The 239930-nt window shown below is 39.7% G+C and overlaps 2 protein-coding genes and 3 long non-coding RNA genes across 12 annotated transcripts; 1 reads left to right on the forward strand and 4 right to left on the reverse strand.

Moving 5' to 3' along the window:
- Positions 1-17964: 17964 nt before the first annotated feature.
- LOC115338647 lies at positions 17965-19663 on the reverse strand. Its single transcript, XR_003922484.1, has 2 exons — positions 19510-19663; positions 17965-18970 (listed from the first exon to the last, which is right to left on the reverse strand). It is a non-coding gene; the product is annotated as an uncharacterized LOC115338647 (long non-coding RNA).
- A 232-nt stretch (positions 19664-19895) lies between these two features.
- Positions 19896-124831, forward strand: RAP1GDS1 (Rap1 GTPase-GDP dissociation stimulator 1). Of its 5 annotated transcripts, XM_030007295.1 has the most exons (15): positions 19896-20020; positions 57957-58064; positions 76046-76168; positions 80807-80932; positions 97239-97385; positions 106299-106427; positions 108861-108986; positions 111770-111913; positions 112180-112311; positions 112722-112856; positions 114449-114574; positions 115561-115700; positions 118832-118958; positions 120317-120445; positions 124165-124831. In XM_030007295.1, the coding sequence occupies exons 1-15, from the start codon at positions 20017-20019 to the stop codon at positions 124290-124292; spliced, it is 1824 nt and encodes a 607-aa protein (XP_029863155.1). In that variant the 5' UTR covers positions 19896-20016; the 3' UTR covers positions 124293-124831. The 5 variants fall into 5 exon arrangements, with proteins under 5 accessions (XP_029863155.1, XP_029863161.1, XP_040978422.1 ...); XM_030007301.1 differs by lacking the exon at positions 97239-97385; XM_041122488.1 differs by lacking the exon at positions 76046-76168.
- Positions 100507-108892, reverse strand: LOC115338652. Its single transcript, XR_003922486.1, has 3 exons — positions 108809-108892; positions 104728-104802; positions 100507-100606 (listed from the first exon to the last, which is right to left on the reverse strand). It is a non-coding gene; the product is annotated as an uncharacterized LOC115338652 (long non-coding RNA).
- Positions 124832-131278: 6447 nt separating the features above from the next.
- Positions 131279-214979, reverse strand: TSPAN5 (tetraspanin 5). Its single transcript, XM_030007323.2, has 8 exons — positions 214872-214979; positions 153398-153448; positions 141680-141826; positions 139594-139764; positions 137490-137615; positions 134298-134345; positions 134058-134174; positions 131279-133470 (listed from the first exon to the last, which is right to left on the reverse strand). The coding sequence occupies exons 1-8, from the start codon at positions 214950-214952 to the stop codon at positions 133405-133407; spliced, it is 807 nt and encodes a 268-aa protein (XP_029863183.1). The 5' UTR covers positions 214953-214979; the 3' UTR covers positions 131279-133404.
- A 1570-nt stretch (positions 214980-216549) lies between these two features.
- On the reverse strand, positions 216550-234186 carry LOC121233194. 4 transcript variants are annotated; one of them, XR_005932088.1, is made up of 4 exons: positions 233965-234186; positions 222605-222746; positions 219384-219536; positions 216550-216784 (listed from the first exon to the last, which is right to left on the reverse strand). It is a non-coding gene; the product is annotated as an uncharacterized LOC121233194 (long non-coding RNA). The 4 variants fall into 4 exon arrangements; XR_005932087.1 differs by lacking the exon at positions 233965-234186 and adding an exon at positions 232545-233013; XR_005932089.1 differs by lacking the exon at positions 233965-234186 and adding an exon at positions 226736-226893.
- Between the last annotated feature and the right edge of the window lie 5744 nt (positions 234187-239930).

Raw genomic sequence — 239930 nt, forward strand, 5'->3', positions numbered from 1 at the left:
TCACATCAGTATTCATACAGACTAAGCACTCTCCTTTAGTATTCTCACTAGCAGTTGTTTTGTCTTCTGCTGGGGCTTTTCATCTTTAGCCTTAAATTCCAATGAACAAGAAACTGGCACACTACCAATCTACTCTAGAATGCCTCAAGGGCTTTTGGCTATGTAAGGAACAAATATCATCTCATACCTTTAGCAGTTCAGATGAAATTTCTTTTTTCTTTCTTTCTAGTGCTCAAGTGTCTCTTGGCCAACTGAGATGGATGGGTATTTCTAAGGTGCACATTACAGATTCGTTTAAACTGGATGATGATATTTCTTTTCCCGCAGGTAAATTCTGCGGCACCCTCAGAGGTGGGTCACTTAAGTTGTCTACTGAAATCCCTCTTTTTGTCCATTACAGTCAAATAATCATCACAAGGAGTTTTCTCTTCAAAGATAACATCATTTAAACTGAGGCAATCCAATTTCTTGCCTCTACCTTCTGCAGATTATGAATAGAGTGTAAAATAGGAGCAGGATGAAAAACATCCTTTCTTACCTAAGCCCTTTGGATGTTCAAAACATCTTACCCAGAAAGCTAGCTCCTACTGTGGCCTGAAATCTTTTCCTTTCTTTGTGAGCTAGTTATTTAGTTCCTTCACTACTTACAGCATCTTATCTCAGCATTTTCCAAGTTGGCCAGTAGTTTCCATGTCTCGTCTATTTCCTGGAAAACTTTCTGGGTCATGACAGCCAGGTCACTGAGCACCTCATCAATCTGTCTTGCTCTTACAGACAGAGCTCTGTGATTTGGCTTCTACATTCACGGAGACACTTTTAACTGTATGGCTAACAGAGTTTTTATCTCCTCTGACAAAGCGTTGGAGGTCTCCCAGAAGGGACTGGGAGATTGATATCTTAATTCATTTTGCAAAATCTCTAGTTCTTATGTCTCATTTCTTGGACCTTTTAACGTCTTTTGGTTGCGTTTCAGTGCTCCCAGCATCTCTGTAACAGTTTGTTTGGGCTTACTGGGAATACCACCTTACAAATTTCCGTCCTGGAAACTCTCTCACTTTGACACCAGCACATCAAAATTTAGCCTACATCTAATAGAGAAAAATGTAAGGTCTCTACGTAGGTTGAATGCTTTGGATAGCACTTTCAATTGTTTCACATATTATAGCCCCTAAAGCTTAATGAAGAACAGGGATGGGGTTAACAAGGTCCACTGTTGTCCAAGCGTTAAATGCCCGTCTTCTGTCTGTCATTAACATAGCACCCAAGCAGCCGGCTAGCTGTGGAGGGCATCAGCAGGCCAAGCTAATAGCCCAAAGTTACTATGATACATCCACACCTTCTTTACCTGCCAATGCCCTCTTTTCTGGCAGCTGAGGAGTGTAGGAGTCATTACATGAGCTCTGCCTCATGCCTATGCTGTGATGCCACTGTTAAGGCACATGTAGGGCTGCTTTGTGCTTCTTGTCTGGCACAAAGCAGTGGCTGCTCATCTGCAGAGCAGCGTTTCTTGTTTGTGTTGGATAAATCTTAAAAACAAAAAAAAACCCAAACAACAACAACAAAAAACAAAAATGAAAAAAAAAACCCACCAAACAACAACAAAAAACCACACACACACACCACAACCACACAACACTGAACTGACAGCATGCCCAGATAGGAATGAAAATCGCACCAGTCCAAAGACTAGCTCTTGTCCAGATGAGTCTGGATCAGTGCCACAAAATGTTATTAAATGTTGGAAGAGACTAATTAAAGTCCAGTTGCTCATTAGTCCTATAATACTACAAACTCCAAACCACTCAAAAACTGAGGATCTCGCCTTTCTGATGTTGATAAATAGTTGCTTCTAGAATTAGCATGGATTGAATGACCACAGTTTCAAATAAACTGGTGTGTTTGCTAATTGGCATCTATATCCAACAGTGCAGATAGATACGATTTAGGTATTATCAAATGGGCAAATGAAGCTTTAAACTGGCTTAAAGTTTAGGGACTGATTGAAAATTGAAGAAAGCAATAAACTTCCACCTTTTGTAACGCAGTTCGTCATGCTCAGAAGCACATCCATCTCCATCTTAAAACTAGTCAGGTACTTCAGCTGTTCAGAAGGCTGTCCCAGAATCTTATTTTTCTTTTAATTAAATAGCTTCTTCTGTCCTACCTAAATTAAATAATGAACAGACTATGCTCCTATGTCCATATGCCATCCCTGGTTTAATTCTATTTTTCTTCCTCTCTGATTTTTATCTCACCTCAGTATACTCACAGAGAACAAACATGGTCTTTCAGCCTGCGTTTTCAGGCCACACAGCAGCTCATGCTCCACTTTTAAGATATGTACTCCTTTTTCCTGTAAGGCAAATTTGAATGTGCCTTTCCTGAACATGGGTAATCATAACTATATAGAGATCCCAGGTAAGATCTAACCCATAAAAGACACCCTGCAGCTTGAAATTTCATGTTGGAAACAGATCAAAAGACCTACGAGATGCTAAAGAGGAGGCATTATTAAGGCTGAGTATATTTGACAATCTAACAGGAGGTGAAGACCTGGATTAACGCACATGTCCCTCTTACTTGAAGTCTTCTAAACCCCATGCTATGTATTGCAAAAGAAAAAAGCAGATCCTTGATTACAGGCTAGATTGAAAGAAGTGCAAAACCAAGCCCATATTTATTCCCTTGTTTCACTAAAATAGCAATACTGAAAAGACTAAAGTAGTTGTTCTTTGCCACTTTCTACTCATTTAGCCCTTTGTTGCTAATGGATCGGGTTAATGCAAGTAGGCTCAGAAGAATTTCATGCTGCATTTTGAAATAATTTTTTTTCCTTTTTTTTTGTGTGTGTGTGTGTGTGATGTTTATTTACACTTGTTTTTCATTTCTGGCTCATCCACACAGATTTTGTGCTGCTTTAAGTAAGGACCAACTGCAGCTAAAGAGATAGAATCCTCCTGTGTATGTGGTTTTGTACTTATGCCAGGGCAACATCCAGTTCTAATGCCCTTAATCAAAATTAATATTGGCAGAAAACTTACACTGAACTAGTAAATAATAAACCGTACTTAGTACTGACACAACTGAAGTGTTACACAATTCTTTAACTTGCAACCATTGTTCATACCAAGCCAAATACTCAATCTCAGCAATTACCTTCCAAGTATTCTGAAAATTACCTTTGTTATCACTAGTACCAGAGTGCTTGGTATCTTTTAGATCATTTTCCTTCTTAGTCCTAGCTGTAGTATTCAAAGCATTTCCTCAGTGCTGTCTGAGGGCTGCAATTACACCCTGCCTGTGCCTAAAACCTCATGCCCAGTCCATTTAATTTCTCTGACAATCTCCCATGAGGCTTAAGTCTATTTCCCTCACTGAGCTCATTAGTATCTATTCCTGCTCCAGCAGGTAGATCTCAGACTTCCAGGGTCTTTTACTTGAAAGACTGTTTTATTGGCAACTGTATACAAAGAAAAGGATTATTATGAATAAAAGATTAAAGCAGATCAGTGGCTATCGACTATTAAATAAAAGTAACAACAACTATGCCAGCAAAATTTTGTAGTGCAGATCTGACCTAAATGACTACTTGGACCAAATTCCAGAAAGAAAAGTGGGTTTACATACTAAGATGCAGTTGGTATAGTTAAACAATACCAATTTTACTGACACACTGATGTCTGCATGAAGGTGATTTCTACTTATAGCTATACATGTTTAAAGCATATCTTCCCCATAAAATTTCTTCCACACTAGGGATTTTATCAGTATACCATTTTTATATTAAAAAAAAAAAAAAAAAGACAAAATAATATCTTTATTTACTAGACCAGAGTAACTACTCATAGCACCACACAATGTTAGGATCTGCTCTTTAAAGGTTTGGGTAAGATATAATTTAAATGAAGCACCTAGAAGGACCAGGACAAACCCCCTTTCCCTCAGCTACAGAACACTTTATATTTTCCAAGATTTAATCATGCTTTGATAGTTATTGTGTCTCTGCCCAGAAAAATAACAAAATTTCTTCCAAGAGATACATTTGCATCTCAATATATGTCCTTGATAATACTTAAGCCTTTACTGAGTTTTCATAAATGAGATGAAATTCTGTCTATGTCTGAAAAGCATGGCATACTCTTGCATTTAAGAGTTTATTAGGGAGTATAATATATACAGCTCTGTCTCTGAATTGTAAAGCATTACAGAAAAATCTCACAGAGGAAGGGAAATTCAGATGCTGATTATGGGAATGGTACTAATTTGTATAGGAAGAGGAATGACTCATCTTTTGTGAAAAATTATCTGAATACACTCAGCCAATACCAGCTTCATATCTGTCAGGCTTAGAGTATTTCTGGGAACCTAAAGAGCCTGACATTCCTGTCAGCTCCAACAACGTGTACCCTTAATTAAGATATGCATACATACATTGATGAAACATTATTCCTGTCAACTCATCTGAGGGCTCGTCTGCAGAGGGAAGCTATTCTGGAACACACAAGGGTGTGAATGTAACCTGTCCACACCAGGAGCTTGCATTGAACTGGTATTCTGTGGTAGTTGTTTTATCCTATTTCCCCTTTAGCCAAGGACAAATATGAAAACAATTGGTATTTTGCTGGTTTTTGTGAACTTGTAGTCATATTTCATGTCTCATTTATATTCAACTCTCAATTTTAATAAGATACTTTATGTGGTACATTGGGAAAGAAAATTGAACTTATATAAAAAGCAAAGACAAAATTATATGTTCCAGTTAATTAAAAGACTCAATAGATTTAGAACACTAATAGAAGTGAGAACACAGACACATTTAATTGCAAACACATATTACCTGTGGTATTAACTTAAAAAGAAGCTTGCAGAAGTACATAAATAGGTAAATCAGTTGTTGAAATCAAAGACTGGGAAGTTTTACTAAGTATTACATACAAAAAGTTTGCTGATTACGTAGGAGAGCTCACAAGCTGCAAATATTTGAAAGGAGGTCATCCTTGAGACAGCTTATAGACTAGCCTCCTATACATCTTCTACAACCGTTTACTTTAGATACTTTAAAAAATACATAATTTGCAGAAGAAAAGTCTTGTGTTTGTTTCCTGGAATATTTCTTACTCGTTAAATGGAGAAATGGAACATGAAAGATGATAATTTGATAACCCGAACCTATAGGTCTGGATTTTTCTTCTCCAAAGAGAATTAAATGGAAATAGTGTATTGCATACATCCCTTCCAGTCTGGATACTTCTACCTATGGTTCACATTCACTCTAAAATAGAAGCAGACAGCATAAAATGCCTGGAACGCAGTCTGTCTGTTCTTTTTTCTTTGTGATTATTTTCTTGCACTGTCTGTGATGTGATGCAAATGACAGTCTCAGTTTCAATCTGGAATTTCACTTTGGAAAGCCCAAGCGTGTCAAGTTAATTCTATTATACAGAACGTCTGCTGAACAGTTAGCAGAACTATGCTAGCCACTCAAAAATAACATCTTTGATGTGTGCCTTAGCATGGCAACCAGGCAGTAGTCACCCCTTGCAAGGTTATTATGTTTTAGACTACCAAGAGCACTAGAACTGACCACATATATAAAATAGACATTACTTTGATGAGTTATAGAAGGTAAAATTTAGAATGATAAACTCATGCCATTCCTGTTATCTTAATACTTTAGCTCTACACTATGTAGTAAAATAGCACAAGTTCCCTACATGTTTCAGGGGTTAAGAATCATTTCTTTTCCTCAGGCTTGTTTGTCACTGTTTTGTTCATGACATTTTTTCTGATAGCTAACATGCCTTACAGAAATTTAAAACTCCATGGTGAAAAATGGTCACGTTTCTTACTAAACAGTTTATACAGATGAAACTACCATAATTCAACATCTGCACTGAAGAATAGGAAGTGAGATTAATTATGATTTTTCAATAAAAAACTTACAAGTTCAAAGGCATAGTAATCACAAATAACAAGACAGCGATTGTACCATAATGCATGTACCCACATGCGCCATTATAAGGGCCCTGTCACTTAGCAATTACAAGTTTCAATCTCCAGTAATGAATTTAAAGCACTGCTACATGAAATCCAACAGCAAATCTACGTGTCCACTCCTCCCTGAGCACATTGGTTAAACCACTTAGGACCATATAGACCAGCTGTACCAGAAGATTTTTTATTTTATTTTAAAAACAGAAGTAAACTTATTTCTTTTACATGGTTTAAATCAGGAGCTGAGAAAGGGGGGGAAAAAAAAAAAAAAAGCAAAGCAGGAACTGATGTCTCTGAACAGCATGGAAGCTAAGTAAATTACCACCTTTTCCTCGTAATCTCAAGATAACACTCCCCACCTTCACAGTACAGACAAGTTCCTTTCAAATAGGACTAAAAGGAGATACGCAACCTCTGGTTGCAGGGCTTGGCAACTGCAAGTAAAATATTACAGGGGAGGACTCTACAGTGGGGCAGGACAAAAAAGATGGCTGGAAACATAGGAGTGTTAATAAGGTTGATAGGAGAAACAGTTTATAGTTAAATGTCTTTATAATTTCAGTATAAAATGCCAAATTTAATGTATACAGTTTTAGTTTCCTCCTCTAAGATTCTAAAAATCAACAAGCAATTGTAACATGCCATAAATGCTAACAAAAATATTTTAATAGAGGATATTATTTTTGAAGATCAGTCACACAGCTTTTGTACACTTAAGGTTAGATTCTTGCATCCAGGCTTTTCAAAGGATAAGAAAAAAAAAATTATTTTCTTCTTGTGCAAAAACACCCCATAAAGTATAGCCTCTGTGTAAATAAAAGGTAACTTCACCAAGTTTATAATATAAACCAGCATGAAAGCAAATGTAAAAAAGCAAGCTCAATTTTATTCTTAAGCACATCATATCTATTACAATTATCTCCTTTGATTTAATTGGAATTGTTTCATTTTCACTGAAATAAGAACACTGAAGATCATGGCTAATTATCTTTTGATTTTCTGTATTTTTATGGTGATGTCTTATAAACCCAAAATCAATGTCTGCAAACCTGAAAAAGACTAGAAGTGTTCATTCTCCTTCCAGGCAAGATAATCCCGAGTCAGTAGAAATGCATGGAAAGTTACAGTAGGTTATAATGACTCTGTGAAGGGGTTACTTGAGCTCATTTCTAATATAGAAAATGATCATTTTTTCACATCACTGGCCAATTAAATGAGTTCAAACAAACCTCTCACATCCTGGGGCAATGCAAATTTGCAAGAAAAAAAAAAAATAGCAGTCAGTCTTAGAAATCCAAAGTAAGAGATCAAAGGAAAACATATAACAATACCACAATGCAAATCAGGTTTTGCCTGGAAAATAAAAAGCTCTGCAAAAATGTCCACAACAGCAGAATTCCTAGAGCTCAGAGTTTTATAAAGCCAGTTAGCAGGGTTTGACTCATCTTCTTCGGTAACAGAAGCCTGACCCTTAGGAAGATATTGCTGCAGTTGGAGAGGTAGTCCCTGCTCCACAAAGTTCAAAGCTTTGGAAATGTTTAATTTCTGCTAAATATTGTATCTGAAATGGTTTTGTTAATTTTGAAGTGATTATATCCTACCTGCCCTGCACAACACACAGTTTCCATTAAAACAAGAAGCCTAAGGAGCAGTAGAATTTTTCAATCTGAGAATAAAGACCTCGGTCCAAAAGCTTACAAGGAACCATAGTGCAGTATCCACTTATTTTAGGCTCTCTCTCCAACAAGTAGGTATCATCCATCTTAATAATGCTTCTAATTTAGTAGAGTAAGGTATCAGGGGAAAGTGGATCAAATATTGCAGTGAAACTCTGAGGCAGAAATTACAGTTGTTGAAGGCTCCGATTATTTATGTTTGTTCCCTCCTGTAAAATTACCCATGGACTTCCAATTTATCAGGGTAATATGCTATCACTATGCCATTCACTAGTTATTGTTTGCTCTCCCTTCCAGATATTTTATGTAGATAAGCCATTTGTAATGCTGAACTTTGACAGCATTGGATCCCACAGGCATCTGCGTATATGCCCATATGGGATCTAGAAGGCTCAACTTAGACTTTGGTGTGCATTGATGTTGTCAGAACGCACAGCTGCTTCGATTAAGCCACAGGTCTCATTGTTAGTCCAAGGGGAGAGGCAGAGGTTGCCTGGAGTTAGACAAGTGCAAAGAGAAAAAGGAGGCTTCCAAAGAGGCTTCCCTACAAAATACAGGGCCCTACAGAATCTCTCTGGAGAAGGTGAAGTAGGAAAAACACAATATATAGGGGACAGTACAAGGAGGCGGGGGGGGGGGGGGGGGGGGAAGAGAAAATAAAAATGAAGTCGTCTCTCTACACAGCGAAGTAGGCATAGCTCTCTAATTGAACAATTTTAAGGGAGTGGTTTGCATCAGAGAATTTTCCAGATTTTTCAGACCTACATTTCTGTGTAATTTGCAGGTACAAAGCATACAGATTTGCACATACTTCATCGTACATATGAATTACAGTTCCAAGCCCACTATTTCCAGAAAATTAGCATGAATACACAGGTGTACCCATAGGCCCAGCTCCAGCTAATCCCTGAACTATTCTTGGCACATCACCAAGCAGCAGCGACTATAATGAATGGCAAGAGCAAAGAAATGATAGCCTTATCTTTCTGGCAAGAGCTCTGAAAGCTCCGCAAGAAACTCATCATCACTAATGCAAACCCAAGAAAGGAGCGAAATATGCTTTCACTAAGCAGCATTCTCACTGGGGCCTCCGTTTAGGGTAACATTCACAGGAGCTTAGAAAACTTCCTATTATAAATCAGTCAGTGAAGATTCATGCAGGACAAACATATCAAAGCAAACAGGGAAGCAAATAGCCATTTTAATTACACTGGTTCATGACTTTTTATTATTTTTTAATTTTTTCCTGTTAATTGTTTATTAATTAGGTTTGTGAAGATAAAACAGTTTTGGGGACTGTTAGTTGAGAATAGCAGATATCTTTAACTGATTTAAAATGTTTATAAATTTAAAGCTTGGGTAGTTACCAGTTTCATACACAAAGAAAAAGGACCTAAACCCAAATGCAACATCAAAAAATCAAAATTCAACAATACAAAGCAGCAATGAGATTACTTGAAACCTCTTCTTAAACATCCCTGCAGTCCTTGCCATCAGGAATTTCAAGAAGCGCAGCTGTGGTCAGCCCTGCAGCAAGAAGTTTAAGACTTCAAAGCTAATTTTTCAAAGGCTTCTCACTTCATTGTTGGCAACAGTGTTTTGGTTTCAATTCCAGAGGTCCTTATAACTAAAAATACTGAGATATGGGTACATATATGGGTGTCCTGGAATGCAGACTAACATCAAGTGAGAGACTTTGTTTGTTTGTTTGTTTTTTAAACACAGAAACCATCAACAGGCAAACCACAGTATCATTTGGGGTGATGGGCAGGTCAGGGCCATAAGATAGAGCGAGGAAAGACAATAGCAGAGAGTACTGTAAAACTGCCATTTAAATCAGAAATGTCTTTATAGGGCTAAAACATAACACACCTCTTACAAAACTTCCATTCTAAAACCTCCTTCTTTATATGTTCTCCCTCCCATCACCTCTCCCCCAGCTTCAGTTTGTGCCCCGTACATTGCTGAGGGGCTGTATTTCCTCTTACTACGCTGCTGCTGCAGCCCTCCTTACCATGCCAAAAACCATTCAGAGTGCACCAAGTCAGCACTGCAGGCTCTGACTCCTACCTTCCCCATTCTCCCCCAAGGGAAATCACTCCTAAGAGCAACCTCCATTACCTGAGGATCAAGATATGTGGTAATTACCTTCATTGCGATTTCCACCCCCACTTGCACTGCTACGGATAAAAGTTTTCAGCCACGACAAGTACCTGCAAGGTCTCGCAGTTTGTCACAATGCCTGACAGGCTAAATTAACAGCAGTGGTGGGAAAAATATGCTTACGTGCACATGCAGCACTAAAATAGGGCAACTTCAAATCAGCTCTAAGCTTCAAAATTAGAAAGCCTGATGAGTAAAACCAGTATATTAATACCCATTATTAGGAAAAAGTGTGGATCTAGTGGTTTTTAGAAATAGAGCTCTGACTGTGAACACAAGCGTATGCACTACTTGTGCAATACATAGGCTACACCTACGCTGGTAAATGGTCATGCTCAGCATGTTCAGGAATGGTCCCAAACACTGGGAGCACACCTGTACAGTTGCTGGAAAATGAGGTCCGAGTTTCATCACATGGACATAGAATATGAGCCTGTCACAGACTCAGGTCTTTCCCACAATAGTCTTCTCGGTAAGGAAAGAACAGTGAAACTTTCCATTCTTGCACCTTCTTGTGTTACACCAATTTTGAGGCTTCCAAAAAATGAGGAATAACCCAGACTTCAGCCCAAAGTGCTGACAGAAATAATCCTTAAATTATTCAGTAGTCTGGATTTGATTTCTTTTTAATTTACACTTTATTTTCTTTTGGTAGCTTGTTCAGTAGATAATGAAAACATGGAAATACTAAAGGATCTCTGCATTTCTAACTGCATTGGCATTCAATTCTGTCTATGATCTGATCCTCTCTTGTTGCTGTTATAGCCTGGACATCTTCTAGCTTGGCAGCTTTCCCTACACGTCAGAACACTACTGCTGACCACAAATCTTTTCCATCATGCAATACAAACATCAGACTTTTTCAATCTCTCTATTGCTGCCTTTTCTCCTGATGCATGAGATCAGCTTCCCCTCACTACTTGGAGTATAATAGATAATAATCTTGTTTCTTTATCACAAGTGTAATTTCACAATACAAGTGTAAACTCTTCACAGTCCTGTCATCTTACTCCTTAGTCTGTTCCTGGTCCGACTGCTGCATCTGCTATCAAGCTGCTGTCATATACCTGGAATCTTCATCTATCAAGTCCAACCACCCTCACAGCCCTTTCAAGTTTCATCTTAAAGATTCTAGACTAAGCAACACCTCTTCTCTTTCACGTTCATCAACAATCCTGGTGTCCTGTATTATTCATCTGCCTATTGTATCAAAATCTCAATCTTTCTCAAGGAAGACACAAGTCTTGTGCACGACCCGAGGAGCTTACAGGTAACTGAAGCTGTCCCCAAAGGCAAGTTTGTTTGTTTTTTTAAACAATACTATTTTTGTATTTCCAGGCCCACTGGGGAAAGTAAATGAATTGGTTTGGGCCTGGAATATCATTATGTTTAGTTTTTTACATGGACCAGACCTTACAAAGGTGAAGAATAAGAAGCGGGGAACCTGGCTCAGTGAAGTTGCTTTAGTAATATTTTGTGGGAGACAGTTAAAATTAGCACATTTCACAACTTCTGAGCTCTCCTACTACTGTATGTAGATTAATGCCCTTTTTGGGGAAAAGGGCATTAAGGAAGGACAAACTGACACAAACATTTTGAGATTATCAAGCCTTCTGTGGATGCAAATCCCAAGAAATCTGAAGAATCAAACATCTAGATTTAACTTATCAAGTAGTTACAGACAGAGTGAAATGCTTTGACATCCTGAGAGTAGCTCTTGTGGGCATTTGAACACCTCAGAATTGCCTTTCTGAAATTCTCAGCCTCAGTGAGCAGGCAAGCTTGCCAAGAGCTCACTACAATATTTGGAGAAGGTAACAGCCTCTCTGCTGGTGCCTAGGTGCAGTTTTTCCCTAATTCTAGTTTTGGAAGACTCTGTCTTTCTCTACAATTGCTACAATTTATTCTTGATGCTACAATGGATGTGGTTTTTACTGGAAATATCATTGTTGGCACTGTCACAGTTTAACCCCAGCTGGCAACTAAGCACCACAGAGCCACTCACTCATTCCCTGCCAGGTGGGATGGGGGAGAGAATCAGAAGAGTAGAAGTAAGAAAACTCATGGGCTGAGATAAAGACAGTTTAATAGGTAAAGCAAAAGCCATGCATACAAGCAAGGCAAAACAAGGAATTCATTCACCACTTCCCATCGGCAGGCAGGTGTTCAGCCACCTCCAGGAAAGCAGGGCTCCATCACGCGGAACGGTTACTTGGGAAGACAAACGCCATCACTCCGAACGTCCCCCCCTTCCTTCTTCTTCCCCCAGCTTTATCTGCTGAGCACAATGTCATATGGTCTGGGATATCCCTTTGGTCAGTTGGGGTCAGCTGTCCCAGCTGTGTCCCCTCCCAACTTCTTGTGCCCCCCCAGCCTCCTCACTGGTGGGGTGGGGAGAGAAGCAGAAAAGGCCTTGGCTCTGTGTGAGTACTGCTCAGCAATAAGGAAAATATCCTTGTATTACCAACACTGTTTCCAGCACAAATCCAAAACATAGCCCCATACTAGCTATGATGAAGAAAATTAACTCTATCCCAGCCCAAACCAGCACAGGCACCTAGATTTCAACATAAAAAAAGAGATTAGAAGAATATGAAATTCACAACTAACAAAATTGAAAGAGACACTTGCTGATCCCTTCATCAACACCAGCACCTTCATTGCCTGAAACAGCACTTACAGTTGATTGCTCCTTCATGCACCCTTTACACACACAGGCATGCGCCTTGCCTTTGGTGTTACACATTAATCACTTTCACAGCATAAGTTGCTATTGCACCGCAACCTCCTGAGCTGCATGATAGAAGGAAATACAAGGAAAAGAAGCTTGAGAGTGAGCAGAGCAGACCAGAGCTCAACATCTATCTGAAAATTCAGTTTTCTACTCAGATTTGCCCAACTGCATGCTTTCAGCTATAGAAATCACAGATGTTATTACAGGCTAAGTTTCTTGCAGTATCTCAAATACAGTATGAGTTTTGAGAGCTTGCCTGGGAAAAACAGCAACTCAAAAAATTACTTCAAATCACCAGGTTATACCTGGAGCTGCCTGGTTGCAAAGCGGGCTTTACCTCTAAGACACAGGACAACTGGGTGCAACTAATTATTTATGTTGTGGAATGCAGTCAGAGAAGTATGGGCTGTGGTAGCTCAAGGGGTAGAAAGGAAAAAAGAAATAAAAAAAAGGGGGGGAGGGGCATGCAGCTGCACCAAAATGGTGCCTTCAACAGGAATGTGAAGGCTGTAACATATTTCGGAAAATACCAAATTCTATAATATTGAAAAATTAAAGCCTAAGGATTTTGTCTGTGATATTCAGAGTTATTATTTCAGACTTCCACAAATGCAAAAAGACTTTTTTTTAGTTCATACCCTATTTATATTTTTTAAATATCCCAGAAATAGCTATACCTGTATACGTATTTGTGTGCATATAGACATATACATATTAAATATATGTGAAGATATAGATATATACATTATTTAGTGAAAGTTCCGTTTCTTAAATTCAATGAAACCTAAAGCCAGTTTTACAGTTAAGGAACTGCAAAACATACAGGGTCCTGCATATATACACACTAAAGAATTTTTGCTACCTTAAGATATAGCCTGAATTCCTGTACTAAAGAACCAAAAAGTAAATAAACCACAGAGTTCATATTTCATCTGCTTGAATTAAAGACAGGCTTTAAAACAACACATTCCAGGCAAATGGATATTCCTCTCTCCAGATTAATGTAACACTAGCATATTGTGGACAATAGTGAGGCAAGACAGTGCCTCAGAGTTGCAAATTTGTCTGAAGACAGTCATCTGGCTAATACATTATTCATTTGTTAACTTCACTCAGCATTAGTTCAGTTGTCAAGTGTGGCAAAATTATTTCCTGACAGGGACGAAGCAAATGGAGTAGAAATAAAAAAAAAGAGTTAAAAGAGTACTGGGGAAGCCCAAACTCACTGGATTGCAAGGTTGAAAAAGGGCATAAAAATTTAAATAAGAAGGCTGGCGTACGCACCTCCTGAAAGTCCTATTTAAATTCTGAGAGCTTCCTGATGTTATTAAAACACTGCAGTATTGAACCTGGCATTGAGGGATATACCACATGCTAAAGCATAGTGGGGTTTTTCTTGGGACTTTTTTTTTCCTGTTTGATTCTGCCAGAATACATACCATGAACAATAGATTGATTCTTATCCATCAGTTGTTGAAAGGCTATCCTCATGGACATACAATCACAGACCAAAGTAACTTGCCTATACTGCCTAGAAAGTATAAAAGGTGATATTTCAAACCAGGTCTTTTTTGTAACTCTACCCTAAAACGTTCTTTTCTTTGTATTATAATCTTTTGGTTTATGCATCACTAACAGTTGAACACAGTGGCCTTACTTAGCTACAGCTTAGCTCTTGCAATTATTATTGTTTAGGTAGAACTCAAATTATCTCCATTAGTATTATCAAGTCAGAAGCTGTTTTTACAAATTAGAAGTTACTTACAGGGCTTAGTTTTATTTGCACCAAAGTAGAGAAATTGATGGAAACAGAGAAATAAATAGGACATAATTGTCCCATTAGAGAAGTAGCATTATTTATGTAGTAATAAATTATAACATTTAAATATAAAATGCTTCATAACACTTCAATAAAACATACTGTAGCAAAATCTGTCACAGATGCATGCAATTCACTGGGTTAAGTCCCAAAACATGTGATTTACACAAATCAAGATATACTAAAACTATACAAGTAAAAATAAAGAGCACTGTGTAATTGCTTGGTACATCTAACAACTCCAAAGTAAACCTTTACCTAAGAACATGATTATGTATTAGCACTTACTCAGAAATAATGGCATGAATCTACAAAAAGTTTTTTTCCAATTTATTTCACATTCCTCTAACTTAAGCAGGAAAATGACTAAAATTAGGTGATGATAGCAAGTCAATATCAGGAAGAAAATACTTACAGAACAGCTGGAGATGTCTGCAGACAAACCCCCTTTTTGGTGAACACTTTAGCCTCTTTAATTTTATGGTATTTAAATTAACTGAGAAAAGTTGAGTTCTCACTTGCCCTTAAGGACTATAAACCAGACAGGTAGTTCATCCTTTTCTACTTTTTTCTCCCAGCCCCCTCAGCTGTCTTGAATCACTTCCTTAAGCATAATGCCAGCAGGAGCCATTAGGTCACCTGTGTATCACAGGCCAATAAATTTAACCTAAATGTTCCATAGATTAGCCTGACTTTACTCACCTGAACCCTAATGGGATTTAGTCAAATTGGACTGTATATCACCACTGAGGAACGGGAACCACCAAGTTCTTATACCCAAGACAGCTGTATGACCAGATGCTGGTTAGGTGAGATTTACAGAGAGAGAGTCCAGCTGGCAAACCATATCCCATAGTGAAGGGAAAGGTAAATATAGGTAAGGCCCCTACCCATCTCACCTGGAAGCAAAGTCTTTCTGAAGCCTAGATCTTGTGACTGGGTCTTTCAAGTAGATTTTATACACACAAAATAATCTTGGAGCAATTTTCCCCTCCAGTTGCTCTGTCTCTTCTTGAGGGCTGTAGGAAAGCCATAATAAATACAAAACCCTAGAAAGCAAACAAAAAATAATACAACTGTCCAGTTACATTTTAGGGGAAGAAGGAAGAAATTCCTTCCTGACTATGCAGGAAACCTCCTTCAGCTCTAAAATGTAACACTGGCCTATAGCTACTGTCTTTATGTGTTATGAACGTACCAAGCATCATCATATGCCATTTTTACTCTCCTCAATACCCAGGAAGAAAGCGGGAGATAATGGTCATTCAAAAAGTCCCAAATTTTCAGGCCAGAAAGGGTTACTGCAATCTTGTAGGATGACACGCAACGCATACATGCTTACACATAACACACACAGATTTTTCCTTCAGCCAGATTAAAGCTTTGCTTTTTGAAAGTTTGGGAATGAGAGATACAAAAACCCCATGAGTTTCCCAGATTTCATTTTCCTGGGTCAGCCATTCTGGTATTTAAATTGCACTCACAGCTAGAAAGTTGTACCTTATGTCAAGGTTGGATTTTTCTAACTTGAACTTCCAGCACTTACCAGAAAGGCTTTATCATGAATACTTACACACCAGATATGGGAACACGAATGAGTTATCATAGAACAAGGTCAGGTGTTCACTTCTGTATTAATAACTGCTCTTATCCCATGGAAAATGTGAGGCAGCTTACTCTCAGGAGAAGGGGCCTCAAGTCAACCCTGGCAACACTCTTTCCCTGTGCACACTGTGTTGTCTTCCCATTCACATATCACAGGAAGATCTCAAGAAGTAGCTTGTCCTGTTTTCCATGTGCAAGTTCACAGATAGCCCCGTACCGTTTCCACCTCTAGTTTTACCAGAACTCAAGCTTCTCAAGGTGCCAGGACTCGGAGGGTGTCTGTGCATCTAATAGGAAACAAGGGGTAAAGCACTACTCACACTTCTGTTTTCTTTGCCCTTCCTTACTTACGGAACAAGTTGTGACAGCCTATTTCCATCAGATGATCCAAATTCCACTAATTTATAGTACCATATTATACTTCCCTACATATTCAAGCACCCCAACATCCTCCTGTTGCTCATGTAGGTTTCTAACATCAGCACAGAGGCAATTAAAAATACATTCCTTACATGCATCTTTGTACCAAATTAAATGATATAATGTATGCAAGATTTTCAAGGAGTTGCTATGTCAGGGGTGAGAAGATGTGCTGAGAATTTGAAACTGATGCAAGATATGAAAAAGATAATTCATGAAGTAGTAAGCACTGGAAGGTCACTTTGACCCAATTTTCCATTTTCTTGCAGGACATCAGACATAGTGTTTGGGAGTGCAGAGACAGCACTTGTTAATAACTTCATAATTTCTGTAGCCTACAACTCAATTTTCACAGCTGCATTACAAGTGCAGAAACAAACCATGATCTCATAAGCTGTTCTAAAGGATATTTTTATGAAAGAATCTTTCATGCTCTTCCCTGCTGCTGAAATCAAACATCCCCTGAAATCCACAGAATGTGCTTGTACAGGTTTCCTCCCAATTTCTATTGCAAACCTCAGTGGTAACTTAATACTTTGCTTCTAGTTCCCAGTTTTCCTAAAAAACTTCTGTTTTAATTATTTTTTTTCCGTGATGAATACATCAAAAACATCATCATTTCATTGTTTTTAATGAGATATTCTCACAGGCATCACTGCGCCATGCTTCACAGGTGCTAATCACTTTAAAAAAAACCTGTGCACTGATGGTGTGTATTGTCTTCTACAGATACGGTATCTAAAGCCTGACGGCCCAAAGCTCTTCCATATAGTCTCTTGGAGATGGAGATTCCTCTTGTGAAGACTCCTCTCCCTTTTGCACTATACCACAAGTAGCCATACATACAGAATCTTGCATTCAACTGCAAGAATGGCAGGGCTTTATTTGGATTTCTTCTTTACAACAGCCCCTTTGTTCTGTGGTAAAGTTTTACCTAATTGACAGATAGACAAAAATCAAGTCCTCAGCTCCTTTGGAGTTTTCTCTTTCTCTTCTAGGATTTATAAGCATTCAGTCAAAAGATCAAAAAGTCTCCCTAGTTTTGCACGATTCTTTTGGATTCACTAAAAACAATTATAATCAAAGATGTTCTGTAGTGCCAGGCCTCTTTCTGGCATTTTTTTTTTGAAAGCAGAACTCTTTAGAAGTCACTCTCCTCAAAACCCTCTCTTGGAGCAGGTAACAGTCTTACCTCTCTGGGTCTTGCAAAGATATATGTGTGCATTTCAAACAGGACATGCAAGTAAACTTGTGAAACCCATACATTTTACAGCTTGCTCTGATTGATACCAAGTATCCAAGTGGGAAATAATGTGGACTAATATGTGGAATATCTCCATCATCATCCCGCGGAGACAGATCAGTAAGAACAGAATTTCACTGCCTTTTTCCCCAGGCAGGTAGAGGAAACGTGGGGGACAGTTAAAAAGCCAAAGCAAAATTTACTGCTGAGCAAAAGAAATAAGGAAGCAAAAACACGGGACAAAGATGAATTTCAGGCAAGATTTGAAAATAGATGAAAGCAGAAAAATACAACTTTTCACCACTTACACTCATTTAAGAATCCCTGTATTTTATTAGGTACTGAATTAGACAAACTCTGCAGTTAAAAAACCAACATGTTCTGGTTTGAGTTTTCTGCAGTCGCAGTACAAAGAAAACAGTAACAGAAGTGTTTTAGTTGTCTAGTCATTGTAAAAACATACTAATTTTCAGTATCAGCTGATCATAAAATTACATATCTTCAGTGTCAAGTTCTGCATACTGGGACAGTGGTTAACCCCGCTGAAGTCAACTGCAAAATTCTGCTGATGTCCTAAGGAAAGAACTGGTGAATCATAAGGCTACACCAAAGTAAATGGAGAAACCCCAACACATTCAATCTGTACTCCACAGAAGGACCGACTAATTATTCTTTGCTTGTCATATCACGCTGCCCTTTTACAGGCATGAAAGCTCCCAGGACCTCTTCCAGAAAGGAAACCCCTGGCAGCTGCTGACTGCTGGTCAAAGGGACTACTGGTGTCACTTGTAGAGTCATCATAGGGGCTGACTCATCCCCAACTTCTTTTCACATCGCTCATCTGAATTGTCCCTGGGGTACCCATTTCTATGGGCCAAGCAAGACTTTCTATCATACTCTTCGGTCCTACTCTATTTAACCATACTTTAGGATTTATTCAGGTAACCCTGTGAATGCATAAATATGGAAAGATTTGGAAAAAGTGAAAATGCTACAAGAGCTACTCAATTAATTTCACACACACACCCCCAAAACGTTTCCCAGTGAAAGTGCTATAATGAGAGGACTGTAAGAGCAAACAGTTCCTCATTGTTCCCTGCGTTATAGAGGCTGAGCGTCCCAGGGCAGAAAGGAAGGGGGAACACTGAACACAAAGGTTCATTTTCTTGTGAAAAATGCCTTCCATGCATAACTACCTTGTGCAGAAGCCTTTCAGTTTTGGGTGTAAAACTCGTAACGTTGGCTCAGCAAAACGTACAGCAATTGTACTTCACCCGGCGGTTTCCTCCACCGATTCTTTTCCTCACAGAGCCCACCTAAAAGCCGGTTTTTCCAGCCAGCTTCATACCCCCCTTCCTGCAAAATGCTCCTCCTCGAGTCCACGTTCTTAAGTACGAATTTAAACACCACGCTCCCCATTTTTAAACCACTCCCCCGCCCGGCTACATCCAGCTTGCGCCCCGACCCCGCGGCGGGGGGCTGCGGGGAAGGAGCTTCGGCGGGGCCTGGGCCTTTGCAGGAACTTCGAAGAGGCGGCTGCCCGCCCGCCCGCCCGCCCAGCGAACGCGGGCCCGGGCTCGGCCCTCTGGGCGCCCGTTGCCCCACCGCCTACCACGCTTTCCAGCCCCGCTCCCCCTCACCGGCCAACAGCCCAGACCGCAAGCCGCAGCCGAGGCGGCCTGCCGTCCACAAAACGTTTAGGGACGGCCAGCGTCGCAGGAAAATACCCCCGCCCCTCGCCGCCGCCCCGTAGGTAAAACGCCAGCCCCTCCTCCCCGGAGGACCCGGACAGGTGTGGGGCGGCGGGAAAACTGAGGAACGGCCTCAGGCGCCCGCAGCGCGGGGGTCACCGCACCTAACAGTCGGACCGGCGCCCCTCACTCCCTCCTCACCGCCATGCCACCCCCCTGCCCGGCGGGCGGCCCCAGCCCAGCCCTTCTAACAAAGGAGGCCCGGGGCCGCGGCGAAGGGCGGGAGCCGCGGCTCCCCGCGGGGACCCGCCCCTCAGCTCCTTCCTTCCTTCTCTCCTTCCCGGCCGGGGGCGCTGCCGCCGGCTCCGCTCCGCACCGCCTCCTCCTCCCTCCCTGGCTGCCCGCCCTTCCTTCCCCGGCGGCGGCAGCGGGCGTCGGCACGGTGCCGCCGAGCGAGCGGGCGGGCGGGCGGGGTGTCTCCCAAGCGGCCTTGCCCGGATGTGCTACCCTGACTCATAGTCGCGCCGCACGCAGGCTCCGCGCCGCCGCGCCCGCCCCGCTCCCCGCACACGCCTCCCGCGCCTCCCTCCGCGCCAGCGGAGCAGGCGGCGGCGGCAGCGGCAGCAGCAGCAGCAGGGGAAGGAGGAGGAGGAGGAGGCCGCGGCGGCACGATGGGTAAGTCGCCCCAGCCCCGCGCTGTGCAGCCCCCTGCCGCCGCCCCTCTGCCCCCGGAGGCCGCCGCCCGCTCGTCGCCGGCGGGCGGGGAGAGGCGACCGGTACAACTTGCTCATCGGCCGCCTTCCTCCTCTCCGTGCCTTCGCCCGGGAGGAGGGTCGGGGCGGCAGCGGGGCTCCGCCGAGGCCCCTCCGCCCCCGCCCCGGCGCTGCCGTGGCCGCTGCCCGGCCCCTGCCCCTGCCCTGCGGCGCAAAGTTTCCGCGGCTCCTGCGCTGCCGCCGGCCGGCCCCGCCTGCCCGCTCTGCCCCAGCCCGGCGGCTGGCTGGTCGGTCAGCCTCGTGGTGCTCCCCGCCCGGCACTCGCGGTCCTGGGCGTGAATTCCAGTGGGTTAGAGGAAAGATAGATTCCCCGAGTGCGAAGGGGGGGTTCAGAGCACGGAGTTATGTAAGGCACCCCCCAGGGCGCTTTCCCAGTTACTGTTTGCATAATGGAGACAGTTGGGGTAATGCGTTCAGGAGATTATTTTATCGTCTCCGTTCATTGTTTGTGGAAGGCACAAGGATCCTCGTATCTCTTTGGCTTTTAGAAAGAGCGTTACTCATGCCTACAGATGCAGCCATATTACCACTGCCTTTTTTATCTTAGGATTGTAAATTAAGTAGTTTCACACCGATCACCACTTGCATGGAGCTTCCAGCAAACACCATGTGAATCTAGGAAGCATAGCATTTAATTATTCTTTACGAAGTGCTCGGTGAATTTCTGTTGCCTTATCCACCTTTTGCTCTTGCACAAACTACAGCTCTCCTGGTGTTAAACAGCCACCGTAAAATAGATTTCCCAGAAATCTGGCTGAAACGTAGATCCCGGAGATGGGTAAGGAGTGCCCCCCTTGAGCTGCTAAAGACCCAGCCAGCTCTGCCAAGTGTGATGGGGGGATCCGAGTTGCAGATCTGGAGGGCAAGGAGATGTGGTTCACAACCAGGGTAAGGAGGTGGCAGTTCCTGAATTCGACTCAGGGGTTTGACATCAGCATTTCCTGTGGCCTTAGGTAAATCAGTAGTTTCTCTGCAGATCACACATATCTTTCACTTTTAACTAGAAGTTTCCATGGCAAGAAGCCGTTGCAGTCCCTCAGTTTTTCTAATTGGGAAATGAGGATAAATACTTAGCGAACTCCTTTAAAGCAATGGAGAACCTTTGGAGAACGGTTCAAATTAGAAGCTACCAGGGTCAGGTATGAGGAATAACCATCAAATTTTATCAGAATTAGGTAAAACTGTAACGATGTAGTTGAAAGTCTCTTTTTTTCATGTGGGTGGAAAAGGCAAGACACCAGGGTTTAGTTTGCATATGTTTCCTGTCTCCATTCACAAAGTAGGACTATTAATCTCATTGTTCTGCTCAAAGTCTAGTTGTAGCTAACTCTGTTTTGGCTTCCAAAAATAAAAACTTAAGGGCATTGGCTAAAAGCTGTTCAGAAAAGCTGGTGCAGAATGAGCACAGCACTCCTTTTTAGATGAGACTACGCTTCAGTTGCAGGCAAGTTTGTAAACAGTTTGAGAATCTGGTACAGCTTGCTGCATAGGTAAGAGTAGTTATAATTATTTTCAGGAAGACTGAAGTAATTTTCCTGTAGAATCTATCAGCACCCATCCATAATTGCCCAGAGAGATTGCTTGTGAAAATACAGAGGAACCTTCCCCCCCCCCCCCCCCCCCGCCACTTCTTCACATATCAGGGCCTGATTCTACTGTCTTTAAAGTCAAGGCAAACTCTAAGTAGCCTCTGCAGCAGATCTTGTTGCTCCAAGGAGCGAGTGACAAAGACTGAAATCGGTTTCACCTTGGCTCACAACTAATAATGACTTTATGTGTTTATGCTCATACAATCAATGCACTTGCTTCCCTTATTCAGCTTATAGTATTCTTTTTGGTAATGCATTGCATAAAAGCTGAAAATCCTTAGAATTAAATCAAGGATGAATTTGTTCTTCCTATAGCTTGTATATCATTCCATAAATCGTGCTCAACAAACAAGCGTTTGTGTCAGAGACTGCAGTAATGTCTTATGGTTAAACATACGGTCTATTCTGTATTTATGAAGGTTGGTATGGTATTAGCTGGTTTGTGTACTAATGATATAAAACGGAAGCCCAAGCAGGTATATTCTAACTCCAATCAAAATATTTCTGTTATTGAAAAGACTTATTATGTATACATGGATCTGCATTATCTTTACTGTATAGAAATATCTCTGCTGCCACTCTGGTTCCAAGTGTGTATTCCTCTGAAGACATTCTCACGGCAGTTGTTTCCTCCTAGAGGATAGTGATTTCCTCTCAGTTCTTTCCAAAATTATTGTTTTTGTTGCTTGCACTCATAGTTTTTAAAGTTGTGTCTGAGTACAGTTTAAACAATATTCAACTTTTGGCTTCGAGAAGCAAGTTGGCTTGAGTACTCCTGGCAGTAGAGCACTCTGAATACTTGAGATGACATGTGCACCACCAGTACTTCACTTCGGTCTTTATAAGAACAATTAAGGTTTTTACTTTTCAGTTACTAATGTAATGCTTCAGTTTCACAATGAATGGCCCCTTTCCCCAGTCAATTCTTGTTTTTAACCTCGAAAAACACAACTGGTATACTCGTGCAAATGCACTGTATCCAAGAAGATATTTCTATTTTAGAGCAGTGGCCCCTGGAGGTCATTGTAAGCAGGCTGCAGTTATTCCACACACGTAAATTAATAAAATAAAAATCAGGAACTTGGTTACATGTTGACCACTCAACAGTAATCCATTGGCCCCAAAAGGTGGAGAAACACCATGTATGAGAGTTTGTATGCAGAATACAAATACAGATCACAATTTTTTTTTATGGCACATATCATTTTGTTTGAAGTGTCCATGTTATGGTCTGTAATAGTGAAAACTCGTAAAAGTATTCTTCCATTTTGAGAGTACTGGTTTTGTTAGCAGGAGATGGAAGGCAGCCTCTGCTCTCATGAAGCTTAATACGTACTTAGGTGCTCAGTTAGGCAACAAACTGCAAAAGCAACCTGCTAGACTCTTTTTACAATATCTAGGAGTAATAGCACAATGACGAGATATATAAGGTACACAGGCTATAACAGATGGATTTATTTAAGTACTGTCCATTTAGCTACACTGTTGTCAGAACAAAGATTTACATTGCCCCTCTCCTCCCAGTATACTCAATTTTCTCTCCCAGTTTCCCTGAATAATTACCATGTGCGACCATGTATCAAGTTTTGAGGTCAGCCAGGTGGTTGTCAAACACCAAATCCAAACTAAATCACAGATCAGGGTGTAACAAGCCACTGCCTATCTTCAGGACATTGGCTTACAAAATAAAGGAGGCAAGAGGCTGTGAAGCTTCAGGCATGGCTGTGTGCAGTATTGCTTTTGGGAAGATAGGAGTAAACCTGCCTGCTTTTTATTAAAAAAATGTGATCGGTAGTCTCAGACATGAGAGGAATAAAAGCTAATGAAAAAAAAGTCTTCTATCCTGAGACCTCTTTTGCTAGTTTTCTTACAAGAGATGCAAGTCAACCTAATAAACTGCTTGGACAAGAGATATTTCAATTGCACAAGAAGATAATTTTTAATTCTTTTAAAGTTTTTGCTAAAACAATGAGACTTCTAACACCACCAACATATTAGTTCTAGCCAGCCAGAATACACCAAGTTAAGCCAGTATAAAAGGTTGTATTAGCATTTCCTAAAAACTGAGACTGATTTTGGCAAAAGTCTTGTCTTTAAAACACAAACACAGAGGAAACTGCTTTTAGACTGCATCTCTTTTGCTTCAGTAATGTTCCTAGAAGTGTGCTTCTGAAGCAGCCAGAGAGGTTAGGTTAGTTCTGACTGACCTTCCTTAAGGAATACTGTTCCTGTGTTCAGGCCAATATTTGTGATCTTTTGTTTTTATGTGAGACTGAAACCAACCAATTTTGTCTTTAGCTTTAGGTTAAAGACTTCATTCACAAGTATGTTTCCTGAAAACAGAATATTCAGAGGTAGTTTCAGAAGTCTGTGAGGAACATCTGCCTTTCTGGAGCATCAAAATGAAAGTGGAAAGAAAAAGTGCAAAAGAACAGCTGAAACCTGAAGGAAACAAAGCGGTAATAATGGAAATGAGAAAGCTACCAAGACAAGAGACAAGAATAGAAGGGAACAAAAATCCCTTAAGGGAAATGCGTGGAGGGAGAGAAATACTAGAAGCAGAGGAAAGACAGGGATAATAGATGGATGAATGGAACAACAGAGGACAGAAATAGGAGAAAGAAATGAGGAGGTCTACTCTGTGCCTCCCCCCCCCCCCCCATGTTAAGAAGATAGTTGGGGTATAAATGTAAATAAAATCAGATCATTTTTACCCTCTTTTTTTTTTTTTTGTAGTAAAATTTGGCTGCTGCTCACAGTCCTTGAGAAGACTCATTATAATTTTCCATCTTCCTCAAGTAAAGCTGATTTATTTCTGGAAGTTCTGAGAATTTAATTATTTATAAATATGTAAAAAAAAAGAGATTAACATAAATAGCATTTGTTCAATAAAAGGGAAAATAATGTCATCACTGTTTGACAGGAGAGAAAGCTATGGAGATTCATCTATGGCATCTGTCAAGGAGGTTGGTTGTTATCCCTTCTTAACTCTGTCACAGGAATGTAGTTCATGTTTTAGGATGTCAAAGGGACATTAGACAGTGACCCAGTTACTTACATAAGAGAAAATCCACTTTCCACTGTTGACTAGTCCACCTGGCTCTGTTCACATGCTGTGTGTTCAAGAAAACTAGAATCCCTGTTAAGACAGAATGCTGTCTTGATACTGTTGGAGGCATTATGTTTCAGATTCTAACTTGTTTCCAGATTAAAATAGATTAGGAACTACATCTAAACTTCTGGAAATTAGGAGTCTTAAAATGTTGATGTGTGTTCTCCAGCTAATGGAGAATTTTTTTTTTAATGACAGTTTGAATTTTAATTAGACAAAGAGCTTTTCCTACTAAGGGATTTTATAAGTAGCAGCTTTCACTGCAAGGACAATCTCCTAGGGCCTCTTTTTCTTAAATATGGTCTAGAAAATTGTTTCTATTTACAAATTTTAATATAATGGCAACCAAATCAAATTTGTTTTGGTAGAGTAAAATGATAGTTAAAAGCCACGGACTTCTGAATGTTGAAGTTCCTTTTAGTGCAAAAAATAGCTGATATGCATTAGAATTTATGTGCGCTCCAGATATGCCTAATAGAGTTTGTAAACTCTCTGAAACAAATGTCTGTGGTTCAAGGAGCCGCAAAGCTGTGCACACAGCCTGGTAACGTCTGCTCAGCCCGAGAGTTGTGCGGTTCTAGTTTAGGGAGCTTTGAAGTTGTGCAGAAACCCTGGTGATCTCATACCATTCTTAAGCTGTAGTTCAAGTAGATTACAAAGTCAGCAGATATCCAGAAGAATTCGTCAAATCCGTAAACCAGAGAACTGCTGTTCATTTAACTCCAGATAGAGGACAGAATTTAGTGCAGGATGCTTTGGGACCTGCAAGTAAGTACATCATACCTTAACTGTACAAGTGTGCACTGGCAAGGCACATGTCTTAGAAATATCTCTGACTTGAAGCACTTTCAGATACATCTTCTTCACAAATTATGATAAGAAATGTCAGGGAATAAATCTGTGTGTGTCTGAAGTGGTTGGAATTCAAAATATGCATGAATTGAGACAATGTAGATGCCTGTACAAAGTTGTGTTAAAATTTACAGTTTAAAATAAATGAAGTGCTTTCATTTCATGCTTTCCATTTCTATGTTAGACACAAACCTCTTATAAAAATCACATCACATTTACACATTTAAAAATCAGGGAAAAATAAAAAAATCACACTTCTGCAAAGGAAATATTTTAAGTGATCCATTTCAATATTAGGTCCCATTTTCCTCATATTTCACAGCTCTTACAAGCTTACTGCTTCCTAGTAATGTATTATAGGAACATCTGAGGCATAAGTCAATTCTGAGCTTTTATTAAAATGCTTTGCTATTCATTGCGTTAGTGGTAGCTCGGGGAGATTCACAAAAGTTAATCAGTGTTAAGTTCATCAGTTGGTTCCATCCCCTGATACTTGCCAGCCTGATGGACACAATAATTTTGAAGAAATATGCAGAATTTGTGTATAATTTTAATTTTTTTGTTGACGCTTCTTATCAGTTGACTCAGATTTGACAAGTCATTTCAGTATCTGATTAAATCAAATTAAGCAGGTGCTTAAATTCACATGGTGAATAGCAGCCTTTCTTTCAGGCTTACTGCCTGTGCTCTGCAAATGTACTTGGGAGTAAGACTGGACAGAGTAATATGGAAATTATAAGAGAGAGATGGAGACTGAGTGAGAAAACTGAGATTCATGGAGGAGAGCAGCTAAGCAGTATAGGATGGATGATGTGATGAGGATTGAACAAAAGCTTGGAGAAATTTGTCAGGGCTGCCAATGAGCCTGCCGGGAACAGGCCTGTGTTTGGGAGACCTGGGGAGGTGACAGCTCAGCATCTCCTGGTAGTCTTGAGTTTGCATATCCACTGTCAGCCGCCTGTGCATTTTTATGGCCTTCCTGATATACTAATACGGGAACATCAGGGCACAAAACCTGCAGTTGAAAACCCTATCCTTATCGCATTCTTCACCTTTCAGTGAATGTCTTTACATCTAGAATACACCCGTCCAAAAAACCACCCAGCTATAACAGAATACTCATCCTGCTTTCATCCTATCTTCCATACAGTAGAGGTCTACAGTTGGAAGAGAACTCTGTCATACCCAGCACTTTACAAGCTCCGTTCTACCCCTTTTGCCCTTAATTATACCCAGACTGGAAACTAAAATTGCATTGTTACCATATGGATTAATTCTGTGACAACATTTTGTGGATGGAAGCTGAACATTCTGCTAGCCTAGCTATTTAACATCAATATCTTAAAACCATAAAATGTGACGACCTGCAAGCCTTTATAGTCTCTAGGGTGAGTAGAGTTTTTGTCTGGGGAGGTCTGTGTGTTGCTGGGGCGGCCCGCTCTCTGGCAGCTTGGAACTCCTCTTGGGAGCATATTTAGAAACACTTCCTGACTTTGACATTGGACGTGACAGTCCAGTAACTTAATGGGACTGTTTTAACATTTCTAGCCTTAAATGCAACCTTACGCATACATGTCACTATTTACAGGGCCAGTAGCACACCTGTTCCCTTCTCTAGCCTTGCTAAGTTCATTCCTGTATCCCTTCTCTATGGAGAAATCCCATCGTGCTTGCAGTTGACAGCACCCAGTACCCTGCAGGCATAACTTGAGTTCAGTACTGCCAAATAGCTACTTGTGCTACATGAAGGCTTTGGAACGATTTCCTTAAATCAAAATGCTGTTTTATCTTGACAGCAGGAACAAAGCATGGGAAGAGAAAAGGGTTTTAAAACCAAAGCAGGATTGTACACATCTTTCTTATCTAAATCTTCCCTGTCCACAGAGTGTTTAACTTACCCCTCCTGGGCCTCTGGAGGAACTGACTGAAGTCAGTCTTCTGAGTCTGGTGTACTTGGTAATAGCATCTTCATATCTCTGACCACTTCCTTCAGCAATCTTCCGAAGTGCACACTGGAAGCCACTGGATTGCTGGTGACATTAAGACCCTGTTGTAGCAATACCTGAGACACCCCTCCTGAACTTCAGTGAGCAATTTTAAGAGGAAATGCAGTGAGTGAATGTGACCATCAAGAGGGGTGGCAGCAGCAGTGAACAGTTATGAGGTATTTCCACACTTACCTTTCTCTCTTTCTTTTTTTCCCTCTTCCCTAAGTAACTAGTAGCCATTATTTTTCCTCCTTCCTCTCCTGTGCTTATGTGTTGAACTGATTTTAGGGTCAGGATGTTGTTCTATGGGGGGAAAAGAAAGGCCAACCACAGCAGAACACTGGTCTGTGAAGACATTCATTGTAAAAATGTCTGGCATGGTTAAATGAATTTAGAAATCCATTAATACGCTTTATACAAATACATTTGCTCTCATCCTGCAAAACCTGTTGGGTAGTCCCCTTTCTTACCAGGTTCTCCACGAAGCTCAGCGAGAATATACAGACATGCTGGCTCGTGCCATATGGAATTAGGGGAGAAGCAGGGAAATGTTAGTGATTGAGGGAAAGAGATGGGACTTGTACATAGGGGATTGCTGACAGGAACCAAGTAGGTTCAGGGGGTTTTTTGGGGTTTTTTAAACCTTTGCAATAAAATTTCCATCACCCATTTACAGCAAGATAGTACTTTAGTCCAATCAAAGATACTAATCAATACATTTACATGCAGCAGTGCCCAAAATACAATGTGCACGTTCCAGGCAAAACGCACACTTCTCTCTCTGATGTTACAATGTACTTATTTTCTTCAAGTCTTTTCTATTGTACCCAAGAATCCTTTCTTACTCATTGCACTTTCTTGTACAGCCATCCTATTCCTTCAGGCTTCTTTTTCATTGCCCAGTTTTCTATAATGTCTTCCTCCTCTCTACCTCCTCCAGTTATCTGTTCTTTTCCCTCTTTCCTCCCATCTCCCACTCTCTCTCCTCCTCTGGTTCTGTCTTTATTAATTAAATATCTGACAGCTTCTTCCATCATCTACCCTTTCCACTATCTTTGTTAGGGAAAGAATTGAAAAACTGGTGCTCCACTTTCTAATTTCAAGAGCTGAAGTGATTTTTTTCTTCTCTCCAGTTAAATATCAGTTATTTACAACCAGTTTAAAATCATGCTTCAGTTTTGCCTGATGTACTTGTACAATAAGTGAGAATATATGAAAGAATGCATCTTGTAGGAAAGAAATTGTACAGAATTGGGCCCTATTCATGTAAATGCTATTTCTACAGCATTCTTGTACCCACGCAAAGCCCACACTGAGTACCGCTGAAGTCACTGGGATCCTGCTTTTCTGACTCAGCCGTAGTAAAGCTTAAACTGTGCTGTTTTGGTGAAACCATGTAAAATGGCATGCGTCACCCCATCCTTTCAAGACATAGTAATATTGGCTCTCCAGTTTATACAGTTGGGGGAAAAGTGGCAGACATTGGACCAATTTTGACCATCAGAAGCACTGTTAAAATGTCTTTTATTCATAGGTATGATGCTAACACGTAGCATCTGAAGGAACTTGCCAAATGAAGAAAGAGCCATATCCTATGATAAAGAAAATGATTTGTTGGACTTGATTTTTCTTTAAAAAATTCTTGATGGAATTGTATAGTTTATATAATTTGTCATATCAAAGAAGAAACCAATTTAACATGGAGATCACAATATTAGAACATCCTCCTGTAAAAGGAATAGTAAACACAGTGTCCTAAGCTATTAATATACATACAGTAACCTTTGTTCTATCTTTTAGCAGCTTAGGGAAAAAGAAAAATTATATTTTCAGAAATCTGTTTCAGAAACTCACTTTGTAGCCATTAGATGATGGCTTTCAATGCTTTCTGCTATTCCCAGAAAATGTTAGGAATCCCACTTTGCGAGGCTGCTACACATTATGCTTCTAATGACACATATATTAGAGTGTGGACACTTAATGCAAGGCAAGAATGGTGGAGAGAAACAAAAAGCAATTCAATACACTTCTTCAGAATGCATCTTCATCCCAGAAATGATCTGAAGTGCTTGTTTATCTTTATGAAGGCCATAACTTCTCCCTTTATGAGGAGGGTGAAAGCATCACAGTTCTTTTTTTGGCCGTTGAGAACAAGGTAGAATTTAAGATTTCTTATACAGTCTCTGGAAGAGACTGGAAGAGTTCTCTTGTGAACATAAAATTTGAGTTCAGTGCATGTACCCAGTTCAAAACAGTTGGCTGGAGAGAGAAATGCCCTCCCTAGATAATACAGCACTTCATGTTAGCAAGGGGTGGCTTGGTTTACTTTTTCTTTTTTTCTTTAAACTGATATTAAATAGGCTTTCTGATAAAAAGCAACAGCTGTGGACTACTGGATTGATTTTAGCTTACTTAGCTCTTCCAATTCTGAACAGTTTTCTGTACTTCAGTGATCACAACAGCAAGGTGTCACTTGGAAGCCAACATACACTAAACTGCTTTGTTTTCTAAAATCAGAAATGGTCATCAACAAAACAGCATTTTTGGCTCTGCATAAAGATCTTGCTGGATTTTTTTGAAAGCTGGTTAATAAGCACATTTTAGAAAATGACTTCATCTTTGGCAGGTTTTTTGAAACACAGGCTTTTCTGTTGGACCCTTTTTATGTCTTCAAAAGTAAATAGATGAGCCTATTAATTTTTTTTTTCCCATTACCAGAAGTTTATTTCTTACAATCAGAAATACGCTGAGGAGCCTCCTTACAGATTAAGGTTAGACTCTGTTTGGGCGGACAGAGATGTAACTCTGGGATCAAGGATTAGATATCAAACTTTAAAGTTCAGGAATTCTTGCAAGCTTCTGATTTTTTTTTCCTTTTCTCCCCAGACTCATGTACTTCTTGCAAAAGCAGCCGTTGTAACAAAATAGGCCTCTTCTGATTTTGGTCACAGTTTGGAATTAACAGATTTTTGTTTTAACACTAAATTGTTGGCCTCTCAAAGAACAACGAGAATAGGGTTTTGATGGCCACTGTGGTTATTGTATTTATGTAACAGTAAAAGATTCTGTACTACTTGGGCTTTGATCATGTAGGATGTGTTGGACTTTGGTGTTATTTTCTAGCACCTTCAGAGGGTCAGTGCAAGTTTAGAAGCCAAATTCTGCTTATTTAGATGAGCATACTATTCTGCTCTGTATTTGTGGAACTCATTTGTCCCCAGAATTCAGTATATCATTTGAATCTTTTCATTCTAGAGGTTTCTGCTGCTTCATCTAATGCAATCTAAGGGTAACTTAAAACCATCAGACAAGAAAGTCTGGTTGCTTAAGTGTGTGTTGCAGTTCTAAATGACGCTGTATTGCAGTGCTTTTAAGTGACCTGGTTGCAGAGCATTTAGTAAAGGTAATCTGTTGAAACCAGCTTTGCTGCTGAAGCCTCTTTGTAGTCAGATTATGGCCTCAGTTCCCCGTTTCCCTGTATTATGCATAAAGTGACTGCAAATTTCATTTAAGATGGTAATTGGGCCCAAATTGAAGCTTTTATATTCTGCCTGGGCATAAATGACCATAGGATAATGGGTAATAAAGTGATGGGAAATAAAATGATGCCTGTAGTACCTTCAAATGTGAGATGACTTGAAGAAGTCTCATTTTTAAAGACTCATCATGGTTTAGTAGAATTAATGGTTTTAAGATCTGCTTACAGTTCTGAGGCTGCAGTGACTCACAGCTGTGGAAGCCAGAAAAAGCTGCAGATGTTTGGTACACTGGAGAATTTGTGGCACAAGGGAATTAGGTGTTGTATTCTCAAAAGGCTAGTCAGTTCAGTGTATCATGATGTCAGACACAGATGAGGAAATGTGACTTCTCATGCATTAGAGGGAAAAGGTAGGTGTGCTGGCCATGGGTGACAAACAGTTACTGAAAAGGTAAGAGCACTGAGCTCTATCATTAAAAAAATCCTCTTCAGAGTGATCTATAAATATTAATTCATCTAAATAGCCTTTTAAATGAGAGAATGAAGATAATATTGTGTTTAACTACATGAAAAGTGAAGCAGGGAAATAAAACCAAACTCAAATTTAGCCCTCCCCCCCAATCTGTTTCTTTAAAAAAGTGAAGACAACAAGACCAAGACAGTAGATTGTAAAAAGGTGTCTTCCTCTCTACTCCCATTCTCATGCAGGGTTTAAAGTTAATGTATTGCAGAAGGCTGCTGTTGACCCAGATAGGGGAATAGTAAATAAGTGAAAACTAGATTTTTACCTTGAACTCTGAAACATGAAAGTAAACAAGTAGCCTAACAAATGAAAGGCACACTGTTCAAAAGAAATACTGGTTCTATATATGTGGAAATATTTGCTCCTAAAATATGGTTTTCTAGTGTGACAATACATCATTAAAAGAGATATCAAGGTGCAAAAAGCGTCATAATGACAGCTAGAATTAAAACCAGCATTTTCAAAGGCCTGTGTTCAGACTGCAACTCCTTATTCACCTCGAAGTGTAAAGTTTCTGGGTATTTTGATAATTATTTCATTATCTACATATCATCTCCTAACACTTAATAGCCTGGGAAGTTCCTACCACTTGTTTCAATAGGAATGTGGAGAGTTAATATACTTTTGTAGTTCTACTAGTAAACAGTTCACAAAATCACCTCTGTGGTATTTATGCTCCATTTGTGTCATGTACACTGTCATCTCACAAATTTTGAGATTTTTTTTAACCAGAATTCACATTTTTAATCTTTTTTTTCTTTTCAGAGATAGAAATAATTAATAATTTTTCCTCAGTATTAAAATATTGCTACAGAAAGCAAACCTCATTCAAGCTCTTTTTGTTTGCCTTTACAACTGAAGACCACAGTGAAAGGGAGTCCACCTTCTCTGTTCTTCAAAGTTGTGCTCAGATCCTTCTGGAATAATATGAAGGACTTATCAAATCAAGATAATTTTGCATCATACTCAACAAGTTGCTTTTTGCCAATAGTAACACTTAGCCTCCATGATATTTTACAATCACAGTCTGTCTTCGTATATGTGGGAATTCAAGCAGTACCAAAAATACATACACTGTTGAGTAAATGCAAGACGAGAATCCCACAATAAAAATTAACAGTATGTTAGCAAGAGAAAGGAAAAAGATTTATATATACAAAGGAGTCCTCTTTTACCTGTGTTTGAGGGTTTTTCTTCCTGAGCCCCAAACTGCTACATGTTTTGAAGAACAAAAGGGTACTTACCTGTTTGGAAAGAAAAGGAGAAGATTTGTTAAATAAGAGTTAGATAGCAGGAATAGTCAGATCAGGATTTTTCCAATCAGTGCTCTGCTAATTTTTAGTAAGACCAAGCAGTTACATTTCTGTCACACAGCAAGACTTAGATGTACCTGTAATAAGCATGTCCTACTTGGGAGGCACTGTATAAGCCCTGTGGTAGAAACAGTGAAGGTGTTTTGAGCTGAAATTTGAACAGATTCATGGAATCATAAAATAAATACAGAATTGACATTTGGAAGGATTTTGAATCAGGACTGTTGCCAACACTAGAACCAGGTCAACTATGACTGTCTAGCTACTACTTGAAGCCTCTGTAGTCTTTGTAATGTCCCTTCAGGTAGCTGCAGGGCCCCCTTAGCCTCCTCTTTGCCAGACTAAAGAAGCCCCCAACCTCCCCTTGCATGTCATGTGTTGTGGGCACATGCCCATCTTGGTAGCCGTGTCCTAGACTCTCTCCAGTTTTTCAGTATCCTTGATCTGGGACACCCAGAACCAGACAGAGAATTTTGGGACACACAAATCCTTGCCAAGCATCAAGCAGAGCCTTGATCTGCTGGCCACACTCCTAATATAGCCAATGTACAGTTTGCTTTATTTACCTTGAGAGCACGCTGCTGCCTTATGTTTTACTTGGCATCCACTGTAACCCCCAGGTCTTTTCAACAGTTTGTTCTCAGCCTGCATTGATGCTTGGGGTTATTCTGCCTTAGCTGCAGAACTTGGCGCTTATCCTTCTTGAACTTCATGAGACTTCTGTTGATCCAGAAACTGTTGTCGCCCAGTTTCTGAAAGGTGCCTCTGGATTGCTATTTGGTATGCCAGCCATTCCCCCAAATTTAGTGTTGTCTGCAAAAGATTACAAATGCATGTCTACCTTCAGGCTATACCAGTTTCAAACACAAACTGCATACTCAAAATCTGCAGTTTAACCAGTCCATATAGGACTGTGTAGATTCACATTTGACTTCTTCACACTAAGTGAAGCAATGATAAACGCTTCATATCTGCGACTCTAGGAAAACTAAAAAAGTCTGTATACTTGAAAAAATGTCTAGGAGCGTTTGTTAGACTAGCATTTGCAGTTGCAAGTGAACATGAGTTACTGGCAATCATTTAATGCAAGTGAATAGAGGATGGCAAACATTAATTTGTACACACCCAACAGACTTAATTCTGCAGAATCACACTGATGATGAAATGTGGATTCTCAGGTGTAGCCTAAATGGGTTTTCAGCTTTTTGTGTGCTACGTTACTTAGCTGATGAGAAATGCATTGAGATTGACTTGCAGGAGCAATTAATGGGAAACAATTTGGTCCAGGTCTCCCAGTCATTCATGTGAAAGCCCTACTGAGCATGCCATAGCTCCCACCTTGTCTACATGTACAGTCTCCTTTCCAGCCAAGCAGGGGACAGTGTGTACCTTGAGCTTTCTCTGACATGGAATGTGATGAGCCAGAACGTGTACTTAGAAGCTCTCCCAAGTCCCCCAGTTTAGTCATAGCCACAATTTGTCTGTCATGGCCCATATTTGTCTTCACTATAGAGGTAAAAACCCCTACCTAAATTAGGTTCATTTATCCCAACACATTGTGCTTTTACTTGTGTATTATTATTTTTATGTTTTTTTCCCCCAGCTTCAGTAATAACTTTTTATCAACCTGGAGCAAAAGGAAGCTTTTCCAAGATAGATGAGTCTACACTAGCAGGGTTATTTGGTAGCATCTGCCGCTATTTTTATCCCTCTAGAGCACGTATGGTGTAGACCTGAAATAGGACAATCAAAATTTCTGCTCAACTAGATCAGAGAATAATTCCTTTTGACAGAGGCATTTCATACTTCTCTAGTGGGACATAACTGCACTGTTTTTCAAGGGATTATCAGAGTGGATCCTACTCACAGGGAAGACAAACTTCAGTATAAAAGGGTGGCAATGCACAGACATGCATTTCCTGGGATATTTTAGACTACTCAGTGCTAGCAGAGTTTGTTAGTTCTCTCCCTCTGGGACTTCCTGTAATCTTTTCCTTAGAGGAGTCCAGCTCTGATTACACAAGGGAAGTGCTGACATAGAACAGGGGAGTGCTTAGTCTGAGAAGGCATGACATCTAGATGAGATACAGAAGGAGCTATGCATGTCCTGTCATCTGCTGGATTATAGGGGATTTGAAGTTACCAGCAGTTACCAAACTACTACTGATTGTGCCTAGCTGCCTATTTCAATGGGACATGAGGAAAGAGAAAGACTTCTTTTTATCTTGTACTTATAACTGAAACATTAGCAATTTCCCTGATAAATATTGCTTTCAGGATCAATTGCTGACTGTATTAATTAATATTACCTCAATAACATTCCATATGAGGCTTTTGTGTGTTAATAAAATGGAGAGGAAGGATATTAAACCTGATAATGCTTTTTAAAATTTTTATTCTTATATGAAGCTTCTGGAAGTAAATGGAAATGGCCAACAATAAAGCTTCACTGATCTATGCCTGCTGATACAGAAGCATCCTGGTATTTTCCTCATTTCATTAAAACCTCAGTGTATCAACAGTAGTTAAAATTGACAGCAGCTTTTGGCTTGTGCATAATCCACACATTTACTCCATTAAATGCATCTCTAAGCTTTCACCCTGTAACATGTGACAACTTCTGAACTATTCTTTTCTCCACTTCCCCTTCCTTCCACTTTCAAGGGACCAATTATAATTAAGAAAATAAAGTTTCAGAAAAAACATAATTGGAAATTTTAATAGGAGAGATTCTTTCCTCAACTGTGGTCCCTTTGTGGCTGGCATCTGTGGGAGTTATATATGCTGACCAAGAGGAATTTCTGTGGCGTAAACACTATAAACATATGATATAGAGACGACAGTGCTGTTCCTTAATGTTGGTGCAAGATTGCTAGTGGAGGATGGGCTAGGGCACATTGCTGGAGTTTTTCAGACTATTGACAGACTGTTGCAAAGATTCTTAGTGTCTCTTGACTGTCAAGCAGTCCATAAATAACTCCGCAGTGCACTCAGTTATGCTAAAGGCTGCAGCATCCTTGTTAAATGCAGGAGCTGGTCAGGAAATCACGCCTCAGAAAATCATGCTGGGTTTTGACTTCTGTTCTCTGTGTCTCTACCTTCTGAAGTACGACTGCATCTTTCAGCCCTAATGGCAAAAGGACTGGCAGTTGATCAGTAGCTCAGTCCTTCTAAGAGTCTGTCTATGTTGGGTAGTTTACTGACATTATAGACCAGTGTAACAGCACAACTGCAGTTAACAGTGATACAATTCTCTGAGACAATGATTGAAAGTGGCATATAATAAATGACATGAATATCCTGAAATACTTACTGACTTACTGCAGTGGAGGTTTCTCTGTAGATGCGTCGTTAGGGACAGATTGCATTACACATATGCTCTGTATTTTAGGTGCTGGTTCCCAGTGTGGCATTCAGAAACCTGAGCCAGGAGTTTTGGCTCTCTACAGCGTCTGGAGAGTTCAGAGTAGGATCAGCTACTGAGCTCAGTGGGAAACCACCCACCATTTTCTGATCAGCACAATTTCTGCCTTAAGCCCAGGGCCTGGAATTATTTCTTAGAGATAGGGGCCTGCAACTTTTCTACGAAAGTCTGAACCTTCATTCCTCCTTCTTTTCAAATGTGAATGGAGGAAGAGGCACAACTGGATTACCACCTTCACCTTCCTTGCGATAGGCACATGTTTACGCAGGAAAGAATAGTCCAGGATTTTTCTCTGCCTGAAATTGAAGCTGTGGCCTCAGACCAGAAAACAAGGCCTAATAGTGGTATGCGTTCATAGCCTATTAGTCAAGGCATGTTTTTTTAAAAGGTGGAGGTGTTTAGTTCCAGCACTTTTTCCTGTGACTCATTTGGTTTATGCAATGACTGCTTAATATAAAATATATCTCAACAGAAGAGGTAGAAGGTGTTTCAGTCCTCACATGAAAAATATAAAAATCTGATTTAAGTATGTTTCTGGGAAACTGTGTTTAAATCCTTTCAGGTAGAGGATAGCATTTAGTTTATTTTCATGTTTAGGCTAATGTGCAAAAGGCACTTTCACGTTTTTGCCATCTCCTTTCTGTTGGACGCTCCAAGAATTCCTGTGTTACCTGTGTGTATGGGGCACATTCAAAGGGCCAAGAAGAGTTGCTCCCTCTGAGATCTTGATAAGGCTAATACATTAATTTGGTTATTAAGCTGCCTGAGGGGACTAGGAGAGTTCTGGATTTGGGCTTAAGCTGAATACATGTGGAACTTCAAAGGAAAAAACATTAAATTTATCCAGAATTTGGTGACAGGTGAATGGGACCATGGGAGGTAGGCTTCCTAGAGTAATCTCTGTGTATAAACCTGATTTTTTTTTTTTCTCCCCTGTGATTTAAGGGTCAGTCAAGGTCTGCTTGGTCATCAGAGGGATGAAGGTCTTGAGAGTACAGTGGACATCCTTATTTGGGGGCCATAACATTTGCAACTGTATCCAGTTGTCACAGAACCTTGCATCCCTTGTGAAACACATCCCAAGGACTTGTTTGTCCTCCCCATCTGCTATTAGCTCTACCCTTCATTCCTGAGACCTGCAGATTGTATGCAGAGCCTGACTCCTTTCAGTTTCTGTCAACATGACTCTTTACTTAGTCTGAGAGATGGTTATTAAGCAGTGAAAGCAAAGCACTCCTCCACTTTGCAACACACTCAGATCCTGCTTGTAGGGGAAACAAATGACTTGTGATTTAATGTAACAAGTGGCATTTTGCAGAAATCTTTTGTCCTTTAAAAAATATATTTCTTTTTGAAAAAAAAAAAAATCTGGTTGCCTTTTTTATTGAGCTTCCTATAAATACATGTGTCTTGGGAGCATTTCACTTGGTTTTGGGATGTTGTCCAAACACAGGTGATTGCAAAATGGGGGATTAATAGTTTAGTTAAGAGTCATGAGATTTTAGACATATAAAGTAGCCTTTTCTTTTGGAGATTTTTTTCCCCCTGATTTGCACTGTCAGATTTTCTCTCTCCAAAAACATATATTCATTGGATACATATTGCATCTTCTCATTCATTCAAATGTTCATTGTAGTGGTTTGAAGTAATACTTGAGGCCTATAACATTTGGATTATGATTTACCCAGCTGTGCATACATACTGTAATATGCTGCCTCAGAACATCAGTACCATGTTTACTGCACTGTCACTGTAGTGTAATTTTTACTAAATAAAGCTCTTAAATGCTGTGCAGAGGTTAATGATCACTTATAACTGCAGCAGTCATGTAGAATACTAGTGGGTTTTGTGGAAATCTTTCTTTAAAATAGGGTTATATTAAGCGTTTTGTGCACCATTTTTATTCTGCCATCTGATTATGTAGTTTTATGTCAGTCTTACATGAAAACTCAGTTGAATCCTTTTCCTTCAGAGAGCATCTGAGCTGATCCTGTCACTGCAGTGTTTTTATTGATGCTCTACATCCTATGCATTCTTAAGTGAGAACAAATAACTGCATTAATAGACAAATATTTATCACTAGAGGGATTAACCACAGATGTCTACTAATCTTAGTAACACCAGGTTTAAGGCAGTACACAATACCTTTAGAAACAAACTCTAGAGTACATTTTGGCCTTAAAAGCTTATAGACGAATGATACTGACAACTCAGTCTTCAATTTACAATATGTGGGCACCACAATCTGCCTACAAAGTGCATATTGTTGATTTGGGGCCATTTTAGTAATTTGTGCTAAACTGCTAAATTGAAGGGCTAGTGGCATCAGACAATCTCACCAGCCAAGAAGCAGTGCTTTCCAGGATTGACAATTTCTTTTGTGTCCTTCATTGGCATTAGAAAATATTAAAAGCCTTTTTTTCCAAGGCATGGGGAGACTGTCACACTTCTATCAGCTCTTCTGTGGTTAAAGGAAATTTTTTAATAACAGGTTTTAACAATTGTGTTTTCAGGAGGAAAGGCACATTCTTATGTGATAGTCTTTCCCTCCCTTCCTTCCTTGGGACAAAAATGTTTTGCTGAGAGTAACTTTAGTAGGAGAATACAGGCAACCAAGTACTTCCCATCATGCGAATTTTAAATTGTAAGACGATTGTAAATAATGGGGTTTAGAGTCACTTCTTAGATTTGCAATCAATCTCTTTCCAACAAACTTTCACTGAAAACCAAACAATAGCACAAATGGCAGGTCACTTCCATTTTGTAGTTGTTTGCACACACTCATCAAATTCAAACAGTATATTTTCAGGGCTGAAAGCTTTCATGCATATTTTGTAGTTATCATGTAGCCTGTAATTAAAAGTAGGGATTTTTTTTTTTTTTTTTTTGTAATTTTGGGGAAAATTAAATAAAAACAAATTAAAAGCAAATTTTGAAAGTTCTCTGGAGAACAGCATAAACCACCGTTAAGACTTCAAATCTAAGGAATGTGTGCCCTTTGGGACATCATTGTGAAGTCGCCCAGTCCGACAAGATGCAGAGGCTTCAACTCTCAACCTTCTGCTGGGATAGAAAATTGGGGTAAAACTGCATGCTTCCATAAAAAGATAACTGTGGGGACAAGTGTAGTAGATCAGCTGGTTTAGGATATGTATCTTGTTGTCAAGAAGGAAAACGGAACTTGCATGAGTGTTGTTGCATAACAGAATGTCTTACATCTTTTTAATTAGGGACAGCTAAGGTAATTTCATTTATAACTTTTTTTTTCATTTGTTTTTAAGCTTTATTTTACCAGTGATAGCTGTATTATTTTATATTTATATCTCTCTATAAAATGTATAAGAATAGAATACAAAGTGACATTTGTAATTATAGCAGGGTAAATATTTACTCTCCTTGCTGAGGTTTTATTGAAGTGCATTGTGCGAGCCCTCAGTCTTTCAATGTCTGGTGTTACGTTCTGTGTCAGGCATCAGAGGTTTCTCACAGAGCTAACACGCTAAGGGAACTATATCAGCACAGGATGCCATGGTAGCAACTGCTACAGAGAAACTCAAGTCAATAGCTGGACCAGGAGAAAATGGGTTGCTAAGAGTGCTCTGATCAACCTTGAATTTAAAACTAACTGCTTGAAGATCCAGCAAACAAAACAATTTCTTAGCTTGGAAAAGGACTGGAAAATTCAAGTGTCTGTATTTTAAGAGTTTTTAAAGGGCTTACCATTCAGAAAGATGCTCAAGGTCCAGACTTCCTTCTAGAATGGTATGCATTTGCAGGCAGGTACAAAAATTTGTATCCCATAATCACATGCAAAAAGACAGTAGCAAAACAGAAAAGTTATTAACTGATAAACAGCAGTACAAAAGCAGATTACATAAATTGTTAATTTTCAACGACAACTTCATTTAATCTGCCAAGATACCTTTAAAAATGTAGCACTAAGTGAGTAATTATAGAACATGTGGAAACATCGTTATGTTCTGTTATTAGGTCTTTTATAGCCTTTCCTTAAAGCTTCACAGCTTTTCCTAGATTAGTCGCTATTTTTTCCACTGCTCAGGCCTATTTTATTTTCTGTAGTAGATTGCTCTTTGGGTCCTAATCATACATGTTATGGCTTTGAAGATTGGAGTCACTAGTTTTAATTAAGTCCACAGCCAAGATTTGAAAGAGAATGTCAAAGCAAAGATCTTTCTATTCAAATCCTTTCCAAAAACTCCATTTTGTTGAATTGCCCACAAATTAATTAAAACAACAATAAAAATAGTATAGATTTTTACAGTTTTATTCCCTTTAGTATCTCATTACGTCAGGACCTCCAACACATGGGAGACCACTTACTAAAATACTCCAGTAAGAATGAGAAAGTTACTCACAGATAAGTAGTGACAGAATCAAGCCCTTATCTGTCTTCTGAGTGCTTATCCTACAGAGATTTCAGATATAAATTAATCCCATTAATTTACAGATTTTATACTTGATTCAAGTATTGAAAGTATTAAAAGGTGTCGAGAGACAGGAATTAGGAGGGAGTGTTACTAAACCACTTCTTATAACTGAAATGCCATTTTTGTCTCACTGTGTATTTCTCGCATTCCAGAAAATTGGTCCTCTAGCTGAGAGTCTGGTGGAGCATTCAGTGTTGTTTTACCTGTCTCTTTTGACTCAATACAGTGCAGAAATGGATCACCTAGATTACCTCTGCCAGTCTTGCAATGTTGTGAATCCTCCCTGATAATTTGGCTATTACTATGATTATTTTAGGACCTGTTTTGTGTTGAAGGCTATAGACCAGGCCAAGCAGTTCAGTGCTATGTGTTTATGATGTATACAAACTTATCAGATAGACTCATAGCATCACACGAAAATTTAAGTCATTAGGGACATCGGAGGTCATCTAATACAGCCTCCTGTGCCAAGCTGGGCTAACTTTGAAGCTAGATCAGGTTGCTCAGAATGTTTTTTTTTTTAATTGGCGGTGGTCTTTTGGCAAACCAATTTTGGTTTTCCAAGGCAAATTTGCATATAAATTACAGAGTGGATTTTTTTTCTCTATTAAATATACATATTTTAGCACAGTGACTAGAGAATAAATCTATAACTGAATTTGGCACTAAAAGATACGTACTTAATATATACTGAGTGTAGTACCCATCTGTTGCTGAAATCTCTCTCATTGCTCAGAGTGGTTCTTGAAATTTGTTTCCCCTGTGAAGATTTTTGCCACTGAACATTTCCTTAACTTGCTGTCTACTGTCACTTTAACTCCCTGTACCTACTCCCATTCCATTGGCCCTGAGCAGGCTGAGCATATTCTTACTGTGTTTGCAGTTTTAGAACAACTATGCACCAGGTTTTCACTTTCACTTTGTATTTGCCTAATAAGGAACTTGGAGCAGCAGTAGACTGAACAATCCTAAATGTTAGAAAAAATGTATAAACCCAAGCAACAACCCAAAGCAAAACCTCAGCAGTTTACTTTCAAGGTTACTTTCAAGTTTACATGCAAGTAAACTTGTTAGAACCTAGCCATCTGTACACTATTAGGTGCGTATTTGACAAAAAAAAAAAAAAAAAGGTAAATAAGAAAGCTGTCAAAATGACTCTTGAACATTCAAACAGCTCAAAGGCTCTTTGTGTGGTAATGTTGGCATAGCTCCTAAGTGACCAGATGGAATTTTATTAACACTCAACAGGACAAGGGCTGAGATTTTGTTTCTTAACTTACTATATTTGAAACGCTTGCAGAGAATGTGTCAGAAAGCTTGGTATTTTTTCCTACTATGCAAGATTGCACATATACCTTCCCTTAATGCAAAGATGTTGACTGCTTCAGAGGTTGTAATTTCTGTAAGGTGGGTAAGAAAAGAGATATGAGATGTACAGTAACTTAAATATCACAACTTTTTATTGAATTTTAAAAAGGTGTTTTTATATAGACAGTTAGTGGTCATATTAAAAGCAGAATTTAGAAACAAGCTTTTTAATAAAAACAGATTTAATGTATTTTTATAAGAGAGAACAAAAAAATATCTAATTATTAAAATAACCTTGATTTCTGATGTCAATAACCACTGACAGTAGTGATGTCAGATTTCCATTTAAGGACTCCGGTAAACATATAAAACCATGTGAATTTATGTGAATCCTCCTTTTCTGGCATCATCATGGGTTTATTGTCAGTAAGCAATATCTGAAAACTGAAAATCTCCGTTGTCGCTGGTAAATCACAGGATGACTTTCAAACCAGACAGCTAAAGAAGCAAAATCTGTAATACACTGTGGACTCATCATTTGCCCTGCGCCTTTTAAGTGCTTCCTTTCCATGTTCAAGGTTTTCAGGGAACTCATGGTAGCTAGAAATGTGCTGTGTCACAGATTAGTATTGCATAACATCTGACAGAAGAACACTGATGTGACATACAATTAGAGTTAGCAGTACTAATTTTGAGCCCGGGTATTTTATTCAGGCAAAATTCTCACTGTTGCTGGTGAAAGATGTGCCTGAGGGCTTTGTACAGAATCAGATCCCGTATTTGTTCAATAACTCAAACTGGTAGCATAAGTATAGTTATGACAGATATTGTACTGTGTACTTAATATTGTATAATTTATGTTTGCTTACTTGCATAGTGTAGGCCAAAGACCAGATCCAGATCTTGTTGAAGTCAGTGAGAGTTTTTCTCAGCTTCTTCTTCAGTACTGTTGCCAGTCCTGGTACTTCGTATCCTCCGCCTTGTCTTGCCTGATTTTAATTTATTTATTTACGTATGTGTTTATGTTTTTTTTATAAAGCCCCAGCTCTGTTTATACCTTTCATGTAGGAGAAGATGATAGGCCCAGTATCGTTACAAGAGGAAAAAGTAATTTTAACTTGTTTATTGAAAAAGCTAACAGTTGACTAACCTTGTTATACAGATTAGGAATGTATACTTCAAATCTAAATCATTGTCCCACATTATAGCATCCTGCACAAGTCCATTCAGACTAACTTCTTCCATTACATATGTGGAATTTTTTGCTTAACAAGGCATATTTTGTACAGAACTTGGAAAAAGTAGAGAATTGGAGCCCCATTAAATTATGCAAGGAAAAAAAAATCATTGTTCTAATATTATGATATGTATCTATTAAATCAGTGTTTGATGTAATATAGTAAGGGAAATAATTTAAAGGAAAACTCAAAAACATTTTAGGAAGGTGTTTTCCTCTTACTTGGTAGTGTAATGTCTAGATTAGCATTTGCCATCTGTAGTCAGTTAACTTGAATCACATTAGGATCAAGACTTTTAGAGTAGGTACGGTCAGAAAAGATTATACGCATAAGCAAAAATCATCCCAAAGAAAAGATTAAGTTGAGAGAGCTAACGGTTTTAAATGTGCTGTTTCCAGGCTGTACTATTTCTGTAGATTAATTTTCTTCTGTTTGTTTTCTATCACCTGTTCTCTGTTCTTGCTATCTTGACTTGACAAAGTGTCTCTTGCTTGCTAGATGAAGAATGCTTCAGGCAGAAATCATCTAGAGGGGCAGAAGAGTAAGGGAAAAGAAAGGACAAAAGAACATAATAAAACACTTAACATGAATGAAAAAAGAGCCAGTAAAGAGATGCAAGCCTGGCTAGTTGCGTGTGTGTGTGTGTGCATACACACATAAGCTTTTCTTTTCTATACTCCTGCTCTGTATGGTTGTCTATTTATATGTAATATAGCATTGCAGGGAATGATAACATTGATTATTATTATTAAGTTTACCCCTTTAATTACAGGATCCTGTTTTAGTCATTTACTGACTCTTCAGGAAGAGCTATGTTCTATGCCAAGTGTCTGCTTTAGGCTGTCCATTTTCATTTGCTTGGTGGGTTTTGTTTTAACATTAGCAAGAAACAGGTTTGGACTATTGTCTGAAGTATCAGTAGTCATTTAGGAGACTATTTTGGTTATGTTGTTTTTCCTCACAAATTTTTTTTTCATTCTGTGTGTAGAGTAGGCAGTAATCCAGGATAATCTGGTGATGGAGACCTTCTGTCGCCTTAAGGACCCTACCTCTTACGTTGCAGTACTTGGAAGCCATGTCATAAATTAAGGAGGCGTGGGCATGTATAGAGAAGAATTGGTCTGACAGTTAATAGTTGAATGTTCCCACAAAGAACTGGATCGCCCTCTCCGCCATGACACACAGTTCCTGTAGGAAAATACAGTAGGCAATTTTTTTAAACCAAATATATCCCTGGTAATCTCTTATATCTCATGATTTCTTGGTACCTTATGTTGCGGTCTGCTTTATAGAAGTGCTGAGGATAATTCATATCTGCATCTGAAGACTCCAAAGGAGTCCAGAATGTGCAGTAACTCAGGAACCTCAAAATCAGGAGCTATCTCATGTTGGAAACCTCAAATTCCCACACAAATACTTTCGACTTTAAATTTTCCAAGTTTCAGTTCTCCCATTCACTCACAAAGTATACTGATTCCATCTTACCTTATAAATACCCTGTGAAAACAAGCACATTAATATCTTTGAAATACTATGACATAATGTAATGATACTAACTTTATAATTGCCAATGAGAAAGGAAGTAATCCTTCACAACAGGATTTTTTAATAGTATCTGGTAAATAAGACTAGAACCACATGCCAAAAAGGAGGATAAGAGAAGACATTAAGTAGCTGTTCTTTGACAGAACATTTGTGCTGAAAGAGATAGGGGGCCCTTGAAAAAACAGTATTTATCACGTGTACATCTTGGCATGCACTGTATCATATGGCAGATATTTTACATGGTCAAATATATGTCGGTTGATTGAATTCTGGAACTTTCTGTGCTTGTAATACCTGACTATGCGACCATTTTGGGGTTGTGTGGCAGGATTTTGGTGGTGGGGGAGGGGCCACAGGGGTGGCTCTTGTGAGAAGCTGCTAGAAGCTTCCCCGGCTCCAAGTCGGACCCACCTCTGGCCCAGGCTGAGCCCGTCAGCGATGGTGGTAGGAGAACAGATTTAAGAAGGGGAACCTGCAGTGAGTAGAGGGATTGGAATGTGAGAGGAACCCCTATGGAGATACGGAGGTCAGTGCAGAAGGAGGGGAGGAGGTGTGCCGGAGGAGGGGATGCCCCTGCAGCCCGTGGTGAGACGGCAGGCTGTCCCCCCCAGCCCACGGAGGGGAGCGGGGGAGCAGATGCCCACCTGCAGCCCGGGGAGGGGCCCACGCCGGAGCAGGGGGATGACCCCCAAGATGGCCGTGACTCCATGGGAAAGCCCGCGCTGGAGCAGTCTGTGACTGAAGGACTGCAGCCCACAGAAAGGACCCACGCTGGAGCAGTTTGTGAAGAACTGCAGCCCATGGGAAGGACTCACGTGGGAGAAGTTTGCGGAGGACTGTCTCCCGTGGGAGGGACCCCACAGTGGAGCAGGGGACGAGTGAGGAGTCCTGCCCCTGAGGAGGAAGGAGCGGCAGAGACAAGGTGTGATGAACTGACCCCAACCCCCATTCCCCGTCCCCCTGCACCGCTGGGGGAAGAAGAGGTAGAGACAACCAGGAGTGGAGTTGAGCCAGGAGGGAGGGGTGGAGGGAAGGTGTTTTAAGATTTGGTTTTATTTCTCATTATCCTGCTCTGATTTGATTGGTAACAAATTAGATTGATTTTTTTTTTTTTCCCCAAGTTGAGTCTGCTTTTTGCCCGTGACCATACGTGGTGAGTGATCCCTCCCTGTCCTTGTCTGGACCCATGAGCCTTTTGTTATATTTTCTTCTGCCCATCCCACCACGGGGGCGAGGAGTGAGCGAGTAGCCTCGTGGTGCTTTGTTTCTGGCTGGACTTAAACCACGACAGCAACCTATTATCACTCTAGCAATTTTTTGTTTGCATTAGTGTATGTATATACTATATGTGTTTGTGTGTGTATACACACCTATCTCTAAGATAAAGGAATTATGCAGATCATATAATGTGGAATACACGCAACTGTTGCTCAGTTACATATTTTACTTATTTGGGGGATTACATTAGTAATAGTATTTGTTTAAATCTAACCAACTTAAGGAAACTGTGACAAGTATGTATATAACTGTGGAAAAAAAAAAAGGAACTTCGAGAATGCCGAATAATGAGCAAAACATAAAAAAAAATCATTGAGATTGGCTTAAAAAGTCATTATTTTGTAAAGGATAAGCTTTTGAGTTGTTTCTGTTTACTCTTGTAATACCTAGGTTTATATTTTCAAGTTGTTTTTTCCCCAAATGTAAGGGCTAAAAAAATGTATATTGAGAAATAAAACCTGATATTCTCTGGTGTTTGAGACTCACTGAGAGTCATGCCTTTGGAGATATACCAGCTAACACATGATAATATTATGTCAATTGACAACATGGGAATTGCATAATTTTAACTGTTCTTGGGAGCTGGTTGTGGGAGGCCACCAAACCAAACAATTCATTTCCATAGTTTGGGCTAAAAGGTCAGAATCTGGTTGACAAGAGAAGGAGGCTGTTGTCTTGTGAATCGAGTGCTGTGGCTACATACAGTGGCCAGCTGGTTGGCTCTTTCATTAAAGCCAGTTCATTGCAGCCTGTATTAGCTTAAATCCTGGAAGAAACCTACTTACTTCTTCGTGGCCACTCTCTTGTCCTTCAACAGGGACTGATAAGGAGACCAGCAGTGCTGAAAGAAAGGATAGCACTGCAGCCTGAGCTTCAGCTCCCAAACATTCTTCACATGAGCTGTCACATAATATATTGCTCTAGATCAGACCTGTGGGAGGCAGGACGAAGAAGGAGTGTAACACCCATCACACCCAGCAAGCAGAGGTTCACAATGGTGCACTTACTTACACAATGTACTTTCAAATCCTTAATTGTGTGCTACCCTTCTTTTTTCTAAACAACCTGTTCAGTGCATTTGTCTAGAGACAGCAGTGCCCCTGGCCTTGGTGCTTCTACACAGCAGGGCTAGTAGCATAGGTTTTGACACAATCTGTCAATGTGAGAACATTTTATCTATTAAATAACATCACTTTTTTGTTAGCCAGTTACAGAGAGTAAGAAAAATCCATATACACCATGATGCACCAGTATTTGTCTCCTGCATTAGCTATATTCTCAGGATATAAGAAAGTTGAGCCTTAACAGGACTCACTATTTGAAGGCTTAGGTTGTGATATACATATTATAATTTTCTTTTGTTTTTGACATACATCTGCCTCAGCTGTTACTTCTGATGATGGTGTGATCTCTTCACCAGGGAGATGAGTTGGTAGTTTTTTCATGTAAATACAGTAGGAAGGTTATGAAGATTGCTACTTCTGTGCTACGTTACCTGTACAGATTTCCTTGGAAGAAACTGTTTAGGGACTCCATGTAACCTAAGTGGGCAGATAAGAACTACACAAACTCCCAAGATGCTGAAGTTAGGCTTTTGACTGTCTTGCAGTTTTTCTTTCTGTGTTATTGCTGCCAGTAGCTGAAGTGTCAAAGAACATTTCTGTTTTGTAAGGACACAGGGCAGGTCCCCTACCCTGCCTTAGCCTTTTTTCTCTCCATATGGGACAATTGCTGCAGTGAACTTTGATTTTCCTCTATATTCAAAATTCTGATGCTGCTTTCCAGAAGTGCAAGTACCCTGAATAGTAATTTGGAGAGAGAAATCACTTAAAGATTGTCTTTAAAAAGCTTTCTAAAAAGGGAGAAGACTGAGATCTATTCAGTAGGGTGACTCTGAAGAAATTAACTGCAATATGCATGAACTTATGAAATTAATATATTTCTAAAGAGAGTCATATGAACATGTGAGAATTAAACCAGAGGACACAGAGGAATTACTTAGGGTAGAGACAATAAGACTTTTTTTTTTACATTCAGCACCCAAACCATTTTTCTCTGAAATTTGACTAATCTTGATACAGTACATCACTTACTTAGGATAAAACAGGTATCTTGCCTTCTTTATTATCAGTTTTATAATGGAGCATTGAATAAAGCCACTGAAGTGGATTCAGTTTTGATTGCAGACGATGTTGTGGGGTTTTTGCTCACTAAGGACCGAGTGAGAATTTAAAAGGCTTTTGTCTATCAAAAGTCCCAATTAGTATTTTCTGTTATGCCCTGCATGTCTCCTGGGTTTTCATAATGTAGCTCAGTGAAGATCAGGGACCTGGAGAAAATAAACTACATGAAAATAAAATGTGCTGTTATCTGTCAATTAAATGTAATTCTTTACAAATTGATAGCTATCTTGTGTATGATTTTGTGTACTGTTCCTAGTAATAAAGTACCAGAAAAGATCTTTCCATAAACTGAGAACCATATGTCTTCTTTAGTTGAAATAATTACTTTTTCTATCATTAGCTGATTTTTAAATGAAATTCATCCAGTACAGATTCTCTTTATCAAACAATATATTTCTTTATTATTTATGAAAAAAAAATCTATTTCATTCTTCCTTTAGGACCTGTTTTAAGCAAGACCTTTTAGGACTTTCTGTAAATCGGTAAAAGTTGTTACATCAATTTCACTGAATTTTGATCAGTTTCTTTGGACCTTAAGATAATTCCAGATCTTCAATGTTTAGTTATGAAATACAAACATACCTAAATCTCTACCACATTTTCCTAGGGAAGGGACAAAAATCTTCCAAGATTCTACAAAATCTTCTGAAAAGTCATTCTCATAGTCTAGCCTTTGCAACTCAGGATTTCAGTAATAGGGAAAGGATCATTAGCATGCAGAAACCAATTACAGCAGCTACAGATCAATATACCTTGCAATAGCGTAAATATGTTTGTATTAATATCTATCTATTGTTTATCCGTGACTACAGTAAAAATAATACACAAAATTATTTTCAAAGATCTCAAATTTCCTCCAAGGCAAAAAAAACAAAACAAGAAAAAAGTCATTTTAGCTATCTCTGTTTCTGGTTATCTTTAGCGTTGATCCTTTTAATTCTACTTACGGACATGTTACTGAGGGAGTTCAGACATAGTAAAAAAAACCAAACCAACACCACACCACTCTCTTTGCTTAAAATTAACCAGAATTCTACAGCAAAATGAAAATTTTGCATTGGCAAGAGACTCCAAATGAACTAACTGAATGCTGGCTGGTGCTGCTTTGTTTAGGTTTCTATCCTGATTTTGAATACAAACTGACTAAGTAGTTGTTAGTGTGTATAGGCTGACCTGATAATTACAAAAAATAATTAGGTAGCTTGCTGCTCAGGTGGCAATGAGTCATGGTGTCTCAGTATTTTCAGGTAATAAAAATGAAGCTCCATGAGAGATTGACATGTCAGAAGAACAGATGCGGAAGCAAATGGGTAAATGAGAGAGTAACAAGTCTCTAAGACCAGATGGTGTATATCTAAGATTCAGAAAGTGTTTAAGAATGTAGCAGCTGAACTGTTGACAAAAATAGGCACTCTCATTAAAATTAGTTACTATGCTAGAAAAGTAGAGCAAATGTACCTAAGTTAAAAACAGGTTGCAGCAGGAGCCCTGCAGTTAACGATCTATCAGTATTTCCCTAGAACTAGTAAAATTAGTTGGAAGAAAAAACGTTAACCCACCTCAGTGAACATGGTAGGACAGAAACAAACAAGCAGGATTTCTGGGGGGAAAAAAAAAAAAGAAAGAAAAAAAAAAAAAAAAAGAAGTTCCTCCTTGATTAAGATGTCTGGATTCATGGATTTAAGTGTTAATCTGGTTTAGGGCCAGGATCAGCCTCAGGACCTGTTCAGCACCAAAGATGCAGCTGATAACACAGGAATTACCTTACTGGCTGTGGAGAAACCACAGAACCCAAAATCTTTTCCAGCTTGCTGGATCCAAACATATGGCCCAGTAAAGTCCAAACAGGTCTGGGGACATTTGTTTGGCCATCTTCTCTTCTTGGTGAACCAGAGCACTGGGGCACAATGTGACAAGGCAAATGCCGTATGGCCCACCTGTAGCCAGAAGTCCGTGCGCCCAATTGTCTTATTTCTGACAGTGAATGACCAGTAGCTGATGTCTGGGAAAACACCGGAGTTGGGGCAACTCCAGGAGGGGACAGGAGTTGGGCAAGTACAGGGTGGTATTCTCCCAATTCCCAGTAATCTGACATTTAGGAACTTCCTAATCCAGAAGTTTTATGCATATCATAGTATTAATAGCCATGCATGGACTTTAGTTTCCTCATAATTTTTTTCTAATTGAATAAATTAAACGAATCTGTTTATAGTTCCAGCCTCTTAACAGTTCCACAGTTTAATTACGTGTGGTGTGAAAATGTACTTTCTCCTCTTTAAGTTGGTTGCTTGATAGTTTCATTTTGGTATTCTAGTTGTTGTATTAGGAGAAACAGTAAATATTAGCTTTCTTTTCATTACCTTAGCCCTATTCATGATTCCATACATCTAGATCATTTTTTACCCTGTCATCTTTTTTTCAGAATGAAGAGTCCTTGCCTATTTATTTAACTTCTTGAGGAGTAGTTGTTCCTTACCTTTGCTCAGCCATATCTGTGCCTTTTCTATTTCTGCAGCATGTCATTTGCAGCATGAGATGCTTAGAGCTGTATGCAGTATTAAAAACGTGGGTGCGTACTAATCATTTAACAGTGGCAAAATAGTTTTCTATTTCCTGTTCGTTTCCCAAGAAAGCTGTTAACCTTTGAATTGTCATAGACCATTTGGTCTGGTCTGTCCTTACCAGGTCTTCTGGTTGTGCATCCTCAGGCAGTTTAGATGACCTCCTGCTGGGGACAGCCCCAGGCTGCCAGCACACATCTTGCAGGGCAGCAGAGCAGAACCAGCACCCTGCAGCTCACACTACAACCATGCGCCCTGGAGAGATGCTGTGTCTCTCCAGAGACAAAGGAACAGGGATGCTTTCAGACTGCCCATTCCACTCTTGGCATACTCACGGAAGGAACATCTCTAAGGACCAAAGAGGAAATCTGTGCCAGGTTGTCACTTGGAAAGGTTACGTACAGGAGCACCAGTGCAGCCAAAAGCATCTTGTTCAAACAATGCTAAGTGAAAAGAGCCACCTGCAGATATAACCAGCACGGCTACAGCACCCGCGTCTGTCTGTCAGCTTTCTGAGACGTGTTTCTCTGTGCCTGGAGATCCTTCTCTGACATTGCCGACTGAACAATGCCTGCAGAACAGAATCTGTAATTCTCAAGTGGCCTAAATTTCCACAGCAGCCAGGCACAAGAGGGCCTGGTAAGGAAAAAGGACAACTGCTTTGATGGCCTGCACCTCCGTCTCCCAGCTCTGGCCTGCAATGCCATTATGTAGCAGAGAAGCAAGATGGAGCACAGGTTCATGTAGCACGTGCAGATCCATCTCCTGTCTGCGCCAGGCAGTTGCTAATCCAGTCTGTGAGTATGTCAGATGTGGTTCACATCGGGTTTGTCCCAGCTGCGTCCTGGCAGCATGTAAAACACCACATTTGCAAGGACTTGCTGTCAGCCAGGCCCATCTGTTTGCCATTCCTGAGAAGAGTAAAATGCTGTGGGAATCCATTGAGTCACACTGGACTTTCTTTGCTATTAGAGGAGCACTGTTACTTCTATTATTTTTAGGAGACAATAGCCAGCTAAGTTTCTGCTGGCATTACCTATCAAAAACAAATTCTTTACCACCAGCCTCTGACAGCATATATCCACCTCCTAATTAGATGCCAAGTTTCAAAATTTCCTGGATGGGCTAAGAACAGAGTTGTTTCTAATGATGGATTTAGCTGGTTTGACAGAAAACACTATACACTTGGGAGTGCTTGAGGGCAGCTGCTGCAAAGAGAGGAGGGAATATTTTTTGGCAGTGGCCTAAACACAAGGGCAAAGTTCTTTTGTCCTCAATAAACTCTGTGTATTTGGGGTATTTTGCATGTCTAGGACTAGGTATCTTCTGACAAGTTATCCAAAGGCAAGCGTCTAAGCTTTTCCTTATGTAGATTCAAGAAGGACCCATCCTATGCATTCCTGCCAGCTTATTCAATGTCCTGGGAACTAATGCGCTCTGATAATTTTGGGCCAGTCTTCTAGGCTCTCTTTGGGGAAGGGGTATCTGGGGTCATTAAAGATCAAAGGCACGCTACAGATCTTACCAGTTGCTGGGCTTCCTGCTGCAAGAAGTAATTCAGGCCAAATATGCCTGCTCTTCAGGCAGCCAGCTTCAGGACCAACAAACCACCACCCTCCCCTCCACTCCCCCACCTCGCCCCCGCCCCTGGGAGGTTATCAGGGTTGGGGCTATGACTAGCGAGGTAGGTGTTATATACCACAGGGCACCTCAGGCACCACTGAATGTGGTTGTGCATGGAGTGCTCTGCAGGTGGCAGTGGCGTGGGGTCTGCATTAGAGTAGAAACACAGATGGTATCGGAAGAGAAGTGAATAGCGTGGGGTAAGGATGGCTTGGGAGCTGGATGCTGGCCTAAATGGATTATGACGTGTCTGATCTTTGTGTCAGTTCCAAGGTTCTCAAATAATATAACCTCAGAATACACTTTTTGTCAAAAACAACTGTGGTGTGTCAGTGGTGGATTTTCCATATAGGTTAGTTTGTACTGAAATTCTAGGAAGTTAAAGTCCGTACAAGAAAATTAAGTGATTTCTGAAGTCTAGTCCATGTAGACGTACACACTTAGATTTTTAAGACATTTATGCCATTATAACACAAGGAGACCCATAAAATGGCATCATTCCTTCTGCTCACTTTGATGTCTCACTGTTTCCTGAGAGGCAGTGAAACAGACTCAGAAGGCTCTGAGGCTAATACAGCCACCATCCCTGTAATTGCAGAACTGCTTAAGCTTCTTTTCCTATCTGATCAGCCTGTTTCAGTACATCCCATTTCAGTATCTATTAATTTTGAATTCCTTATCTGTTAAGTTGCATGTATAATGTAATAGTCCCTGCAATAACAACAGTATATTAGCTGTCAATCAAAACATACAGGAAATGTTAATGATATGTTCAAAGTCTTACTTTTTAAGAAAATATCTGTACTGGAAAAAGATCACAAAATATATGAAAACAAACTGTTTAGACAAAAGCTGTCCATCTAAATACTCAGCTAAAAGATCTAAATAATTTTTTTAACATCAGTCTTAGAAGATGGCTTTTTTTGTGTACCTTGACTTTTTCTGTGGTTTGGATGAAGATGCTGTGAACTTAAGGCAAAATTAGCAAGTTGGTTCTTGTCCACAGAAGCTGCATGCCTAGACACTATTGGGTACCTTGTAAAACTATTTGCAGTCTAGCCAGCATTCCTGTGGCCCTGACCCTAAACAAGGTTGATCAACCACCAAATTTTTATGAGATGAAAGAACAGTTGTTCTGTATAAAACAAGTTAGTGATTGAAAATAGGAATGAATCACAGAAAATCTCCCAGAAAAAAGGGTATGCTAAAACGAAATGGAATATTAAATCATTCACTTATGTTAGTTTCTGACTATTTTTCTCTGTAAAAATGCCTGCGCAAGAGATAGCAAAAGTTTGCAAGAGATAGTAGTAATGCTGTGCCACCAAAAGCAATGCAGGCTACTATAGTATTTAAACCACCTCATTTTTATGAGTGTTTGTGCAGGAGTAGTTATCAGGGGAAAACAAAATGCATCAGTAGGTGGAATGGGCCGGACAGGTCTGACAGCTCTTGCCAGACTCCACTTCCCGATTTATAAATTTGTATCGTTAGGATATACGGGATTAAGGTCTGTGGGATTCAGGGCTTTCTGTCCAGATAAGGGAACTAATTCTGCTGAAAGCAATCCGGTAAGTCAGGCATAAGTATGAGCAACTCCCTGTGCTTCGGGTCATCAACAAAATAGTTGATACTTCTGTTAAACTTCAGACTTGATACCGCACAAACTCACGACCTGATACAAGATTGCTGAGCAACTGTGCCATAGGGAACATTACTAGCCTTATTTTCACCTGTACCATACTGATCTTGCCACCTTAGATCTTCCCAACTAATGTGAGCTTTCACATGACCTTGCATATTGACAAAACCTACTTATTCACATTTCCCTGACACTCAGCCAAAAAGATTCTTTATATTGTTTTTATCCGATGGGTTTTTATCTCTGAGAATCTGATCAGCCTATGTAGTAACAAGCCTGCTGGAAACAGCTTCTATAGAAAGAGAGGAAGAGACAGAAAGGTAAGCAGGAGATGATCACAAGAAAACAACAGGGGTTTTGTACATGGAAGACGAGTATCTGCAGCTTCTTCCCTAAATGACAGGTTCAAGGCAACTGTGAAACTGCAGAAGTCAGGAAGCCTTGTATGATTGTATGGTGAGAGCCTGCTGGAACTCTGCAGCTCTTCCGCTCTGAATATCCCTGTCAGTGTCATCTCAAACTGTAAGGTTTTGTTCTTTTCAGAACAGTAAAAGAAAAAAAAAAAAAAGATAACAAAACCTCTGAATCTGTTTAAGATGTATTTGCATATGTCCGAGATTCTTAGATTTTGGAAGTAAATGTATCTTCCAGGGTGTTGACCCTATTTAGAAAGGAGATGTGCTTTGACAGAAAGAATCAAACTGGGCAAATAAAGTCTTTCCTAAAGGGTGTTTTTTTCCTCAGTGCCTGTGACCTTCTGACACTGTGCCAAGAGGTCTGTTTTTTCTACAGTATTCCTACTTAAGTTTTCTTCTTTTGCACAGAAGGAGTAAGTCTCAAGCTGCACTAAGTTTAGAGTTGTAGGCTTGTTAAAAAATCAAGGATTATTGTAATTTATTTTAGAAACACACTTTATGCATATGGTTTCTAATTTAATTTCTATTATTATTTTAAAAGTACTTATAGTATCCAATCATATCTAGTGAAATGCAATTTGGGACATATTGCAACATGCTTTCGTAAGACATTTTAAAAGTAACATGACATACCATTGCCACAGGTGTCCATTGATGCTTGAAGTGTGTGTATAAATTTGAACTTAAACATCTGTGTATGTCAGTGGGATGTGCACATGCTCGGTATCATGAAAAATTGAGTTGTTTGTCCTACGCAATGAAATATTTGGATAGTCACATTTGAAAATTTTGCCCAAAATGCATCATTCTTCATATCATATGTAACTGTATAGAATAAAAATAGAGGGCTTTCCCTAGAAAAACTTGAGATGGTGCTGAGCAGAAAGGGGAGGTAGGAAAAAAGACTGGGGAGACCTTGATAACTCTATTGCAGGTTCTGATGTGGCATGGAGTAGAAGAAATTACAAGTATTTGAGGTAATACACTCATCTCTTTGCACAGTAAAATAAGGAAATAAGTGGGAACTTGTTACTCATTGGGCACATGCAAAGTAGAAGAGGCTATAAGAGAAGTAAAGTCTGGATGTGCTTTCCTGATAACAATAGCCTCTCTCCATAGTCTGCAAAAACTGGTGTGAAGGTGAATTTCTTACCTATGCATTTTCTTCCTCCCCAGATTGTGGGAACTGCTAGTTTTTGTATATGTATGTAGTAGATTTAGTCCTCTCACTATAAATGGTGAGACCTATATAACCTTTGCTACAGTTTCAAAGCTAAGTGTGTGAGTATACAGGGAGATGAGATGCCTGTAGGATAGAAAAGAATTAGTGCTGTATTATCAGAAAACTGGAGAGGAATATGAGAGGGAGGTGGGTGAGGAAAGTATAAGAGGAGGTGGAGCGCACAATATTAAATTGTAGTACTGGGGCTGGTCATTGGGTACCCTGCACCTGTGTCTTTTGACAAATTCCAGTGATATTTCCTGAATAATTTATTTAAGCAGTGAGACTTTGCAGTCCATGTTCAGCTCTACTGTTGGTTAAGTGTCATTCAGTAAATGTGCTGCAGTAAGCCTGCTAGACAGTAACATAAGTCAGTACAAAGGAAGATGATAAATTTTTTTTTTTTTTTTCTTGGTAGCTTGTTCGAGGAGGTGTCAGTTCAGCATGGCAAGGAGAGGTGGTAGGGATGCAGGTTTGAGATCTCAAGGAGCACAACCAAGTGCAGCTGCCCCAAAGGCTTTTACAGAGTTGCATACTGCTGGCTCTCTGCATTTAGGAGTGATGGGATTCCTCCCTACAGTGCAGCTAAGAACATGTTCATTACTGAATAGACAAACTAACTGCCTAATAAACAATTTCATGATGAATTTCATACCTAAATACTGAGCACTTCAAAAATGAAGCATCTTACCTTTATCTATGTGGGATATTGGGCTACAAAAGCATATGCTAATAAAAAATGGAGGTGGGTGAAAAGCCACAGCTTTGGCTGAGAAGCAGAGCAGCTCCAGGAGTGAGATTCCACTCTCTTTGTGGGATGCCTGCTGGTTCTCCACTGGGCCACCAGTGCCTCAAAGACGAATAAAAGGAGCATAATGGGAAGTTCTTGCCATGCCTCCTTTCCTGTGCACCATCCCATATGTGGGCAAGTGAAGAGGAGGCAAAGCACAGCAGCTGCCAACTTATCTATGAAGGGGGCTTCCTGCTTTGCTGTGAAGCTCTAAGGCAGCACTGGCTGCCTTTCAGGCTCAGAAGATACCAGTGATGCATTGCAAAGAAACTGTACCTACGGTTCTGTAGGACTGGGGTCAAGGCTTTTTGATAGTCATTGGGGAACAAGAGACAGCTAGGCACTATTTAGCGTTATTTGTTTTGAGTAACACTTTCTGCTTACTGGCAGAGTTGGCATGGAAACTGAATCAGCACTCATTTTTTAAAAGGATAGTCCATTCAGAGTGAGGTTAGTCATCAGCAGGCAAACCAAAAAGACTCAGGCTGCAGCTGCTAACACTTATACCTTGCTTGTGAATAGGCAGAATATTCAAAATGGTAGCAGTCATATTACCCCAACTTTTATGGGAAAAAAAGTGCATCTATTGAGAATTATATTACGTGGTTTGGGTGTTGGGGGTTTGGTTGGTTGGTTGGTTGGTTTTTGTTTAGGAGGGTAGAGTTATGTAATTATCTGAAATCCACAGCAGAACTTCTTATTTCTAGAAGCTGCCTTACGTTTTTATGGATCAGTTGAATTTAAAGAGTTAACACAGTTCATATAAACAGTGGTGCTTGTAACATTGTGGTGGAAAATGGCATAATACTTGAAAGGCTATAAGCTTAGCACTAGGGATCTGTGAATGTATAGCCAAGATGGAAGCCTACACAGCATGCCAGAAATGGGATTTTCAATTACTTTCCCTTTATTGATGAAAAAATTCAAGATGTGCTTATTTCCATTATATTTTTTTTCCCACACACAAGGATAGAAACAAAGAAACGGCTGCTGGTTTTCTGCACCTACTAGGCTGAGAAAATATTGATGGCTAAATTGCTGTTCACTGGCATTTCATAAAGTGCCTGCTGGCATCCTGTTCTCAGATGCAGGATGATAAATGTGTATTTAAATCTGAAAAGTTTAATTTCATCTATAACCTTTGACTCCTGGCTTTTTGTATCCTTAGAATACAGACCATACATACCTTCTTCATTGATACAGGATCTTGTTTACTTTACAGTAACTATTTACATTCAAGGCTATAATACTGTTACCAAACTGATGAGGACACTGATTTCTCTTTTCTTTGTGTTTACCAAGCAGATAATCTAAGTGACGCCCTGAAAAAGCTGAAGATAACAACCACTGACAGCAGAGCTGATAGCTTGGAGGGATGCTTGGACTGTCTGCTTCAAGCTCTGGCACAAAACAGTAAGTTGTATGGACCTTTCAAATTTTAAATCATATAATGAGATCAGTGAATTAAAATGGAGGTAGTAAAATGTGGCAGAAAGACTGACTGAAGCAGTAGGCTGCTGGATTTTGGGGTTTTTAACCCATACATCTGTAGCATTCAGGTAGCATCAAAGACAGTATCAATAAATACCTGGATATATGGAACAGCTGTAGTCCAGTCCTTTTTCTGATATGATGAAGTAGAACATTTACTTCTCCAGTTGATCACTCTAGAAAAAAATAACAGGGATGGACAATTAAGCCTGATAGGATGGGGAGAGGGATATGGGAGCTGCTTGCTAATTCTGGTTAAAAGAGCATAGTTCCCTATTTGTAATGTATTTTTCCTCATACTTCTGATCACATATTTCTTATTTCCAGTAGTTTCAATTAGCAGAAATAGGCTGGATATCCAAAGATGGTCCAAATTTGACATGTGGTATGGTAACAAAAATAACTTAAGAATGGAACAAGATGTCTTTTTCACCAAAAGCTGTAGAATGTTTGTCCCCACTTGCACTAGGCAAAAAGGTATGGTAAATGAAGATGACAGCTTATAAGACTTTTCCAAGTTAAACTTTCTTAGCGCTTCAGATGGTGGCAGGAGAAAAATCTGTGTAAAATTTCAGGTCAAAAAACTTGTCAGGATAGATACAAGCCATGATTAGAAATTCTTTATTTTCAAAAAATGTTAGTCCTTTGTAAATATCAATACACTCAAAAGCATATACTATTAATAAGTCTTGTTTCTCTTCTGTGATGGTATTCTATAAATCACAGCCTTTTGGCTTAGTTGTTGTAAAATAATTAATGAGGTTTTTCACAATAGAATATAAGCACCATCCATATCAAATCAAATATGGTTTATAACAGTCTCTGCATGTAATGGTAGTGGGTTTTTAATTCTGATTAATTTGCAAGGAGATGTCAGCCAGGAAATAATAAAATATTTGGGTTTTAGATCAACCCATTTTTTGAAGATGCTAAACCATTTTTCTTACGAGTTTATTTATAAGGTATATCTAATAGTTTAATCCAACTTTCAGTTGGATTTGGTATTTCCAGTACTTTTAAGTCTAATACTCAGACACTAAGTACTAAAAAGAAGATGGTATGAAAAATGACAAAGCACTTAGTGTAAATAACAGAGTTTATCGTTTTGCCTATGAATATCACATAGCTATGTCACAGAACAAGTTCAGCAGATGCAAAATAATTTTGACTAATATACAGCAAACTTACCAATGCTTCCTTGCAGCCAGATTACTCTCTTCCATCCCAGTCTAGGGCTTTGCTCTTCCTTCCAAAATCTTTTCTCTTCTAGTCTCGTAGCTGCCAAATCAGATAAGCAGATTATTAGGATTTTGACATCTCTCATTTGGGCAGTTTTACAAAATTTAGCTATGATCCCTCTACCATTTACCATGTTCTTTGTGTGTAAGTCAGTAATATGAATATAACCCTGCTGAGCTGCCATATGATATACATCTCGATATATTTGCAGTCACCCAAAATTGAGGGCAACTAAAATAACTCCTTGAAAATTAGATGGGTTAGATGGGACAGTTTTTTCAACAGCTTGCTTGTGATTTAGGAGCCTGTATATCAATTCCCTTTCAAGTGAATTAGACACTTCGATACCTGTGCTTTGCTGAGTCTTTTTGGACAACAGGCTTTAGTTCTCAAGATAGTCTGATGATTTGGAAGAAAAATCCTCATAGAAGACAGGTTTGTGTTTTGGAATAAATTTGCGAGAACAGCAGTACATTCAAAAGACTTCAGAGATTATGAGGTAAAATGCATGTAATAGATTGATTCAACAAATAGACATAGAATCAGCTTTCTAAACGCTGCAGTGTTTGAGTTATTATTGGGCTACCAGTATGACTGTCCTTCCTTTGACCAAAAAACCAATGAATGTCCTTCCTCATAGTTCACATCCATCCAGTTAACATCTTAATATGGATTTTATTGATTGAGTGATTGATTTTTAGTTACAGTGTGTATTATCATATATATGATATCATATAGATATGGGATACACACTGTACCTCTGTGTCTGTGTATAAATTATTATATAATAATAATTAGAAATCAGATTGTTTATATAAAACTACACGTTAATTGTAAAAGAAATAATTTAAATAAGATTTCTCATATAACTATTCTGCTGTCCTTTAGTGTATTCCTATGTGTATGATTATATTAACGAAGTATACATTCTGATTATAGTTCAGTAAATCATCGTATTAGAGTAACACTAGAAAAATAAGCCATGCAAGGAATAGAGTTTATTTTAAGAAAATTCTATAGGACTGTGATTTCATTGGGAGTTCATGGTGGTATTGTAAGTCACAGAACTTAAAGGTTTATTCACTTCATTAAGACTTGGAGATAAAAACATTATTTTATCTTATATAAAATTTAGTATGTTACTAATACACCAATGCAACCCACTCCCATCTACTGCCAGCCAAAACCGGCAGTTAAACCATTGTGTTAATACACATTGAGATTTTTAACAAAGGAAATAATCATTTCTGCAGCTTCAGTTTGGGCATATTGCATGTACGTGTGAATGTTTCAGAGACCATTACACTGCTTTTAATTGCTAACTGCATGCATGCAACATAGGGTTGTGGTTGTTGCAGAAACATAAGTCAAATTCCTTGGTCTCTAACAGTACAGTGAAAATTGCAGTTCCATTTAATTTGCATACAAACTTTTAACTTTTTATTATGTTAAAAGATTACAAGCTACTTTCTTCCCATATTGTCTACCATATAGAAAGGGATGGCAAAGTTATGATGAATATTGTAGCTCTTAATTTCTTTTTATGTAATCTGCTGCTTTTTCTTTTGTTTTTCACGCTCCTCCTGACAGCTGATCTTTTGATAATCCCAGACAGGCTGTAGTGCCCTGGAACATGATATCTCCTGTCTGGCTTTACGAGCTATTCTGCCATTTGTCACACCAATCAAATTAAGGTGTATGCACACACACGTGCTATACGACACAAGGGTGAATCAAATTGTTTGCTGAATGTGATAACTGCTGGTAAATATTTCGCAAGCCAAATTCAAATGGTTTTAGCTACTGTTTGTCTAGGAAGATAGTTGTATAGCCCTTCACATTTGAGACCTGGGTCTGAAAATCCTGCACAGATGGTTTCTTTAGAAGACATTGTTTGGAGAGACGTATATTCCTATTTATGCAGATATTTTAGTTCTTATCTGTCACCAGCACTTCTGGCTGCGGCCAGTCATATATGGGCTAGCTAGCTTGAGGCACTAGATAAAACTGAGGACTTTAGGATGAAAGAGGCAACAAGGACAGAGGAATAAGAAATAAGCATGCATTAGAAATGCTTTAGAATAATAAGAACATACCTCATTTTGTGTAGACTTCCTTCAGCATTCCCAGTGAAGTCAACTGGCATAGCTGGGGACTTTGCACCCATAAAGCCTGCAGTAACGAAGACATGCAGTAACCTTAGTCTAGATTCCCAGCTAATGTTAAGTCGGCACAGCTCCTATCACCTCTGTGGATCTACCTCATTCACATAAGCTGAGATTCTGTCCACCTTACTTCTGAAAGGCAAACACGAATGCTTGATCTCTTTCCACCCGCAAGCATTCACCATCTCTAGGTTGCTAAACTTTCTGTGATTTAGATTTTTAAAGGAAGTCTGTGGTGCATGATCTATAAGAAATGTTAGCAGCAAAGAATAGAGTCAGCCATGCACTGAATGAAATACTGGCTTCTACTGAATCAGGTGGTGAAATTCATATATTGCGTGTGTTTTCTTTTAAAAACTATGTACTAAAACAAATGACTCCATTGTCTGCTCTTTAGAATTTTGATTCTTTCTGTATAGACATGGTTTGATGTGTTGCTGTCAAGAAAGAATTTTGCTGATCTGGAAGCAGACTGTTTACAGTAATATGGAACGTAGAATGATCATAACCATCAGAAAAGGCAAAAACCAAGGAATTACTTTGTCAGAGAATATGATTCTGAGGTTCTGCAGCTTTTTTTAATTCATCTTAAAAAAATCTCTGAGATTAACTGTGCATTGCAAAATGAAATTTAATTTTGTGTTTAATATGTCAGAATTCCTTACATTATAATTTGAGACTTTTTACAAACAGGGGTCATTTTCTCCACCCCCACCCCCACCACCCCCACAAATGGGCTAGAGTAAGAAACAGCTTATCTTGTAGCTGCTTTATAATAATGGGTATAAAGACAAAAATAATTGAAGTTTGCAGAAAAATCCACAGGAGGAAAATGGAGGAAGGAGAGCTCTGGTGGGTGAATCTGTATGCATTTTTCCCAGAGAAATGCAGTTGTGTCACCTCCCTGTGCTCACTGCAGAAGGGTGAGCAAGTTCCCTCCCCCAGGGTTTCAGGCTGCCCTCTGACCAACACACAAATGTCGCATACTTGTCTGCAGTCCACAGCCATCTACCTCGAGGTCGTAGCCATAGTTATGAAAGCTGTATATTTGCTCTGATATTTTTGCTGAGTTTCTGTCATATTTAGCAACTTTGGAATTCAAGGGTATTTTGTGGGGTTTTTTTAAATGACGACTTGCAGAGGAACATTCTCTGAAATCTCATTCTTCCCCTATGTACAAGTGGTACTGAAAGTTACGCTAAAGATGCAAGGGAGGCATATTAGCTTTCCTGACCAACAGAAATTCTCAGCCCAAATACTGTAGAAAAATGACAGTATTAAACACCAGCTCCAATGGCATCATTAGATTTGGTATATTACTGAGTTTTATTATTTTTTGAACAATAAAAAACAGCTGAATGTTACAAGCTCAAGTTACTTTCTATTTTGGAACAAAAACCTATCTTGTGAAAAAGAAAACAATTATTGGTTTCAAGAGTTTTGTTCTAAAAGCACAATGTTTTACTATCATAATTCAAAGAACATAGTAATTAGACGTGAACTAGTTATGTGTGGAAAAAGATCTGTGAGACAATGGATACAACTTCATCCATTTATGATTTTTTTGGCTCAGATATTTTAAATTTAAGCCTTAATCAATGGCAAGCTAAACTAACAGAGAAAAATATGATAGCTTAACATATGCTTTGCAGCTTGCAATCTATTTTTTAAAAAAAACTTGTCAGAAGGATGAGTAAAGCACTTATGCACTGGAGAAAAGTATTCTGAAAGATCGTACACTTACATTTCTGGAAAGAAGTAGTAAATTCTTTATTTTTTATCTTGCACCCAAAAATACGGGTATGTACTATTGGATTTTGGGAACAATAGGTTAATTGTATTGCATAGGGAAATACAACAGAAACCAATATAGGCCATCATTTTATATCAACATATACAGATTTATACCTATTAAGAGCCCTATCATAAATATTGTACCTATCAAAAAAGTACGGTTATCCTAAGATCCTCAGATAGAGGTCCACAAGGAAGGACTGCCCGAGAAAAAGAAAACAAGAAGGAAACAGAGGTTTTCTTTTAAACCACAGGCCTTCTGGGACATAATTATTGCAGTAACAACAACAACAAAAATGTTATGGCTAGTCCAGACATGCTGCGTTTCAGATACAAGAGGTTATAGCAGAGATAAATAACCTAGTTTTGACAGATAAGAAATCTGAAAATCTGCTGAGAACATTATTTTTGGCTCTGATATACTCAGTGTAAGAGGCTGAAAATGCCCACTAATCCCAGCCTTCAGCACCTGGCTCTGAAAAATGTCTGACATGTAATTGAAGTGCAAAGGCTAGCACATGCATTTGAAACATTTTTTTACATGTACTTTTTGGGAGGCTAAGAGTATGAGTTTACGAGTTTGTGTGTAAAAATTATTAACTAAAATCACAGCAATAAAGATAAGCTTAAGTAAGAGGGCAGGGCCCCAATTTTGAAAGGGATTTAGAAATTTTGGAAAGCCCTTACAGTTCAAAAAAGAAGGTTTAAAATAATGCACTTTACCTTGAAGATGTGGTTGGCTAAGATGCCCTATTTTCTATTTGTTGAGGTATGGTGAGACCTGGCAACTCAAGGGACCATCAAATGACACATGAAAATTTTAAATTCATGTTTGAAACTGGAAATTTCAGCATTATTCTAAGGCTCCTTTAGCATGTAATTTTTCTCCCCATAATGAATGCAGTTTCTTTATGCTATTTTGTTTTGTCCCCAAACATATTTTGGCTATATACTGGTAGCCATGTTTTGTTTTGTTTTGAATATACTCACTGTGTCGTATCAGAGAAAGTACCATTATGTTACAAACTTCCTGGGCAACTGCTATTAAGCCTCTGCCATCACTTCCTGCTGTTTCAGCTTTATGGTGTTGAGGTCATGAGCTCAGCTGTCCTACCTAAAGCTTCTGTTCAGGTTCTCTCTTGGAAGTCACCAGTGGGTTTTCTGAAACGTGTTGGTTCCTATTTGATGGCGTCGCAGCGGAGGATGTGTTAGCATCTGGAGTGCTTAAGAAAATGTTGGATTTCTGCAGACACTGCAGATTTCTCACATTCCTTCATCAGTGAGGAAACTTTCCATCCAATGCCCTGAATCTTCTGTAGGCACTTGCTTTCAAAGGCATCTAGTTTCCTGTCTTTAATGTTTTGGTGGATTTCCAGCTCTCACAACCATATGTTAACACAGAGGTTATACTTGAGTTGGAAATTCTTCATTTTATTCCGTTTTTTATAGCTGTGGCTTCCATATGTTGTTGAATTTAGTTAGTACTTATGCTCTTCCTATACTTGATGTTCCTTTTTCTGATCTTCACTGGCCATAGAAGATGGAACAATTCCTCTACTGGAGCAGAAAAATCGTGGAGAATTTAGAGATAATGTTTTGTAATTGTTAAATTCAGGGCTTAACTGAAAAAAAAATCTGCTTCTCTGAAATTTTTAAATGTATTATTGCCTTTGATTTATGAAAAAATTGAGAGCTTTACCTATTTTTATCTTTCATTTTTGGACATTTTTGACAGTTCAGTGTACATACTCTTATTTATTCATTGCAGAGTCAGGTAAGCGTCTATCTGCTTAACTTTTAGCACGAGAGTGCTATCTGATTTCAGTGAAATCTTGTACCTCTTTAGTACACACAGGATTAAGCAATAGTCATTTCACCTTTTGTTTTTGTGATCCTCTCACATATTAGTATGAAAGTAAAAGATGTGCTACCCTCACATGCCAAACATAGAAAAAATTAAGTTGTAGAACCTTTTGTACTAGCAAGAGTTATTCTAAGGTATAAACATTACCTGAAATCACTTGCATTTATTCCCATTGGCTAGACATTTTAAGCTTACTCCTTTCCCTTTCTGAAGCATGGAGAAAAAACTTCACATTTCACAGCTTGCTCAAGCAAACCTGTCCTTAAACATCACCAAACTAAACTTTCTCTGTTTTGAAGAGACTGTTTGAGCAGAATAAGAGTAAAATGAGGTGACAGTCATTTCATATGCATTCTGACCAAGTAACTGTGAATGCTTGCACAGCATTATAGCTTAAAACAAAACAATAACTGTCTATAGGCCCTATTCTGACCCTCACATGTAAGATTAACTTTTGGCTACTATTGTTTCATATAAATAAACAAAAGAGCACTCAGCATCCCAACAGTTTTAATACACATCACTAACAAGTAAGGTGTAACAACACAAGCCAGTGCACAAGTACATCAAGGTAGCATAGCCCAAGCAAGTGGATAGACAATGCTTCCAATTGGATCAGTGGCCTATAAAACCAATGGATAACTAGTAGAATTAAGTCCAATGGCAAACAGCATTTCCCTGCTCTCTTATTCCTCTTTAATCTTTAGCATCTCCCTTTCTTCTTAGCAGCAGTCTGTCTTCCAGGTGGATTTTTGATCCTCCTCAAGTCTACCCTCCCAATGATCCCTAGTATATGTTACACACCTGTGATCCTAGGAGAAGGAGGCTGGCTTCCCATGGTTGTATGCTCAGACACAGCAGACACATGCCCGCATGTTAGTCCTGATATGTAAGTGTCCCAGCCTGAACATTCAAACAAGCAACAGACATTTGTGGTGTATATCCATGAAAAGGAAATATGCAGATGAAAGCTAGAACATCCTCCTCCAAAAAGACAAAACCAAAACAGTATTATTGCCAATTGTCTACTGAAATCTATAGTTATCTGCCAAGATTAAAGTATTCTTCAGGAAGATGTCGGCCTTAGCCCATGACAAAGATTTTACAACTTCATTATTCCTGGTATGTCTTGGAAACTGCAAAAATATTGAGTAGCACTGTACCCAGAGTACCTTGTACAACTCGTTTTCTTTGTGTATTGGAAACATGAACTGCTGTCTGTTTAGCAGCTGCTAAATCTTGATGCAGCTTCTTTGGACTTCAGTGGTGCAGGGATAATGTATTTAATGTCTGCTCAAACCGAGGGAGGGAGAGGGAATAGAAATGAAAAAGAAAGAAATGAAACTAAGTGGATGAGTAACAAGGAACTAAGTAGTGCCTAGGATTTTTTAGAGGAAGGAGAGAAATGGGAGAAGGGAGGAATAGATTTAAAGATAAATTTTTTGAAAGAAAGCAACAAGCTAAATGCAGGTACCTAAGCGGCGATCGATGCCATATCTTCATAATTTCCACTGCCTTCTACAACAGCTTCTTACACTCAGAATCTCTTGATTTAGCTCAGTATGTTACTGTAGCACACATTTAAAGCACAGAGTAAAATTAGTGAAAGGAATAGAAAGAAAGATCCTGATTCTGTCAACATTTACATATATTCTTACCTTTAAGGACATAGATTCTTATGTTCTGGTAGTTGCACTGAGCTCAAGAGGTGTATTTCTATGTATAACGCTATATATATGGCAAAGCATTTGCATGTTCAGAGCCAAAGTATGTAGAGCCTCTTTTAGCAATTACTTTGTTTTGGGTCACCATCAGTCTTGATTCTTTTATGACACTAGGTGTCAAGGAAAGTGTTCTTCCTTCAAAGTTGTATTTCCAGTTTATTTCTTAGTACACTGTCTTTGCTGAGTGTCATATAAACCTGGGGGGTTTTGATGGGGAGTATAAAGCTATAAAATTAAAGGAAAAAGCATGGCATATGCATTTAGCTTTTGCCATTGAATTATGTTTTACAACATCTATATTAGTAGAAATTAATATAACATTTAACATAATTGGGAATATTTTGCATGATCAAAAATCATTTTGATTGGCTTGTATGCATAAAATCAAGTCTTACACTCACATAAATCGTGATAATGGATTACAGAGGGAAAATTTTTGACAGAATCATTTTCATATGGAGAGATAGTTTTGATGAGAAAATGAAGATAGTACATAAAACCCTGAGGAAGGTTTTATATTCTGCTGCTAGGGAAGGCTTAGGCCACTAGTGAGGATGGAAACCATCTTAGTGCAGACGCAGTTTCTACCAGCTAAAACATTCCTTTGCTACAATACCTTGCACCACATCCCTCTGAAAGTAACATTACCAACAAAACAAGACTCTTATTATTTTTGTAGCTTTTGGCCGTATAGCTGCATCAGCAGTAAGGGTTTGCTGGTAGGAAGCTGTCAAACCAAAAACCCACATCTTAGACCAGCGTACTCATACAAGCAAGAATTTCTAGTCTGCCTGTGGTGCAGATAATCTTTTGTAGCAGAGCCAGAGGTTCAAACTGAATTGGGCCAGCTCAGCCAGTTAAGCTCACTGCAGTCCCTTAAGTTTACCTGAGAAGATCTCTAGTCAAATGCCTTTCTGAAAGTTGGGCATCCTGATGGATATTTTGTAAGAGGGAATTTTGGCTCAAATACTGTGTTATAAAGCATTCCTTCTTTTTGCTAAAGAAGAATGTTTGTTGCATCTTAGCTTATAAAGCTGTTGCCTTTTCATGGCACTGTATACCCATAATCCAGAAATGTTTCATCACAAGTGCTGTATATAATATATTATTACAGTATACCTATTTAATTGGAACATACTAAATCAAGGGGACTGCTTTTTATTGGACTGTCTCCTACCCAGTAAACTGGCATATCCTAATGATACTGAATGGTAATCACTGCTGCTTAGTGAGATTATGTTTTACATAAATTCCTCTTAATAGTGATGTATTTAGTTAGTGCCAGATAGTTAAATGATGTTTATCCAAGTGTTAAATTCCAAGTGCTATTCATTGAATACACAATGTGCCAAATAAAGATTAAATATTGTATTTTTTTTCTTCACAGAAGATATCAGTGAACAGCAGTTCCAGATAATAGAATTGACAAATTTCTTTTTAGATTGCATTTTTGAAATACAATACGAAAGCAAAGGAAAAGGCTTGCCTTTTGAAATGCAATACAGAAGCAAAGGAAAAGGCCTGGTTTTTATGAAAAATTGTATTTAGAGATCATGTAATTCACAATTTCAGGTCTGAAATTTCATTCTTAGTTTTGTCCCAGTCCCTTATGACTTACAAACATGATCTTTTTTAGATTAGCTTTTCCTTAAGCTACTTTGGTGGCAAAACTTTTTAAAAACATCAGTAGCTAGAAAATTCCTTTGTATGTAGATGTACTTGTCCAATAAGCACTGGGCAGAATTTTACAGCAGGCATTTTGAGCTTGCTTGAGAGCACTCTTAAGAGATTGCTTAAAGGGAATATGAAACATTTCCTGCCTGTATAATGCACAGCTTTTAAATCTGATTTGATTTTTAAGTTAAATTGAATTTGGAAAAAGGATTTTATACTATGGACCTAGTATTTCTGTTATACAGATTGAAAACCAAAGCATGAGGATACTTAAGGCTTTACTCAGGGTCCAGTTAGTACAAATAGCAGAGGAGGCAAATTAAAATGTCCACGCAGGCTGAGTGTAAAACATGAAGGTGCTAGTGGATGGCATTTGTACTAGAGATGCCAGACAGCAAACTTGGCAGCTGAGGCACTAATATGAAACTCTTTCAGCAACTGTGCTACCAAAGTGGTTCCCTCCTGCAGAGAGTGAGTCAGAAAGGGGGAGCGGGGGAACTAACAGCTCAGATAAACCCACCAAACTATGCATCATGGCTCTAAACCAGATCCAGTTCAGGAACTGAGGGGTTCTGAGCTGCCTAACTTTAATATTCTGCCTTGTGCTGTGACATGTCTGGGGAAGTACTGATGTGCGTATTTCTTCATTGAAGGCAAAGCTGGCATGTATTTTTATTAAATTACTTCACTGGTACCTGCAACAGGCTATTCAAGGGGTGGGTCTCATCCTGAAATTCACTTTTATTCTCTGGAAATAGCTTTTGGAGAATTTAATCAGTGGAAATCATGCAGCTAGTTGGTTGGTGAATCTGTCTCTCCATCTGTCCTGTCTTCCTTGTTAGAGCTGAGATTTTAATTACAAACATCTGTGCACTATCTCTCTTTCTTCATTAAAAGCAGGAATTGAAGTTGCCCTGTTGTTGCTGGCTGAGACAGGACAGAGCAAACACCATGATGGAAACATTTGCACAGCTAAAGGAGAATCCTCCCTCCCTGCCTCCTAGGGGTCTAGTTTGAAGGATAGATGAGCAAGCAGATTGTATTTGTGGGGATTTCCCCATGTGAGGAGGAGCATGCCAAAAGGAAGTTATATTTATACATTTATTTCTATATATAAATTATTATTAGAGGAATTTTTTTTTTCCCTGTAAAAACAACTCTTGATAATCGGAACAGTCTTTTTTGCTAAGATATGTTAAGCAAAAGCCTCGTTATAAGTGGTGCAGTCTTTGTTGCATGAGAGCACATCATTTGTTTCACTGAGGTTCTTTACAACCCACTTTTTGTGCTCTTGTAGTCAGACTAAAATCTCCATTTTGTGGTTTGGAAAATACAGTAGGAGGCTAGAGGAAGAGAGAGAGAGAGAGAGACAATGCTTCTTGAGGGAGGCCGTATAAGGAGACGGCATCAATACTTGCTCTTCGTCATGTGAACCTTTTTTACTGTGGTGGTTAGGAGGATGTGCCAGTTAGAAAGATATCCCTTGCTCCCTTCATTCTCCTCCCGTCTGCCATCTGAAAGAGCAGATGGAAGGTTCCTTTCATGATATACGTGGCTCATCATTATTTATTCATGTGTTCATCTTTCTCTTTCTGATGAGTGTAAATGTAGGAGGGACATTATAAAGCCAAGGTAATTTTCTGCAGTAGTTTCAGGAGGTTTATAAAACATCTTTGCAGCTAGAAATACATACATTTTTCAAAAGAGTACATTGCAAACACAGTTGGCTTAATAAAGAGGACACTCACAAAGCTGCTTATTTACAATTCTGTGGTGTGCCTCATTTCTCATGTAAAGCTCCACAACATGGGAATTATCGCAGTGCTAGCCTTCACTACTGTTGGGTTACATCTAATAGTGTAACTTAAACTCATTGTACATAGAGAACAGGAATGGTGAACCTATAGTTTGCTTCTGCTAGCAAGGGCAAAGTAGTAGCACTTCTGACAGATATGCCTTGCCTTTCCCTTCCCTTCCCTTCCCCCTCCCTGCCTTTTCTTTCACTTGAAGGTGGACGAAATGATGCAGAGAGGAGAAGAGGGTGAAATAGAGAGGAGTGAAATTTCACAGGAAATAGAGCTGAGAGGGGAGAGAGTGTAGAATTTAATTTGAGACACTCATTGGATTTTTTTTCTATAGTGATTTCTGCTACTTAATTAAGCAGTCTGATAGGCACGGTGCTCAGCTCTCCAGCTCTGATCTATGGCATTAAAGAATTTCCTGGCCACACCCTTTATTATTCTGACTTCAGGCACTGCAAAAACCATGAAAAGCAAGGATATTGGCATTTTAATCACCCAGCTATGACATTAATAAGATTTGGGCACTATGTGATCTAACATACCCTTTGTCTTGATATCTAGTGATATAAAGAGACATCTAAAGCCGCAGGTTTAACCTTAGAGGTTTTTTCCCAAAATTATGCTGCTGTGGCACATCACTGGATTATATTGTGTGCAAAAGGGCTGTTTCTAAAGCAGCATTATTACAGTCCTACAGTTTCTTTGCTTTAAGATGGGGGCAGCGGGTGCTCTACGGGTGGGTTGCTGTGTGCAGACTGAAAATCAGGCTTTAAAAGAAAGCATTTGAAATCTGGATATCACATTTAGCAAAAGGATTTTGAGGTGTGACAACCTAACGTCAGGCTACCTAGATTGTTAGGTCTCCTTAAGACACAAATTGAACAGATTTGAAAGGGGGTGCAGTTCTGCTAACGGAGTTAAAATGGTAAGCATAAGCCAGCTTTTTGGCATGTGATTAATGTTGGCTCTAATTTCCTTTTTCTCCATTATTGAAAGCATGGGAGGAGATTATGTGGTGGAGATTTTGCGTAGATCTTTCTTGCTCCTAGAGAAACATTTGGTTTTACTTGCTCCAACTACAGCTGACACTACATTGAAATAGCAAATCAGAAGATGACAACTGAAATAAGTTTCCAAAATAATTTAGCCTCTAATAATTTAGTAGGAAGCTCAGAATGAAGCAAGCATGCAGCAGATTCATATCCTTACAAATAACCAAATAATACCTCTTCCATGCATACACATGGAGACAGGAAGCCAGGCAGGCCTTCTCCAGCCTCTGAAGAGAGCAAATAAAGGCAAGAATTGAGGGTTGCCTATGCTAAAGCCATTAGCAATTTCTAACACTTGCAGCAAAACCCAAACTATTTCTCCTAGGGCCAGCCAGTGGTAGGGGTACCAGACCTTTGGCAACATCGGTGTGTGATCTTCCAGTCTTAGGTTCTGCAGAAGGAAAACCAAATCATGGTTTTTACAATCAAAGTGAAAATACTGCTACATAAACATGACCCTTCATCGTCATCTCCAAAACAATAATGCCACACACACTTTTTCCTTTATTTCTGTCCCTGCGTATGTCCCTTTGCCTTTTATGCAGAACTCATGTTATAAGAAGCTGAGCAAAAAAGAGACAGAAGTACATGGGCCTCAATGGGCGGGCAGTCTAAATCCATGCTTCCTAAAGTCCCTGCCGTAACAACCATGCCACTCTCCAGTTGCAAGTGGAAAAAACAAAGGAGAAGAAAAGCTTGGCTTGATTTAGGGCGGGTATTTGCTTTTCAATGCTGTCTGCAGCTGGAGTCCTTTACTACCAGTTATACCTTCAGTGCATCCTGCAGAACAGGGTCTAGAACTGCACATATACATGTGCACAGTCACACACAAGACTCTTAGCTCATGTTTTCCAAGTAGCCATGAAGTAATTGTCCCATTTGGGCACTTCTAAGAAACAGCCACTGCTTATATACTTACAGTTGTGCTGAAATAATCTTCAAAACCTCCGACTTGGTATTTTCTTTGAAAGCCATGTATTTCAACACTTGCTACCTGAGCTGAGCGTACAGTTGACTCCTCAGACAAGTGAAGGGTGGCTGAAGATCTTCATTTGGACTTCCCAATTTCCACAGGGCAGCCCTGTGCATTAATTGCCTATTAAGCCCTCCTCCTTTAAAAGAATATTAAAAATACTGAGCAAAAATGCTAGACTTAAGAAGACAATTTTAGGTTTATATATAAGACATTCTGTTCCAATTAAAATCTCCTTCCTTGTCTAAGCATTTCAAAAGCCCACCAAAAAGATTGATTTTTCTATAGCAAAAATATCTGCCAGTTACATATGTCTTAAGAAATTAATTTGTATATTTCAGCACATTCTTGTTTTCCCCACCATCTTTATTAGAACTTTAATGTGATGAACTTAGAATCCCTGGGAAAAAATTATTTATTCTGCAGATACAAAACAGGACAATTTAGAGTAACATGCATGAGGATGTAACAGTAATTTTATTGGCACATTCCCTTACGATGCCTTATTGGAGGATGTACTATAAACTACCTGCAAGGATTTAATGTCATAATGTCATATCTTTATTTTGACACTGGATTAATTTGTATATTACACCAAGTGTAAATTGTAAATGTTTTGCAGAGGAAGAGCAGGGCTTAGGTAGACTTGGAGTAGACAAGCTGAAGCACCCCATGGCATTTTTTACACCCAAGGCAATTACTGGCAAAAATGCCTCAGAGAGCATATGTGGGCTGCATAGTCAGTAGCTATTCTTCTGCCTGATGCCAGATTAATATGCTTTTCCCCTCAAACATTTATGCATGAGCACTTACTCAGGGTAGGGTGGAGGTAGGAGTATCCCTGCCCAGTGGTAGGAGAGCTAGCCTTGCTGCTGGTCAAACTAATCAGGCTTCCTTCTTTTGTGACTAGCAAAAGTTTGATCTTGGTACTCAGCCTGGGTAACAAGAACCAGTGGGATATTGGTTTGAAGGGCAAAGTATATGTAGGTGTGCCTCCTGTACTGCTTAAGAGTAAGAAAAAAGTCAATGGTCTGTTTTCACCTATGCGATCCCAGCTAGCTGATTTCCGGATTTCCAACAGGTCTGTTAAGGCCTCTGCTTTTATTGGTGCTCACTTGCTTATCTTAATAAAATAAATCAGTGCATATCTGCTACACACAACTGGCCTGGAGAAGCATTTAATTTTATTTTCCCACTTCTTGCAGGATATGTTTTGTTCTATTTATGTAATTGATGCTTTGCACAGTAATGAGTCCATCAAACTACAGATCATAAAAATAAGACTGGATACTCTGTATCTCAGCAGCATGGCAGGAGAAAATACATTAATGTCTCCTGCCTACTATTTGTGGCTAACATTATAGAGGTTCATAGATATCTACATTTCCAATTTTGAATTCTGTACTTTCAGTTTTGAACTTAAGGGAGAAGGGCAATCTCTTCTTTAATAGACAGCTAAGATGTCTGTACCACTGTTTAGTCCTGACATGATTTTCACTGAAATCAAACTTTTCTTTCATCTACATATATATCCATGGGAGAATATATCTACTAAGTATATGCTATATGTCAGAACTTACTAAAGCTTCCAAATAAGCCATAAGCTCCTTTACACTATATCTTCTGAGAGGGTTTCTCAGTGCATTTCAAAAATTGCAGTTAACTAGATTGCAAACAGATTGTAATAATTAGCACTTATATTACACATGATATGTTGAAATTAATCAATCTTCATTTTATACCTACTCTGTAATCAGATGTCATCACTGACATATTGTAGATGAGTAGTCCTAGCCAAAGACCAACATCCCAAGATGGAATTGAATATAGAAACACAGAGGCATAACTGCAATCCAGACTTGAAGTTCTCTCCTTTTAGTCCCTTTTCCATCACCTAGACATCACTGGCTGCCAGCCGGCGAAGCATGTACATACTGTATGTGAGCCACAAAACCCACGTGAATCACCTCTGCCAGGCTTGTGCTGGCTTCTGTTCAGGGTTTCTCCCGTGCTTGGAGGCAGCAGGGGTTGTCCTGGAGCTGCCACAAGTCAAAAATCAATTGCAGGATTGGAGGAGAGGAGGAGGAGGAGAGAGGAGGTGGTGAGCCCCATGACACATCATTACCAATTCAGAGGTGCAGCACAGCTAAACAGTGGTTGCAAACTGCTGCTCTAGAAGACTAGCTAGTTGTGGTGCACAAAATATGCATTTACTTGTTTTGGGGGAAAACAGAGAATGTTGTCTTGAAAAAACTATTGGATGAGATTAAGGCTCCTCCTTTGCTGTTCAAGAGTATGTAATATCCCTCCCTTTACTCCCAGATTTGAAAGATACTATATAAAACCAAAATCCATTGATTACTACTGGCGCTGCCCAGCCTGACTGTCTTGATAGCTCTTACACCAGAGTAAGGGTGCTTCTAAGAAACTGCAGAAAGTGGTGCTCAAAGGACTGTCTTCTCAACTCTGAAATGTTTACATCTGTTTCTCACTGTTACTGGCAAGCTCTAGCGATTTTTTTAATTTTAACTTGCACTTACTGTAAAGCTTTTATTTTAAGTGATGTGAGGGGGTTTGTGCATGTTGTAGTGCTTAAGAATGCCCCTGTGAGACAGGGTTGTCTTAGAACAGAGTTACATTCAGATGGATTTGTTTTGCTCTGCAAAAGCCATCAATTAGAGCATCTCACAGCCATCTTTGGAGAATGCAAGTAACTTCCGCTATGAATGGCTTAAGGAGTCATGCTACTTTCTAAAGCGATAGCTGCCATCTAATCATATTGTATGTCACACTAATATTCGTCTCAAATATGCCATTCTTTGAAAGCATTAGCAAAATATGTTTTAGCATCTAGTACCTTATCTTTCACTGCAGTTGAATCAATGTTAATTTTCGGTTTGTTATAGAGCTGTTGGCCAGCAATGCTAGGTGGAGCCCTGCTATGGAGCAGCTGCACAATTCCTCTCTACTACAGACAGAAAGAGGAAAGGTTTTGTCCCGAATCTTTGATCTCTACTACAAGAAACTCAGTGTTATTTTTCCCTTCCCCTTCTACTGAGACTATACTGGAGCTACTGGAGCTTAGCAGAGTAACATAGAAGATATTCAAGCTGAGCGTAAGAGGAGTCTAGACCAGGATCTGCTTAGCTCTCCCTCTTCTCCAGTTTCTGACTCCTACGCTGCATTAAGCTGTGCCCTCAGCTGTAAGGACTTCCCCCTTCAATCCTTGAAAGTTTCCAATAATTCATCACTTCAGAGTACCATTCCTTGATTTTTACATAGTACTTTAGGCTGCTGCATATCACTCCATCACCTTTAGTCTTTCTACCAGTCTCTCCAGTAGTTTCCCTATGTATGAGTATGTATCTGTATTTACTTATATAACACAGAGTCACCTTATAAAGATCAATTCATTAGGAATGGAGAAGTATTAAGTTCTGTGAGCACATCATATAAAATAAATATGATCACTGAAATAGCAGTTGACTTCTTATATGGGAAAATAATTACTTTAATAATTACCTTTGAGAAGACTTAACTTCCCTTCTGCTTTTCTTTCTTTTCTTCCCCAAAGCAAGCTGATGCACAAGTCATTTTTGTGTGATGTGTTTTTCAGATACGGAGACAAGTGAAAAAATCCAGAAAAGTGGAGTTCTTCAGGTGTTCGCGAGTCTGTTGACGCCACAGTCTTCCTGCACAGCAAAAGTAGCTAACATCATAGCAGAAGTAGCCAGAAATGGTGAGGTTTTCTACAAGAACTTTTCTGCTGGAACATCTTCAGTTTTTCACCTCACTTGTCAGTATGTTTTACTTCATTTATGTTTTCATTTTGTAGATTAGACACCTTTCATATCCTTCCCTTTCACTCTTTTTGTTTTGTCAAATTTTCTCTACTTTTTAATACAATCAAAACAGCATTTGGCTGCTGGAATTTTTTTTAGTCCTTACTTTCATGCTATTTAGTTTTTAAGGCAATCAATAGTATAAGTTATTGGGCAGAAATAGCACACCACCGGCTTTATGAAATGCATATAGAAAAAAAAGATGGGCATCAAGTAGTGCACACAGTTACAACAGTAGTATGTATACAGGTGGCTAAGGGATAGTAGATTGTTTCTTTGGTCTGAGATTTGTGATAACATTATTACCATTATGAGGCCTTTGATACCACACCAAAACCAGTTACTCCTATCTAAAGAGCATTATACATGTTAAGAGTAAGAGCCCAAGAACCCAAATGAGAATCAGGGCTCCATTTTGGTATGTATTATACACATACAGTCATATAATGTAGGAGATAATCTAAAACTATTGAAATTCTTTTTCCTTTAGAATTATCTTAAAGCTCACCCAATACCCTGCATACCTTGAGCTCAAAAAATGGCCTCATATCTGCAGGCAGGTGCTACTGGCAAACCCTGTGATGAGGGTAGGGGAGGTTCGTGGCTGACTTTTCTCACTCCTTGACTTGTTGCTGTCCCAGCCAAAGAGGCACAGAATGCATTTTGCACTTTAGTTCCCCAGAGGCCAGGCAGAGAAAAATAGGATGCCTCTTAACTCCTGTCCACATGCAGGCCTGGCAGCTGTACCTCTCTCCCTCTGTAAACTCTCATGCTGATGCCTCTTCAGAGAAGGGGCTACATTATTGCTGACTATTTCCACATTCCCTTTCCGCCTTTTCCTTGGAATTGTGATACTCCAGCTTCTTACTGCTAGCCCCTGTGTGACCTCCTCCACCCAATTCAGTGATTTTGAGACAATGCTATATATGGATATTCAGAAACAACATTAACAAGAAAAGAAGATATACATGGTTAGTTTTTAAGTTTTAAAATTATTTAGATAAATAGCCAGTAAAAAATGTAAACACAGAAATGTAAGATTAGAAATGTTTCAGAATGATAGATTCATGCAACCGTATCACATGCTTTTTCTGTACTTAATAAATTCATAAGTATATTTAGAATATTGCAGTCAACTGTTTATCCTCACAGTTAGTCCTTCTAGCTCCTACCTCAGAAGGGAGAAAGTTAAGAATAAAAGCAATGCTCACAATAGCTTAAGTGATTACTATGCATTGTTTCCTGCAAGATTCTCTTTACAGAGCGTTTTAGCCAGTATCTTTCAAATCTGAATTAATACATGAAATCTCTGAATAGTTTCTAATGTATCCTTTTTCCTGCCAGCTTTTAAACTGCTTTTATGAGTACACTCTCGAGAAGAGCTAGCATTTTACCTGGTTCATCATACAAAATAGCATTTGTCTTTTTCTTAAAGTTATTAGCAGATGTAACTGGGACCTCTAGCAGCCATGGTTAAAATGAAGGTATTCAGAAATTATTTAAGGTGCCCAGTGCTTTCAAGACTGGAATGAGCTGGGTGTTTCTCTTTGGATTCTAACTCTGTTGAAATAGTTGCTTAAGCAGGATAGCAGCGAATACCTCATTTGATTTTGTTGTTTACTTTGTCCTCTTACATAAGAATACAAGTGTTTCATGCTCGTATCGCACCTTTTTTCAACAAGCTTCAGGGCACTTCAAGAAATTTATGTTATCAACATCCTACAGATAGCAGGCATTAAACCCAGGCAATTGAACTGATTTCCCTATGGTCATGCCATGCAGCACTGGCAGAATAGTGCCTCTGACTCTGAATCCGAGCTTTACTGATAAAAGAGCATCTTTTTCTTCCCCACTTCTTGTTTTCCTTTCCCATTCCCCTCATCTGGTCCTTCACACATACACACACATGTAGTCACATCAAATCCCTCTACCTGCCTCAGTGGTTTTGTCATGTTTCATCTCCTCCTTTTCACCTTTTGCTCTGTTTCACCTCTCTAGCTCACATGACTTTTCCTCCTCCCAACATGAGCTTGTGTTAGTCTCTCCCATTTTAAATATCCAAACACACAAAACTCCCCCTAGTCACTCTTGTGTCTCCAGCTACAGCCATTTCCCTTTCAGCTGTGGGCATACTGAAGGCTCAGATGCACTTGCTATGTGGAGTTTCTCTCCCCACTGTGGACCTTTTAAACCCTCTTGCAAGGTCTTTAGTCTCCTCTTCTTTGCCAGGATCTTCCCAACCTGTAATACTACAACACAATTACATTTCTCTTTTGAAATCTTGTCTTCCTTTGCTTTATGTTACTCTGTCCTCTATGGTTGTCCTCCTAACTTCTTAAGCGATTCTTCACTATTTCCTCCAGAGGATCTGCTTCATTTCCCAGCCAGGTTAGTGGAAACCTTCTAAATGACTCTGTTCTTGATTACCTTCTCTTTCTTCTATTACTTCTGTGTACTATCACCTGCAAATATAGTTGCAGTTGCCACATTTTTGTTGCTGTTTCACAGATCTATTTTGCTACATATGGCACCATTTCTTTTACTTCTTGCCCTTACATGACCTTGATAAATACACGTTTGCTCAGCATATTGCCTAATTATTTTGTTGCTGAATGGGAGACTGAAAGCTTCTGCTCACTCCAAATGGAGGGAGGGTGGAGGAAAGGTTTCTTACTCCTTTTCACCACATGAGCAAGAACCTAAACATACAACAGAACGGACTGAGACCTCCCAGTCTTTTAGGAGAGAACAAGTTCTGTTCCCTGTCACCGACTAGGAAAAAAAATAAAATTAAAAATCTGACTGATGATGCAGAGACTATGGTAAGCTAGTGGGTGTAGAAGAAAGTGATGTCGGGAGAAGCTGAGGAACAGAGAAGAGTTTTTGTAGGCAACTAAGAGAGGAAGAGGCTGAGAGGACAGAGAAGACAGAGGGAGGAACGTAATACATTTAGTAAATAAATATTGAGATGAAGATGAAAGTGGGTGATAAAGAAATAGGTAAAAAGTTACAAGGACATGGCAAGACCAATTTTAAAGAACAGATGTATCTGATACTTGTTCTGTTCATCAGGATGGATACCACCACCATTTATCACAGTGTAGCATCTGTGTACCCTCTTAAAATGTTACAGTATCTTAGGAAGGTGGGTCAATTGTGCTGACTACTATCTTCTGTTGGACCTGCACAACTGTATAGATGTTGCTGATTGTACTTCTTCCACTTGTTGATATATCAAAGTTTATCATCACGTGAGGATTGCTTACCTCTATGACAATTATTTCTTTAGCTAAAATAAAACTGCAAGATTAACTACAAAAGATTTTGTAGCTACCGAAACATCAAAGAACATTGTAATAGGTGCAACAAAGGGAGTATTTAAGAAGATGTATTTCTATTTCAAACATTGTATGAAATCTTTGAGTTATTGGAATGAGGGGTTCTGTTGATCCAGAATCAGAAAAAACTTTCTCATCTCTTTTTATGGGGATTGCACACCCTGGTTCATTCTGTCTCATAAATGACTAAGTAACACAAAGGTAAACTGATTTTGGAAGATCCAACATAGTCTAGGATCAGGAAGAGACGTAATTTGCAATTCACAACAAATGAAAAACGTATTGACCTTTTGCCTATTACAATGCTACGTCACTGAAGGGTGCTCCGTAGTGAGCTATTAAGTAACGCTATCGGTGTATCAGGTGGTTGCTTCTGTAAACTTACCTTGTAAAATGTGCAGCCCAGTGCCTGCCTAACTATAGCTCCTTCTGGAGACCAGTCCTTTATCTCTCTGACACCAGGATAATTCTCTATGACTTGCACAGATGTGGAATAATACTTTGGTTCTCTGTGACTGGGGGACATAGCAGGAAGGAAGGACAGAAAGGCAGAGAGCTTCCCACTGGATGGGTCCTCTAGCTGTCCTCCTGTGGTGGGCATCAGTTAGACTGTCGAAAGGTACAGGCATTTGGGTTTACGTAATCTCTTTTGTATTTTCTTTTCCTTTCCTTACCTTCCAAATAAAGAGCCTGTTACTTAGCTTTAATTCCCTTTTTTTTTTTTTTTTTTTTTTTTTAAAGCAAAAGCTTTTTAGGAGTTCTAATTAAGGTAACAGAGAGTAAAAAACACTGCTCATTTGGGAGTATGAATACTAGTTTTTAAGTCGTCTTTTATGTTATTTAGTAACTTTAATTTATGTTGAATTTGCTGGGGTGGAAAAAAAGGTTGTGAATTCACTGTTCTTTTCAGCACTTCTTTATCCTGCTAAAAACATGCTCAGTCTGAGGTATGTTAAATTAGTTTTCATGAAAGTCAATTAAATACTCTTAATTCCTTCCAAATTAACGAATAATGGAAAGAACATAAGCCCCAGTCCCAACTTGGGCTTACTCTCTAGAAGCTTGCATGAGAACTTACATTGGTTGTCTATGCATATGTTTATTCTCACAAAAGGCCCAGTTGCAATGCCAGAGTAACTAGAATGGATGAAACTGAAAATAGCCGGCTTGCTTTAACAGGCTTTGCATTATTTGCAGAATTTATGCGGAACCCATGTGTGGATGCTGGGTTGATCCCTCCTTTGGTGCAGCTGTTAAACTGCAAAGACCAGGAAGTATTGCTTCAAACAGGACGTGCCCTGGGCAATATATGCTACGATAGCCGTGAGTGTTGAAATATGCCATATTTTGTAGATGTTCTTGTAGGAGGGAGGGGGATGTTTTGGTGTTCTGTACATTGTGTCCTGGGGCATCATTTTCCTCTTTTCTTGATTTTAATTTACCACATGACTCTTCTAATTGTATGGGACAATTGAATGTCACACTTGCATTATGCTTCTGTGACAGAAAGAGTAAAAAAACTGTTTCAATATTGTGATACAACTGGGTATACGAATAGAAAAGATTTATGATCCTGGGTTTGTTTTTTTTAAACATAACGAGCTAAGTTTTCAAGGAACAGGTGCTACATACACAGAGGCCTGAATAGTTAATTTTTCCTCAGAATGTCTCAGAAGGGGACAGAGTCTGAAGGGAATATTCATATTCTACCAGTCTCAAAGCTGTGCAGAGCTACATATGTGGCTGAAATGATGCCTGAGCTATGTTGCTGATTCTTAGAATTCTTATGTGGCCAATCAATTGCTCCAAGATTACAGATTGGTGTTTTTTGTAGTCAGGGGTTATACGGGGTGGGGGAAGGTGATTGGTGAGGTTTTTTAGCTTTTTGTGGGCACAATAAATTTTGCAGTGCCAAGCAATTGAGTTTTGAAATGCAATTGTGACTCCATGTGCTGATTACATGCATGGATATGTCATTTGCAAAACCAAACCAGTGGTTGCAGTGTTTTGAAAATGCAGCCTCATTATCCCTTACTTTAAATATTTTGATAAAAGCCAGTGCACAATAAATATGGTCCAGAAGCAGAGACACCAGGAACATCTTTCTGTGCACATGAAGGAATTAGAAGCCTATGGATGTCTGCAGATGGGAAGTGAGATGAAATTGTAAAAGCATTTTGTTTTCTTGAGATTTAGTGGCTTATTTCATAGGCAAAGAAATTTTCTTTGTACTGTGTGTTGCATTTACTAAAAGTTTTGCTGTTCTGAATATTGTCTGTTGAAAAAATTGAATTATTAGTAGCCTTTCTCCTTGCTACTTTTTTTCATCCTAATTTGGAAATTTACATTTTATATTGTTTTAAATTACCTTGCCTTTGACCTCAGGGAAGTTAACCAGATTTTCCATGCTGGCATTTTCATTTACAGACAACTACTGCTTGAGGATGTTAATGTATAATTCTTTCATTTAGGATTTTCTTTAAGGTGACCAATCAACTGAACAGCTGCTTCCCCATGGAAACTTCAAGTAGAAGCTGTTGAGCTTTCTATAACATAATTTATTTACTATATTTTATTTCAGGGTCATATGTGATATAAAGCTCACTCCCAGGTGGCACTGGTTTATTTCATATAAGTAAAATCTACATAACTATTCATGTCATTGTTGTTCAGCCCACATTTTTTCATGAAATACAATAAGGACACACAAAAATGGTTTTATAGTATCAGGTACTGTGGACTACTGCTGGCTTTTACAGTGCAGGATTTATCCAGTACAGAAAAGCTGTATTACACGCCTTGTGTTGCCCTTCTGTGGAGCAAAGCTGGCACTGATAAAATCTACAGCAGGCAGTGACGTGTTCTGTATGCCGTGTGTTGCTGTGCTCCTGTGGGAGGACAGTCACTACCTTCCCTGTGTAATTGAGTAAGATTAATGAATAAATGTAATAAAATGTCACAAAAATCAAGATTAGCATCTTGGATTTGAGTGGAAGAGGATTTTTACAGTGCTTATTTATTACATCCACCCTATCTGACTTTATTTTGTATGTTATCTTAATGTGTAGTGGTTATGTAGTTGTGATGTACCCTATCCTAAATGCTTATTTAGGACAAATACTTTCAATATGTTTATTACTATAAAATTTAATATATTTTCATTTATGACTATCATTTTTCGCCTAATAAAAAGCTGTAAAGTATAACAAAGACAAGGTGTGGAGGCCAATAGTTCTAATAATAAATGTTGTTATGTATTGATAGTCTTTTTCTTTTCAATTGAGACAAAAGCAGCTGTTACCCTTCTGATAATTGGGACTCGTATAAGAACTTGAAATACATCAGTAACTATATTTTACCATATACATGAGCATTTTTTCACTTCTACTGCCCATGTAATTGTAACATGCAGTAACGAGGAAGGTCTTTAAGTCCTAAATCAATGTTAGGCTGAAACTATGAAATCAAGCCCATATTGAATGGCTCATAGAAACATTTCTATTTATTGAAAGCCCCAATTATTCTGTACTTCATCCCAGCAAGCATGCATCACTTTGCTTAGTGACAGTTTGTGCAAAAAGGAGTTAATCAGGTCTCTATTTTTGAGAGAAGTCTGCATGGCGCAGGATAAAATTTGTGGGACAAATTGCTTTTCCTACAGGGAAGGCCCCTTAAAAGTGGCCTTACAGAGGAAGAGGATTGCCTGAAATGTTTCTTGATTAAATGAAAATCGCAGTGGTTTCTCAGAGTTCACAGATCCCAGAGTTGCTGCATGAAGGCAAGACCATTTCCACATAAATTCAGGAGGGGCTACTCCTGGAACGCAGCTGCTGTGGAAAGGTAATTCATGGCTAAGTCCCAGTGCTGGAAGAGGTTTTGTACCTTCTACAAGGTAAAAGGGAGATTACACACTTGCTGGCAAGAGACCTTACTGAACAGATTCATGTCCTCACAGAAAACATGAAATGAAAACCTGTTGACTTACTGACAGATTTTCTTCTCTATTAAGTTTGAGATACACATGCACAGTGTTATTGTCTGGGTGCTTATCAGTGTTAGCCCCCTAAAATAATACTGAATCACCTGTTTGAGCATGGAAGAAAATACAGAGAATTAAACGCATTCCGTAAACAGTTAGAGAGGAAAAAATAGGTCAAATTTATCCCAAGCAGCCTTCAGAGCATCCTTTTTAAAGTATTTTATGTTGTGAAGACATCTGCTTTATGTGAGTCTCTGAACATCAAGAATACAGGCAAATATAATTGCAAAGCAAAGTAGAAGGAAGCTTTGTTAGTACTGATGAGGCTTCTAGTTTCCCAGCTTTCCTCTTGCAGAGATGAAAGAAACAATTGAGGCAGCCAAAAAGATTTTAAGTCAGAAGCAATGAATTTAACTAATCACAGTACGCAGACTGTTCAATACTGTCTTACAATTTAAGAACAGATACATTACTGCATGTTCCTGTACAGCCTGTAATTGTTCTATATGCTTTATCTAGTAAACGCCACATACACCTGAGCCCCCAAATTTTTGTCAAAGCAGAAAGTGCAAAGCAAAGAAATGGAGACATGATCTCTCCTCCTCTCCCTCCGGCTTTTTCCCCCACTGTATCTACAGCCTGTACCAAGTACAGCTGCTTGTACTTCTGTATCCCCAGACAACTGACTCCTCAGCCTAACTTAGGGAGAGAATTTTGTCTGAACTATATTACTAAATGCAAAGCTCCTAGCGCACTCATTCCTTTTAACCACCAGTTACGTTTTTTCACTTATAATCAAAGCTAAATTCTTAGGCATTGTCCAGTCAGAGCATAAGACCTATCCTAGCTGCTTCACAAGTCTTTATCCATGAATCAAACTACAGCTACTTTTCTACTGTCTTTCTTTCCAGCCCCCCTGCCATTCTCCCCAGTGCTGTTTCTTTAGCAAGTTTGTTCATTTAGGGCTGTTACAGATGTTACAGACTAGTAGGGTATACCTCCAAAACTCTTCTAAGATCCCTCTGCGCCTTGGTTCCACATGCAACATGAAGATCACATCTCCGTTGTTTGGGAAAGGTTATGTTTAACATAACATGGTTCTTGCTACAAAAAGCAATGTCTTAAGTCAGAGCAGAATGGTTAATTCTGCTGTAGATAAAGCCTAAAAATTATTTGCTACCATCAGCTCTGGCAGTTGGAATATTAAGGTAAAGAGCAGCATTATCCAAATTGCAGCTTGTGATCACTTCACGAACAACCTGATGGCTAGTACACACCTCAGCTCTCTCTGCTGGCTTCTTTCCCAATAGACTGGGAAGACTCTGGTGACTTGAATCATGTGGCAGATTGAGTGCTTGCGGGACAGGGAGACCGAGACCACAGTTTTCAAGGTAGGCCTGCCTTCTTGTAAGACCCACATGAGAATGTGGGAGAAGGACAAAACCTGTCTGTAGCCAGGTCTCTGTCCTGCTCTGACACCCCACACACCAATGCAGTTTGTACAGATGAAAGATCAGGCCAACCAGATAAATTTTAGTCAAGAATTTTAATGGCAGATGATGCTATATTAAAATAGTAGTATTTTCTTAGCAGATAATAGCCTCACAATACTTTTTATCATTAAGTTTGCGATGCGCATGCTATCTTAATCTCAGTGATCTTTCCACAGGTAGTTTGTTTGTTACACACTTCACTTTTGAACTTATTGACAAACTATTTTCCTGTGTTTTTATATAGCATTGAGCATGCTATAGGAGCTACAATAATTATACTATAAAAGTGATAATTATAAGAGGAAGTGAAAAGCTAGGATATTTAGAGCCTGATTCAGTAGCCATAGAGACTAGAGGGAGTCATTCTGATTAACTTCAATTGAGATTAGATTAGACTCTTACCCATTAGAAAATAATTCCTTTTTGCTATTTAGAGCATCCACGTATTCTGAAAACTATCAAAGGGAAATAAGCTCTTCATATACCTTGTAAAGGAAAAGAAAAATTTCCCATTCTGCCCTTTCCATAATGTCCATATTAATGGTAGAGCTTGGAGACCTCCTTGGAGAATCTCAAAGCTATTGCTTTTTGCACCCATCCACAACCTTGTTTCTTCATGAAACCACCAGCCTGGGTATGTGTTCTCACCAACCATACTTCATGATATAAACAGCTATAGAACTGGAAAGAAACTAAAAACACCAATGCATTCTATACAGTCTCTCCTCTGACAGCTGCTTATCTACATTTTTCTGCAGGAAATTTACTGGATCCTTTTCTCATTTCCCAAGCTGTGCATTTCCTTGTTATCTACCCAGTCTTACTTGTATTGATGGCAAGACTCCTCACTGAATTTCAGCAATGTGCCCTTTCACATAGACCCAGATGTGATCCTACTTGATCCCAGCCTTAACACCAGACCGTGAACATTATACCACTTCTTCTTAAAAAGACCTTACAGGTGCTATAAATTGTATATACTCAGCTGCCCATCCTGTAAGGATGTACAGACCTCTTGCAGAGATCTGCTAAGAAAGGTTAAGTATGAAAATGAGAAACTACTCAGTTGTACAGTTACATACATCTCCTCTCAGGAGATGAGGTTAATTTCAAGATCTAAAGCAGAAAACCAGACGTTTAAGAATTAAACATACTGGAAAGAAGTCAAATTCAGTTTTGTTAAAAAATGGCATAACCTTTTTCAGTACCATATGGAAAACCAGCAGAATCCTAGAACACAACTGGTGTTGATAATGGCACACTACTGGCTAATCATTTTTGTGAAGGTCACCCTGATTCATGCAGCCAGGCAGCATCTTGCCACAGTCTTTCACTTTTCATTGTACTACATCCTACCAAATGCAAATGCCACCTACTAAGCTGTTTCCCAAGCAGCATCATGAAATTGAGACCAGAGGCTTTAACTTGTTGCTTGAAAACTGATTGTTTAGAACAGCTTGCAGAGAATTAAAATTCTAGTTTTAAATTGTATAGTAATAGTGTTTTACCTTTAGATCTGTCCTCTCTGAGGCACGTCATAGTCTTAGAAAACTATAGCATTTTTAAATTAGAAGTCCTTAATAATGCAGTATTTTTTCCAAGCCTCTGCAGCACAAGCATTGCATCAGCTAGAAACTAAGCATACCATATGCATGCCAACACATACTTTCACAGTAATATTTAGTACTTATCAGCAATTAATCATGAATGTTCCTAGGAAGCTGTTAAACAATATTATTCTAATTTACTTATTTTATAGCTGGCCTAAATGGAATCTGAATGATGAGGAAGTCTTCCTAGAGCATCAGAAAGAGCCATTCGAGAGGTGATATGAAAAACATGAATTCTTAGGCTATCACTCTTTTGAAAATTTACATTCTAAATATTAACTCTACTGAAACAAGTGGCAAAATTCTCATGACTTAAGCCAAAACTTAACAGGAGCCCACATGGGGAAAAAAATAATAATAATAAAAAAAGGAACCAAGCCCAAATTGCCATAGATTTGCAACTTTTCCCTTCTTTAAGATGAAGGTATGAGGCCTGATTTTCTGTTTGTTTTAAAGAATAAAGGTATGATAGGTCCTGCTTATTTTCTGCAGTGTAAATATTTTTCCTCTTCCTGCTTTTTCCAGGAAGATTATTTGAATAAGCAGAGTAAGTAGGTCAGAATTCTGTCAGTACAGGTACAAAGAAAATAAAATCTAAGAAACAAAGCAGATTTTTTTCTGATTCCTTACTTTCTCCCCCTCCAGTGTTTCATTCACAGTCTGTATATTGCTCACATTCCAACAGACTCAGAGACACCTGCTTAATTTACAGTCAAAATAGAAGCCACAGGCAACAAGGAAATAAAAAAAAAAAAAAAAGAAAAAAGAGATGGAAGGTGTTTCCAGGGTCTTAAAGAAGGTCATGAGCAGTCTTGGAAAGAAATCCTGCTTTATTCACTAGATCTTGCTGCTGTCCTAAAAGCAAGTTAAGGATTCAAACTTTGGTTAAGGACTGAGCTATTTCTTCATACTTCAAAGTTAAACAAAGTAGGAAAGGCAAAAACTTGGAATTCCCCTAATATTTATGAAGACTTAAAAAAATTCCTTATCAGGAAGAAAAGCTTTTAGAATTTCACTAACAATAACTGAACAACACAAGATATGTAACTCTTCTCCTTTCAATTCAACCTCCCTTTTCTTGTCTTTTTTCACTTTGCCTTTTAAGGTATTCGAAATTGTTCATATTTATAGATAACTGCAGTCACATGTTGCTTTCAGGCCCCTCAGAAAACAAAGCTTGTTCGTTGAGTGTCTAGACACAGCCAAAGTGTCTAGCTTATTCTACTTTATTTAGAAAAGTAGGCATTATGTGACTAGAAATATCAACTGTCACTAAATCAGCAATGGTAGAAAACATCAGCTGAATTACCACGGCAAACAGAAGAAAGAATCTGTTAGCATCTTGCTAAGCATTGCTTACATATAATTGGGAAGTAAGAGTTTTTAGCGTCTTGCTAAGCATTGCTGACATATAATTGGAAGTGTTTATTAATTTTTTTTTTACGCTTGCAGCCATCATTCTTCTCCTTTTAACTTTGTGTTTTAATACAGTCTAATTATATAATCATAACTTCTTAAATAATAACATAGAATATAATTTTGTTGTACTCTCAGATCCACTTCTGCAGATTTTGCAACACTGTGTGCACCATGCATATATTGCACGGGCCAAGCCTTTTAGTTGTTTACATGATAACTACACAGGCATCTGGTTTTATACAGCATTTCATACAGTGCGATAACAGCATAGAGTTAACATACAACACGCAAACCACCTAAATTCAGTTACATTTGTTGTGTTCATATCTAAGGAATACTGTGTAACTCTCAGAAACAGAAATTGGACATTATTGACAAAGAAGTGTATTAGTAAAATCTGTTCCTTAATGCAGCGAAGCTCTTGAATGTCTCAGCCAGGCGACCAGGGCTCTATTTAGTTAGAGGGTTTTTATAATACTGTTTGAACACTAATATAATCAAGAGACAGTGCCCACCAGAGGAAGTTGCAGTCTAAGTACTTGATAAAAGATGGTGAGGGAAGAGTTAGATACAGATAAATAGCAAGGTGGTTAGCATTAGCAATAACAAGGCTGTGTTCCTGCCACATGAGGTGTCAGTGTGTATGAACAAATTTGATCTTTAAGCCTCCTTGATTCTGAGACTGGGTAGTAGTCCAGCCAGCAGAATGGCCTGAGGAGTCAGGGTGGGTGCCTTGAATACCCTGTCTACAGCAGCATTCACATTTCCCTGAAAGAAAAGGGTCACTTACCTGAGACAGTGCCGAGTTTATCGACCACTTCTTGGCACCACCTGGCCTCTTGAGCGTGGGCTGTTCTGCAGTCGCAGTGCATTGCTAGTTGCCCTCCGGTCAAATGAGTGGGTTGCCTTCTGCTAAGGAGGTAGAAGATTTCCTAAACCAAAACATTTTGCAGGTCTGTCTCAGGCTGTATCCTACAACCTTTCAGATACAAGAATCTTCTTGAGCACGGGTCAGCTCTTCCGTGCAGGCTGCACACTAACAAGCAAAGGCCTGCCCGCTGCTGCTTGGAGTTGCTTTAGCAGGCCAGGACCTCTCACTCCCCCTGGGTTTCATGATTTGGGCAAGGATAGCACTGACCCCAAACCCAAGACTCACCCCAGCTTTTCCTAGATCCCAGGGCCACTTGTTACTGTCTCACTTCTCTGAATAATTTCCTTTCTTCCCAGGGCCTAGTAGGATCTGCAAATACGCTTTATGGTGGGGGGTTTTTTTTTGGTTTGGTTTCGTTTTTTACTTCTTGGGCTTTTCCCAATCTACTCCAAACCCCCACGGGTTACCCGCTTTCTGAGACTGCTCCTCTGGCGGCTTTGGTGGAGACCCAGAGCTCCTTGGAGCTCCTTCAGCGAGCAGTACCGCTCTCCCACAATACCAGGCTAAGCCTCCTGCCAAGCTCCTTTCAGCAGCACCCAGCAGAACGGCCCTGTTCTGCACCGGACTGTCACCGCGCCACGCTCCGGTCGCACCCTTGTTCTTGGAGAGTTTGAAGCTGAGAGACAGCATCGCACTCAAGGCCTGGGAGTAAAAATTCTGAATTAATTGCTGTGTGCAGGTTTATTCTGTTAATAGCATGAGATGCTATGAATGCCTACTTAGCAGTGTAGAAAAACTGCCTGATGTTTTACTGTATAATTGGATTCCATGATTTGTTTCATGCTGTATGAAATAATAAGCATAGGCTGGCTTCAGCTCTGACTTATGCTCTCATAAACCTAGAGTAATTTGTTTGACTGCAATGGAATTACTAAGGAGTTGCATAGAGTTATAAAATCAATTGAAGAATCTACTGTAAGCATATTGCACGTGAAAAGGAAGGCAGAGGGAAGTGCTACATTCAACTTGGAGGGCCTTTACCTGACTTTTACGTATCTAGTAGAACTTTTTCTTACTGGTTGGCTGCTTTATTTTCAAATAGAATTCAGTAGTGGAAATTACTACGCTTTAAAACTAAAATCTCCTTGGAATCCAGAACAAATCATCTGCCAGTACTGAGACAAGTGGTATTTTATGTCTTGCAGCTGCCAAAAACATTTCTGCTGTTATATTGAAATCTTAGGTCCACTAGTAGAATTTGACTGGAAGTGAAGTATTAAAAAGTCTTGAACAGTAAACTCATCACTGTTCTTTTGTCTGAAATCAGAAACACATGATTTTTCTCGTATGTATCTGACAAGAGGCATATGAAAAATAAGCAAACTTTATTGGAATTAAATTGTGGATTTGAATCTGGCTTGCATTTGACTGCTGCCTCAGCATAACATTAGGAAGATTGCGATATTGGCACATTTACCCATCCCTTCAAATCTTCTGCCAAACTCCTGACTCTGTAGACAAAAGAAATCCCATGATACTCATGAGAGAGATTAGGGCTTGTTGGCGTTGATATCCTATGGTCCACACATTGAACATATTATAAGGAGTCTACCAAAAATAGCCCTAGATCTCCATTTGGATACAACATTTTAAAATTGTATTTGTTAGAATAAACCAGTTGCATAGGAGGGCCAGTACGCTGCTGCATCAGTTGTCATTAGCCAGCAAATACGCTGGCATCAGTTTTATTCAGAAAGATAATTTTCAGTCCTTGAAGGCACTATATTAAAAGACAGTGTTCTGTTAGCATTTCTAGTTTACTGTTTACATATTTACTATTTTAGCAATAATTTCTAAAAGAATAACTTACAAGACAATACCCTCAATGCAGCTGGAGTTAGGGCTGAGGACACTTGCCAGCAATTTAAGAAGAACTGATTACAAGACTGTTCTGTTTATCTCTGAAGCAAGCATGACTAATTCAAGATTATTTTTTCTTCATAAAGCAAAAATGTTAAGGCTATATTGATTGATTTTAATCAATAAGCAAAACAAAACTGTACTTCTGGTAACCAGAGTCTTATAATTCCTGAAGGAATTAAATAAAGGGAAAGGAAATTTCAGTACAAGATAAACAGAGCAATCCCCAAAATAATCTTTCGAATTATTAAAACATGAATCTCAAAATACAGAATTGCTGTGTCCTGTCCCTTGTAGACAAGTGCACAGAAGACATGGAAAAAGCAGCAAACAATGACAGTGCAATATAATTACATTGTGCATTACAATGATAGTGCAATATAAATACATTACATTTCCTTGAAAAAGTAAAATGAATGCAGTGCTGCTTTGTGTTCTGTAACAGGGTTGTAGTCTGTGGTCTTGCAGTCAAAGAATTGACAGGGTCCAGAATCCAGTGATTTAAAAGCATACACAAACAGATAGAAGATAAAGAGTACGCTCAAGTATTAAAACTGAATGACAGCATTGCATTAAAAGTTTTATCTTTACAGTGTTCAGACAGGAAAAAAATGGTAAATTCCCAGTTTATATAGGTGGCAATGTTTTTCATAATGTCTACATAGATAACGTGGTTTGCACTAACTAAGCGTCTGCCTCTAACAGTGTTTTTTGAATATTTTCTATTTTCTTAAGAAGGGAGAAAATGTAGGCAGGACCTTTCTTCCTTTGGAGTTCTACTCCTGCTGTTTTTTCCCCACACATGGTCATAATTTTCTGTATATCACATCATAATTCCCTCTGCAGCAGCCAGTTTGATATCACAGAAGATTATGACTTCAGGTGAAAGAATAAGCAGCAGGAGCAGATGAATGCCTCAGTACAAAAACCATGCAAAGAGGACCTAATTAAAAAATAGAGGAAAATAAAAATAGAACATGTGGAAAGAACTCTTCCTTCCCCCACCTTGGGTTACAGTAAATTAGTTCATCTTTTTAAAAAAATAATTAAATAAAATGTTATCCATAAAGCACTGGTCTAACCTAAGCAATATTTTGGTCAAAAAGAATGCCAGATTGTACCCAAATGCAATAAAGATGAAGCACTTAAAGTAAAATGGCAGTATGTCATTTAAATGATTTGATCATTACACCCAATTGCATGCAGAGTAAAAGAATTTTAAAAGAAATACTGTATTTTTCCCATGTCACAAAAAGCTGCTGTCTTGGAGGCTTGCTTTATACAAATCAGTGACCTTGATCATTCAAATCATCCTTTCCCTCACTGACTTGTACCATTTATACCAGTGCAACTATGTGCACCAATAAACTTTTGTAGAACATGAATTGGAGAAAGGAGAATTCAGATTTCCAGTTGCAAGAAAAAACCAGAGCATTTCAAAGTACAAATCTTAAATTTGAAGCCCAAAAGATCATTTTTAAGAAATGCTGTCAAACACTTTCTTAGCTGATTATCTGAGAAATGGGTACATTTTTGAAGCCTACATGTATAATAAACATTATAACAACAGGGTAACTTACGATTTCTGGTGCTTTTTAAAGGTTAAATCTATTTTATGCATTTTGAGTCTGCAAACCAATATGGGGCCCCTACTGAGAAATATCATTACATATGAAATTGTATTGTGAAACACAAAATTCACATTTCAGAATGAAGATACAGTAACAAAGACTTAGCAAAGAACTGTTTGGAAAGCAGCGGCAGCGTGGCCATCATGATGTAAAGATATGATAGGCAAAGGTAATACGGGGTGTTCATACCTTACCTTTTTTGTGAGAAAAAAACGGACAAGCTTTCAAGCAACCATTCAGTACGTCACTATACTGAAAATAATTTTCTGTGCTTTTACTTAGTCGTTATTTAACTAGCTATGATGCTATCATCACCAGAATCGTAGACACCTACCTAATTTTTACCAGCCTGTGGGTTTACTCACCATGTACACACTTAAATAACAGTGTGCATCTTTGGAGGACCAGGATCATTTCTGAAGTAGAAATGACTTCTAAACTGTAGTTTAAATATTAGAGGTGACTAAGAGAAAACTTTGGAATAATGGAGGAACCAGACCAACATATTTTAAAACTTAATTAAAATTTGGGTAAAACACGAGTTTTTACAACTGTCTGAAACTGTATTTTTTTTTCTTGTGAAGACACAGCTCTATATCCTAATAGAACAGTAAAAAGAAATAATTTTGTCCCAATCTGTATGAGATGCATCTGCTTCTTTAATGTCACTTGAATTGGCAGAGCTTAAACTTTATATTAAAAAAACGGCCCAGTATGAAAACAACAAAGCTAATTTAAAGTTTATATTAAAGAGGACTAGGTGAGCTATTTGCAAAAATATTTTCTGATATCTGCCTGTATATGGCATCGCCCTTTGCCTGATGTAACTATATTTCAAGAAAGAATAACCTTACAGTGGTAAAAAAAAAAATCAAAGTATTGGTGCATGCGTTTTAGAAATAAATCATGGCCTGTATATAGCTTATGCTTTACATTGTTTTCATACTTTAAGCTGTTGCTTTAATTCTTTTTTCCATGTTAACCTTTTATGACTTAGTGGTTTGGTTTAGGGTTTAGTAAACTGGGGGAGAAAACTCAAGGGAAAATTATGCAAACACATCTTGGGAAAAGCAAATTGAAACTACTCTAAGTGCTCCATTTTGAAGACCTACCAATCGTATGCACTAAAAAAATTCTAGTCTTTGAGTTGGGCATGCATACGAGCAGGTGTGGCTGAGCCACGGGGAAATTTGACAAGACTCTCTTCATAGGGGGAACGTGAGCAGTCACAGTAATTTGATAATCCACATTAAAACCCAGTTTTGCATAAAACTCCTGTGAGCAACTCAAGATAGAAAAAGAGACTGTACTAATTCTTAGAGATGGTAGCGTTGCATTGGGCTAAAGAACATTGCGGAAGTGATAACTCATTCTGTAATAAATCTTACTGTACATTTTGTAGGAAAAAAAATCCCTCTGGTCTCTTGGGTTGTTGTCATTCTGGCATCTTTAAACAGTATTACGTGTACTTTTAAAAAAAGCTATACAACAGCATTTGTGAGCTGTAGTGAAGCATTTTTAAGCAGAAATGTGAATGCTCTTATTAAACTGTTCAATCACTGATCTCTTAGGAATAGCAAATGTTTATTTAAAAAGGTCACAGGAAGAAATTTCAACACAGCTTCTGGGAAGCTGGAAGCACGTTAAGTGTGGGAGTTCATAGAGCTGCTGAGCTGCATGGTAGTAGTTGGATTAAGAACAAGACACAGTAACATGCTGTGGTCTTGTTTTGACTAACCGATTTGGAGGTCGGTGAGTATTCTTGTGTGCAAAATCGGTTTCTTAGCGACAGAGCAGGGAGAAGTGAGTCGGTAATAAGTACATTGAGCTTTCTGAGTCAGAAATACGCTTTTTGCTTGGGAATGCAACAGGGTGTCATAGCCTGTGCTTGGAGTGGGTAGTCAGGAACTTCAGAATTTTCCTCCTACATCTGGTACAGGATTCTTTGTGGCCCTGCACTAATGAGCTGAGTTAATCCTCTTGGGCCTAAGAAGGCAGCACCAGGAGATCCTAATTATAGCACTAGCCCAGGTCTGCTCTTCACCCAGCTGCCTAGGGCAGAGAAGCAGCTACGCGGGGTGAGCTCTAGCATGGGAAAGAGGTAGAGCAACAAACTCAAGGCATCTCTTTTACCAATCTACCAGCCAATGCAGTCACATCAAAGTCTGGCACTTACAGCCTGCCACCTACTTGGGAGGGATCCTGAAGTTCATTTTACCCTAACTTTTTGAGTATACTATAGAGACAGAGACACATTTCTTGGAGTGAGATTTTTTTCTGAATTTTTCTGGCTTACTTTTGCTGTCTGTACAGCGGAAGCTGATAACTATCTACCTAACAAAAATATTGCGTGGATAAGAATTTTGTCATGCATTTGAAGTGAGAGACTCTTATGTACTTAAAGATACAGCAGGTTTTGATATATAAGTTCTTTGACAAACCAGAGAGAATGGAAGTAAAAGGATATACGAGTCAGATTTTCATTTGTTGTAAGATATTATCACACAATTATTTTCAGTGGAGTTGTGCCAAATTCCATCCAGGTAAGGAACTTGGCTTTGTAACTGGTTTTTGGTTTTTTATCCCTTGCTTCCAAACCCTCACCTGACTCTACCTTTATATTATTCTTTGCTTACATATTTTATATGCAGTTCCATATCAAGACACGGGAACAAGCTTGACACCTGATTCTTATCTCAGGCTTAATTTTATCATGGTTTTAGTTTGTTGATTTCAATTGCATTATAGTAATTTGAGGACCACATTCAGTCAGATATATCTAATCCAGAATCAGTGATTCAGTTTCGTTTTGCACATCTGTTTTGACTCACAAAACAGGTGAGTCAAATACAAAATCATCTATTTGCATAACTTTTGTAACAGAAAATATGAGAAGAGGAATCATAAAACAGGCTGCTGGAATATTGCAGCCAAGTTTGGGTTTTTTCTCTGCTGATTTGGTAAACATAAGCACTGAATCTGAACACCTGACTATATTGTCTCACTGTATTTTGGTGTAGGACTTCCTTTCATTTCAGCATTATGCCTACATTTGTCACTGTATCAAGGATGCGAGCGATTTATTTCTTTTATATTTCTCCTTTTTTTATAGTCCTTCCTTGACACAGAATCTTATCTTCAATTTGTTTGACTGTAAACAGTTTCCAGTTTCTCCTTTTTCAAAATGGAATATACATACCTGCAGTGAAACACAGTCCCCTGATGTCCTGATCATCTCCAAGGTGGAGACTGTCATGGCAGTGACGTTTATCCTCAGTTGCATGTATCTTGGTTATTCTGCAAAACACTTATTACTTTGATAATAAATTTAATCGTTAAAATCCACCAAGAATTACTATTCCTCCTTCAGCTCTACTCAGCAAATTATCTGAAGTCCCTATATATACCCCTCATATATATATGTATATTTATATTTATGAATATATATAGTGTAGGTGCATATACAATACTTATAATCCTTCTCTCTCTATATATATAGTATGTAAGGGGTGTATATGCATCATAAATAGTATTGGAACAAGAATTGGAAGATTTAGAAACTTCTTTTTGCAGAGCTTTGGAACACTTCAAAGTGGAAGATCATATTATAAATGTGGACAACCTTGGTTTTCATACTGAAACTTTCATACATTGCAGAATGAGGAAAAATTGGTAGCTTGACCTCCACATATGATGGGGAGAGAGAGGAGTGACAATAGAGTGGAGAATAACAAAGGAAAGAGATTTGCTTCAGGGCCATTAAGAAATTGAGGGGTTTTTTTTCTTATTTTGCAAAACTTTTGCTTTAGTGATTTTCCCCCCAAGGTTTTGTTTTCATCCAGATTTTCCAGTTGATCACAACTGTAGCTCACTTGAAAGTCTCTCCATTTGGAAACCCTGGAATTTATGTTATTGACTGTTGTCTGTTGGTGATTGCCTGCTGGGAAAGGAAGCAGTATTGTCGATTACTGTAATAGACGGCCATTTTTTCCTTTATTCCTACACTGATACATCAAATCTGATTTGTTATACAGAAAGAGTTCCATACGAAGATTATGGTGTGTTATTAATGACACCTCAGAACATTGTAGTCTTTTATAGATGCAGAGCGAATTTTTCTTTTAGCCATACAAAAAGAATCTGATGGTGGTATTAAATCTCAGCCATAGAAGTACAAAGAAGATGCTGTGTGGCAGAGTGAGCGCGTGAACAGAGTTTGTGACTGGGAACTAGTACCTCTGTCCTCTTTGTCCATTTTATTCCCCATTTTGTTTTTAAGTAACCTAAGCAATTTATTTTCTGTATTTCAATTTCTCGATCTGCATAATGGCAAGAGTAATTTACCTGGTCCACAAGGGTGTATGGACTAGGCTTTGTAAAGTGCTCAGAACCTCCCTCTGGCAAAACCCTGTGTATCTTCAGAATATTATTTATCAGCTTCAGTGGCTCTGCCTCAAACACTGAACTTCTTTACAAAGGTATTAGTGCCAGGTGGTTAATCCCTTTTGTTGTAGGTGTTTTCACTTTCCTAGCTCTGTTGCACTAAAAGCTGGCCCTCAAGCATCTCTCTAGATGAATTTGACAACACTGGAGGAATGATTTCACTCTGTTTAAAAACATCGTTTTGTATGATTACTGTTATGTTCGGGACTCTACGGTGGGTTTCGGTTTCATTTTTTTTTTTAATGTAACTCTTTGTTTTACAGATGAGGGCAGGAACGCAGTTGACCATGCAGGTGGTGCACATATTGTAGTAGACCATATAAGGTCACTGTGCAGTAAAACAGATCCAGCCAGTGAGAAGCTCTTGACTGTCTTTTGTGGCATGCTGATGAACTATAGCAATGAGAATGGTAAACAACACCGAAAATTTGCTTTATGTCTACCAGGAGAACAACCCCATCCAAAAAAGAAAAAAGATAAAAGTTAAAGTCAACTGTAGGTTTACATTGTGGATACTAACACTAAGTTATTCTGAAAAGATCAAGTACCTCAATTCACATAGACAATATTCTGTTTCAGTAAAATTATGTTCCCCAAAATACTAGATATCTTCCTGATGCAATTCCATATTGCAAATAATTTAAAGTTTTAAAATCAACATCTGGAATTTACTTCTTTGTCTCAAAGCAATACATGGAGATGTATCATACACCTTAGGAAAAAACAGATTTACAGTAGTTAACTGGAAGGCTACATTAAGTCCTCTCTTTTTCATTTAGTATCAAACAACACCATAAGACTAACTTGTTGCAGGCACGCAGTGTTGTCTTGTTGATGATTTGGGGGTATGTATGCCAAACAGTTTTCGTTAATCATTTTTCTCCTTGTGAAATATATATAAAACCACGTTACTTTCTTTTAAGATAAATGGGGAATAATTTATGTGTGTGTTCAACACTGTTCTGTGTCTACAAATTATAAGTTTATCCCATTAAACAGAGATATTTAGGGTCTGGGACAAAAACACAAGATAGTATCTTAAATGAGAAATCCTTGACCACCGGGGGTAAGAAAATAGTGTTCTACGCTAGTTGTACAAACGTACCGATATTTTAGTACCTAGCTGGCTTCTGCACGCAAGTGTGGTAATATGCCAAAGCATATTTTACAGAGTTCACACATTTCTAAGTTTTTCAAAATTTGAATCTCTAAGAAAATTGGGATAAATGAGGAAAGCTAAATAGAGGCTGTTCTCCTGACTTGTAATGGCACAGATTGCAAATGTAGTTACCTAATCACATTGTTTCTTCAATCATGCCCATTTCCTGAATTGTAGTGTTTTATTTTAGGACGAAATAGCTTCTTTATTAGCTGCTTACCATTTCCTTAAAGCTATCACTTGCTGTAACTCACTTTCCAAACCTATGTCCCCGAAACTCTTCTACTTTTCAGGATGGTCCATAGGCTTAATTTATTTTTTTTTTTTAACCCTTACTGTATAAATTTTTAATCTGCCTTACCATCTCTTCTAGCATAGTTTCTTTGTGTGTTTTCTGTGCCATCTCTCTGGAGCTCTCAGCTCTTAGTGTTACTTATCCACCTCCAGATATCACTGTTGTATATGTCTCATCTCTTCCTCTTGTTATTAGATTCTTTTTTTCTCCTCTTTTCCTAGTGTTATCTACGAATACTTGCTTCCAGTACTTCTTCCTTCTCGAAATAGCAACTTTCTAGTTCCTTTATTTCATGTAGTTTGCAGGAACTGTTTTGCTTGATGTCTGCATGAGTGTCACATTTATTACATTTCATAGTGTTAACTCCATATTTTCTTTATTTGTTAAAATATTTTGAGCAAATAGATATTCTTACCTCTAAGATACCAGAATCCTCTGGATTAATTAAGACTAATGAGCGTCCAGTATATTTGGTAACTCAAGACAGACCGGTCCAAAAGTGCTGTGTAGAGATACTGTATCAGTTTTGCTTCAGTGACCAAGCTCCCAGCAGATCTTCCCTAGGAAAACTAATTATGAGATAAATCTCCCAAACAAGCAGCTTCTGAACAGTTTAACTGTTATGAACATTGAATAAACGACTCATTCCATCTAGTAAGATAGCTTATTCTGATGCAATCAATATAAAGCAGTTGTGAGGTTCAGTGACAACCAGGAGGATTCGCTAGCTGCTCTCTACTCTGCTAAATGACATCTTTCATCTCGCATGAACTAACGAACTGACGCAATATTCACAGGAGCCACTGAAGCAATGTGAGAAGTGAGAAATGCAGGAGTATTCCCAGCTCCCAGATTGGGGTGCACACCACCACCCTGTCCTACTACCACATCAGGGAGGAATGCTGGGGACTTACCAAGTCCTCCACCTCACCCCACATACTTGGTGGTTTCCAGGAGAAAGGACCTTTTGGTAGGGACCCAGCTCCTGTTTGGCCCAGCACCCACTGGTATGCTGTGTCAGACTTGTGTCCTGTAGTTCCATTGTGAATTTGCTCACGGACCGGGGCAACCACTGAATCAAACCCCAAATAATCTGCCAAATCAATATTTAAAAAAAATAAAATAAAATAAAGGAGAGGATTCAATTTTTAGAAGAAAACTCGGTGACCATACCTGCAGCATGTGAATGGAGAGATAGGTAGTTGACCTGTCTTGCCAGTTTTGTTTTAAGAGCCACAAGTACAATTGGACCATACTTGTGAACTGCTCTAAAAATACCACCCGTGGACGTCGTGGTTTAACCCCAGCCAGCAACTAAGCACCACGCAGCCGCTCACTCACTCCCCCACACACACCCAGTGGGATGGGGGAGAAAATCGGGAAAACAAGTAAAACTCGTGGGTTGAGATAAGAACGGTTTAATAGAACAGAAAAGAAGGAACTAATAATGATAATGATAACACTAATAAAATGACAATAGTAATAATAAGAGGATTAGAATATACAAGTGATGCACAATGCAATTGCTCACTACCCACCGGCTGACGCCCAGTTAGTCCCCAACCAGCAATCCCCCCTCAGCCCCACTCCCCCCAGTTTATATACTGGACATGACGTCCCATGGTATGGAATACCCCTTTGGCCAGTTTGGGTCAGCTGCCCTGGCTGTGTCCTGTGCCAGCTTCTTGTGCCCCTCCAGCCTTCTCGCTGGCTGCGCATGAGAAGCTGAAAAATCCTTGACTTTAGACTAAACATTACTTAGCAACAACTGAAAACTTCGGTGTGTTAGCAACAGTCTTCTCATACCTAACTCAAAACCATAGCACTATACCAGCTACTAGGAAGACAATTAACTCTGTCCCAGCTGAAACCAGGACAGTGGGCCATCGTAAATTTTCAGGACAACAGTCAATGTCAAATATGAGCCCAAACTTCCACGCATTGCAGCATCAGGTGGATAGTATTCTGAGTAAATGCAGTTCTTTGCTGACCTGCTAAATGTGAAAACTCAGATTGCCCTGACAGTTAATTGTGCTCACAGATTAGCGGATACCATTTTCAGGATTTACTTGCACAGGCTTGATCCCATGTTACTTACGAAGAAGATAAACACTGCATTGGTTTTGCTGAAGGATGAGGAGCATGGGACTGCAGCCTAATGTCCCAGATTGCTTTCTCTGTAGTTACGGAAACAAATTGGACACAAATAAAAGAAAAAATATTAAATGTAAGAAGGAAGTGTTTCAGTCTTTGAAACAGCACTTCTACCTTCTCTTTTCTTGTTTCTGTAATCTTTTCCTGCTTAGCATGCTATGTTACAAAATTACAGGTGGGGACTTTGAAGATTTCTTTACCGCTTTTAATGACTCGTACTCTTTTAAGTTGCACTAGCTATCCAGATAAGGACGATTACAACACATTTGGTCCTTAGCTGCATCCAATTATCTGTGAACACCCTAATACTTTCTAATCCTTAGCATGTTATGAGCAAAGAGTATATAAATTGTTTTATTTGATTCTAAACAGTTCGTCATTCCCAGTCAACTAATTGCCCTCTTTTTCCAATAGCTACTACTTCCTTAGCTACCTACCACCTTATTTTTTTAACAAGAGGCTCATTCTTGAGTACTTTAAGTTTTTGTATTAGCATAGGGATTTATCTCACATGAGTTTTACAAAAATGGAAGCTAAAGAGTAGCTACAAGTAACATTTTCTTTTCCTAAACAGAGCAAGTTAATGGAGCATTCTTATATCTCGTCCCAATTCTGGACGCTCAGCTTGCAATTGTAACTCTGTTCATAACACTATTGTCTAAGCTTTAAAACTAAGATTCCCTCTTTAAAACTAAGATTCCTTTACAAGGTTCTTGTGCCATCTGCTTGTGTTCAGGAACTATTTTTGCCTGCTGTCTGTCAGTTCTTCCTTTGCCTCCTTGGTGTCTTATAATTTCATTAGTCGCTACAATGTTAACAGGAGAAACTCAGCTTTGGCATCCCTTGCAGTTCTTTTAAGCTTAAAAAAAAGTGTCAATTTTTAATTACATTGCTAGAAATCAGATAGTTTTTTCTGATGGGACACATCCCTTTGCCTTCAGCCCAGATTATCTTGACCCTCTCTGTCATAATTGTATTTTACCACCCAAATTCAATCAAGACAGAAATAGCTCATCCCTGCTTTCCATTATTAGTCCTTAAAATGCAAAGTTGCAGGTATGGCTAGGAATGAAACAAATGTGTCACACTTGTTTGTGTTTTTGCTTATAGCGTAATCCCGAAAGAAGCAAGTCTTGACAAAAACCTGTAATGATTCTTTCTTTGTCAAGCTATGCAAATTTTATTTGGGATACAGAGCACCCATGCTTAAAGCTGCTGTTTTGGCACCTTTCAGTGGGTTCGGTATGTTGTTGTGCTTCTCCCATTCTGAAGACGGGTATCATTACATATAGTCTCTGTGTAGGTACGAATCTACTTAAGAGCAAGAGGCAAAGCAGGCTTGGATAAAGAGTAAAGAACTAATAACTAATCTAATAAAACTAATAATCATATGCAAACACTCATGTAAAAGAGTTAGTGACATGAGTAGTTATTCTGCAGATCTCATAATCCTCTGAGCCAAGACTATTTACAAGTTAATGGGATCAGCCTATAAGGTGGCTAATTGTCTGTTGAGATTTATAAAACAAACCATGAAAGCGTTTTTATTTAAAGAAATGCGGAAATGATGGAAGAACTAGGCCAATTGGCTTATTAGGTAGTCAAATTGGAGATCAGAAGTTAACTGGGTGCATGCATGCATGTGTGAAAGTGTACATATATTTATATATGGGTGTATATATATAGATAAAAATAATTATGTTTATAGATTGCTTCCTCATCTCATTTCATTTTAAACTTCAGTCTGTCAAGGTTGTCCTTCCTTCAGTGCTTTTGTAAAATGTAACGTTCTGATGTTAAATCATACAACTGCCAAGCCTTTCTTATTCTCACAAAACTCTTAGCGACTGGAATGAATGTTGAGGACTGATTTGCACTGTTTACCATCTGCAGAAGCTATGTAAATATGCAACAAATTAAAGGGAGATTTATGGCACCATTATTATGGTCTAACAGCGATAGTTCAGTAATGCTTCCTTCTAAGTCTTACCTTTGCTAATTTTCATGCTTGCCGTGATTTTTGTTTCATTTACATCACAGCTAAAGATGTCTAGCATGCTTTCAAGACCTAAATATACTTAAATTCAAAGTAACCTAAAGCATGTAAAAGCAGATAAAAAGTATGTTTCTTATGATAGTGAGATAATCGATACAATCATTTCTATGTTATATGATGATTTAACATAGATGTGGGGATTGCAAGCAGGTTTCTCTAGGGTATGAAATTATGCCACCAATTTGTGCAAAACAATTTTTCCTTTAGCATTATATTCACGGTTACTGGTGAAATACGAAATGACTAGTTGTTTTCTGAAATTCTGTCCAAAATCATGAACGAGCCTAAATCAGGATTTTAAACGCAAATGCCCCCAATAAAGTTCTCAATTTGGGATATTCTCCCCAGATCTTACTCTTTGGAGTTTCCATGTGTGTCACCGAAGGACATGGAGCCATTGAAATTCAAGTTTTAGGTAGGTAATTCTTTGTGCTGGCGCATGTATTGATTGCCTTTTATCTACCTGTATATGCATCTGTACAGCATCATTGTCAGTGCCTTTCACCCCGAAAGAACACAGAGGCGTCTTACTAGTGCAACATGTGATACCATGTGATAGCAGCGTAAGCTTTGAGAGAGTTTCTTCTGTGGCTTCAAGTCCTAAGTTCAGAAGAGGCGTTCCGTTTTTCATGCTTCCTGCCCACTATGCGTAAAGTTCTGCGTAGGAAGCTGACAGAAATGCTGTTTCATCCCGAGACACGATGTTGCCTGGCTTCATGGCTCACTTTAGTCCTGTGTCAGGTAACTGCTTGTAGGATGGGTGCATGTGTCCCCTGAATTTGTCTCCTGCTCTAGTAGGGCCTTAACACTTCCTGCAATGAAAGGCTGAGATACGCCGTTGTTCCAAGTTACCCAGCCTGCGGTCTTTCACAGGACAGCCAGAGAACTGCTGGCAGTCCCTTCGGCTACGACTGAACCGCTTAGATGTTTTTAATTTCTCTGAACTAAAAAGTGCTGCGGGTCTCCATAGCAGTGAGAAGCCTAATACTTTTCTCTTCAACAACTTCTTAACAGACTTTGCTCTTGTATTTACTAGAGAAAGAGCCTCCTATTGGTGGTAATGACAGAGGTGAATGACAAGTTCAGAATTTGTATGGCAAGCCCAGGCTTAAGTATAAACATAGCAAATGGCTGCTGGCAGCCTTTTATTTTCAAAGGTTTTGCCTCCTATGCAGCTTTGTGATTCACAGGGTTGTCCTGTCTTTGGCAGAGGAGAAAATTTATCCTTTTGCTTACTGCCATTAAAGCATCGATATTTACCTTATTGGCAATTTTTGTAATCTCGTTCCTACCACTGTAGGCCATTCCTGTGCTCAGGTGCCATCCTTCTAATCCAGGAAAATGAGACTGTTATGGAGTCAGGTATAATACCTGACTTTTCACCCAGTATAATTGTTCTTTCTTGGTATATTTTCTTTTTCCTTTTTTCCTACTTGGGAATTCTGGAGGCCCTTTAATCAGGGTGCTCCATGTTCTCTTGAACAACAACATAGCCTTCTATTTGGCTCTTAAGATTCCTGTTTCCTTTCAAAGATGGGTATGGTTTCCCTTTTTCTACTCACCTTCTCTGCACTTTTTATATATTTCGTATTAAGAAAGAGACAGCAGAAGAAAACCCCAGTTCAAAATAGTTTATACTTCTGATGTCAGAACACTTTGCCAAATGAAGCCTGTAGAGATTAATTGTCTCTTTGTCCATTACAGTTGGATAAAGTGATTTTAGAGTGACTAAAGGCATAGTCTAGTAACAAAGCAATTTCTTTCCACGTAATTTTCTATGGCATTTGTGGTTTGTGTCTTTGTTCTCCTATTCTCCATGACTACCATTTTTCCCTCAGAATTTTTAAGTGTCTGCAGGGGACAATCACACACCAAGGACAAAACCAGATTATTTACCAGTAACTTGAGTTCTCCTACCCGCTCATTTTCTCCACAGAACCATTCCAGCTCCCCTCTCCCCAATTTTCCTATACAGAGACAGATTTTTACAGTCAGTTTGGAATGAAGTAGGAGGGTGTAGCAGTGACTCACACATCTGCTGGAGGTAAAATGGCATTCAATGCATGCGCTAGTGCAATTTTTACTTACCTGAAATTTGACAACTTCAACAGCTCTTTGATGTCTGACATGGCATTCTCATAAATTTCTCTAAAGACTATGAATCTGTGGAAGAGATTCCCCCCAAAAAAGGAAATTCAGTTACTGGTAAGTAATAGAGTTTTATTAAAGATGTCAAGCCATAAGGATTCCTGCTTATCCCCAATAATCTGTAATAACCATGCCATTTACTTATTTAGTGTACCAAACTGATAATTATTATAGAATTATTTTACACTGACTATAAATGAACTAAACATTCCACACTCTTTTCATAATCTTTATTATATGAAAATTTCAAACACACTTAGCAGAATCTTGAAGGCAAAGAGTTTTCCAAGAGCATGAGATGATACTAAATTTGCTAGACTTAAGATGTAATATGTTTTTATCTCCCTGTAAAAATCTGCAATTTTTATGGCTCTGATTCCACAGATATAAAAACTCCAACTGATTTCAGTTGTTCAGAATTAATTCCTTAAAAAAACAAAACAAAACAAAAAAAGAAAACAAACAAACAAAAAAAAAAAAAAAAAAAAAACAAAAAAACCCAAACAAACAAACAAAAAAACCCACAAAAAACCCCCACCAAATTCCCCTATAGGGCTTGACCCAAAGCTAAATGAAGTAATACAATTCTCTTGAATTCACTGGGCTTTGGATCCTTGTCTTTTGAGTCTGTACCATTTAAACATAGTTAAAGTACTTAGAAACAATGGAAAAAAGATGCTTAGGAAAATTACTAAACAACATCTGGTGTGTTCATGTCTGCTTCATTCTATTCAGCTGTGAAACAATGTTTTTCTTCTTTGCTATGTTATAGGTAAAATGTGTAAGAGAAAATATCGTTATAAATACTCCTTTAAAACAATCATGTTTCTGCCTAACCATCAAAGCATCTTTCTATTTGCAGACATCTAGGAGCAATAACTTTCTTACTTGTAAATACTATAAACTTTCATCCTGTGCAAGAAATTATCAGAATGGCTTCTAAGGACTTTTCTTAAACCTTCCATTTTTTTGTCTTTATTAAACTTTCTTTTTTCTCAAGCTCCTCATAATCTACATTGTGACTTCCTGTGTTTATAAAACTTTTCATGTTTATTTCAGTGCCAGTTTATATTCATTCTAATTTTAATTTTCCAGTTTTGATCTTTAAGGGAAAACAGTATATAGGAACAAGCTCTCAGATAAATAATTATTTCACTAATGTAGTTTTGTTTGATTTCAGTCAGCTAGTCTCAGTGAGCTCAGAATCAAACCCAACATGTATTAGGAACCTGATAACCACAAAATTATCAGTAGCTGCATAATTCACTATACCCTATGACAAGATCAGGAGGGGATATTTCTGGGAATACATCCCATTGCCAGAGGCAGGGGGAATTATGAGTCCATATCTCAAGTCTGGACCAGATCCTAGTGTAGAAGAGTAGAGGAGACAGACATTTTAATGCTGCTTAGCCTAGAAGTTGCTTTGTGTAAAAAAATGCTTTTTTGGTTTAAAGAGTAGTACTACAAACAGAAATGCTAACTCACTGTTGTACTTTCTTTTTATGTAGATACCCTGCAGTCACAGCTTATCAATATGGGTGTTATTCCTACCTTAGTGAAATTGTTGGGTATTCATTGCCAAAATGCAGCTCTGACAGAGATGTGCCTTGTTGCATTTGGCAATTTAGCAGAACTTGGTAAGTCCACAATATTAATCTCAAATTTACGTCCGGTTTTCATGAAGTTAAACGTTAAGACTAACAAAAGCTTTGCAGTGATGCTTGTTCCATTCCTTTTGGTACATTCAAAATTTAAAGCAAGCAATTTTTGCTTGTTGTCTCCAGAATCTATAGATGTCTGTCTTTTTTTTCCCTTCAGTAACTGAAATTTATTTGGGTGCTTAGTACAACCTTATGTTTTATGTTAACGTTCTTCAATGCAACTAAGCACATTTTAAATCACCTAAATAGTATTTCCTGAGCACTGCTACTTACTGTGAATTATTTATTAATAATATAAATAATGTATCCTGGTGTAGCTCCATGAAGTTATATCGGGATTAAATTTGGCTCATGGAAATCACTGAATGAAACCGAGACAGGCACAGTTCATAAATCTGCCTATACAATATTCTTTCAGGTGTAGAGTTTCAACATGTTCTAGTCTCTAACTACTTGTATGCATAAATCATAAATACTACTAAACTGTAAATGTTATTTTTAGCAAGTTTAGTTACAACTTCATTTAATTTGAAGATTGTGGTCCCGCTTTGATCTAATGTCTTTGCAAGTGGGTTAGTTTTCACTGGAATTCCACCAAGTGTAAACCAACAGGCTGTTAGGGCCCATGTTTTATTATCACTTGTGTTTTACATTGCTGTTCTTCTTTTGCTAACCTATTCGGTGAAATTTTAGTTTTATGAGGTTTTTTGCACTGGTGTACAATAATATAGCAGTTATGATATCATTCTGTATTTCTAAGAAGATTCAGGAGTTCAAACTATGCAAAATGTATCTGTGAGTTTGTACTATTTGGTGGCCTGAATTTATTCACAACTATCCCAAGTTCATAGATCTCAAGGCCAGAGAGAATATCACGTTATCGAGTGTAGTCTGATCACATGCATAATACCTTTGCTTATAGCATACAGGTCTACTTCACAAGTCAACAACAGAAAGAGGATCAAAATAGCACTAAAGAAATGAATAGATCAGAGATCTTCAAGATGGGCACTGTGTATTGTGTGCAGAAAATATAATACAAGTCATATACTGGAAATTATAGTGCTAAAATGCAACTAAACCCATAAGGATATTAAATATAATAAATGGTATCTTCACTGAGAACTGCATTTCCTTTCCCTCTTTGGAAAGATCCAGGTCTGTCCAGCTGAGTAATAAGAACCATGGGAAAGAAGCTGAACAGCAGCTGCTTCCCTTCCTGTTCCCATAGCTGAAAAGATGCTTGTTCTTTAAGATTGGCACAAAATTAATTTAGCTTGTAATACTTTAATCTCCCTTAAGCAATAGCTTAGTCAATCACATCATAACTGTAATATTTTATTTTTGCCTTGTAACTTCAGGGAATTTTATTGTGAGGTTGTCATTTTTCATCCCTTAAGGGACAACTGCATTGCACAGATCCCTTGAGAAGTATTATATGAAACTCTTATTCTGTGTCAAATCAGGGCAAAAACCCAATAAAGAGAGTGATGGTTCTGCTTTTAAAAATACTGGAAAAATCAAAAATCTACTTAGAATATGCTATGCAGTCATGCATATATTGAGAGAAAACAATAATGAGATGTGCATAAAAGGGCCTAGGTCTGCACTTCATGCTTTTCCCCAGTCCTTGGGGTCAATTCTACATTAAAATAATCCCTAACCATCCCTTAGAGCAGCAGCAAAGGTGCTGGAAGGTTTTCTAACTACAGATGGCCCTCAGGAGGTGGCAACTGGAGAATGCAGAACACCAGCCCTACCACCTGCATCCCCTGTAATACTGCCAGTGAGGAGGAATAAGATACAGGCAACAGAATAAGAGATGCTTTTGTTGAATCTACATTTGAAGAACTGTTATCTGCTGGCTAACCTCCTCGTAACAAGCTAGCCCATCTGTAAAGCTGCTTTATGCTATCTGTGCAGTATGAAATGGCCCTGCAACAACCACACACAGATTTCAAAGGAAATGTCACCATCATCATGAAACCACGTAAATATTAAAGCATCCTGTACAACTCTTCATCTCTCCCATAGAAAATGCGGTATATTATCTGCTAATCTTCTTGTTAAGCTGAGGGGAATCAAAGACTTAATATACATTTTTGTAATGTTACTGTTTTTATAGCTACCTTTACATTCTGTTGGGCAGAAACAGCCCCAACAGCCTTGATCATAAATTTATATATTTTTAACAGCCTTAATCATAATTAATTCAGGTCAGTACATTTATCTTAAAGTGTTAGACATTTTTCTTTTCATTTAGTGACAAGCACGAGTCTATTGTTCTTGTCTGTGAAGAGCACCGTTAGTCATCTTACTGAGTAAACCTGGTAATAAAGAGAAAAAAATAGTCCTACCTTTTGATGTGGTTTGTTTACTTGATATTGAATTTTTCCTTTTGCTTCACAGAGTCAAGTAAAGAGCAGTTTGCCTACACAAACATTGCTGAAGAGCTTGTGAAACTGTTCAAGAAGCAAATAGAGCATGATAAAAAAGAGATGATTTTTGAAGTTTTGGCTCCCCTGGCAGAAAACGGTGAGAATTTGCTTTTTTTTCTTACACTATTTTTTATTCATTCCTTTATATGTATTTTGGTATATTGGTGTCTTTTCCAGGGACTAAATGCAGAGTAACTGGCTGCCTCGTTCAGAAGCCACCATGGCTGATCCTTGCAATGATAGTTTCATATAAAATGAATAGGTCTTAACTGTCTGAACGTATGACAGGAGCCAACAAACTGTTGATGCTAATTCCACCTCCGATTCATTCTGTATATAACTATATTTTATTTCACTGTACCTGCAGTGGGAATATCAAAAGCCCTTTTTTAGAGGGCTTGACAACATTTGTCTGCAAAACACTGGCTCAAGCATTCATAGTCCGTTACAGCACCAGAACATCAGTCATTACGTCATTTCCTGGGATCGCAGAACCGCTGGCAGCTCCATTTCCTATGGACATTATTTTTGCAAGGGGCATGTTAACTGCAGAGCTAAGAGCTGGACACTCTCCCCCTACTATTCATTGAGAGATCACACACATTTAATTTGGGTGTTTGCTGGCATGTATTATGGTAGCCCCAGGTAGCCCCAGGAGACTTGAGTTTCATTCACTGCTCAAGCCAGAGCTTGAAGTGATGGAAGTCACGTGTGCCCGATCACCCCTCCGGGATGTTCCTCCCAAAGGAATTCTGAATGGTTCATTTTATCTACCACCTGCCCTTAAAGGAAATGAAGAAATGAGTTAACAGGTGGAGCTGGACTGAAGTGGGAAGCAGTTCTGAGTATGGAAGATATCACAGTATTTGATGACTCTATAGGCTTGTTTTAATCACCTCAGCATTAAAGCTTCTTTGAGTGGAATAAATTATTAGATAGAATTGTAAACTCTAAAGATTTAGGTTTCATCCTACTCTGTTGTACACACACACACTCTGTCTGTGTCTGTTTTACATAGTATAAATCAAGATAAATTTTTACTTCAATTTAAAAAGTTACTTTGTCTTTTATTTTAAGTTGTATGTGAAAACACAATTCCTTTTTTCAGTTCTAAAAATTCACATTTTGCCAAAATATATTCATTTATTATATAGTAGCTAGCAAGTTGCTCTAAGATAGTTCCATCCCTGGAGACTCACTGAACTGGGTCGAACCTTTTGCGAGTTTGACATATTTCAGTTCAAATGCTTAATTTTTCATACACTGTGTTTTATAGTCACAATAAAATTTGATAAGTTTACTGCTGCTGAACATAACTCAGGCACTTGCATGTTATGAGGTAGTCAGCTGAACTCTTCCACTGTGAATTCAAGGCATACTTAAATGAGTTCACTGTGCTGGTATTGTTTAGGTACTTTTGATTCTAGATAATTAGCAATAGGTCAGAAGGCAAAAAAATCTAAATGAAGCATTTGCAGAGTCTGGATTTTGGTGGTTGGAGGTTTTTGAGGGTTTTTTTGTTTAGTTTTGTTGCTGTTTAAGCATACTGGTGTAGCAATTTATATTTCAAATCACAGAACATCTGCAACCTGGTATTCTGTAACTAAGGGAAATCTTTGGTTTTTAAAGTACCTTAGTGCAAAAGTGCCTATTTAAAAAAATCCCAGCTGGATATTTTGCATTCCCTAACAAAGTTCACAAGAAGATCAGCTGCTCTTAGAGGAACAATGAATTTCACTCAGGCAAAAAGCCTAGTGACAACAGGAAATTGAGAGTCAGACACATCCTTCACCAGAGGTAGAACGCTTTTCCTCACCCAACTGTCGCTTGTAAACTATATGAAAAAAAAATATTTCCAAAGCTTTGGCCTTTAAAAATGTTTTAACTTGGGTTAAACTCTTTGTTAAAACACTATTTCATGCAGAAAGCTAAAAGACATCTATTTATTTGCAAATTTCTGCAGAGATTTGTGACTGTGCTTTCTAAAATCAGCATGCAAAAACTACCAGAATCACTATCACATAACAAAAAGACATAACACAGCATCAGACGACCTGCCATTTCCACTTAACAGAAAGGGAGTTTAGGCATGTAAAGGAGATTCCCAGCTCCAAGTTCCCAAGGAAAAATCTGATAAAGATTGCATTGCAGAAACAACAGAAAAAATAGTGCTCCCAAGTCCTACATCACGACCTGAAAAACATGTTTATCGCCTTCTCTGTTGAGCCTTGTTTCCAATAACAACTGAGTTTGCCCCATCAGTTTCCAGTTTTTCTTCAATCACAAGTTTCTCTCCCAACCCAGCCTTTTGGATTTGGCCTAACTGTACTCCTCCTGCAGCCCTTTTCAACGAATGGCAGAAATCTTGGCTCAGCTAAAAGAAATGGGTGATTACTTGCTCTGAGATATCATCAAAAAGTTCTGTATTTTACACTTGCGTGCCTCAGTGAAGTCAGTAGCTCTTCTGTACGTGAAATAATAGAATAAGGAACCCTAAGTTTGTTCCGCAGTACAGTCCAAAGTCTTTGGAAAGCCCAAACATGGCACAGTCCTTATGAGTCTGCTGCATGACCACTGAGATGCCCAAAGTTTGCTGTAGAGAAATATCCGCATTTTTGAGAAGTGAAGAGCAGCTCCATACAGTTTCAGTGTATAGTTGTGCTCTAAAGGCAGTCCAGAGCTGGGGGAGCGCTTGGTAGATGAATAATAACAGAAGTTGGCCCTGAGAATTTAAAATAAAGAAGTTGCAGTTTTATCTACATAAGCTGTCAGTGAAACCATTGACATTACTACTTCTTTTCACAGTCTGTCCTGCGTGTATGTACAATGGATGTATTTAAAGTCATGATTCTGACTCCTATTATCCATGCTGTTCTTCAGATGTCATTAAACTGCAGCTGGTTGAAGCAGGCTTGGTGGAGTGCTTACTTGAGATCGTCCAGAAGACTGTGGACAGTGACAAAGAGGATGATATTGCAGAGCTTAAAACAGCTTCTGATCTTATGGTTTTATTATTGCTTGGAGGTAAGTACGGTGTGTCACCAACTTCTGCAAAGCAACAGCAGATACTTGTAATGCCATTTGGCTGCTGAATTTTACTAATTTTCTAAATAACCTAGAGGACCTGCTACCTGCCAGTTAACATTTAATGGGTCAGATTTTGTCTCTCATCCCATTGCAGGACTAGACTAATTGTAGTGAAGCCAGCAGAGCTTCACAACTACAAAGAGAAGAATTTTCCCTAACAAACGCTTCTTTGGCTTGCTGACTGTCTATGCTTTTTACCCCAGATGAATCCATGCAAAAGTTATTTGAAGGAGGAAAAGGCAGTGTGTTCCAAAGAGTACTTTCATGGATTCCTTCCAATAGCCATCAGCTACAGCTTGCAGGAGCACTGGCTATTGCAAATTTTGCCAGAAATGGTAAGACTATGCCATAATAGCTTATGTAAATTTATCTGTGCCCTTCTGTTATGGTCTGTCTGTACAGCTGCAAACAAAAACTGTGTGTCGTGGTAAAGCTCATGTTGAGCTATAGTAAAGCTGCATCAGCAGTTTTATACTTTACAATCCTGAAGAGCGTTAAGCCTACTTTAAAAATACTGTTTCACATTTGTAGAGAGGTATAGCGGATTTCTGTCTTCTTCAGTGTTTCTTATATCACTCTTCGAAATTTGTCATGAGCACTGCAACTCCCATTGATGATGGTGGTCAAATTCTCAACAGCGAAATCTAGAAAGGACAGGGAAATATCCCTTCTATTCTTAAAAAGCTCTTGTAAAAAACTTAGTAATAATCTTCCATTCACAAGTGACTTGTCTCATCTCACGCAGACGGAAACTGCATCCATATGGTGGATAATGGCATAGTTCAAAAGCTGATGGCTCTGCTAGACAGACATGTGGAGGATGGAAACGTAACTGTGCAGCACGCTGCACTGAGTGCTCTCAGAAACCTGGCAATTCCTGGTAAGCCTCACTTTGCATTGCTGATTACCCAAAGGTGAAATTCTGTTCTCCCGCTGCACCCCGCCAGGGGATGAGGGTGGGAGAACCGACTGACGGTCCTAGAGGCAGGTCAGACTGCTGCTTTTCATTCAGGCCGATCTCCGCCTTTATGTCTTTTTCGCAGCAGTGGCGACAAGCAGTTTGAAATACGTCACAGGCCTATTCACCATCCCTTGCCGCTTTGATCCTACAGTATTATCCCCCACCAAGGAAAGGGCAGCTTTGTAACAGGCAGGGAGCTGAGGCGGCCTTGGATATGATTTCTCAATCCTTTCTATGCAGAGTATTGCTTTTTTTGTTTGTTTTGTTTCATGTGGGAATTCTCTCTCTCAGCTGAGGGTCCCCACCAGAGAGCAGTGCCCACTTTGTTGAAACACTGCATCTTACTGTAACTTCCTGAGGCTTTAACGATTCCCAAATTAGAGCTGGAGGTAGAGTGTTAGAATAGCCAGCCTACTGCAGTTAGTTACTGTTCATAGGCAATGAACTGAATGCTAATTTTGTCATTTATAATAACTTAATTTGTGTGAGTTTTGATTACCCAAGCATAAAAGGCAGAGCACATACACATAAAAAACAAAGCAAGTCTCTAATACTTGTGTATGCTTTCTTGTACCAAGCCAAAAATAAGTCTTTCATCCATTTAACATTATTTTACTATTTTCGGTTTTGACAAACAATAACCTTCTAAGAACAATCATGCATACGTAACTAAACCTATGCAGCTTTAGTGGTATGCCATTTGCTTACCTTTCTCAGGTGATTAATTCTATTAACGACCATCAGTCAGCAAGCTTCCCTGCAGCCTACACTCAAGGATGTCTTGCCAGAGACCTACATAAGATTTCATGTATATTTTTATAGAAAAATTAGCAAGTAATAACTGGCCTCAGTGATGAACTGCTTGTTAAACACTACTTTGAATATGAAATAAGTACTTTTTTCTAAGTAGAATATTGAACTAAGTTTGCACCTTACATATATTTCAGAGCACTCCATGAAAGTGGAGAACGTAGACTAGTGGAGGGGATGAAAGAGAGTTTTGGGGGGCCAATACAAGGACTACAGGTTCCAGACATGTCAGGCCACAGTGTTGTTTATATAAGTATTGGAACTGGGTAGGAGGTTATTCTGCTAATTAGATGCTTTAGTTCCTTTGCCTTCGTGAAATAGAAGAGTGGTTTTGGGAATCAGAGAACTTTCCTAATATTTGGGGGTGCAAGTACTAGTCTGGGCTTCTACTTGATGCATTTTGTGGAAGACACCTTTCCTAGACCAAGGGAGAGAAGTCTAGCCTTCAGTTTATATTCAGGCTGAACACTGAAAATTAGATGTGCATGCTAGGAAAAAGCACTTAATTTCACACCTGTGTCTTAGCAACCATGACATTTTTCCACAACGCAGTATTGTCAGTGCACACTCATGTTCCTGAAGTCTGTGTTCACAAGCTATTTTTCAAACTGTGTCTGAAAGTTTGCTTCAAGACCATCTTGGAAATAAACTGCATCTTCCAGAAATGTTCTTGAGATCATCCCTGTTCTTTATTCATGCAGTTGTAAATAAGGCTAAGATGCTATCAGCTGGTGTTGCAGAAGCTGTATTGAAATTTCTCAGATCGGAGATGCCCCCTGTTCAATTCAAGCTGCTGGGAACATTAAGAATGTTAATAGATGCACAAGGTAAAAATAAACTGTTCTCTATGTTAAGTGATTCTCTTTGGTTCAGTCTGTGATATGCTGCCAAGCTTCTTAGAAGAGAGAAGCAAAAGGGGTTTTAAAATTTTATTCCTGAAGTCTTGGAATAAATCTAATATATATGCAAAGGGAGAGGAATGTGGGTTGATTTTTTTTCAGAACTCCAAAATTGACTACCAGGGACCCTCAGAATAGGTGTCAAATGCTTATTTACTTTCATACTTCAGAACTCTCCTACGCTGTCACATTACGAGTGTGTATTGAGGCATGTTTTAAGCTACCACTCCTGTTTTGCTGTTCACTTACTGCATTTCCTGGCTGTACCTAGCTCCTTGGAACAGACTAATGCATTTGTTAATTGATAAACTGCAATTTCAAAATTAACAAGCACCTTTTAGTTTAACAGTTTGTTCCAGCATGACAATTTATAAGATCAGAAGTCTGCTAAAAACCAATAGTAGTTAATGAGATAAATTAGCCAAGTATTTATTTTTGACACAGTCCTACACATCTTTTCAAAAGATCCATTCTAGTTCTAGCAAAGCTATTAGATGCGAAATGGGAATTCATTGAAGAAACTTATGTGACTTTTAGTCTATAAAGCCTAATCTAACTGATACAGTGCTCCCTTCTGGCAGCACTCCCTCCCGGTTTTAAATTTTTGAGCTACTCACCTAGGGGTGTGACATCACCTGTATTTTCCCTACTCTTAAACAATGCACAAGCCTCATTAACTGGGCTGATAAGTTGTTTTCAAAGACTGGATTATGTGTGTTTTTCTGTATTTTGTTTCCATTTTGACTGGCTTTACTTGCTTCCATGCAATCTAAACTTCTCCCACCGTTAGTGCAAGCTAGTGAAGTTCTACCTAACGAACTCCTTCTAGTTAGTAACTTTCAGCTTATTTTTCTAGCACTTGCTTTAAAAAGTGACAACTTTTTTGTTGTGTTGTTGGCTCCGGCATCACATAGCAGAAGCAGCTGAACAGCTGGGCAAAAATGTAAAACTGGTGGAACGATTGGTGGAGTGGTGTGAAGCCAAGGATCACGCAGGTGTGATGGGAGAGTCCAACAGACTACTTTCTGCACTTATACGACACAGCAAATCAAAAGTAAGTTAGTGGTGAAAAAGGTCAGCTTATAAGAACTAAGAGGTACGTCTGCACTTGGTGTTGGTAGCCAAGCCCTCCAGTACATAATCCTTCTAGAGAGCCAGGCTGGTTAATTCACGTGTTACATCTCCTCAGCCCCTGGGACCTGCCAGTCAGGCACAAGCAACAGGTTTAAATGCTTCCTGGAACTACATAGTTTTTAAAAAAAATTAAACAAAGCAAAACAATTTCAGTGGCCGGCCAGTTGAAGGAACACTGTTAGGATTCATGTGGCTAAGTCTTGACTTATTTTTATTTGTATTGTATCCTGTAGAAGTTCAGCGTGCCATATTTTCTACATCTTAATGATGCTATATATGAAGGATCATTGCACTCAATTGTTATGATCTTGCTATATATTTATATAAAACTGAGATCCAGAAATAATCTGGTCCCCTACTCTTCATATAGCATACTTAAGAGTTTTAAGATTCTAACGAATCATTAGAAATGATCATTTATTCCAAATTCTAACAAAAGCTTGAGCGTACATGGCAAAAGGCATGACATTAAGAGAAACTGTGGGACAGATGAGTTCTGTCCCTCACATCACCTTTGCATCAACAAATACCTTTACATAAGCAGTCCAAGTCCACTGTGCTTGCTCAGGAAAGTATTAGGCAAAACATAGCCTTAGAAAGGACAAAAGCATCTCCTCTGGAAACAAGCTATTTCAGGCTCAGACTTCATTTAGCGTGTTCACCGATATGAACACAGGCTGCATGACTGAGCTTAAATAGCAAGCGTGATTCAGAGAACTCAGACTTTAACAGTGACCTCTTCGTTCATGCATGGCATTTGCAAAGTGAAAAACATGTTGTTGACCTGATCTATACTGACCCTCTCCAAAACCAAATCAACAAGCCTTAGAGATTTAAATCTTTGCTCGTGTCTAATATTACTGTCTCTAATACCTATTGTCCATTTTATGTTCCGCCTCTAAAACTGATCAGGTTTCATTTTTTCTGAGCTCTCATTTTTTCTCCATCACCACCCCCCCCAGTCCCCAAGATGCATGCATAGATGGCATACACTGCCATAGATGCGAGTTTTTATCAATACTTTCTACAGGAAAACAATTCCATTCTAAATACAGAGACACTATTGATGGCATCAAATAGACATTAATACAGAAGTTAACAATTATCACAGACGAACTTTTGTGTGGTTTATGTACTCATAGAGGAAACTTGACTGGAGGAGGAAAACAGAGCTGAGAGGGTGGATTTTTTTAATGCTTTTACTGCCCTCTAGGTTTGAATATAAGTACAACTGTATGGTTCTTTACAGCACATCAGATCTGAATTTGGTTTTTAATTTTAAAGGATTTGGAGTAATATTTACAAAGGCAACAGTAATTTAGAAAACTTATGTCTCGTTCTAAAAAATGGAGTAAGTACTTGTGAGTTAAGCCACACTAACACCAAACCTGACTGCTGTCATCTCTTCTATCTATTTGGTACTGCCTATTAGAGGGTGATGTTCACCTACAAAATAAAAAAATTTGACGTCAAAGATGCTGATCGATTCCCAAGGGTTATATAGCCAAAATTCCACACTAATTCATATAGAAATTAGCAGCTCCCAGATTATTCCGTGAAGTCTCAAAACTACTTTGGATTTCCACCAGAAAATCACAAATAATAAAACACATCATTACAAGTAAGGAAAAACATAAAAATACTTACATGCTTGCGTACATTATGTCATTCAGGAAAAAACAGGTTTTAAATGTGAAATTCTTGAGTCATTAGGCTCTGAGTTGTGCCACTAGCATCTTCAGTATGATTTTCTACAAATATTTCAGTTTTTCAAGGATTATGATCATATTGTGTCTGTTTCCTTGCGTAAAGGATGTCGCTGCATAGCCTGTGCAAGCACTAGGAACATAAATCATTCTAAACACATGTATCAGTTAAGGAGTTTTGGCTTGTGGCTGGAGTTAAAGGGATATGTGCCCTAAATGGAAATTCAACACGTTGATTAAAAATTTGAATCAGATTCTTATTTAAGAAATAACTACTATTTCAAAACTTTGTGCACCCACAGAACAAATAAAAAAATAATGAAAACCAAACCACATTTCCGTGAACAGTTTTCCTTTGGCATCCCAAGTTACCTGATTTTTAGGCAAACATTTTGCAAGTATTTTGGGGACATATAATAGTGAAAACATTAGGTGCAGACTCACTTTTTTTTAATGATAATTAACAAGTAATCAAAGACCTGCAGACACCAGGAATCTTTATTCGTCCTTTGTCATATATATGTAAGTTGGATCAAATTTGGGACTTGAAAACAGAATCCCAGCTGCTTATTTTTAAACTGCTTTAAACCCATTTAACCCAGTCAGCATTTTCATTTCCTAGATACTGGGCATTTTAATTGCTGGCTTTAGAACAGAAACCAACACATTGGTATCCCATATCTATCCTTTCCTAACCTGCTTTGTATTTGAAGGACAATTCCACAATACATCAAGAGAATGCTGCTCATTTTCCTGCCCATTTCTAAAAATCTTTTTTCAAGTCACCATTTCTATTACGTAGTAAGGTGTAATATTTGTGATCTCTCTGAACATTTTGAAGAAACTCTGAAAATTCATGGAGAGAGATGAAGGATTTGATAACTTGATTAAAACTATGTTCTTGTGTCTCATCCCAAATATATGGTGTGTTGGGTGCTTTTGATAAGCTGCTCTACACAACACAACATAAAGGGAAAACTAATCATCTTTGAACACCAGCTGAGTTCAAACATAGCAAAGAGTGGACTCATTGTTAGGCGATTGATGGCACGCCATGAGAACTTGGGTTACAGAGTATAACCTGGAAAAGAGTTAGTTACCTGTGTCTTAACTTAGTCATGTGGTTTACTGCCTTGGTTTAACAGGTTGTATCTTATAATTGCAGAGGAATAGCAGATGGTTTATAGGCCTACATGCATGTACATTTGTGTATAAAGTGATTATATGTGCATAAAGCCAACAGGTATCCTTACCCAAACATAACATAGCATCCATGACAATTTCGTTATTTAATACAGTTTGTATGCGATGCAGAATTTTTTCATTTCTATGTTATTTATTTCAGGATGTAATTAGGACCATTGTACAGAGTGGTGGCATCAAGCATTTAGTAACCATGGCAACCAGTGAACACGTAATAATGCAAAACGAAGCTCTCGTTGCACTGGCATTAATAGCGGCTTTAGAGTTAGGTGAGTATCCCAACGGCTAACTCTACCTGTTTTCTTTCCAGTCTGTACCCAAGAGAAGTCATAGAGGGAGAGTTGTGCGAGTTTCTTTTGCAATGTAGAGCTGCTTCCTCCTTCCACCTGCCTTTCGGTAGCATGGAAATACATGACAGTTCATGCAGACATAGGCAGGTGGTAAGATTATGCAGAAAACTGGAGTTTCCTAGTAATGCAGTGTCTGCTCCATCATTCTGGTAGGTCATGACGTGATCTAGGAAAGGCCCTTCAACATAACTTTCAGATTTTGTGTAAAACCCAGAAGGCTAACAGTTAAGAAAATCATACTTTAGAGCAGAGACTATATGACCCGAGTACATTCCTACCTTGGAATGGTTAATCCCCTTTTGACAGGGCTTATCAAAGTAAAGCTTTCACTCACCTAATTAGTGAGAGCTAGAGAAAACACATAGAGGTGGATAACGCCCCCAAAATGTCTTCAGTATTATATTAAGTTCCACAGAAATAGGTGCAAGAGTTGCCTTACGAAGACAGAGATGATTACATGTCTTGACCTGCCTTTGTAGTACCTCAGCTTACCAAACAAAAAGGTAAATGCCCAACAGAAGTTTTGTTTATCCTGTTTGCTTGCTTATTAACTAAGATAAGGAACTAAATAAGCAACATTACATATTGTTGCTCTTGATTTCATCTATCGCCATTGAGTACTACAGGAATGCTATGTTCAACTTCCAAATCACTGCCAATGCCAACAGGGAATTGTTTTAATTTAAAGTGTTCCTATTGACATGAATCATCTAACCTTTCTTTGTCTTGTCTTCAGACATTTAAGCCTGAATTCAGTATAGAATGTTTCTTAGAAAACTACAGAGGAAGTAACTCCCACTGCTCTTGAAAAGTTACGCAGAGCCTTTATCGTGGACCCTGAGCTCCCTCTACCACGGAATCAAGAATTACACTGTCTGCCTTTGAGTGAATTTTTTCCAAAATTTGAGTAAATGATTGCCAAAAGCAAATGCAGGCAATGGGAGTCTCGAAAGCTGAAATATTGCAGGTGTTGGCCTAAATATCTAGAAAGCCTGGTGGCTTTTCCATCAGCTCACTGCACATTTAAGATTGGGTTTTATCATTAAACTCCGTGATTGTCCTTTCAAGTAGTTACGCTGTTTTACATTTTTATAGCAAGAGCTGTGATTCCTATCATTGTACCATGTAATATGTGCTTCAGTTTTATGCCAATGAGTTATGTACCACAGCACCACTTTCACTACAGTGAGAGATCCATGTTTCAATAAATGGCTAATGCACAGAAGCATCAAATCAAGCAGCACTTCCAGATTTACAAATTTTCACTTGTATTTCAGTCACTGCTGAAAAGGATCTTGAAAATGCTCAGCTTGTTCAGATTCTACACAGACTGCTCTCAGATGACAGGAGTGCTCCAGAAATAAAATACAACTCCATGGTGCTGATCTGTGCCCTTATAGGATCTGGTGAGTATTCAGGAGAATACTCTTGCTTTCCTAAGAGATTTATGTATTTAAAGTTAGTTGTCTCTTTTAGCCTGAACATAACAGCGTGTGCAAACACACTCCGAGACTGGTTGTCTGTTTTCAATGAATGTACACAGAAGGGTTCAATTTACTATGACACTTTAGTTATAGTGTTTATTTATAGTGTCAAGAAAGAGGCTGTTAACTCAGTTTTGGACATTAACTGCAGAAATTGGACTCTGGCTTCTGCAGGATGCAGCTAGCTCCAACTTCAACTGACAGGAGAGAAATGAAAGGCATTTAAAACTGCACAGTATCAGCCACTCTTTGCAAATATGCAGATAACAAAGACTTTATTTTCACCTTTAGCTGCAAGTTCCCCATAACTGATGTGTGATGGCTTTTTTTAATTGGTCAATTTAGTCAAGTAAAATTCAGTGGAATTTTGCAAGGAGCCTCCTCACTTTAGTTTTAATTTCCTACAAGAATGGTAGGAAATAAAGATACAGGTAGTATTTGCAAGGGCACATGTGCACACAAATGAGTACTTAGTACAGCACGTAGGCTATAACCCTGCTTTAGGAGGGATCCTCACGCTTGCCTCCCTAGGAAAAGTCCTTCCTTCAGCAGCCCTCACATGCTTGGCCCACCAGGCACAACTGTTCATGGTTGCTTTGAAAGACGACCAGGACATGCTCTAACACATGTCATTACTGGACACTGTAAACTCTAATCTTTCTGAGCTAACCCTCTGCTAAAGGTCAGACTGTTTTGAGGATGGTGTATCAGGCTATGGTTTGATATTGCCCACACACAGGTGGGAAGTTGCAAACAAACAAACAAAAAAACCCAAACCAAAACAAAAAAAGCAAGGTATCACGGGGAAATTTGATTTCCAGCTGAGGTTTCAAGAAGTGGCTATGTTTCTTTCATTCAGTTCTTCAAGAACTATTTACTCTGTGGAAGGAGAACAAATTTCATTCCATAAAGGTTTCAGAAATTTACAGACAAAACAAGATGACAAAGGACTGGATTAAGTACAGAAAGGTGGAAACTCAGAGCCTGTCTGCACACAACTTGCCAAGTTTGAAACATCTGAAGGTTCTCCAGAGATGAGTTTACAGCAATTCAACTGAATTGATTAAAAGTTATGATAGCTAAGTGTGTGCTGTCTCTGTAAACAAAGCTGCTTTTTTTTTTTTCCTTAAACACAGTTCACCATGCCTACTGTAAGCGTAACTCTGGTGACCTCTACATCCATGCAAGGGAATGCTGTATTACTGCCATCTTAAAGGAACAAATATTTGTTTTTAGAGCAGTATATATATATATCAATTTACAAAGACTGTGCTCAAAATTTGCTAACAAACCTCAGCTCCCAGTAAGCATTCACTTTAATGTGAAGACATGTAATTTAGTTGTTACTCACAACCTTCCTGAGCCATTTGGTGCTCAGGATTATCCATCCATTTTAGAGCGGAAGACTTTCTGCAGAGGTTCCCCCTCAGCCTCACTGTGATGTTCTTGTGAGTATTCCCACTGCTTCCAACTAAAATAATCATCCTCAGAAATTCTGCCTGACACTTGCATTTTCCCTTCCCTGAGTCTTGTCACCTGCAAGACTGACAGAGTTATTTAAAGCCAAATACCTGTCTCTCAATTCCACCAGAGTAAGGAGCAGTCTTAGGGTGTTGGGGTTTTTTTTTTTTTTTTAGGGTCATCCAACTGGCAGAGTTCAGTCTGCCACCACACTATAAACTTTGCCGAGACATGAGGCATCTTAGCCTGCTCCCAGGGAACAGGCAGCACATTATTGCAATATGCAGCTCTAAAGTTAAGGCCCAGATTTGGCTGACCCAGTGTTGAGCCCTGCTTCCTGATTAACAGACCTGGGTAAGAGTAGTGAGTACACCAAAGTAACAACTGAGCAACCCTGGTATTAACATTTTTAAACTATTGTAACCAAGGAGGGGGGGATCAAAGAGCCAAGTCTGCTCTTTACATGTGACAATACTAAAATACATCTCTCTCCCAGCTTTGTTGCCTCTAACTCATTTTCACCAGTCTCCACACAGTGAGCATGTATATTTACATGTTTCCGTATTCTATTGTAAACAGACCCATGTAGCCATTTTAAAGTAATTGACCCCAGTATAGTTCCATAAAGACTAGAAGTGGTTGCACTGGTTTAATTATTGGTATGATTAATTCTCCAGTGACTGCTCCTGTTACTGTCCTTTGTTACAGGGTATCTGGCATCCCATTTAACTTGATATCACCAGCAGCTGGGTGTTAAGCAGTAAATTGATATATATTTATATGTGATTTTTGCCATCTGGAAGTTGCTCTTGCAACTGAGTGAATGGATGGAAAGAGGGAAAAATGAGGACAATGGAAAATGGAAACATGTAACATAAAGAATCAGCAAAAGCAGAGCATTCATAGCTAGCACAGTCACTTCTGTGTGCGAGGGTCTCCAGGCTTACAGGAACCTGGATGTTAAGCAGAACTATTCGGCCGCTGTAAAGCCCAGTAAATTCCTGAAATTCAGTTCAGTAACACCTGCTTAAACATGATGCTATCTCAGAAGGAGAAAGAGAGCAGAAAGTGCTTACACAGCATAACTACCCCAACGGCTTCACTGACATAGCTTTGTATGTACAGGTTCCCACGTGCACAGCAGCGTGAGAGTTTGAGCTCTTACACGGTAGGGGTTAAACTGCAAGAAAACTGAAAACATGTGAACAAGAAAGTAGGTAGGAAGGGAAACAAATGTCAAAGTTTGCTATTAAAAAAAGTAGTAAATGTGCACAGCATACAGCATAGCTATCTGGAACAGTTGGTTGGGATTTCTCCTGGGAAGCGTGGGGATTAGGCCCCCAGCAGTACCTGGGAAGCAAAAATATATGTAGGTATTTGTTGCTGAGTCGGAGTTCACTAGAGTGGCCTGAACACGGCATGAAAACAAAACCAGCTGCTTTGGATCTCAACTGTGAGATGTCTAGAGTACTGGGCTTTGAGAAAACTAATTAATTTTTTTTTTTTTTTAAATTGCTCTATTTTATGGGTTGTTCCCAACCTCTCCTTATTAATACAAAGTACAGTGCAATCCAGGATCAGAATCATAAAACAGCTTCTCCCAGTTTCAAGTAAAACATAAGTGCTGTATACATACACACAAGCATTGTGCAGTACACCATGTGTTGTATTTATATTTACTTCAGAGCCGAACTGTAAATGGACAGCGAACAGTGACCAAGTGGTGACACATCCATTAAAGAACCATCTCACCCACTTCACACCCCCACACAAACAACCAGAGCTGATTTGATACAAACGGTGTAGGAAACCTTTCAAGACAAGGTCACTTGGTCAGGCTAGTTTAAGGAATAAAGCAGAAAAATATTTTCACTAAAAATACTTCCTAAGCATCTGTTTTGGAAAGTAATCCAGGTGGATTTTCTTAACTGCTATACAGCAGGTTCATCATTCATCTCTACCTGAAATCCGTGGAGTCTGTGCATGTCCCAGGCCCTGGAGATTTTTTTCTCCATCCTCAAAAGCAATTCAAAAAAGTACATAGATTATGTGTACACACACATTTGTGTGCTTATGTGTGTACATGGTTCAGCAGGAAAGTTTCTCACATGCGCCAGGCTTTTCTGTTCTTTTGCCCATCTCATACAAAGCACCGTTTCTTTTACTATTTCTTTTTCCAGAACCTCTTCAAAAGGAAGTGCAGAGCATGGCGTTTCTAGAAGTCGTATCAAAACTCCGCAGCCATGAGAACAAAACTGTTGCCCAGCAGGCCTCGCTAACAGAGCAGAGACTTGCTGTAGAAAGCTGAGGAAGGTCTTGTTTCCAATGCATCCCATCACAGATTTCACCTTTGTCCTCCGTCCTGCTGCCGCTCCTGCTATGTTTTCCACTGTATCACTCGTGCATGTGTGTAATGTTCCGACACAAATTGATGAACTGCTGTAGGTACCCGTCCAAAAAGGTTTCTACAAATTCATAGGTGGTGTTAACATGAACCTGTCTCCACCCGTAACTGTTCTACTTGTATTCTTGTTGCTTGGGCCACATAGTAGAATGTGCATGTTGTAGTCCTATGATGACGTAGAGGTGGTACTACACAATGACTCTTTCCTCACGCCCCCTAACTGCATAACAATGTACTACTAAATTAGGGACAATACAAAATGCAGCAAGTCCAGACTAGTGTGCTGACCATAGGATTAAGAAGTAAATCTAGCTCCATTTTTGGTGCTTTGGAGATTCAGGTTTGAATGCAATGTACTGCTGCTCATTCACTGGTCTTGCCTATTAATGTCAAACTTGTGGTACCTAGAGGTAACAAATAAAAATTTCAGTGCTCTCACTTTATCCTGTGGTTTGTCCTTTTTTTGTGATCACACGCAGAAGCCGCAACTGCACCACCATGCACTGGTGAGGAGCCCTTTTTGTTCCTGGCTCTGGCCCCGACACAATCACTGCCTTTCAGTTGAGCGAATACAAAGGAAACTATTCTAACCACTTTAACTGTGTATGCTCACACAGAAGCACTGTGTGGTTGAACGGTCATGTGTTTTAACAGGAATACACTATACAATCCTTATCCCATAAAGCTATGTGGGTATGAGTGCTCTCAGGCTTGCTTGGGATTGGGCTTTTGTTTGTTGGGGTTTTTTTGTAGACAGATTTTTAAAGGCATATCTTGCAGCAACTTTTCAATAGAACCCCATCAAGTGAGAAATGCAGCATGCAAGTCTTCCTTTTCCTCCTTTCCTAGGTAAAGGATTTGGGAAATTGCCAGTTTAGGCATCTTATCCCACAGCTGCTCTTCTGTAGGTTTGTAACGTGCCAGCGAGCAAACCAGCAGGGCAAAACAGGGAGCAGTTGGGATAGCAGCTTCCAGCAAGCCAGCACATGTTATCTTTGACTGCGCGATACCATTGTGTAGCTTGATTGAGCCCACAATGCACAAAGACCACAAGATCTGTAACATTCTAAAGTGAAGTCAGCATGCCCAGTGCTGAATTGCCAGACTCAGAAGTTTCAGGCTCCGTTTTTTTTATCAGCAGAAGCAGCAAACCCAGAGGCCAAGCACCCATGGAATCCCAGGCCACGTGGTTGCAAAACCACTGCTTTTGACCTTCCCAAATTCACTTCCCAGCTCCATGAAACCACTGGCTATCCCACGGACACCGTGATGGGAAGATGCCGGTCATGCTGGGAAGGGATTATGTACACAAGCTCTGTATGAGAAGAAACTTGCCCCAAATGCTCAGTTTAAGCTGAGACTGTACCAAAACACAGCAGATGCTACCAGAGTACTTTCACAGCAGAGATCTCACACCCATTTAATCCAGTGCCAGAAACACACAGAAAAAGCCTCTAATATTAAACTGTACAACAGCCTCTTATTTAAAAAAAAAAAAAAAGAAAGACATTTGCTAGTAATAGTGCAATAAAGCCACAGACAGTGTGTAGAGCTGTGAACACAGACCAGGACCCCATGCCATCAGGCTCCAAATAACACAGAACCTCTGCACTGCTGAATGTAACCAGCATGTTTACAATCACAGTTCATAGTGGACCCACACGAGCCCGAGTTTTCTCAGGCGCGGAAATAATTTCCATTGATTTAAATAGATCCCAAAATACATTTGCAAGACCAGTTATCAATGACTTACCTGGTTCTAGAAAGAGATTATTCCTTTTGACATCAGTATAAACTGCAAGTGTTCACACGAGGTGATCACACATCAAGTTGTAACACTGACAAAATTCCCATGCACCTGGCTGTCTAACTGGACCTCAGGTTAAGCATTAGCCATATCCTTATCTCCAAATTTTTATTAGGGATACCACTGTCACAGCAAGCACAAACAAGCCAACACTGATATCCTACTTTCAGATGGTTTCCCTGGATGGAATATCAAGTGGCTTACATTTCCAGATAAGATCTGTGCTAAGCCTATATACAGAAGGAGAGTCTGCATAAGGGCAAAGATGGGTGTATGTTGCAGTAGGAGGAGGTAATTGAAGAGACTGTGTCTATCCACACAAATGCTGTGCTGTTGTGAGGCATGCTGCAGCCAGCAGGTCATTTCTATGTAGCTGGTAAATCATTTATCCTCTGAGTCTCTTTTAATAAGAGAAATGGGATCTAAGGACTTTACTATCACATGCATTTCACTACTTACTTGACTGAAGTCAACTGAATTGAAATTGCTGACAGTAGTTCTGATTAGATGTTTAGTAGGTAGATTACATCTAAGTAAAGCTTGACATCTGCAGCTCAGACTATTTCTATGACCGTGATGCCAGGCATCGGGCCTTTTCATTTGTCTACTGCCACTGCAAACCAAGCTAAAACAATCACTGCTGCCACACTACACAGGGCAGGCACTACCCCCCTGGTGTGTTAACATTTGTCTGCATCTGTATGACTTCTGCAAGACCTAGCATCACACCAGTCAGGAAGATAAAAAGCACACGTATGTTTTTACCTTTCACAGTGTGGTAACACAAGGAAAAGTTTCACCTTAGGTAAGGCACAAACCCCAATAACACAGGCCTTGGATCCAGAGGACCCATTGGTCAAATGAGATCACGAGACCCAGAAAAGGTAATTTGTTTCAAAAGTTCTAGAAATGGTAACTAGCCGCAACTTCAAGAAAGAGTATGCAAGTCCGTAAGTTTGACAGAATGCAAGTAGCCACTCCTAGTCTCCCCCTCAATTGTGAAAATGGCTTGTCCAAGTGTGTCACATCTATTGTATGTTACAAAGATTTAGGCAATACCCTTGACTTTGCTTCTTTTTGGCTGACTTTTGTTCTTCCCCCCTCTAAGGCCTCCACATTCACATTCCTATTCTGCCAAGCCATTTCTGTATGTTCAGGTAAATCTATATGCCTGAAATATGCAAAAGGCATTGAGCTTCAATTTGGATATAGAGGCACGCTTCTAAATCAGTCACGGTGGTGTTTTGTGGACAAAACTGTAGGTTTCAGATATTGAATTGGATTAGCTTGCTCTACAGTTTTCGAAATACTAAAAAACTGGGCTGCTTCCTCCTCTCTGTCTAAACAAGCACAAGACATCATTACTCATTTTTACCTGCACAATAAAATAAGCCAGCTCTCACTATTTCTGTTTAAGGATATGTTGCACTTAAAAAAGTGAAATTCCCACTTCCCTTTACAAAAAGTTTAATTAAGTCATGACAAATCCCCTTTGTGCTGCTCCCTGCAAAGCAGCAACTTCTGAACACTTCAGGGTCACTAAAGTGATTATGGGGAGAACTCCAACAGTTGTACTAACCAGCAGCCACAGCAGTCTGAGGAACACTGATGACCTGTCAGAAAGAAGCAGAGCATGTTCATTAGCCAGAGACTTCAACAACAGCTGACAGTAGATATGGGATCTTCTCACATGGGGATGTGCTCTTCACATATTAGCTTATTATTCATTTAAGGGCAGCCGCTGGTGGTGTGATAATGTGCTTTGTGACTTAACTGGAAGACAATATTCTACACTGTAAATGAGAGACTTGGAGATTTATTTCCCCTGTTAGTTTGGGGGAAGGCAAGCAGGGGGTCTTCTGGAGGAATTTTGCATGAACGTATCTTTGTACCATTAACGTTGAGTGCTACATCAAGAGTACACATTCACTACATCATATTTCACGCAATTTTATTTATAAAATTGTAATTATCTAACAAATTGCATATAAAATGATTTACTTCAAGTAAATACAGAATACTGCACAACTATTAAAACTATTGTATTGTCCATCATAAGTGTATTAAAACATTCCTAAAAAATGCCTCTATTAAAAAACAAAAACCCAAGAACACAAGTAGCATGATCAAGACCACTTTCAATAGCTTAAAATGAATTACCAGGAAGTTGCATTAACTTCCTAAGTAGACTCCAGTTACATCCATTGAGATCAGCATGTGATACAATACCACAGTCTAATGCTAAAGATGACAAGTAATACATTATGCACCTGATCTATGCTTTTCTCCTAGACTGAAGGTAACCAGTCCGAAATCAGAAAACTAAAGCTCAAGCCAAACTCTACTGGGCATGCAGTTCTGTTATAGCAATACTTTCAATCGGTAAGTGTAGTTGACTTTTACAATCAATTTTACAACTGATAAAAAAAAAGGAACATAAGAGAATACATTCGTATAAAAAGGAATGATACACAAAGGGTAAATATTGACACCTTGTCATACACCCCAGGATGAACCAGAGAGAGAGATTCAGTTGGAACTAATCTGGAATATATGTATCGGAGACAGGTCTGAATCACAAAACCCAAATCCCAATCTCCCCAGAGCTCAAGGTAGTATCAGGTCCATCTCTACTATGTACACAGCGCGAACATGAACACACATACAGATGGAGATTTTCATTAACACATTTATATTGCCAAAACACAAAAGACAGGTAGCAGTGCTGCCTGGTGCACGCTAGTAGTCACAACACTTATTTTTATACTGCATGTTAAGGGAGACAGATTTTTTTTTTTTTTTAATCTTTTCTTCCAAGTGGCAAAATTTGGTAGCTGATGGATCCAAGAGGGTAGTTTTGTTTGCTTTAGACAGTTTTGTGACCAATTAAAGATATCTGAAAAAGCTTCAGAGATAAAACAAAAACGGGAGGGAGTAACTGGAACCTTCAACAGTGCTTGACACCTCTTAAGATCTAATCTCCTTCCTAGGTATTTGCAGAACTGCCTTTTCAATGCACCCAAAAGGCACACACAGCAAGAAGGGAAAGGGACTCAAAAATTCGCGCGGGAGTTTCTCTTGAAGCCAACATTGTTAATCAGAATCAGTTTTACCAAGGGCATCTCTAAAGTGGTAAAAACACAGATTAACATCCAGGACAGTTCTTATAGCACCATGGTTAGTCCTGCCACAGGTGATGGCAACCTCCCACAAGTGGTAGGGGGTGCTGACTCCGACCCTCCGTGTTACAGTCTAACGCCGTTCCGATGCCAAGTAGCAAGGCGAAAAGGCCAGGGGGGTCCTGCTCCTAAGGAGAGCCCGAATGGCTGGCGGGGTTCCACCTGCCCCGGGCGCCTGCTGCACGCCCGCTGGGCAGACACTAGATGGCAGGCGACGAAAGCGCTCCCGCCTCACCTCCGGGGCGAGGTAAAGCCTGACCGCCCGCTCAGCCGGCATCAGCAAACTCTCACGGTGGACGCTTTTCGGGTCTACAATAAACACTTTCGGGGTGAAAAGCAGTCATGTGCAAGAATCGTTTAATCTGCATGCTACTATTTACATTTCAAACACTATTTACACACCAGAACTACAATTAGCATCTCTCTCAAAGGGGAGAGAAGGCGGCTTTCAGGACAGAGTACACTTGAGAGCAAGCATCTCCACAGCTTCAAACTCTAAGCGGCACAATCAAAATTACGGATTTTGAAGCAAAGAGATCCTACTGCTACTGAAACAGACACACAGAGACAAAGCAAACATTCGTCCATTAGGCTATTAATAAGGAAAAAAAATAAAGATCTCAAACAACAGGAAGGCCTGTGAATACGGAGAGTGTTTAGAAAGCAGAGAGGAGCAAGGACCGTGATGCCCTCTGGCAGGGCTCAGCAGGGAATTTAGAAATGGCTTTAAAGCCAGGGCTACTGCTGAAGCTACCAGACCTCTCGTTAGCAACGCCACCATCCCATACGAATCACCCAGCAGAGCTGTTTCACACTCCACAGGCCATAAGCCTGACAACAAATTTCTGAACAACTACTGCACATTAAAGATAATTAGACTGACCTCTGAACTCACATCTACCCCACCACCACACCGGGCAGGCTAGAAGTTGCCAAGAAGTCATACCACCTACCATATCTTATTGCTTTAAAAAATGAGCCCATGTAGCCAGCAGATGTGCTCTAGTTGTGAAAACTTCAGGTGAGCTGCAAAGTTTTCTGGAAGAAACCTTGCTTGCATTTGGCAGGCTCTGACAATAACAGATTGATTTCCAAGGCCTCCCACAAGCTTTCCAACCTGAACACCTAAGCTGCTAAGTAGCTGCTGATGGGGCATTTCTAGGACATCTTACCTGATCTGTAGACAAAAAATGTGGGATTTAAGTGTGCAATATAGACAGCTAATCCAGAACATTCAGTATGCATCCGTCAAACAACTGCAAAAATGAGGAAAATAAGAGCATCTCTTTGGAACAGGGAAGGGGGGGAGGATCAGCATCTGCAGCAATAAAGACAAGCTCTAGAAAAATAAGTTATTTAGTGGTTTTTATAAGAACAGTCATTCTGGGACTCAGCAGAAGTGTTGCACATTTGCGTGTACACGTGCAAATAGTGAGAACAAGATTTGCTCACCTCAGAGCGTTTACCTTCCTATCAGTCTGGCACTGCCAACAGCACATCCAGCAGACTGGAACTCAAAGAACAGCATGACAAGACAGAAGGCCAATACAGTACAACTGCAGAAATTCAAGTAGAAGAATGAAGTTGTCTTCAGAAGCCCACAGCAGCAACAGCAGTATTCAAGATTAGTGGCAACAAGGAATGTTTCTGTAATGCAGGCTTTTTTTCCTTTTCTCCAAACCAAAGGGCTCAGTCACAATCAAGGCTCTTGGGTGGAAGGGTTACTTCCCCAACCATGCTTCCCTCATTTCTCCCCACACCATTTTGTCTCAGTGCAGCAACATTGGTGCTAATGATCTGTCTGTCCTGCTGCTATCAGGCAAAACGGTGTGTCCCTTTGGGGGGAAACAAACACCAGTAACTCCTCAAATTGAGGAGTGGCTAAGAAAAACATAACACTGTGGTGAGGTGGAACCAACTTTATTAAGGACAGTGAATTATAATTGCTTTCAAAGGCTTTAAAAAAAAAAAAATTTACTCTGAGTCATGGCTGGCCTTTAACAGCAGATACCAAAGGATATGGAGGCTGCCTGATTCAGAGCCAGTCAGTGGGAGTTAACCAGAAGAAGATGAGGTAATGCTCAAAGACAGGACGACAACCGGACTGCCTGAGGCATCTGTGGAGCACCAGTGTGCCTACCACCAGCCTTCAGAAGGGAAAAAACCACAGGCCGACTAAAGCACAGAAAGGCAAAATGTGCAAGGGTACGTATACTCACATGTTTAAGAGTCAAAGGACCAGAAAGGACCTTAATAGGTCATCAGACCAGCCTTCTATCTGACCCGCAGAACAGGGAAGCTCTGAAAGCAATGCATTCATCTCTTCTACTCCACATACTTCATTTTAGGAAACTCATCTCAGAAAGATGCTAAGCTCTTACAAAGAGGTGCTACACACCCTTTACCACTGTCTGACCAAAGCAGGAGCTGAGAGCTCACAGCTTTCAGGACTGGTTCTGCAGATACTGAGAAGGGTCATACAACAAGCTAAATTTATACAAAGTGCAATAAAACTACCCAAGCCATGGTCAGGTTTGTAAGTTCACTATTATTAGTGAAGAAGAATGAATCAAAAACTCAAATCTGGATGGAGTCTGATCTAATTCTTCTTCCACTATTTGTGCTTTATTCCAAATTCCACTCTCTTTTGTTCGATTCAAAAGAGTCTGTCTTGGCTGATCCTGACATGCGCTTCTATTTTAAAACTTTTATTCCATTGCTTCAAGAAAGCTTTTTGTTGCATTTAGAGCAAAGGGAGACAAATCTCCATAGCAAGGATTTGTTCACTGGAGGTAAGCATTTACTCTTAGTAAAAGCTGTTCTCTCCAACTTCCAATGGAATGGGATACGATCTTTCCATAATCACATGCATTTACCAATAAATAAGTTTGGATTAGACTGTATTAAAACATATACACAGATTTAAAGCACTGGAGTGTCACAGGTTGTTACTCCACAGCTCATGCAAGTAAAAAGAATTAAAGACAAAAGAAAAAAAGAAAGACCAAAGCCTCAGCTAGGAACAGACCAAGAAATTACCGTAAAAGAAGTTTTGCACAAGTATATCAAAGCACTAATATTAGTGAGATCCCTAAATACATTAGGTTACACTAAAATCCAGAGAAAAAGATTTAGCCATATCAGATACATGTTTTGATTTTTTAAGTTAATATATAATTCATTCTTTGAATAATATTATTCACTTGGACCCAACATCCACACTGCTTTCATACATTTATACAGTTATATCCCATCCTTGCCATAAGAAACTGATGTCCTAAGGTATGGCAACAACCAAAGGCTCTACAACCCTTGTTTGTCAAATATAAAACTCCTTTCCCTTCATACAAGGGTGGATAAGGAAGAAAGATGTTGATAAAATTAGCCAATTCTCCCTGTGAGCTTGCTGATTCCAACCTCAAAGTACTACAGGGAGATGGTTGGAAGCTTGCGTAAAAAAAAAAAAAATTCCCTTGTTTTAAAAACAATTTCTTTTACTGTACAATAGATGCATAGAAAGTTGCTTCCTGCTTGATGGGTTTAGGCCTGTAGCTATGTTTAGCTGTGATAACAAGAAGATTGTTCCTTTACAGAGTGGTGAGGAGAGAGACCATCTCAGGAATACTTGGCCGCTATTGAAGAGCTCATGATACGAAGAATAAACAGCATATCCACAGACCACAACGATGCAACTCTGTCCCACCGAATACACCAATTTAAAAAAAAAGTGTCCACTTGTTACTCAAGATCAAGAATACAGTAGAGATTCACGGCTCAACAGCTTTCAAACTGGTGGTTTAAAAAAAAAAAAATTGTCAGTGAGCAGCAGATTTCAAAATAGCCCACTCTTCTCTCCCCCACCCCAAAGAAACATGAGTTCACTGCAATATCAGGAACTTAGACTTGAGACTACTTGGGAGAGAAGGCTTCCCTGTCACCCATGTCCATACAGCTTGGTGTCGGAGCGACACACTGGAGGTTTCAGAGGGTTTCGGTTGTCCAGTGTCTTGTTGTGGTTACTTCAGCAGTTTTACCAGCTGGCTCTGACAGCCTCAATGTCACTAACCAAATTCTGGGCTAAGCATATCCCAAATATCTGGAAGAGACAACAGTTTATTCATTTGGAGCATCGGACAACTCTTTTCACACAGGCAAACTCCTCAGGTTATACAGAACTTTGATATGAAAAGCAAGCAACAGAAAGTTAGAAATCAAATTAACAGTAAATGTTGGAATAAGGAAGAATATTGAAAAACTCCTGGAACCTCCTGTAACCCCAGTATTTTTATAGTGCCACTGGGTTCCAGGAAATTGAACAGTTCTAGACTTGCTTCACCAAAGCAACGGTAAAGGTTTCTCACTGCTCATTTAAGCACCATCAGAAACAGTAGGTCTGTACAGGCTTAAAAATCTCTACCTAATCATTATCTGACACAGAGTGTTAGTTTTGACCTTCAGACAGTTGAAAAGAAAAAAAAATGCATCCCTACAGATAAAAATTAAATACTCCTTAACACAAAGAAAGCCTCATGCATTTAGCTCCCCTCACTAAAACCTACAGACATTGTATTTCTAACTGCAACTGACACTGTGTTTCCAGTTCTCATAGACAGTTCCCCCCTTATATATTCTATTTATCTGTTGTTGTTCTGTGTAACTCATTACAGGGAACGTGATGTTTACCTGCAGTAATGCTATTCCAATGAATATACCAGCAACTATGGTAAGATTGTCCTGCAACCATTTCTCAAATTGAGGGACACAGCCTTTAGTGTAGATAACGATCTGCTGATCAACTTCCTGCCAAGGAGAAGAGGGAGTAAAACAGACATAATTACATTCAACTACCCCATCAGTAGAACAACCTGCTCTTGCAAGGAAGATTCAGATCCTTAAGATACCACATTAAAAAAAAATGCTTACTGGTTTTTGTCTTGCATCGTAGCCACACTGAGTATTAATAACATCTTCCTAGGGGAGAGAGACAGACAGAAGAGAGGCAATCAGCGGAGTGTCTCCCAAACACCCTCTCTCCCAGCTCCCCAGAGTTGCTCCTGTATGTAATAAGACAATCACCCTAACTTTGGTTACCATATTGCTTTTTAAAAAACCCTTCCTCTTCCATTCAGTGCTATTAATCATTTGCAATAAAAGCACATGGTCAAAAAATATTTTTAGCTCTCAGGGAAGCAAGCTGGGAAAATCAGCCCTCCACCTGGGTGAACTCCATGTTCCCAATGCAAGCGTTCAGAAGTCAAAATAAAGGGATTAGGGAACATCTACTTTAAGTGAAAGAACCTTCTGCTGAAAAAGTTTTGTCTACACTGAAAAACATGCCAAGACTACCATTAACATTTTCAGAGTTCAGTCTGTGCAGTGTGAAGAGGTGAGAAGGGACAGTTCTGTTGCAGAAGCTGCAAGTTCTTACCAAGGATGTCTGTAGAAATATATACAGTACCTAATTCCTGTCCAAAGACTAGGGAGGAAAAGGAAGAGATAGAGTAATGTGTTCTTACTGCCTATTCTTTCTTACAGGAGCTTGATACCAATGGCAAAGGAGGGATTTTTTTTCCTACTGCCTCTGCTTTAGTACTCCCAAAGCAGAGCTAATAAAAAAGGCTATGGTAGACTTCTCCTAGTGAACAAGTGCTACCCATTGGAAGCTGAAGCTGCATTTACTCTGCATACAGAGTTATTTCAGGGCAGTAAAATGAAGCAACTACTTTTGGTGTCAGCCACAATGGCAGCAAAGTATTAAGTTACTGGCTTATATAATAACAGTGAGCAGAAGAAGGAACTACTCAAGGAAGTGAGAAAATCAGCCAATCTTAGCTAGGTGTACTGAACACCACAATTTAATCAAATTGTGGGACGTGAGAAAGGCAGCCAGCAGAGAAATAGATTTTTAAAAGCAGCCATATGGAAAAAGATATCTCCTCCTATCAGTTAAAGCTCCTTTTAAGTGTTTCCTCACTTTGCAGGAAGTACATCAACAGGTCACATCCTGTCAGTTGCCCAAGTTGGATTCCCTCAATGAACCTTTAAGATTTGAGCAATTCATATCTTTTAATGAGATGAATGCTTCTGTTCCAGGATCTAAAATATAACGGCGCCACACACTTCAAGGCTGTAAAAGCAGATAAGATTCCAGAGGGATTTTAAGCATTCTCCTTTGTACTGAATGCCTACTTGCTTTATCATCAGTGCCTTCTGCCTTTAGCCTTGGAATTTGTTAACCAAAAAAAGTGTGAAGAATAAAGTGGAAATAAATCAACTTTTCTAGGCCCTGCCTGTACAGGAATTGGAACATCTCAACCTGCTAAACTACAGCAAAATAAACTACAGGAGTCCTAAACTATTTGTTGTAAAGGAGACTTATTTTGGCCTACCTTAAACTTAGCACTTCCTGATTCAAGCTAAACTAAAAGTAAGTCCTGTTCAATAAAGTAGCCACTATTTTTTTGCATCAGTCCAACACTGCATCCTAATTCCAAAAGGGACAAATTTACTTTCCCACAGAAGAAACCTGTGTTTAGCACTGCAACTGAACCAGTCACAGCTTGGTTACAATTATATCCATTATATGCATGAATTTTAATATTTTTAGAAATATTATTCTTTTTAGTCTTTATTTTAAAGGCAGTTAAGTGTGTTGCTTCCTTACAATGAATGACACTTATCTTTAAATTTCTGGTTGCTGCATCACCCCCTAAGAAACTGTATCACCATATACACAGAGAGAGAGAGCGAGCTATAACTTTAGCATGGATTATGTATTTATAGGATTACCTTGTACTGCTGTCACTGGTTTGGTTTTATAACAACTATATTTTTAAAACTGGGTTGTGATGACCTCTCTGTGTGGGTGGGTGGGCAGATAAGCAAACAGTAGGGGGAATCCTAAGCATAATGCTTGAGCCTAACCTACATTTTGTTTTAATATTTCATTAAAACATTTTCAGCAATGTTTGCGAGAAAGATTCAAACTACTGTGAAGACATGTTCACTGCAGAGGAACCAGAATGCAGCTTGTGCAAGTGGCAGTGCCTTAGCAGGAGAGGGGGAGAGCAGCAGTAGTGACTGGATGCCAGGAGCAGCAACTGTGTTGCATTAGCAAGGCAGAAAGCACCTCAGGTGCCTGTTGGCAACTTGCATAACTTTAGTGGGTACTACAGACTCATACATTCAAGGAACTGTAAGTCACTCCAGGTGGAGAAAAAGCCACAGCTGAACTACTAGATAATAAAAGCACTCACAGGCTGCTGCTTTTAAACTACATGAAAGTCAAATGTATGCAGTGTTAGCCATGTAACAGTTTCCATGCACACATCCATCCCTATTCTAAGCCTTTCACTGTCAGTGAACTGCTTCCCTACACTTTACCCTTCATTCTTGATCATGTCTGTATTAGCAATGCATGGCTCCAACATTTTCTGTTTGATGATCCAGAACTATAACTATTTTAAAAGACATGAAAATTTACCAAAAAGCTGTTCCCTCAAACAATGTCTGACCTGTCAAGTCTGGTCTCAGGTGACTGTATGACAAACAGTAATTTTAAAGGGAATAAAAGAGCACATAAAGATGTCCATACCCAACTCAAGATTCTAATGCAAACATACGTCAGTTTTTCAGGACACAGACTATCATTCATTACGGTACCTAGCACAAACTGGGTCAAACTAGCTGCAGCCCCTGGACACTACATTAAATAACGAGTAATACCTTCTTTAGAGTGTCTGATCTTAGAGTTGCTGTTCTTTAAGGCAGCCAATGAAATATCCTGATGATATTCAATTGAAAGCTCATATCCTTCAACTCATTAAGGGCTTCTGCTTTTTATACTTGCTAAAATTAATATGTATGTTCAGCCAAACCCATAGCTCTCTCATTCTAATGAAAAGCGGCAAACAGCATACAATGAAGACTTAAGCTAGCTCAGGTTTTTTGCTGACTGCAGAAAAGTTAGTGGTTAAGCTGAGCTGCAAGTACAAAAAGAATACAGGTTGGTGAGAAGGTAATGATAATGTATGACTTCTGGCGGGGGGGGGAAATCTTAAGAGTGATTTAAAATTGGAAGGGCAAACCCATCCTACCCTCCTGACTGTCACTTACGGCAGGGTCTTTCGTGCAGCAAGAGAATGGCACACCACAGCGCTCTCGACTTGCATTGGAATCTGTGCAGTTGAAGTAAATATTAAGGTTCCAGTCATCAGCTCCAAAAGCCCCACAGCACTGCCACTAGAACAAAGAAAGGAGAACTTCCTGACTTTCAGAACAAATCTCAGCATTAGCAACATGCATCATCACTGCCAGTTTCCCTCTAGCTTTCAAAACAAAATCTGAGATACCCTCTGGTTTCATTGAAGCTGGCTTGGTTTTGTTTTTTAAAAAAGACGACCATTCCAAACCTGTAAGCTGTTCTAAAATTCTCATGTGATGAAAGTTATGTTCATACCCTGCAACGCTGCTCTCTGGAGAGAAACCCATGGAGTGAGCTGATAAGCCTACACAACACCACAGAGTTGCATAGGCCTACAAGCTATGGCCCCAGGGATAGTAGAGCCAGTATGATATTCCGTCCAGTCTAATGTGCCCTGGGTTCTCAACAAAACTAATCAGCTCCAAGGGCTACACTGGTATAGCTACTCCGTTTGCCAGTTTGGGGGAATCTTTGCCTGGCTGTACATCAGACAGTATGAACACATTGTTTCCTGAGCATCACACATTGCACAAATAACCTCTTCACTGAAGGCAGGCAGAATCCTTCAAAAAGTAAATATGCCAAATGGCAGGCTTAGTCTCTGGCAATACATGCTGAACATACAAAGAATGGACTGGAGATCAGTGGAGCGCTGATGGTTTAAAGCATTTAAGGATTTTACTAGCCCAATGAACCCATCTATATCAACTTTAAAGAAAAAAAAAAAGTAATTTAAAAAAAAACCAAGCAAACCACATTTTTAAAAGCATTGCAATGGTAATTCTCTTTCTAGACGTAGCACAGTTTCCTCTGCAATACCTGAACATGTTGTCTTCAAGCATTATCTCTACTAGCTAAAAAAGTAGCTTGCTCTCCAGACTCATACTCTCCCTGATTTACCTGCTGAGATTGCTAATCCAGTTAGGAGAGCAAGTTTAATGTAGCACCTGCAAAACTGGATGGTAGCCTCTTGGTTGCATACAAGTGGACCACTGCTTTCAGACTGTGGTGACCCCTGACCTTCTCCCAACTCGACAAGACGCAAACCAGTGCAAGGATCCACATCCTGTTACTTACTTGTCATTTTTTCCCCCCCAATGCATAAAGAAGCAAATCAAACACTGAATGAAATTATTTTAATTGCAGAATGTACAAAAATTGGTAAACATTATTTCAACCAACACTTAACCATGTTAACTACATAGGGCCAAATTCAAAGAGGAGTTCATCAACACAGGCCAGAATTGAGTACTAGAGCAAGAAGGTACTGGCAAAATAACTTGTATGCAAAAGTCAGTGCAAGACTCCTTTACACACACTGATAAATTACAGAGCTTAACCCACACAAGCATGTGCATCTCTGGCTTCACCCTTCCCTCCTAAGTGCAGATGTACATTGTTTAGAGATTTCCTATGAGAACTTCATGAGTTGCCCACTTCATTAGCCTAATTGCATTAAGTCTACTTAAAAAGAAATTACATTGTAGTTTCACTCAGACCAGCTAAACATCTCTGACACTCTGCAGCGTGGTGTAGCACCTCTAACGTTGCTAAAACTACACCAAAATTCATCTCAGAACAAAATTAAGCTTAGAAAAGGATTTTTTTTTTTAAACAGATGTGATAGCTCCTACAATAAAATATTTTGAAGATTCCCCCCCAAGAACCCTAAAATATCTTCAAACACATATAGAATATGCTCAAAAAAACTGAACATAAGACACCGATGATTAATTTGTAGATTTGACACACTATCTCTAAGTCTTCAAGAATAAGTCACCCTAACTCTCCACCTTGTTTTGCTCAGTTATACTTCAACAAATAAGCCTCTTTTTAGAGGTGCTGTGTGTTTGTAGAAGTTCTGTAAAGAGAAATATACATATATATATTCAAAAGTATTATATGCTAGAATATTTCTGTTGTTCCTTGAAGAAACCAAACAGATGGGAAGTAAAAAATAGAGTAGGTATTTCTTTAAAGTCAACTGTACAAAAAAATAAACATAGTCCAACTTACATATTCCTGTGTGAAGTCTATGAGGTTTTGCAAATCAATGTCATCTCGGTATGCTCTGATGTTGTTGTTTATAAAGAAATACAGCTGGTCCTTTATCCAGTCTTTGAAAACAAATGCTAGAACACCAGCAGTGAGCTCCAAGAAGAAAATAATTCCAAGAAACACAGAAAACTATGAAGAAAAAGAAAAAGGTTAGAATTATTTTGTTTTATGACCAAAAACTTATTTTTCAAGGCTCACAATTATGTCCAGTGTTAGGGCTTTATCTGTTTCAGTATAAGTTCAAGCTATTCCGGCACAAAGGAAATTTTAAATTAAAAATACAACATTTTTAATTAGGGCTGTAGTACAGGAATCTTAATTTCTATTCTAACAAATAATAAAATGCCAACAAATTCAAACTTTGGACATTTCACTGAGATTTTCAAAGAGGTCCAAGAGAATTCACTGTAAATTTCAATAGAGATGGCTACTCACCACCTGCAGAGCCCTCTGAAAACTCATCTTAAATTTCTATGTATGCACTTACATTTTCGAAGGCATAAACAACCAATAATGCCAGAGAAATGCTAAGTGACTTTTTCATTGGTAAAGCTTTGCCTAAGCAGACAAAGCAAAAATTGGTAACAGCAGAAATTAATTAATGATTAAGTCAGAGCAGAATGCCTATGAAATGACTCACATCCACATTAAAACCAAATGAGGCTGCTATGATTAATGCAAATGCAATGGATGCCAAAGGCATTACTAATGATCTGCCACTTTCTCTAAGCATCTCCACTGTCTACCCTGTTTTAAAACACACAGGGGTCCTCATATACTGGAAGTCCATCCCTTTTGCAATTGCGCCTTTGAGTTTCATTTTAATATGCTCTCTGTGTTTGTTCAGATGCATTTTTAATTTCTCCTGCAGCTGCTGTATAGGAAGCTATTTCTGGTACAGCAGATGGGTTAATTTTAGGCAAGCTAAGAGAAGCAAGGAAGAGGAGAAAAGAAGTGTTACAATAGCTCCCCCCCCTCTTTTCTCTCTCTCTCTTTTTTTTTTTTTTTTTTAAAGACAAGAGCAAGCTAGAACTAAGCCAAGCTGCTTTATAAATGCCACAAAAACTGCAACTCTCAACTGCCTCCTCCCCTTACACAACATGTCTGTGGGAGCCAAATATGTTGCTTGAAGACAGTTGTTTCACTAGAAGCCTTTTCATGCATATATTAACAGTTAATGGCTATGAAGACACAACTACTACCCAGGCTGTGCCCACCTCTGGAAGTTGGAGTGGTGGAGGAAAGAATCTTGAATTTTTCTTATAAATCTTAAAATTATCTAAAATGGAATATAATACTGTTATCCTCATCTTCAAAGCTCACAGGAGGAAGGCTTTCAAAAAACAGAACCAGGCTACTTAGCTAAAGGAGTTTTAAATACTGAGGAATGTTTGTATATCAGCAGCTCCTTCCCCAACTAACAGTCCAGCCCAGTGTTCAAGATGACAAATTCTATTTTCTTTACCTATCCTGCGCATGTTCTCCTCCCTTTCTCCCTCTCAGGCCCCAGCACTGACAGTAAGCAATGAAGCCTTTTCGAATTAGCTAAACAGTACAGAACTCAGGATATCAGCAAGCAACCCCTCATAACAGTCCGATCTCCTCTGTACCATGAGGGGCAGTTGCACAGCAGAAATCACACCGGTCACATTCAGTAGCATATCTACATTCCCTGTATTTCATAGGCAGCTTGTTATGGATTCAAAGTTCAACATGCAGATTCTTAGCAGAAATTTCTCTCTTTTCATGACAGGAAAGCAAAATGTTAGGCTATATCCATATGAAAAACAGTAGTTCCATGTTCTGATTCTTACTGTCAGTAGTTTTGAACCCTAAAAAAAAAACAGCCAGTAAGCACCAGAGACTGAAGAGCTGTAAAGTGTTAACAGTAAGCAAAAGCAATTCACAGAACAATACTCTCACATCAGGTAATATCTTCCGCTCCCCAAAAGACATTTTAAAATCTTTACACAGTTAAGCAGGAACAGAGAACATGGCTTATGCTACCTAACTGATGAATGCCACAGTTACAAAGGCTACTTACAAATTTGAGAAGAAAGGTATTTTCTCGCAAAGCTCCAATGCATCCTGCAAATCCCAAAATGAACATAACTCCTCCTACCACTAGGAAGAGCCAAACTGGATCAAAGCCTCCCAGGTCTGTGATGGAGGAGATATTGGACAGCACTCCCTGGGAAAGAAATAATGCCAAGGGATAACAAGTGTGTTCAGTTTTCAGTTGTACAGGTTCTGCTTGCATTTTTCTTTTTAAAAAGGTAGAAGACTACAGCAAATAAATGTTCTGCAGTACAGCAAGAAAATACAATTAAGAAAATCTTTGCATTCAAAAAGAGATTACAAGGGCGATTATACAAAATATTTCTGAATCGACATGTGGAACGAACAACAAAATGTGCTTCTAGTCCTCTGTGAGAAACTCACAGGGCATTTCACTGCTTCTATAGCTATAAGAATTTGTCTGCCAGAAAGTCAGAATAGATATTTGAACAAAATTTATCTCAATCTTATTACCCATGCTGAGATGCATTTTAGGTATCATATACATTGTTTATGTAAGCACACAGATACACATGTTATGATAGAAAAAGCAGTCAATAGCAAGAACAGCTCCTTGAATTTAGCATTTATGCTCAGTATTTACAACAATTGACAGAAATTAGAAGTAAGCTCCTAGGTTGCAGCATCTTGCAACAACAAATTTTACACCAAATTTTGATAAACTAGGTACCTGGCCAACCCAACTTCAGGCATCTACAGTGCCAAAAACTCATTACATAAATAAAGTACAGCTACTGACTAATCAGTTAGCAGGAAAAATTTGAAAATAATGTTAAGTCTCTTGGTAGGACATAAGGCAGTTTAAGAACTTGTCTTGGGAGATAGTTTGCACTAACTTAGGTTAGACCTATCATATGGTAAGCCACATATGTTGTGTTTTAGATATGACAGTCAGCACAGTCTGCTTGTAATGCCATTGTCCCCTTAGAAGCAGAGCTTGGGTTGTGAAGCCAGTAATCCCAAGGAACTATTTTATTTTTTTGAACTCATTTTAACCCAAGTTTGGCTGATGTTGAACAGATGGGTCATATCAAGAAGCAAGTACAAAGTCTTCCTTATTCCAGTGAGCTTGCACAAGAACAGTTACAGTTTCCTAAAAACCTGTTGGCAGCAAAAAAGCTGAAGTATCACTATTTCTTCATTCACCTCCCAGTGCTGTAAGTCAATGCAAAGCACACTGCTGTAGCAGACATTTCTCCATGTGTTTCCTCAAAGAAGCCTGAACCCAGGCTGAGTGCTTTGGACTACTGCTTTCCCTACTAACTCCTGAATGAAGCTGTGCCTTGAAAAGCAACAATATAGACCTTTAACTCTACAGCTCCTTATATGCAGAATTATTAAGTTCTTCATCCTTCTCCTTTTCCCTGTTCATATCCCCTTTGCGTCTTTGAAATAGTCCCAAAAAAGCAATAATTTTGAAGGAAGTTATCATAACCTTATTTCCAAAAGTTGTCAGTAACATTGTTAACAGATGACTGTTCACAACTGTGGCTTTAGACATGTGGGTTTTTGTTTGTTTGTTTGTTTTTAAATATACTCAGTTTGGACCACTCGGAACATATAAATAGTCATGTAACCAATACCTTTAATACAGTACTCCACCTAGTCTGCAACCACTTCCATAGTTTCCCAAGCAAAACAATGATAGACTGGATAAAATATACACATGAATTTCTCCAATGCATATAGCAAGGAGCCTTGGAAAAGGCCAGCATGCTAAAAACGAAAGAAAAACCTGACTACAACCCAATCCTAAAGTATGAACAATAAACCAACAGCATGAATGACATTCTCAAACCGGCTTCCTCTCCCTCCTACTACAGAAGGCTATTGCCAGACAGAGGGATGAAAAGAAAAAAAAAAAAAAATTAAAAAACCCACAACACATTCATCACTTTTCTCCTACCTTACATGTAGTACTAGTCTTATTGTCATTCATTAAAAAGACAAAAATAGACGTTAGGCATGATATAACACAACGCTGCTCAGAGCCAGTATTACTATCAAAGCAGACTAGTTGGCACATCCCTTTTTCTAACTAACTAGTGATGAGATGATACAAGCCAGTCTGAAATGAACACTTATCTGTCATTAACACTTAAATCAACGTGTGCAAAAGTTTTCCACTGCTTTTGCTTCATTACATTTGTCATAGAGAAGAAATCAATGACATAACTTTCTGGCTAAGAATGACACACAAAATAAACAGTATAATCCAATAACACGCAAACCTTTGAAAAAGTCATGGCCTAGGCCATACACAAGTCGGGAAACATGAGCTCTGCCCCAAGGGACAAAGACTGCTAAAATGACTTCTTCACAAAGTTTTTAAGTCCTTTTTATGTTTCCCCTCTGTGCCTATATAGTTACCATAAGAAATTCTGCCTTAAAGCAAACACTACTACTCATTTCTTTTAACATTAGCTGATTTTGGAATTAATGGACTGTAGGATAGTAGAGTGAGAAAACAGTAACTGGAGAAAGGATGTTGCCTTTGCATTTTAATTATTTTACTTCCATAAAAATCCAAGAATGATGAACAGTCATTTAAGTCTCTCTTTATAAGACACTTTGTTGGTCTTAAAAAAAAAAAAAAAGAAAAGAAAAAAAAGAAAACAACAACAACAAAAAAAACCCCACAGCAAATTACTACATTTAATCAAGTTCCTTCTAGATGAAAGTAATAAAATTCAAAGGAAAGAAGAAATCCAAGTGAAATTCAGCTCACATTTGTGGTCAGTGCTCTTAGAGAAGCTAGTCATAATATAAAGAAGTGTTAGTGAGAAGAAATACACCAATTTGCATTTTGTCACACTCCCGTTGAAGTCGATGACAATAAAATTTAGTGAACCAGTTGTATATTGCCTTTTTGATCATGTTCTTTCCCACCTTACTTGATTTGCTAGCACTGTCAGGCTCTTAACACCCTGGCATATCACATATTGGCCGATCACCCAGCAAAAGTCACTCATCTAATCTCTGGTCTCCTCCAGGCTCCAACTCCTCAGGGCAGCTACGATCTGACACGTACTGAAATAGAACACAAGCTTTATCTGCCATTGTTTGCTGTCCTTCAAAGGCCCCTTTATGTGCATCTTTTGCTAGTCCACATATGGCAATCATAAGCCTAGCTTGGATAAACCCCAAATAATACACCCTGACAGCGCAAAGCACATACTGCCTAATTCTCATTTGTACTCTATGTGCTCTCTGCATATGAATCCCAAGATATCAGTATTCTGGAGAGACGTCTCAGGATATACAATCTTCAGAGAGGCTTTGGCAATAAAACAATAGCTAGCAGCAGGAATGACAAACACAGACAATGCTCTGTGGTTACAGCTAGAGATGCATAGAGGTAGTCTGAGAGAAGATAGCTGCTTACTGCTGAAATACGGTTTTCCAGTCTTGTTTTTTCTGGACACTTACAAATAAGCTCTCTGAAGAGACAGCAGTGCAATACTTTAAAGAAAAGCATATTTTGCTTCAAGCAGCAGGGCATTGACCAGGGAATATCATCTCACTTTATACTGTTAAGAAGAACTAAACATACAGTCCTATAGGCACATACATCTCCTATCTACCACAAGTTTCTATAATGCCTACTACCACAGGATTCAGTATTTTTTGGCTGTAACTGCTACTTCTGCGGAAAGTTTGGCAGAGATGTACAAACGCCTGGTAGTGACCAATTCTGTCTTCATCCCATCTTTAGCCAAAAGCAAAAGGGAATGTTTCCAGAGGTGCTTAAGCAGATGATCAGAAATCTCATATTCTAACACTGCATCCTCCAGTGACACACTCTGAATCCTCAAGCTGACCAGTCAGTCACAGAATATACGGTGACTGTTTGTTGAGTGATCTCTTCCATCAACCTAAACAAATCTCCTGTGTATCCTTTAAAGTCAGGCTTTCTACAAATCCAAAGTATTTTTCTCAGCAACACTACTGCAACAGTGCACTCCAACCTTTACTGTTAGATAGTTGCAAGTACTACTGATGCTTTAGCATCTGAAAGGAGGAAATTTTTTTTTTTTTCCCTAAACCCATATTCTCATTTTGGAAGTATGGTTATTTTTCTGGGGTACATGCATATCACTTTCTTGGTAGTTTAGGCATGTGCGTAATCTTTATTTGGCAGTAAACACTTTGTGCAAAGCTTTTCTTCTTTCTGTACTTTTCTTCTCACAATGGTGTCAATCCAGGGCTCTGCTGTAGTTCCACAAGGAGAACCAGTAGGACATGTTCCCTGGCTGATCTCCAGCTCATCTGTTTGCTCTGTTCCCCCCATGCTCAACTGCCTGCTGTACATTACAGCGCCTGGGTTATTACACAACCTTTTAATCCACCACAACTCAAAGTTTTTTGGGGGCACTGAAGCAACAAAAGCATCATCCATAATTGAACTAAAATTAATAATGGTGAAGTTATGGAAAAAGTTCCTTTATTTGTGCAATGTACTTCACTTCAATCACTAGGACACAAAGATGTAGGCATGGAACAGGAAAGACTGACCTCATATTCCTACCCCACCCCAAATTCAGGAGAGGAAGTCTAGTGTTAACAGTAGGACTTCCTCTTTTCTCCAACAAGAGTGGGGCGAAGAGGCATTGGTGGTACCTTCTGTTACACCAAGGAACATGAGACAACCAAGCCAGGCCTGCCAGAAGCTCCTGCAGAACTGGAGTCTTCTCCTTACAGTATGTAAGCACAGGCAGAAAAACAGTCTATGAGGGATGCCTGAACACAGTGACAGATCCCCTGTTGTCATGCCGTTTTTTGCCCATGGCCAGAGCCCTCCGCCCTACAAGCTGGATCTCATACATGGGTCAAGGGAGAACAAGGCAAAGGAAAAATGCTGGTCTTGAAGACAGCAACACGAGAAGGCCCCTCCTCATATTATAGCTGCACAATTGTTTCCCTTTATCCCATCAATAAAGAATAAGGAAGCAACAGTCACTTAGAAAAGCAGTAAGGGTGCACCCCTCACCCCTTCTCCATCTTGCACTCGTTAAGATCATCAGGACAATTTGTACTACTTTCCAGAGACAGATCTCTGACTCCAGCTCCCACCTTTGGCGCACATCTACATTAGCATTTCACATCAGATCCAGGAGTCCATTTAAAGGGATCACACACAAGCTATGCTTCAGTTCACACCAGGGAACAGTCTTACAGCACACAGACTAAATTACTTACAAATGAAGAAGTGCCCCTGGAACATAATTTGTGCTCCAACCACTAGCAGGCATTCAGTCCATGAGATCACACTAGAACCAGGCTGAAGAAAACTCAAACTTTCAAAACCTGCAGAGGGTGCAAGTTGGGACTTCAACACCATTTCCTCTCTTATTGGTCCACGCTACCTGCATTTAGCAGACATATCCTTTGTGCACTGAACCCAGAAAGTTACTTTAATTTCCCCACAATGTATGGATGCCAACACAGACATCTTGGTTGGAGCAGTGCCCCAGTGTTGGCACACCTACACAATCTGATTGTGTTCCTGGTTCCTAATGAGGCCAAATAGAAGGGAGTCACAAGCGCATTAACCAACAAGTGAGATTCCAGACCGTCTGTGGCTGTAGTTAGTGTAGAGAATCCACTGCCACCTTCAGGTCTCAGAAATGTTCCCAGAAGTTTGCTAGACTGTTGCTTCTCTCTGGAACAGCTGATTGCACAGGCACAGTAGTGTACTGCAGGGCAAGAGAGAATGGTTCCAAGTGAAAACACTCTAGGTAGCAGCAATTTTGAAAAGCTGACCAAGTAATGAAAATTCAAGGCATCTTGAGTCAAAGACAACTCAGGAGAATCATCATCCTACAGAACAAAGAGGTGATACACTGTGAAAGTATATGGGATTTGGCCCACCGGAGTGCATGTAAAAGAACAGGGCTCAACACAACAGACTCCATGACAAACAACATCCCAGGGGGCCATTAAAAAGTAAAAAGAAGAAACCAACACCAGTAGCATGGGAGAAATCAGCTATTTCTTTTCCATTTCCTCCACAATGGGAAAAAAACCTTCCCTGCTGCAGAATCCTATTACTGGGCGGGGGGGGGCAGATGGTCAGAAAAAGATTCAGCAATACAAGATCTTCTGAAACATTACTTCTCTGCAAACAGAGGATTAGCCTTTCCACAAGCTTGTCTGCAGGACTTAAAATCACTGGCAAACAGGAACACGTGGGAATGATGGGAAATAAAAGTATTTCCAAATGCATGATTTTAAAATGGAAAAATGTCTCTCTACTTTGTTAGTCACAAAATTCATACAGTTTCTCCATGCTGTGCATCTGAATGACCATGGGAAACAGAACAATAGTCATTGAAACATGCCAAATTAATTCCACTCCAGAATTTTGTCTCTGCAAGCAAGAAACTAGGTGGGGGATGTTTACAAATCTTATTTCCTTGATTTTTGTTGGTTTTGTATCTCCCACAGCAAACAGCAATAGCAGCAGAACTTTATTTTTCAAGCGTCTAGTGAAGGAGAAGAACTAGTCTAGCTTTCTTGTCATGACAAAGCGGAGTTCAATAGGTGAATAACTGGCATAAATACATGCAAGATACAGACTTTTACATTTTTCGGGATTTATGGTTACAAGGTGTTGGAACGCTAGTAAAATTATTTAAGAGGCTGTTTAGATAGTGCATCTTTATGTACCGAAATTTAAATTGAATGTAATAGCAAATACTAGTATCTCTCTCCTCTCCAGCCCTGTAAAATCCACACACAGAGTCCTGGCTTAGAAGCAAGATGCATGCTTTGGGTATCCTTCAGCCCATAAGGACCCACAGGCTATGTGCACGGTTTCCTTGTTGGCAATTGTTTTTAAAAGAACTGTGTGATAGACATGTATGCACAACAATTATGGAGTAACTAGTGTATCACTCCCTCTTGATGTCTGCCACTCATGGGGACAGTAAAAGAAGTGAGATTTTTTTCCTGAAAACAACTGTAGTTTTCATTTCAGGGCAAGGAGAGACAGACTTGGTCTGACAAATTGTGATTTTTTTTTTATGTAGGGAGTTTAGCCAGCCTGTCCCAGAACACCAAAGCAGGCCTAAATCACCTTATATCAACATGTAGTAGTCTTGCTTAAAATTTGAGATCCAGATTTAGAGCTCCTGCTCACTAAGAATACTATGCTGGCGCACAGAGGAACCATACTGGTACCCCAAACTGCACTCAACTTGACATCTGAGATGGAGTGTCTTCTAGTTATGCTGATTTAACAAGAAAAGCCTAGCAACCAAACTTATGCACATAATCAATCTCTTCCACTTCTCCCTCTTCATTTCAGTCAATCTTACACATGAACTAAGTTTAATCAACAAATTTTGCAAGGATCTGCAGGTTGTTTTTTTTCCCCACTTTAGTATTTCTACCTTTGCTACCTCCTACTTAAAGTATACCCCAAAACCACAGTGCTTTCCTAAAAACTCCCTCTCCATGGCCAGTCTTGTAAGGTCTCAGAAGACATAACAGCAATTCATCACTTAGTCTCACTACTCTTGAATGTAAATCTCCTGCAGGTAGTGAGAGAACCAGGAAGCTTATTTTCCCAAGTACCTACTGGTATCATACCATGAACACTCCCAGTGAGCCTTAAGACCACATTATCTAATATATACAAGCAAGGAGGGAAATAGGCATTTTTTTACAAGTCTAGGTTATTTTTTAAAAAGTCACAGAAGAAATTAATTGAAGTGATTTAAAAAGCCAGTGAAATACAAACATTTTTCCCCTGCTGCTGGGCAAAGATAGTGTAAGTTGCTTGGGCTTAGTATAGACTTTAGTACAGACTCTTTATACATTAAAAATGTTCATGTCACTGCTGGGGGGAGGTGGGAGGGTGGAAATCAGCTGCCATGGCTCAACTTTTGTATGGTACAAGCCCAAGTCTAGCATGCCTGAAAACACTGAGAGATTGTGAGCTATATAGTGCATCCATGTATAGATAGCTTTATTCATCTTCTGAGTTTATTGCCCCCACCCCCCCCCCCCAGCTCTCTTTCAGTTTCATGACTCAGAATGCTAATTGCTCAGTTTTTGTTTAGGGTTGGCTGACTGGCTGTCAAGCCAATTCTATTGACTATTTGACAAATGAGCTCTTTCGCCTCCCTGCAACGGCTGTAAGGAAGGTCATGAGACTCTATAGTGTGCTTTTTTTCTTCTTTATAACAAAGTTTAAAGGGGAGAATTCAAGCCAGCTTAGCAAAAAAGAGAAACTAGCCACCAAACCCACAAATCTACCCCGAACTGTTTTTATCTGGCCAGCAAACAGGACTCCTGTAAAACATGGATTATTTCTTTACATCCTGCATTTTTAATGTGGCCTGGCACACTATCTTTTTATCTTAAAATATTCTGTGAAGCAGCAAAAGTATACAGAAGTTGATGGCTGGGTTATAAAACAACACAGCTGGATATAAAGCCACACAATTCAAGACAGAAGTAAATCAAAATCCTCCCCACCACCAAATCAGTTTACAGTAGAGGAGTCCTTCTGAAGACCCAATCCTGCAAAAAAACCTTACAAATTTATGTTTACACATTAAACAATAGCAGCACCAAGCTCAACTTTGATAAAGACTTAGTTCATTGGGACAGCATCTGTCTTCACAGAATGGTTGAGGTTGGAAGGGACCTCTGGAGGTCATCTGGTCACCTAGACTTGTCTGCCCAGGACCATGTCCAGACTGCTTTTGAGTATCTCCAGAGAGGGAGACTCCACATCATCTCTGGGCAAACTGTGCCAGTGCTCAGTTACCCTCACAGTAAAAAAAAAAAAAAAAAAAAAAAAAAAAAAAAAAATTGTTTCCTTATCACAGAATGATAGAATCATTTAGGTTGGAAAAGACCTTTAGGATCATCGAGTCCAACCTTCAACCCAACACCACTATGCCCACTAAACCATGTCCTGAAGTGCCTTGTCTACATGTTTTCTGAACATCTCCAGGGATGGTGACACCACCACCTCTCTGGGCAGCCTGTTCCAATGCCTGACAACCCTTTCGGTAAAGAAATTTTTTCTAATATCCAATCTAAATCTCCCCTGGCACAACTTGAGGCCATTTCCTCTCATCCTAAAGGACGAGGATGTTCAGAGGGAACTTCCTGTGTTTCAGCTGGTGCCCATTGCCTCTGTCACTGGGCACTACTGAAAACAGCCTGGCTCCATCCTCTTTGCACTCTCCCTTCAAGTATTTATATACATTAAGATTCCCCCAAGCCTGCTCTTCTCCAGGCTGAACAGTTCTAGCTCTCTCAGCCCTTCCTTGTAGGAGAGATGCTCCAGTCCCTTAATCGTCTAGGCAGCCCTTTGCTGGACTCTCCAGTACATCAATGTCTCTCTTGCACTGGAGAGCCCAGAACTGGCCCAGGTGTGGCCTCACCAGTGCTGAGTAGAGGGGAAGAATCCCACCCCTCAGCCTGCTGGCAACACTCCTAATACAGCCCAGGACACCATTAACCTTCTTTCTTGCAAGGGCACAGTGCTGGCTCATGTTCAACTTGGTGTACACCAGGACCCCCAATTCCTCTGTAAAGCTGCTTTGCTGTCTTATAGCATATGATTACAACAGCCCATAATGCCCAAGGGATATCCAGGCTAGCCTTAGGCAAGAAGCAGTCTAGCTAGAGAAGTGCTTTTCAGTTAAGTTACAGATCTCTCAAGTCTTCGGCTTCACCTACTTGGCTTTCACCTCACTCCCCAGCCGCAGCAAGAACTCTGGGATGTAACTCATCTGCCCCCCACCAAGTTGCATAGAGCCTATGAGTGTCTGGAACTTGATCTTGCTGACTGCAGCTTCTGGCCATTGCCTGTCCTCTAGAGAGCTGAGTGAAAGAAATGTCTCAAATTGGCTTGACACAAGTCCATTTTTCCATAATTCTTGCTACAAAAATCAAGTCTCTGCTCAAGAGCTCTGCAGTTCAGCTATACCTATACTACCTTTTGGTTGATACAGCCCTGAACTGAAACAGTCCACACTAAGCACCGCAGGACACAACAGTCAGAGAAGCTGGGGAGATGCTCATTTTCAAGGGAAGACCTGTGCTTTAAAACAATAAAGAGTATTTTAATTATTATTTTTTATAGAAAAACCTACTACATATACAGCCTGAGCTAATGCACATTAAACTGGTCTAGGTTGTTTTATTTGCTTGTCTTAAAAACAACATGGCATTTTCTCCCAGTTTCAGGTTCTGATTAAAAATGGTTTAAGATGACTTGTAACAGATGTCCAAATCTCAAGTAAAAACACGAGCTTTGGCTTCTGGCTATTTGCAATTATGAATTGAATACATTTTTCCTAGGAAGTGGCAGGGGGAGCCTGTCCCATATAGAAAATATGTAAAACCTAACAAACCATTATTCTGCCAGAACACCCTCTAGCTGTAGGACTGGCATATTTTAGACTTCAAACACTAGACTATAGATGTTTTCCCTTTACCTGCTCATTCATTCTAAAGAGGAATCATTTGTGTTACCTACTGAAATGATACAAAAATCTTAAAATCTCTTCTAGAAAGCAACTCCAAAATAAAGTTTTTCTCTGGGGCTTAGACAGGGGTATAAGCTCTTTGAGTGTGCTCAAAGTATTAAATAAAACATGTTTTTACATCTGCTGAATGAAATAAATCACAGCACCTCTTTCCAAGCCTATTCAAACCATCCAACATGAGTATCATATGGTATGTAAATATACATATATATGGGTGTATACAGTGTGAGTTAATTAATATCCCATTACTATTTGTAATTATCTGCATCCAAGGCACATGCATAGAGCAATTAGAATCTAAGTTAACAACTCACTTCTGAACCAGCAAAATTTGTCCTGAATTTTTAAGTGGCAAAACTCCAGTGCTTCCAATGTGTTATTTGTTCTGCTGCAAGCACCAGGTTTTATGCCTTAAGTGAACATTAATTTGTAACTTAATCAGTGTTTTTCATTAAAAGAAGAAAAAAACATTATGTAACTGAATATCATAGCACCATTGTTATCAGCCAGGTTTTATTATTTTCAATCTTTTAAACAAAGAAGAAAAGGAAACTCTGGCTTTAATTTTAGCTGTTACCTTTTCGCAAGCCAAGCTCTTCATGCAGTAACCCAACACATACTGACTTGCTTTGTATATTATGTCTTGATATTTTATCTTCTTCCCAAATTCTGCAGCAAGCAAACTAAAAATTAGGATCTGGTTCACAAATGTTTTCTCTTTCCCCGCCCTCCATTCTTCCCATTTCCAAGTTGATTTTACAGTCTTGCAACAGAGAGTGTTCTAGTGGACGGTTTTATTTCCCCAAGAAAAAACAACAGTTATACTGCCTCAGGTTTGGCTTGGTTTTCAGGGTTCATTTTGTTTTGGTTTTGTTCAGTAGAGTGTTCTAGTACCTGAGCTGCAGTTTGAGCGTGCATGGATTGAAATGGTTATTTTATGTGCAAGTGTCAGCCACGATTTCTTGCCAAAGCATTCTTGGGAAAGATACCAAGGACCTTTCTGTAGGTGAGCCAAGTCAAGGTTTTATTTGACAGAGAAGCTTGATTTTGTTTCAGTAGAAACTGTGTGTGGACACATAAAATGTGCAGCATATTACTATTCCAATACTTCATCAGAAAAAGAGAGAGAAAGAGGAAAAACATGGAGTTTGGTGCTGTATTCAACTTACCTTTTCATTCCATGCCCACAATCCAATCCCAAGAAATGCTATGCCAAGGAACTAAAGGAGAAAAAAATAAAAATATATCAGAGCAGGAACTATAAATCTGTGGATTTTTTTTTTTTAAACACACATATTGAGTCATCCTCTCTGTTGGATGATCAATTTTATCAGGACTGTGGGGGCTTACCGAGAGTTTTAAAGTATGTATGTAGTTGTTTATTTTACAACTCAACCATTGTAACTGGAAGAATTTAAAACTTGCACAGCTCATTCAGGGATGTTCCACATAGGAATAGTAGGTGCAATAAATGTCACTTTCTCAGCATCAAGCAAGTAAGGTAATTTTAGAGTTTGTCAGACTCAAAGCAAACTCCACAGCCAAGCACCACATTATTTTTTACTGTTGTATTACCACCAACTGCACAAAACAACTGTCCTCAGAGCTCTCTCCCAGTGAGAGAAAGTGATTAAAAGAAAGTCCTAAATACACATGTACTATCAGTTTTAGCAATGTTGTCCACAAAAACACGGAAAGCTGTTTAAATGGAATATAACCCATGATTTCTGGGGAAAAAATAAAAATAATACTGGCCTAAAAAGAGTAAGAATTTTTAAAGACCCTGAAGCCAATGTTTTATAACCTTTCTGATACTGAATGTTTCTGTATTTCATAAAGGAAGTTACAGTCCCTTTCTCCTCCAAGGGACTGAAAACCACCAAACTCAAAAGACAGTGTGTCTTTCCCCCATGATGGAAAAGGGAACAGCACCTATGATTTTGTTATATCCCTGTATTCTCTGTTCCACTGAATAGTTTAGAGTGAATCATCTCCCTCCAAACACTACAGGGTTTCCATACAAAACCCACACTAAGGATCAGTGAAACAAGCAGAACAGGTAGAATACGCAATCTGTCTCCCAACATCACCACTGCATATTTGGCATGATACAGTACCAGTCATGTAGAACGTTTAAAAAACATATAGTAGGTGTCCAAGCACATCTCTAAATGTCCATGCGTCCAACTTTCATCTCTGGTTTTTAAAACCTGAGTGCTGGCTAAAAAGAAAACTATATTCACTCTAGTTTTGGGGCATGTAATAGAATGTTGCTCAAACATCAAACTCTGGTTTTCTTTGTGGTTTCTCCACACTGCAGTGTACAGATTTATTTTGGCACATAGTGCGCTTTCTCTTAAGATTTGTGGAAACAGTTAAGTATCCTAATGATTTTTCTTTTGCAAAACAGGACAAAAGTGTTTTTCTGTTGAGAAGTGGGAGGAGGCAGGAATATCAGCTTAAAAGGATTTCCCAGAAGTGATTTCAACAGCTTCAAAACAAGATTCCTTCTTCCTTATACGCACTTTTTTAATGGCAATTTTAGCTTTATACTACAAGAATATCTGTAAAGTATAACTCAGTATCAAGTGGAATATGCTCACTGCAATACCCTGAAGTTCCCTAACACCCCTCGCATCTCTGTGACGTTCTCTTCCAAGTGTGTTTTGCCAGCTGACTAAAGGACCATGCATACTACACCCAGCCAGCTCACCCAGAAGCCCATCTATGCTAACTGGGAATAAAACTCTCCTGTTTGTCTTGAAGACTCATGACTGCAAATATAAACAATACTACAAGCCAGTATTCTTCAAACAGAACTGTCACAGGCTTGGCTGTGTTTTAATACAAGATAAATGGAAATTTTTCCTAGGTGGAAAAACAGAACTGCTGGTCCAGAAAGTCTGTTATTTCAGCAGCCTTAATTGTCTACAAAGTAAATGAGATGGATTTGAGAATGTCAGTACAGCCTCCTGTGATACAACATGTGAGCCAAAAAAGGTCATCTTACCTGTATTGAGACTGCTCTTTTTCTATGGTTATAAAGCTTGCCAGAAGAGTGTGTGTAATCCTCCTGACTGCAGTGATTATTTGAAACTTGAGATAAAGCTGTACAAGTTTCCAAATCACTTTCAGACAAACGCAGTTAAGTTCTTTTTTGCAGTAACAGGCTCCTTTCCTTCTTTCTTACACAGCCAAAGGCACCAAGGTACAAGGAACAGGAGTGAGGGGAAAAAAGCTTTATCATTATAAAAGTCCGTAAGCTGCATTTGGAAGTGGCAAATTGTTATTTGTAGAGAGGTACAAAACATTATGTTTTGCAAATAGCTTAATATGGTTTTGAACAGAATATGCATGGAAAACTAGAATGAAAGAATTTGATCAGTGCATACAAATGTAACCTAACAGCCATACACATCAGCTGCAAGTCTGGCTCAGATCCACTAGCTTTATTAGATTTAATCCAGTCAAGTATCCTGTTCCTTCATCAGAAGTTGAGACTTAAGGGTAAGATTACCTCATGGATTGCAAGAGGTGAATTATAGTTGACTATACAGGTCTCAAACCAGGCCAAGCTCATCTCAATTTACGGATTGGATAATGAGACTGTACTATACTAAGCTGAAGCACCTGAAAAACTGAGATTGTCAAGCTTCTGGCAAGCCTATCAAGAAAAACCAGGAAAAGGAGTTCTCAGCATTTAAGAGGACCAAAGAATTACATGCTGCTCAGTCCTCTCCATATCCCGAAAAAGGAAATCTCTCTGTCCAGTTGCCTTTTAAGCAGCTGATTGAACAGGAAAAACAGACAAGATCCATTAGGAGAAAAAGGTTCAGGATGGAATCACAAACTTTATCACAGAATGCTGTGGAAATCAAAAGCTTAATGGCATTTAGAAAAAAAGATTGGATAAATTAATGGAGAATCCATAGCTATTGAAAAGTGATTTTGATACAGCTTCTGGCTCAGGAAGTTTTTACACTGTTTCTCGTTGGGAGATTATAATGAGGAAAAGATCACTGTATGCATGCTTTGTTGCTTAAATACCTCTTGCCTAGGACAAACTCTACTTGCATTACTTGAGATAAAATACTGTACTAGGCAGACCACTGACCTAACCCCCTACAATCATGCCCTAGAAAGGCCCACCCTTGCACAAACACAGCCTGCTATAGGGATGAAGCACACAGGAATGCTCTCAGTAATCCCCACTGGCAGAAGACAGATGTTCATGAGGAGACTTACACCTCTCAGCAGGATTAACTTTGGATTTTCTTGACAATTATGAAATAAACTCCTGCACAGCCTAAAAAAAAGTTGACAGTGCTTAGCAAAAATCCCTCTGAATTTTTGCTGTTAGAACCAGAAGTAAAACAGGACACACATTCTGCTTATCTTGCAGCCCCTTCTGCAGATGTCTCCAAGACAGTCCTGTTCTGCTTGCTTGTAACCAGAAAGAAAAATCTCTTCACATCTGAAGCACGTGGGGGGACGGTGAGATGGCATACACATCATCTCAGTTAAGTCTGGAAAATTTCATTGACATCCATTAAATTATTCCAATGAGTAATAAAAAGGTGGAAGTTTGCCTCATTATCTACAAAACACTAGAGAGAAAAACAGTCTCAATTCTCCACAGACATCTAGTAAAACCATCTAGCCCGACTATAAATGGTCACCAGATCTGGGGCAGAGCTTATAAAATCTTGATACTTTTCTTTTTTAAACAATAATTTGCAGGAGACTATTAAAACATTCCTCTGGAGTATTAGGGTCTTACAAAAAAACTTGCGTAGTAGTACCTTCTCAGCCATAAGTTTTCTATTCACAAACATCAAACAAATATGTTTAAATTTCTCTTTTATAAAGATTATATGTATTTAAGAGTAGAATGTGTAGCAGTACTTGTACTGTTGCCCTACTTGTAAAGTTCACATGCAGTTTTCAGAAGTGGATTGATCAGTAAGTGCTTCAAGCTGCACATATCTTATTCCCAGTCTCGCCTGAATGGAGGAAAAAGCTTCTTTGTTGCTAGGGATACAGCATCATAGAGCACAGCATTTCATTTAAAGGGTGCTGGGATAAATGCTAATGCAAATACTAGAAAAAGTTTGAGAGGAGCTTAATTGTAGAGTGATCAGACATTACTTCGCATACTTAATTTTTCATCTCAGCTGACATTCTTAAATAACCTGGCACCAGTTTTCAACCAAAAGTACGACAGCCGCAGGCCAAGCAGTAAAACGTTGGTTAATGTGCCACGTGCATAAACCAGCGTATGTCTATGTGTGGATACATTAAATACTTGTATGAGAAGGAACTACAGGGCAGCCATCTATTTTCACCTTCACCGCAACAATACAAACATGCTAGCAGAAGCATGTCAAAATTGTCAGGGTTCAGAACCAAAGCTTCCTCTCAAGAGTTTTGTTTTGGTTGGGTTGGGGGGGGGGCGGTTTTGAGCCTTGTATTTAGGCAGTGTGAAAACCTCCCACCTGCCCTTGCTTTGAGCTGCCACAAAAACTCTGTACACGGTGTTAGCAAGGACACTCTCAGGGTTCCATGCTTCAGTGCTTCTTCCGTAGCAATATGTAGGTTATTCACAGAGCAAGATTCCCTTCTGTATGATTCAAGCCAGCACAGCACAGGAACACAAGGTACAGTATTTTACTGACAAGCACAGCAGTGATCGGGACAACATGAAGTGTAATATTTCACATCCTGAAATACAATCAGGAAAACACAGAACTTCTGAGCTTTGTACATCTATAAAGCAGCACTGACAAGTTCCTAACTGACTCTAAAACCCCAGATGAACAATTTTTCCCTAAGCACTTCCTCTGCAGCACTCTGTGCTCAGACTCACTCAGAGATATTTCAAAGTCAGAATACTCACTGCTTTCTTTAAAGTATTTTACACCAAATCAGTCTTCTTGCTTTTTAAGCCAGGGCAAAAAAGGAGCTCAATGCCTGTGTCAGAGGACAAAGGATTTTGTTGTTGATTTTGTTGCTTGTTTGTTTTTAAGTAGCCCTGACAGAGAAAGGGCACCAAAACAGAAATTAAAATGAAGTTTCACACAGTTTTCTTCTTCCCTTTACGCCACTGATGTGTACTCCACTTTAAATATGTCAGTTTGCATTCTTTCAAACAAAACAAATAGGTCATCCTCTCAACTCTCCAGCTTTCGCCTGGACCAGTATCACAGGGAAAGAAGGTACCAGAAGTCTGTCCTGTTCCTTCTTCCATTCACCCCATTTCCAATAACTTTTCCATTCTCAACAAAACCTGTTATAGCATTTCATTTTCATGTGGCTAAACATACATGGTGACCATGGAAAAAGGCAAACTGCTCAAAGCATACATACACATTTACATATTTGTGCTAATGCTTACAAAGAATGCATTCTCCTAAAGCCTATTTCTTGTTTGCCATGAGATATTACCAGCAGGAAAATGCCATGTACTACAGTCAGTGAATGAAGATACTGCGTAGGTGACTAATTACCATTTTGGTTCACAGCGACATTCAGATATAGACTGAATATAGACTAAAAGACGTCAAATCTATTTCCATTTTATGTGCAGCTTTTAAAAAAAAAAAAGATTAAACCATATTTCACAGATAACTGTCTCAGTAATACCTTTTCTGTCCTGATACCACACACACACATGTGGAAGAAAAATGATCCCAGTTTCCACACATTTTGCTCAGCTGAATCAGACACAACTGATTTTATAGAATCATCCAAACTAGAAAAACATACCCAAGAACACAATGAGAAAAGCTGTCTGCTCCATCTTGCAGGATTCTTAGCATGATCCTTTCTAATGAAAAATTAACCACATATGACCCCAATTTTCAAAGCAAGGTACTGTGGCTGTTAATGTATCTTTCATTTTCACCAGTATGGGGTTTTCAGCTTTGTCTGACAAGTAAGCAAGATCTATATACTCCCTCCACCCCCAAATGCAGTCAGTTGCCATTATTTTCCTATTCTCTTCTCCAGTTCTTTAATTGCAAAAGCAAGACATCTGCTTTCTGTTACTGTTGCTCTATGTATTTATTTTATTGCTTTCTGGTGGTGCAATTGTAAGCACTGCCAATCAGCTTGGAGCAAGAGTCCCTAAAGACTGAAGTCCCTCTCCTCTTGTCCACAGAAACTGATATACTGGAAAACAGAAAAAGGAGGATGAATTAGACCCTATTTCCCCTGCTCCAACTTTTGAACAACAACTCCCCTCAAGCCTAGATAAAATAAATTTAACTCTTTCCAAGTTTACAATGAGATTTTCCAAACTCAGGTCCTGCTGTCTAAAGAAAATACTTTATTTGGAGCAGGTTTTTTAAAGCATGCAAGACTAATACATAGCAGTCACTTTCTGAAATTCTTCAATAAAAGTTTTGGGGTGTTTAAAGTTTTTGTTTCTATGAGATCTAGCTGATTTCCTGAAACCACTACAAAAAAAAAAAAAAATCAAAGACCTTTAAGGTAAATACCCCACTACCACCCACACAGAAACATTTAAAAAGCCTACAGAGTTGAAGTAACAAGACATCTCCATTCACTGTCACTGTCGTACACTCATCTCACATGGATCCTATCCCTTCTCTTCTACTCTTCTTTACACTCTCTATTGGTCTTTGTCTCACCATCCTCTTTCTCTGCTCAACCTGGGCCCAAAAGACTACGTGGGAAAACTGAGAAATTCTGCTACATTCATGTGTCTGTGGGCCTCTTCCCTGCTTTCACTTCTGAACTACAGAAAGCTCTCAGTGTCCCTCTACTTCTCCTATCCAGCCTTGTTCTCTTCATCAATACCATTCCATCTCTGGTTCAGTCCTCTCCACTGCAGCTTCTCTGCCTGAAGTCAGTTTCTATTTTTAAAATCATCAAAAAATTATGTAAGTGGTACTGTAGCAGTGTATGAAAACAGTATGGGCTTAAAACACAACCACAAGCAGCAGCAAAGTGCAAAATGAAAATAACAGAACTAAAAAAAAAAAAACCCAAACCTGAATTCCATATCCTATATCATCAGTATGCTAATCATTTCTCTTAGCCAATTTGACAATGCAAAGATGTAAGTCTTCTCATTCTGGCCTGCAAGTAAGAAAAAGCATGAAGGCAAAGAAAGCATGTTCTGCTTCAAGCTGGGGTGAAGCAAAGTGTCCGGAAGCAGTATTGCAAATGGGTCATTTTCCAGGTCCATCTTGCTGCCCAGGGCTAGCAGCTTCCTACCCCAGAGAACAGCAAGACCTCCTCCAGCTGCCCTCTTCCTGCAGCTGTGCCGATCTCATTCATCCCAAACTACTCCACCTGAGCTTCAGGCTGTTCAGGTGCAGCCCTACCACAACTCTTCTTATTATTCTTTTTCCGAAGCTACTGTTCCATTAAAAGAAGTAGTTTAAAAAAAACAAAACACACACACAAAAACAAAAAACAAAACCCAAACAAACAAAAAAAACCATGCAAAAAACCCCACCACAAAACAGAGCATATATGAAATTCTCATGCTCACTTATCTCATCTACAAGCAGTGAAGTTGTAACATCTAATTCAGGCATTTGATAGAGCAAACAGAAAGCATCTGAGCTAGTCATCTTCCTCAGTAACAAATGGGTGATTACATTGCCTACACAATTGATTTAAACAGCTGAGAACATAAAGAGTGCAGAGCCAGGAAACACAAACAGGTAGGCTTGTCAACACAGCACGATACTCTGAATGCTCAGCATTTCCTTTTGGGAAAGCAGTCTCAGCTCCTAGCTGTGCTCGTAGCCTATGGAAAGGGAATCCCAAAATCTTCTACCCCAGCTACACAAGCTGCCATATCCCAGGCTGTTTCAAATGGACTATACTCAGAGATCCATTATTTTCATTTCGCAGAGAAGGGAACACACGTGGAGGATGGGGGAGGCGTGAAAAGTCTGAACCAGTCTGGATAGAGAGGCACACTAAGTGAACACCATCAGCTTTACAGACAAACTTGGGCCAAACAGTTTAATCTGGCTCTCCTTAAAAAAACAACCAGCACAGAAAAGAGTGAACACCAAGCAAACGGTGAACACACACCCAACCTGCAAGTGCACACAGAACTTCTTCCAGCAAATTCTACAATAGCTTTATTGCCTCTTACCTTCACCAAATGCTCATTCCTGGTTCTTTTTTTAGGGGTGCCCCCCAGTAAGATATTCAAAGCCATTTACAAAGAAACTGGTACCACATATATGAAGAAGTCATAGATTTAAAAGGCAAAAGCACAAAAAAGGAAATTTTCTCAACATTGCTTAAAAGGCTTCATTTTCTAAAGGAGTAACTCCACACTACACATAACAGCTTATTCCAACAATGCATTTATACAGCAAAGAAGGTGCATCTCAGCTGCTAACCAGAGATGATTAATTGCTGCTAAAAATACCAGTGTAAAGAAGGTACCCTTGTAGAGCAGGGGTAAAAACTAGAGTATAAGTGTAAAGGAAAACGTGTGCAGCATCAAACTGTTTGACACCTCCCTGCCTGCACTGCAATTTGAATCCAAGCTAGCAGAAAAAATAAACATTTTGCAGCACAAAAGTGCAAGCATAACACTACATAGAAAAAACAGCTTATCTGAAAAACATTACTGAAGTTTTTCCCTTACCTGAAAAACATTGCTTAAGTTTTAACCGAAGGCAATAGTGTCAGAGTTTCACTTTCCAGCCACTAACCGTGACAAACACACAGGCAAAAGGAGAGGAGACAACTTAAAAAGCAATGGCATGCTTTCCCAGAGAAAGATTTTTGAAAGGAAACCACTCTTAACATAGCTTCTCCAGCTTTCAGCCCTGCTTTTGTTTAAGAGCAAGTATATTTGGAAGCCACTTCTAAACTCTCAAGAAGTAAATGCAAACAAAAAAAAAAAACCCAAAAAGTTAACTGAGCAAGGAAAAGCAGTATCAAAAATCTTTCTCCTGTTTCTCAGTAATTTCGTCTACTGACTTCTTTTTGAAAAAACTGAAGCTATTTGTATCTCGACTAACATGCCCACAAAAATCCAGAATGCTCTGCTTGCCTTCTCTTCCATTTCAAAACACTTCAGCCTGGGAAATTTCCCCATTTACCTGTGCTGTAGTTCATCCACTACAAGAATGTAAGAAACCTTTTAGAGCATGAATTCTTCTCCTTTAATTGTATTTGCATACTTTTAGATATTTCTTCACTTGAGTTGAAACATCAGGAGATGGGAAGAGACCTTTAAATTTGGTCCTCCTCTGCTGCACAAACACTGCAATTAATCCTGTACTGGGCTACCCAGAGAAAGAGTGAGAGAAAAGGTCTTCAGCAACACACAACTGTACAAACTGTCACCACAACTGTGGAGCTATCAGCAAGAATCCTTCACTAGTACCTCATGTCCTTTCCTTCACATAGTGAAGAAAGGTGACCACAAACAAACTGGAACAGTAGGAGGGCTGAACATATGGGACATACAGATGGAATGGAATTTAACAATCCAAACACAGCATCATACAGTTAAGGACTAAGAAAATATCTGCTATAAGCTGAAAATTTATTCACTGGAAACACAACAGAAGACAGCCTTGGAATTGCATGCATCAGTCTGCGAGCTAGCAAGTTGATGGAATATGCAGAAGGGCAAAATAAGATTGTGACATTTAATAAAACATTCTCGGAAAGAATGTAACTGCTTTCTGTAAGTTTCCCTCAATTCCATATCTCTACAAAGGTCTAAAATGGTCAGCACCAGTAGTATGGCTGTAGCCTGCTAAATGATTGTGGGCTCTTCTTTCAAATGTCACATCAACACTGGCAGTGTCCAACTGTATGAGTTACAGCACGCATTACAACTCCTGTATGAGACCCCACTGTGCCCCATCAACATTCAGCAATGAAACTGGGTTCTCAGGATTTTTGTACATGGACCCATAACACTTAGTATGTAGCTGGACCTTTTAGCATAAAACTGCAAGTTCATTAACTATACTTCAGCCTAAACAATGCTAGGGAGATGAGGCATCCCAGTGCATATACATTTAAATGCAAACACACAAACAGAAGCATACAAGATGACACCCCTAACTCTTTAGGGCATCAGGTTTTTTTACTAGGGTACATGTCTTCAACAGCTCTTTGTGTGACTGTTAAACATAGGTCTCCCTGGTAGATCACCTAGCTTGTGTCATACAAACAGCAGGTACAGGGTTTTCTAGGATCAGGCCCATAATTGCTTTGCCCCAAACAAAGTCACTCTCAGCAGTACCCTTTCATTTGAACCTTCGTTCGACCACCCGTGGTCAGCCCTTCCCACCTGCCCTGAAAGCACAACACGCTGTTTCCAGCTTCAGGTGGGGTTCCTCAGTGCCATTTAGATGCATCTCCATAAAAATCACAAATTAATTCCATGACATTTGGTACGCTGCTGACCCCTATTCACACAGAAGGCATGAAAGGAGCCCAGTGTATGTAACTGTGTTCCCAGCACTGCCGTGCTATTCTGGCTGCATTCACATGACCTCTGCTTGGTTTCTGTCACTGCCAAATGGGCAGAGAACAAACAAGTGCAGGGTGGCACGTCATCCTCTCTCTCGATGCACCAAATCAAGCAATTATACTCTACAGCAGTCACCCTCAGGACATTAGAAAGAGAGAGAAAGGGGAACAGTGTGCGTGAAGACCAAGAGACATCACCAATAGCTTTTCGCCACTCCTTCAGCTAATACAGCAATTAGCACTACCAGCTCTTTCCTCAGGCAGAGCAGAAGGAAAAACCATGTACATGTTGAAATTATATGCCCCATATTAAGGAAGGAAAGGGTTTGCTTCCCTGCCCTGCCATTACAGTCAATATATATGATGTTTATGTAACAATGCAGGACAACAAATTATCCCATAGCTTTCTGCATTGTCAGTGTAGTCTGTCACTGACTTGTTCAGTGCTCCTACTCTTCCCTCTCCTACACAACTCCTGACAAGACAAGGATCTCTGAGGATGTGCTACAGGAACTTACAAGCCCCATTTTGTAAAATGAGCCCCTGCACTCTCAACCAACATAATCATATATATGCAGAAACAAAGAGCTTCTGATCAGCCATGAGGCCGTGTGGAGGCTGGAGCTGTGAAAGAAGCAGCAGAAGGAGAAAGCCCACACTCTACAATGTTTCCAGTGACTAAGAGAGATTGGGTTTGGCTGCTGGCTGAGCCAACTGTCTGTCCCCATAAGATGCTGCATCTATTATCAATCTAGAAGTATAAACTAGAACTGGGGGGGGGAAAGAAAGTGTAATTATTTTTTTTTTTTAATGTTGGAAAAAATTAGGAATAATTAGTTCTCCAGGCAGAGGATGTACAACAATCGGGATATACAAACTAAGCTGTGGCACAATTCTCTCTGACTTCCCTTTGGACTTTAATGGTAGCTGAGAACTACTGGAAGCTTTTGAAAATTCTCCCCATAGTTATTGCTAATGTCCACAGTACCTGACTTAAGAGAGCCAGTTTACTACCACATATGTAGTTAAACTGAGAAGTGGAAAAAAAACCCATAATGGTAGATCAGTAAGCTTTCCTTAATTCAAATGCCATCCTTTCAAATCACACAATCAGTAGGCTAAAAATAGTACCACTGTATATGAAGCCACCTGCTGCATCTCCTCTTTAAAAATAAATTTTATTTTAGAAAGCCAAATTTTAATGGGAATACCTACCAGACTTACCAGATCTTCTGCTTTGTCACTTTAAAATGCAAGCAATCAGTTTTGCAACTGAAATTGTTTCACCTCTCCGTCTGAGAACAGCTACGTATATTTTTGTATTCTCTCATGGAATGCAGTTTACAGTACAGTTTACTTTTTTAAATGGTTATCCCCCTTGCAAAATTAAGGCATCTTACAGATCACAATTTACCTGGAGAAAAAACAATGTATCATGTACACAGATTCCCTTCTTTTCATCAGTTCAAGGACTCCCTCAGTTCTTGGCTTCCAGTAAATATGAAATAATTTGATCTAGTTTGAGTCATAAGAAAATACTCACATATGCTTATTAATTACATTGATTTCTTTCTCAACAACTTCACTGATCAACGTAACACATATTTGAACAGAGACCCTGGTGCTCTTCCTACTTCTGCCATATCAATCGGCAATAGCTGTGGGAGTAAAACCAAAGACCCTAAGCTGCCTGATAGCATGTCCTATACACTGGAGCAAACAATAAAGAGAAAGGGGTGAGTTTTTTACTACCTCACTATATTGTTATGCAGCCTTTCCATAAGTCAGGGCTGAAAACACTGGAAGTTTGCACTAAAGTAAGAGGACAGCTACTCTATGGGTCAATCTCAACTGACAGAAGCAATACAATTAAGAGCTCAGCTTAAGCTCTGGCATATACTTTCTACTTAATTCACTCTTCCAAATCCTGTCAAAGGGCTTTCCAAGTAATCCAGCCATCCCATTACTCCAGATATATACAAGAAAAGCAATAATACAGATGATAAAATCATCACACACACGCACACACACACACATATATATATATATGTATATACTGACCACACAAAAGCACTTAGAACTTCGTAAAAAAGTTCTCCCTGATAAACAGTCTTATAAGTTAATGAGAGACAATAGCAAATCCAAAATCACAACTTTGGTACATTTTTGTAGGGATAAGATTTTTCATATTGATCAGACTATTTCTCTGGCTCTGAAAGACAAAATATAATCAGACACTAATAAAAAATACTCCCTAGACCTCAGACTATTCTACCCCTCCTTTCCCTTTTTTCCTTTCTTTTCCTCAGCGTGTGTAGCTGTCTGAGTCCTTCCTAATATTTACACTGCAGTTAAACTCACAAATTGGGATTTTTCCTCCTGTGTTCACTGACCTTGAAAATTCCCCATCTGAAGAAGTCCCCTTGGAATTACACTAAACTACTGCTATTCTTAGCACGTACAACACACGGCATGATAAGCTTCATGGTAAGCATCCGGGCAAGTTCTCATTAGCAAGATACCTCATTTCATAGCGAAAGTTAACATACCACCCTGTCATAACTTGCAAAATGAAATTTAAAATACCACTGAAAAAGATAGTGTATGTAAAAGTTGAAGAGGTGAGCCATGCTCAGTGAATGACTTCTACAGTGAGCAAGACTCTGAGCTTGGCCCTGTTCCCCATGGAGTTATGTGCTTCCATTTTTCCACATCTATGGTAGGACTGCCAACATGTAGGCACCTGTGCTACTGCTCAAGACCAGCATGATCTGCCACAAGCCCTGCATGACATCTGCCAGTCCCAAAGCAGTATCTTGGATGCTTTTCATTTTCTGAGATGGTGCATTTTAATACTCTGCATAAGAAATCAATGTCTTCCTAACCTTATATGCAGTACAGTCCACCTCATGATTTAGAGATAATAATTTAAAAAAAAAAAAAAGCATCCTTGTTGTGCCACAATTTTCATCTTTAGATTTTTACCCTGAATTTGCACAGCAGAAACATCTTTCATTCATTATTAAAAGAATAAAAATCCAGTAACATTGTCATGTTACCAAACCTGATACAGTTTAACCAGTAGTCCCTCACCTATCCCTTCCATGCCTTTACGAAAGGGCACTGAGGAACACCTTATAACCAAACTATATAATTGTTACCAGTCAAATTGTAGAAAGAGAGCTATTTTTAATACTTTTGAATAATGCTACCATTATCCATTTTGCATAGAAAAAAAAAGTTTCCTTATGGAAGTAAAATTTTTTCACCCCAAGAGCCAACGTCAACTGGGTTCTTCTACTGAAAAAGAAGTGCCAAGAAAATGTTTATACAGAAGCAACCTCATGTCCCCATCACCTCTCCATTTACACAACAGCAAGAGTTTTGCCAGAAGCATGTGTACAAGCTCAAAGTCACTAATGTTTTTACACAAGACAAATTATCCCTGATCCATTTTTCAGTGACTACTCTTTGAACAAGCTCTATGTCACACAGCACAGGCGAACTCGTTTCCGTTGACATTTCCTAGCAATTGCTCAATTCTGCTTCAGGAAAGGAAGGCTGCAACTTGGACAATAACTAATAAGGATCAAGAAGTGTTTACTGAATTAGCAAGGGGAATTCTTCACTGAATTATCACTGAGTGAGTATATCCTTATACCAAATAGCAAAAAACAGGACACACTTCAGTGAAATTGTAAACTATGGGTTTTTTTAATCCCATAGATTTTCCACAAAGATGGATTAGGAGCAATAGATTGGTGCCATTATGGTGGGGTGGAGGAAGAGCTTATGGTAATCAGATCTTTTACTATACTTTAGAAGTCATAGAAAAACACCTAGCAAGTGTAATATATCTCCTGAAGAGTTACTTAAAGTGTAATGCCTAACACTTAATATATATTTCATTATATATCATTGCTTTATTCTATCACTGAAATTAATAACTCTGACAAGCCTTCTTATAAAGTTACAGCTAAGGTTCTGGTAAAACTGATGCGAAAGACAAAACCACTATAAGACAAGGAGTACAGTATCTAATTGATTTATGTTTGGCTGAATGAAGAACAGACCTAAAAATAAGCCTATTTCGTATTCCCATGTTCCTTTTAACATTTAGAATACTTTACGCAATATTCAAAAGTATTGTCTATTGGTATTAATTTGTAATCCTTTTCATTAAAGTTTTATCCATCTACCAAATTCAGCTAACTGGGGATTAGGCCAATAAATTGTAAATGTATTTCCCTTCAAAATAAGAGTTGCACAGGCAACTCAGCACTTGCAATAAGTTTAAACAACATGAGAAAAAATAAGCTTCCAGCTATTATTAATTTCTTCTTCTGTAAATCCTAAGTAGAGAATTTATTTAACACAAAGGAGAATGGTCAGCTCTGTTGGGTTTATTTTCTTTTTATGGTCAGTTACAGACATCCAGGACCAAGGCTGTAGCTTCTTCTTTTTGAGAGCTGTTGTTTCCAAACATTTGTTTTAATTTTCACTGTGGTATGAAACACAGAAGATGGCAACCATGTAAGGACAAGACACTGCTGTTGAAATTCCAGGGGAGCTATAGTAACTGTGGCCATCTGTACTTGTATTCTGCACCCAAGCTACTACACTTCACACACAATCCAGCAGCTCCTTTCAGTTCTGGGTTGTGTATTGCGACCTACCTCAATCGCAAAGCACTGAGCTTGCACAGGGAACGGCTGTTTTTAGAGAAGGGCTCTGAAGTTTCTCCAATTTAAGATGCTCTCATGCCTTTAATTGGGAGAGGGCTGATGAGCAAAATGCATTTTGTTTTGATGTATAGATGAGGATTCTCTACTTTTACCTAAAACTATCTAACACATTACAAAGTGAGAGCTACTCGGTTTTACACATGCAAAGATGCATGCAGTTAAACTGCAACTTCTGTACAGTGTTATACTGTACATAAAAAAAGTATAAGAGTTCACTACCATTAAACAAACAAATGCTTGAAACTACAGTCATACTGTTCAAATCCTTATTATGTCAAAGGAGGTTGAAACAACTTTGGAAGATGAAATCACCAAAAAGAGGATTACAACATATGGAAACTGTTGCATGCTTAGCAAAATTGAATATTGGCAGCAGTGCAATGCTACAGTTGCTGATAATGAGCCTTGGGCCTGAAGTACAAGGTACTGTTTTCCTTACTTTTCACTGACCTTATAACCTGCAAAAACATAAACCTTTTTTCTTTTTTAGCAGCAGTAACCTGAATCAGGAACTTTTATTAGTGTTTCCTAAGGTCGTGAACTTTTATTGACATACTAGACTGTTTGCCATGTAGTGTCAATAATCTGCTGATTAAAGGTCTCTCAAGTCCCACAGACACAATAGACCATGACAGCTTAATGACCCACTTATTATAATCTGGTGCAAGATACTTCTACAAATTAACATTTTCTCACTCCAAATTAGTCTTCAAATTTATGAAGAAGTTTAGAAACAAGACCAAAAGACCTGAAGCTATATATTAGATGATGAACTGAAAAGAATAGAGATGACAGCATCACCAGCACAAAGTCAATGAGAAGCACGACCTTCAGTACACACATCACAAGCTGATTATCAAGAGTGCCTGGGAAGTAGCAGCCCACAGTGAGCTCTAGCTGACAGGGAAATGAGACAGCAGCTACAACACCCAAGTTCTCGCCATGGTTTTGCCAACTGACCTGCAACAAGACCCCGCACAGGTCACGTCCCTTCTGTGCCTCAGTTTTTTCTACCATCCTTTGTCCTGTCTAAATAGACTGAATTCTTCAGGACAAGGCCTGTCTCAAAGCTGATGGTCAAGTACAATACCATCTCTATTATATAGGCAAGAAAAGAGTAGTTTCTCAGGCTCAGCAAGGGTAAAAGTGTTGATGAAACACTGGTTTCTTATTGTTCAATTAAATGAGACTGGATTTGGGGTTTTACGACAGATTATTGCTGGTTCACTTCCACTCTAACATACTGAACATACAAGAAAGAAAACAGCATGTGAAAAAGCATTTAGCAAAGGTTTCATTTTAGCAATACTGCTAACTCTCATTTGGGTTTAGCCATATACTATTGCAATGGGTTACAAATCCACTGTTTGGTGGATTTTGAGAAGTCTAAAAGATGATACTGAAGGAGGCAAAAGGGAGCTGTAATGGAGTGGCACTGTTTTCATATGATAAAAATATCTAGGAAACACCCAGAGGAGATGCAAGAGAAAAGCAGAGGCCCATCTTTTCTAGTGGCCTGTCTTAAATGCCACTAGAAAATAAACCTAACAGCAGCCTTATCAACCATTCACACCTGACAAACTTTCATCAGCATCAGGACACTAACAGCTGTTTTGATACCTTTTAGTCACAGCAGACAGCTATACTTTAAAAGACGCAATTACCTCATCTGACAAAGCCAAACATGTTTTTTTTTCTTAATAAAAGCCTGATAAGCAAAGGACGGAGAAAAGAAAAATAAAGCAAAGAACATAAAAAGCAGAATAGAGAGGGTTCATATGTGACTCACGCTGTCTAGTTCCTTTTCTCCTTGCCTGTCCTAATTAAAGTGCATTTGGGATCAACACAATTAAGTCTAATAATGCCACAGAGGATCCTAAGAGAGCAAGGGCACTAAGCTTGTTTGCTGCAAGCTGCGTGTCCCTGCCCTTCCCTGAGTAATCTGAAGTGCTGACTAGACCAAGAACTGCCCCTTGTGGTATTTTTGCCACTCTCAGACATAAGGGAAGTCCAAGCTGGTAGGAGCTGAGCTGACAGATGGAACCCAGACAAGCCAAAAGATACTAGCAACAATGCGAAAAGAAAAGACGACCCAAAAATTGTGCAGAAGCTCCTGTTAACGTTTCTCTCTGTGGCAGTACTAGCTACCCATTATCTTGTCTGTTCCAGATTTCCTCATCTGTTTTGCGTGTCCACCCAGTTCTCAGAAGAGGAGAAATTCCACTATGAAGTGAGGCTTGGAACAAAATCCCTGTCCTGGGACAGCACTTTTCTTCCATTTCATTTCCACTGCAGCTTGCGTTCACTGTGTCAGATTATTTTAAAAACAAACAAAAAAACCAACACACAAGAACAGAAACTTGTTCCAATGAGCCTTTAGGAAGCAACTAGCTTTAATTGGCTCCTCCAGAGAAACAAAAACAACATTTAATGACCATCCCGTGCCCTGCAACATGACATCCTATGAATTTACTGTTCAGTGACAAAATGTTCATTCTTTAATGTTCTCTGACAATGTAATTAGCAATGAAGACTGCAAAACAGATCTATCTAGATTTTTCCATATGAATTACCAACCTTAAGCAGCTACTAGTAATTTCATATTCTCTTAACTGAACATTTGCCATGCAGTCACAATGGTTACTGTGTTTAAAGGATAATTTCAAAATAGAATGCTCCTCGTCTCTTTATGTTGAAGGCTAGAGTTTTTTGTTTCAGTAGGTTTTTTTGTTTTATTTATTAAGAAAAACATAAGTTATACTTACAAATAGAAGGATTTTTACAAGTTTCCCTTTTCCTTCCAAAACATTGACTCTGCTCATTCAAACACTTCTACTGCTTCCCATAGATTGTAAGTAATCACAGGACATCAAAGTAAATTTTACATCAAAATTGGCAGGGTAGTTAAAGCATATCAGATACATGAAATAACACTAATCTTGCAAAGCTTGAAAGCTTCAGAAGGTAGCGTCTCCTTAAATATTCTTTTTTTCTTTACAGTCCTTTAAAGCATTTTTGGGAATCAGTAAGAAAAGGAAAAAAGGGGATTTTAAGCCACTGCTGCCATTTTTCAGCCTACAGAGTAGACCAGAATCAAAACACAGATGACCAGCTCTATGTTTCCCATGTACCAAGGCAAACCTCTACCAAGTCTTGCTCCACTTGAAAAAGCAACAGAGTAACCATTAACTCAGATATTTATCAAATTTCCAAAATCAATAATGGCTCTGAAGCAAATCAAATAATGAATAGTAGCTTCCTTTCCTCCTTTCAGAGAAGGACAAACATAACTAGCAAAAAAAAAAAAAAAGATAAATAAATCTGACAGTTGTCTTTGTATTCTTTATCAAATAAAATCTGACAGGTGTTAGGAAGACTGTTATTATTTCATGCCCAAAGACTGCACTTCCATTGTGCACTTTAGGACTTTAGGTGTTCTTACAAGACACCCACTGCATTTTGATCAAAAAAAGTTTCCCTGAGGACAGACAGTGCAGCTGTGCAATGTGCAGTTGAAACTATTTTGATTAATGTCAACACACAAAGAAAAAATCCTACTCTTACAGCAATATCCACCCACAAACTCTCTTGTACTTGTTCTGGGCCCCATTACCTCCAGCAAGACTAACTAGGCTTGAACATTTTACAGGAATTTGAATTAAGACATTCTTATAATCAAGTTTGGGGAAAGTAGTTTTAGTGAATCTACTAGGACAACAGTGGGAATAAGGAGAAAAGGCTAATTAATCTTAAGGTGCCTGTCCTACATCTAGTATCATTCAATATTTTTTTAAGCGACCAGGATAAAAGAAAACAGCAGATTTATTAAGTTTTCCTATAGCGGTTAGAATGAGACTTCAAGTTTATTTTAACAGAGCACAGAGATCTAGACAGAATGAAATCATCCATTTAATGGAGAAAACATACAAGCAGCTACTCAAAAGCTGACAGTCAAGTGCAGTGCAGAGAACAACTGAGCATGCGGCAATCCCTTGCAGAAAAGGATCTAATACAGGATTACTCAAATGGCTGATGCTTGTTAAGATTCTCATTGCAAGTAAATTCTGCCCAGACTTCCAAGGTCCCAGATATATATACATACACACACATATAATATAGCACTTACGCATTTCTCAGGAGGATCCCCCACCTCCCATAGTTTTCCTCACTCCAGGACAGCAACAGCAAAGCACTGCTGCAATTTCAGCCACAATAATTATCTGACTCTCTGGCAAATCCAGTCACACACTACTTCCTTACTGAGAGGGCAAAATTTTAAAAAATTAAAGATTAAAAACAGTAAGTGTTTTAAAGACCTGTGGTAAATTCTAAGTTGAATGAGTCAACAATAAAAAGCTACTACACAAAACCCACAGGCTTCATACAGGAGCTTAAAAATGAAGCAATATAGCCTGCAAAATACAAAGAGTAATCCTTATGCTATATTTAGTCCCTGTAAGGCTTAGCTGTGTATTCCATCCAGTTTTAGGCACTTAACTTCTAGAAAGACAGGGATCATTTAGAGTATCTAAGAAAGCAAAGAAATGATGGCTGGCCTAAAAAGAATGAACAGACTTTGGATCTTTACAAACACAAAGGACAGCAAACTGGTAATAGCCGTTATCCACTGCATAAAGAAAAAGGAACAACCTGTAGTCTGTGTTCACAACACAAACAGCAATAGACTAATATTTAACCAAGGAGGATTCAGACAAGATATCAAATAAAGCTTTCCAATAGGAGGACAGTAAAACACTTCAGCATCTCTGATGAGTCCCTGTCCTATTGCTTTCCTAAGGCCAAAAACACACTAAGTACTTCAGCCTTCCCTGTATGATCCATTACTAAGTTGCTTCCCTGTTCAACAACAGAGCCATGTTTTCACTGAACTTTCTTTTGCTACTGGTATACTTGCAGAGACCCTTCTTGTTAACCTTTATGTCCCTAGCTAGTTTGCACTGCAGCTAGGCTTTGGCCTTCTTGATAGAATCCCTAGTGGCCAAAGGATGGTTTTATGCACCGTCTGTTTTGCCTGTCCTTGCTTCTATTTCTTCTACACTCTCTTTTTACATCTGAGTTCATTAAAACTCCTTGCTTAGCTAAACATCCCTTCCCCTGAAATTCTTAGTCCTCCTGCACAGTGGAATGATTTGTTCCTGACTTCTCAATACGCTTTCTTTAAAGACCTCAATCAAATCAAACTATTAGCAGTTTTCTGTTATCAAGTATCAACAAAAGAATCTGGCTTCAAAATCTTCTTGCATCTTTCTGAGATTCAAGTGACAAGTTACATGGTGGGGTTAAAAATTCTAGAAAGGCAAATGTTGCAAAAAAAATTGTAAAAATAAGTTATAACTGCAGCTACTATAGACCAACTTACAAGCTGTCATTGTAATTATTTTGCCATCTCTCACCCCATCTCCCATGCCTCCAATGAATATGCATTCTTTGCTTTTGAGCTGAAAGCTTTTTTTCTTGTGGCAAGAACAAGTTGAATGTATTGAAAGGTTTTGTGAGCAAGACAAAACAGTGCAAACTGAAGAGACTAACATAAGACCTCAAATTTAGCAGTATACACTAAGGATAATAATCCTTTACACCTCAACACTCTCAGTATTATTGTTTAAGGTTGCATATTTTTTCCTCACTATAAAAGACTTACATTTTTACCATGCTGCAAATGATCAGTTCAAGAAAGCTGACAATCCTGCTTTTGTCCCCATGTTGAAAAGGGAGCTAGTTCACTCCTCCAAACTAGCATCTTCTCGACGATGTTAAGTGCCTCTGTCCTCCAACTGTGACAGACAATAGATCCACTTAAGAATGAACTATGGGCACTAAAGGCCTAAAATTGTTAAATACATTTTCATGGTGCGTAAATCACATCCCAACTACCTGCTGCTTATAAGCCTTTTCTCATGAACCTTGTACCTTCTACACAATACAATGGTCTAGAATAGAAGAAATATTAGTGCAGTTTGCCTTGTAATAGAGGATTTTTTTTTACTCCTACTGCTAAAAAGAGGCAAAGAAGTTGCACCAATTGGAGAAATCTGAGAGAATATGCTATTGCAAAATGCTGGCAATTGTCACACTCATCACCGTAAGGTTGACACCATAAACTCTAACTCTCTTCAGCCATTCTCTCAAAAAGGATCACCAGAATATAGCCTCAATTTTTAGGTAGCACATAAGATACACAAATATTACAATTAAATTTTATTTGTGACATATCACTGCTTTGTCTCCTAATTCCTTTCTTTTGCATGCAGTCCCCACTTCCATTGGGAAAGTTACATTAAAAAAAAGTCAAATTTAAAATACCTGAAAGAAATAAAAGATAACTCACAAACATGACAGATGCCGGCTACAGTTACATTTATAACAGAATGATAAGGATTTTTCCCTCACTTGAATGAAAAAGACAATTTATACAGAAAAAAACATTTCATAGCCTGGTTGAAGGGCAAAGCAAAACAGGTGGAAAAAAATACAAGAATAAGAAGTGTTGAGAAATTTCTGTGATATAAAGCAATTTAAAAAATGTGTGTATATATATGTGTATATAAATACACCTATGGACACATGCATTATTCTAGCATACGTCAGGTTTTTCCAACATTTATTAATGAGAATTTGCAACAGTCTCTGAATAGTGGGAATAATAAAAGCACCTTTCCAGACAGGATTTAATGCTCAAGAACCTTTTAAAAGGAAGAGGAGTGATATCTTGCCAGAATACTCCAGAAAAGGAAACAGAAACTTCTATCAGTTTGCACTTTATCTGACTTCTATTCCTCACACAAGAAACAAATGCATCTCCATCTAGCTACTTGTTATTAATTACTTGGGATGCTCAATTTTGCTTGGTTCATTAGTTTTCATAGGCAAAGAAAAAGATAAAAATTAGTACTCTAAAATTCTCACAATATTAGCTTAAATTATGACTAAAAATCAAGTCTCATATCTTGGATCCATGATATTTTTCAAGGCTTACACTGGCAATGTCAGAAATCACCTTGCTGTGACTGTATTTTATCACCCCATCTTACTGGGGAGCTGATGGTTTTATTAACAGATAAGAAATCAATCCTATTATGTCTAAGAGATTAATCTTCTCTTGAACTTGTATAGCACATCTTAAGAAGGGCAAACAATTGTCAGCATAAGTAATGCCTGTCTCAGCATCACAAAGCTCTTTATGGACATATTAATTAAAATTATTAAATTTAATTAAAATTAAATAATTAACAAGCATGTAATTAGTATGTGTAACATGTTAAGCAACAAGGGAAGATGTAAAATTTCCATTTTGTATTAAAAGATCATTAACATAAAAGCTGTAACAGTGAAGAGCTCATGTCTAGAAGTTCTGGGAAGATGTTCCTGGTTGCTGGATTGCTAGTGCCCCTGTTGCACCCCAAGGTCTTGCAGCAGGGTCTGTATACTGACTCTGAAGAGTAACAATGTTTTCTGCTGATCAGAGGTGTCCTTCAGCCACAGGTGTCTCAGAGCACATAATACAAATTGTAACATGTGACACTAAGACACTGAACAGGCAAGATAATCCAACAGTAGTTCAGGAATTCTTCAGGGTGAAAAACCAAAACAAGTGTTCTAACTGTTCCCAAAAACAAGCAAGTCAACAAGCATTTATGTAGCCTCGCAAATATAAACTATATGCCTTTGCAATTTGATTTATATACAAACAGTACTTAAGCAAGTTACAGAATGACCAACTGATCAAATACAGAACAAAATACATCTCAATCCTAAATGGGCTTCATAAGATGCACAATTAAAAAAAGAGGACTATGAGATTTTAATGCAAGATTTGTCCAAGCACGAGACAGATCTCCATATAAAAGGACAAGACTGAGAACACTGAAGTAATTTCAATAGGCTGAAATTAGGACATGGAAAAAAGGATCAGGAGCAGCTCTCCATTATAAAGGGAATGCAGTTATTTATACCATTGGTTTAGAAATATTGATTTTGATCATCTTGGAATACCACTGAACAGATGTTCAATAAAAACCCATCAGTCCCAACAATAAATTGGGGAGGAAAAAGAATACTAAAAACCAGGAAAAAACAGTATACAAAATAATTTAGGCCTGAAACAGAAATCTCACTGCTTTTCCAGAAAATACCGTTTTTAATCCTTGACTGTGTACATTAAGCACCCACTGTCGGTCACATTGCTTTTAGTAGATGCAAATAAAAACAAGCAAGACAACAAACCACACTGAGCACTGGGGGCGAGGAAAGTCAGGGGTTGATGAACAGAGAAGCTGAGACCCATCACAAGAAACTGCAATTTTATGGCCGGGAGCTCTGAAGCAAGGAGGAACTCTACGCCAACTAGCATTTGGAGGGCTTCAAGGGTAATCCACTGGTCAACTGCATTAAAAGCAGCTATGCTGTCTTACACAGGTGAGCAAAGACAGCACCCTGCTAACCACCTCATGAGTAGCTGATACTGCCAATTCAGAATGATTCTACAGTTAACACTCAGGTTGTACACTGTCAGAGAAAGACTGTTTAGAAATGAGCTAAAAATTCAAATGGATAATATGAAAGAACATTTTGAAGTTTTAAAGCAAAAAACATACTAGATCTGGAAAATAAGACATTATACTATCCTGCAAGGGTCCTAGCAACTTAACAAAAGATTTCCCATCCAGATCAAGAAATCAACATGTTTCTTTGATGGATAATCATGAAAGTTATCACCACAGAGTAGAGTAATCAAGAGTCTAGTTGCTTGGAAACTTGCTTAGGATGCTAGAGATCCTGTTCTGCTTAATTTCTCAATTTGTCTGAGCCAGGGGCTGAATCTGATCTGAATCTTTTCAGCAGACAGAGTGAGGAAATTAACCATGTTACCAGCCAAACAAACAATTCTGTATTGGAACAACAAGGAATTTAGGGGAATGCTTTCCCCTAAAAATGAAGTAAAAATTAGACACTTTCTTGGTAAACTTCAACAAATTGGCATTTCTTAGTTAATAGATTCTCAGTAAGTTGGTTGACCTTAGAAAGGAAAATTTTCCTTTATTTATTATTGTTGAAATGGTTTAATTTGGTAACCTACAAGACTACCAAAGGGCCTCTTCCCCCCCCAACCCCAAAATCCCAGAATACTTTCCCCATCTGTGCTTTCAGAGGTAGATGCACAGTTTCTGGGATCCTTGCCTCGACAGATACAGCCCCAGCAAGCAGAAGACTTTGATCAGCTTCCAGCTGACTGTTCAAGAGGACTTGTTTAGGGCTCAGGCTGTTGTAGAACAGCATGAAAGTTACTCCATGCATAGAGTCATATGAGACACACTCATTTTCAGAGAGTAATGACCTGGCTAACACAAGCTCCCCCTACTACTTTGCAGTCCTGAGCTGCTCTTGCTATAAGGAACTTTCTGGTAACTTACTCAAGAAAATGGTCAAGAGCCAGACTGACTTATCTACCACTGAGAATGAAGTGAGGTGTCCCAAAGGAACTCAATATTAGTACTTCTCCAGCTGAGAAACTGTAGTGGCATTTACTGAAGTACTTTTGCTGCTGTATTTCCTATAATTACTTCTGCAAAACCTAATCTGTTTTGATTGGTATAGGTCCATGGCTAGCAAGGAAGCTATCAAAGCTTCCTTTGGGGAAAGGAGGGGGACAGCTTCACACACAGAGGTCTTTAAATAAGAAACACACTTTGCAGACTAATTGGCCGGTGCTCAATATATGCTTCTATTTTTGGTTAGCATCACTTGAATACTGTGTTACCAGAGTTCTGTCCCTCCCCACTTTAGCATGTCCTTAATCTTGGCCAGGCTACTTAACATCACCTGTATCCAAATCCCTGCCCTGCATATTACCTTCACTAGAAAAAGCAGAAATCAGCATGATACATGATACAAGTAAAAAGCTAGAAAAAAACTTCTCTCTGTCCCTTCCCCCTAAGATGATGCCAGTCAAGGAGCAACCTGTGGCTTGTATGGAGCTGGCAAATTGCCCTTTGGACACAGAAAGCAGATGGGTTATGAGCTACTGGATACTGAAAGGCTTAGACTTACAGAGGGAAGAAAGGACATTGTTTGTTAAAGATACCCCTGAAAACCCTCAACAAAAGGCAACTGTCCATGCTAGCAAGCAGTTCATCTTGATGTCAGATCAATCAGGGCCACTGGTGGTTCAAAGGCTGCTACACCGATGCCTCAGAAGTAGTTGTCCAGTTCACTCCCAGTCCTAAAAACTCTTTCCAGCAATCTGCACAACTTCCCAGTCCACTCAAGAGTCATGCAAGAAACAGCCAAGATGACAGCTGAAGAAATGGGGGTGAAATCTTGGATGAAAGCCAGCAGTTGCCAGAAAACAGATCTTAATTCTGTACTCCATTCCTCCAAGGCAGACTACAGGGCAAGATGCAGTAACCAATTTCTTAGGGGAATGTTAATACCTTTGGAGAGAAATTGGGAGGAATAACACATAGGGAGGCCATGGAGGCAAAGAAAATAACCCTGAAAGAGGCAGATGTAAGGGAGAAGTGACATTTTCAGCTTTATTTCATTTGATTGGACAGAAGCACACATCAGTTGGGCCTTTTGTTGAAGGCAAGGGAAGACTAGAGATGACAAGGCAAGTGAAAAAAATAACCTAGACTAAAGAACAAATTCACCCAAGAGTTTATGTGAGGCTAAACTAGATCCCTGTACTATTTATGAAACAGAAAAAGACTTAAATGACTGGCTACTTATGAGTAATTATCACAGCTATTATAAAAAGATTTGTTAAGAGAATTTTGGCTGTTATATAATTATCCTATGGGTCACCATCTGTCTTTAAGTCTTCATAAAATTAAGCATATGTTGTTTTCACCAACTGCTGTAGTAGATTCACATTCTCACCCTGCTTACGTGCTGCAACATGAGAAGTCTATTCATATCATTGGGAATATGTCAGAGACAAATATCCAGTAGTGCTCTGCTAGCAGTTTCTTCTGAAAGCTAGGCCACTTCCTCCCATGTTCAACTAATAACTCAAGGGTGTAGAACTCTCACTAACTCATCATAGATAGCTTTGCCCATTGCTTTTCTGCAGCTTTCCTTTGGCAAGAGACTTATGATCTGAAGTATTAAGGGATGCTTCAGGTATTCTTAGCTTTTTTTTCCTTTTCCCCTCTCTCTTTTTCAAGTTCTGGAAGAGGACAACTGTCGTGGTTTAACCCCAGCCAGCAACTAAGCACCACGCAGCCGCTCACTCACTCCCCCCCCACCCAGTGGGATGGGGGAGAAAATCAGGAAAAGAAGTAAAACTTGTGGGTTAATAAGAACGGTTTAATAGAACAGAAAAGAAGAAACTAATAATGATAACGATAACACTAATAAAATGACAACAGTAATAATAAAAGGATTGGAACGTACAAATGATGCACAGTGCAATTGCTCACCATCCGCCGACCGACACCCGGCTAGTCCCCCGAGCGGCGATTCCCCGCCCCCACTTCCCAGTTCCTATACTAGATGGGACATCCCATGGTATGGAATACCCCGTTGGCCAGTTTGGGTCAGATGCCCTGGCTGTGTCCTGTGCCAACTTCTTGTGCCCCTCCAGCTTTCTCACTGGCTGGGCATGAGAAGCTGAAAAATCCTTGACTTTAGTCTAAACACTACTTAGCAACAACTGAAAACATCAGTGTGTTATCAACATTCTTCGCATACTGAACTCAAAACATAGCACTGTACCAGCTACTAGGAAGACAGTTAACTCTATCCCAGCTGAAACTAGGAGAACAACTCAGAACTTTAACTGCCCCAAGAGTTCCTGTCTATAAAACAAGATCCTCTGGGACAGGTTCCTACTCCATCCCTTTGGGCAAGGTGTTACTAGTGAGGACAGTCGACACTACTCATAGTCAAAAGTATATGTTCATTTTCCTCCCAACAAATATTGCAGATGTGGGCCAAAGGGTTTCAGAATTAATAGAAAGGAAGGAAGAGGGTATAACACATTTAGCACCTTACTTCTCTGTACTCTTGCCAGCAGGTCAGCAAAAGTTTGAAGATTACCATTTGAGTGGTTGTACAAGAATTGTCACACAGAAGTGCCATCTTTCATCCCACTGGTGGGGGATGGTACAGGAACAAGGTTTTGCACAATTCAATATATCCCTCCTCCCCCTCCCAAAAAAACTAGTTTTAAGTAGTCACAAATTACGCTAGCTGCTTACATATCCCTTGCTATTTTGGGATACCAGTGTTTAAAAAAAAAAAAAAACAAACAAACAAAAAAAAAAACCACACCACACACAAGCCAAAACAAAATTAGTGGTTGAACCAAGGAACCGCATGGAAGAGCTGGCTGAACTCTCCAGAAACAAGATCACATACAGTATAAAATATGAAATAGAATTCTTTACCCATACCTGCATGTAGTTTTCAACTCAAGAGCCCTCAGTTGTATCAGAGTTGATACAATTTGTCATAGCCACTAGGACAGCTACAACACAATTAGCTGAAGTGGGCTGTCCCTCTTTCCAAGTGTTTACAGAAGGAGCAACAACCTCAGAAATTGTACAACCAAAGTAATCAGATTCATTATACAAAAAATTGCAGAACAACCTCTTTTTTTAAAGCGATGACTAGCAATTAAGAAAACTGCCAGATATAAAATAATCTTAATGAAAAATTGAATAAACTGTTGATTGGGCACTATACTTGAATCATTAACATGTTAGAACTGATGACAAGTCCTCCAAATTTAAGCCTCCTATAGAAAATTGGCTATAAGACTTTAAACAAAAATGTGCAATGCAATACACCAAAATTATACAAATGAGTAGAAACAACAGTAACTTGATTCCAACACTGGACCCTTTAGGCAAGAGTTATGAAATGTCTTATACAGAGCCACAGATGCTAACCAGTATGGGGGAAAATTATCTTCACAAGCCACCAGCTGCAGGTCTGAGAATTACACCGCGCTTACTTTCTGTAGCCACATATATGATTAATAAGTTTTTTTTAAAAGTAGCGTTCCACTCAATTGAGAAGGAACACAGTATGTGTGGCAACAGCACTCAGCCTGTTTTTGTTCTGCAGGAGCAAAAGGAAATTACAAGTGCACAACCCAAGGATGGAACAGGAGCTCTCTGGCCACTGAGCCTGCAGCAGGTGGGTGAACAAGGCACTCTCAGGCTACCTGCAGTGCTTTCCATCCAACACTGATCAACTCAACACACTATAGTTTCTGTTACTAGCATGAGGTGGCTTAAGACCACGCAGTGCTCACCTCACCCTTCCTGCTGTAGTTCAGCAAGTCTTACTGTGTCTAATACAGACCTGGGTGGCAAAGGGAGCTACAGAGACACTCCTTTATCTTCCCCCACCTCCAAGCTGTGGTGATGTGTTCCTTCATGGCATTCCCTAGACATCAGCCCAATTAAATCAGTCTGGGCTCAGCACTGGAACACTTGGCCCCAAGAGACCCTTTATTTTATGGCATTGGGCAGCACGGAAGGGACCAACTGATCAGTGTGCTATCAGGAAATATACCCTATCAAGAGATGCTTCTGGCAAATCTCCATCAATTCTTTCTCTCTTCCCAGATCCAAATAAGCTTGTAATTGTTTTGCATTTCACCACTCCAAGAGTGAGTATAGAGGAAGGCAGGAGTTGTGGAAGTTTTTCAAATCCTCTCCAACCTTCAGCATCCCCTGGTTAGAGCTCTTCAATATCTAATGGCAAACTAACCAGGTAGAGTTTCATCATCCAATCTGAATATATATTAATTGTTTATGGTTCTATCAATAGTATTGTGGCTGGGGGGGGCAGTGGGAATAACTGTACATCCAGTGCACCCAGCAAACTGCTTCACAGTGTTACAGCTTAAGAACACCAATACAAAGTAGACATTTACAATACTCTACCGTAACCTAAAGGGCTAAAATAATTCCACTTGCCAATGCAGTACCTACTTAGAAGGCCAAAAAAAAAAAAAAACCCAACCAATCCATACCCAAAACCCCAGAGACAAGATCATCTGCAGACTGACATGCTTTTTTCAAACATCTTTGCTATTAATGCTAAGTTTCCGCGTGTTAATTCCTTTCTGAAAACGCATCATTTCTAAGACATTGTAAATTAATCTCCCCTTTGGTTACCAGCTGAATTAAGAACCGCAGCAGTAAACACACCACACAGAGCAACAGCCATCTCTACGTAGGGTATAATGTGCAGCATAAAACCATTTCAAAAAGTTCTTCAATTAATGAATGATCATCAATATCTAACAGCAAACTTGCTGAGCTTCAGTTTTTCAAATCACATTCCTTGTAGGCTTCATTCTCAGTTACAATCACACTGAATTCCCATAAAGCAAAGCCTCCGGAACAGAAACTGTTGTGTGAGGAGGGGAATTCAGGAAAGCCTGTTCCCCTGCCTGCTGCTGCTGCCTCTCCCCAGCCACAGAGTTGTCACGGTACAGCAAAGCAGCAGCAGAGCAGTCCGGGGACTGCCAGCTTGGGGCAGCTCCCCTCATGGCAATAAGGAAATGGATGCTGCATGACCTTTGTATTAAAAAGCTCGACCTTCAGTGCTGATACATACACTCCAATTTGATCAATAAGCACAGGACTGGAGCACAGCAGTATTTCCAATGTATGAATAAAATCATCCCAAGTAAATGAATACTGGGGAACAATACTTCAATTCAGCAATAAATCCATCATTAGAAAAAAGATTATTTCTTTATCACTAACTGCTATAAATGTATTTTGATCAGCACCTGTTGATCTTCAGGTTGCTTTGCTTCCCTACAGATTATTCAAAGAAGGTGGAAAACAATTTCTTTGAAACACAACCCAAGAAAAAACTTACAGCATTGAATCTCAGCTCTTGTGAAAGGTTTTAAAATTTACTAAATTTACCTAAATTTACTATTATGCTGTCATGTAAAACAGGCTTCAATAGCCTCAGTGCCAGTACGTCTCCCACAATAAAACAACTCCTAGCAGATTCAAAAGTACAGCTTCTGGGAGAAAATATTAAGAAGGTCTCACTTCAGCCAATTAGAACAACCCATTCACTATAAAAGCAAGAGTACTGGACTTTTCACATGCAGGTAGCTCTGCTGCTCTTGTATATGAGAAACAAGCTCCACCACATCACTCCTCCCAGCAGTGCTGCTTCTTTCCTTGAGGTCTGCAGAAAGCATGAGCAGCTAAGAGTGGTTAGTGAGGGAGACAGGAGAGCTTTGCAGGTAAAGAAAAGTACACCTAACCATATCTTAAGATGAACTCAAGATCATGGATGAACTAGCAACAAAAGAACCTTTGCAACAAGACGTATTCCATCTGCTGCTTCAAGAACATATGGTCATATTTCATTCTAAGTCATTGCAGGAAGAGCACATCCCTAAGAACAGGGCAGAAATACAGTGTTTGAAGCTAATCAAGGAAGCACTGGAAGGAAGTGACTCATGAGTGAGCACAAACATCAGCCACTCTAAGCTCAAAGTACAGGCAGAACACAAAGCTCATACATCATCATCAGTAGGTTTGGGTGCCCCTGTCTCATTCAAAGAGCTAATAAAGTGAAAGGGCTGTGCACCAGCTGGGTAGAGTTTCTCTTGGCAACGTTCATGCATTTAATTCATGTACTACATACTTTATCAGGACAGGTAAACATTGGTACTGCTCAAGAACCAGCATTAATGTTCCAAGTTAATAGCAGACTACCACATTGCCACACTTAGCTTTCAAAAACTGTGCCAGCTAAACACCATATGGGTGCATCTAGATCTCCAAGCCCATCTTCTATTGGCTTCTTTCAGGGTGTGTGATCTCACATTTTGCATGAGAATGCAGGAGAGGTTATTCTTGACTACTACATCAATTTCTTTCTTACTATTACAAAGCTATCATTCATCATTAAGGGTAGTGACACAGTGGAACAGGTTGCCCAGAGAAGCTGTGGATGCCCCATCATTGGAAGATGTCCCTGCTCATGGCAGGGGGGGTAGGACTAGATGATCTTTAAAGGTCTCTTCCAACCCAAACCATTCTATGATTCTATGATCGTGACTACATGTCAACAATGTCACCTACACTGCAGTAAATTCAAAACACCAATTCTCTCTTCTCTGCAGTGCTGCTAACGATAATCTGGTACAGAGGTAAGAGGACCTTCCTGCCCTATCCCATTCAGTATGCATGCATAGCCATTGTGCAAGCAAAAGAAAATCAAGCAGTAATGCAATCCTAAAAAAAAATCCCCAGAAATTTCAGGTCAAAATAACCCAAACCACACATGTTACTCTGCAGGTCAATCACTCAACTCTACTTCTAAAGGTATAAAGTGAAAATGCAGGTCACATTTGAAAAAAGCTCAAAGCAGGTTGCAAAACAATGCTGAAGTGTGGATTTACATGGCATGGAGAACTGCTGATCTACTGAAATGAAGCAAGCAACAAAATGAAAGCTCATTGTCTAATTATACTAATATACAGCAATGTACTTGAGAGAGAAAAAAAGGATTATGTAGTCCTGCAGCAAGCAACTTGCATTAAATGGAGAGAAAAAAACAGCTGAGGACAAGCAGGAACTACAGGTAGCTAAAAAGCAACTAAAGCAAAATAGATTTGGTACTCCCATTAAAAACCACAATCTTCAATAAACTTGTCAAACATCCACAAATTATCACATCTGCATGTAAAAGAAGGCTTTTTAATTTTCTACCATTTCAAATTCACTGCACCATTGCATTTAGCTAGCAAGCAGAAATCCGTTACAACAACACAGAGTAGCTCCACCATGTTCTCTTGCAGTTGATCCTGATTTTCCTTTCAAAGGTCACGTGTATGCACTTACTGATGTCCTCTCTGGGCAGGGTTTAGTCTGTGGTTATGCAAATAATTTTTCATCAGCAACAGATTTTAAGCCTCAGATCTTCCTCAAGGCACTAGCACTAGTCTTTCTTTAGCTGTTCTCTAAATCGGAACTATGAATTATGTAGTTTTTCAAGGAAACAAAATAAGACATAAAAACAAAAAAAGCTTTATGTATGTTTCCAACCTATATCATTTCACCCTTTCAGTTTAGAGAGCTGTCAAACCAACATTTATGCCAGTACAATTAACAATGTCACCTACCAGCAGGTGGTGAATCTGCCACCAAGACAGTCAGTCACTTCATATTACACCAAGCTGAAACTCACTGAAATTTTTCTGGAAGTAAGGATGCTCCTCAAAACAAACTAAGCATCATTAAAGGGGACAGGATTTTCTATGTTGCTCTGCAAGGAGTTATTGAATGTAACTGGAACTACCGGAAAAAACAGTATTACTAAACAAAGATTTGCAACTTGAGTCCTAATAACCAAGTACTTTGAATTAAAGCAGCAGACATGTCATTCACACCTCATTGCTGTCTTGTGGATCTCTTCTGCAGGGACTAGAACACACTTGACAATGATCCAGATGCAACACTTAAGCATTTATTTTGCACACACAGCACTTGGCACAATTAAAGTTTTGATCAACAGATCACAGTCATCAGTGCTGAAGAAAACAAAGAGAACCAGCACACTTGAGAAGAGTCCTTATCTTCTGTTTCTCATACCACCACCTGTCTCAAAGCCCTTCAACACCCTAGAGGGAATCCCAGTGAGGAAAGTAATCTTTTCCAGTAGGCACTGCCACATGCAATTTACTCCATGCCATGGGACCCCACTAACAATACAGCTATTGTGAGAATACATTCCCACATCATCAGTGCCAGTTTACATCAATCTGGGACAGCAGCAGCCACTGCTTGACACTGGTCTTTTAGCTGGCCACCAGTTTCATTTCCTCAGAGCACCTGGTTTCCAAAACCTTAGAGAAAAGCTAATTTTAGCAGTGGCGAGAAATCTTAACAGATTTCAGAAACCCTGTGATCAGGCTACAGTGCCATTTTCCACATTTCTAAATGTCTAATTGGCTTCTCCATGGTCCCTATGGATGTAGGCTAGGAATACAGCTCATGGCAACAGCCCACAGAAGACCATTTGGGTTGTTCTTATCAAGCTACAGGAGATAAAAAACAGAAGGGGAAGCAAAGGGAAATCACCCTGCAATATAACCACCAAAGTGGAATGACATTTGGAGTGACAGCTTCTTTATGTACACATCTGCCCCTTCCTAATCAGAGATGTAGCCCAGATCTTCAAAGCTGAACTTCTTTAGAAAAAGAAAAAAAAAAATTGGATAAAATTTCCTGTGCTCGTGTCATTAAATATATGATGAAAAGCATAGTAAAACTAAATTCAATTGCAACTTTCATAAGTGTGAAGTATCCTAATGCCGCAGCAGAGCTCCTCCAAGATTTACACTGCACTGTGGAACAGCTAGGATAACTCTACAAGGACAACTCCTCTACAGGTTTTTGGCTTTTATTATGAGAATTGATTCAAATAACAATAACCAGATGCTCTAGTTATGTAATGAACTCTTAAAACATTTCCACGTGTATTTTCAACAACAGTTGAGATCTTGCCCTAAGTGACACGTTTGGTTGTTCCACAGCAGAGAGTGCCTTTACTCCACATTCACGTACACAATCAAATACTGCTTTACACAAGCAGCTGAAATACACTACGCTTCAAAGTTTTTATACTTGCTTACAAATGCTCTGAGAGCAGCAACAGATGTGCATGGCATGTACTATTAAGAAAAAACACACTAAGTAAGTGAAACAAAAGAAATAAAGTATTAAAGATCCAACAGATGGGAATGCTTAATGCAGACACAGAAGTTACAGCCCTATTTGCAATTGTCACTTCGGTTATCACAACCTCCTTCTACCTTCTCTCAGAAAGTGACCAGGAGGAAGGCAACAGAGGCAAGCACTGGGTTTGGGGAGGGGAGGGTGTTGAGCATTTTAAAAGAAAGCAGCTCGTAACAGTGTTAACTAGTGTACCTATGGAACACGGACTCTTATTGTTGACATGGCATGCTGCAAAATTTGCCACAGTCACTACTCACTGGCTTTAACTTAATCCCAACTGGAATAGCAAGAAAGATCCTCCCTGCCAGATGCTTGGCCTCTCCCTTTTTGCAGTTTTAGTTGATGCATCCATGGGTGTTAATAACCAAATAGCCACGACAGAGTTCTCCCCAATACGTTGCCACAGTCAGTGGGGGAACAGCAAGCTAACCAGCAGCTTCTCATGAATGATTTGTTCATTCACATGCCAAGTATTATGCAAAGGGACAGTTCAGCAATAGCTAAATGGCTTGGGCCATATAATCTAGATATTTTACTACTTCAAGAGATCTTTGACAGAGATCTATTTTTTTCTCTCCCTCTCTCCAGTCCTTAGAGCTGAAAAACTGTATGAGAACTAGGGGGTTTTTATGTTTGTGTTGAAACCTGAAGTTGTTTGCCTACTATTGAGTCTAGCTGTTGAGAAAGCCTTATTTGATGTGCACAAAGTCAGGCAAGAAGTTTAACAGTTCCACTGGCACACAGCTCTTGCAAGAGGTCAAGATCACATCAAGTACAGCTGCTTTTACAAGAACTTGAATCAGTTACTTAGAGGGATTCTAAAAAATAATGCTTGTGTCTTCAAATTTGGTTTCAATTTGACTATGTTCACTGGTAACCAGTGAAGAGGTGCCGTGACATAATGTATTCTCAATTCAGAAAAGTTGGCACGTGAAGAGCTCAAAGACTTGTAAAATCTGTCATTACTAGTAGTCAGCCATCTTTTTGATCAAGTACAAGTAGGAACAGGTACTCATGAACAGCAGTTGGTGGTATTGAAGATCCCGAGCAATGTCAGTTACCTATTTTCTTTCCACTAGGTAAAACCACTTGATAAGTCACATGACCACTTGGGGAGACCACCATCTGATCCATTTGCAGAACTCACCACACAGAACCAGAACCTCCCCTTAACCCCAAAATGAGGCTTTTTTTTTTTAAGAAAAACCATAATTTCCTTTCCTTCACAAAATATGCTCTGTCTTAGGAATCCACCAGAAAGGCTAGCACAGACATGGTACTTAGGGACATGGTTTACTGGTGGACTTGGCAGCATTACGTTTACAGTTAGACTCAATGAGCTTAAAGGTCTTTTCCAACCTAAATGATTTTGTGATAACCTTGGATACCTTGGCTTTGTAAGGCAGTATGAAGATTACTGTACTGCCACTTTCCCAACACCAATCGGGAAAAATTTGTGAATAAAACTTAGGCATGTGTAGAAGTGTTCCAAATGACATACAGTGGAGGTCTGAACTTCACCAGGTCACACATGAACATTGATGCATGTCATATGTTCTTGCAACAGTGAACCTTCATAGAGCTATGACTGTACTTGCTCAAGAGCTAGACTGAAAGCTCTGCGGTTCACCACCTTCATACTCTGCACAACTGTAATAACCATTAATAGCTGAGGCAGCAGCCACAAAAGAGCAACTCCCCCTCTTGGCAGAGCTCAAAAGAGCTCTCTCCAGCCTCCAGCAGCAGCCAAGCATCACAGATTTGTGGCTTTATGATCTAGAAGGCCTTGCCGCTGCCAGATGGATGCATTTCTAGACTGTTGGGAGATGTACTTGGTTAGGTCTTCACTCTGCTTCACTCTCCCTTTACCCCCAGTTCTTGCACTGAAGGCAGTCTTACTTTAAAAACTTCACATTTTTATTTAAAAAAAAAAAAAAAACGAAACAAAACCCCCACACTTTAGCAAGATTTTCAAAGTCTTATATGTGCCTTCACTGGAGTTTATTATCAAAAAGCGTTTAGCCTTTTGAAAGTTATAACCCTTAGGGGAGGCAGTAAGCATGCGTTATATCCATATTACTGGCAAATATGGACAAAGAATTAGCTCTGCTGGATTCCAAACCCAAAAGCAATAACAAACCAACCAAGGTCCATTCCCTAGCACACCCCCTTATTTTGCTCACCTTTCTAGGAGGCTCATGATCATAACTGCTACTGTTAGTTATCTGTCCTTCCCTCTGGAAGGGGCTGAATAAAGTCATGCAAAATAAAGCTCAGGCAGGGAATTGTGGAGCTACATGGATTTATATATATCATGCTGCCACTATTCCCTTCTCAGCGCACTGGGACTAACAGAAAAGGAAAATGATCAGAAGAACACCTATCAAGACCTGAAACAACAGCAAGAAAGAAATGAACTATCAAACTGCAAAGATGCAACAAGCTCTTCATCTCCTTAAGCACCTGCACGCACATGGGCGCAGGATCGCCCACCCACAGCAAGCCACAGCCCCAGAGCCATACAAACCACACAGCCTGCAGCACACAGCTCAGGCATCAGTGATGTGTACTCAGGAGACTGACACCACATGCTACACGCTTGCTCAGTTCAAGCAGTTCAGAAACGGCAGAACAAGTCACAAATTACGATAGACACAGCTTTAAGTTACCCACACCACTGATCATCGGTCCCTACATGACAGTTTTGGAAGCCAGTGTAGAAAGACCAAAGGAGAACTGTGCAACACTTTCAAAGCTAAGAACTCCTCCCTCTTTGTCACACACTACCAAAAGCTCACAGATCCCCCTTATTCTTTCTCCTCTGATTTGCTCAGAATTCTCAAAACTCATCACTCCACCCACCATTCTCATTAGTTAACCAGCCAGTTCAACCAGGGAGCCAGTTTTTGTTGAGTTTTCTTTCACCACTCAGTAAGATTCAGCATTACCAATCCCAAAACCATTCCCACCATCACAGCTTCAAAATTAACATTGCAACAATTACACCTATTTCTTTTAATGTTGCAACAATAAACATTGGGCTAAAACAAAAAAATCACCACGGCAGCATGACAAATTGAAGACAATTTTTACATTTAAAAAAGGTTTCCCACCCCTCTCTTGAACTACTCCATTAATATAAATACCATTTCCTGAAGTTCACTCTAACCCCAAAATCTGCACTATTGTTTCTACTCCTGAAAATTCAAAGTAAAACACTTCTAGAAATATGCATCTGCATGGTGCTCAGCAAGGATGACAGAAACAACTATTTATTAGTTACTCATTCAGTTTCTTTTAGCACGCCTTGAATGGGAGCATATATAGTAGTTCTACTAGACAAGCCATTACAACACAGATACTCCTACTGAGGAAAATATAAATACATAGAGAAGTTGCACAGCAGTGTGAAACACACCCTTCTGCTATTTTGGTTAATAAAGATGTTTTTGAAAACTCCAGCTCCTTCCCCTTTAAAGCCTTCCATCTACAAAAGAACAATGCTTCAGACAGGCAGCAGTCTCCATACAATAGATGTTCTCTACTATATCAGGGCATTTGTTTCCTAGGAAACAAGTAAAAAAAAAGACAAAAAGTATCCAGTATGTTAAATATGCAAATAAACTAGGTCATACCAGTCATATTTTACTCATTGGAGCAAAGAATCCACAACACATGATATTTTGGAGTACAGGATTAGTTTTTCAGTAACTGCTCAAAACTAAATGATCTTTATTTTTCCACAGGCACCTCTGAAGTACACTGCTTTTTAGGAATAAACGCAAGATCAGCAAGGAAGGGCTTTACTTAGAGCATGAAAATACATGTTGTTTTAATGCCAAAAAAATTATCCTTAATTCAAGTGTTTTCTAACTAGCCAGCTATCTGCATAGCCTACCAAATTCTGGGCAAAGCATTGCCAATAGCAAGTCACAACAAAGCCTATTATTCCAGTCCAAAACCTTACCAAATTCTAGGCAAGTTTCCACTGTGCTTGTCTACAGCCCATGAGAGCTCCAGTCTTAGAGTAATTGGCTTCTTAACACACAGACCAGGCCAAGCCTCACTGCAGTAGGAAGTAGAGGAAACAGAACAGAGCAAACTACCCTTTTGAACAATACTTTTCAGTGTCCTGAATGTAATATATCAGCAGTTGTTTCCCAAGCTCCCATGAAAAAAAACGGAAAGGGTTCAGGGAAGGGTGAGCAGGTCAGTCTCAACAACAACAAAGAAAACAAAACCAAAAAACACACCCCACCCAAACCAAAAACCCAACAGTTGCATGCCCCATTCTTTCTTAAAAACGCCTCCCAATTCCTACTGGCTTCCAGGGAATTCTTATTTCAGAGAAGAAAACCAAGGTGCACAAGCACAACAGAATATTGTTAGTAACTTGCTCTTCATTATTACATTTGGAACAACATGTCAAGAATATGCTTGGTCAGAAGGAGAAGCACAATTATTTATATTATTACAGCACCTGCACTAGTGCCCACAGGAAACACAGACTAGTGCAGTCAACCCAAACCAAGCATCGTCACAAACCTCAAAATCTCCTATCAGCCTGTTCGAAAGTATGGCAATCACCTAGCACAGTATTAAATGAACAAAGTATCTTATGTTGCGGAAGGGCCACACCACCAAGCTTAAAAACTGTCAGCTGAGTCATACCAGTATCAGTTCACAGAATAATGAATTCTACACTGTAGCTACACACTCCCTCTCTGACACTGAGCTACTGCTAAAAGAGTCTTTTCAGCCCATATTAGACAGGGAGCTGTAACAAAAGTGTGCTGGTCATAACTGAGAGCTGAAAGAATATTGCCTGAAAGAAAAAAAGCCACCAATGCTATTTATATTGCTTCTACAATCTTTGCAAATCACAGTGTGACAGTAGGCAATTACAGTCTACCAAGTACTTCAGGTACTGTTCCTCTTTGCTGATTCCCCAGCCTGCAGAAGAGACTAGCAGGAGCAAAGGTGCCCTCATGAACTCTTGACATATGTTTTGTTAGTTATGGTATTAAATAGGAAGAGGATGCAGATATGCTGCTCAGCCCTCTTCCTCACCTTTAAAGGATAACACAAACACAAAGGTATGCCAAAAGTTCAGGGAAAAGTTATTTATTTAATCAGCCGGGGAAGGACAGGGAGGAGCTTTACACAAAAGCCAGTCTTCTGAACCCACATGAAAGTCAAGCAACAGTGGTTCACAAAAATGTGTTCAAGGATGATACAATTTCAGAACCAAAAAAAGAAGTGAGCACCATCAGCTAACAGGAATGGTAGAACTCCTGCAATTAAATTTACAATTCCTCAGCAACCTTTTTGGGTATCTCACTACACCCTGGACTCTCTTCCAAAACATTCTTGGACTGATCAGAATTAAGCAGAAATTTGTATTCCTTCACATCACCACAAACAGCAAATCAGTGCACAGAATACTTCTCATTCTCTCCAAGGAGAACATTTACTGTTTAAAAAAAAAAAAACAAAAAAAAAAAAGGAAGAGTCAACACATGGTTAAAACAGCAACTCTCCACAAGAGCAGCTAACAAAGAAAGATCAACTTACTCAATCCAAGCACTAGTTGGCAAGTTCACATTACAGGCCCACTATGGTTTGCACCAATTGGGGTGGGGTTACCAGGAAAGAGCTACCAATGGCGACAGAAGTACCCTGCCACTGCTCCTCAGCAAGGATGCTGCATGGACACTTGCTTTCCCGCTCATTCTGCTGTATGTGACACGGAAATACAGGATGCCATCTTACAGGACTATTCATCTGACACCTGCTAATAGCACTAAATTTACTGAAGAAAAAAAAATAACACGTGCATTTGTTTGCTTTCATGTAACAGTTTACTTGCAAAATGTTGTTCCCTAGCCCCACCACCAAGGTAGCTTTCAGTTGCCTAATCAGCATGATAAAAGGAACAGCATGAGCAAGTCCTGCTACTTCCCTCTCTCCAAATCTATAAAGTCAATTATATAAATCAAGACATTTTAATGTAGCACAACTGTGGATTAAAAAGTTCTAAGCTTAGGCATGTTTTGTTTTTAGGTTTCCACAGTGCAGAGTATTATTAAGTATGACAAAATGGAATAGCCTATGTATTCATTCAGGAGAGTTATCTGAATTACCACTGGCATGTGTTCATTGCTTCCAGATTTGGGGAATTAGACAAAGAAACAGTTAACAGCTTGATCCTGAACACCATTCAGATCCCTTTAGTGAATCCTCCTACTCTCCCTGTGAGCAAGAAGTCACCAGTCCCATTATAATCCTCCTCACCTGACCTAACAGCAGCATAATTCTATTCTGATCAATGGTTATTGAATATAAATTTCAATTATCATAATAAGTGAAATCTGCTGTAAGAGTAATTACTTTGTTAAAAGTTAAAGACTAAAGAAGGTACTGCAAAAGAACTTTTTTCCAGGGTGGGCTTTTTTTTTTTTTTTTTTTTGTAATTAGTAAGACAGTTTACCCAAGGCGGGGAGGGAGGGAAGGAACCTTTTTCCCCACTGGTCTTGGAAGAATGTTCACCTGAGCATGAAGTTTAAAGAAAGGGACCTTTTGATCCTGTCTGCCACTATAAGCACCATACATGAAAATTGTGATTAAATATATGGGGACATTAACCCTGCTCCTCCTGCATCTTGTTACTGCATGCATCTGCATTAGGCATTACTGAAGATGTTCCAGATACCTAATATACAGAGAAGAAAAAAACAAGCCCCAAGAAGCAGCTACCCTAATCATTAGCAGGCAGTCTGGCAAGGCCACTGTTTCATTAAGCAGCAAGGAAGCAGATAAAGCACTCAGTAGTTGATTCCAGAGGTATTTCATTCAAAGATATTAAAATAAATCTGATTACGGAGGTAATAATGGCATTTTGTTCTTGTTAAGTCCACTTGGTAGACAGAACAGCAATTCTATGGTAGGTCCCATGACTATTTCCAAACATTACTATATGCTTATACAATTTCCATAATTACTATGATACTTTTAAGGAAAAATTTAAAACAGGGCAAGTTTTCAAAGAGCACTTACATGATTTAGAAACCTCTGATTAACATTCAACATGGACTTTAGTGTGCTGTATTAGCAATGAGAAATTCTTATCAGCCTCCATCAATCTGAAATCACTTCTGATGACAGCCACAGCTTACACTACTTTTGAAAGTTTTATCAAATTCTCTTTCCTCTAAACTAAGCCTTTGCAAATTAGGACCCTTTTTCCACAGTATACAAAGGCAGTGTCACTGATTACAGATAGGACTCTCTAAGTGCTTGAAGTCTACCCTTGTCCAGCTAAGGCCTAAATAACTCTTTACAAAAAAAATTATTTGATGGCCACACTTAGCTTCATTAAAGAGCTCTGGAAAAATGTTGTCAAGACTGTTCCCTCCAGAACCCACTCAGAAGACGCAGATAATCAGACCAATACTTTCATTAAATGCTCCAGTGGCCCAGTCAGAACTTAAGGCTTACAATTACTGCATTCCAAAAGAGGACTGAGGGGTAAAAAATCCACTCAACTTGAAAAGACTTCAGTTTTGAAGAAAGAAAATGAAATGGGTGGAAACACCTTCATGGCTTAACATGCTCTCCCGAAAATTAAAAGAGGATGTGAAATTCACATACAGAGGTAATCAATACATTTACACTCAAATTATGGTTTTTAAACTATTTTCCAAGAGGCAATCTGATTAAATCAGAAAGATGGTTGCACTGCTGCAGAGGCTTGCATTTGAAGCCAAAACATATCTACATTAAAGAGAAACCATTGAGTCATTGCACAAATCATGGAGATCCTCCATATCCATAATCCAGAGAGCAGTGGATCAGACAAGTAGACCAGACTAACCCTGCATTGAGGACTAGCTGACAAGTACATAAACGGAAATACAAAGGAACAGTTCCTTATGTTTTACATGACTTTTCAGGGACTAAAGATGAACCGTTTACTGAAATGCTTTTGCTTAGGCCTGCCTTACAATTCTGACAATGCCCTGAAGAGAAATCCATCATGACAGTAGCTACAACACAAAGGGATGCAAATTTAACATGGATTTTTCCATTCCATGGGGAAAAAGAGAAAGAAAAAAAAAAATTTCCAAAGAGGGTGAAAAAAAAAAAAAAACCAACAACAACAAACACTCAAACAAAATATTAGTCAGTTTAATTTTTTCCCACAAAGATGTTGGAATTCAGGCTCTGGACGAAACACATAAATAGGAGGACTAGCAAAAATATGAGCAGTTGCCCTTAGAGAAGAACATTCAACACCATTGGCATGAGCCAAATGCTGGTGCCCAATATAAGCCAAACCAGCCTGCAGGGCCTACAGCAGGAAAAAGCAGAGAAGAGGTGGGCACAGTTACTTTAATAAAAAGATTAATAATAAACATCATCATCATCATCATCACCACCACCACCACATATCACCTACAAGGAAGCAGCCTCACATACAAGCATATTGAGCTGAAGAACATCTGCCATGTCAGAGACACACAGGGTAAAAACAAAACAAAACCAACCCCCAAAAAACACACATACACAGTTGGGTCAGGAAATCTACATAGGCAATTTTGTGGCATTCCATCCCACCACCAAATAGCTCCCTCTCCACCCTGTGGGAGCTAAAGACCCCCTATATAAACATTGTAAGACACCAGGCTTCAAGAAAATAAAAACCCATCAGAGTAAACACTCACTGCTGTGCCCTCAGTCACACACACACAATGGCAACACAATGGTTCTGCTGTTTCTAACACTCTGCCTGCCTTCATGGGGAGATGAGAACAGGAATTAGCCCTGTATCTTCATCAGCCATAAAAAGAACAAAAATAGTCCCTCTTCTCCAGGCAGTATAAAAAGGAAAAAGACTTGAGCTTCTGATGAAACCCACACTGCTAACTCTTTTCTCTGCAAACTGCTCCAGTCACTCAAGTATATAAAACATTTGGAGTGACTGGATTGCTGCTCCTATTCAGCCCAGTGGTAAAAGACTGTGACTGATACAAACGCAGAGGAAATTCTTGAGGAAAAGAAGAAAGTCAAGTGAAGATGATGTGGGAAGGTCTGATCTGCCATTGCAGTGTCAGCCAAGAGTGGCTACAGGAGATCTTTGTATTTTAATTTATGCTCTCTCAGTCAGGCTAAGGAGCCGCAGCTGCTGCAGTAAAAGCAGAGAACACATGGCTGTCAACAGAGCAGACAGGAGGGCAGTCCTTATTGCCTTCTACCCTGTGGAGAGAAGAAAGATAGTAGGAAAAGATTTCCCCAGCAGGGACCCCTCACTGTAAAAACAGATTCTGGCTGGCAAGAGCAAAAGCTGTCCCCTTCAACGAGCCTCAGCAGTATTGGTATGGAGCAGAAAAACAGAACCAGGAAAAAAAAAAAAATATATATATATATACACACACACCCAAACATACCTGTATATATATAAAATAAACATCCTAACATACACTGCTCACATTGGATTTTATTAATGCTAGTAGGAACCCCATTTGCTAGCAATTAAACCTAGGATTATACCTAGCCTAAAGCATTAGATCCAGTTTGCAGGATGGGTTTGTTTCTCACTCAGTAGAATCTATCATATCTAAGATCAGGGCATGATGCAGAACAGTTAGGCAGCAAGCACCAAGTTGGGGGGGCAGAGAGGGAACAACTCTTTGCTGTTGCCAAGAAAACATGAATTAACCAAATACTTCACATATATACATATATCTAACAAAACAAAAATAAGCCACCCCAAAAACCCACAAAACTACACACTCAAAAACTTAAGAAAACCGAAAGTATCAACCAAACAAAATAACACGCCTTTAAATGCTAAGCCTTAGAGTGTTTTGTTCCATTGTCCAAATTTTCATTGAAGTACTTCTAAAACAGATCCCCATGCAGCAAATAAAACAGATTTCAGGATAAATAGCTACCAAACTGTTTTCTCAGGCCTTTTATTTTTTTTTTTTTTTTTTTTTTAAGATTTCTTATAGCAACAGGAATTTAGACTAAAAAGTTGTTTACCTGGAAATCCAATTCCTGATGGGATCAGATCATGAACGTGGGCCTTGGGAACAAAGACTTACAAAGGCATTCAGAAGCACTTATTTCTTAATAAAACAAAAATTCTTAGAACTCTGTAAGCTTATTTTTTTTTTTATATTTTTTTCAAGCCTAATAAACTAGCTTAAATCTGAAGTCAGCCTCTGCACAGTCAGCTAGCTTTAAAGGATCTGATATTTTTTGACCAGAGTCATACCATCAGGTTATGTTGCTATCTTGCCTATCTCTTGTCTTCTTCATCAGCCAGTAAATAGTAGTAGTCATCCATGCTGCTTATGTTCTTCCTCCCTTCCCATGTCTATTATGCAAGTAGACAAGTCTCACATTTATCAGATGTCAAACGCTGTCGTATAACCTAAGATGACTTCTGTAAATTTGTCTTGATTAAAGAATTTGCTTGGGCTACAATACAACCTTAGGGACTTGGGGTTGTCACGCTCACAGAGCACCAGTGACTCCACTGTACTGCCTGGCCACTGATTTACCTTATGCAACCCCTCAAGATCATACTCTTAGCACAACATTGGTCTCTGCTTCAGAGACAGCCTAGACAGCAGGCAGCACTCCCCAAAAGCCACAGATTTGCTTATGGACCTACTAAGGGCCCAGACAAGCAAGGAACTTTCCATCTTCCCTTCCAAAAAAATGGATAAGTGCTACATTTGAGCTTTTATGTTAAAGCTAAATACTACAGTCTTCCAAAAGAGTAATCAAAGGAAGGAACTGTCTGATGCCTGCAGATTCACCTGCCCATCACAGAATTCTCATCCCTCATATACTATTTTATTACTGAATAAGGATCCACCGTAACCAATGGCAGAATTAAATAAGAATTTGAGGAGTGTAGGCTTGCTTGTTTCTTCCTTTTGTGAGGCGGGGGAAGAGAGGATCAAAAAGGACAGAAAGTCAGGCAATCGCAATGCTACATAAAAAACACCAACTACATACCATGCTGTTAAACATGGCCTGGGCTGAAAATGGATAATTCATTATAATTGGAGGAGCTGTGTAAAGATCCAGCTAGGTCACCATCTGGAAACTTACAGCTCCTCTTCCCAGAAGCAAGCTTTCTCATCTGTGATATCCAGCTGTAGTTGCCTCAGACTGGTACACTTACATGACTTTACATGCCTCCAACATTTGTAATTCAACCGTATGAACTACTGAAAAGGAAGGTATCCAAAATTCATTTCTTAATGGTATTGTGTGGAAAAGTCAAGGGCAGGGTATGGTGGGGGAGCAGAGAAAAGGTGTTTCGAACTACATTCTTCAGATGCAGGATTTTCATTGTGGTTTCACAGAAGCTAAGCAGATGAACATGAAAGTTAATTGACTCCATGCTGCAGAATGCTTTATTACATATGCCTGTTGGAATTCCACCTCTCCCAAAAGTAAGCCAAAACTAATAGCGAAAAAGTAGAACTAATAAGTGGATGTCACATACTTCAGAAAGTTAGAGATTCAAGGACCAACCAGACACATTCACAAAGAAAAATCCATCTAGGGATACTAAGTACAAAGATCCTAATTCTGGCTCTGACAGGCTGAGGACTCATAGGATATCCCCTAAGAATTATCACTATCTACCTACCCTGTTCTTACACTTTTCACCAGCTGTCTACCATTGGCCACTGTTCTAAAGATACTAACCTTAACAGACCTTTTGTCTGGTCCAGTATGATCACTGGTATGTTCTCTTTGTTGCATTTCTAAAAAGGTTCTTTGAGGACTGCCTTGACAATAATGCCACCTTATTTTAGCTCCTTTCTGTATCAGGAAATGCTTCAACCCAAGTGTAATGTTAGATGTCAGGGAGAGAAGAAGGGGAGCTCGACTAGAACACCTCACAGGACATCGCCCATAAAAGCTTCAAAACAACTTTCTGTCCAGCCCTGTGCAAGTTTTCATTCTTGCACTGTATCCAAACCCAAGAATGTTCCTTTTTATTTTAAATGCAAAATGCCCCTTATTAAAGGAAAACATTGATTTATTAGTGTAACTATATCTGAATTTAAATGAATGTTTTAATTCTTCTACATATTCTTATTAAAGTAACATAATTTCTTGAAAATTTCAGAGCCACCTTTAATAAAGCTCACAAAATTACTTCCAATACTCACTTTGAAACTTAGAGTATTACTCCTTTTGCTCCCAGTTTCTTTACCAATGATTATAGTTTGTTACGAACATTTCACAAACAACAATTTCATAACCTCACCCTATTCTCATTCTGAACACTAAGAACTCATTTTGAAATTTTGTAACATTTTACAGAGACCACAAAGTCCAAACTGCTGGCATTATCTCAGGTTAAGTCAGAAAGAAGACTTTTCATCTCACACTTAGACATTCATCCCAAAGCTCAAGGGAGAAAGAAAAGAGCACACCTTTACCACCCTTCAGTAAAGTACAGTAGAAATACCATTCCAGGCAAACTCATACTGGGTCATACTAGACATCTTTATTTGTATTAATGGTTCAGTTTCCATAAATTCTGTAGTAACTGCAGCTCTGCAGATTTCAACATACCTTTCACTACTTCGGCTTTCCTAACTCAGCCTGGTGTTGATCAACTTAAGTCACTGTCCCTGGAGGTATTCAAAAAGCACGTAGACAAGGCACTTCAGGACATGGTTTAGTGAGCGTGGTTGATGGTTGGACTCGATGATCTTAAAGGTCTTTTCCAACCTAAATGATTCTATGATTCTATGATAAAGGTATTAGACCTTGAAAACGATAGGGAAATGACAAGACTTCCATAGACTTAAAAGCTAATTAAGATGAAATATTTCCAAGGGACATTGTTCAGTCTACAGTGTTTTTTTTAGATTTGGTCTGTCCACAGAAATCACTAATTATGCCAAATATTAATTGCAGGGTTGGTGTTCGACATGGACAGCACTCACAAAAAAACCCACACAGCTTTAACTCAAGGCAGTTAAACCTGTTAGGTCTTTCAGTAGCAAAATGGTCTACTGAGTTCCCCTGGTCACATCCTCACCTGAGTGGAGTTGTTTTCCTCCCATGTCACTCTTCACCAGCCCCTCAGTTGGTTTATGAAGCCATATCTTATGCTGCACCCTGGCACGCAATCTGTTTTAAGCTGGTTTTGCTGGCAAAGACACCATCTTGAAATGCCCTCTTAGACAAAACCATCAAACCTTCAAATTGCATGGAACCCCAGCTAGAAATTAAAGAATATTCAAAAAGATGCCTTTTTATCCCATCTTTCACACCATACAGAACACAGCCCATTAATGTATTAAAAAAAAAAAAAAAAAAAAAAAAGAGAAGTGTTCTAGGTATTTAAAAGTTGTCAACACGCACAAAGTTAATAGAAATCAAGACTACACAATCTTCAAAGAAACATTTTTTCAATTCACTACCATTAAAAGTTATCTTCAACTTGTTTATTAGTAGAGTTGTAGGTGCATTGATACATTGTTTTATCACACACTAGAGAAAAAAAGAGCAGGATTCTTTCCTTTAGGGAACTCCTTTGCACTGTTTCTAGTCAAAAGTCAAGGCTCAGCACATCTCCTCCACAACCTTGGAGCAATTTTTGGCTCTGTAGGTTAATGTTTCATTTGAAGGTTTGAAGGTACATGACAATCTAGCAGATTAAGGATTCAGTGCAATAGCTCAAAGAAGTTCTTCATCTCCCTTGGCGGTATAATGAGTCTAAAAGCAGGGAATGTTAATCTTGCTTTTTTTTTTTTTTTTTTAAAGCCATCAATATGAGGCAGTTTTACATTTCTTTAAAGCCCTCCTTAAAGGCAAAAGGAAAGGTGTTTTTTGCTGTTTACTTTTAATAGTGTTGAGACCATTGGTATTAGCACAGACTGTAACTATCTACTCATATTGCGTTACCACAAACTGCTGAAACAATCTAACAGTAGAAAATAAATGCAATATTCATCAAGTTCTGCATTTAGACAGACTGTTTTTACCTTTTCTCTATCAATCACCAAAGCATAAACAGAACTAGTCCGAGATGTTCAGTTTCCATTCAGCTATAAACTGATTTTCAGGCTTGATTTATATACATAGCTTCTTTTATGCTTTGTTTACAGAAATTCTTTTATCTGCCACACTAGCTTACTCGATAAGACACCATTAGCAGTAATGGAACATATTTCATGCAGAAGCCATTATCTTTAGCCTAAGATGCTGTTAAAGTTCAGAAGCCATTAATAAAATGTGGTGATTTCTTATGTGGCTAATGGTAGACCACAGAAGTAGTGGTACTCAACAGATGAGCATTAGTAGCTCCATTGGACACAGATTTATCATTAAGTTGCTGCTATTATGTATATGTCTGCCAAAAGCAGGACTCAGTACTCAATACAGTACTATGCATCACTAGTTACAAAAAACAACAGTGGTAACCAGCTTGCTGCCCAGACTGGTGGCAAGGCACACAGCCTGCAGAAACCACTGTTAAGTGATATTTCAGCACACGTAAAGCTATTTCATACAAGCACACGACTACAACTAGAGAGAACACAGTCGCAACTGTCTGCTCTGGAATAATTCCATGTGTTTCAACAGTTAAGTTCTCTCAGTGCTACAAGTATTAGAGTCACATATAGCTCCTATTATTGAGGGGAAGTTTTCATTTAAAGCATCAAAATGGTCAGACAGGATACTTACTCTGAGAGACAAACTAGCAGAAACACTGCCTGATAGGCTCCACTGTTCTCTGCCTGAGTTTTTTTGGTTAGACTAGTGTATCATGCTTTTTGTCAGCTCTTAGCTACTTAAGCAACTGAAGTAATTGCTCTAGCTCTTTTGAAAGTCTTTTCAGTGTTTTGTTTGGAGAACCTCTTTGGGATTTCCCACACCTCCTCCCCCCCCCGCTTTTTTTTTTTTTTTAAAAAGACATTGCTTGAAAACCAATTATGCAGCTGCCACCAAGTGATTCCCATTGAAGTCAACAGGAGTTGCTCTTATGCAGAGTCCTGTAACAAGGGCCCAAGCCTTTACAGTGCTGAAAGCCTTTGTGCTCTATACCCTAAGTGGATGAAGGCAAGCTATGCAGGGGGCTCATTCAAAATTAATACTACATCAGGAAGTGGATGAGGGAGAGGGAAGGCACTTAATAATTGATCCGCAGTTTGTTTTCTGTGAATTCTCAAATGTCTTTATGTACATGTTTGTTTTGGTTTGCCTTTTTGTGTTTGGTTTTTTTCAAGCTGGAGAGTTGTTAATAGAACTTTACTCTAGTTTAAAAAAAAAAAAAAAAAAAAAAAAGTGAAACAATGACAAGAGAGCTCCCAAAGAGGCACTTCCATAACAATAACTGCAGAAAAATATCTACCCAGAAGGCAACACAGAGATGGAATAGAAAACAAGGCAGGTTTTATTCAGACAAAATATGACTACATTCTCCCTTTTAGAAGATTACATTCTCAAAGTTAAATACCTTCTGCATTATGAACAAGGGGTATATTCCACTCCTGCTCTTTCTGTGAAAAGTTAAAGGTTTCTCTTCTCACCACCATTTATACAGAAGTCCAATCCCACCCCACAATGCAGACAAAATCTACCCTTCCAACTTGTGAAGTCCTTCAAACTCCTCAAGCTAGGATTCCAATACTGCTCACATGAACAATTTTGACAACACAGGTACACCAAAATTATTCTACCTTGCTCTATAAATATCACCTGCAGTCATTTTAAGGACATGTGACAGTGGCATATTGAAACAAGGTAGCCTTTTAGAGTAAATTAAAATCTGACCCTAGTACACTAAGGAGATTTAAACAAATAGCAGTACTCACTGAAGTTCTGATAGGTCTCCAAAGGTACAAAATAAAGGAGTCCCACCAACTCTCAACTTAAAATACTTAGGACTTTACAGTACGTTTCTAACTAGTATAGCAGCAGCAACAACCGCCAGCCTCTTTAAATTTCAGTCCTGTACTCCAGCCTCAAGTAACATCATTGAGACCCTGCGCTCCAGGAGCAGTAAGGCTTCCATGTGGTTCAAACAGGAGACACAGCACATCCCTCAAATCTCTGCTGACCATGCTAGTCTCCACCATAGACCCCATCCATTCCACCTCACCTGATTCTACATGGCTCAGTCCTGCAGCAATTGTTTATGAAGCTAAAATGTGAAATTCTTTACAGCAGAGCCAGAGTTGTATGTACAGTTTTGATATTCACCAGCCTTATAGTTTGAAACATCAACTAAAGAAGGATTATCTCTGCAGGTGTTATTTGGGAGGTCTTGCACCTACACTGAGGCTTGCTGTTTCAAAAGGAGATGCTTGCACATTATGCTGAAAAAAGGCACACGTTTATGGAAAAAAAGTTGCTTGTCAAGTAGGAACAAGTGCCTTATAAAAGCCAGTGCTGGTTTTTTTTTTACTTCTTCCCACTTTTCTGTGGACTGGTGGCTGGACTCCAGTAACAGAGCCAGAAAACTGGCCCTGTAGAAAGCCCTCTCAGAGCATGGCAGTGACCACACAGAGGCTCCTGTGAGCTAAGAGCACAGAACCCAGCTGAGCTTTCAATTCCAGGTGACAAGAGTAAGAACTGGCACAGACTCACAGCGAGACACAAAAAGGGCTGCCTTGGAGAGTGAAACAGAAAACAGCCTCTGCAAGCTCGAGTAGAGCACAAACTGAAAGGAGGGCAAAACCAACAAGAATCAGGTATTTACAAGAGGCATGGTAATTTATCCAGGCAGTAATCAGCTACTATTGACAAGTAAACTGCAAGTAACAGTGGAGTTGAGGATATCATCACTGTTATTTACTAGACACGACATTTAAAATATATGAAATACTGGATGATAGCAAGTTCACTGGAAATCCTACCCACGCACAAAGTTCTGGGATGGGGAAAAGTTGAAGGCAAAAGCTACCGTCGCCCACAACTGTTCTTTTGCCTCGGTCAGAGGTTAGCACCTCTGCAGAACAGCTGATAGGGTCACAAATCTATGGGGCATAGAAGGGTACCTCCAACAGAAGACAAAAATGGCCAGATGGGAGCCACAACTCATTCACCTGCTACAGTGGCAAGAACCCTTCAAGATCAGTCTCATCAAGATTGGTATTGGTTTTCTTTAATATGCAAAGCTATTAACTGCACCTGCTCAGAAGCTACTTCCTCTCCCACAGGTATGAGAGTGGTTTCGGAAAAATGAAGGAGAGCAGAGGCCAGCAAGGATGTAAACCATGTAAAAATGTAAATGGCTCGTGTTCTTGCATCAAACACACTAGTTACTTGCATGGAAAAGATCCTGCAGAATAAAACACAGATTCAGATGCCACCACATGCCTTTAGACTACCCAGGTAGGAGTTTTGCCTATCTTCAGAACAGGACATCTTGTAAGAGGAAGGAGACTGCTTCCATGTAAAAGAAAGTAACATTTTTAAACCACACTAAGCCCCACATAGCTGAAAGTAGGAACACTACTGGTGACCATGCCAGAGGTCCCAGCAGCAACAGAATAGCAGAATACAGCCAGAGGAAGATCAGTACAAGAAGTCCTTCTTTGAACGTGACAGCTGTTAGATGGGTTTCCAGTCCCTTCAAGTCCTGCTTTTAGGCACATAAGGCAATGAACGTCTGCTCTAGCGAGTCAGGCTTTTTTTAAATACAGTGTTATTCTACATAAATATATAACTATGTATGCATATATGTAATATATATAAACGTATTTCCAACATTAAATGCATAATATCCTTTTGTTTGCAACAAAGCCATCAAAAAGTGTACTACTTGGGAATGGATAATCATGACAAACTCTCTTCAGAGAGATCATTTGCGACCCCTTCCAGTAAGCCACTCCAATGAAGTACCTCATTACAGGGAGTAGCATGGTGTTTGGAATAATGTTTATGGGGAGGAAAAGAAACCAGAGAGGTAGATGATGGAGGTCTCCACTTAAACTTAAGTTCAAATTAAGTTCACGTTACAATAAACTTGATAGACTGTCACTGCTCTTTTTTTCTCCAACATCACTGAGCAATTAGGAGAAGACAGATAACAAACATAAATCTTACTAAAACAGACGAGATCAGAGTGCACTGGAGGAGCATCCCAAGTAGCACATATGTCTACCTAGTAGTCCTCACCAGACTGAGCTAGTTATTAACACAGCATCATGTCTGATGCCTCTGTGTACTCCACAGTCCAAAACCACTTCACCTGGAGTTGAAACAGGCTGTGCTTGTACAATCACTTTAGGTTGATCTATACAGGGAAGGGAGGAGACAGTCCTACCATCTTCCCACACTTCATTCTTGCAGACAAACAGCAAGTCAATAGAAATCGACCCAGATGAGAGAGTTCTCAGTCTGGTAACTGACTGGTATCAGTTACTGAAAGACTGCTATCAGCCTTCTGAAACTGTACTAACAAGTTCGGTTCTGCAGCCTTGTGCCAGCCTCAGCCCCCTGCTCTCATTTTGACACCAGAATTTGCAAGGCAGCACACCAAATGCAGTCATGAAACCATCACCATAACCAAGGCAGGAAGTGACCCTGCTACGGAAACAGGTCTTCCCAGTCATTCAGAGAGGAAAGAAAAATTGAGTTAGACTCTTAGGAGAGAATCAAGTCTTCACAGCCCCCTGGATGCCCACAGAAAGAGAAAGAAACAAGAGGATGTTTGTGATATCAAGAAATACTGATTAAAAACTAGACCTTAGTTATTTTTTAACTGCAATCATGCATATTTTATATATACATATTTTTGTAGCCTTCACATAAGTCAGATGGCTGAATTTTCATTTAGAAATGAATTACATAACTTCCTGGAAAACAGGGCTTCTAATTTTAAAAGTTTTTCCTCTTCTTTTTTAATTATTTTAATTACATATTTAATTATTGTTGGACTGACTGAATTCACACTTACCCCTTTAGACATATACTCAGGTAAACTGGCAGTCAGGAAGATAACTTTTATGGAATGCTATCTTTTACCCACATGGAAAAAGGAACTCTTCTGTTTTAATATTTGAGTGGCAAAAGTTAAAATTAAAAAAATCTGAAACCCTCGCTTCGTGCATAGTAGAACACCTCAGCATACTCCCAGCTGAGAGCGGCCCAGGATACTTGCTGACCCTCTTCCTCGTTAGCTGGTAGGACCCAATGTTCTGAATCGTCACCTCTTCCAAATTCTGTTCTCCAGCCTGAAACACTCTAACCACATGGCATTGCAAAGACAAACTTAAGAGAGAGTTCTTCCACAAGGTGACATGGTTAACTGAAGCATGGCATGAAGCAACAAAACCTTTGCCATACATTATCTGTGAGCTTTTTTCCTCAGTGTCTCTGCTTTTATGTATAAACCATTTACAGCACATAGAGGGAAGCTCCTTCAAGCTCTTTTTAATCACAGCTGGTTGGAAAACAGAATGCAGCAGAAGAGATGCAATTCAGTGAGAGGGAAGCACAGAGAACCTAGCCTCACAAAGGTAAATATATGCCCTGCACATGGGTACATAAAGCAAAGGTGTCTGACAGGGAGAACCTGTGATGCAGGCTCTGACAAAATGCCAGATACCAGGTGGATCTGCTAGGGGTGACACCCCACACACAGTGCTGCTGCATCTTTGCTTGGGGCACCAGAGCTCAGTTGAGAGTCTGCCCTCTTGACACAAAGTCCTGACATAAAATAATGTTCTGCGTCATGGAAGATTTGCCCCTAATTCAAAGTAAATTAAGCTGGACTCTCATTAAATGTAAGCTACTAAAGCTAGGAAACACCCAGTAGGCTGAATTATTACAAGCATCCTTGCAGTCTCATTTATATCATACTCATTACCCTGTAACAGTAGCTTACTGGAGCTATGACAGTAGACATACTCAGGTTTTAACTCATTAACACTATTCAGGAAAACAAAACAGAAGCCTCTATGAATCCAGAATATTTCATATATCTAAAGGCATCTAGTCGCCTTTTAAATCTTTCTTTGAATACTATACTACAAAGAAGCACCAAACACTTTTAGAAATAATTTTATTTCCCTATTGAGGAGAAAAAGAACATATTTAGACAGAAGTTCCTACAATTCTTTGATTTTTCCATATGAAGTTTTGCTGTTGAGAAAACCAGATGGCAACAGGTATGGAATAGGTATACAAACTGTTTTCATAATATGTATTTGCCTCGTTGCAAAAAGAAGAAAAAAAAATAAAAATCTTCCATCACCATACATCAGGAACTTTGCTTGAAATGATTTTCAATATTATTTGGTGTAATGGACCCTTCACTGCGAGCAGAGGGATTTTCAAGACCTGGAAGAGGCATATTGATTTTTCCCAGTTCTGTGGGAAATTGACAGTTCATTCATAAGATCCTCTGTGTGTGCTGAAATACTTATTCTAAATGCTGTCCAGAGGAAAGCGACTGGAAAGTTGAAACATTAGCTGAAGAATCTGATGTGGAGATTGATGTGTGTTAAAATAAATACTGCTACTACCATTTGCCTCATTTATTTTACACAGCTAAAGGACTACGATCTGACTGTTTTTAGCATCTCCACAAGTCAGGCCATCTGGAGGTTATATGAGATCACACTGAGTCAGAGTTTGATACCAAATCAAGCACCCCTGACTACAAGCCTCAGTGTGTTAGTGACATTTTTAAATGCCAGTGTAAGGGGAAGGCTGGACTGTCCTAGATCTTTGTGTACATTACAGAAGTGGCTACACACACCACTGTGCAAACAGTAACATCCACCCATACCAACCCTTAGACCTGTACAAAGTCCTGCTGAAATCAGTAGAAATCTATATCCACTGTGATACACAAGGGAGGATATTTTTTGGCAGGAACAGCAGCACAATCACAAAAAATGGCATGTTTTCCAAACCCATACAACAGTACAACGGAAAAGAAACCAATTAGGCCTCAAACCAGTAAAGAATAATCTATGTTTTCCTGGATTTTGCACTGTAAAACTGTAGTGGAATGCAATTCAGTACATTGGTAAAAATAGATAAGCTTTCTTTGTTTTAATTCTTTCTTTATTGCATTGCAACAATATTTGTTAATTTTTAATGGCAAAAAAGATGGAAACTGTACAAGAGTACAAAGTCACTATGAAACGCTAGCTAATGAAAAAGGTATTTTGAAGAGTTAAAAAAATTACCATACTGGAAAGCACTTTAATGGTTAATGCTGACAGTGACTTCTGGGTCATTGCTAACAGAGCTGGGTTACTTCATGAGCTGTTCAGCTCCTTGCTCCTGCCTACATCAATAAAACAATTACAGTCCTGTTGACAGGCTACTAGCCATGCATTTGAGAAACGTGCTGTATATTTTGGGCAAAGCAAAGTATGAGGGCTGATTCTATTCCACAGAACTATAGTTTAAGATTGGAATTCCATAACTGGCAGAATCAGGTCAGGAGATTTCTTTGGGTCAAAAAAATTCTCTCTCACCTCCAGTTTTAATTAGAAGCAAAACATTATATTCTAAATGCTTATAGAAAATCTTCACAGGTTACTGTCCTTGGTTAATGGACTATAAACTGTTGAAGTACCTAGCCTGAGCATTTAACAAGGCATCATCTTCTTGCTCCAAATGTATAACTTGTAGTAGCCCTGGCGCCAGTTTATACTGCATTTTCAACAAGTCTATTTGTAGGAATGGGGCTCAAAAGAAAAGGAAGTGTTGTTTCACTAACTGTAAGCCCAAGTTTCTTATCCTTTACTAATCATTAACTATTGCATCTTACAGAGTTTAAGGAATAAAAAATAAATTAAAGTTTGCTAAGAAGTACTTCAGGATTATTGTAATAGGTTTTAGAGAGTGTTCTTTAAGAACAGATTACAGACATACTTTCAAACTCCTGTCCACTGAAGAAGACAGAGAAGTTCCTTACATTTTTCTTCTTTCTACTGCACACACACAAAAAAAACCCACCCCAAAAAAACCCCACAAACAAACAACAAACACACACAACAACCTTCTCCTCCACATATTCCATTTGAAAATTACCCTACATCTATTGCACCACCTGATTTTTGTTTCCCCAAAAAAACATGTTTTCTGGGTTCCCACTTGGGGAAAAAAAGCCCTTATCCAGTTCAGCTCAAGCTTGGCTTTCCTTTTGTGCCTATTATATCATACGCTGTAGTTGAATATGTACATATATAATAAATATGCCAAAGAGTTTATCACGAAAAGACTGTTTTACTGAATTAAAGTAGCACGTCCACCTTCAAATTAAATGTTACATAATGTGGATCTGTTGCCTTTATTAAGAACACATTATCAACATGCAACAAGGGGGATTGGACTAGGACCAATGATAGCTTGGGTTTGCACATACAAATATTCATAAAATGTTTCACTTGCAGCAGTATTCTGTTGGGGCTGCCTGTATACTGGGTGCCATTCACATGCATCAGCTTTTCTCTGATTGGGACATTAAAGATTCAAAATTAACTCTTCATACTTTGAGATAGATGTGCCACCAGGTAAAACTTACTATGACAACTCAATCAAGGTGGAAGACTGGTAAAATGACCAAATTCATCTTTAACACAGAAGAAAAGTATGTAAGCTGCATTTGACAGTTCCAATAATATTCACTTGAAGTATGTTGACATCAAACGTGAGAAGTTGCACAATTAATCACAATTAGTTTTTTCTAGTTCTTGTGGCCTTATGCTTCTTCAATCTTTTATAAACTAGAAACATCAAATAGCTTAAAACAATAACATATTTACAAACACCTAGTTTTGGCAAAACAAATACTTAGGAGAAAGGAAACAGCTTCATCAACGTTCCTCATCTATTTCTTTTTGTATAACCAAGGATACAACCTGCCACAAAGTTACGAGGGAAGGCAAGGCAAGGGAAATTTTTATTCCAAGAATGACCTCTACAAATCTTAAGCAAGTCCCCTGGAGCCAGCAGAGTTACTATACTTTTATATGCATTTAAAAGACTGGGGCTACATCTGCTGAAAGAGACACTGAGGAATTCAGGAATCCCAAGCTCACAACAATGCATCTATTTCATCAATATTTACATCACTGCCTTTCACTGTTACAAAACAGTTGTGTATTTTCCCAAGACAAGCATTGTTCTGTTTCTGGCAAGACCACTTGTGAAATGCTAAGTTATCTGTGCTATTAAGAAATTTTTTTAAAAATACCATAAAAGTGGGCGAGAGTGAACAGAATGCTTCCACTTCCACTGCAAGGGCATCTTCCCAATGCAATTTTTTCAAGATAAAATGCTACAGAATGCATTTGATAATTGCATGGAACTAGCTTCACATGGATTTTTTTTTTTTTCCCCCAACCACTGTGTCAAGGGAAAATTACATAACCAAAACTTCCTTGTGGATATCTGAAAACCAGCTGACATCAGAAAATTATTTTCTGCCCCTTTGAAAACAAACTATCAACAATGTACAAAATTTAATGAACAATCTATTCGCTGTCCCTTAAAGGTCAGCACACTTTTCCAACACTTTTCCTGTAACACACTTATATAACCTTATTCAGTTTTCTTTCCACTATCTTCCTGTAATTCAGAAGACTATTTAGACTCCCATATGGTTGCCATCAAAACCAGCAGATGTCAAGCAAATTAAAACACAAATTATGACTTGTAATATGCTGATGTATCATAATTGCAGCGTATCTCACAACTTACGGTGAATCATGAGATAAAGTAAAGGTTTCTGAGGTGTCAGTGCTTTTTATACATCTTTCCAATTAGGCTAGGGTCAGTGGAATCAAGTGTGGATTGAAATTCAGAGTTAAACAATAGTACATATCCACAGTTCCCATCAAGTATAATAAAGCACAGAGAGCAATTTAAAACAGTTCTTGGAATTAAAAGTCAGCTTAAAAATGTCTTGCAAAAGCAGAAGGGAAAGAAGGGGAAATCGTTCTTGCCTTTTGGGAAACGGGGCGGCCTACTTTTACTTTTTGCATTGTACCTTTGACATCATTCTACATGGAAGTCTAAGAGGGAAGGTGGGGAGGAGGCAGCATTGTTTGTTTGCTTTCTCCAACTACAGAAAAATGTTTTCTGTTACCTTATATTACAGCTGCAGCTCTCATCTAAATCAGATTACATTATGGTTTACCTAGACAAAGACATAAAGGCTCATAAAAAAGCACTGTCTGTTCCACCAGCCTAGAAAGGTAGCAAACATAATGTGGAGATTTCACAAAGGCATTATGCCAGTCAAGTTAAAGCACAGGTCTGTGCCCTAATGAACAACCAGCAGAAGAATGTCAGCTGAGCAATGGAAAGAGAAGCATAATATTGAGTTCTAACTTTTGATTTAGATGTATACGTGCCTATTTGGTCTCGGTTCCTAAATCTTACTCTGGCAACTGCCAAACAAGCTTTCCTTTTCCACAAGAGCATAGTAATCTCATAAAATAAGTTTTTCTGAACAAACACTTCCAGCATATTTACCAACTTTAGTACTGAATTTCAAAAAAAAAAAAAAACAAGCTTGCAAATATACCTAGAACTATGCATAGACTCAGCAGATAACATTGTCTTCTACAACAGTATGAAACACATAGTTAGACAAGAACATGTTATCTGGGGTGGTGCAAGACTGAGAACTATCTCCTAAAGAGCATACTGTCACCTTCAGTTACAACTAAATATACAGCAATAGAGTACAACTTTCCCATATTCATTATACTAATAATTCAGTTCTGTTTTTTAAGGAAAGAAAAAACAGACCAGCACAAAACCAAAAAATTGACAAAATTTATTTTGCCCATATGCTGTGGCATATAAAGCCTCCGATTTTTTGCAGTATCTGCAGTTTAAGTACCATGTACAATCATTCCCCACATAATTTCAGCACATCTACAGTATTCCTCCACTCAAGGCACTGACAATTTTCTTGTCAAAACCATTACTCTTTCAACTCAGTTCTCTTTATTTTTAGTCCATTGTTTTATGATGCAGAATAGAGAGTATTTTCCTGTTTGCTTACATTAAAATTTTAAAAGGTTGTGTTAAGAGCACTACATAATAATGCTCAGGTCGAAGTTTTAACAAAGGTGTTCTACACATCTCCATGTTCGCAAGACCCCTGGAGAGCGTCATGGGGTTAATATGATGACCTCTTCATCATTTCCATCTATTTACAATGACTATATTAGTGACTATTTTTGATTATCACTTTCTGTGAACAGCCAACCGAACTTCCAATTTGCATTTACAGCTTTTCTGGCCCAGTTTCATGATAGACTATTGAAGGGTTTGCTGTTAATTCAGTAAAAACAACATTAAAATGTATTCTGCAAGAGTAACTGCCTGTGTTTTCACTCGAAATCATGAGAGACATGGTAATAAATGCAAGCTTCCTCCTAAAGAGATTACAATATTCTGAAGAAATGACTAAACTCTTAGAAAAGTACTTTGTCTCTGTGGATTTCAAGAAGTTTAGCCAAGGACACAAACGAGATGATTAGCATTTTGCAAAAGGGGAAATCTGTAAGCAAGGGCCACACATCAAGCAAACGGCAGAGTGGGCGATACACTGAGGTCTTTAGATTAGCATTCCAGCAGTATAAAGCCACATGGCCTAGAGATATTCTTTAACCCATTCAGTTACAACAGAGGAACATCTGCCATCATGCAAAAGCTATGCTGCATAAGCTTCAACAGCTCAGGAATAAGAAAACGAGTAGCCACAAAATACCTAAAATATACCTCTTCCCCACTTGCACCATCTGCACATTAACCTTCAGAGAATAAGATGAAGAAAATTACAGGGTGCATAGTTTCTTATAGACTGACAGTGGCTGAAGGAGGAAGATAACATGTTTATGTATATTTCACCATAACCTCTCCTCCCTCTTGTAGTCCAAGGACAGGGCAACACAAGTGTTCCTCACACTACTCTGCTCCCTGCTGAAAAACATCTGTGTTCACACCAACATATGCCCGGGGAATCAAAATGAAAAAACAGACAATTGAAAAGAACCAAGGCAAACTCAACCACTAAAAGCTGAGCGAACAGTACAATAAAAACAGCTACTGTAGGGTCAGAATACTACAAAGCTTGCAACCACTCATCTCCACAGGTCAGTCTTTAGCCAAGTAAACATTGACATAAAAACACAGTCAACTTCGCTCTAGCAGCTTACATTCTTGATTAAGGAAAGGTATTTCAGTATAAAAGTGTAATTAATCAAAACTCCCATCCTTCCAAAACAACCTCTTCAGGCACCTTTACTTTCCAGGAACACAGACATGAGGTTAGCTACGAATGCCTGCTAGCTACATAACCACCCTCCTCTATTCTCACCAATGTGACGATCACAAGCTCAGTATTGGTTAGAAGGTTTCTCTCCTCTATTATTCCCCACCTTCATCCATAAAACTTCAAGGTGGTTTGCGGTTTTTTTTCCCCCCCAATTCACCTTTCTAGTCCAAAAAAGCGACTATACCAGGTATGTACTCAACGTGCCTTCAAAGCCCCTCAAAAACACATTCACCCTACCTGGGTTTGTGCATGTTTCTCATTGCTAAATGGAATATCTCATGAAAAGAGGGGGATCGTACATCTAAAAGCCTTCACCCAACTTTAACATTCTATGCAGTGATAAAACCTCATAATTTATGTGGGGGGGGGAATGCTCACCCCCTCCCTCTGTGCTTACGAAATCTGGCATATACATCCAAAACCAGCTGCTTCTCTTTCAAATCCAACACATTGAGAAGATGCTAGAAATACTATTATATGCAGGTTACGTTTCACTATACAGTTCTGCCTACTCTACAGCCAGTGCTAGAATGGTGCAAGAACATACTGTGCAGTCAGGAGATCAAGCAGCACAGCCACGAATCCAAGCAAATGCCCAACCGAGCTTCCCATGGGCTTGCACTTCAGGGGTGGGTGGGAATACTGTTTCCTCCCTCCTCCATCCTATCATTGCTGCTACTACTACTACGTGGTAATAGCTAATCATAATAAACCCGTGCCATACACAACCTCGTCCTTGTGTAATCATTGCCTTAAACAGCACTGTTCAGAGAACTTCGATTGTGATTCTTTTCTTTTTTACTATTTTTATTTAACAGGGATATCAGCACAAAAACACGCAGATCAGTTGGTTCTCCAGGCCTGGGTGTCTAGCTGCTCCCTCCCCCACCACAAAGCAGACGAGGGGGAAGGAAGGAGAGAGGAGGAAAAAAGGAAAAAAAAAAAAAAAGGGGGGGGGGGGGGGGGCAAGAAACCCTCTTCGCACCTACAACAAAAGCAATTACGAGGTCCGGAAGGGAAGGGGCATCGGCAGCCGCCGAAGGTGCAGGAATGCAGCACGCCAACTTGCCCGGGGAAGGGCTCCCCGGAGCCCGGCGGGCGGGAGGCGGCTGAGACGGCGGCACCCCCGGGCCTCGCGCGACCCACCCCGCGCGAAGCCCCATTCAAACCCCCAACCGCCGGCCTCGCGCCCAACTGTCACGCACGACCCGCGGCTCCGCTTTCACACGTCCCTCAGTTTATATTTCTGGCCGTGCCCAGCCCGGGAGCGGCGGCAGGGGAGGAGGAGAAAGGTGGCAGAGGAAGACACGAAGCGCCGTGCGACCGGCCCACTTACCCAGAAAATGACATTGAAGCCGAAGATGAAATATTTGATGCAACAACTGACTTCAGGCCCCTTGTAGTGCTTCCCGGACATCCTCTGCGCTCATGAAGACACTTTGCTCGCAGCCAGGGTGAGAACCAAAGGGGGGAAAATGAAAAAAAAAAAAAAAGGGGGGGGGGGAATAAAAGGAAGGGGAGCTGGGGGCGGCGCGGCGGGCAGGGCTCAGCGCCGGCTGCGCGCCCTGGGGAGATGCGACGGGAGCGGCGCGGCGGCGGGTCGACTCCGACTTGCCGGGCGCCGGGGATGGCCGGCGAGCAGCTCCCACCTCCTCCTCCTCTTCTCCCGCATGGAGGAGGCCCCGGCTACTCGCAGCGGGAGGCGGGGAGAGAGAAGGAGAGGGGGCGGCCGCCGGGGAAGGAGCCGCCGGGAGGTCCCCGGGCAGAGGCGCGGGGCTCGCCGCCGCCACAGCCACAGCCCGCCGCCGCGCCGCGCTGCCCTGCCCTGCCCTGCCCGAGCCGCGAGGCGCCCCCAGCCCTCCCGTGCAACGCTCGCTCGCTCGCTCGCTCGCTCCCTTCCCCGCCCCCACAGCGACAGCGGCGACGGCCGCCCCGCGCGCGCGCTCCGCCCCGGGGGAGGCGGGGAAAGCCGCGCCACTGGTCGCCCCGGGGGCGTGATTGGCGTCGCTCCCCGCCAATCCGACTGCGAGGCGGCCGCCCCCCCCCGCCCAGGCGCCCTAGGGGCGGGGCGGGGGCGGCTCCCCGGCGCCCCCTCCTCTACCTCTCCCCCCACACCCACCCCCCACCCCCCCATCCCCGCTTTCCTCCGTGGCGTGCCCCAGCGGCGGGGTCCCGGCGGTCCCGGCGGGCGGGGGGGCGGGGCTGGCGAAGGGGGCGGCGGTGAAGCGGTTCCCGTAGGGGCTGATGGCAGGGGGGCTGTGCCCGCCGGCCTTTGTCTGCGGCGGCGGCTGCCGGCTGGGTTACGTAACGGGGCCGGCGGGCCTCAGGGTGGCCGTTGGAGCGGCCCTTTGGGGCAGACCCGGCGGGGGGCGGGGGAGGGGTGTTGGGGGCCGCACCTGTCAGCGCTGAGGTAAATGCGGTTCGTTTTGTGTTAGGTGCCCGTGAGGAGTGACGGTATCCGACCAGCCCGTCGCTTGGCTGCGGGTTTGTAAGGCGAAGTCGAGGTTTCTTCCATTCTTTCTTCCTGCGCCACCTCCCTCGGCAAAGCCCCCGCCGGGTTTCCCCAGCCGTGGCCTCGCACAAAACGCAGAGGTGCCGGGCCGGGGGACTCCCTGCCTCCGACAGCCGTGGGGTGACACGGGCCGGCCAGTGCCGAGTCAGTGAGGAGTAACACGGCCTGGCTGGTGTGAGGGAGGAGACGACAACGGCCCATAGCATGCACGGGGAGAAAAGCCAGGAGAGCAGCACGGTTCTAGGTTGGCTGCGGTAATGAGAAGGAGCAAGACCGCAATTGTACTGTGGAGGTTATTCTGAATGGGTGCCTTCAGATCACCTCCCACGTGAACTCATATGCATTACACGCACAGGAACACATGAAAAACTGTTTTACAATGTTTTCTAGAGTTTATAGTTTAACATAGTCTGAATTTATATTGAACCTGCCAACTGTAAAGTTACGGGGCTTAGTTGTATTCATACGCTGTTTGGGATTCAGAGTCTGCATGGTCCGCTGGCATTAACAGCATAATTAATAGCATTTCTTTGCTGAAAAATTTCATCATTTCAATGTTTCAAGTTTTTGGAGTTTCCTGGTCCAGCTATAAGTGCAATACTTTTAATTCAAAAGATGGAGGACTTCTTTGTAATAAATTACATTTCCCATCCCTACAAGGCTGCAAGATAACATGCTTCCAAAAGTCTGTCAGGTCTGGTAGATGTTGAGAAGAAAAATCATCTGCTGAAATTGATCTGTGAAAAAAAGCAATGTTATTGGTAAATGAGAAATTAGTGCAACACGTCTATACAATTTTACTATGACTGTATAGTTCACCACATGAACGTTATCCCTGTGTCTATTGTTAGAGAATTGTTAACGCTGTGTCTTTGCAAGACCATCCATGGGAAGAGGGGAATAATTAGTAATGCGTAGGTTCTGTACCAATGAGTAAAAGCACATCACCACTTACAGTAGGGTATGGTAATAATGTATTATATTAAGGTGCTGTTTTTACAAGTGGCTTCAAATATTGGTGACAACCTGTACAAACATTTATAATATTACTGTCATAACACCCTACTAACACCACGTGTTGGCACCCTTTAGCATTTTAATGCTTCACAGGCAAGAGGAAAATATTGCAGAGTAATATTTATAATGATAAATTCAGTAACAATCTCAGATGGTTTACCTATTAATCCATTCATTCCCAATCAACAACTTAAAAAGAAATGCAACCTACATCAACTATATCATCATATTACATGACATCACTTGCTTTCTCAATCAAGAATAGCATTATCATTGTCAAGTGTCATTTTAAAGTCAAAAGCATTTCACATTGTCCCATCATCTGATCAGCTTAAGGAGAACTTAGGACGTCTGGTGTTAATGGTTAGACTGCTCATTTGAAGAGGGTATTGAACACAAAACCCTGCTCTTTTTAATTCACTTTGTGTGTAGGGTTCCTGTGCAGCCTCAGAAATGAGCAACCAAACAGCAAAGGCAGCAGAACAGCTTTGATGTAGGTAATTGATCTTTCAGAATGCCAGCTGGAACAGAGTCCTCTGCACCTGCAGCAGCCTCTGATTTACAAACACATTTTGTCTCCCGTCCTAAACAAACAGGGATTAAAAAAACCATCCTTTGGCTTTGTGCCATCTCTTGTGGATCGCTTCTCACATGCTTTGGCCACCTAGGTCTGGAAGCTGAGCAAGATGACTGACAGCACTTTAAATTCACTGTTAGTTACCAGTCAACACTGAGTTCCAGTGTGATGTTTTGGCACAAAAGCCTGAGGCAGTATTAAGCAGGAGCAATATTACCTTTTCTTGCAGTATGGCAAGACAGTTATTCAAATTCTGTTAGTTTATAATTCATCTGACTAGTCACAGGAGTACTAATGGACAGTATTTCAATGACAAAGCAATGTTTCTTGTAGCACCATGCTTCATAACACCAGGCAACACTTTGATTTACTACTGACATCAGAGAAAAAGTCCCATCCGGATGATTAAATCTACTTCCTATCTCTAAGATGCAGATATCAGTGGACTTCCTCTGACCAAAGACTGGCCAAGTCTAATGCTAGTAAGTGCAGGAAGTTTGAGAAGTTTGTATCTTCAAAGGGGCATAGTTGCAGACTCTGAAATTCTTACTTCCCACCAAGTAGAGAGCTCTCATCCCAATTCCTCAGTTCAATCATTTCTTAGATCCAGCACCTCTGTCTTTGTGTCAGCTCCTGGTTTTTGATCTATGAATTCTTTGACATTTTCCAGGGAAAAAAATGCAAGTCTGAGTGACTCAAAATGAGAAATGGCTAAGCAGCACATTGAAGACTGTAGTTCCATGAGTTATCGCATTGCTAATCTCACCACGTGACACATTTAGTGAGATAAAGAGTTGTGGTCTAAGAAAAGTTCAACATCTGTGTCCCTAAGTCTAGTTATTTCCTAGACACTTAATTTTAGTTGAAATTCATAGGATAGCAGTATTTTTCCATGGGGAAACTATAGAGCTTTCTGACACACAACAAGATTTATAGAGTCAGAGGTATTATCTACCTCAGAATATTTTCCAACCTAAATATCATACTAGCTTGTAATGCTATTTGTGTTCACTTGATGGTTTTGCAACCATGAAAACACTTTGTTTTCTGCTTAGCAAATGAGTCACCACTGTTGAGGGGGCATTTTTTAGGTTTAAAAGGAGTTCTGAGATAAGAATTTCATAGGACCAAACTCAAGTGGTGATACAAGTTGTATTGGCCTTGGTGGAATTACAAGCCGTGTCCCAGCTGTGAACACGACTTCAGCTTCCCACAAGAATAACTCAAATATTTTCAGTTAATTCACAAGTGCAAGTACTGACTAATTACTGTTATGGCTAACACTGGTTAGTGGCTTTCTGGTGAGTATTGAGCTGCTTTTTCAGTATGAAACTAAAGTCTCAATCCTGGATAGTAATATCCTCTTGCAAGACCAACCCAACATCATTGTAATCTGATAACAACAACATTGTTGTTAGGATGATTCACAAAGCATTAAGCATGTCTATACATCTACAGAGTTAAGAGGCCAGAATCTGAAGCTAAGGCATACAAAATAATAACTGATAACCAATTGCATTATGTCTGATTTTACTTTCTCAAGATAATGTGTATCTGAGCCTTAATTTTCTTTCTGCAAATGCTGTACTTTCGGTGTAAGGGTCCGTTATTTCATGTGTTCTTAAAGTAAGGATAACTGTATAAAGAAACTGCAAGTTGTATTCATGCGAGTTCCCACCAGCATTTGGCAAGTTTTGGAACAAAGATGATGAGAGCTACTAACCGGGATGCAAATTACTTACAGAGAACTACCAAGTATCAGCAATAATGGTCACAAAGTCTACTCAGCCAAGTTCTACTGCTTGCAATCTGCAAGCCGGTTTGTTCAAGATGAGCCCAGACAAGTCTTGCAGCAGTCTAAGCAGATAGACATGAAGACGCAGCCTCAGAAGTCCCTTTGGAGCAAACATATGCAAAATGAGATATGCAGACCGCTAGTGCCAGAATCGCTACTTTAAAACTGTAGGGAAGAATAATGCACCCTGCTATTTCTTTCCTGCAAGAGAAGGAAGAGGTATTTTTTGTGCCAAGCACCTCGAGCCAGGAGCTGCTACCTCTGCTGCTTGGGAGAGGAAGGGGTGGGAGTGGTGGCACGCTTCCTCCCTCACACTGTGCGGTCAAAGCAAAGGAGCAGCTGGGGCTGCAGCTGCACCATGGTGGTGCTTGGGGCAAACATTCAGAAACACAGTTCTGTTTCTGTAGTGGAGTGCCTCAGCAAGCCTCTGTTCTGGAGATTTTTACAGAACTCTTTCGTATTAATTCCCCTGACAAGTCTGTACAATGGTGAAGCAGGAATAGTATGACATACCTGGTCCATAGCTCACTGTCACACAGTGACTGCAGGTGTGGTTCCAAACGCTCTTACATCCAAACTGGCTCCAAAATGCATTAACTATAAGGTACTTCTTACAACCACTTTATACACAGGACAGTGATGGGGCTTAATAAGATAAAACATGCATTATTCTACAAAAGAGACACAGATTTGCAGTCCTGAATTAGGGGTGGCCACAATCAGAATATGGGCAGTTGCCTCCCCTTTCATTACTGGTGCTACATGACCATGGTCATTAATATGGATATAAACTCAGACTCCAGTGCCAGATTTATCCTTCTAACTTTGTATTGCTAAAGGCAGTGGACAAACTCTGCAACTTTGGAAACTGTTCCCTTCCCAAACACAGACTATTGCTTGTGTATACTTGAAGGTTCTGTCTGGTATAATTTCTTGACAATGCTCTGTCCAAAAGGGCAACCGATGTTTATCCTATGATGAAGCACCATATGATTTTCCTAAGTTAAGGTCCATTAGGTTTTTCAAGGCCCTCTGAGTTCCTCTCAGCCATTCTTCATCAAATAACATGGGACACTCTCACTTCACAGCTCAGAGGTTTAACATATGGTGTTTGCTCTGTAAGAGCACTCAGGAGAGTGAGGATTTCCTCTGAGTGTGCTTTTAATGGTGATAAGATTTTCTGCAAATTCACCATTTTAAGTAATCTTCGAACATGTTTCCCTTCAAGGGTCTCCTTTACTCAGCCCTAAGCCACCTGAGCTTCCCCCATCCCTCCTCCTGGGCAGATTTTTGTTTTTCCTGGGGTCCTGGATCAGACTTGTCCACACAAACAATCCCTCAGGAATCACTCTGGCATCTCCTTCCAGGCAGATCTGTAAAGCTGTCAGAAGGTCAGGGACTGGAAGCAGGAGGTAGGATGAGAGAGCACAAGACTGCAAATCTGGTTGTTGCAGGCTTTAAATGCAAGTTGCAGTCAGAGTGGTGGGAGGAGAGGCTAGCAGACCAATTCATCTCAGAGCCCAGCTTTTAGAAAAGCTTTCAGCCATGGCCTGGCCAAGAGTTGAGCTAAAAGGTGTTGGAGTAGATGTTTGGCCAGCCTGGTTGGGAGTTCAGCCCCCAGACCTCTATGCAGGCAAGGCCTTAAATCATCTTGCTGAGAACAGAGTGGGAAAAGCCAACTGTGCAACAAGCTCTCATTTTAAATCTAAGCAACACTTTTTCCATTGTTTTTTGATGAAAATGGCTGTAGAGATGCTGTGACCTGAAGGGACTCTATGTCATTGCCTTCACAGCAGAGAGTTGATCCAAAATCCTCTGGGGAGGGTGATGAGGTGCTCAAGGGAGCCAGCACCTGCTGGAGGAGGCCCCAGATCTGCAGTGCAGTCCAGCTGCAGGGAGCCACCTCCTAACCTCTGGTAGGAACATGCTTGCTCATCTGAGCTATGGCAATAGCAGTGGCAAAAGGGCTGCCATCTCTGCTGTGACATTGGTGTCTCCTGTCTGTCAGACTACATGACAGAACGTATTCAGGGCCTCTAACAGTTTATTAGGACTGTACAAGAGTTCTGCAAGTGAGCTGATAAGCCCAAAGGAAGGTGGTTGATATGTTTAACCTGATTTCCTCACAATTTTGTGTCTGGTTCTTCATACGTATCTTCTCTGTTCACATCTGACAACAGTTACCACATAGCAGGATCAAAGATACCAGAGTTTCCTTTACCTTTGGTATTGACACTTTTGATTTCTCAGATGTTACGCAAAGACAGCTGCCACAACAAACATAGTGCTTTTAATAGCACCAGTGAACAGGTATGTTACAGCAATATTCTGTATTGTTTATATCGGTGGACCTGCTTAGGAACAAGGTACATAAAACACATTTTTTAAACATTCCCCAAAGGCATAAAAAAGCAGTACTAGAGTCATTACAAAACCATGCTGTGTTGTTAGGGCTTTTTACTTCCCACAGTGTCATGGGAAGAATACACGATGCCTGTGGTAATGCTACATCTTTGGCAGATAGTCCTCTGTGCTCAGCAATAGCATGCCATTTGTGACAGGATCAAGTAGCAGAAGACTCAAGCTAGCCACACGATTCCTCTACTTACTTGGGAACTCCAGTAATTTGAAGAGTTCAAAGAGCAAGTAAACTGGGTCCAGACTTTGTTTCTGGTCTACTTCCAAGTGCAAGCTTACACTTCATAATAACCTGCATATATTACCCTTCGGTAATATATGCCACCTTTAAAAGGATGGCACTTCAGAAAAATACACAATTTACTTGTTTGCAAGTACAGTAAGTGGAAATTTTCAAGTCTTTCTTACTCTCTCCTGTTATATTAACAAAAGCAGAAACCTTCCTGCAGATGAGAACAGAGTAGCCGCCAATATTCTTGTTGGGTTGAGCAATTACTGTTGAAGTCTGTTTTTTCGGAGGCTTGTCATCTGCTGTATGCTTCACTACCCATGTTTCTCTGTGAGTTTGGATGGGTGGAGTTCATTTCAATTTCCTGCTCTTCTTCTACCACACTAATTATATCATCAGCTTTTTTTGCTGTCATAGTGCTTTAAGAAAATTGAACTGTGAGTGACTGGTACCTGAGACAATATTTGGAAAAGAAAAGAAATCCCAGCCCAGACCCATTTCTAGATTCATCTCCATCTTACCATTTCATGTACCACCATCTATAGGCACATCTTCAGCATATCTTCAGCCTCTCACAAGGCTGTTAAAAGTGCCCTGAGATTTCCAGGTTTGATATTTTAGATTACACACCTTGGAGGCAGGGACTATGTCTCCTCCTTGTTCCTGCAAGTGGCAAGCACAAAACGCTTGTGTTGTGACAGCAAAACAACTAAAGTAATTTTAATTCAAAAACATACCTCTCTGTTGTTTTGAATTCAAGGATACAAATATATTTATAAACAAACAAAGTGGACCCAGTAAATACAAATAATAGATCTGAAAATGTGAAAAAGAGGCTGATAAGGGAAAAAAAAGTGCTATCTTCAAGAAACAGATGTATACTTTGTCTATTCCTCTTGTCTGCTTTCAGGTAGGAGAAATCTGCCTTTTGAAGTAGGCCTCCTTGCTCTCTATAATGTATCAGTCTGCAGTCATCAGGAAAGTTGACTTTTTTGCCTAGAAGAATTAACATTTTTGAAGAGACTGACTGCGAGCAAAATATTTTTTCTTAAAGGAAAGCTAATTTTGCTCAGGACAGACATTTCTGCCCCAAATCACAGTGACATAAATATCCATATCTACAAGTTTTACAAATTTTACGCCACCAAATTCACCAGACCAAAATATGTGGCTGCTATGTCATGACTTCTCAGGACTTTATTATGCTATATCCCAGTCTGAGTGATGAACTCTTAAACGTGTCACACTTATGCATACACCTGTGAAACAAAAGACTCAATGAAAGTTGTATTACATGTGTAATGGAATGGAAAAAAGAACAGGAGTGGGGACCTTTCTCGTCTTGCAAAACATCTATCATTTTCTTAGCTATTAGCAGAGCTCTTTCAGTATGTTTGAAAAGTTTGAACTATTCATCATAAGGGTAAATTTGCTAAAAGCATCAGCTGTTTAAAAATGTTAAGCTATAAAGGGGGTGGGTAGAGAGCTTACAACGATTCCATTGTTCTGCTCTAAGCAGTGTCACTCTGAGCCGGGAACAAAACCGAGACGGCTGGACAAAAAAGAGGTCCAGCCATCTAGTGGCAAATTACGCTGATGTGCAGCTGCTGATGTCTGACTTCCATGGGGATGCTCGCAGGGCCTCCATGTGCTCCGCAGAGGGAGAAAGGGACATTTCCCAAATTTTGATAGGTGCAGGACTCGGCAGCAGTAGACATCTAGGGAGCAAGCTAAAGTGTGTAGGACCCTGCAACCTAATTGGGAGAAAGGTTGGCAGGAAAAGTAACCATATCGAACACAAGGTCAGCTTTTGCTAGATTGACAAGAGCCTGCAGTCAGTGTTCTGCACTATAGAAGGACACCTCTCTACAGTTGCCTGCTTACAGTGCTTATTCAGTCTTTTTTTCACAATATATCTATGTCCTTGTGAGCTTGCACTTGCCACCCTGCCTGCACCTGTACAGCAGTACTCAGGGAAAATTTGGGGCAGTTTTCCTTAGTTCCATAGCAGAGAACAGCATGTCCAGAGGATACGTGCAACAGAATGGCGCAATGCACTCAGGTTCCACTTCACACAATGAAAAAAGAGGTGTGAGCCAGATTGTCACAACTGAAACAAGAATGATGCAATCAAACAGCTATACAAAGCAAGCCATATGCTTAGTCCAAGCTAGGATAAAACACTTACCTACCAAATTTATAGAGAGTGAACTGTTTTATATTTTCTATATGATCACAAACTAATAGAAAAAGCTTAATCCTGGCAAGGCCTGAAGAGACATCAAAATAGTAAACCATGAAATGCTTCAAGGAAAGAATAAAAAACATACAATGTGTATGCCTGAATACCTCTTGGTATTCAGTCCAGTGTGCCAGAGCTCCCATTCCAAAAGTGATCTCAGTGCTTAGAAGCCCATGTCTCCTTGAAAGCAGTCAGATGCAAGTCCTGTGGGGCCTAGGATGCAATTTGCTTAGGCACAGAAAAGAGGTATCCAGTGGGATAGCCTAAGCAGTCTGGACATTAAATGACCATTAGTTTCAATGTGAATTGAACCTCAGTAAAAACATAAAGCCAATTATCTGTTTACCCAACTATAGATGTGAATGCTTTATTTACAACAACCAAGATTAAAGATACTGCCTCTCTTACCTAGTGACAAGCAATTGATTTCCATTTATGTTTGTTAACCTATGGAGTAAGTGTGATATTAAATTCCCTGTTGCTCCATTTTACTCCAAGCTGGTTTGGCTGCTACTGAACTCTTTCGAAATATCAAATTTTGTCCAAAGCGCATCCCGTTCTTGGCTTATGTATACATGAAACTGCACTGCAGGTTGTACTCAGCTACCAAACACTAGCCAAAGTACAGTCATAGTTATATCAGGAATAGCCAGGTAAATATGGAATAATTCTGCGAAACTCCAAATAGTTACTTTGTGCTGTAAGTGAGAATTTTTGTATGTGAAAACGAGGTTTCGTTCCAAGTAGTTACTGCAGCACGAACTGATTTTAGCAGACACATTCGTTCTTTATCAGAAAACACAGTACTGGAGGGAGTACAGACGATAATGCTTCCCTTGAGGTAGAAGATATCCGAAGTCAGCTCAGTCAGTGTTACTTGCTGACAGCCACTAGTGTAGAAGAGAAATACAGCTGTTTCCTACTAGAGAGATATCAGCTACTATATCTCAAACTCTCACTTCTATTTGCGTAATGTTTCTATTACCTACAGTGGATAGCTAAAAAAGCAGTGGGGACATACCTGGTTGCTACTTTGAAGTGGTATTTGCCATTGATTCTCCTACCAAAAACTGGAAAGTTGATAGGGATGCAAATTCATCATGAATGTTTTGTCAGAGTTGTGTTCTAAGGAGTGTTTGGCCATGGAGAGGTTGAATCTCCCAATGAGTGATTATGCTGATTTTTTATCTGGTCTTTACCAAACATGCTCTCTCACCTGGCTAACAGGAGGAATTAACTGCCCAGTGCCTGCAACATTGTGTTCCCCAGTGGGATGGCTGCCTCATGCCATCTGGCTTTGCCCCTCATTTCACTGATGGAACACACCAGATATTTACGTTAAATCCTACACCACAACACTTTCAGAGCTGTCTGAAATGACAGATATTAGAAGGAAAATGAGCAGAAAAGCTGTGCTTTTTACTTCTCTGTTTTACCCACTGGGAAGCTGAAGCAACGAGTAAGCTGTAATGGACTTTCTTACAGCACCTCAGTAAATCAGTGGCCAGGTTTGCTGCTTGTTCCTGTACTCAGCAGTCAGTAAGAGAGTAGAGCAGAATGCTAGACATGAGCATCCTGCTTCAAAATCTCTCAGTCTGCTTTTCCTTTTTCCCAGGTGAACAGGGCCTCATCTTTGGGATGGAGTAGCATCCAAATCTGCATTCCTCTGCCATACGTTTTGGATATTCGTTGTAACAGGGTTATTTTTTAAACACTTGAAACTGGAATTTTAAAGCTGCTGACTTAAGAAAAAGGAGTCAGGAAGGAGTGCAACAGAGAAGGGATCAACGTTCTTGGGCAGAAAATATGGAAACAGCACCTCCTTCAATTTGTAAAACACCCACTGGGGTCAGGGTGGGGTGGTTTGGCAATGAGTACAAATGTACACAATCCTGTAGCCATTTGGGGCTGTCTACACTCAGAGTACCACTGCTGTCTTACTTTCTACTACTCTGCAGGTTGCCTGCTGAGCTCTGCAAACACACTCTTCTCCTGTGGTTATTTTTGAAGCAGCTCCTTAAAACAGATGTCCTCATATGTGTCTCTTCCCTGCTACATAAATAACAGTTTGCCTCATGCTCCTGCCATGCTTTTGAACTAAATAAAAAAAAAAAAAAAAAAGGAGGGGGAAAGAAGAGTATCTCTTCCCACTGGTGATTTCTGTTGTAGCTTTCATGGCACTGTCACTCTGGGGCATGCATTGCCTTCATGCCCTCCTTAGGGTAGGCTACAGACGTTTTTTCTTTCTGGCCTTCCTTGCCCTTCCCAGGACTCTTCCCTCTTTAGTCCCTTTCCAACTCTCTCCCACTTCTTCTTCTCTGACTTCTGGAAGAACTGCAAACACCACAAGTCTCATAGAAACTTCCTCTTGAGTAATACTACCAAGGAAGGATCCACACGTACCAGTTACAATTTGTCCTCCTTGCCTAGTCTTCATCCAGCTAGCAATACCATTGCTTGCCACCCAGGCATGCCTGTTTTGGGCATCCTAGACTCTTCCCTTTGGAATGAATCATTCTTCTTAAATACTTTGTCTTTCACTTCTCTTGGCGATACAAACATCAGTATATTCCTAAAGAAGAAAATAGAATGTGTGCAGAATGGGCTACTTTGAGATGCGTGGATGCCAACATGTTCCTGTGAACCTGATAGAATCAAACCAGTAACACCCACAAAATCCAGCTGATCATGTCACTGGAAAGAGCTGAATCAAAACACCATGCTCCCTCTTGGTCTCTCTTTAGAAACCAAGCCTGGCACAGCGTTGCCAGCTCTCAGAGGATCCCCTCTGCTCTCCCACAAAGCAGCAAGTCCCAACTTGGACTTCTGGCTTCCAAAGAACATGCAGACTGCAGCCTTAGCTCTAAGATTATGTAACTTTTAAACATTTATTTTTAGGTGTTGAATCTAGGGGAATCAGCCAAGCAATCAATCAGTCTGTCCATTCCAATGATTAAAGTATGTGCTGAGTTGTGGAAAAACATATGAAGTAAAATATCCCTGATAGAATATTTGGCCTGAATTTCATTATCTGATACCTTTTATGCACACAGGGACTGATTCTGATAGCCTTGCTCGCAGAGTAGCCAGGAACTATTGTTATGGGTTTAAAGAGAACTGATCAATAAGGTACTTCTCATGAGCGGAGGAAGCAAGCACAAGCCAGCAGGGGTAGAGGAATTACATAGGCTTACAAACATTGAGCCCACACATGAAATCCCAGCTCCAAGCAAATTAACAGGAGTTTTGTGATTTTGGCTGGGGGTAGAGAGGTTTTACCACACAGCTTATTGGGTAATGTTCCTACCAAAGTGCAAAACAAAACCAATCTGCAGAGCCAAGGGCTTAGAACAAGAGAAGAATATTTTCCTCTGTAGCCAAGGCCCTGTGTACAATCACCAGTGACACCACTGGAAGCTAAAACAAGAGAGTATAGTCTATAAAATGCAACATCTCAGAGACAGTGCTGGTGGTATAATAGCATTCCTGAATGGCTGTTGTAGCACTGTTGTCAGCAAGGCCTCTGGAATGCCAAACAAGGTTTCAACAATTGCTAATGCCACTCAGTTATTGCTTCTTTCTAGGTGACTGAAAAATTAGCAGACTGTTCAGTTCTACTCCTCCTTTTTGACTGATGTCTCCAACAACAATGTCCTGCAATCTTGGGTGTCTGCAGAAGCTTTGTTACTGGTGGCATGGCGATTCTAAACAGACCATAATGTAGGGAGAGGGTTTAAATTGGACTCATAAGGTTCAGAACTTCTGTTTGTATCTTTTTTTTTAAACCATGTAGTCTCTTTCTCTTGACAGCTGTGCTCCCCCTAATGCTAGGAAAGGAAAATAGCCTGCTACTATTCAGTGCTGTCTAAAAGGAGATTCAAAGATGCTTCACACACAAACAGGCCTTCCACACCCTGTGGAGGTTTTTAGCCTTACATTACATCTCCCAGCAAGACTTGGCCAACAGAAGAAACCGAGAATGCGAGTGTTGCCCGCTGGGCACAGCTCTGTGCTACACTGTAAACTATTACGTCACTGTTTCAACATGGAAAATGGATCTCAGTTGTTCAGGAGGAGGTCACTGGCCCAACTGCTCCATAGTGGGAAAGGGAAAACTTTAGCTACTGTTCTGCCAAATGAAAAACAAAAAGAAAAAGGAAAAAAAAAAAGAAACCAAATCCAAACCCAGTGTGACATGAGCCTGGAGATACACACTAAAGTTACACTACAGGGTTCCAGATAGTAGGTGTGTTAAACACCCACACCCAGACAACAAAATAAAACAATGTAATTAGAGGAGACAAAGTAAGATCAAACATCCTCAGCCCCACAGAGCAGCTGTGTTGGGGCACACACAGGCTCCATCCTCCTTTTGCTGGCATATAGAGCCCACGGGCAGTAATACAAACATGGTTACACAGAGCTAAAAGGACGCACTGACGAAGGGTCAAGTCCTGTAACAAGAACATGTTTCCTTTTCATAGGCCTGTGGGGTAAGGGTGAGCTCATTGTGCAAGCCTTCAGAAGGACCAAGATACAGTCAGTCTAGCTACAGTACAGCATCCTCTGTCAGAAAAATTGAAGCTCTTAGCATGTTAGCAGGGGAGTGAAGGAACAAAGGCAGCAAAGGCGTCTCAGTGTCCTTACCCACTGCAATGGGCAGGGGCTTCAAATCTCCAACATACCTGTTTCAATTACAACTCAAAATAAAGAGCTCACTATCAGCACAGTATAGGAAAGAGGAGAGCACCAACAGGACATTCTCTTCAGGGGAATAGGTCGAGGATGGCAGACAGTAGCACAGGACACCTACTGTTGCTGGTCCTCCACCAGCTCTAGGACATCCTTTCCCATCTCCACCAGGATGACACCTCTCCCTCCCTCGCTCCCACCACAGCCCAGACTTCACCTCTCCCATACAGCCATCCTGGCAGCCAGGAGGAGGGTGGACCCCATGCCTCTGGCAATGGAAAGAGCTTGCTGCAGGTCATGTCTCTCTTCACCCTGCCACAAAAGCCTGAGCCACCTCCTCCAGACACTTTCTGAGCCCTACTGCCACCAGCTGAGAGAAAAAAAACACCTAGTGCTGTTTTAGTTAATTTTAAACCAGTGAAAGCTGATTATTGCTTAGCAAGCCTAATCCATCCCTGCTCTCTAAATACAAAGGGAAAAGTATGTGTTTTCCTTTAGATAGCAAAAGTAGACTAGGACAAGAATCTCTTCAGGAATTATGAATCAGAGGACTTGATGAGAGCTGTTCAGTTTGATCCTTTTTCTTTCAAACTACCATTGCAGCCAGGAGTTGAAACTCTGCTGTACTAAAGCTCTCAGCACAGTGTGGTCAGCTGTGTGCTATCAACACTCCCATCCTGCAGGCTCACTCTCACATTGAAAAAAAAAAAAATATTCCTGCATGTCAGAAGCACTAAATTTCAAAAGCAGCAGCAGCCAATGAAAAAATCATAGAAACTTAGGTGCCCATGACAGCTGGAACAAAGGTTTAGCAATACACGTCATGCTGACTGCATCAAACCATGGGCAACAGATGTACTTTGACACCAAATCCTCTTTCTTCACATTTAGGTGTATTAACTATTTGAGTAAGGGCTTCTCCCACGTACCTATGTTCTATCTCCCTTAACGCATGGCATTCTGCCACCCAGAGAGCAAAATAGGTTCACCACCTTCTTTGGGTCACAGAACTCCAGTCATGCTTGAAGCTAAGCCGTTTCCCAGCTGCCGCCACTTGAGTCTCCCATCACATGAAGATGATTTAAAGGCAGCAGACATCAAAGTCATGCCAAGCAAAACTGATCCATTTCTCTTCCAAAAATTACTCAGGGGCAGGGGCAGGCAATAACAGTCCGCAGATGTTCTACAAGAATTTGGTGTGAGGAGCAGGGCTGTACTGAAGTGAAAGCAATGCAAGGAGGGCTCTATGTTGCCCACATCCCCTAGAGACAGGGGAAGGTGTAAGCTTCATCTGCAACCGTTACCTGTCCTGGCTCTCTAGCAATAAAGCCAGAAAGAAAAAAGCAATACCTGCACTCTGATTCCCTTTCTCTCTTTCTGCAGATGGCTAATACTCAAATTGTCAGACTGCTTTTATGCCTTCCCATGCTTCATCACAGCAAATATTTGCAGGACACGCAGTGCTTCTCTGTTTGACCCATTTTGAGCTGTCTCCTCCTGAGACCCGGATCCTCCCTTCAGCCTCTTCTGCTTTGTAGTGTTTGCTTTTCTATTTGCATGGTTTGCTGGGAGGATGAAGGTGTTGCTCTCCTTACCTCCCTGCAGTGGTGAAACCTGACAGGTTTCACCTAAAGCCATAGGTTCTCTATTGCTGTCATTGTAATGAGAAAACGGATCTCTGCTCTTCTCAGGGTTTTCATTATAGATGCACGCCACATAAACTTGGCCTAGCTGTACAAGGTTGAATGACAGTCTTAAAATACTTGAGTCCCTTCAAATTTGATCTACAATACAATTTTTAAAGAGCATGGGTACTAGCAAAATGGCACCAACACGAGCTTATAGGTCTATATAATCCCTAAATGAAAAAGTTTAATTAGTCCTGCAAGGCTTAAAAATCAGTTTCTGATACAGATGGAACAGAGTTAATGGAACCAGCAGCTCCATGGACCCAGCTGCACTCAGACCAGGTGCCTTGTACTAGGGACGGACACCTTTTCTTGTACAGGCAAGATCTATAGGAGTATCCCTTTGATAAGCATCACCCAGACTGGTCTGGAAGGAGCTTAGTATCATTCAGTTTGTTGCAAAGAGCCATGGAGAGTTTCTTGCAGGCTTGCAAACCAAAGCAGTGATTCTGATGAGAATGAAATAATGAGCATCTGGGGCTTGATGACATACAGTGACAGCAGAAAAACTGCAGATCGGTGCCATCATCAGTAACAAGTTGTTGCAAATGTTCGTAAGTTTGTAAGTGCTTTTGTTTAAGGGTAGTCATATGCCAGAGCAGTGCTAGTCTGCCACTAAGAGCCTTGCTCCCCTACAGACATCAGCGTCTTCTAATCATCTTCAGTGCAGTTGATTTATCATTATCAGCAGGGCCCACAAAATTGTTTGCAGAGGAGCAGGCTGGTCAGGTTATCTGGCAGCCTTAAAGGCTGTCTCTTTCTGACAAGTACCACATGTTCTGCTCTAGCAAGGGGCTAACCCTTACTTGGAACAGTAAAACAAGCCTAGTGGTAAATAAAGCTGAAGTCAGATCCAATGAATATATCCAAAGAGAAGACTGGTAGTGTCAGGCAGCCAGGTGAGTTTGAAACCTGGACTTCCACAAAATACTGACAGCAGCTGCAGATCAGATCCATCATCTGCTGTACAGCTCCAGACTGGCAGGAGCCACGTGCACTGTAAAAGCAGACATTGTCTTTGGTTGTAAGAAAAGATGCGATCTTAGCTGATATCATCTCAGGCAAGATAACTAAAGCAAGGTAGGTGAGAGAGCAATCCAGCTGTACTTTTAACATGAGTTAACAGGATGAAACAAGTGATTGGCACCACGCAGTGCTTAGTCCCATGTGACTCATACCAAAAGTGCAAACAGCTCTATCCTTGATAGGATATGAACTATCACACACTAATAACATCTTTTTTCCCTAACTAAATTGTGTCCATAAAGTCAGCGAACAGGAAGCATGTCCTTCCTCCCTTGGGTAAACCCACGTAAAGACATGGAACATCCGTGGCTATGTAACTTTTTTGTGGAGCCATTTCCTATGGCAGATGTACATTTGCAGAAGGCCATCCTGTGACAGATACCACAAATGATTGGTTGGAGGAGAAAACACTTTTGTCTTGTGGTTTCATGTCCCTTTTCCATTGGCTTTCCATGAGCATGACTGAGTTTTAACCTGACTGGTTACAAGAAGAAAATAAGCTCATCGATTCACAGTACACTCACATTTTAGTAGTATACTATATGTGTTCCCAGAGTCCCTTAGCAGCAATGGCAGCCTCCAGTGCAAGAATGCCTAATCACATTTAGGGAAAATTACAGAGCAACAACAAGCCATGCACTTTGGGTGCAATCCCTGAAGACAATGAAAATTTGCTTACACCCTCAGTGATATCTGACAGCAAAGGAACTGTTCAGATTGTTTTAATAGTATGTTATGCACAGAGTCAAAAAGCCAAAGCCCTACTTACAGTACCAGAAACCTGAGGATCAGAAGCCAAATCCTTTCCCTTACTGTCAGCTCAGAGACTCATACAGCAGGTTCAGCAACAAGCACGACTGAGCACCAGCAGTGCCTGCAGAACTTCCTTGATCTTCCCTCCTTGCTCAAAAAGATGCCATGTTCCACTCTGAACCTTCATTAAAGCTAACCAGGCTGAGCTGTCAGCATGACTCAGCAACAGTCACATCCAGTTTTCACATTTAGCTTTTGAATCTTGTGCACAGAGTTTACCGCTACATTACAGGTCTCTCAAGAAACTTTATGTAAGATAAAGACACTAGATGCAGCCTATGCATTAGATCTAGGTCCATAAAACAAATACAGCTACTTCAGTTAAACCTGAGGACTGAAATAAAATGCAAACTTGGTGTATCTATAAATCTTACAACCTTCCCCCCCTACTTTTTTCAAAGGAAGTAGATTATAGCTGGAATTTTCTGTTACTTGAGCTTGTCTTCTATCACTTCTTGAAAGATTTGTGTCCCCCTTACCCCTAGAATGTAAAAAATGTATATTAAAGAAGCTGTTACGTGGAATGGCTGGCATTTTTGTAAGCTTAAGCAAACATTTATTAATAAATTACAGTAGAGATGTATGAAAGGTAATTTTATGAAGGCAAGATGAGGGATATTAATGAAACTTCCCTTATTGGTAAAACTTGTGCACAAATAAAGCACAATTGGTTTGGGAAGTATTTCTATCTTAATCTAAATTTGTCTAGGAAGGAGTTAAGTTTTTCAGGAGGCAATTCGATACATCGAAGTTTGACAACATTTCTTTGGCAGAGAACAATTAACAGTTCTACCTAGGAGAGTTGTAGCAATTACACCAGGGTCAGGCTTTTACTCCTTTGCAGACACAGACTATCAAACACAGAAACTCTATGCACCTGAAACTCAGGCTCCAGTAACAGATCAGATTCCCTAAAAAGTAAAATGAATACCTACAAGAAAGTGAGGGGTTTGTATATGTTGGTATTTATCAATAACAGTAGTTCCTTCCTTTTTGCAAGCTTCACCATGAATTAATTTATTCTAAAACAATCACAGGGAAAAAAAAAGAAAAAAAAAAAAGACCCTTCCCATCAAGCAGATCCAATTTTCACTCTTGTGAATTCACACTTCTGCTACAATTCCAGGCCTGCCATTCTGCAATCCAGGTTAGATAAGATCTTAACTGGTGACATAAAGAGCAAGCAGAAAAGAAAAAAAATAATCAGGACATCCTTAAACATCTCTCTCACTTCAGCCATTCTTCATATAGCACAAAGTAGACAAAACAGGATCCAGCTGACAGCATTTATTCCTTTGAAGGTCAGCTTTAAAAGAAAGAGCTACTGTAGCTACCTCAAAAGCCTGTGAAGCATTTTTTTATGGAGGAGGGAGCCTGACCCCTGGAAGAAGGCAGCATGAAGACACACGCATGTGCTCACCTGGCGAGCTGCCCCCATGGAAACACACCTCATGCTTCAAAGTGAACCTGCCCTGCAGCCAGGGCCATGCTGGTTGGGTTGGTGCAGTTCCCGGTCTGCAGAGCCCAGAGAGAGAGGGGAGCATAAAGCTCCCTCAGCATGACAGAAAAAGATGAGTTTACATGATGAGTCATCTCTCTCCCAGTACCTCTTCTGTTTGACAACAGAGTTGAGCCAGCTAACACTGACTTTCCATGGCAAAATGCCTGACGTGAAGAAATTAAGCTGGCTTTGTTTATGGCTGTTTCATTTGTTAGGTCACAAGGTTCCTGAAGTAATCAAGAACCCATGGGGCTGTTTGAAAATAGCTAACAACAGGCACAAGCACAGGAGAGAAGGTTCCTTTGCAAGTATACGCCATTTGAATTTGCTTATTTTTAACTGAAAGAGAACTTACAGCAGCAGCAAAGTGAAAAAGCACACAGTAACTATGGACAGCTCTGCCAAGTGAAATCTGGACTTTGTGATTCAACTATTACTAGGGTCAAAAAACAAGGCTTGCATTTGAAACAAACCTGGTCCTCTTTATGAGGTGAGGTGCATTTGGGGGGAGACAGCTGGTACTGTTTTGGAAAAGTGCTGCTAATTATCAGAAAGAATTGCTTCTTTTAATTCAAAATCAGATTTTCTGCTTCTATAATTCCATTCTTAAGGCACAGTCTGCTAAATTGCAAGACTTGTTTACATACTGTAACTGTATGGTTCGCATTGCCCTAGGTGGAAGAAATTAAGTTGTTAACCAGATTTCCAGTACTCAGCAACTGAACAACCCAAAAGAAGGGGAGATGCAAACTAAGCTGTGAAGAGGATTGGTAGAGAGCATAGTTAAAAAAAAGAAAACCTAAAGCAAAGATTAGTATTCTCCACCTTCTTTTGTTAAGTGGTAGTTCTGACATGTCTGCCACCAGACTGAATTGGAAGAGGAGGCTCAGTCTGAGACAGGTTTGTCTGTGGGAAACTACTACAGAGGATGATACAGATGGAACTGCCTTCTCTCAGTGCTTTGCTTATGCTGGAAATTCAATTGCTATGAGAACATCTAAGACCAATACTATAAATTCATTCAGAAAGGGACTCGCCAATTAACAGAGACAGGTCAATCAGTAGCTATTAAACACAATGGTCTAGGTGCAGGCTTTTTTGCCTAAAGTTGACAAGGTGTCCCAGAGGAAAGATCACACTAAAGATCTTACATTTCTTAAGCTGTTTTCTAATCATCTGTCATTAGCCACTGTTGGAAACAAGGCACAAAGTTAGGTCAATATTTTAACCAAGTCAGTAGATGGGAGGACACCTTTGCTGTCAGTTCCAAGTTTAAAATAAGCAGGGTCAAGAATACAGTATGTGCCAAAGGCAGGCAAACAGCAGAGCTCCTGGCTCCCAAGTGAGCCAGAAAAGCAATTTTCTGCATGGAATGCTCGAAGTAATAAAGTATCTTTTTTTGTAGCTCTACTAGCAGTAACTAAACCCCTGTGTTCCAGGGATTTTTTCTTTTTTAAACTGTCTCCAAAGAATAAACAGGCCCTGGATTTCACCAAATGGAGAAAAGCAAAGCACATCGCCTTTTTAGTGGCATTTTAGTCTATGGAACATGAGTTTAACGAGAAAAAATTCCCGTCAGCCCAGTCCAGTGTTATAGTTACACATAGTTCATTTTTCCTACTTATACCACAACCCATAGTAACAGATAACAATTAACCATACGAACAAAAATACATTTTTGTCCTCCTAAACTGAAGGGAGAACAGTCACATCAAACTGAATACTGAAAACTGCTATCAACATTTCCAAAAACATCTACCATGGTTTAAGAGTTACCTTTCTAGTCAGGACAGCTACAGAGAACTGCTGTAACTATGGCATTTCCCACTTTGGACTGTGGCAAGGCACAAGAACATTTTCTGTAATAGTAATTTTCATCTTGCACATCTCACGCCACTAGATAAAAGAAACAAGCTCTCGAAAGGGGTCAGTGCAAAAGCCACCTCATGCCATATCCCCCTGCAGCTGAAGTCTATTTATTTTTCCAAATGTGTTGTTTAAGTCCTCCTTGCTGGGGCAGATATGAACAGCTGTACAGGAAAACACAGTGAAGGTTTTATGTGATCCTAAACACATGACAGATAAACACAATACCAACTGTTGGGAAAAGGCAAGGCACTCTTGGTTTCTACCTTGCTTCGCCTGTGGTTTTTAGCGGAGTTCCATTTGGGACACGCTGCCTACTGCCGCAGTGCAAAATGTCTACCTCCGCATGTGTTTACCACTTGAAGTTTTCTATGTTACTATTTTATTACTGTGTGAGCAGATGATAGCTGGAGGCCAGCACCTGGAAAATGCGCTCTTGCAAGCGTTTGAATTAGCATCCAATCATTTCAGTCAGGAAGGAGGTGGGAACAGGCCCAGCCGTTAAGCCTTTCCAGAGCATATCTGGAAGTGATACACACACCTGGCGAAGCTCTCAAACCTCCTTTGTGTGTGATCCACAGCCTGCTGCAGGGAAATACGTGGCCACATTCCCTCCGCAGCTCAGCTCTGCTTTGTGTGTGGAAGGGAGGATGCCCAAAAGCCAGGGATGGCAGTGGAGTCAGAGAGGGAGTTTGCAGCCCAGCTGGACTGGAGCTGTTCTAATCTGTGCCACTGGCATACCATCTCCCTGAGGGAGCACATCATCCTGCTAGATCTTCCTAATATCTGCCAGTTTTGTGCCACAGAGGAGTTCCTTTATCCAGGGCAAAATTCTTAATCCACACATTCCTATCCCTGCCCCTTTTTATAGCCTCTGCAGCAAAATCTAGACCACAATAGACTGTCCCCATGTTGCTTAATGACAAAGCACAAAAGAAACTTTGCTGAAAGGAAAAACTCTAGTCGTCTAAGTTTAAGCTGTCAACGACTGTTTTCTGCATGGGTAACAATGTGGTAAGATCAGAACAGAGCAAATGAACTTGAAGCTACGGGGCTGATATTACTGGAAAACAAGAACTCCGTTGTCAGTGTTCACCGATATTTGCAAAAAAAAAAAAAGTTATGTCTCACTAAACGACTGAAACAAAAGGTTTAAGTAGCAGTTCATCTGAATTGTTTCCCCTTCTACAAGATCTCAAATTCAGTTGCAATTCTCCCTTTGTAAAATACCAAAGGGCATAGACAGAAGCCAAGTAGGGAAGCCCATAGATTGCATTTTCTACCCCAACACTCCCCACACAGATACAAAGACCTGGATGGGCTTAGGCAGACTATCGGGAAGTCACAAAAACTTTTTCACTGCCTTTCCTATATTCATGTCACCCAAGAGCCACCTGCTAACACCTGAGGAACGCATTGGACTAACGCTGGGGCAAGCTCTGTCCAGAGACCAAAAGCTTTTTCTTTCCTGGCTGAGTACTGACTGACGTTTACACAGGGACTTTGCTGCGCAGAACTGCAAGCTTATTTCCCCCTCCCCTATTTAGTCTTCTGCAGATAGAAGACCTTTACAGTTAACTGTCTCAGGCCCAAGGGAGAGCTCAGATTATAACCTGGAAAAATATGAACTGCCCCGTCCAACAAAACATTTCGCAAACTCTGTCATCTTTAGTAAGGGAGCAGCATGTGGCAAATCAGAAAAACCTGAAACATTGCATTAAGGTAAGCAACTGATAAAACTGTTACATGCACAACAGTCACCTCACAGAGCAGCTGCTGTATCAAACGGATTTGATGCCATTTGAGGATGAGTTGTAAAACTTGTCCAGTCTCTATCATATTTGATTCCAGGTTCAGCATCTGCCCAAGGCCCAGGGAAATACTTTGGCTCAGCTGCCTTTGATTTGTGTTCATCACCATCACAAATACTCGTTTCCTCACTGGAGTTAATGTTGGGATGATAGTTGCTTGCTGAATACTCTGGCACAAAAACTACTGTATGAGTCATGCATCCCCTAATGCCATTACAAGGCATGGAACAGCTCACACATGCTATGCCTCTGAGCTGTTTTTAAACTTTACGTCCAGTAAAGGACTTTTTATTGCTTACAGCCCAGCAGCTGTATTTTAACTAAGCAAAAGACTACCTGAAAAGAAAATGCACAGCAAAGGCAGCTGGGAAAAGCTCAGTGCTTGAGGCGCTCTGGCTGGCATGAACACGCTTTACACACAGCTCCCCTTGCACAAGACAGCACTGTGCTGCTGCCCATCTCACACAAACAGCTCTTTTGCTACTTTAGCAAAATAGTGCCAATTGTAAAAGCACAGTTTATACCAGCCTCTGAAACATGCAGAGCAAGATATGAAATGTTTCCTTGAAAGGTTAACGTTCTGAGGTATTTAGGCTCAGAACTACAGAAAGGAGGAATTACAATGTTTAGGACAAAACCTACAGATTTTAATAGTATTTTGGGTTGATCTCTTAGATTCAGCAGGAGCTGTTCCACTGCCCCAGCAGCTCAGTCACTACTGAGTAATAGTTTCACTGTCCTGTGGCACGCTCCTGTGAGCCTCCTCCTCTATCAGCTGCTGGCCATCGCCCCAAGAAGATATTCATGGGCATAACTGAAAAAACTACCGTAACTATGTGCGTTCTCCATTTTAACATCGTAGCTCAGTTTTGAAAAAAAACCCCAAACCTAAATGGATGTACCAGGCAGCTAGGAATCTCTTCTCTCTTCCTTTCCAAGTGAGCCAAGCCCAGCTACAGTGAGCCCAGCCTGCATGCAGGTGCATTAACCAACATGCTGTTCAAGAACTGTTCAAACATTTTAGTGCTCTGGTGTTGCCAATACAATTATCATTGACCACAGCTCAACAACGCTGGGGAAAGCCTTAGAAACCGTTATAAAACAGGCAAAAAATAAAGCCTCTCAGAACTGACACAACATGGGGAAGAAACCATGCTTTTTAAGCCAGAAGTATACTCAAGCATAGTTAAACGTCTGTACAAACCTCCTTACAAACTCTAGGCCCAGCACTGCAAGGCACAGCAGCCGGGAACAGGACAGCCAGCAAATGATCTCACTGCAAACAGCTCACGCTGCCCAAGCATTCTATTCCCTCCCTGCCACCTGCCAGTTCTGCTGCAAATTCCAGCAACTGCTTCCTTTGGGGGCAGGAGGGCAGACCTAGGCTATAGTTAAAACTTACCTATACTATAATGAAGGTATATACAATACAGCATTTCAGGAAAGCCAAGTCTCTGTTGTTCAAACCTAGAAAAACCATAAAAAAGACAAGTAGGAGGACTGAGTTGCCTCAAGATAATTTTACTAGAGGTGACCCTAAACTATGCACTTCAGCGCAATTAAGATGTAGCCTCAAGAGCATAAATGAGAAAAGGTTGTTGGGGCTGTGTTCAATTCAGAATTAATCATGTTCTGGCAGAACACCTAGAATTTCACATGAATACTCATCCTGGATTGTACCACAGTATTAAAAACCATGCAAGTGACAGGGGTTAGTGCAATAACGTGAGGTGCACCAGAACCGGGAACGTGTTTTTACACTGCAATACGCATATAGCTGGAGGAGATTACCTCAGAGGGTAGAAGTGAAAACCTCATCTCTCAATCCTGGGGCTTACTGAAGATGACCGATAGCACCCATAGCAAAACACAACCAGCTTCCAGCTGCCAAGAGCTGTATCTTAGTCAGGGTATCCCCTCAGCAATGACCACCACTCCCGCTGCAGGAAGAGACCCACCGCACACACTGCTGCACAACTGCAGAGGCACATCTCAACAGCACCGGCATCTACAAGGAAGCAACGGCAAAGGAAAAGCATCAAAACTGTTAGAAAAATCCAATTCTTCCTTTTTCATCATTTTCACATTTCACACAAATGTGGAAGAACCATCTGCTGCTTAAGAAGTCATTTATCTCCAAACAGGATTTTTCTTCTGCAGTACATTCCCAAAACAGTTCACTGCTCTTGCAGCTTATGACTAGTCTGC

The sequence above is a fragment of the Aquila chrysaetos genome, chromosome 1 (assembly GCF_900496995.4).
Source record: "Aquila chrysaetos chrysaetos chromosome 1, bAquChr1.4, whole genome shotgun sequence".
Lineage (NCBI taxonomy): Eukaryota > Metazoa > Chordata > Aves > Accipitriformes > Accipitridae > Aquila > Aquila chrysaetos.

Bases quoted from the DNA above. Each gene is read 5' to 3' on its own strand.
- RAP1GDS1 (XM_030007295.1), top strand. The intron at 112,857-114,448 runs GTAAGCCTCACT...TTATTCATGCAG, and splicing joins CAGAAACCTGGCAATTCCTG to TTGTAAATAAGGCTAAGATG. The intron at 118,959-120,316 runs GTGAGTATCCCA...CTTGTATTTCAG, and splicing joins AATAGCGGCTTTAGAGTTAG to TCACTGCTGAAAAGGATCTT.
- TSPAN5 (XM_030007323.2), bottom strand. From the start codon at position 214,952: ATGTCCGGGAAGCACTACAAGGGGCCTGAAGTCAGTTGTTGCATCAAA. The intron at 137,616-139,593 runs GTAAGTTGGACT...TCTTTGTTCTAG, and splicing joins TAGACTTCACACAGGAATAT to TGGCAGTGCTGTGGGGCTTT. The intron at 134,346-137,489 runs GTAAGTGACAGT...TCTCTCCCCTAG, and splicing joins GCTGCACGAAAGACCCTGCC to GAAGATGTTATTAATACTCA.